This window comes from Gallinula chloropus (genome assembly GCF_964237585.1).
Source record: "Gallinula chloropus genome assembly, chromosome: 3".
NCBI classification, from domain to species: Eukaryota; Metazoa; Chordata; class Aves; order Gruiformes; family Rallidae; genus Gallinula; species Gallinula chloropus.
Window position 1 is genome coordinate 42,232,332 of NC_140087.1, and position 288,358 is coordinate 42,520,689.

At 43.9% G+C, this 288,358-nt stretch overlaps 3 protein-coding genes across 4 annotated transcripts; 2 read left to right on the forward strand and 1 right to left on the reverse strand.

The window, feature by feature from the left end:
• Nucleotides 1-1,681: 1,681 nt before the first annotated feature.
• SLC35F3 (solute carrier family 35 member F3) lies at nucleotides 1,682-176,554 on the forward strand (the record flags this gene model as incomplete). Of its 2 annotated transcripts, XM_084261681.1 has the most annotated exons (8): nucleotides 1,682-1,734; nucleotides 2,047-2,276; nucleotides 129,754-130,078; nucleotides 166,260-166,479; nucleotides 171,289-171,414; nucleotides 173,447-173,639; nucleotides 175,103-175,192; nucleotides 176,310-176,554. In XM_084261681.1, 8 exons carry the CDS (start codon nucleotides 1,682-1,684, stop codon nucleotides 176,552-176,554), a joined length of 1,482 nt encoding a protein of 493 aa, XP_084117807.1. The 2 variants fall into 2 exon arrangements, with proteins under 2 accessions (XP_084117807.1, XP_084117808.1); XM_084261682.1 differs by lacking the exons at nucleotides 1,682-1,734; nucleotides 2,047-2,276 and adding an exon at nucleotides 111,094-111,169.
• A 10,217-nt stretch (nucleotides 176,555-186,771) lies between these two features.
• COA6 (cytochrome c oxidase assembly factor 6) lies at nucleotides 186,772-188,400 on the forward strand. The gene is made up of 2 exons (XM_084262222.1): nucleotides 186,772-187,120; nucleotides 187,999-188,400. Exons 1-2 carry the CDS (start codon nucleotides 186,977-186,979, stop codon nucleotides 188,092-188,094), a joined length of 240 nt encoding a protein of 79 aa, XP_084118348.1. The 5' UTR covers nucleotides 186,772-186,976; the 3' UTR covers nucleotides 188,095-188,400.
• An 818-nt stretch (nucleotides 188,401-189,218) lies between these two features.
• TARBP1 (tRNA guanosine 2 -O-methyltransferase TARBP1) lies at nucleotides 189,219-226,940 on the reverse strand (the record flags this gene model as incomplete). Its single annotated transcript, XM_084261430.1, is given in 30 exon segments — nucleotides 189,219-189,595; nucleotides 190,890-191,026; nucleotides 192,195-192,319; nucleotides 193,251-193,442; nucleotides 193,645-193,816; nucleotides 195,162-195,243; nucleotides 195,801-195,997; nucleotides 197,638-197,724; nucleotides 200,069-200,218; nucleotides 200,783-200,893; nucleotides 202,226-202,346; nucleotides 203,438-203,509; nucleotides 203,645-203,844; nucleotides 207,026-207,214; nucleotides 207,304-207,559; nucleotides 208,251-208,444; nucleotides 210,043-210,204; nucleotides 211,748-211,840; nucleotides 214,910-215,087; nucleotides 215,382-215,478; nucleotides 216,335-216,473; nucleotides 218,234-218,323; nucleotides 219,198-219,294; nucleotides 220,369-220,504; nucleotides 222,129-222,226; nucleotides 223,449-223,501; nucleotides 224,567-224,715; nucleotides 225,593-225,662; nucleotides 225,919-226,016; nucleotides 226,100-226,940. Coding segments are annotated over 30 exon segments (4,752 nt in total). The 3' UTR covers nucleotides 189,219-189,429.
• Nucleotides 226,941-288,358: the final 61,418 nt, after the last annotated feature.

Here is a 288,358-nt window from a genome sequence, read left to right on the forward strand (position 1 = left end):
CTGAGCTTAAGAGGCCTGACTGAAATATTTAATCCCATTCATGCCTGTTATCACTGCTTGTGCTCTAAATGTCCTGAAGAGACCTAAATTAAGCCAGTAATCAGTATCTGTAGATTTAGTGAGCACTGCGTTTTCATCCTCTCATCTTAACCTAAATCATCCTTCTGCGCTGGTTTGCAGGTTTGCAAGGAGCTCTGTCACTGTGCGGGTGCAAGGTTTCCCTCTGCTTGCACTGCTACTGTTCTCCTGTATTGGATTTTGGAACTGACCTCCACAGCAATAAGTATTTTCACCATCATAGGCTCAAAATAAGGGTTGTACAGGACACGAAATAACTTTGTAGAAGTATATTTAAGATCATAATTAGTTTGCTGGAGATTTTTTTAGCTTGTCTTTCTGATAACAGCGCAGTGATCCTTTAACGTTACCTTCAGAGACAGCGAAAGGTTACATTTAACTGATACCAGCTCGCTTCCACATTCAATACCTTGGTGGTGTAGTGTTCCAGGTAAACTCTGCTTGCGCAGGGGTGAACAACCTTTTCTCCCCGGACTTCATCTTTTCTTTCCTATGAGAGACATAGACAAGAATATTCTTTAACCTCAGCTACCTCTATTTGCAGGTGATGAGTATCTATTACCGGATTTTTTGTTTTGCTTGTGAACAAGAGCTTGTATGATGCCCACCTGTGCTCACACGGGTACTTCGTGCTGTGTTCCCCGTCCGGGTAGCACGCTTAGGAACAGTAACCACAGAAGGCGTTGCCTGGCGAAAGCTGGGGTGTCGGTGGTGCTGGCTCGGCAGCGTTACAAGGAACGGGGGAGGCCCTGGCTGCCAGGTCGGACCCATGGCCACCTCAAGCCGGTCACCCCTGGGGTTGTCACACCCCCCGGCTGCTCCTGAGTGGCGGGGAGGGCACCCTTTCTGCCGGGCTACCGGTAACCGCCCCACGCAAACCCGCTCTGCCCGCCGCCGGTCCTCGCCGCAGGGGCACAGCCCACCGGCTTCCCCGCACGGCTGTTCCATCGATCCCTCATAACGGCCGCCGGACGAGGAGGCACCGCCACGAACCACGCTGCCTTTCGCCGGAGCCGCGCTGCTTCCGGGCGGCGGCCGGCCCCACCTCACGCCCCGCTGGCTTCGGCTCCCTCAGCACCTGGGCTGTGCCCCAGGCACCTGACCGGAGCCCTCCCCGGCAGCGGTGCACAACAAGCGCAGGGGCGGGCGCCGAGAACTCCCCATCCTTCCCCCGTCCTCGACCGAGTAGGGCGCGAGTGGTCCTTACCCGTGGGAGGCGAGGCCGCCTCCCTTCCCCTCACCTCACGGCGGCCCGCCAGGGGGCGAGCGGCACGGGCCGTTGGCGGGGACGCAGGGCTCCCCCTGCCGGCGGCCGGCGGCGACGAGCGGGGTGGGGGGCGCGGAGCGCGCCCTGCCCTGCCCGGCCCCCGCCGCCGGCGCTCCGCGCATCGCAGGCGGCAGCGCCTCGCAGGCGGCAGCGGCGGTCCGTCCGTCTCCGCGCCCGCCTCTCCTGACGGGGACCGCTGCCAGCCCGGGGGCTCTCTTGCCGCGGGGGCCGCCGCCGCCTTCCCGCTCCTTCCCCGCCTCTTACCCGGCCGGTGAGCGCCGCCGGCTCGCCCCGCTGTGAAGTCTGGGCGCCCCCCAGCCATCGCTGCTGCTCCCCATGGGGATCCGGGAGTTCCCCAACGGCTCCGCGCGGGGCAAAGCCGCCACCCTGTGAGTACCGCGGCGGGGCCGGGGCGGGCGGGGGTGGCGGGAGGGTCGGGAACACGCCAGCCAACCTCACCTCACCTCTACCTTGCCTTACCTCAGCCGACGGCGCCGCCCGCTCCCGGGGGTCGGTCCGGCCGGCGGAGGGGGGCGAGGAAAGTTTGCGGCGCCGCTGCCGCGGGTGCCGGAGCCGCTCACCTGCCGGCGGAGGCCCCGCTGCCTGCCGCCAACTTCGCCTGGGGCAGGGGGGGAGCCCGGCGGCCCCGGCGGTGGGGGCGGCGGTGCCCCCCTCCCTGACGTCCCTCTCCCGGCCCCCAGCGGCATGCGGCGCTCCCCCGATGTCAGCCCCCGGCGGCTGTCCGACATCAGCCCGCAGCTGCGGCAGCTGAAGTACCTGGTGGTGGACGAGGCCATCAAAGAGGACTTGAAGTGGTCCCGCTCCGTGGAGGACCTCACCAGCGCTTCCGTGGGGCTCACCTCCATCGAGGAGCGGATCCTCCGCATCACCGGCTACTACGGCTACCAGCCCTGGGCCGCTAGCTACAAACGTGAGTCCCCGCACGGCCGGGCGTGGGGCTGCGAGGCGGAGAAGGGGCGGGGGGTGGGGGACGGGGACGGGACGGAACGGAACGGAACGGAACAGAACCCGGACACACGACACAAGCACCGGGGCTTTGCGGCGGTGCAGAGTGGCTGATCGGCGCGGGCGCGGCTGTCCGGCCGCTTTCCCCGTGGGAAGACTCGCCCCCCTGGAAGCGGTCCCGCTCTCCGGGAAGAATTCCGTGCCCGTGTGGCCTCGGCCCCCCGGCAGCGGCGGCCGGCTCGCTGGAGCGCGGGGCCGTGGCGGCGGCGGAGACGTTCCGTTAAGGAAATAGGTTAAATATTTATCTCCAAGTTGCAAACACACTTAGCGGTGCTGGTCGCCTTGTTTGCGAGAGCTGAGTGGGAGCCCGAGGGCGTTCACGCACACGCAGCTTTCTCGAGTAATGCGTTGTTATCAGTGCGTCTTCCCACCGTTTTGGGGGTCTGTCGGCTTGTCCCAGCGCTCGACCTGAGCGTTATGCCTTTTCCTGTGTCAAATGGAACTGCTTTCTTCCGTGCCCCTGCACTTGATAAGGAAAGGCAGGGAATGAAGAGAGCCCGAGCTGTATTCCTCTATGTATCTCATTTACAAAGGAAGAGATACCTTGAGTTGCTGTAATATAGCAACTAGTATGCTTGCCTTTAACACATCCTATTTCCTGTCCATCTTTCAGCACTACAAGGGTGATTGCCATTTATTATTCTAAGAATAATTTACCTACTAACTGAAGTCATAAAGGTATTTCAGTTGTCTTAATGTCATTCATAACATCACGGGGGTTTTATTCTTGTAAAAGCAATTCTGCTGCAACAGAAGTCATTGCTTGGCTAGGAAGGCTGGCTCTGACAAAGCGATGTTTTTATGTTGTGCTTTCCTAAGTGTTAAGTGCAAATGTTCTGAAATGTTTACTCCTGGATTATCTCTTTGGCAGCGTGCTTAAATAATGGAAGAGAATGATACAAAAAAGTGTGATACACAATACCAGTTCAGTTTTTCTGTGATGAACAAGCCACCCTGAATGCCCAATTATAAGATTTTATTGATAAGTATTCTAAGACTTCTTCTGTAAGAGCCTTTTATGTTTCCTGATTGTGATTATGACAGAAATATCTGATATTTGCTACTTTACTCACAAGGAGGGAGCATGGGATTTCTCTAAGAGCAATTCCATTGCCTGGATTGGGACCATTCTGGAGAGTAAAGATTTTTCAGGACATTTTTCAGGATCAGATCATATCCTGATGCCAGAGTGAGTTGGATGTTGGGGCTTCTGTCTGACACAGCGACTAAATAGTCCGGCTGAAGTCGCACTGAGCTGCTATGGCTGAGTCTTCTGAAATAATAGAGGTCATGCCGGCTCCTCAATTATAACCTATTTGTTGAAATTTATAACTGTGTCTGGAAAAGTTAATTGCAAGCCTAAACCTGCTATTCTGGTTATAGTTTCTCTTGTAACTCGTTCTGAATAACAAAATTACATACTTGAGTTGTAATGGTGGGGGCTGAATATACAAAGTGTCAGAGTTTCATAAATATATGTCTAAAAATAATAGGTTATGTGAAGTTGTTGCCAATTTAAAATCCGAGTTGCTAGGAATGTAGAACGCACAGAAGAAAAGACCCATCTCTCTGGTTGGTATAATATGGCAGGGCTGAGGCAGAGCTGTGTTGGTCTGCATTAGCTGAATAACTGATGTAAATTCCACAGATCATAAAAATGGGAAGTAAACTTTGTAACAGCTACCATGAAACATCTGCAGATACTCCTTCAATCTGGGCTTATGCATTTACTTTCAGGATATAGATTTTCCTTGTGGGTTTCCAGGTAGAAGATTTAATTGGCCCAAGAACTATCAACAAACAATTTTTATTAGGCTCAGTTTGTACCCTGATACTTTTTGTCACCTTATTTTGCATGCTCATAGACATGTAGGTGCTGTTGGCACTATGACTAGTTATGGAGCGCGTTAATAATGGACTGGCTTTCTGGAAAAGAAGTCCGTGATCTAGATGCAGATTTGGTCTGTCTCTCAGTGACATTCTTTTCACTGTAATTAAATCACTTATAGGGCCAGATCTGCTTTTTTTTTTTCCCACTGAAGTGTATTCCTCTCATATTTAATTTAGGCTGCTTTTATATATATATAAATATGTATATACACGCACACACACACGCACACAGAGATATGTGTATATCTATGTATGAAATTGTTTGAGACATTCAGAAAGGTTTTGGTAGGGTTTTTTGGTTGCCTGCCTTTTTTTGGTTGGTGTTTTGGTTTTCTTGTTTGGGTTTTGTTGGTTGGTTGGTTGGGTTTTGGTTTGGTTTGTTTTTTAAACAAAAGTCCACGAAGGAAACTATGAAAAAGAATCAGAGGTAGTGTTGCCATGACCCCAAAAACTTCCTTGGAGACTAGTTTTGTTGTGGAAAACTGAGTATTTGAAAGGTACTGGGATACCTCAAGGTTGTGGATCAACTCCAGTATTTCATATACTTATAAATTAGATGGAAAGAGGGGAGGAAGAAGTGAAAAGCTGCTGAAGGCACCAACTGTTAGGCATTGGACAGAACAAGGGGACTCAGCCTTACTTTAGGGAATGCTGATGCAACCAGGTGAATTGCCAGATGTTAGCAAATGCCATTCAGTTATCACAAATAGAAGCCTCGTGTTTCCTGAAAAAGCTAAAATTCCATACAGAGTTTCACATCATGACATGAGCTGGTGAGAAGGAATAGTCTGGGACTTTACACAGCTCAGGGAAGACCTCTGCTGTTTGACTGCTCTTGCAAACCTGATTTTAGGAAGTGGGATAATGTGACATACTTCTGTGTTACGATGTCTTCAGAGAATGTAGTGGTATGGCCTGGGGATGTACCGTGTAATGTTAGTTACTGCCTCTTAAAAGAGATTACTGAAGGCTCCAAGATGAGTAAGGAGAAAAAGTACAGACAATCTACAAAGAATCTCAAGAGTTTTGGCTGTTTGCCTTAAGGAGGTTGAAACAAAAGTATGGAAAGTCCTGGCACGTGTTGCTTAGAGATAGAGGTTTTTTTCTTGTGTCATTAGAGAAAAACAGGTGGACAGTCAATGAAGCTGAAAAGCCATCAATTAAAAACTGATAGAAAAAAGAAATTATTTTTAAGAAACTGCATAATTTATTATTGAGAACAAGAATTTACTGTCTTGTAATTGGTAGCAGTGACAAGATCTGGAATAAGTTGGGAAAATATTGCAGAGAATATTAAACTTCATTATTCAGAATTCAAATTAGCCCATCTTAGGCTGGGAGGGGGCTTCTTTTTGAGACTTCCTTGCACTTCCTGTGTGGCATCTGCCCACCTTCAGAAAGAGGATAGGATCCTGATCTGATCTGGCAGTTCTCATTTTTCTGAAATTCTTACTATTGATTTTCAGGGTAACTAATTCTGTGAATAACTGCTCACCAGTCTAAATCAAATATTCACATTTGTCCCATGGGAACTATCTTGTGGCATCTGATTTGATTTCTCAAATGCAAAAGCAGAGAAGATAAACCTACATAAGATGCAGTCAGAGTGTAGAACTCTGATGCAGCTAGGTCAATAAGAGAGCTCAGTATTTGTGAAATCCTAGTTATCCACAAGAGGTATGTTAATTGACTTTCAAAATTTTTAAATTAACACATAGGGATCAAAGAATTTGCTTGGAAAAAAGCCCACAACACCACAAAGTTTGTAAATCCCAGGGACAGCCTTTTTGTTGTATGGAGATCAAACCATCGTTAGGGCTGTATTTGCCATGCTGTTCTCTTTCATGAAGGTTAAGTAAATTACCACAATTTCTGTGTCTAAAAGCCTGTGACTTCAGTTTAATAACAAAGACAGGTTTGGAGATGAACAGCCATATTTTAAGCTTCTATTTCACACCACAGTCAGCAGGAATTAGGTTTCTAAGTATTTTCAGAAGTATAGTCCCTAGGAACTTTTCCATACTTGAGAAGTTCAGGTGTCACTAAACTCTTGAACTGTCTCACTGATATGTATGAAAGACTTGTCTGTTTTAATTATTGTAGGAATTGGAAGGGTGCTTCTTTTCACCTGACATGGGCATAGCTAGCACCTGTGCCAAACGTTCATTTTTCTCTACTTTAACTAGGTCTTTTTTTTGCAGTGATTCAACATCACAGTCTGTCATTAAGTGATTAGTATTTTAAATACATTCATGTGGGCTTGGGCCACCTATCCCTATTTCACAGTCTTTACCTCTTCCTACAGATCACCTGCTTGTACTTCTTGTTTAAGATTAGGGTCTTTCTTCTAAAGCAGAGGCTTTCAAATACCCTTAGCAAATGCTCCTGAAGATAGACTCGTTATGGACAAACCAAGATTATACAGGTCCCTCCCTCCTTTTAGATGCTCAAGAGATGACCTGGCCTCCCACTTTAATTCACTTCACTTTGTGTGCTTACAGAAGTTACTCCACTTGTAGAAAGCACATTAAGGAAATAGTATGTGCTTTTAACTCCTCTCAGTTCTGTATAGTAGGATTTGACCACAGCCTGTGGTTCATGGCTTGTGAATGAACATTTCTATGAGGCTTTGACCTTGTGAATAGTGATGACTTTTTAAGTGGAATGCTGCTATTCAGGTGAAAGGGAAAGATTGTAGCTGGTAACTGAGCGTCTCTGGCTCTGTTCCTCACTGTTACTTTGAACGCTAGTTTCTATTTTTGATGTTTCTTCATAGCTATTTCAGCAATAACAAAATAAACCACATAGTCTTAATGCCCCCAGAATTTCAATGTAGTACTCATCCAGCATCTAGCACAGTAGGTCTTGACCCGGACGTGGGTTTTAAGTGCTATCACCAGTACAAGAACAAGTAGCGTACTGGAACACATCAGCTTACAAATGTCCTGAACGTTCCTCAGAAAGCACAAATATGCCCGAGTTACCTTGGTAGCCTTTCAAGACAGTATTGTAGTGTTGGTCAAATATGAGCCTTGTATCCTTACAAATATTTGAATATGAGTTACACAGCTAAAGACCAGTGTTTCCAGATGATGCACAATGTTTCTCCTTGTGATCTGCTTTTCATGTGCCATTGAATGCTGCAACTTTCACACTCGCTAATAGCAAATCCAGTGGGGATATGAATCAGGATAAAAATAGTAATGCTGGAAACTTATTCGAATACTGTTTTTCTGTATTTGCATCTGAAGTGAAAATTTAGCTTATTTTTTGAGGTGATACACGGGAATCTCCAGAAGCTCAAAGACAGAAGCTGAAGAGCACTGTTTTCTCCAGGGAAAGCCACTTTCAGGCCAGCTGGAAGCGATTCACCTAAAACAGATTACTTACTTTCCGATACATACATACTGAATGTAAGGCTCTTATGACTAATGGTGTCGTTCACACTGCTGTTCCTGAATCTTGCTTTTCAAGTGAAATCAGTGAATAACCTCTAGATAACTTGCTCCGGGAGAGAAGCTTGGGTAGCCGCCCCAGTGTCAATCTATAGGTCAATGTGCTCCCCCTGCTCCCGGAAGCTTAGAAGACACGTGAAAATATGTGCTTTATCTCCCTTTTTAAGCCAGACTTACAATGTCTGAGGCCCATTTAATTTTTTTTTCCTGAAGTTCTTCATTGTCAATGCAAACACAACTACTTTTTATGCTAGCAAGAAAAGCTAAGAAAACAAGTTCACTGCTACAGGTGAAGAAGAAAGCTGTGGTAATGAATTGCATTTCAGATTTAAAAGCACTGTTGTTCCAAATGTCAGCTGTAGTGGTCTGCTGCAAGCTAAACCTACGGGTGGTTGTGCATGAACCAGGGATATTACTGATTTATATTCACGTGGCGGCTCACACAAAGACTGCTAAAGGCATTTCCCCATACATGTAATACTCGTCGTAACTGAGAAGAACTGTCCCCAGAGCCAGCCTCTCAAAATGTTTCAGAGACCTCATCATAAGCCTGTAGTGAACATCCCAGAGTATTACAGGAGACATTTCTTGTGTGAAGGGAAACCCAATGGTCCCGGTGGGCTTTAACTCTTTAGGTAGTCTTGCAACTGAGAATGAGTGGCCAAAAGGAAGAGTACAGTGTGGCCTCATGAGATGGGGCAGAGTACAGATGATGAATACTGAGCAGTTGCAAAGATACACGTGAAAAAGGGAGATTGAAATACAGCCACCCATTCAGAAGTTTCTTTTTCAAGACAGTTCTAATGGAGAAGGCATATGAGAATTCTTTGACATTTGTCAATTTAAGGAAAGTGGGTTTTGGCCAATGCTAAGCAGAAAACTTGTTCTTGTTACAATATTAACCTTCATTAATCAAAATTTTAAATTTGAAGTTACTTGCTGGCAAACAAAATCACAAATTAAACAGTTCACTATACATTTTGAATTGTTTAGTACATGGTAAATGTTTAGTGAACATTTAGTAACTTGTTTACTAAACAATTTTAATTGTGCAGTGTTAAGTAATCACCACTTTAACTAGGCAGCTGGATAAATATTTTATATTTTGTATCTAGATTTCACAGGGAAGAAACAAAAAATTACCACCTCTTTTTTTCCTTGTTTGTTATTTACACCAATTAATTGGTTGCTTTTGACTCTTTTTTTTTTTTCCAGTGCAGCTTTAATTATATGTCATCAGCAGTATGCCATTTATGGAAGCAGTCCATGGGACAGCAATTAGGGGTGTGCTGGCTTCCAGCATTTGTTTTATAACCTTAAAAGATGCTATAATTGAATGTTGCTATTTCAGTAGAACATACCACTGAAGTCTCCATTGTGAAAACCTACTACTACAGCTAGTTGTATGTCTATCTAAAGTCTGGGCCCATATTAGCAGTTTTAAAGAGCATTTATCTGGTATTTGAGACTCCTTTCACTGGTGAACTGGATTCATTTTTTTTTTTTAATAGAAATGTAGATGTGTTCACTAATCAATGTTTTGAATCCATAATAATGGATTGCTGCTAAACCCACAAACTACTCTGTATTGATATGGAATAATGAGGGAGCAAGCTAGTTTGTTAAAAGAGAATTTGGAAACTACCAGGAATTATCAACAAATGTTTCTTTTTATTTTTTGAGCTATCTTTATAGGAAGCCATGCCTTAATCAGGAGAAATCTCTGTAATAGTTCTGGAGGGTGCTGCAGTCTGTATTTGCAACTTAAATCAATGATTTGCTTAATAAAAGCAATTAATCATGTAAGATAATGGCTTTGCAATCTGGCTACAAAGTCTGTGCTGATCTACTGTAATATCAGATACTGTTGTGTAACTAGTATTGCTGAAACACAATGCCACAAAAGGACAGACTCTTGTTCCGAGATGCTTGTCCCTCTTGAAATTACTTTGTGCATCACCAGTGGTGCTCGTTAGACTAATAGCTAATTTTACCAGATTCTGGCTCATGTCATGGCTGTCTTCAAGGTGAGTTTTTGTGTCCTATTCCCTCTTTAATGTAATGAGGTTTTTGTGTCTCATATTCGTGGTGTAAATCTGAAGCTGCTGATAGTTGCTGCCATTTACTTAAGGTCAAATAAGCCTCAGGATAAAGAGAGGGATTGAAAAGTTGCATAAAGGCAATTTCCCCCTCTTTGGCAAATCACCCTTCTCTGGAGCATCTCAGGGTGTTCTTCTGTCCCTCTTTTTGTTTTGGAAACTGAACCCATAGACTTTCTACTGTTGCTTGTGAATGATGACTATTCTGAGAACAGCCATACAATGACTTTTGTATGGAGAAAAAAATTATCTGCAAATCATGATTCCTACCTAGAGAATAGCTGACCATTGTGCAGTATATCATATAGAACCTTCTTCCCAGAGTGTTTTTGATTCTCTTATTGCCTTCACTCGGCACATGTTGTTTCATTCCTCAGCATATCCATGGAAGAAACAGATGCTGTGATTGCGTGTGAGGCCATAGAGAACTATTTTCTTTATGAACCACTCCACGAAACACATGATAGATAGGAGGGATGCAGTGGTGGTATTCCCTGATTTTGTTTTATTTAAACTTTGGCAAGCTTGTGCTGCACTTGGCTAGGTCCCTTTATAAAAAAATATCATGTAAGTGGCTTCAGACACCTCCATGCTCTCTTGAACTTGAGGGTCTTACCAAATCTGCCTTATTTTGCTTCCTGTCATTTTGTTTCCTTGTGTATATGTGGCCAATGTTAAGAATCAGGCTTTTTCTGAGAGCTGGAAAGCTATTCCAGGAGTGTAGGAATTTAAGTGGCCTGACATTTTGAAAAGTAAAGATGTTCTCAAGTAATCAGCAGGAAGTATTACCTCAGCAAGCCAGTCTTATGAGGCAATGGAATTTGGATCTTTGAGTCCTCTAAGACAAGGGAATGTAACTGGCTGTTAGCAAAACAGTTGAATACTTCCTAAGAAAGTCTTGATCTTGCATTTAAATATTCTTTTTGCTGGTCCAATAGATTGTGAAAAGGGGCCTTAACATCTAAGGAAGCAAACAGATTTTCAGTTTTGAACTGTAGTGCAAAGTCCTACCAGCCCCACTGCAATATAAATAATGACTAGTACAGCTGATCCAACAGTGACAACCCAAAGGGTTTTATCTTTTTTCCTTGACTTTGATTTTAGAAATATCAGAGGTACAATGCTTTTCCTCATGATCTCTTCTTCGACCAGCTAAGGTACCAGAGCAGCACGAAAGTTGATCTTGTCTGTTTTCCATGTATGCTAGAGCATGCCAAGCCATTTCACTCATACAGTCAGTGGCAGCTATTCTGTTTGTGAGCCTTGTGGCAGTCTGGGGGCTCTACCTCATCTGAGGTACCTTGCTTTGGCTTTGCCAAATCTGTGCAGCCGTGTGAAGAAACAGGAGGTGGGAAGTGAACCAAAGATCTGCCCTGTCAGAAGTGTTGTGCTTGTGTGAAGATGACGATGCATAAGGTAATGACATGTCCTGAAAGCCTGGAGCAGGCTCTCCTTTTTCAAACAGTAACTTGTACCCAGACAATGCAGTTTATCAGGTGTTCAGTAGGAATTAGTTGCTTTCAAATTTTTGCTATAGCTGAACTTCTCAAGTGCCAGGATTAAGATTCAATGTTTGCACCATGTAACAGGAAATACATCTTTGTGGCTTTATGGGTCTGTTGGCTCTCCTGCTTACTTTATGCAATGCTATCTGAAAACTGAGTGATATTGTAAAATATACCTAGTATTTGGGCAAACTAACATTATAATAGCCTGATGGTAATCACGCTTATTTTCTCATCTTATCTAGGTACTAGCTACTGCTTATGGTTTTGGATACCTCTTTCCATGGAACTGCAATTCTAATTCTATAATTCTGTGTTACTAATAATGTAATTAGTAACACAAGTTCCTTGTGCTTCTGCTGAATTTTTTTTTTTTGCAGTATAGCATTTAGTTTTACAGTGTCCTGCTAGTCTGGTAACTTTTCAGTTGTGGACTTCTTTTCAGAATCAATTCATTGATAATGTAAATAAAATGTTTGTCTTGTTTCTTCAGAGGCTATTTAAAGAGAAGAAATTACAAAATAATGTAAAAATAGAAAAAGGCAGGCAGGAAACAAACCCCTAAAAATCTGTAGAGCCATAGAAAATGTCTGTAGTGAAAGCTAGGAGTCTGGATCAGTTCCAATTTCAGGAGTGGGAAAAAAGGTCAGAAAAAGCTTATTTTTCTACAGATTTGGCTTCCTGAGACTTCTGCATTGTGTATTGTGACTAGGAGCCTTTGTTGTTGAGGATTTACGTTTCAACTATTTCTATATATGTTACAAGTGTATCCCTTGGGCCTAAATTTGGGAGCTTAGGTTTCATGCAAGCCAGAGATTATGTCCAGACAAGGTGAATTATGGTGCATTCAGGAGTTGTAAACTGTCTTTATAGTCATGGAAATGGCAGGTGGGTCTTGACATTAAAACAAATATAACCCCATATTTATTTAGCATCGTAGGTACACCGTGGTACTCCTCTATCCAAGCATGTGAGCTCTCTCCCTGTATTTGCAATAAAGCCCTTTTTCAAAATCTCTTTTTCAGTCTGCAAAAATATACAAGTTGGAATCAAAATGAGATTAACACGGAGGAACAGAGCTACTCTATGCATGACTTCAGAGATTTTAGGAGGCTATCTCATCCGTTGGATAGTTTCTCAAGCTTGCCAGGTTATCTTGGGAGGAATGTGTGAAGAGTGTACAAAGACATCTCAAATCACTGCATTCCCACAGTTGGCTTGTAAGACTATGAAGATCCTCTTAAGAGGGTGCAGGGTAGAATTTAACCTCATGAACTGCTCATAAAATGACTTCCCAGTCTTTAAGAAGTATTATTTAATAAACAACTTCCTTATTTGCCTTTATATATACAGATATATATATATCTCACAGACAGAGAGAAAATCCAGTATCCTTTGCTGTTTCAAACTTTACCCCTTAGTAATATGTAGTTCAATATCAGTAGGAAATTCTTTGTCTTATGCAGATACCAAAGTCAATAGATAGGGCTCTGTGAGAAATAGTTTCCTGTTTTATAATATTTCTCCAAATGGAAACAACAATTAACAGTAAATCATAGAAGAATCAATGAGTGTATTCTTTATAAAGAAACACATGGAAAAAAACAGGTCTTAAATCTTGTACTGAGTGCAATATTTTGGACCTCCTGTTCCTAGTATCTGCATAGTAGAAGCTGAATCTCACTGGAAATCTTTCTGGTAAATAATATTAGGCATTCTGTGTTTATTCCTAAAAACTCAGAAAATGAAAAGATTTTTACACGACATCTTTATAGGAATCTTTGCTATTAATATTACTTTAAAATTACACTTTTGTACCAGACGGTGTTTTCTTTCTGCATGTCAAATTCTTTTACATCCTACAATAACACTTCTTTAAAGCACAATATCTCTTGTCTTCATAATAAAAATACAGTGGAAGTGGGAATGATATCAGAGTCTCCAGAGTGTAAACCTAGACTCTCTTACAACTCCCTAGGTACGTTTTGTCTCTTGATGAAATTGTTGCACAAAGGAAACTGGAAAATATGCCTCCAGAAGAGCACTTCTGGCTCAGATCTATTATTCAGCTCTGCACTCATACTAATATTGCAAATATGAGAGAATTAGAAAAGCTGCTGGGATGAATCCCTGTCTCAAATCAAGTCCAGGGCACTTTTGTCAGTAACTTAAGTCAAACCAGGTTTTATCCACCAGGCTTAAGTCTTTGAGATGCCTTTTAAGCAGGCTTCCTACCTTTATGTGCTGAACATCTGTTCCTAAGGCAACTGCATCCAATTACACCTACCCATACATGGTCTTTATTATATGTTCCTGAGCCTACTGAGGAGCTTTATTTAAATAATAGAATAATTATTTCTTTTAATAGATGTGCAGTTTTCATTTTCTTTCATCTTGCACTTGGTATTTAACTAGTACTTAATAGCTTGTCCCAACATCAGAAAGCATCTACAGCAATTGAGTAAAGACCACTCTTTCTTTCCATTGTCTAGACAGCTGACTACCCAGATAACTACCCTATTGTAGCTATCTGTTGATGCGAAAATGTGTAGTAAACTCACTGCCAGCTAAGAGCATTCCAGTCGTACCTACCTGTCAATGTAAATGTCTAGTGAATTCCTTTGTTTTCTTTCCCTTGCTTCCACGAAGATTTGAGAGGAGGTATTTCCTATTCTCCAATTATTTGTAAGAAAATGATCCTTCTTATTTATGCTAGGTGAGGACAGCATGAAAGCAACGAATCTGCCTATCTGTTTTATCTCTTCCTATTTTGTACCACTCTAATGTTAAATGTTCAGAAAATTTGGATCTTGAAAACCTTACATTTTTGAGGAGAGGATTGTAGATCCTTAGCCCATGTTACATGCCCAACAGTAGGAGTTGCACCTGAGGAATAAGGGAGATCCAGATCAATAGAATCCCATATTAATTAATAGATTGGACATTAAATGCTCCAGCTGAAGTACAGTGCGTTAAAGAATAATTAGAAGGTTCAAAAGCATCAACACAGTGCCCAAAGGCTTCTTTCACTTGAAGTGTATATCTGTCAGCCAGGACAAGATTACACCAGTTGCACTGTAAACAGCTTTATGTAACAGCAGCTAATTTTAATAGAAGAAAATTAATTATATATATCTGAGCTCAGTTTTGAAGTTGGAGAATTTCTGTGACAACCACCTGGTCTTTCTTGCTCTTTTGTTACTGTTGATTTACTTCTAATAGGTACAATTATTCTATCATTTTATAAGGAAGATTTCATTAGACTTTTTATGAGTTAAAATTAGAGCATTTCTCAAACATATTCTACTTCAAATAATATTTCTCCAATAATTTTGCCCTTACAAGCTTTCCGGGACAAACTAATCAAGTGACATTTAAGCCTTCTAGTAGGCGTTACAAGGTAATGTCCCATGCTTGACAGTGAGGCATTTAAACAATGCATTCAATAGCATGCTTCAACTTTTAGTCAGCCCTGAAGTGGTCAGGCACTTGGACTACATGATCAATGTAGGTCCCTTCTAACCAGAATTATTCTATTCTACTCTTTATCTCTCTCATCATTTTTATTATGTTAATATTACACCGTTAAAATATTAAGGACTTTATCCAGTAACCAACATAATAGCTGAAAATACCCATGGATGTTAAGTACATGCATCTGCTTTATATTTGAAAGACTGGCTATCAGTGTTTTAAATTAAGTTAAATACCAAGGGAGCTATATTTCCTCAGAGTTACTGAGTTCCAAGGCAATGTCTCTGGGCATTTGATACACAAGATTCAAGCCTGCAAAATTGTATATGAGTAACAAGCCATGTAGCAGCTGACTAAAATGATTTGTTTGTATATATATTAACTTTTAGGATGTTAATTATTTGTATTGCCCCAAATAGCTGGTTTCTACCAACAGTTAATGTAAAATTTTGTTGAAAATGCAAATTTAATATTCTTCACAACGTTAAATCAACTTTTTGTTTGTTACATCACTAATTATAGTGATCTGGAAGATTTTATCGTTGGTATTATATGAAAGTTTCAAGTCAATTTCTGTGTGAATAAATGAAATAACATTTCTGTGCAAACAGAAATAATTTCATTCAGTGGCAAAATACTTCAGTTCCCTTAATCATTTTATTGTTTTCAACATAATCATTGATCTGTATTTTATTTTTTTTCCACAATCTGATCTTGCCATTTTTCCAGAATGTAATATAAACCAAAGTAATTCATGTGTGCTGAGGACTGTAAGTTCAACACAATGGTCTCTCTATAAGGAAAAATTATTTTGACAGGGTTTATTTGCAGCTTATTTAGTGCAAATTAAAACCTGCATAAATTAGTATTTTGATGGATGTTTGACTTATTTAAGAAAAATATATTTCTCCTGGTAATATTTGAGTGAGCAATTAAACATAGCACCATGATGAGAAATTGAGTCTTTGATACCTTGTTTGCAAGAAACACCATTTCCTTAAACATAAAACCCTCTTCAAAGCAATTGCATGTTCATTTTATTTAAATTGGTTCTCTGTTGATTTCAGTGGAGTAAAGTACTACTTAAGCACAGAGGCTTGTAGAATCCTGCTGAAAAATGTAGCCTGAAAAAGGCAATTTTCAGTTGTAGAGTTTGAGGAAACATCATTGCATTTTCAAATATCTAGCTAAAACAATCATGCAGATGTCCTGCATCCCAAATGCAACATATGATAAGAAACTGTAGTTTTTTCAGTGATCAAATTTATCTCTGAGTCAGGTTTTCTGAAAAGGGGAACGAAATTGTCTTCAAGTCTTATGTAGACTTGTAGACTGTAAGAAACTTATAGTGTCTTATAGAATACAAGTCTTCAAGTTCTACAGAATCCTCACCTAAGGGACTTTAATCTTTATGGAGCCACTATTAACCACACTTTATTTGTAAGTGATTATCTGGGATTTCAGGAATTGGAATGAGAATAGAAGGAGAGAATTTTATCTTAGCTACTGGGAGATGAGTTATGTGAAGCTGCACTCTCGCTTTCTGATCTCCAACCACTACCCTTTTTATCCACTTTGCATGGGAAGTGAAGAGCAAGGGAGGGTTCGGTAGTGAAAATGAGGCAAAAGTTTGGCAAGGAGAGAAAACTGCTGAAGGCAAGTATAGGAAGGGTACCAGTTTTTATTCTTAGATCAAGTACACAGTTTATTAGTGTTTCAGAAACCAAATTCCAGCCAGCAGCAGCCTGGAAAGCTAGAAATAGTTAAACTTCAATTACCTAGACTAATTTTGAAGTTCTGCATGGTCAGGCAGAAGACTGACATCCACAAAAGTTTTGGTGAGTCTAAGTGCAGTTGTCTTCGGTGATAGATGCTCAAATGTAAAGGTCTGTGCCTTAGATTTGTCCTGCTGCCTTGGTCTTTATTTTCTTGTTTGTGAAGCTTCTCTAAGATGTAGCATGGGATCTGTGACTACCTAAAGGTTTTTTGTCTCTGAGAGGGACTTTGCTTCCTGGTTTGCACCATATTTGATCCTGAGCTTGTTGGTTATTTTTTCACTGCAGGCCTTCAACAACTTTTCTGTTATATGTAACCCACTAACCATTTCACCTTTCTTCTCTCTGAACAGCTGATGAGGTTTTTTTTCCTCATCTATTTAGGGTTCTTATCTGTCACTGTTAGGTCTCTCTCTTTCTTCTGACAGCCAGCCACCTCACTAACTGCAGTACTAGTGATGAATAGATAAGGATCAGACCTAAAAGGCAAAGGTACCCAGAAAGAGTAACAACACCCTGGGCATCAGTAAGCTAAAAAGAAAAACTGCTCACAAAAATGTACTGCATTTTCTATAGGAAGCCCAGAGAGGCCAGGTGGCTGGTGTCAGAAAGACAATTCTCAAAGCACCTTGAGGAAATTAGGATCAGAGAGGCTGGGAAATCATGAGTTATACCTATAAATGTTAGCATTTAAAAGGATTCAGGATTGGTTTGTAAATGACAAAAGGGGTTCTAAAGAGGGGGCTCAAAACTGCACAAAGCCAGATTTGGTTTTATGCTTTACATTAGGATTTGTGCAACTTTTGGGCACCAATACAAATATTATGAGTATAAAGGAGCATCTATACTGCAGAGGAGTGTATTTCCTAATTCATTTGTGTGCAGTCAGTCATCTCTAAAAATGAAATGTTAGTAAATTACTTTGAAGCCCTCTGCCTCTTTTAAGCCAGCCTTTTCTGAAGAGCCTGGGTGAGCTGTTTGCCCTCCCCTCCGCTCCTGCAGGTGAAATGAGAAATGTCAGTTCACAAAGCAAATGCAACGTAACTCACCTGAATTCTGGTTTTGATAGTTACGATGTGCTGGAGTATTCATATGCATGTATGTTTTGGCAGTAACAGAATGACAGGGATAAAATATGGAGGTATAAGGAAAACATTCTGAATCAACTTAGTAAATAAAAAATACAGAGCAAAATAAAACATGAAGTGGAAAGATTGTTATGGAAGTGGAAGAGCATGTGGGTGAGAATGCCATATGGAACATCGGATTGCAGGCAGCCAAATTCGCATCTGATGTGAGTTCTGTGAAAACTTGTACAGAAATAAATACTTTGAGAAAGACATTGAAGAACAGCAAAGGCATCAAAGAGGTCATGAAAGTTTCAAACAGGTCTGAAGAGCTAGAACTGGGAAGAAAACTAGGCTTCTTTTGAAAAATCGAAGAAGCATTAGGGTTTATGGTCTCTTTATACATTTCTCATATTCTTATTTAAACACATTATGAGCTGAAAGCTTAATATGTGAACTGACTGTACCTCCAATGTGTTTTGCTAACAGGTGAGTGCTAGCTGGGCTATGCTGCAATTATTTCATTGTTTTGTTTTGTATGTAGGCAGAGAGGACAAAGAAAGCAACTTTGTCCAAAATAACCAAACCGAAAAACCAGACCCTCTAGTATCAGTCAGAAGTTACCTTTACCTATGGCCATATAAATGGTAAAGAAGAACGCCCAATTAAAATTTCCTTTTCTCTATATTGTGTCTTAAGTATCTATAACAAACAAAACCAGTGGCTGTATCTTGGTTATGCTTTTTGCTCGTCTCATAGGCTTTATATTGTTGAGTGTTTCCCTGACTTGGAGATTCTTTGGTCAGCAGACTCAGCTCTTCCTGGTAAGGGACATAGAAAAGACTGTTCTTCCAGGGAAAGGGGGTTTTGAGTGCAGGAAAATGAGATGCAGTTGGATGACCTTAGTACAAACCAGAAGTCCCTATGTGTTATTTTCTACTGACATTGTTAAACTAGTCCAGTTCTGAATCAGTCCAGGATCACAGGAATGGAGAGGATGGAGTAGCATATCAATGTACTCTGTGCCATCTTTGGGTGCTCTATGTACTGGAAATTTGACAGAGAAAAGTACCCTTTCCCCATCCCTTTCCAGATAAGCTGTTCTTGATAAGGTAACGCTGGAATCCAGAGTCCTCTCTCCTTCCTTTGCACAGTGGCTGAGCCTCTACGGGTGCAAAATCATACTTTTCCAAACCAAGACCGTAACCCTCATGTTCCAGTGCTCTGTACTTTTTCATTGTTTTAAATACAAACACATCGATTCAAACATGTGCAACCCAAATGTGTGTGTGTGTCCAGCTTTCATCAATGCTGTTGGGATTTAATGGTGTTACCTTGGTGAAAGCTGTCCCCGCTGAAGGGAAATGGTTAAGTTTTCTCCTAATGAGTACCCTGAGAGAACATTATGTCATGCTCTTCGCTGACATATTTGGATGGCTTCATTACATCAACTGATTGTTCTTACAGCTCATTTCCCCTCCTCCCTCTCTAATCATTTAATTCATTCACTTGTATAAAGCCCATTAGTTTTGCACTGAATTTATTGTCTATATCACAGCTACGGGTTTGTTCATCCAAAGCACTTTACAGAAGTCTTATTTTAGCCTTTTCTACAGTTGCAGCAATGAATGTTGTAGTTTGACAACCAGTTATTTCAAACTGTATAGAGCACTTCTCAAGTGGTGTTTATAGAGAAATGCAAAAATGAGTAAGGTAGTATGATAGAAAAGTCTATGCACTATGCTTTTTACCTGGGCAGAAGAAATAAGGTAAACCTGTCTAGGGAAAATATAGAGGGAAGGCATCGGAAAGAAATGTGTGTTATTTTCCTGTGACTAAACCGTAGTGTGTTTTAGCTGCTGTGCTGAGAAGTCTGTAGCACCCACAAGGTATTTAAAATGGCAGAAAAATCTCTTCCTGGAGTACTGGGTAAAATTCAGAAGCAGATTCTTTTTTTTTTAAAAAAAAAAAAAAAAATCAGGAGTTGGTACGTGCATTGAAAAATAATTTCAAAATACCAGAGAAGTTTTTGTGGTGTTCGTGATGCATAATGTTGAGCAGGTGACGGATAGATTCAGTATAGTTTGAAATAATGTGGCAATATATTCATAATGGGAAAGTTTGAATTTTAAATTGACTTCTTATTCAGTAAAATAACCCTGGGATCCAGAGATGTCACTTCAACCAGTACATTTCCCAAACCCCAGATCAGATGTGCTTATTCTGAGCTGATACTCCTCCAAATCTGGACTTTCTAACACCAAGACAGAGCCCCTTACCGCTTCAGGACTCCTTGTGGATAGAAACATAGGAATTGCCATAATTGGTATGTCGTGGTCCATCTAATTTTTTTGGCCTTCAAGAGGAAACAAGGTTAGAATCATAGAATCACAGAATATCCTGAGTTGGAAGGGACCCATAAGGATCATCAAGTCCAACTCCTGGCTCCACACAAGGCCAGACAAGTCAGAGCATGGGACTGAGCGCATCGTCCAGATGCTTCTTGAACTTAGTCAAGCTCAGTGCTGTGATCACTTCCCTGGGGATCCTGTTCCAGTGCTTGGCCACCCTCTCAGTAAATCCCCCTGTGGCAGCTTCATGCCATTCCCTTGGGTTAGGTGACTCTAAGAAGGTGTTATGAGAGAACTCTCCAGAAAAGTTGTGTTTGGGGTTTTTTTTTCTAATCCCTAAGAGTTAGCTGGTAAAAATAGGAGTTAACATATTTAAATTCTGTTTTGAGTGTTTTGGCAGCTGGTGTCTTATAGGTTTAGATATAGTCTTAAAATAATCTAACAGCTTGGCTATGTGTATTTAAACTGCAAGATAAAAAATACTGTGCAACTTAAGATAAATGATATGGAATAATTCACACTGGCCGTGCAAATAACAGTGGATGTAGATAGCTGAGGTTGTCATTGATTTACTTTGCAATTCTCGAATGAAGTTAGAACAGCATTAAATGGTGAAAGCAAGTTGATCATGAAATGTTTTCCTAAGCAGTGAGCAAAGTTTAGCTACCAAAGTAACAGTGAATAAATATCAGATCATGGTATCATCCCCCCTTAGGTCTTATACCTTAGGAAAAAACCTCATCTGAAACAGGAACACAAACGGGTCATCCTGGTAAAGTAGTTGAAAATATAAAAAGAGACTATACTGATATCTAGACATCCCATATAGTTTTGATGAAGAAGGTAATTTTTAATTCTCAAAAGAATCAATACAAGATAGATTTATTTTGGTTTTATCTATGTCTCAAATGAAATAGAAATGCATATGAGGTTGTATTATTTTGTGACACTGGGAGGCCTGTACAAAAATACATAGTCCAAACACACAAAAATTAATTATACTCATCCCTGTTAAGCAAAAAAACAAACCAGTCATGTACTTAAACTGCCAAAAAGTTCAGTTAGGTCTTTGAATGTAAAATCTAAGTGAAAAATTACTAACTCTTTCACAGTATCATCCTTTTACAAGTTTGATTTGATATCTTTAATGGACTTCAGATTTTCAATTATCTGTAAGTGTGCTTGAGCTCTGTTACCTTATAGGATTGTTCCTAACAATCCTGACACACCATGTTTTAGGGGTTTGAAAAAGTAAAATGTGGCAGCTACTTAAAAACAAAGTTCTTGTGTTTGATGATGAGGTCAAAAGTGAACTGTCTCAGTTTTACTGGTAAGGACTCAATAAATTGTTCAGGCAGATTTAACAAATTAGATTTACCACACAGTCTAGCAACTGAACAAGAAAATAAATAAGAATGAACTTCTGACAGACTATTAATCAAGACTGACATGGAATCATATGCACATGTTGATACTTGGTGGAATAAAAGTATCAGTAGAAAATGACACATAAATAGCAAGTGTGGCAGTAAAGCAACAACACTTGCTTTTATAATGCCTGTAATATTTTAGTTGTTAAATTCTGTGCTGAAGTATTTAATTCTGATAAAATTATAATTACTTTTTTAAAAAGGCAAGATCAAAAACAATTAAGAAGGAAATATAAAGAAAATATAACTATTATTGTTAACTGGAAAGACTTTATTCCCCCAAACATCAAAGAAGCTGCAAGGCCTACTTGATGATGTCCTTCTTTTGAATGACCCATGCTGTGCTAATCTCCTCCTTTGCGAGGAGTCTGTAACACCCAGTTGTGAGCAGTAAAGTGGGTTTTGGCTGGTGCCGTGACACATTCCCAGCTACACCTTCCAATCCCAGGATTTAACTCTGTGCATTGGCCAGTTCTTTTGTCTTGGGGGAAAAAATTCTTTGGGATAGTGCAAGGAAAATTAAAGTGTGATTTAGACAGGTAGATAGTTTCATTCCATTATTAATTCTATTGACATAACAATTCATTAAAAAAAAAGTAAAAGCCACTGAATATGTCATAGTAAAATGAAAAAAAGAAAAAAAAATTCAGATTCTAACAACCTACTGAAGACAGGCCATAAACTACAAGGAATATTACTGGATCAAATGGGTATTTGGAATGTGTTGTAAAGATTTCTTAAAGCAGATTAATTGAAGGAGTCTAGATAAAAGTCTTTACCTCAATAAATTTCCCACTACAGGAAGAGTTGAAGAGTTGTGTGATGAAAGGACAAGAAGGATGTAATTACTATAGCATTCATGTAGTCCTCTAGCATATCTCTTACTCAGGGTTTTATTAAGGCAACCTATAGAATTGCATTGATTTTAAATGTATTTGTGGATTCCTGAATTTTCTTTTAGAATGGAAGGATATAGCTTAAAGTCTTGTTATTGTTAGGTTTTTAAATGTATTTGCTGTGTGTTATACATAAACCCTTTTGTCCATGCTAGGTTTTTTTCACAGTCTAGAAACACCTCTTCAAAATTTCTCCTCCATGCTATATGGAAAAAAAGAAACTATAACCTGATAACAGGGACGGGTTCTGAGTATTGCTCCCAGTTTGGCCATGAGTTGGGTATATTCTGTTATTTTTGCCACTGCGCTTTCTCCCCACCCTTGTTCTGCCTGTCCTCTTCCTATACTCTCCTTTTATCACATCAGGGGAAAGTGCTCCACATAATAATGGCTTTGCAGTATGTAGTACTGATGTTTCCACTTTAGCTGGATTCTGAGCATTACCTCAATATGAATATTAGTAACTTGTGCCCATTGATTGTACTGCTGGGGTTAGTGTGGTTCGCATCTGACATGGGGAGGCTGGACACCTGCAAACCAGTCAAGTGGCGTGTGTTCTGACATGTCTGGGAAGGAGGGACTGTGTGTGGTTTAATATTTGATGGACATTAGCTAGCAGAGTCAGACAAAGCATTTGGATTCTCCCGATTTTGCTGGAAAAAAGACATCTGTAGTAGTTACGTAAATGTTTCTTTTTTCTTTAACAGAAAAAGATACTTGAGAGAACTTTCCTGTTTATAACATCTATAAATATGAGATGGGGTGTTTGGATTTGCTGTAGAAGTTTGTAAGATAATGACTAGCAGCAGAATGGTGTTCTCTCTTTATCTGTGTGCTGTGGAGTAGTTTTGGACTCTGACGTGCCAGGTTGGGGTGAGAGGTGATGCTTGCTGTGACATGAGTGATCTCAAATCAGGGCGAAGCCTGCATCTTTTACTTGTGTGCTGCTCTGCAGCTTGGATCTTTTGCACGTTTTTTTTCTCTCTTGTTTCTCTGATTCCAAGGTAGCTAAGACATTGAGAAAGATTATATTGTATTAATTACCAAGAAATATTTGACATCCTGTGTTCTTTCACAGGGTGGAAGCGTGAACTGCAGGACCATAAATTAATAGCTTCAAGCCTTGTGCAGTACAAAGTCTGAGATATGAATTGGCTAGTGACAGGATAGACACGAGCCTTTTTTATAAGCAAATTAAATCTATCTCTGCATTCTCCATGAATAGAAATTCAAGAGGAAAAGGAACTGCATTCAGTGCTGTTCTTGGCAGTGTTTTTTCATAACACCTGGTCGGTTGGCCGGTGAACAGGTATGTGCAGGAAACAGCAGCGACCCCGTGAAAGGAGTGAACAGCTTGAGTGATGGCCTCTTCCATCTCTAGTTCTTAGTGATGATAACTCTCTCCTGTGTGATTTTCCTGCCCCCCTCCCCCGGCCCAAGGTTTAATTCTCTTATGCACCGCACAGGGTAGGGAGCACATTGCGCCTGGAATGAACTCCTAGGAGGATTTCTTTTCTTGGTGTGCATGCTTCTGCAATATGATGGCATCTGCAAGGAGGACGTGTCTTGTGTGTCAGGCTTAACCATCCACTATGTGATATGGTTGAAATAGTTATTTCTCACTGCCTGTTTCAGGATTTTTTTCTTTTTAGGGTAGATATGCCTGCTGAGGGAATTTAGATGCATTGATGACATTGTGCTTCAATTCAGAAGTGTTCTGATCTGTATCAGCTGAGGGCAGTCCAAAGGAAACAGACTGACTTGTGTGGTCAGGAGAATTGTGTCACATATTCCTCCTTTTTACAACAAGGATGAGATTTGCAGAAGTCTAAACCAGACCTGAGACTTCCCATAGTTTTTTAGGGGATTTTGTATTGCACATCTTACTGGTGCCTTTGGAAGTTTAATGATCATCTCACATCTTTAAACTAAATCATTCCTCACCTCCAGTTCTAGTACAGTGGTTTCTTGCCTGACTCCTAGGATTGTTAGTGATTGACATTGTAAATGGCAATAGAGATTTTTCTGTATATAAATAAATAAATTAATATAACTTTCATTATTTAAAGTGATATGAGAAAACCCTTAAGTAAAACCTCATTATGAAAATTTATTGGACTTTAATTATGCCTAAATAAATAATTCCAAGTGTGTTTTAAAGCTATATCAGAGTAACAGCTTTGCTGCTGAAGTTTTTAGCGATGTCAGTCATGGAAAAAGGTAGAAGTCCTTGGTTGTTTAACCAGGACTGCATTTTTCTGAGTGGCTGAGCACCCTTTTGGTATTTGTAATCTTTTCTGGGGTAGTGGAAAGAATTTTCTCTAGATTGAATAAATCAAATGAGTAAGCTTAGAAGCTGAAGATCAGATTGCAAAAGCAAATTTCTTTTCTGGTCTGTGAATGAAGCCGCAGTGTGTGGGTTTGTTTGTTTAGTTGCTTGGGGTTTTTAAGAATGTACTATCTATAGACTCTTGAATGAGACAGTGACTGAATAAAGACCATTATCATAGTTCATTTTATTACAAGAAATTAATTTCTATGTGGAGGGAACTATTTAAAAATTCAAGATATGTTATGGTAAGCTTGGGTTTTTTGCCCCAAGGAATTCACTTCACTTAGGGTAGTTCAGTTATAAGTAACCATAACATTTTATGCTGGTTTTGCAATGTCTGTATCAAGTTGCTGTTTTCATCCAAAAGAGGTGTAATAAAACTGTAACATATAAAAAGTAAACCATCATTAATGTATAGCTGCAACGCTATTGCTAATTAAGAATTTTGATAGCTTTCACCACTATTTAAATAACCGGATATATTTACATGCCATAATTTCTTAAAAATGTGGCAAATCTAGTGTAAAGGCCACCTTAGGGTTTTTTGGGATTTGTTTTTTTTAAAGTAATTTAAGAAAGCCCCTGTATATTCAGAGTTATAATCCAGTTTTCACCTGAGGAAACACTAATTAGATTAAGATACTGTAACTTGAGAAAAGTGTTAGAAGCATGTAAAGAAGAGAAGTTATTTGATCTTTCTCGTAGCAAAATAATTCATTGTTTGATACTCAATTAAATTATCAGGCAACAATTTTCAAAAGATTGTTCAAGAGGTTTTTGAGTTTTTCTTTTGTGTGCCTTTGTTGTAAGCCCTTCCATATACCCACTGACCCAGGGTATATGGAAGCCAAAGAGGAACAGGACATGTTGAAAAAGGAACTGGACGTAGGAATGGTTGTGTTACCAGTGTCAGTCTAGATACAGCCTCTGACTTCTGACTTGTTGAGTCCCTAGATGTCTGCTTGCTGAAATGTATGTGAGGAGGGTAGTCATGCCGTGCTTGCTCATGTTGTTTCCTATACATTTCAACTGATCAGATGGGTTTTCCCCATTGGGATTGATGCCAGCTGTGCCTTAGCAAACAAGTCACCTTCCTCTCCCTCTTCGTGTTTTACTAGCAAAAATTAAAAAAAATAGGAGGGTTGAAGATTAATTAAAAACATGGAAAGAGGGAGGCAAGGAACAGATATTTGGACAGAGCACTCCCACTGCTCTCTGAAGCTGAGTGAGCCCTGTAGTGCTCTGCCTGTGAACATATTAAAATAGAGGAATTCAATCCTTCCTCTTTCAGCAGTTCTCCTCCTAGGTAGTTCTACAGTGTGATGAGATCTTGGGTTGGGGGAAATGTACAAATGTGTGAGGTGAAAAGTACTGTGTCTAGAAGCTGGTAGAGAGGCTGCAGCTTGGTGCATTCAAAGTATCCATGCACCAAGGGTTCTCTTTGGCTGCCAAAGGCACTTCTTTCATCTGTGAACATACTGGGGCAACTGCCCCATGGAGGGACTCTTACGTTCCTGTCCCCCATAGCTGGCCTGCTCCAGTGCTACATGGGCTGCCTCCTGCTGCCAAGACATGAGTTCATGTTTGTGTGGGCCAGAAGAAAAAGGAAATGGTGTGAGAAGAGCAAAACCACTCAGAGGTGTTTCCAAAGAGCTGTCTGGTAGGAGCTGCCTGGACGGAATTCATGTGACCCAGTGGGGAGGAGTGTGGGTGATGTCCAGGAAGACTAGAAGGGCAGAGGTAGATGTTGCTGCTATGGATAGGTGTGGGAATGGTTAAGACTTTGCCTGTCTGCAGGGGTTTTGAGACAGAGAAGCCAGCTACCAGATTTAGAGCAACAATTGTCTCCTGGAGCCAGCAGTGGGGAGTGCTGCAGGTGGATTGCCCTGTCAGCCTCTGGACTTGCCCCCTGTGACAGTCTTGATCATTAAAAACCATACTCTTCTGGTTAAGCTGGGGTCAAATAACTTAAAGTATTTCACTTCTCTATTACTGATCCTTATGCATGGTCATGACTGATCTTCCATGGGTAAAAAATACTGTATTTGGGAGTCAGCAGTGAAGTCCAAGGAGAAACAGATCTTGCATACCTTCCAAGTCTCATAACCTCTTCATCTCCAAAAGAAAACCATTCAGGATTTCTTTTATTTTTCCTTTATTTTGGGTGGGGGTTTATTTTTTGGTTTGGTTTGGTTTTGTCTTGCTTTATACATTACAGTGGTAAGGAAGACCTGGTTGTTTAGGTGGAAGGACCCCCTGAGGTCCTGCAAGAACTTTTTCACAGTGAGACGTTATCTCATCTATTGTCACAAGTTTATATTAAACACCTTTAAACAGAAATGAAAAGAAAACAAAGAATTTGAAGTAACCTGAATTAACATGCTTTCTCTTTAATGAGAAACTGCAGAAGACAGAAACCATTGTGCTTTATTCCATCATGATTTCGTGCTTTCATTATTTTTCAGTTTTCCAACAAAACGTGAGGAATCTAGAGCTATGATTAATTCAAGCCAGAATAAACACCCCTCATAACCTTTTATTTAATACCTACTTCTAAGCAGCCTTAATTCTTTGCAAGGAAGGAATAAAAAGATGTCAGTATCTTTTGGCCTGCTTTCTGGCACGTTAGTCACCTCTCTAACAGTTTCTTTTTGTCTGTACCTGAAAATGTTTCCCTTCCAGGGTAAATAGTTCAGGTAATTTTTTTAAAACATTTTTTTTAGACACCTCCTTCCCCCATCACCTCCCCAGTAATGGTAGTTCTACAGGTAAATACAGATAGAGTTCAATGCTGTTTTATACATCAAATACCATACTCCATTCTCACTTTTTGGGATTTTGCCATGCTACCCATTTTGTTTGGTGGCTAAAGCAGCAATCTCGGAGATTACCATTATTTGGACACATTACTGCAATGTTTTGTGAACAATGAAAAACATTTGGGTTCTGTTGAAAGGAGCATTACAATTCGGATAAAACTATGAAATTTCTGGTGATTGCTTAAATATATTTAACCATGTGGCTCATCTTCAGTTTTTCCATACTGTTCAAATATAACCTCTGACATTTGATTTAATAAGAAAAGGAAAATCGCAACAGAATGCTATATGTGGTTAACAGCTATTGTTTCTCATTAAATTCTTTACCTTTTGTTCCCTTGATTACTACAATAAATTGACTGTGAGTATATGTTTACTTGACATGAATTTTGTTCCCTTTTTCTTTTGTAATCTTTCTGCTCTGTTGCTATTTGTCTTTTCCTAGCAGCTTCTGTTTGTCTGCCTCTGCACGTTTCTGCCTTCAGTATAGCATGGGTGATTTCATTCTCATTCAGTATGTGGGGGACCTAGGATGTTTAGGTCTCTTCTACATTAACAGGGAAAGACCATCTCTAATCATCTCTAATTCTAAGAGACTTCTAGGTGATCTGCTGAATTAGTGAAACAAAAATGTAGTGAAACAAAAATGTGTAGACTTTCACCTGCAAGTTCCTATCTATTGCTTTCCTTCTTTTTCTCTTTGACTAACCCTAGTTCTTCCTTCTCTGTTTCCATTAATGTCTTAAAACTTAGGACTTAATGGTTTTTCTGTTTGATGGTTGGGTTTGGGTTTTTGGTTGTTTTTTTTTTTTTTCATGCTGCTGGTGTTATATTCATAGGGCAATTTTTCTTTTAGAAGCAGTTAGGTATGCTCCTAAATCTGTCCATTTTCAGAAAAGCGCATATGTACTTGTCCCCTTGATCCTAGTGGATCTTATGCATTATGGCCACTCATCTATTGCTTGTGTCTTACTGGCTTTCCTTCAGCAACTGCGTCTGACTTGAGGATGTTGATGTTAATCTTTAGTCTCAATACATCTCTGCTATTAATGCAACCAGAAGGTCTGACCTGAATGTCAAGTGCTGGATTCTAAATTACTACTTTGCCGCATAGGAGTGTTGGTACCATTATGCTTTCCAAGCAGTGCTACTCTTTGCAAGCAATTTCAGGTTTTAATATTATTGCTAGATTTATATAACAACAACATAAGCTACTACACAGAACTTCTGTAATTAAGTTTTAGAAGTGATTAAATAATCTATTTGTGTGTAAATATTTTTAGTGTAAAATGTATTTGTTTGTTTCTCATAGCCTAACATATTTTATGACCAGGTCAAAGGGATGTGGAGGTTGTAGTGCTGTGGTGCAGTCAGATTGTGTTGTTGCCAAATTGGGCTTTGCTGGAATTTGTATTGTTGGTTGGTTAGTTCGTTGGTGGATTGTCGGGTATTTTTAAATCTTATTACACAGTCACTGTTACCTTGAAGGTGATCTCCTCGTTAGGTATCAGAAAACAATTAATGCTGTAACATCCAAAATTTTAAAGGAGCACTGTCTATAAAAGTGCTGTAGTTGTTCTCTGGTTGACATGTTATCAAAAGATAGGAAATCCTGACTTAAAAGGAATGGTATCTTTTCATCAAACTGAAGTTAACACAGCATGTCTAATTAAATGGGGAGAAGAATTGTTGGAACAAATAATATATTGCTAATATAGTTGCACATTTAACGTTAATTCTACGGGACATATGCAGGGACAGTGAAGTAATATGAAAGTACTGAAAATGTTTAGAATATAGGTAGAAAACAATAGCTGAATTTGGAAAACTGCTAGGTTACTTGTGAGCATTTTACTTGATACAGCTCCAGAAAAATTATTTCCACACAGATATTTGGTTGAAAAATGTCTGAGGCCCAGCTTCACTGGGAGTAGTCTAAGAGTAGCAAAAATACTGTAGACATGAATTTACAATGGGATTTATTGATGCAGGAAAATGTGACTCGTCAAGCATCATCAGTCAGTCCATCCTGGGAAAAAGGTAATTGATGCAATGATGAAATTGGTTCTGGATACCATTTCTTTACTCTATTGTCAAACTTCAGTGAGCCCAAGGGAAAAAAAATATTTGTGTTAGGTGGCTGGAGGGGACCAGCTTGTAGGTGAAGACTAGCAGAAGTGAATATTTGCCTAAACATTATTTAGCTTAATTAAGAAATAAAAGAAGAGAGAAATACAACACTGACACTCAATTTAGTATCTACATCTCTGGAAGTAGTAAAGGGACTGTGAGTCTGCTGTTTTCCACATAGATTCTCAGAATCAGCATTGCCTGAGAGAAACACGTTTAAGAGCACATTTGATGTGCTTTTCTGCCTGTGAAGCATCACAGCTATTGGAAGGAAATGCTTCAGGAGGTCTTGCTGGAGTTGTACATCTTTGGTCTGCTGGCAGTCACCATATCATTTGTAGTGCAGCTATCGAGCCCTGAATTGTGCAGGGAAGTACCTTGAGGAGGAGTTGATGGATACTACCAATGGCGTGTTTAAAAGTAGATCCTGTGCTGTTTGCAGGCATATAAATAAGTTGTACCTTTCTGCAGGGTCTTATAAGTTATTAAAAGGCAGCATAAGGAGTAGAAGCTAGAAGAGATTTATATCCAGGTGGCATGGGCTGACACAAAGCAAATGGATCAAGGACATTGAAAGCTTGAGCAAGTCAAGGTAAGAGTGAACCTCCCAAGCTATTTGCTGCAAATAGCCAAGCTTACTTTGTTTTTCAGGCCATTTAATTTATGAATAATAACTTTTTACCCAATAATCATAACTGATGGCCTACCTATTTGTCCTGAGATTGAGTCCAGAAAATGTGCTTCTTACTGCAACCTTGCAGAGTTTCCTCTGTTACTTTAGTTCACTTCCTTACTAATAGTCAAGTCATTTTTGCAGTAAATGAGGCCTGTAAATATTGCAGCATAGTATGCAGAAGCCTCTGCTGTGCAAAGACCTAGTTTCCATGCTATGGAAGACATGTAAAAGGAACTGCGTTAGACCTAGAGATGGCATATCTGACTTTCATGTTTCATTTCAGTGACCCTTATTTCAAGGGTCAGGAAAGAAGAGTAACATAGTATATTCCCTGATTTCTGCCATGTGGGGTAGAACCTGGATAGCTATCCGTATAAAAACCAGGAGACCTCCCTTCTGCAAGTTGTATCTGAGCGTTGGGGCCCACACACCAAAAGGCTGTTTCCAATCTAGAATGGTGAGGGGGAAGAACTCGGAAAAGCACAGAGTTGTCATGTAGACCTGAAAAATGTGATCCTGTTCCAGGAGTTAAGAGCTCTTCTTTCTGTTGTTTTTCATCTCTCTGCAGCTAGGCGTATGAAAAGCTCTGAGGAGTCAGGTTTTTTCAGTCATTGCTTATATTTTAGATCTCCTTTTTTGCCATCTACAAAATGATAGAGAGAATCTCTGTGAAAGATGGGAGTAGACTGGACTGGAGATGTTGAAACACCTTCAGAAGATAGGTCTGAGACGTAAATCTCTTGTCTCTTAACTGGGCTCAGAAAAATCCTTGTCTCTTCATTATTCTTCACCTCAAACTGGCCCAATTATTTTCTTAGTACTCTAGGAACAGTGATTGTCCGTCTCCTGTGTCCTCTGGAAGGATTGATGTCTACAGCAGCCTCATCTGCATACACTGTGCTCTGCTGCACTAGCAACAACTAATACATGTATACTTATATATATATAACACACATTATATGTATATATTATATATATCCTGTTATCCTAAGCTAGTAACTCATAACAGCTAATCAGCATTTAGCTTGATGTTGTTGCTTTTATTTGAGATCTAAAGAGCTTGTGTGCCCGAATGATTATCTTAACTTTATTTTCTTCACAACTATCAACATGGATTTCTTATATAATCGTACTAGAATATCATTATTGATAATTTACTTTAGAAATTGATACTACAAAGGACAATGAGAAGAGTACTGCTGTATTTGCTAGTGCAGTTGCTCTAAGAGGGGGAAGTTTTCTATGGAAAAGGTCATAACCTCTGAGCTTGTGAGGTTCATCAGAAAGCAACACTTGGATGTGGTCAAAAAAGTTCTTCACAGAAAGGTTTGTTAAGCACTGGAACAGGCTGCCCAGGGAGGTGGCTGAGTCTCACCATCCCTGCATGTATTTAAAAGACCGGTAGATGAGGTGCTTAGGGATATGGTTTAGTATCGGACACATATGGTTGAACTCAATGATCTCAAAGGTCTCTTCCAACCTAGTGATTCTATGATCCTATGAAAACCATGTTTGGTTTTTTTAAGGTAATCTCTGCTTCTGGAAGAAGACTATTTAAAACAAAATGCTCAGGTTTTAGCTGAAATATATTTCTAATCAATGGCTTCAGTATTTAATGCAATTTCTAAGCTGACATTGTAGAAATTTATAGATATGTTTTAAAATGTCAACTTTGTTTTAAAGGAGAATCTGTTCTGGACACTTGTTAGAATGAAATACAATAGTGGGAAGTACTTAGATCAACCAACTGAGATCAGTTGTAAAAGTCTCATTTTTCAGTACAATCATTACATGTGCCTACTTTTTATCTTGCTATTTGTTGGGGAAATTAGATTTTCTGTTCTTAAAATCTATTTGGAAATACTTCAAAGAAATATTTTACTTGACTTCTACTCCATTTTTAGCAGCATAAATCTTCTTTGATAAGGCTTTGCTGTACTAATGTTTCATATAGGTTAATGAGGTCACAACCTGAGATTTTAAATATAGCTGTTTTCTCATTTTCCTTATATTAGAAGTTTTGAAACATTTGCTTTTTCTTGATTTTTTTTCACATGGATTGTCTGAATTTGACTTAAGCATGTATTGAAGTAAGCTTCATTTAATAAAAGCACTTGTATGAAGAAGACCTGACATATACTACATAACATCACAGGAAATTTTTCCAGAAGCTTTGGTGTTCTGCGTCATCTTGGAAGACTTAAAAATAAAAGAGAAAGTAATATTTCTTACAGCTTCTTGCCTTGGTCTAGTTTTATTTCCATGAACATCAAGGGTAGAAATCCCAAAGTTTGCAGTGCAATCAGTACCAAGAACTTTTAAGTTTGCAGACAGGGGTTTTCAAAAGCACTAAGTAAGCGCAAATTAATCAGCAAAGTTCCCAGCAGCCTCGAGGGAAGTGGTGATGGCTTAAAGGTTGGTTGGGGTTTTTTTTAAACAAACAAAATGAGTCTTTCATTCACCTTTTCAAACCAATCACTGTTGTAACTTTCTTCAGCATTTATTAGAAGTTTAGGGCATATCTCAGACGTATTTTGTGCAGAAGTTTTAGGTGGTGTCACTTATCGTTGCCTACCCTGTGGCAGTCTTGGCAAGAGTGGTTAGTATATTTTTGGGCTGCTCAGCACAGTCCCATTTGCTGTTCAGTCTCTTTGCTGAAACCCTCTGGCAGTTTCAGCTCTGATGCTTAAAAGCAAAGCTTTGCAAGGGAGTGAGCGAGCTGTAAGTATGCTTTTTCTTCTACTGCTGTGTGACAGGGAAGATAGCACAGTGGAAAACAAGAACTGGAAATACTGAAATCTTACAGCACTGCAGCAACATTGCCACAAAACATCTTCTAGTACTTTTAGGATGTGTTGTGCAGGAGCTGGATTATTTATTGTCCTGTAGGTGAGATTATGGACAGTGTGTAACACTGCAGTTAATCATAAGGTTGGTGAAATGTGGTGGTTGAAGTATACACCTGCATGGTTATTAATTGGGCTTGTCTGCTGGTTTTTACTGAGAGATGTTGAGATGCTAAATGGGATGGGAATTATGCATGCCCTCCACTGCAAATGAATTATCATGACTTTTACATCAGTCATGTGCCTTTTATGTTTCTTCATCTCTTGTACATGGTTCCCAGGCAGAAATAGAATAACTTAAGCATGTAAGAAGATTTTCTGTATGTATGTCTAGAATTCCATTATGTAAAGCGCCATGGTGATACAGGCCTGCTCTATGTGAGGACAAAGATGAGAAATATGTCAGTCCCCTTGCAAATGATGTTCAACCTGTGGGGTTTTTTCCCCATACTGTTGCCTCATCTACTGTAATTTCAACCTACTACCAACTCAGAGGCTTATACTACAGCATGAGGCTTAATTATACCCATCTGAAGAAAAGTGCCGATGAATCAGCTCTTCACCAGACTGAATATTAAAATGGCTCAAAATAAGATATTTGCTGCATTTACAGATGTAAAAGGTTCTGTGGTTGCCCAGCAACCTCAGAAGAAAAAGCAAACAGGGAATGCTACACTTCAGTAGCACTGGTGGGGAGCACTGGTGCTTCATCGTCACGGCAGTACTCTGAAATGGAAGAACACCTTTACATAGTCAGGTTTCTGCTCAGATAAACAGATCCACCTCCTTCTAGACTTGTTGACTTTTGCTGAAGGCAGGCGTCACTGGCTAAAAGATCAATTGGCTGTAGAAGCACTTGCACAAATTGCTAGTTTTGTAGCCAGCCTTTCTAAGGAGAACGTGTGGAAGTCGAAAGTTCACTGGACTTTGAGGACTGTTGGTGCCTCTAAGCATTTAACTGGGCTATACCCATGCTCACTCTCATCACATTGCCACCTGTCAGGGCAATGAAAAGTTCATCGAAAGCATCAAACCTGGATCTGACTAACTGAAGCTCACTTCTTATATTTCCCCCCATGGACTGCAGATGATTATTTCTTCCCCCCCTTGCAGCAGCTTTTCATGTTTTGGCAGAGTGTTAACATTTTCACCTCTGTCTCCTCTCCATGTTTTTTGCATTCCTTTGACTTCTCAGACTTCTTCCGATCATTCTCAGTGTTTTCTTCTGGATTCTGTCCAGATGGTCTGCCTTGTTGTTGACAGCCACTCCAGCTATGACCTTACCCATGCTGAATATGTGCATCTACTTTCCTAATTGCTGCAGTGCCAAGAGGAACTTGCTCTGCAGTCTGTTGAGGTTGCAGGACTGTATGTCCATGTGGCACTTGAACCAGCAGTGAAGCGCATGCTGGTTGCTGTGCCTGGGCTCACATCACATGTGTAGAGCTGCAGCTGCTGGAGGACACAGCAAATGGGTCACTCCATTTGCTTGGGGCACCCTCCCATCCATAGCCTCACCCTGGAGTAAAGCACTCTGAGCATACCAGTGCTAGATGTACCCACTATGTCTCCTGGTCTCTATCACTCTCCTACTCTTAATACATCCCAGACATCAGGATGGTCTCTAACTTCTGCTCGCCTTATGATCCACAGCAGCCCACGCTTCTGCAGAAATACTACTTATCCTATACCAGTGTTACTGGGTTTTCCCACCAGCATTCAGGACCTTGCACTTAAAGCTTGTTGAACAGTATCCTGTCTTCCCATCAAAGGGGTTGAGAAGATGGCACCAATTAAGCTGGTGTTTGGACAGCTGTCTCTGCTATCCTTAGTGGAGAAATTGTATATTGGGTACTGAATGAACCAGGAAAGAGAAGTACATCATCACCCAGGGAAATGATGCCACTGCAGAGGAGAGTGAGCTGTAGCAGGTGCCTTGTGATTCAGAGGAGTAATGCCAGATTCCTCTGCTCTGACTTTAATCCCCAAGGGCAGTTTCAGTGCTGAAATAGTGAAAAATAATAGAGATTTAATAATTATACTAAATACATTAAATTCTTAGTATGTAGGGAAATCTAATCTTGAAAATCTGTTTTTTGCCTGCTTGATGTTGTGTTCATCTTGCTGTAGCTGTGTCAGGATGGTCTGTAGGTCTGTAATGTTGAGCAGACTATTGTACTTTCTATTTGATGCTGCCAACAACCCTTCCTTCTTTGCTTTTAAAAATCTGTTAAGTTTATTTTTACTTGTTTCATGATAAAGTAAGGCAAAACCCATACCGTTACCTTTTTCCTGGGGGGAGTTCTTCTGCAGGTAAAAAGGAGAAATGTACAGGGGAGGTATAACTTGCCTAATATTCTGGCTGGTACTTAACAACCAACTTCTCCACTGGGTGTTTGTCCCTGGCCCCACCATGCAGTCCTCATAATAACTCTGTGCTTCATAATTTGCCTTTATATTTTCCCAGAGAATTCCTGCCATGTGCTTTCACAGCTTGGATAAAACTCTGATTAGAAAAGAGAATCTCGCAGGCTCATTACTTTCTGTGTTTTATAAACTGAAATGTGTAATGTCTGTATTTTAGCTTTCCTAACTGTGAAAGCCTCAGTTTGTGCAGAGCTTTCCAAAGCTTCAGATCACGTAGAGAGGTTTTTTCCTATTAACTTTTGGTTTAAAATGCTTGTCTATGCTACACAATATAGTTCCAGGGCTTCATCAGTATCCGTATCACAGAAACAGTACAGACAAAGCTGAGAAGTACATGGCGTGAGGAGTAGTTGTAGCCACTATTGCTATGCAGCATCTGCACTTGTGCATGTCAGGGAAGCTGATGATTTACAGCTCTCCAGGCCGGTGCAGGGGCTTGTGCTTCCATGTCACTTAAGTGCTTTTGGAAATTTTCATTGACATGTCTGAGTGTGAATTCAGGAGCCTCTCAAAAGCTCTTAAAAAAATCTGTCTGTATTTCAGAGGTTCACCAAAACTCTGTTAAAAGCCTGAAAAGCAAGTTTAGTTTCTTAAGGCTGTGCTCTTTTGTTGCGATGGAACTAAATCTTGGGAAAATAAAAAAGCTCCCGATGCTGCAGTAATTATACCCATGCTCAGTTTTTAAGTATAGAAGCAGTTTGTGGAAGACTTTGGGAATGACTGTGTAACATTTCAGCAATGTCTGTTTTGCCTGCAGGGTTTGGGGGGTTGGGTTTTATTGTGTGTGTGTTTGTGGGGAGGTTTTTTTGTAAATTGAAGTAACTCTGTCCAGCAATAACAACATTTAAGTAACACAGCCTTTTAAATTCCTTCATTATAGAAGTTTATCTAGAATTGGAGTAATATAATTATTCAGATAATATAAGGCTTTGAAAAAAGTGAGATAAATTATTTTTAAAAAGTGAAGTAATTTGAAGACAGTTATTGGAGCTGACCTGGTGCCGTGGCTGCTCTTTGTTTTTTCCAGCCATTTCCTTCCTCCTCCTTTGCTTTTCTTGCTGTTTATATCCCTGCTGGCCATCTTTTTCCTCATCCACCCATTCCCTGTTTGCTGTATTTTCTCATCTTGGTCGTTCTGTTGCTGGCTGATGAGGTTGTGCCAGCTCCTTTGATCTGCTTAAATAAACTCCACTGCAAAAGCAGTACTTGTCTGCTGCAGCTTTGATTTGAAAATACGGAACCTGTTCAAGGCCCCATTGTCCTTCAGCACTGAGGGCAGCAAATATTTTAAGGACATGCTGCTCAGCAGCTGTGGCGTGTTATCTCTTCTGACTGGTCAGCAGGATTTTCCCTCTAGACCTCAATCTGTAGGCTCATAAACTTTTTTACAAAGTGTCTAGCATCTGCTTTCAGGAAGGTGATTCAGGGATAAGCAAAACCTGTGTGCATTGATGAGATTATTCATAGATGGTTTTAATAGGTGATCTTGTGTGTTGAATAGCAGATGTAATTAATTGCGCTTTTCCCAACAGTGGAAGTATTCCAGCAGCAGAGATAATCAGTTCACATCCACACTATTGCAGACATACCTGGGGTGCTGCTGCTAATTTTCAGTCAGAGCAGTTTCCTTGGTAATTTTAATAACGTTGCCAGAAAGCTCACAGGGAATTCAAGGTGAAGAAGCAAACCTGCAGGCAGCAGAAGCTGCGCCATCTCCCAGTGCAGCCCATTTGCCTTGGCTCAGAGAGAAAGCAGGTGACATAGGTCAAGGTAATCTGTCACCTGTCAGAGACCAGATGTTGCCCAGGACCTGCCCCTACCCACCAGGCCATAGTGGTTCTGCAAAGGTGTGAGGAAGAGGAAGGCTGGGCAAAGCAATGCAGCTGAGGAGTGAGCTGCAAGAGCACAAGGAGCCTTGCAAGCTCCCCCCTCCCGTGTGACTCGAGGTGCAGTGTCTACTGTCTTTCTGCAGAGTGGTCTGAAGGGCCCTCCCCAGGAGGTGAGCTGTCAGGAGGGACTGTGAGATGAAGCGAAAACCTTTTCACAGCCTCCTGAAGATAGGTATTTACTTAGACTAGCTCCCTCCTGCCGCACCTTTCAGATTTAGTATTAATAATGGCAGTAATATTGAAGCTGTCCACAATGGGGGGATGAGCGCAGCCTTGATGGCTTAAAACATTCTGATTCAATGCAATTGGTTAGGCAGCGCTACTGGCGAGGTAATTCGAGTGGGGTGACCATCCGATTTGTCTCCAGTCAGTGTGTCTTGATGATTCCTGAGGGCCTGACTTTTCCTGCAGGATATACTGAGCAATGGCCGTTTGTCCAGAGGGGATTAGGGATGCTTTGCAGAGGCAACCACATTGTGAGAGCTAAAACAAGGAAGTTTTAGCACTTCTTTGGTTGGTACAGAAAAGCTGTGCTAATTTATGTATTTGAATACAAAGGTAATTGTGGACTAGCCCTGTGTGCATAAAAGCAGCAATCATAGAAAATGCAGAATGCAGCTTGAATTAGATTTAAAACCCAGCAAATCCAGCAAACCAGAAGAAAAAAAAAACTGGTGGGGATTTTATGGTCAAAAAGCCAATTAAAGCTTTACAGAGCTTATAGAAGAGATTTAAGCTTAAAGCCTCCATGAAAGCTTGCAGAACATACGCCAAAGCGGTAAATTAGCAACAGTTTGCAATAGCTAATTCTTTTATCCAAAGTGAACTCTGTCATCTTAAATTGTTACTGTTTATAATCTGAATTGACTACTCAATGGGAAAGGAAAAGCTGAGGTGAGGTAGATAATGGGGAAATACATTGGAAACTGCATGTGACCAAACAACAAAAATAAGTAATCCTGATCTTCAGGTAGTGGCATAATGCCAGGTTCAAGGATGATACTGAATAATTTTGCTTAAAACCAAATTCTCATGTTGTCATTTGCCTGCTATGCTCACAAAAAGGTTATAAATCAAAGTCTTGTTAAAGTGTGCTTGTTTAGAAACAGTTCTCAGTATCATTTGGGGGGAGGGTGGAAGAAGTGCATTTGTGAGTTGAGAATTCATAATTCCAACACTTTGAAGGATCTGTCTTTTGTTTTGTCTTCAAGGAGACATTGGGAACCTCAAAATATTTCATAGCTTTTAAAGGAAAATTTGTTGTTATATATCACAGAATCACACAGAAACACAGCCTTATTTGAGGTGGAATGGACCCCACCTATCTCCACCCCCCTGCCATGGGCAGGGACATCCTCCATCAGACCAGGTTGCCCAAAGCCCCATCCAGCCTGGCCTTGAACACGGCCAGGGAGGGGGCAGCCACAGCTTCCCTGGGCAACTGCTAGACTGTACCTCTGTAGAAAGTACAGCTGTGCTGCTCCTGAAGATACAGAACTGGAAAAGAGACACAACCAGATAGTTCAGTAGGATCAGCTTTTCAATAGATGATCCTAATTACTTTTAGTAGGTTGTGGGACAGTTGCTAATGCAACCAACCAAAGTTGTTTTCATCAGTAACGGTTATGGGAGGCATCACCTATGGGCAAAGTCACGACTTCTATTCACTGCACACAGAGTGCCTAATACAGTGTTTTGTTCCTTTTTAGACACAGCAAAAGTATGATTAATATTAACAGCAATAACAATATCTGGCTAAAAGAAGCATTTAGTATCCAATTCTATTGGGGGAAAAAGAAAAGTGTCTCAGGAACATTGTATATCTGTGAGGCCTTGTAAACTTTTCTAAAGAAAAATTCTTGGTAACACAGTTGGAACAACCTGAGGACAACTGTCCATAGGGATTCTGACAAATACTAGGTTTATTTAGCTGGGTCAGATTTATCTCCCTATCTATCTGGTGACTGCTGCTGGATTTGTTAGGATGGCTCTATGATACAGACTTTGTTTTCATCCTCTGAGTAGCTGGTATGATCTGCATCAGTTTTGGGAAAAGTTCTCCCATAGCAATTTGAGCAGAGCTCTGTCTGCAGCTACTACACGGTTATTTGCTACATCTGTCCATTGCTTCAGGACAGGAATAAACTGCAGCCACTGTTGCATATGCTCCGGGAAGCAAGTACAACAATGTCCTTGTACTTGTTGAAGAGGTGCTAGATGTTCTCACTGCCCACCCAAGTACCTGTAGAATGGAAACCTAAGCAGCTCTGCAGAACCTGCATTCTTGTACTCAGGAGAAGGTGGCTCAAGGTGTTCATAAAATGACAGATGCAGATTCACAGCCCTGTCCCATGGTGCTACTACAAGAGTGAGGTTTGGGAGGAGCTGATGCTGCAGGCTTCCAGCAGCACCCTCCCACCTTTTGCTTTATATACTTCTACTGTTTATGTGGTGCAGATAGAGCTGTTGCTGCAGATGTCACAGCAAAATGGAGTTTTGAGGAGGTGAACTAAATGGAGGATTTGTTTCAAAGGCACATGCTGGGCTGGGTGTTACAGAGTCCTGACCATCAGATTTGGTGGAAGGCTGAGCAGGTGCTGCTAGAGAAGTGTGGGTCTGACTGCAGCAGGAGAAAAAAGCCACGATTCAGCATTGCTTATGTGGCATGTCTTGCAGCCTGCTTACATCTCTGCATTGGGTACTGTGGTGTTTTTATTTTTTATCCATGATGACATGCTTTCTTTATGAATAGACATACAGAAGAACATGCATGCTTATTTACACACCTTTGTGCACAAAGCCAGTTTGCAGTTTCAAGTAATCTAATATGTTCATAACAACGTTGGTATCTTGCATATGAACCAAATGCTGACCATTCAGATACTCTCCTTTGTCAGGCAATTTTAGAACTTTCTCTGTTGCTTTGTTGTCTTTTGCACAGTCAAACTAGAAGTTTTCTAAATCCGACTAGTTTTGATACTAATTGGAGGAAATGATTTTGTGGTTAGAGATGATTTTAAATGCAACTTGTTTGTTTAAGACCACAGTTCTAATTCCGAAATCTTTCTGGTACTCTGTCTGACCCTGTCAGGAATAGAAAAGTAATGATCCATTGTGTAGAAGTCCAGAACAGTCATATTTGCAGACCTGAAGGTGCAGCTCTTCAGAAAACCTTTTAAACTGAGGTTTCTTTGTGCTTTGCGATTGTCAAAGTAGTAATTATTCCAGAAGTGTAACAGTTGAGTAATATTTGGAACAATTTTCCATTTCTGAAGTCTGAGGCTGTCACTGAAAAAGTAACTGAATTCACAAAGGCAAGTGTTGTTGTATTTAAAGAGAAAGTTGGTGCACTTCTTAACTTACCATATGCTGAATAATTACCTTTTCAGGGATATAGAACAAATAAAAACAAACAAAAAAAATAGTCCAAGAAATATACTGTGTTCTTGCAACTTGCTCATTTCACTTTGCAGACAAATTTCTTAGGGTTTCTTACCACAGAAGAAATGTCAAACAAAGATAATACAAAAAAGGAAGACTTTTTAAAGAGGTAAACCTTAAATACCTTGCTGAATTAAGAAAAGAGTAAATACTCTGTGGAGCTTTTCGGTGATAGAGCTGTGAGTTATTACAAGGAGAGACAAATGGTTAGGAGTGGAAAAACAAAATCCTCTTTGAAAAATGCAGCTAATACAATGAGGAATTTTAAATGAATGATGTGGAAGCTGTAGTTTATCAGAGGAGATTATGAACTGTTCTCATGGGCACATCTGCAAATATGTTGCATTAGTCAGAACTTGTCTGAAGCTTTTATGACCTCTTTAGGCAAGGAAAGTATTAAGAATATTTTTCCAGATTACAGGTATTTTGATGTTATGAGGAAATTATTACCACCAGGTTTTAAAAGTATGTGCAAGTGAGAATATGACTGCAGACACACTGACTTACTGTAAATAGCAGAGTTTATGCTCCAGACTTGCTTGTTTTCTCACCTGGGATTCAGTCTGGAGTAAATTACAACTGCAGAGAGTTTGGTGCTCTCATATTAACACTCACAAAACCTCTCTGCGTGTTGCAAAGGCAGTACAGGCTGCAATGCACGTATGCTCTGTCTGCAGCTGTCCTCTGGAAAGCACTGAGAGCAAAACCAGGCTTTAGATCCACTGTGTGACCACCACAGGCAGCACAGTACTGGAGCTGGGGGTTATGGTGTTCCACTGTGAAACTTCTGTTTACTCAGCACACCACCCATACTGGGTTCTAACTCTTCTCTTGTACTTGCTTTCACTTACAAGCTTCTCCAACAAAACGTTTTTAAAAGAGTAAGAGATGTCTATTGTGCATCTCATCCTCCAGTGAAACTTCCATTTGGTGTAAACATCAGGGAAGTATGACAGCCTTCTTCCTGTGAAGAGGATGATTAATTCTGGCTTCAGGGGGGAACATAGCTTAGCTATAGTCAGTGGCTAAACTCCAAGTGACTTGAGCGGAACTAGGAATTGGCCCTTCGTGTTCATCTCATCTCTAACTCGCTAAGGACAGATTAAAGCCTGGAAATCCATGTGTTTACACTTTGCATTTGTTCATCACAAAGCTTTTTTGTCAGGTCCTTAAAACCATCGGTGTTATTTTTTCAGCTCAGGAACTGGAATATTTGCACATTCATGCTTGGAAAAATCCCAAGGCTTTCAGTGTAGTCCTACACCAAAAAATTAGTTACTGGCTCAGATGGGTACAGTCATGGGTGTACGGTTTAGAAGTTAAAGCATGTTCTTGATTTTTGTTACTGCTGCTTGCTTTGCAGAGTTTACACACAGCAGAGCAGGTATGCATTACATCCGCCGTTGTCAACACATCTTTCCTTTTCCTTTTCTTTTATAAAGCCCCTCTTCCTGAACTCCAGTTGATGACTCACAAATACCTTTAAACTTCATGAAGTAATGGGAAGAAGACTGTATGCTTTCTGTCTTTTGGTGCTTTATTTCCAAATCTTCCCATCTCCTCTTTCCAGTCAGCCCACTGAACTACCAGCCGTGCTGAGTCTTATTGTCAGATTACTGAAAAATGTACGTGGTGGGTTTCCATGTGTGTTTGCTGAGTTGTTACAGGAGGAACTTGTGGGATAGTAAAAGGAATTGAATAAATGTATAAGCAGGACATTTTAGTATGAGGTACATGGGGTGAAAGTATATATGAATGTGTCCTGATCTTTATCCAATATAGAGTTATTTTTCTCTTACTAGTAGCTGGTATAGGGCTGTGTTTTGGATTTAGAATAACGTTGATAACACCCTGATGTTTTCAGTTGTTGCTAGGCAGTTGCTGTGTCTATACTAAGTCAAGGACTTTTCAGCTTCTCATTGCCTGCCAGGTAAGTTTATAAGGTGGGAGAGCCCAGCCAGGACAACTGGCTCAGACTGGGCAAGGGGATGTTGCCTACCATGTACATCAGGCTCCATATACAACTGAGGAAGTGAGCTGTGAGGCAGAGTCACTGCTTGGAAACAGGCTGGGCATCAGGGCTTTTATTTTCCTTTCATATGCGGTAAGCAGTTGCTTTTCCGCATCGCTTGTATTATTAATGTTGTTGTTACCTTCCCTTGTTATCCTATTAAACTGTCTTTACTTCAACCCACAAATTGTGGGTTTTTTTTTTTCGTTTTCCTCCCCATCTCCTTGTGGGGGAAGGAGTGAGTTGGCAGCTGTGTGGTTCTCAGTTACCAGCTGGGATTAAACCACAACAGAATGGAAACTTGTGGCTAGGAGTAAACATTAATGGGAAATGGGAGGATAAGAACAAGATGGATGCATGGCACTGCAACAGAAAATTTGTTGAATTAAAAATCCAGTGAAAGTGTTTATTTGTTACATTTTGGTTGTATAGTAGAGGAGGCTGGGAATGGAAAATTTCTTTCTAGGTATTCTTTTTTGCTCTCCCCCTATTATCTTTCATTGCTCTCAGTCTCCATGATACCAACAGAGCCTTTAGTCTTAAAAACATGTGGCTGGAGCTGAGCCCAGAAAATATATTGGAAAAGCAGCACCCCAGCCACCTAGAGATAACTTCTAGAGAGCTTTAAGAATAAGAAAAATAAAATCATTCAGTTCAGTGGAAGGTATAGAATCAGTGGAGGAATTAAGAGGAAGTTAAGACAGGAGAAGAATGCAGGAGCAATTGTTTGAATTCAGGTCAGGACCTGAACCTAGTCACACTTCAGTTATGGATGATAGTTTGAAATTCCCGAGGAAACAGCAGAAAGATGGTCTGGTTTTCAAATAAGAGTTTGACTTAAAGCTTCTGCATTTTTGTTGCTCTCTGTGAAGTGTTAACCTAAAGATGGTAGACTTGCAGATTAAGGGATGAATTTCAGATCTTGAGCAAGTTCATGGACAAGGTAGGCACATCAAAGTTTATTCAAAGAATAAGATTAGATCCGTGATTTTAAGTATTATAGTTCAATCAGGTGTCTTGGGCAGACAGTACCTTGTGTCAGTGATCTTGCTTTTGGTGGGTGCTGCTGTGATGAATGCCCTTGTTGTGATTGTGCAGCAGGTGTGGAACTCCAGGGTAACTTGAGTGTAGGACAAACATGCCTCTTGCTGTGCCTAAGAGCCTACCAGTGGCATAGGGCCTGGACATCCCAGCCGAGGCAAACAATATAGTGTAAAGGCAGCCCCAGCTCTGGAGTCAGCAGTTGCTGCACTGCAGTTTGGCTCAGCAGCAGCACACCACACAGCCACACAGTCCCCATGAAAGAGCATCACGCTGCAGTGGTTGAGCGTATATGATCACCTAGTGATGGAGGACTGAGACAGATGGTGGCAGGGAGGCAAAATCTTAGCCCTGCATGAATGACCCCAAGGGTCATAATGAGTTCTGGATTCTCTGATAGATGGGGTAAAATGTCTCAGGGATTGATTCAGATTAGACCTTTGATAGGATTCTTTTGAATGTGATGTATTAATGGAAGCAAATGATGTTTTTCCCTCTTGGATTTACTCTTTAAGGTCTCTCAACACTTATTTCTCCTCCATCTCCATGAAGTGCCATAGGCAATTCTCAGTGAGTAACGTGTCTGTAAAAGCCAAGGCCTAAGGAACACATTTCTGTCAGGAATAATAGGTTAGTAAGATTTTTAACTGGTAGTCACCACTTAGCTGAATGAGATGTCTATTCTTTCAACCTGCCTCATGTTTTAAAAGTAAATCTTCTATGCAAGGGGTAGGGATTAATAAACACAAACTATGTTAAAATTAAATGAAAGAAGGTATCTTTCACTTCAGGAATCTTTCTGTGTTTTTGACTGGTGGTTGAATGCGTTCTAAAAAACATTTTATGTTATTCCAATAAAACTGTGGTGGAAACCTCAAATTTTTGCTATTCTATTTTTGATTATAATTAGACTGACTTTTAATAGCTACTATAATGATGGCCATTAATTCACTGGTGTTTCAGAGAGGTCTCCTAATGTACTCTAGGGTGTCTTAGGTTTAAGTTTAAAAGGAACAGCAATCTCTGTGTTTGTTTTAATGTGTGTTTAGTGAACTCTTCTGCAAGGGAAAACAGCCTTCTCTATGCAAATAAAGTCAGATTCTCTGTTCAAAAAAAGTGTTTATAGATAATGGTGTTTTGATGGTTATTTTCATGTTTACTATGACAGTTCATTTTAACATTAAGGTGTTGGGATGAAAAATGCTATTCATTTGGATTACTGAAGAATTCTAGCATGGTATCATGGACGGCTTCAGCCTTTTTTACATGCTACTGTATATAATTGTTCATTTTTCTGATAAGCCTAAGTAAATGAGTTTCAAGACCTGACGGTGATAGATAGGTGTAATAAATGTGAGCACAGATGGATAAATTTGTCAAGAGCAAACTCTATGTTTCAATAGAGGTCTGGTGTTTTCTTGATAATGTTTCTCAGGTACCTATATAAAATTCCTTAAACTTGGAATCATCCTGTGTTTTTTTGAGAGCTTTCTTTTGAGAACGGGCCTGTCAGGACACTTTGGCAGTCTTTGTTCAACCATTTGCCATAACTCTGCAATTATCTCTGAGCAATAAAGAGGGAAATGTTGTAGTTTGTTCAAACCTGTCAAATATCTTCTGACCCAGTGTATGAACATTGAAGGAAATGCCAGATCAACAATTCATCTAACTCTGGTGTTTCTCAGAAAGACCATTGCCAGATATTTTGAGAACAAGTTAAGAACAAGACATAAAATAGGAGTTTCCTGGCAGGGAATGACTTCCTGGCTCTTGGAAAGCATTTGCTTATGGTCTTGGGGTTTTGCAGTGGAGTACAGCACTACCTCATGTCACAGAAATGGGAGGAAAGGAAGCAAGTTGATGGTATGAAAAGGGAGAAAGCTGCTGGGTAATACGTTGTGATAGCAGAACCTCTTTGTCAGCCTGTGGTCAGCCCCACAGACTATTGAGTGTGGTGGCTTTTCCCTGCTTGGACACCTCCTGTGCTTGAGGTGGCTCACAGGTGAGGCTCAACAACAGGGTAAACACAACTTGAGCCCATATTAACAGGTACCCCACTGTTGCCCATGCAAGATACTGCACATGTACATTTTACAGCCACAGTTGCATTTTCCTCATAGACCTGTATCTACTCATAAAGCACAATTACTTTGCTGTAACAATTGGCAGTGCCTTACCAACATGACATAGACAGGATTTTTTATATGTAATTCTTTTGTGGTAGTTTTTTCCCCATTGCTTGAAATGATTCCTTAGAAACTTCCAAATAACATTCTTCACGGTGTCACATTTCTCTTGCCATTGATTTGTTCCCATGTTTTGAGTGGACCCCAAACTTCAATCAGTTTTGTAGTTCTTTCCTTCCTAAAGCCTTGGCATAATAATCGATGCAGCCAACAATGTCCACACAGCTCTGAGTGTATGGTTTAACTTATTCTTCCTTCTCTGACTGCAAAGATTTTCAGAAATGGAAGTCCACATATTGTAGCTATAACTTAAAGGGCATCAGTTTGCTTCAGATTTTATTTTGCTGTTTCCTGGCAACAAAGTGGTCAATATTTCTTGCCTTCACATCTCTTTAGTAGTTACTTAGTCTTGAAAATACATTTCCAAGCAGGTGGTGATCATTAAATAGGTCAAATTTAAGGCAAAGAAATGCCTATGCATTCTTAGTACTTCATATTCTTAAAATATTTTTTTCTCATTCTTGAGGAACTCCTCACCTTGAGTACTTCTCATTTGCTATAGCTTCCACGTTTTTAGCCAGAGGTAAAAGCCTAACTGATGTCTTGAAAATAAATAATTGCTGCTCTCTGTATTATAGCTGTACAAGATTAGTTACATCTTGTCAGGAAATAGTCTTTCAAATTCTGGTAGATATTAAAAGTAAACGCTGCTGGATATTAAATGTATACAAAGGGATAAACCAAAGTAACCCAGAACTTAGCTTCAGGGAAAAGCATAAAAACATTCACTATTTCATTGTAAAGGATATGTCTGACTGTACAGTGCCTGACAAAAGACTTGCTTCTTTAAATGTTGCCTAGTACTTTATCTTTTTTTTTTAATGTTCAGTGGTCCTGTGTCTGCCCAGATCGGAGAGTGAAAGCATGTGCATGCAATGTGTACTGTAATTCTCTGTATGTTGTGTACAAGAGAAGCTATACTACGTCATATCACAGGTCCATGTCCTCCAGTATCCTCACTCCTTCAATGACTGTAAACAATTTCCTAAGGAGGAATAAGATCAGGACAAGCCCATACCGACATACTCTGCTGGCATTTCGGTGTCTTCCTGGGCAAGATGTTGTTCACGACACCTAATAACCTTAAAATGGTAAACCTTTCTATGAGCTTGCCCTTGAATTTTCAGAAGCTTTGCACATCCCACAATATCCTCGGTCAAGGATTTGCGCAAATATACTACATAGTGTGTGACAAACCACTTTGTGTTGCTTGCTGTGAACCTGGTTCCTACTGGCTTCATTTGGCTCCTACTAGTTCTTGCACAGGAAGAGACAGTGGACACAAATATCTGTCCAGTCTTTTCATGACACTTATCATTTGGGTCAACCCTTTCTACATTCCCCAAAGTAATTTCTATTCCTGGCTGAAGAGGTGTAGCTTAGGCATTTATTCCTTCCACAGAAGCCATTCCACAGCTTTCATATGCCTTTTGCCCTTCCCTGGACCTTTTGTAGCTCTACCATTTCCTTCCTCAGCTGAAGGGATGAAAACTGCATGCAGTATTCAAGATGAAGCAACCACAAATTTGCATAGTGGTGTAGCGATGTGTTCATCTATTCCCTTGCTAGTAATTCCAAATATTGGATTGCCTTTTTTCCCTGGTGCTGAGCATTGGGCTGTTTTCATGATTTATCATGACCTTGCGATCTCCCTTCTGGCTGATAATGATCAGCACAGAGCCTTTCATTTTATGTGTGAAACTAGGATTGTTTTTTGACATATGCATCACTTATGTACATGAATATACATGAGCTGTTGGAAGTGGAGTCCCCTGTAGATATCCTGTGGATTTGTCTAGACTATTGAAATAAATCAAGATGAGTTTGCAGTTGGCTAGTATATTTTAACTCCTTTTACCCATCACCTTAGGAATGTGAAAAATAAATACTTTTAACTAAATAGTTAGGATCTCCTGGATATTCTCCAAAATACGTGCCTCAGCTGGCTGGGGAAAAGGTACTAACCTGTATTTGCATGTAGCAGACAATCAAGCTCAGGTCATTGCTAGTGGGGAAAACAGGTTAGCTAACACAGACCTGTTCTGAGCCACCTGTCTGCGTCTTGACAGATCTGTTGTCCAAGTATCTTTTATAAGTCTCCATTACTTGCTGTGGAGTACCATGGATTAGGTATTTCATTGCAATGATTTCAGACTTGATTGAGAAAAAGAACTATCTCTTGGTTTTTACTATTTTTTTAATAGACTTTGACCTTAATTCTCGTTTATTCAGAATCTATGTTGCACCACTCAGCCAGCATAATGAAGGCTTGAAATAAGCATAAATTAATTTGAAGCTTGTTTTTCCTATCATTGCTGTTTAAAATGCTTTTGGTATAAGTGATAATCAGAGTCCTTATTTCGAACATAAAAATAAAGGATGTTATTTTATCCATGGCTGAAAAACAAAAAGCACAAAGTATAATTGTATTCTTTAGCACAATCTGAAACCATTTCTAAATAAAATTTGCATTACCATAAAAGTACTGCTATTCATTTGTCTAGTTTATACTCTTTTGTTGGATATCTCACTAAAAATTACACATACTGAACATAAAAATGTTCTTCCCCTTTGAATATATTTTAGCACAGACTGTTTCACTATCTTGTTCATTGTTTTGATGTATCTACAGATACAAGTGTCCATTACTGTGAAGTACCTGGCCACATCTGCAAGTAATTTTCAAGCTTTTGAACTCTCCCAGATCTTTTCATTATTAGCTGCATTCAGATTTGCCATACTCATTTTATTTTGGTTGTAGTGGCACATGACTTCCATTCAAACAAAAAAGATCTGTGATGGTGTTATTTGATGAAACAGATGGGTTGTCTTTTATAATGATTTTGCCTTAAAACAAAAAAAGGATGAACAAAATGTATTGACCCTTTCTGCTGAAAAGAAATGAAACAAAACTGCAGAGCATTACCTCTCTTATGCCCAAGCCTGCAGGCATTTAAGTATGCCCTCACATCTTCCTCTCTTCCTTAGGACTAATCAGCCAAGTAAAGTTACCTCTGCTTCCAGGGCACTGCTTATATTTTGTTATAGGAAATGGTCCAGCTTTAGTTGGGATGTTTGATATATTTGGAAAGAATAATAAAAAAGTAAATCTGGATAATTTCTATAATCCTTATATATAGAGTGCCTCCTTTACGAGGGCATTAGCTTTTCTAGCCTACGTTCCTTTTTCTGTGTCTCAAGGGTACATGGCTCTGTTTTCCACAAGATGTTAACATTTTACAAGTAGGAATGGAAAATCCTCACCTGGATTCCAGAACTGTCCGTAAGCCCAAGTCAGAGCAGTCTTCTGGGCGGTGCACCAGGAAGGCATCACACTCTGGCTGTGCTGAGTGCAGGAAGGACCGAGTCACTGGGAGCCAACATCAGCTCCTCCTGTGCCCTCTTCTTCCTTGCAGTCACTTAACTACCTAATTTCAGGGCTGGTGTTAATCTGTTCACCTCATTCTGTCACTCTTTCTGCTCTCTATGGGCATGGGCTGAATTCTACGCTGAAAGCATATCATCATATCAAGCATCCTTTGGTGAAGCAAACCCTAACTACATTTTAAGCTCTGAAACCTGTGGAGAAATGGAGGTTAAAGACATTATAAAGTCTCTTTGTAATGTCAGACTTACGTTGTTGTCGTTAACCAAGAGAATTTGTGCCAATTTACAATACCTCATGAATCATTCAAATAGCTGGTAATGGACAATCTGTATTCTGTAGATTGCTCACAGATTAATTTTTTTGTAGTTCTTAGGGATGAGACATGAACTCTGTTGGTACAGAATGTGTCTTATCCTTGTAGTCAATAAAGGAGCTAAAAAAGCTTCAGACAACTCATTAATTCAAATTTCCAGGAATCAAAAATAAGGTGAAGCCTTTTCATAATGCATGAAGTAAGCATCCCTTTCTCACCAACTTGACTGTCTTCTCTGTCATGCTGGTTTTCTTGAGGCAGTGCTGCTACTCTGGGGCCGAAATGGATGTGTTCATCATTTGAAACAATGTGTAATGTGGACATCCACATCGTAAGCACTGTGTCATCTGCACAGGCAGCAAAGTGGACAAATACTTGTTTGCACTGAGGTATTTTCAGCTGGGGTGAGAATACAGTCTGGTCTTTAAAGATAGCAAACTAATGGCTGGGCTATGGTATCATGTACTGATGTGAGCTGAGCTTCTCATCTCTAGCATGCTTCTATCTGGCAGAAGGAATTAAACTGAGGCTTTTGAGCACATCTTTCCCAGGGCAGAGGGCGGCATGGAACCCTGTTGAGATATCTGGGCTGTATTACAGAGATTTTGGTGATGACATCCCCAGCTCAAATTTTAGGCTTCCACCCTTATCAATTATCTCAGCTGTTCTCTGGAATGCCTTAGCAGGATCAAAAAGGCCCCAAAGGGTCCTTAAGCCACTTAGTCCCCAGTTTCTGGGTTGCATGCTGTACTCTGTCTCTGGAAACACAGCATCAAAGGTGCCCTTAAGTAACTGTTTCGTATGCGGCATGCTCAGCACCACACTTCTGGGTGTTTCAGTACAGGTGAAAACGGTGAAAATTAAGAGATGATTATAACTAAGTAGCTTTACATATCATTGGCAGCATCATTTTAAATAAAAATCTGGACACTATTTGTTTATACAGATGATTAGATAGTTTAGTCAAAACAAGATAAGCCATGTTGTGTGCAGTTACCAATCCCTTTAGTGCCTACCCCAGCCGTAAAATCCTCCCAAAAGGAAATAAAGTCCCTGGAGATGCTGCTTCAGTTTCTGTACAAAATTCTTTTAGTGTCATTTCCACACACAATACAAAAGTCCATTGGCCAAATAAGAGCAAGAACCTGTTCCACATATAACTTTATATATCATGTAACTGTACTCCTTCCTAGCTGATACCGTAAAGTTCTTACTAAGCCTGGGTTCATTGCTTCCTCCATTTACGTCCACAGAACAGTCAGTCTTATACCTCCCTGGGCAGTCATCCTCACTGAAAGACAACAGTGAAACATGATTCACTTCTGACAGTGCCATAAAGCTGAAACAATTGTTCTATACAGACAGAGGCTATCTGATTTACTTTGTGGGTTTAGATTCACAACTCGGGGATCTCTAAAATTTGCTTCTAAATGGTATACATAGATCAATTTACTTCAGATATTTTATGGAAGTGCAGCCCAGATTGTATTGTCTGCAGTCAGACCCCTGCGTAATCCTTTTAATTCTGAACGCTGTAAACACTATGAAAACAGAGGTTTCATTCACAATCATGTCACTTCAACTACAATCAAAATTATATAATCATATAGTACTGAAAGTTTCAATGTAATTTTACTATGGAAAACTATCTCCTACAGGCAGCTGGATTCTAAACACTAAAAATAATTTAAAAAAACCCAACCTAACCCAACACCTTTCATTAGAGTTGCCTTGATAATGATGATATGTAATAAAGGGGTAAATAACTCTCCTTAACTACATAAGCTAAATCACAGTGCACATATTCCTCCAGAGGATTTATTCCCTTTTTTAGACCAAGTCAGTTGTAGCATTATAATCCAGAAGATCCTACCTCTGTGCTGTTAAAAAGCTGTTACTCAGCATGCTTCTAATAGCCCGCTAGCTAGATGATGCTAACGTCAAGATCATTTTCACAGAGAATCTTCTTCACTGAAGAAGCTGCAGAGAATCATAGAAAACATCCGATAGGCTGCTTCTTAAGTGTCATCTTCTTTTAGATTGCAACAGTTACATTATCAGCTACATAATGGTTGGTGGAGGCCTTGTGTACCCTCTCAGTGTTGACCCTCTTGCTATTGCTGGAATTTTTAGTAAACTTGAAAAGTAGTACAGGGATTAAAGAAAACTGCAACAAACCCCAAGCTAGAATTTACTGGAGTCTACTTCTCAGTGACTTTTCCCTGAGTTGTCATAGGTTTTTGTTTGTGATCAGGAATATGTCTTCTGCTGCTGCAGCAGCTGCCAGTAACGATGTAATCCATTGACCTTCCTCATCTTTATTCAGTCCTTCAGTTCAGAATGAAAAAAGGCTGGAAATTCTAAATGAAAAAAATTTTTTTTTTCTTCTCCTCTTTTCTGTTGCATGGTTCAAGGTAATTTACTTGTGAGCTCTACCAGCTTTCTTCATGTCCATGCTGTTTCTGAGGATACCCTGATACTGACCTGTTCCTTACCAGAGGGAGAAGACAGAAGTTTGTTAATCCTATGCTCATCTAAATGCCAGATCTTAGTTTTATTTTATATCCTTTTATTGTTACAAACACATTAGGGAAATATTTTTGGCCTTTGTCCTGTGTTTTGGCATTTTAAATGTTGATTTAAACATACTGAGGGGGATTACAGCTGGCATTTGGTGAGCTGACTCTTCACGGAGGGATTTTTAACAAAATAAAATCTCCTTTTCTTCCCATGGAAGGAATCTGTAGCATTTATGTGTGCAGGAGAAGCGGCCAAGTGCCCTCAGCACAAGATTAAGTACCCTCTAATCTCCTACCCAGGAGTGGATTCTTGAGGTCAGGAAGTTTGCTTTGACTATGGTTTAATAAATTTCTATTTAGAGATTACAGAAAAGTGAGATCTTTGTTAATGGATCAAGTGGCACCATGAGATTTTATCCTGTGTCTCTTTTGTACCTGAGCAACATCAGGGAAAATTTCTTACCAACATTCATTTGGTCTAAGAATTTTATATTCATTCAGACAGTCAGAGCTATCCCCCCATAAGTGAAATGACAACCATGAAGTAACACTCCTTTTCTCTACCTGTTCTGCTTGATGGTGTAGCTTTAACAGTCTTTTGATGGGGAAAAAAATATTAAAATATCTTTTTTAAACATGAACGATCTTATAACCATGGAGTTTTCTTGATTTAGGTCAGATTTCAAATCCCTTGAATTTACCCTGATGGCTATCTTATCACCAATCTCCTGAAACTTAAATTAATGATAGTTCAATTCTCTGACTGTATGTATAAACTTACTTAATAAGCTGACACGTGGTTTGCCTGTGAGTGCCATTCATGTCAGGAATTTCCTTTGAGCTGCACCTGAGTACCCTGGAAATGCTAATAGCTGAGCAGTGCAAAGACAAAGTTCAAAGTGGAGGTGTGGAGAAATAATGACCCTGTCTCCCCTGCACTCTTTTACTCAATACATCTGTGACAACGTATAGTAGCTGAAGGTCTCTTTCATTAACTTCTGTGTCAAACAGCCTCCAAAAGCCTTATTTCATAACACACTGAAGTAGCAAAGAGCCATCTATTGATTTATACCATTATTCAACAGACATCCATTTCAAGGTTACATTAAAACAAATTTATTAGTGAAATTACTGTTCTGATATGTGAGCCCAGGAGGTGATACCTGCAAGCGATGAGTTGGCTTGATATCAAACAGAATAATTTTTCTAAGCTGTATGAATAGTTAAGCTGTCAGCATCCAAACAGATCTATATATGCAGTTAGCTACTTTGAGCTTGTCGGAACTGTGCATCTGCGTAAATCATGTGTCTTACAAAAAGTAGTTGTGGAGCTGGGTTTTTAATTTTTATTGGGAAATGAAACACCAACACTTGCAGAAAATGGTCCTCATTTTGGTAATTTGAATTGTTCTTAGACCATCTGAAAAGTTATTCTGAATGAAAGTGTAGTATCAGAGTGCTCGGCTGCTCAAAGCTGTAGGAAATTGTTAAAATTTCCTTTAAAACTTTTCTTAAAATCTTTTCTTTGCACAAAAACATTTTGTTGCCTGTTAATTCAAAATATTTGTAAAAAGTACTTAAAAATACTGAAATGTTTTGCTGGAATTGCTCGCTATGGTTGCTAGTAATTTGATTTGTAATTTTACTCAGGGGTCCGTGTCTTTACTGCAATTTGCATTGCAAGTCAATTTTGTATTGGTGAAAGTTAGATTTTAATCTTGCTTTATCTTAGACTTTACTTCCTGGTGTGTTTAGAAAATAACTCATTAAGAGATCTGCAGGACGTAAAGCAAGATTTTCTACTGAAGTACAAAATTTAAATTAATTTATTCTGAGTAATAGTGAAATAAAAAAAGTCATTCAAGTTAATTCTTTAGCAAATCTGTGGACTTTATAAGCCTTTCTATAAAAATTGACATGTTCTAGGTAAAATAAAAACAAAACAAAACAAGACATTTCTTGATTAATTTTGCCTACATTTGGCCCTATATTGGAGAAATTAGGTTAGCTTAAAACATATATTTCTGGGCAAAATATTCTCCTACATGTAGTAATTTCTTCAACTTATTTAAATCCAAATGAGACCTAGCAATAGACAGACAATTTAGCAGTTCCAGTTTGTCATGTTTTTTTTCAATCTGTTAGTGTTAAAACTTCAGCTAACAATGAAGGTCACTTGTAATTAAAGGTAGTGAAGAAGAAAATAAACTTTTTTTTTTTAATTCAGAATATGTTCACTTTGCGTATATGGCTTATAAGAAGGTTATCCTGTGCCTTCAATAATTTTCTGTTCTAATTTATGAGAAATTGTTTACCAAAGAACTGGGGAGGAGGGAGAAAATTAGAAAATAAATAGTGCAACTGTAGATACTACCAGAAGAAATAAGAGTTAATTCTTTTTCTTCTACAAGTATCAATAAGATTTAAAATTCACCTTTCTTTCAACACGAGTCTATATTGGAACATATTCCTCTGTTCTTCCAAACCATCGCTATTTTTCATATATTTTACCAGGTTTTAAATTATAAAATAGCCAGAGTGTTTTCATGGATTTTGTAACAAATAGACATTTGCAATATTTAGAGGGGGGGGAGGACGGGGAAGGGAAAAGGGAAGGGGGAAGGTGTGGGTGTGTGGGAGCCTGATCAACCTAGAGGCATGTTTCCACAAATGTCCCAACCTTTATATAGTTGTTAGTTATGAAAATAGGGGAGGCATCTCTCTAATGCATAGAACAGCTGCACCTTGCTTAACCTGGCTGTTTGGGGAGGTTTTCAAATGCAGTTTAGGTGAGCAGGAGCTGGCTGCATCCCAACCAGAAAGGTGCTGAGGTGAAGCCTCTACTCTCTGGGTAACAAGCAAAATGAATTAATGAAAAACTGAAGTTGTTTTGTTTGCTTTTTCCTCAGGCTGATGATTTAGCAGATTTCTTAATTTCTCTGAGGTGAAAAATATAGTTTGTTTAGCTGTCATGTGGCCCAGGAGCATCTGTCTTTTGCAGTGACCATGTAGTGGCTTGTGGTGTGTGGATCTGTGGCTTGTTCCATTTCAGGGCTGTACTTCTTTGCTTTGGGGATGATGTGTGCCTGTGTATGTGTGTATGTGGTTTTGAAGTTGGGACAGGAAGGGGAGGGCTGAGTTCATCTCGATCGACTACGCTGTAGATGGAGTGGTGACTGACACCCTTGTTTTGCCTTTACCTCACCTTGGCAGTGCCCCTAGAAACACTCCCATGGATCCTTCTAAAATGTTCGTTGTTCAGGGTTAAACTTCCAAACCCTGGGTTCTGCCTGTTTCTACCTGGTTTTGGGTTTTATCTTGCCATCTAGTGCATCAAACTGAGTCATTTGTCAGCAGAGGGAAATAATTTTTTAAAATGTGGTCTCTTTTCCAGCAATTGCAGTGCTGAAACCAGCCAGACCTGTGAAAAAGGAGTATTTCCTGGGTTTAAAATGTCTTTTTTAAAAAAATCTGTTTTGAAGTGTTTGACAAGTCCTTGTCAAAAGGGATTAGTGAGCACGGAACATATGAAGCCTTCAACATGGCATTAGGACATGAGGGTGGCCGCGCCAGTTCAGACCAGAGGTCTGTCCAGCCCAGTATCTTACCTCAAACCGTGCTCGCAGCAGACTGTGAGGGCAGAGTCGCAGGCAGCTGTAGCTCCTTGGAGTTTTCTCCCTGCCTCCTATGGTTTGTGGCTCAGGGACTTTCTGAGACATAGTGTATCCTTGTCTTCCTCTGCCTTTGATGGGCATTGTAAATATGTCACAAAGTCCTGCCTAGGCATCTGCTCTACAAGAAAGCTTGCACATGTGTTAGGACACAGCTGGGCACTGAACCGGGTGTGCCCTGCAAGGAAACATGAATATGTATGTGGGTCAGGAGACTGCAGGTCACTGGACCCAGTCAATCACTGTGAGGCATGGTCCCCATGACCAGGCACTGCTGTGCTTCTTGACTTTGGTGCAAATATTCCTGCTCATGCTGTATTTGCCAAGTTTTGAAGAAAAACTAAAACGTTGGTGAGTTTTGTTTGTTTGGGTTTGGGTTTGGGGTTTTTTTAATGTATGCACTGCTGTCAGTCTCTCCTCAGGATTTGAATCCCTGACCTTGCATATTTTATTAGATTCTGGTCACTTGAAATTCAAGTGCCTTCAGATGGCTCACCCTCTTTAGCTGATAATACAAGACCCAGCAGTGAGATAGAGCACTGTGGGACATTTGCCCCCACAATTTGCTGCAAACATAGTGAAAAGGAAAGCCCTGTGGGAATCTGAGTCATACCAGGGTGAGAGATCCAGCTGGCTGGTTGGAAATGGCTGCAGCTTATTGTCTAATTCACATTAGCTACTGTATCTGCACTGGCTGCAAAGATGACCCACCTGAGAAGACAAGTTCATAGCTGGCTTTCTCCTTCCCTAGCAGGGAGGATGGAGAGGATTTGCTTCAGTCTTTCCAATATAAACAACAGCAACAGTATTTTAATGATTCTGCTGGATGCTTGGGAGTTAGTGATCTTGCTTTCTATTTTTCAGCTGCTTGTGTCAAGTCCATTTTACACTCCCTGAATTGGTGGGAGAACACATTTTGAGCCTACTAGGAAATGTGAATAGGAAGATCGTACCCTGATTTTGTTCTCTTCCTACATTCTCTCTTAAACGTAAAGAATACTAACATCTTTCTACATTATATGTACACACAGTACTGAGAGGATATACAACAGTACCTTATGTGCTTTCTCATCTATGCAAAAGGAGTGTAAGGGGATGGTGACCATGACATGTATGTTACATTCACTTTTCAAGGTGAGTATAAAGTGCTTTCACTGGTATAAGCACAAAGGCACCAAGACTCAGAACTTGGAAATCTGAAAACTGCAGTGGCAACGATTAGCCAAGTACACACTTAGAGGTATTGAAAGAGACTTTCGTGAGTAATGCTGGAGCCAGAAATATCTTTAAAAACACAAAGTCTTTTCTAAATGTGACCATGCCACATTCACTTAACTATATGTGACACATATTTATCTTGAGGGATTCCTCGAATCCCAGCCCTTACACTGTGCATTCATTTCTTGTTAATCAGGGTCTGGCAAGTCATTGGTTGTCACCGTTTCAGAGACCATTCTTCTCACATTCTTTTGATTGAAAGGTCTGGCATGCTGTGATTTATTGCTCAACCACATCGTGCTCATGATGTCACACCTATAAAGTACATTATTGATCTTTTTTTTTCTTCCTAATATTTTTGGTGCTTATCTCTGCAGCAACTGAAGCACAGCAGCTTAATACATTGACAGAAAACCTTTAAGGCAGTGTTTCATACAGTGTAATTCTGGTAGCAATTTTAAAAGGAAAAAAAAAAGCAGCTCTGGTGGCATGAAAAAAGGACGTTAAAGACAAAGAACAGAAAGGAGAAAGAGGTAGGAAGGAAACAGGAAAGCAGTCATTGTTCACATGAGGAAACAAATCAATTGATAGGAAAGCTAGCACAAGTAGTAATTACTCACATTGCTAAAGGATTTTTCATACAGGCTTGAAGCAGGGAAGATGTGAAATGGGAATGGTGAGCGAACTTTAAAGGACATTGTCCAAAGTCAGACATTGAAAAATAATTGGTCTGGAGTGTTGTTTAGCTTGGGGTCCTTTTAAAGAAAAGGCCAGGAAAGAAACAAGTGATCGTTCTGCATTACCCTGATTTGTGTGTTTATCTATTTTTATATCTATATATAAATAATCCTAGGTGTGAGCAAGAAACAAACTCTGTGGGAGTACAAAATACCCTGCACTGGGCCACTCCTCAGCTAAAGTGGAATTGCAGGTTGCATATGAGCAGGAGGTCAGACAACAGAGACCTGGCCACAATCCCAAGAACTTGGTCTGTGACAGCTCCTTGCAAGCCTTTCATATGATTGGCGCTGGTGTTTTACATCCTGTAGTTTGCTAAACCGTTTACAATAGTTAAAAGGATCCTGGCCATTCTGACTGATAATGCCAAAAGCATTTTTCAGCTGACCATGAGGGCTATACCCTTGCAGTCCTTTGTGAAAGTTGGGCTGTATTTGCAAAAGGTACTCAAACCCATTTAGGGCCAGGGAAACACCACTGGGATTTGAAAACTTTTAAGCAAAGAGAGCACTACCTCTGTTTGAAGCCAAATCCTTTTGTAAATTGCCCTGTATTTACCTTTGGTTTTTTTTTTTTTTTTGGTGAGTCAGCTCCTTCTGGGTATCTCATCTGCTCTCTGCAAAAGCCCATGCATCTGTAAATCACAGTCTCTGACAAGGTCTCCTGCGCTCTCTGAGAGCCTGAGTCTGCTGTGGGAGCAGTAAGAACACCAGGTCTCATCGCTTGCAGGCCCCTGGTTGGAAAATGGCCTTGTACAGAACTATAGGTCTTTGTCTGGCAGCTCAATGTGCATAACTCAGAAAACAGAGAAATTAATTTGGTATTTGAGCCTCAAGAGTGCTCAAGCAATAAAAAATGATTATGTAAAACTTGGCAATATACTCATGTGATCTGCATTTGATGAATATCCTGATGTAGTTCATGCTGAAGAACTTTAGAGGGGTTTTTGCACTTCTGTACTCATACCTTATGTGTATCACATGTACCAAATTCTCCTGAAGGGACCTCAAAAGATCATCTAGTCCAACCTTTCATGGTAAAGAGAGCCTAGGTGAGATTATCTAGCATATTCTGTCCAGTTGCATCTTGAAAACCTCCAGTGACAGGGACTCCTCATCATGTCCCCGGGAAGGTTGTTCCAGACAGCTGAATGACTTTTTCCTTGTTTGGGTTATGCATTACAATCACCTAAGCAGACCCAGTATCCGCAAAAATGAGATGCCTTGTTAACTTGTGTTCAATTCTTGAGTACAGAAAGGATGTTTTGCAGCTTATAAGTCACATCAGGTTTATAACAGGGTGGTAAAAGCTGGTAAAATGCCATCACAGGAAGCCAGCACAATGGAATTCAAATGGCTACAGGTTTTCAATGCAGGAGGTATAAGCTTCAAGGCTACACTATACATGTGTTTATTTTTTAATGCAATAATTTAAATTGCAAGGAGGAAACTAATTGTACATGGTCTGGATTTTAGCAGGATTCCACTGAGAAAACACGCTGCTGTAGACTTAAAATTAGGCTGGTTAGACTTGCTAGGATCTGTCTTTTCAGATTACATGAAGATACTTCTGAGACCCAAGAAGTCCCACTAAGGCAAAAAACATTAAGAATTACATTCAGCGCTTGAGGCCAGTGAATGGGCAGTTTTTATCCTCAGAATTTATTTACTAGTCCGCACTTTTCACACGTTGCACTCAACTCCCAGGTGGAGCTGGTGCTGGAGAAAATGGCCAGGTTTGTGTAAATTCTTGATCACCACCCAAAGAGCTGAACTTTCTCAAAGATAGCAATTAGTTTCTTATCCTTAGAAAGGACAATCTGTGCTGAATCTGATAATATGAAAGGTCTATTAGAAAAAGAAATTTATATGTTCAATTCATAGTCAGAGCTTGGTCATAATTGCTGCAAATTTATCAGCCAAGTTTCAGAATGGCTTCTCTGGAGGTGAAGTCAGAGATGTTTCAGAAACTGCACTTTAGGTTACGTCAGCCAGTAAAGAAAAACCTATGTCAGGCCTTAGAAACTTCGTTGATGACACTTTGAGGTTGAGGTTCAATGAAGAGGAGAAAGCTTAAAAAGATTTATTATCTCTTAATTTAGCAGATTTCATGGGTTTCAGCAAGGTCTCCTCCTCTGTAGTCAGAGGAGTTCACTGACTTGAGTACATCTCTTATTATGCCCAAAAGGCTCAATTGTGACATTTGAGACCTAATTTTGCACTGAAACCCAGCTGCTTCATGTGTTGGGTTGGGCTTCTTTTAAGAAAATGAATTGCCTTAGGCTGCCTTCCTTAAAATATGACTTTTCCAGATGCCAGTTTTCCTTAAAGGGGAAAGAAAAAGAAGAAAAAAAAAAAAAAGCTGGTGTCTAAACAGGCTATGTTTAGCAAACGCCTCTCCCCAGAACTCCAGCAAAACCACTTACCACAGTGCCCAGTTTCAGCCCCAGGCTAGTGAGAGATTTTCTTAGCACTGGAACAGATACATGAGCCATTTATTAGCTCAGCATAGTTTTTTTTACAAGAATCCCACAAACCACACTGATAATGAATGCAAGTGAAAAGACAAATGTTTATAATTAATACCAATAGGCACAACATTCTTGACCATGGGACTGTCTTGACAGCAGCAGTCAAAACACTGACATGAGTGTCTTGACAACGGACATCTCTGTAAGGTCATATATTAAGGAAGAATGGTGATGGTGGTGAAACAGATTCCCAAGTGCTTCTAGCATTGAGTGGCTGTTTCTGCCCCCGGTCAGCTACAGACACCAGACACTCACTCATGGCCTGTACCTTTCGGATAAGCACATGGTTCTTCCCATGCTTGAGAGGTAGAAACTGCCTCATTATTTTCATTCTTATCACCCTATATGCTTTCATATTTTGTTGTGTCTGCAGAAGTCATCAGTGGCTAGTTGGTGTAGCTACTGCCTGTCTTACTGACCAACAGAAAGTTTCAGCGTGCGCAATGTAACTGTTGTCCACAACCTTCTGTTAGGTCTTGCCTTGTACCTAGATCTTCAATTGGACTGAACCCAGAAGTGCTTTCGTAATTCCCAGAGACTCAAGATAGCTGTTGACTAGATGCATTACTGACAACTAGAGATTCAGGTCGACTTTGGGATTCTGTAAATCATTTTTAGACTGACTTCAGGAGAGATTTCCAGCAATGTTGTTTGTGGTTGTTCTCATGGTGAGCAGAGGGTGCCTTCACTTTCTTAGTGTGATTCACCATTTTTCTAAGTTTCTATAAATGCTTCTAACAAAAATTGTCTCCATGCATGAGTTGTGGAAGGAATATGAGTGAACAAGCCTTGCAGCCACTATCAGCCTTGAGACATATAGGTTGTGTCCAAAGCATAGATCAACAACCTTTGACAAAAATAAATGCATAACATGAAACCTCCTGCAATTATTCTGCCCGTAAGCATTTCAGGTACTTTGGCTTCTCTTAAGAATATATTGAGTCTCCATCCTTTGAGAAAAGCTATAAATTGTTCCACTGAGAACAATATTTATGTGCTTTGAATGTTTCCTGGTCCTCAAGTCCTGTCTATAGACGAAACAGTATAGAACTGGGTTCTGTAGCAGTGACAGCTCACAAGCTGAACTGTCAGCTTCCACAAGAAAAGCAGCAACGCCATTAGAAAATGTGTAAATCTTTGCAAGTGACATCTGCATCCTGTGATGGCGATACCTACTGTGAGTAGCCTGTCATCAGGAAGAGACTCTTCATGGTTTAAAGATCAGACAAGAGCTTACTTATCTGTGGCTTACTGAAAAACCACTGTAAGTCACCCAAGCTGTTTCTGGATGTTTCTTTGGAACTGTTACATTCGTGACATAAACAGGTAAAAATGCATTTCTCTGACTAGAAAAATACATTTAACACTCCTGTACATCCAGTGGATGTAAACACCTCTGCTGGGTCCTTTTAACATCTAGTCAGAAACAATGGCAGGAAAACCTCTTCCTAACAGAGCAAAGCCTTAGGTTTTCTAATCTTTGCTGCCTGGCATTGTGTGGTAAGAAGCTATTTGTAGTGGAGTACACCCTGAACTCCCTAGTTTTGTCTGAGTTGTTGAGGGGCATAACAAATATTTTTTTGAGAATTATCACAACAAACATTGAAAAAAAACCCCTATATAAACTTGGGACTTTGGGCAAAGAGAGATGAGTGTTGACCATCGAGGCCTTCCACATCCAATTCTTTGCACTTCTATAAAATACCTGTCATCAAGGAAATACTGTGTTCTGTGCTATATAAACATCCATCCGTGGAAAGATTTTTATATAAGGCTCTGCTTATCTCTGAGCCTCCTGCGGGAGCTAAATCCACAGAAAACCATCAGGGAGTTCTAGATGGTTTCAAATTGCCTCAGATGTCATCACTGTTTGGAGGCTTCTTCTGGCAAGCCTGAATTATTGGTTCTATCAATTGCAAGTGAAAAGGGATTTTTCATCTCCTCAACCAATTTTGCTAACAAGTGTGGCTTGACAGCTCCATTCAGGATGCTGATAGCTTTTATTCCAGGATTCAGAATACAGTGCCCCAGGGAACACTCAGTGAACAACAGCAATTACAAGTTTTAACTATGCTTTCTTCACCTGTTAGTTTCAAGCAAAGGTTACCCTGTCATCTGGTGAGGTATTTGTTTTCCAGGGTCTCAGGTCACAGTGGCTGGCACACTGGTGCACTCATCAGATTTCCTGGTGTCCATGAGTCAGATGATAACCATTCAGCTTTAAACAAATTGTCTGTGTGTGCCCAGTTCAGTTTAGGCTCTGGAAGCCCCACAGCTATGTTTACAGAGTGCTCTATCTAGGCTAATTGACCCTGCCTCTCAGACAGACTATTTGGCATAGGTGCTGTATTAAAAAGCCAATACCGTGCCCAGGACCCAGTTTAGATAATTAAGAATTAGTTCTTATGACTCCACTGAACTCCAGCATGCAGAATAGAAATTCTCTTGACTCTTGTTCAGGTTTTGTGAAACAAAACTGTATATTTAGTATTGTTTATTAAGATGATTTTAGGATCTTTCTTCTCGTTGCACGACGCAGGCATACACCAGTAAGCCAGTGAGTACTTCTGAATTGGAAGTTTTCTGCATGATGAAGAATCACACGAGTTGCTAAGTAATGTGTTTTGTTCATATTTTTCTTTTCCCTCAAAAGCATTCTATGGTTTCGACTGTTGTGTTCCTTCCTGGCAGCTAATGAATTTAGGAATGGTGCTTGCATGAGAAGGAAGTTGTTCAGATATGTTAATAGCTGCTGCTTTCTGAGGCCAGCAGGTTACATGCTATGTTTAATTACCACTGCCCCTGCCCGGTTGGAGATTTTAATTGCAGACACACACTAGCAGGGTCAATGAATATGAAGCATTTGCCCACTGTGGAGTCCAGCATTCTCCTTTTAAGTACATGCTCCGAGCCACAATGCATGGGAGGTAATGCATTTGATGTGCCTGAGAAGAAATAATGTGCTCTTGCAAGGATGGCGCTTTTATCTGGAGACGAATATTCTGTACTTCCTGAGGACCCCTGAGAAACATTGCCACTGTCCAAATTAATAGTAGAGACTTCTCTACTAAGTGCAACTGCTTCACAAGTGAAGAGCAGTGCTTCCTCTCCTCGCAGTTCTATTCATGACATTTGCTCTGGGATTTTCATACTATATTAAATCTCTCAAACCTGCCTTTTGATGTCAACTAATGGTAACAATTTTTCCACCATGACCCAATTCTGAATTGCATTTCCTGCTGCCTTCACAAAAATCTGTGACACTGGGAGCTTTCCTAGAAGCCTGTTTCGAATTTTCTTCCCTTTATCTTTTGCCATTTGACACTTATTAAAATGATTGATCCTGGTCTTAAGTTTAGGAATATTACATCCAGTCTGAAAATAAAGCAGCTTTATTATATTCTGCTCTTGATAATATACGCTTGATCAACAAGAAAGCAAAGGAATAAATGTTTGGAGATGTACTCCATACCTTGAAGCACACAGAGAAGTCAGCACAAGGCAACCCAGTACTGTGCAGAGGGCTGCACAGTAGCCCTGAATGAGTCTGCTCCAGAGTCAGGAGCTCTGAAATAATTTCAGCAGAGTGCCAGGCTCAGCCTATGTGATCCTATCCAGGGATGGAGCTGATAGTCAGCCTTTTGACATAGCACTTTTTGGTCTCACCAAATATCCATCTGTGCAGAAGTCCCTGTCGTTTGTGTAGAGTTATGGGTCCACATCAGTATTCCCAAAACAGTGCTCGCCACTCTTTGATATATACCCACAGAGATCTTTCAAGTTAGTCCTTTGCCACCCACACAGCAAAGCAGTGTGTAATGGGTGGTCTGTTACCATGTGTGATGTCCTACATGAAATTCACCAAAGACTTCCCTTTGGCTTTCCTTGCAGGGTTCGCAGCAAAGTAGCACACACAATCTTCTAGTAGATAACTTGGAAGATGAGCAGGGGGTAGGTGACAAGAATACAGGGTTGCAACACTTTGAAGACTACCCTGGAATTCATAAGATCTGCCTCATATCTCTTTGATCTTTAATTTCTGTTTTAATACATAGTCTCAGAGCAGTGTTCTCAAAACAAGTTGTGTGGTTGGTATGTGGCTGTGGTGTGAAAGAATTCAGAACAAAGTGTATTATGTCCTATCAGAAGGCACATATAACATTTTTAGGTAGTCTGAGTTCTGTTCTCATTTACATTAAAATCTTTCTCTAACAATGTGAAGAAAGATTAGTAGATATTTTTACATGCAGTTCATACTCAGAGAAACATAAAAGGGTGAAGGGAGCTGACATGAATGTAATTAAGAATTTCAGTGAAAAAAGATGGTTCAAGTTCTTGTGAGCTGAAGGATTTATAGACCATTAGTACCAACTTACTACATTCTCCCATCCTAAAGATAAGTCAGGAGCTCAAGCTGTGTGCTCCAAGAGATGGCAGCGGCAGTGTTGAGGAAAACTTTTCTTCTCTTTTAAAGCCTTCTCCTTGCCTGATTCCCAGAAGGATGGAGGAGGCTGTGGTGGACCATTGTGCCAAACTGCTGGGATGAAGCTGAGAGGTGGTGGCAGGAAGGACAGGGAGGCAGCAGCAGTAAAGAGAGGAGGAGTGTCTGAAGCCAACAAGAAGAAGCTTGCAAACTGTGCTTAAGATGAAATCACGATAACATTTTTGGCACCTTTCTATTACTCAGTATGGAGTTTGTTGCTTTAACATTGAAAGGTGGGTAAAGCTGAGATTCAGCAGACCCAGGAAAAGTGGTTTGATATAGCCCATTGAGATTTATGCTGAGATGACTTTACAGCATCCCAGCAGTTTCAAGAACTCCTTAGAATTGATGCAAACATTGCCCTTGTTCATCATTCTAATTTTTCACCCTATCAGATCATTTGGAAATTAATTCAGTGTAACTCAGCATCAAGATTGTGTCTTCATGCCTAAATGGGTCAGGTGTAACCTCACGCTGACGCTGCGTGTTCCTGTTTCTGTTCCTGGACACCAACTGGGGAAAAAGAGACTCTTCCTTTCTTCTCAGGACAGCAACACTGAATGCTGTGTGATACAGGAGCAACATATTATGCCCTTCCAAATCCCAAATCTCTCTGAGAAAACTGGCCTTTGGTACTGCTCCGTGACAGCATGCTTACTCCTTGGGGTGGGACTGACAGGTGGTTTCTTTTAATAATCACCTTCACAATCAAAGTAAGAAGAGAAGAAATGGGCTAGTGTGTGTATTGTGGGGCTTGTGCACTTGGTGATGCAGGATTTGCAATTATTTTCCAGGTTACTTCTAGCTGTAAGATTGAATGAGCTGACTAGGATGAGTGATGAAAAATTTATGGGAGAGTGAGGAGGAGTGGGATTTGTTAGCATCATATTGAAGTCTGAGACTTAGTGAGAAACCTTGCTATCCTGCTGTTGCCAGTTCTTGGTATTTACTAGCTTGGATGCTGGGAATGGCACTAACGAGAAGGCCTGTGTGATGCTTGGTGGGTCTGTCTTTCATCTCTTTCTGGTTAACTGGTTCTCTGAGGAACTTAAAGCTCTCACACCTTTTGGCTTGTGGCAAAAGAAGAGATGAACATTTCCTTTACTCCTCCTCTCTGTTGGAGGGCAGAAGACTTTCTAGTCAGCTGTCTCTCCAGGCCTAGATTTTTGGGACTGTATACCTCCATTTCACTTTATATTGTGCTAGTAAATTCAGTACCCATGTCTGCTATTTTCTTGGATAATCAGTGTTTTAATCACTAAACTTTCCAGAACTGCCAGTCAGAAATCCTATGAGAGGAATGGCTTGAAAATCATTACATATAATAAGAAAATAACATTTTGTTGCTCTTTATTTTATTTATTCACTTTGTCATCTTACATCTGAATCCTAGAATGCATGTACACCAAATTTTCAACCACCAGTACTCCTAACCACCAGTACTACAAAAGTTTTTAAAGGCTTTTCAGAGTCTCAAAAGGACATGTCCACAATTATGGTGGAAGCAGAATAGCAGGTGTCTTGAGAGTCCCCATGAAATTGGGAGAATTGACAATGCCATAGATTTCCCTCAAAGTCTGAGCCTAGTGAAACTGATACAATTCTTTGCCCATTTTTTGCAACCAGAAGCACACGCTTCTTCTTTGGGACTGTGTCACAATACCCATAGATGCATTAATACTTCTGTCTCCTTTGTAAACTACCTGGCAAGGAGTTGTTTTCTTTTAATACTATCTTAAAAATCTGAGATTTCCAAAGGTACCCCTCACAGGCCCCCATATATTGTGAGAGCATCCTCATAGGATGCTCTTCTGGCTGCAATATACCCTGCAAGTCTATTTTCTAACCAGACAAGACAGTTCAACACCTTCTCATCACTGAGACAATGTTGTTTTGAGGCTATGACAACAGAGTGGGAGACAAACCTTCCAGATTACAGTGGCCTGGAGCAATTCAGACAGCCCTGTAGCTGCTCTGCCTGGGCTCAGTGCCTAGCAAATGGAAGATGGCACAGCCTGTAAACTGTGACCACGCTCAGCTGAGATGAGTCCTTCAGCAGACGTGCAGCAGTCTGCACCCAGCCTATGGATAAGTCCTGAGATTCTCCTGCCAGCACTGCCACTGGTGCTGTCTGGCCCAAGATGCTGCTGTATCCTTGGTGTCTGAGTGTCCCCACCTGCAAAAGGGAGATTTTCAGCCTCTTTGTATAAGGGCAGAAATGTGTTCATACATATATATGCAGTATATATGCATACATATATTTACACATTGAGTATCTGGTACACCAGGATTTATTTTGCTCAAGGGTTGAAAGTCATAACTCTACTTTTGTTTTTTTGTGTTTCTGAAGCAACCATAAATCCTGCCTGATTTTGATCTCTTATTTCTCGGGCCCCAAATCATCACCCATTTATCTTCACATTCACTGTGTGATGAGGAATGTTCTCAGTTTCCAAACAGTTTCCATGAATTATTTAGTACAGAGTATGTCATATTAAAAAACTAAAAGCAAATAAATAGAGCCTCTCTACTGGTGATGAATCCCTGAGAATAATCCAGAGGGGCTTGTGCTCCCTCTTCTGGCCATGGCAATGCAGCGACCGGTCAAAACATCGACGGCACAGCAAAATCTATAGCTTGACTGAATGCGGATAGACTCCACAAGTCAGGAGATTTTTCATACTTCAGGAATAAAGCTCTTTTTTTCAGCCACAGTCCGAGATTAGGGAGAGAGAAGGCAGCAGCTTTCTTGCAAAGAGTTTGCGAAAGCTGCCAAAGGAGTGGGTGTGTGTATGGATGTTTAGTTCAACCTGCTCAGGTCGGCAACAGAATTCCAGAGAACACAAGCCCAAAGTAGCTGAAAGCCCTGAACCTTCTTTCTTGCCTCCAGTTGTCTTTTCGTCTTGTTTTTTTAACTTTTTTGAACGCAGTCTGAATTTTCTTCACAGTTAGTTAAAATAATGTTTCCTTGGTGCAGGAAGGTTTCACACATTCACACTTTGAATACTTCGGAGTCCTCTTAAGAAAGTAGAGTGGAGGGTAGCAAGGACCATCATGTGACGTGTTATCTCAGCTGCTTGGGCAGGGAATGCTCCCACCTCCCTCGCAGAAGTGACAATGGCCCTGGAGAGCCACACTGGGGCTTTATAGTGAGGGTGGTTTAACACCGGCACAGGATTTCCAGAGAGGTTGTGGAGTCTCCACGATGCTGTAGATATTTAAAACACATCTGGATATGGTCCTGGACTATCAACTCTAGCCAACGTTGCTTGAGCAGGGTTTGGACTAGATGATCTCCAGAGGTCCTATTTCACCTCAGCCCTTCAGTCACTCTTTGTTGAAAGTGACCTTTCACATCCTGGAATTAGTGACATAACTCAAGACCCCCTGGCTGAAAATGGCATCCAACAGATGGTCACTGGAGCAAGGACATTTTATGGGCCCAGATGTGCTGAAACACAGCAGGCCAGCACTTGGCAGCATCCAACAATATTGTTTGTGCACTTGGTAGCAGTCAAGGTATGGCTGGTGCTGGTGCTGCTCATGATCCTGCATCATGCTGCCATCTCCTGGGACAGCAACTCCATAGCTCTTCCTGCCTCAAGCTGCCTGGAGCCTCCTGCTCGGTATTCTGTCCTTCCTCATCCTCACTAAATCACAGCATGTCACAGTAACGTCAGTGAGGACACTAGTAGGCCATGGCAGGTGTTACTGTATGTGCTTGTTTTGGAAGGTCAGTGGCAGGGTTAGTGGCTCATGAGTTGGGTAAAATAAGCGTTTTAGAACTCTCTGCCTCATGTTGCATGCACTGTTTCCCAGGATAAAGCCCACATGATGTGGGCACCCTGGAAGGGATGCTCTTAGGTCCCATCTCTGGAGCAGCCTCACAAAACACTGCACTGCCTAGTGCCGCTCATTAGGAAGAGTGTGGCACAGCAGTTAATGGAACCATTTAAGCTCCCCCAGTCCTATGTTAGCACCAAGTGGTGCTGCCTGTTTGATGTTCATACTACAAGGAATGAAATAGAGCCCTTTGTGCACCCTCAGCTTACCAAGGATGCATAGCACCTTGTAGGTACATCTTCTACCCATAAACTCCAGTTTAGGTGCACCATTGGTATCTGTGCTTGCTGTCTGTGAGAAACCATATGTGGTCAGGAATTCCTTGAGCTGTGGTTATTAAAATTCTTTAAAAATATATCTAAATGTAAAGAATGTATTTTAAAAATAAATACATCTGCTGCTTTCTAGATTTGAGAAAGTCATCTAGTTTCTTGTGATACTGATGAAATGACCATTATATGCTCAACTTCAGTGGAATTCTCTCACTTGTGCTGAAAATTTCAGGATAAATTTCAGGGTTGGGTTTGATTTTTTTTTTTTTAATAACTATTTCTTATGCTCTCTATCAGGGATGCCTTGGAATTCTGTGTGTTTTCTGTGGTAGAATAAAGGTGACCTACTTTCGTGTTGTACCGCATAGGGAGTGACTGCTTGCCTTTTCTCACCAGAGTTTTTTTTCAGTTAGAAGGGACTTGCATATAAACTCCAACACTCATATGAACAGAGAGATATGAAATCTGGATCCATACTTGTATATACATCTTTGTGACCTATTGTAATCAGATTAATGCAATTCGCTTAAGTGGGTTTTTTGCAGCTTTTCTTGAAAGCTTCAAAATCCAGGAAGTTCATCTATTCTCCAGCAAAATGTTCCATTTCCCAGTTTATCATAGCATATAATGAATGCCAGGTATTGCTGCAGCTGGAGGTGTTTCCCAGCTCTAGAACAATCTGGCCTCTGAATTGAGGTCCCTGGGACTCCATAAAATTCCAGGAAGGACACTGATGCTAAAACGTGTGAGGAGCTGCTTCTCAGATGTCTGAGGAGATGCTCAGTTGCTAGCACTGTCTCAGAGTGAATCAGTTTCCACAGCTGGAGGGCTTCATTGGCACACATAAAGGTTGAGGGGTTGTTAGGGTTAGGAATTGTATCTGAACACAAGGTGGCACTGCAGGAAATAATTTTATATAGTTTAATTCATTTTCTGAGTTGATGCTCTTTGCAGTGCTCTTCATAGGTCACAGAGAGTATTTTTGCTTTTACATCTGTATTTTCAGGAACTGGTGTGAGCATATTTACTGTAAAATCAACAGGAATCAGCCACAGCAGTGTGGCATAGCTGGACATGGGCTCTGGAGCTTTTGCTCTGAATGAAACCCAATGCAAATACTAACTCCTTCCCCACCCAAGAGTTCTCTCTTTGATGCTTATGAAAGTTTGAAAATACAGAGACTGAGGAGCATCCAGGGTGTTGACTAACTTACCGACTTGCTAAGATGGACTTGTTTTCGTGTTCTTTATCATCCATCTCTTGTTCCTCTCTCTTTTGCTTTGCTCTGCACAGAAAGTATCATTGGGCCAGTGGCATTACTTTAATTCAATTTTTACAGTGTCTCATAGGGCTTTCCAGTCTGCAGCAGGACATCAAGCAGCTGTTAAAGTAGGTGTCAGCTGAAAGTTAAAAAACCCATGTGCTTTAGCTACTGCCAGTCTGAGCAAGTCTATCTCAAGGGCAATATATATGCAAGTCTGTGATAGGCAGTTAAAAATTTATAAACTGAAGACAAACTTACCTTATTGACTACTCGGGTCTGTTGATTTCAGATCTCTCTGGTTACAAATGTAGTGGGACAATATGGTCTATTGACTTTGCAGCTGATTTTCTGAAGAGCTGCTCATTCTTTTATTGCTGTGTCATATGATGCTTATGAAAACACATCTGGTCACTGTTTTCCTTGTTGGATGGCATAAAATGTACAATGCACATGCAGGATTTGGAGTGGGGTGGGAGTGTCCGGTATTTTTTCCCAAGGTTTTAATGGATGCTGCTCTGATCTGTAGAGCATGGAACCCTATCACCATCCACAAGCACTCAGAATCCATGAATTGCCCTTTGCAATGTGCTTGTTTTCTTGCTTATTATTGCCCTTCAAGCTATGTTTGGGTTTTTTTTTCTTACAGTTCTGAGTCTAAAAGTTGTGACTATGTTTTTCTGAGCCTGGTTTCTAATTACATAAAATTATGCTTAGATGGTGGTTTCAAGCCATTTTTCACAGTGTTACTGTCTGTATCCATTCTCTTTGCAAAATCTGGAGTGCTCATGTGATAAATTGATCCAAAAGCTGGAACTTTAGCAGAAGAAAATAATAAAATAACAACTGTTAGAAGGAGATGTTCAAAATTTTATTCCCAGATCTGCCATGGCACTAAAGTGTGAAGCTGTTCAACTACAGCAGTTGATACTTTTTAGGGTCTAAAAATCAATGTTTAGGTTGAAGGATAGCTGCTTCATCCCTGTGTTTCAAGGACACCTTTTCCTCCTCTCTTTCTGTTGGGCATTCCTGTACCCTGGCACAGAAGTGCACCCACCCCTCTGCCATAGGTTTCTGTATCTTATCTGTTATTGCTTCTTGTAACCATCTTCCCATGACATTCATACACACTACAGCTATAAAGAGAACAAAAGAGAGTCAGGGAAATAATTTCAAAACTACAAAATAACTTAGTAAAATTGGACCTTCCTTAAAACACATGAAGTTTTGTCCAGAATGGCTGCAAAGTTCACATCAAGGTAACAGGGTCACTGTTCGCTCCAGATTTTTCCCTTAAAGAGTATTTCTTGTTGTGACAATAGAAGTCAAGGCTTGAAATGATGTAAATATGTGCTATAAGAAGCCCCACCATCTGGACAGTGCTTTTAGTTTGGTTTTAGGCAGTGCAAGAAGCAGGGACTTGGACTTGATGATCCTTACGGATCCCTTCCAACTTGAAATATCCCATGATTCTATATTTAACAGAAAATGTTACACATTTACAGCTGTAAAGGGACTGTTAAGCAAAGAGAGGAAGTTAATCTCTGCCTCACAAAGCTCTTAGGCTGCAAACTGCTGGAAAGCAGAAGTATATGTCAGAGGTACAGTTGTATGTTCACCCTCTCCATTCCTCTTTCCCAGAGTTCCCATGCACAAAGAATGTGCACAAAACCACATGCAGGTGGACACACATGTCTGCACAAGCATACTCAATGGTTTCAATAGTTTTCTTGTTTCTGTTTTCCATGTACAGAGCAAAGCCACGGGCCCCTGTTTCCCTAAAAACAAGTCTGCCTGATGGCAATGCCTGCTCTTTAACTGACGACATCTCCTCACAACTAAGAGAGGTGACCTTGCTGATCTCGCTCATCCACTCAGTCAGTCTTGCAGGAGGCTTAGCTCCCACAGTCTTTGCTACTTTGCTGTGCTGTTTCCCACTGGGTCCACACTTGGGAATCTCCTGGTATGCAGGGAAAGGTACTGAAGCCCAAAGTTAAGTTAGCCCTGTCCGTTAAGCCTTCCCAGGACAACCCCAAATCCTGGTGCCCTGCCTCTGGACCTCAGGAAAAAAAAATTACATGTTCTTTTGGTGCCAGAATATCATTTATTCTCTGTTGCACTGGAAAAAAAAACAACAGGTGGAGGTTCAAAATATTTGGTTTGGGGGTTATTTGTTTATGAGTTTGGTTTGGGGGGTTTTTTTCAACTGTACAAATAGTGATGCGTGTAACAATTTTTAAGCAATGTTTTTCCAAGCTGCTTCCTAAAGTCATGGTATATTCATATTTTAGGTTTGAGGTGTGAAGCCTTTAAATGGAATTTAAAATAAAAACAAATGAGATTTTTACATTACATAGTTAAACTATTGCAAAATTTACTCAAGATGTTTTATTTTGGTTATGATAAAAAAACCCAAGTCATTTCTCAGGAATAGCATTGCAGTTGTGATTTCTAATTAGCACCCTTCCTGTGATGGGTGGCACACAGGGATGCTGTTTCTCTCCTTTAACAGGAGACAGAAGGTCTTAATATTTTGTACTTCTTAATAATGAAAAGACTGTGGGGTTGGATGGGTTTTTTTCATATTGAAAAAAATGTTTTCATTGGAATGACACAGAGGATCATGACCTGCTAATGTGCTCCATCAGTTACTGAACTTATAAGTGAAGTCTCTGGGTATTTGCAATCTTACGGTAAAGAAAGGGGACTGAGCAATCAAGATACTTCTAGAAAGTCTCATAGGAGATTGTCTTCCAGAAATTTAGTACAGGGACATTTTGCAATCAATTTGACATAAGCAGACATTGACAGAACTCACAATCCTGACAATCTCACCCATATCAGTAGGAGCTCTTATTATTGTCTTCACTCATGCTCTTGACTTCCATCAGTGTTTGTGCAACTTTTGCCCCTTCCAAACCACAGAAAGGAAAAACGTGAATTTTCAGAGGGAGGAGGCTAAAGGCTCTAAAATTTTCACCCCATTGGCATCAGCTGGACACCATGCATGCACTGGGACACAGGAGATAGATGTAATCTTGTGGCTGCAGAGACCTTTTTTTCCAGCTGTCTTGCCCTGTAGATTCAAACCCCATCATTCATTTTTTCCTAGTTGTCAGATGTCCCACTAAGGATAACTCAGTTAAAACAGTCCACAAACACACTCAGACAACTTGAGAAGAGGGAAGGTGCAAAGCCAGCTCTCCCATCCACCTCCAAGTTAATCTCATTTTAGACAAACAAGGAAGGTGATTCTGGGACCTGAGCTCACATTTTCTCAGGTAAATTGCTGTCAAGACTTTGAAACTTTTATATTAATAAGATCCATGTGCATTTTTTTTGACAGCACCAATTTCAAAACATGAGACTAGCTCCAAAGCAATGCAATTTTCTTTGGAGGGGACCTCAGGGATTCACCAGTTCACAGGAAAGTAGGGGTTGGAAGGGTGCCCTGGAGATAATCTGGTCCAACCCCCTTTGCTATAGCAAGATCACCTAGAGCAGGCTGCACAGGATCACACCCAGGCAGATCTGAATGTCTCCAGACTCCACAGCCTCTCTGGGCAGCCTATCCTGGTGCTCTGTCTCCCTCACAGTGAAGAATTTTTTCCTCATGTTCAGGTGGAACTTCCCATGTTCCAGTTTGTGCTTGTTGCCTCTTGTCCTGTCACTGGGCACCATTGAGAAAATTGTCTGGCCCCATCCTCTTGATATCCAACCTTTAGATATTTATAAGCATTAATCAGATCCTTCCTGACTCTTCTCCAGGCCAAACAGACAGCTCTCTTAGCCTTTCCTTCTGCAAAGAAAGGATGGTCCTTGAGGTCCCTTCCAACCTGATATTCTATGATGATTTGCAGCCAGTATGTCACCAGTTCTCTGTATTGAAATAAAATGTTTCCAACCTTGTTGGCTGTATCTGGCATCTTAGAGTTGTATTCAGTCATCTCAACTCCTTTAGGGACTCAAAATTTCAGAAAAAGAGTAACAATTCCAGCCAAGAATGTATTACTGCCAGCACTGCTGAAAAGGAAACCACTTGCTTAGGAGTGACAGTACAGAGGAAAGACTCCACCTTGCCTCATTATCCATGAGCCTCAGTATCCAGGTTGCCTGTCAGTGCAGCTCCCTAGTGCTGCAGCACAGCGAAGCACAGCACCTGCGCTGTAAAATGGGGTCACTTCTCGAATGAACTTAGCACAGGCTTACTGGTCTTTAAGAGAGGAGCAGAGCAGAATGAGTCAGCCAGAGCTGCGTTTCTGTACCTGGGAGAGCAGAACAAGATAAATTATCTGGAGGAATCTCATGGCATAAGCGGGAACTATTTAGCAAAACAAGGCAGTATTCAGACCAAACTCCTGGGGCAATAACCATGAGCCCGTTTTTGCTGAGATGTCTACTGAATCTGTACGTCTTGAATCCACAATCAATTTGAGGAGGCTTTGAATCATAGAAAGGAATCGGAGCTGCAGTGTTTGGGTAGTCTGTAGGCCTTTACAGCGAATTTATGTCATCCATAAAAATGAGTAGTACAAAAATGGCTCACATCTGAAGAGCTATAATAATATTACAGCTGATTTGGTTTTGAACTAGTCAGACAGTTGTCTGGTTCTGAACAGTGAGGAGAATCATCTCTTCCTATTTCTTTTCTAGTCACTCACCTCTCAGGAAAACAAGGGTAGATTTCTTCCAGAAGAAGAGAATAATGCTCCCCTTCAGTGCCCTGTGTTCCGTAGGGCACTACAGACATCTTCCCTTCTAAGGGCAAGATTAGAAACTCAGCTTTCTGCTTTACTAACAGTTTGCTTGGTAGTAAGTAGACTTTGACTTTGCAGCTCTGACAGTGTTGGCATTTATCAACGCCTGTTCCACTCTTTCTCAACAGCTGGAAAACATGCAAGATACAGGTGTTGATAGATTTATGAAGCCAAATTCAGTAGCCATTGGCACATTGAGCACATCTTCAGAGCAACAACAGAAACATGGTTTTAAGCAAGGTCCTTTAAAATAGGAAAATGCTTGCTTGCTAGTAAGGTGGCAACTAAAATCTGTATGTCAGATGGGAATCTAACACACAGTGCTGCATTTGTATGCTGTTTGTCTAGGCTCAATTGAATTGCAACGAAAAAGGAGCATGTACATGGCTCTAATTATTCCACTGCAGTTGGCAGGGAATAGTTTTTAAAATGTACTTGTCCTGTTAAGTCCATTCAGGTTTTCTAAAGTACACAGAGAGCAATAGTACTGTGGCTTTACATGGAGCTGAAGATTTGTTTTGAGGAATTGGCCCATAATAGGCAACCAAGAGGGTAAAATAGTAAAGAAAAGAGAGAATGGGAAAAATATTAAGAGTGGCCAAAAACTCTGCAGCTTCAGCAGCTAGACTGCCAAGGTATGCTTTTTGGTTGGTCATTTTAAAGAGAAGGATCCTGTTGGCACTTGTTACAATGTATTTGCTTTAATCTTCAAAATATGGAGTTAAGAGGAGGCATGGCAAAGTAAAAGAATGTGAATTAGCAACTCTTCAGAACCCTTTATAGGGGTTTACAAGGTATATTCGAATTTCCCAGCCCTAGAATTCTTTCTTTGAGTTTCTTGGATTTGTTTTCTTTTCTTTCACAACCTTCCTTAGAAGCTCGGTTAAGTAGATGAAACATTGACTTTTTTAGTGCTGTACTGCTCTTGTTCTTATGTGTCATTACCCTTTCTGTATCACTTATTTTTTCACTGTTTAGATATTTTTGTTATTGATTCAGACACTCCCTTACTCACATCACATCACATTTAGAAGGTGGGTGGATCTTGGCTGGACACCAGGCACCCACCAAAGCTGCTTTATCACTCCTCTCCTCAGCAGGGTGAGGGAATGAGATAGAAAAATCTTGTGGGTCAAGATAAAGTCAGCTCAGTAAAGCAAAAGCGAAGGTCATGTGTGGAAGCAAAGGCAAACAAAAGATGTCTTCTCTGCTTCCCATGAGCAGGCAATGTCCAGCCAAATCCAGGGAAGCAGGGCTTCAGTACCCATAGCAGTTGGTCCAGAAGACAAACATTGTAAATAATGAATACCTGCTCCCTCCCTACCCCCTTCCCCCCACCCCCGCTTTGCCTCAGCTTTTATTGTTGAGGAGATGTCATATGGTACGGACATCTCTCTGGTCAATTGTGGTCAGGCTGTGTCCGTTCCCAAGACCTTGTCCAGCCTGCTCAGCAGTGGCCAGCACCCAAGTGTGTTATCAGCTCCTCTCTAGCTACTGGTACCAGGCGCAGTGCTCTGAGGGCAAAATTAGCTCCCCCCCAGCCAGACCCAGTGCAGCTTGCCTTAGGTCGAATTGTTCTCATTATTCTGTTACTTCATGCTCCAGTGGAGCAGTCTTGCACAGCCTTTAAAGAGCTCATTCTTTAGGGATCAGGATCTCCAATGGATAAGGCACCTGGATGCATTCACTAAGCAGGCTGAGATATCCTCTGTGGTAGCCTGTTTCCCCCCGAGGGTGGGCATAGGGTGGGCATCTCATGCTCTTGTGTTCTTCCCTCAGCCTGGTGTGTCTGTGTGCTTCCATGCACAAAGGCAGATTTTATACCATCACACACCTAGCAATGAGTTTGTGTTGTTGACAACTGAAGAGCTGTGGACTATTCAGGGGGTTGCTGGTGGGTCTGCAGCTGTGTCAGAGCACTACAAGATACAGAAGACCTCTGAAGCATCTCAAAAAACAAGGCAATGTCTGTGCTCTTGTTCTGCAGTCTCCACTGCAGACATGTGATGGGCTGCCAGGCATACATGAAGTCTTAGGTAGTTCATAAAGTTGATGAAACTTCCAGAGCAAGTGCTGTCCCTGAAGAGCACAACTGTGGCTGAGGAACTGATGTAGACGTAAAATGACATGTGAAAATGAATAGAATAACTCTGACCTTTAGATTGTGATTATTTACTTCCACAAAACTAATTTCTTTCTAGAAAGCCCTTCCCATGTAGTATGTTTTAAAAGCTTACCAACAATAGATTGTTTCAGTGATACAATTCATACATTATTTAAATGTTGTGTCTGCTTTTATGAGAGGTAACTAGCAAATACTTTATGTGTTTGAATATTGTACCTTGGAAAAGTCACTTTCAAAATTAGTTAGTCTAATAATATGTATTTCAGAAAGGATGGCAGGAATTAATTTACTTCCCAGAATATGCATTAATTTCTGGTGAGTAATGCTCCATACTCACAGAGTGATTAGTTGTATTTTTACATCTTTCGCAATATATCATGATTAAACTCACCACCAAGTGCCAAGCATGTTCAGATGTATTCATAGCGTAGCAGCTTTTGCTTGACAAAGCTATCTGCAGAGCACCTCCATGCACCTCTGATTGATTCTGATCAATTGTTATTAACAAGACTTTCAAATACTTCTTTCTGTTGCTTTGGAGGATGTTTCAGCACTCCATTGCTTAATTTTATTTGAAATCTTAAGGACTTTTAAACGATATAAGATACAGATACCGATGTCACCATTTAATCTTCCTTTTTAAAGATGTGTGGCCCTTCTTTCAGCGAGCCCATGAGCAGAAAATCAGTGTTAGTTTTTGGCATAACGTCTGAGAGAAAGGGAAACGCGTGGGAAGCACAACCTCTTGTGAATTGTGGGGCGTGTAGAACAAGGGTGTGAGGACCCTCTGCAGAACAAGGGCTACCTGGGGTCTGGTGGCAGTCTAGTCACCTGCTACCATTTAATAGCAGCTGGCCATCTGGAAACCTCTGGTACTGTAATTTCTTGTGGCAAACCCAGAACATTTTGTGCGACAAGCCGCCGTGCACTTGTGAGTGAAAAGATTGTTCTACTAACAGTGAAATGTTTCCTTTGATTTTGCTATTTTAGCTTTTAAGTTTAGAGTAGTTTTTTTTTCCTCTAGTCATGGTGTTATATACTTAAGTGATGGGACTGTTTCATCCAAAGCTTATATCATTTAATTGCTTTCCAATTTCAGCACAAGTTTCTTGCTTTGCAGTTGTCACTCCTTCTCTGAGCTTGAGCGTCTGCTCCATCATTCATTCGGGCATTCATACTTTTTAACCTCTTTTTACTGTTCCAGGATGAAGTTGCTTCATTACTTTGCTTGTGCTGATCCAAATATAGCTCTGAATTCCAGACTCCAACACTAGTCGTATCAAACTGGCTTTCAGGTTGACAGCAATGCACAGTAACTTTCCTTACCTACTTAATTTTTTAATATTTAATAGATTATATAGGGATGCTAAAAATAGTTCAGGATTTTAATGGCCATATTTGAAGGCAGAAAGACCACTGGGAGAGAGATTCCGCTTTAAGGCCATCCTACTTTCATAAAATGTTAATCACATGGGATAAGATCCGGTCTGCCAGCCCAGCTTGCATCTGGGTATTGCAATTCTGCATCTGACTGTCTAAGCTGGATCTGAATTTTAGATGTCTAGTGAAGAAAGCCTCCTAAAATAAGCACCTGTGTTCCCTGTCAAATGAATGGAAATACCTAAAGTGCTCCAGAGGGGGATCCCATCTGCTTGAGTTCAAGCATCTAAGTATTGATCCCTCAGCTCAGCGGTTGAATTGAAAAGGTAAATTTTACTTTAGTAATTCAGCAGGTACTCTCTCACTGGGTGCAAAAATAAAATGAGCAAACAAAGATCTGCTTATGCAGCAGTTGTCACACCACTGGCATGTGTAGAAGAGAAGGTAGGATCTGATCTGTCCATAATCCTACCTGGAAACATTGCAAAGGTCACTTGATGCTATGCCGTTATTGGCATAGACAGTTCTAAAACCCTTATTCGTGAAAACTCGCTTTACCTGGAAACCAGATAAACCAAGAGAATTTCTTCTTAGCAAACACATTTGCCTTGTTTTAAAGGGCAGGTATATTTTTAAAGTATTACTTATAACAAATGGATTATGTTTTTTTTTCCAGTTCAACAGCAATGCTTATGCATGTGACCTTCTCCTTAAAGATGTGGAGGGTTTTTGTAGTTGTCCAAAGGGAACATTGTCACCAGTCAAAACTCCATTTGCACAATAGTTTCTATTTGACAGAAAAATGCTGTAAGGCCCTTGTTGGATTAATGTTGTTAACTTCATGGATCTGAAAAAGCTTGAGTCCAAAGAACAAGCCTGAGTTTTAAAATTGATGAGAAAAGAATACCCACAATCAGAATTTGACTGTGGTGTTCCTGTTACTTCAAATATGTTTTGATATACAAATTTGCTACAGCATTTCTTAATTTAAAAAGGTTACTGTCATCATGAAGTCCACAACCAAAGGGGGAGCTGAAAGACTGCGCCGTATCCAGTGCTGCATGGGCAGAGCCCAGTGTGAAGGGCAGACAGACAAGCCCCCTTGGCCATGGCCAGCTGGCTGCTTGCCACCATAAACTGTCTGACCTACTTCAGGAGCAGCTGGGGAGAGGGTAACACTGGCTTTCTTTTAGCACTGCGGAGCTTGTTTCTGTCTTTCTCTTCATGCCTTCAGATTGAAATGAGGAAGTACTTGCTTGAGCTGCATAGAGCAGAAGCCAACATGGGCCGGAAACATGTTGCTGTCTAGTGGTCTGTCCAGAAGCCTCCCAGTTCAGAGATGAGTGAGCAGGAACATCCCATCCCAGTCCAGTTTGTTCCTTTCCCTGCTCCCCTTTTGCCCAGGCTGGCAGGAGCATCCGTGTTGGTGAGCAGTGGCAAGGCTGACAAATGCCCACAGTCTAGAGAACACCACAAGGAATTTATACTGCTGTTACCATTCCTGCGTTGTCGATGACCAGAGGATGTCATCCATATTGCAATTTCATGTCACTTTAATTAGCTTTTAATCCTTTTATAAGGTGAAATCCAGCATTTCTTTTACTTCAGTAATTCTGTATTTCTTTTGGTTTAGGTTTTCTGTGTTTGGAGCTTTTTTAATGAGCTAAGCATGATTTTGCAATAAGCATTTGAAGTCTATGGAAATGTCTGTCAGATCTATATAAAGTCAGTTAAGATGATACATATGAAGCATAAAAGTAAAACTATTGATTTGAAACATTTATTGGGAAAGAAACTGAGAAGCTACGTGGATATTTATAAATTATGAATGTTTCACCTAGCTAAATATTGCCAGGAAGCTTAATGTTTCCTTTTTTACATTTAATTTCATTTTTTTATACCTTGTGACACATCCTAGGATGTAAATAACCCAAATAATTTCTAAACAGAGTAGTCATTGGTATAGTCTGTCTGAGACAAATGTTGGTTCAAGTGCAGAAAGCAGCAACTGTTAAAGAGGATTATGAAAGTCAATATTTAGAATATTACCAGTGTGTAATAAAGCTGTTTCTGGAATACATTTAGTGGGTATATCAAGTCCATTGAAGCAACGGGCTGTTTGTCTACTAAACGCTTAACAGAGGAATATTGCTGGTAGATATTATTAGAATACCTGGCCCTATGACAGACCCTCCTGCTTGAGGAGTGGGTGTGCTTATACAAAATAAATTGTGTTGATATTTCCCTTTTTAATAAGATTAAAGCCAATTCTATTAATTTGATAGGCATGTCTATGCCTATGTACCCTTGAAAACCTTGCCTTTTGGTTATTATTACTTTAAAAGAATCTTTGGCTCCTGAATTTATCAAGGAATATTTGACAATGTATATCTCTGTAGTTTTTTGCATTATTTTCTTAAAATATTTTTTAAATCTCTTGTGTACCTGATCCATCTAACACATGGAACTAACTGCTGAAAGCTGGATTTTGGGCCAGGCATTTAAAGTTAGTGAAGCACCTGAAGATGCAGAGAGACACCTATTACAGAGTTTTGGGGTCCTAAGTCTCTTCTAGTTCCCTTAATTTCAATGGAAATTTGGCATATTACCAGCTTCTGACATGCCTAATCTACACTTACCGGTACCTTCAGGTTTCTGACTTTCAAATATCTGAGCCTCAAAGTACTTTGTGCTTAGTTAACTAACCTTTGTAATTTGTTCCTTGAACTTAGCTGTTCTAACTTATTTTTGGCAAGATCAGCATTAGGGTTGCAATCACTTGATCTTACAGCATTTCCCAGCGGGAAGGTGAAATACTAAGACTCCAATACTAAGATTTTCCTCTGCACGTCCTTCTTGGTCCCACATGCTACAGCATTGGCATCTGTTCAACAAGGATGCTGTGCCCTGAACAACAAAGTCTCGGGGGTGAAGGTGTAGCAGGAGTACACATTCATACTGCAGTGTGAGCAGCCCCTGTCCTTGGGAGGTGGTTTGAGACTGCCCGGGGGGGGGGGGGGGGGGGGGGGGCGATGGGGTCCACAGGTTAGAACCCCTGACGTGAGAGGAAAAAAAGACAGTATAAAGGGTGGAGTAAGTAAGAAAGAAAAGGGTGAAATACATTTTCCTTCTAAAGGCCATTTGTATTCTACACAGAGAAGGTGCTGGCACGCCTCAGCCCCGTGCCTCCAACGCAGAGGCAGTTTTAATAGCCATCCATCTCTCTTCTCCACTGCAGCTGCAGAGCTTCCCTGCTTATACTGTGGCACACGCATACACTGAGAAGTAAAACACATTTTTATGTTTTCTATTGTAAAACCAAATTTCATTCAGTTACTCATTTCTGGTGAATCATCCTCAAAACTGTTCCTGCTATCAGCGTGGAAGCCAAGCCTAATAATGGCTTGGGTTAGACCTCCCAGTAATGGGCTGCTTGCTTTCATTCATCTGCTGGGATTTGGTCATTTCCTATTATTAATTTAACAGCAAGTTTGGTAGACCAGAACCCAAATCACAGGTGGTGTCCCCCAACACCAAAGAAAAAAAAAAAAGAAAAAAGAAATTATCTCTTTCACACAGTTCTGTAAAATCAGGAGGGAAAAAAAGAACTTGGAGTAAGAGGCAATTTTAAATAATAGATTCCAAGGTTCAAAATAGTCATCTTGTGACAGCTAACAAGTGCTGCTGCAGCTCAGTTCCTGGGTGTGTCTGTAAAATTGGAGTGAATGAAAGATCATGATGGGGAGAGTTGTTCCTTCAGCAGTCTGTGTTAAAGGGAGGCCCCCCCTTAAAAAAACACAGGAAAGTTTGTCTATCACCTTTTAAGATGAGAAACAAAAGTAGTTGAATTAATAGGGTTCTGTCAGCTCAGAAGTTACAATACATGTTAGTACCTAACCTAAACTATTTGTGGCAATAAAATGATCTTTAAGTGACACAATTTAAGTCTTGTGGATAATACTGAAAGTTACTGATTACCTTTAAAGATCCTCAAGGATATGGTGCACCACCTCAGTCATTGATTGGACTTTTTTTTTTTTTTTTAAAGAGACCTGATACAGCATCAGACTTATTTGCAAAAGTCAAAGACAGTGCCTGTGTCACCACCGGCAGATCGCAGTTTGTAGTGCTGAGTTGGAGGCATCCGCTTATGGATTGCTGTCACAAACTTCAGAGAGAGATGTAACCAGTAGGTTCAGGTTGTGCGACTTCTCAGCACATTTGTGGAGAGGAAAGCTCTCTGTTGTGGTTTTAGCACAGGTCTGGGAGCCAGAAGGTCTGGATCTATTCATGGCCATGTGCTGTGACCTTGAACAAGTCGGGTTAACCTCTCTGGGCTTCAGCACATCTGGTATGGTAGCTGTGCTTAGATCAAAGCTTTGCAAAGTGGTGTTACTGTGGTCATTGTGCTTCTCTTCCGAGGGCATCTTCACTTTCAAGGCAATAGGAATGTTAAGAGGATGTGAGCATGGGGTTCTTTTCCATGTGGAGTTGGTGTTAGTAACCCCTCCAAGTACATATGTGCTCAGCTTTAATATTGTAGATGGCTTTCCTCCAAGGAGTAAGTGTAGGGCTGAATACAGGCAGATTATGACCCCATTCCCTCCACCTCACCCAAACGCTTAGAGTCTGTGAGGAAATACCACTTCTCCCTCCTCATGGGGCATCTTTTTGGTTTGCCATTCAGACTCCACTCAGCCAGGACACACCACCTGAAGGCTCTGGCTTGAGCCTGGTGTGTCCCTGGGTATCTCTGTGCAGTGGGGGGGATGGGGAGGTGGGAGAAGGATGTGGAGCGTTGGCTTGCAACCTGTTGCTGGTCTCAAGAGGTTACACAAGCAGTGCTGCTGGTAGGGCTGGGTGGTTTTATACTGGACATTCCTGACAGACTGGCCACCCTGAGGCATACATTGCATGCTCTCCCATGCACACATAGGTCCCCATGCCTGCCAGCCAGGCATGCCTAGACTCCTGAGGGACCCTGCTACCAAGCCCCAGGTCTCAGCAGCCCACATGGCCGTGGCCAGCTTCAGTGGGGGCTCAGCTCTTCTCCCCATGCAGGAGAATGGGGGGAATAAGCCAGGTCTGCCAGCTTAGTCTAAACCAACAGTTTTTCCTGATAGTTTCTACTTGATTTAATGAAACCTTAATGCAGCAGTTGCAGAGGCTGCGAGTGTGTGACAGCCGAGCGGTGTGTGTCCATCACATAACCCTGTGAACCCCTTGCATGCCTCCAGCAGCATGTAAGGCTGCCAACCTCCCTGCTGAGAGAGGGGTGCTGAGATGAAGCAGTGAGCAGATATTCTCTCCCTTGTTTGTGGGCACTAGAGGGCAATATAGTAATATAGTCCCCCGAATCTCAAAAGCAGTGCTTTGCAGCTCGATCATTGTAATAGGGATCGACATGTTTAGGTGCTTACCTGAATTTTTAGCAGTGCATCCATTGCTAATCACACAGATCTCTGGTGTTAGCCACGAGGGATGCTTGCACTCGACTCGATGTTAAATGCATGACTAAATAACATTACTGTGTCTGGACAAGGCAAAAAGAATGGATGGCAGATTTGTTTGTTCTTTTGATGTTGCGGCTGGTTCTGGCCCCATCACCTTCTGTGCTGTGCTTCCAGATCAGGCACTGGAGGGCAATTTGCACCGAAGTTACTGCTCCTTTCCCTTCAGGCCACAGAACTGGTGGAAGCTGGCATTCTGCTTTGTCTGTAGCCATGTACTAGGTAGCAATAGCTATGTAGAAAGCAAAAAACCCCACCATAATTGGGAAAATCGGATCACTGAAGCCACTGGAAGATGACGGTGTTCTTTGAGCAGCTCTGGGGGTGGCTTTTATGCAGGAGGTGGTGGGTGGTTATGATTTTCTGCTAGCCCTGTGACGATGGGAAAATAATAGTTGGAACATGAAAATTAAGAGCTGTTTACTGTCTGAGACAGGGAGCTGTGAAATTCTGACAATATTAATATTACAAGGGGTAGAGCAATGTTTTTATTAGGCTTTTCTGCTACAGTTTTTCTTTCCTGCGGCATGTCTGACAGATAAAACAGCAGCAGGAGGTAGAAAAATAAAAGGAATTAACCTGAATTTTTACTGCAGGGTTTTCATCACAGAACCAGAGTGGGAGGTGAAAATAATAGGAGAACACTGCCACAAGGTAGAAAATTAATAATGTAGAAAAACTGCGTAAGATCTCAAACATTTGATGTCACATGCTGTGTGATGGGATTTAGCTCTCCCTGCCGTTCATAATTTTCAAAGAACAGCTGAGGAGAGGCCTTAATGATGGAGACCATCACCAGCACTGGTTATTCCACCTGAAGCATGTTCTGCAACTGCTGTGCAAGTTGCAAATTTCAGTGCATTTAATTTGCAAATTTTTAGTCTGCAAATTGGAGTGCATTTAGTTTGTGGTTGCATGAAATACCTGGAATTTTGAGGGACAGAAAACTTTTCACCTTAGAGAGCTTTTGTCTCATTGTCTTGACACCAGCCTCAGTGTATGTGCCCCCACCTCACCGTCATGTCTTACTCATCTTAGCTGGAGTCCTCAGTAGTTACTATATTCCAGCAACTAAACCCTGCTTGCCAGCAGTCAGTGCCAGCTGCTGTCCCTGCTTTAGGAGATGTATGTCTTTGGTAGTTCACAATTCTGTGACCAATGGGTTAAATGGGCTTATTTTACTTGAGATTTAAAAACAGGCCTCAGTCTCTCCTTCTTTTACAAGCATTGACAAATTCAGCTTTTGCTTCTACTGAAGAAAGTTTTACAGACATGGCTGCTCTGGCAGAGCACAACCCTCCTAAATTTACTTCTCACCAGGAGCAGTTTGTCCCTGCACAGCTTACTCCAGTAACAGAGTAAGGTGGCAAATGGGGGGGGGGGGAGGGGGGTGTGTGTGGCTTTTATAGACTGCTATAGGGGGCCTTTTTCTGCTACAGTTGTGTATTTTATGGACAAAGTATTTTTTCACAGTTCTGACTGTACAGTCATTGCAGTAAGGGCTCCAGTGTGTAGGTCAGGTCTCACTATGCTGGGCCGGTATGGAGTGGCAGCAGCCTCACTGCTCTGCTGGGACCCAAAGAGGAGAGGAAGGTGATGTTTCCCATTCCTTCCAGAAGGCAAGGGAAGGGACAAGCTCCAGGTTTTTTTGATACCAGTCTCTACTGGAAGAAATACGGGGCATGTCCATGCATAAAAAGAAGGTGTGATTTTAACTCCTTTTTGTCAGTTTGCTCCAACTGACTGTGAGGATACAGATTTTAGCACGTAGTAGTAATCAATGTGTGTGCCAATATCCCCAGAGACCCATGTTCCCATTACCAGCTTGTGCAGAAAGACCCACTGCTGCTGTCCCTTCCCTGCCCCAGTCCCCTGGACTATCAGGGCTGACCTGTCACAGACACTGGCCTGGCCACAGGGCCTGCCCCTTGCTCTCAGGTGCCAGCAAGCCCTCAGCACCCTGCCCAGGGGGAATCATAGAAAGCATTAGGTTGGAAAGGACCTTTAAAGGACATCTAGTCCAACCCCCCTGCAGTAAACAGGGACATCTTCACTAGATCAGGTTGCTCAGAGCCTCATCAAGTATGACCTCGAATACCTCTAGGGACGGGGCCTCCAGCACCTCTCTGGGCAACCTGTTGCAGTGATCCACCACCCTCATACTGAAGAATTTTTTCCTAATATCCAACCTAAATCCACCCTTTTCTAGTTTAAAATCATTACCCTTCGTCCTATTGCTACATGCAGTGTAGCACACTGTAACACTCTCATTAAGATGGTCCTGAAGTCTCATCTTTGTTAGTAAATCATCTTGACAATCTTCTTCTTTCATGTGTGTTGATTCTGATTGGGTGACTCATCAAAACTCTGTTGTTAGCCATTTCTTGGCTAACAGGCAACAGCTTGTTATTTTATCTGGCTGTGGATGCCAGGCAGCTCCATCCTCTGATTTCCCTTACAATGCTGCAGGGAAGTTCTATGAATTTCCCCTTTTTGAGTCACTTAAATTTGGTATTTAGGAGAAAATAATGACTTGCACTATGGATGATTGCTTAAGCTTTTTGAGTTGGATCTCAACTTTTTTAAAAAAATAAAAGTAGCTCCAACAAGGTGCATGGTTTTACAACCCAGCAGTTACATTTGTGCATGGCAAGTTACAGTATGGAATCACAGAACAATGGGGGTTGGAAGGGACCTCGAAAGATCATCTAGTCCAACCCCCCTCTAAAGCAGGATCACCTAGAGCAGGCTGCACAGGACCACATCCAGGCAGGTTTTGATTGTCTCCAGAGAAGGAGACTTCACAGCCCCTCTGAGCAGCCTGGCCCAGTGCTGTCACTCTTACAGTGCATTGATGGCTTTCGCTGTCCCCTTTGTTAAAAAATTTGGTATTTAGGAGAAAATAATGACTCTCAAAAAATTGTGAGAGTTGTATTACTAAGAAAAAGATTGTTACTAAATTAATTGAGTGAAGGAAATTGATTTGTGGAAATATCTTCATTTAGAGAAAAATGTTGCTTCCCTTTCCTCACCCATTCCTTGGTTTTGCTTTTGAATTAGGACCACAGAGAAGTCTGGGTTGGATGGGACTTCTGGAGATCATCTGGTCTGACATGTTGTTGCAAGCCTGAGGTTTCAGGCCTTAGTTTAGGTTATCTAGGACTTGAACAAGCTGAGCCTTAATTGTTTGCAACAGTCTTGCGCTCTGCCTGTACCATGCTGTGATTTGTAACTCCAGAGTCTGTGCATTTTAAAGACTGGAGAGCTCACACTGTCCCTCCATAGAGCTGGTTTCCCCTTGTGCATTTCACTGTAGCCAGGCAGGGTTGCTCTCGTTTGCTTTCTCTTTTCTCACACAGCTGGCCAAATGGTGATAAGCTTCCTTCCCACCTGCTTCACCATCAAAGCCTGCTAGGTATTTACCTACCCCTCAAGTTAGAGTTTAAGTGGTTTGTTTCATCCTTGGGTTGTTAATAAGTTTCAAGCTGGAGCCCTTTCTCAGATGGCCTTGCAAATGTTATTTCCATTACACACTAAGACATTAGTGGGCTTCCAGTGGGGTGAGATTGATTGCCAGAGGGAAAAAAAAAAAAAGGATGTTATTTACAATAAAGACACTTAATGGCCGTTGGCATAGGTGGCATTGTAATGCTGTACCCATGACTGCCACTGAAAGCAGAGGTAAGCAACAAAGGTTTCTTCCCACATTTGACACTTTCACTGTTTGGCAGAGGGGGGCAGCCAGCCTACTCTCAGAAGTACTAAACCAATCACTCTTCACATTGCACAGAAGCAAGGGAATGATGCTTTCAGCTGGTGCGTGCACTTCTTGCCTATTTTTTAGCTGCTTGAGCACAGGCAGAAAAGAGCCACTGTAACAGAAATCAGTTATGGAGCTGTCCTTGTCTTGGAGAACATTTCCTGAAAACAAACTCAAGGTATTTTCCTTGAACTGACCAAATAACTTCAATCCCTCCTCTCTGTGGTGCTTTCATGAGATCATGCTCTGCGGCTTGATTTTGCATTAGGTATTACTGATTAATTCCTAGCACAAAAGATGTGTCAAGGGCTTTCTGATGGCACTGAGATGCTCTCATGAATGAAGACAAGAAATCTGAGATCTGAAACCCAAACTAAGCAACGTAATAACCAACTGATTTACAAAACAACAATGATATGGTAAATTTTGTCTGGCTATGCATGATATTCTGGAACTTCAAGTGCACAAGTCTTATTCCAGTCACTATCTCAAATTAATTTTCCTCTAAAAATTAATCTTGGGAATAAGATGTACCTACACTGGTATTGAGAAAGTGTTTGACTCAGTGGATCGTTGTTAAAGATCAAAAATTGGAAGTCCTATATCCCAAAGTAAACCGGTATAGTAGTGGGCCATATGGAAACAGTTGTAAGTTCTACAAACAACTGATGGGATACAAATGTCTTTTTTCGTCTGTTCCTCTAGTAAACACTTACAGAAAGAATCCAGCTTCAAATCATACACTTGCTTTGTGTTAGCAATAAACAGCCATTTGTTAACAATGATCTGTTTTGATAACTCTGTTCTTTGACATTTCAGGGTTCTTTTCTTTGAAATTGTTCCTCTGTGCTACCCAAACTGCAGTTAACTCTTCTCATGTCACTTAAAGAACAGCTAGGAGTTCATCAACTCAGATTCATTCACACTGCTCAATATCCAGAATGTTTAACAACCTGAGTTTTAACATCTGAAGTTAAAAATCTGAAGGCACATTCTGTGGTGCCTCTTTACAGCTCCAGTATAAGGAAATGTGTCTCTTGAGCCCCTGTAGCCTGGGAAAGATTGGAGGAGCGGAGGGTCATTTCATTGACTTGAAATTACAGAAGAGCAATGTGGTAGAAGAATGGGAGGAGAACAAAGGAGAATCATGTTTGTCATAGGCTGAGGCACAAAGAGGACACCCAGCAGACACATCACACAAATCATGACCTCCCGTGGGACAATCAAGAGGAAAGCTAAGCAGGAGCTCAGTTTCCACTGCATCTTGATCAAAAAGTAAGGATAAAAGCCAGAAAGAGCAGGCAAAAGACAGGACGCAGGGACCCACAACACATCAGTCTGGCAGTGTGACACAGGTATGTGCTATGCACAGCCACGTAGGTGCTTCCTTGTCTGTCTCTCTCTTCAGTCTGGGGGTCTGAAGGTAAAGCCTGCTGGCCAACTGTAACTGAAGGTGGCAGCTTATGGTAGAAGGTTGTTCAGGATTTTACAGCCTCCAGGATTAAGTACTTGCCTAGTAGTATTACAGGGGAAATTGGGAGATGCATTAGAGAACTTTCTGACACCTTTCCTGTATTTAGAAGGTGGCTGAAGGTGGCAGGGTGGTCCAAGTGCTCTGTGCTTTCATGCTGAGTATTACACCACTGTGGTAACTTTCAACAGTGCTTCACACTTTTACAAACACTCACCTGGTTCACAGTTTCATGAAATAGTTAAGGAATAAGGGGTTTTATATTTATTTCTGGTTGAAGGGTGAAGTCACGAACAGAACAACATTTACTTCCTCTGTTTAAATTTACTTTGCTTTGTTTGCTTTGTTTGAAACTGAAGCTCAAGGCAGAAGGCTTTGAAGCTTACCTTTGGTTAGTTATTTTAAGCAATTTGTGGGCTGTAGCAGAGTAGGAGGGTATCACTGGCAAATAAGCTTTGTATTTTTGACAGGGTGTCTTCTGACATTTCAGTAAGTTGGATCCTTATGCAGCAGAAGGACTGATATGTGTAGCAGCATTTCTCATATGTGAGCTGCTGCTTCTGGGAAAGAAACTCCTTCCTTCAGTAGTACGGCAACTTTTGCATCATCTTTGCAGCATGAGAAAAAGACCTACTGGCTCAGATCCTGCACATGGTAACATCATACAGCATGTCCAAGGGACACACCATTGATTCTGCCTGAGGATTTGTTGTCAATCTTTAAAAATCCAGGTTGGTGTAGGTCAATTGTTTAAGAATATTTTAAAATAAGAGCAAGATAAGCAATGTGCCAAGACAAATTGTTCACTTTCTCAGTGACAGTTTCCCCTTCTCCCTCCTCTCCAAAGGACAGAACCTTAAAAGGGAACCAGCTTCTATTAATCTGTACATGTATCTCCCTGCAAGGTCTGCAGAGGTCTCAACCCAAAATACATATAAAACTCCCTCATAAGTTCATAGTCAGTAAATCTACAAGAAAAAAAAAAATACGTTGTTTTCTTTCTGAAGTATAAAGTCATTTGGCATCCTACACAGGAAAGATTTTGACACAATTACCTGTAAGACAATTGGCCATTATAAAGAGGTTTTTTTAAGTGGAACTTATCTGGAAAGGATTGTTGCTGATGTGCAAGGCAGAAGAAAGTCTGAAATGGCTGTCCTTAAAGCTGTGCCAGGTCTGCAGAGCTAAGACAAAGGATTTTAGGTTGACATTTTCACCTGAAATGATTGAGGAATAGGGTAGGAATATGTATTTTAATAACAACTTTGCTGTGTCTCAGTAACACTGGATAAAGAAAGTTAGAGAGGCATTTCAGTTCTGGGATGGGCACTGTGCCATGGCCTGGAGATGGAGAACAAAACCAAAGACACTTATTTGTGTTTGCATCGAGTTCCACTGAAATTAAGTCAAGTGTACCTATTCCTAAAAGCAGAACTTGGTTTAGGAGCACATGCATTTTGGGGCCTGATTATAGAAATAAGCAGAGTATTCCAGAAGAGGATACCATGGTGTATTCAAAATATCCCAAACACAACCCTCTGCACTGTGTGATAGCTTTTATCCTGGAGAGTTCATACCCAGTTGAAATACCTTCTTCTTGAAATCTGTCTGATTTTCTTATGCCCTGAAAAGTATGAGTCAAAATATATTTTTAGCTGGTCATTAGGCAGTTTTGGGGTTTTATTCCTATCCCATATATTTGTATCACATTACTTATTTTTCCTACCTTATAAAAGCTGTCAAACTGATGAATGGTGCTGCTAAAATTACTTTTGCTTCATATTGCTTCTAAAAATACCTTATTTAAAAAAATATGAAAATGGATGACTAGTCTTTAGTTTAAGAAGTGTAAGGAGGTACTGCATGTTCAACATTAGACTTTTCAGACTGTTTCCTCGCATAATTATCTTAGTGTAAATGGGATCAGTTCTGTAGCTCACTTAAGCATGGAGTGTTTGTACCTGTAAGAGGAAGCTTCCCAGAACCATACTATAGGTGTCCATCTACTGACGCTCATAAGAAAACTTATTTGCAGCTCCTGATGATGTCCAAGAGACTAGCAAGAGGAAGGGGTGGGGAGAAGGGGGATGTGTGATTCCTGTCTGAAGTGCTCACTGAGTGTAACCCTTTCACTGGATGTTTGTTGAGTGAAATCCTTTCCCCCATGACTAAAGCATTTCATCTTCACTTCAGTACAGACACATATTTCACCCAAGAGGTTTTTCCACTGATGCTAATTACTTTTGGATCATACTCACTGCATGAAAAAATTGTCTTGGGAGACAGCAGAGAGGTAATTTCCACTGCTAACAGCTCTTCAGAACAACTAAAACTCAAATCCCACCTTACTGTGTTTGTAGTATTATCTTTTGATCTGGTTTTAATATTGTCAGCATTTAAGTGTTTCTACCCTTTGCTGCCATGTAGCCTGCTTGCAAACTAATTGACGTACCCTGCAACAGCTTGCAACAGCCAAACTCTGCTTCTGTCTGCTCTTGTAAGGAGAGATTACTTATATGTCATCCAGCCTTACAAACTTGCTCACTTTTCTAGATTTCTGGAATACATATATCTTTCCTTGCAAAGACACTTTCTTAGCCTGCGGCCCAAGGTGGTGACAACGATCTCCTCCTTACATACCTTTGCCTGTGAGGTTGTGGATAATACATGGCAGGGCTGATTTCTCCCCAACACTTGGCAAGAAGCACCTCTGGTGCCTGTAGGTCCCTTCATTGGTAGCTGACTGGAAACATGGGGGGCCTGGGGGGGCAAGTTCCACACACCCTGCTTCATTTGGATTCCTGATGACCCAGGAAACAAAAGAACCAAAGGGCATTAAGTTGTTTCAAATATTAGCCTAAAGTACAAACAACATGTTTATTCCAGTAAAGGGTGGTACTCTGGATGATGGAAAACTAAAACCAGAAAGAGAAGTAGAAAGCAGCAGCCTGCAGTGTCCACTGCTGCCCTTTCTTACCTAGCAGAACAGGCAACTTTTGCCACTCCGATTTGCTCTGGAAACTCTCCAAGAATCTTAACCAACCCTGTTCCTGGTTTTGGGTTGTATTCTCATGTCTTGGTCTGTTCTCTCAGATCTGCCACCTACCAGCAGGTAAATTTTGTGCCTATGAGCAAAAGGCTGTGGTGAGGCAGTCTTTTACTCCCTTCTCTGGCACCAACCTCTGAAATTACAAAGATGCAAATACAGCTGGACGTTTCTTTCTCCCCAGGCTTCTCAATGTTATAATCCTACTGTGTTGCTCAGCACATTCCTTCAGGTTTGAATGGCTACTGCATTTTGTGAAACAGTAACTTTGCCAGTTACCAACGGTAACTACATTTCCAGGACTGAACCACATTTATAAATCACCTGTCTGAAATATTCACTGTGTGAACTCTAGTGCACTCACACTCACTTTCTGTTTGCTTTGGGTTATTCCAAGACAGCACACACAATGTAAACCAATACAGGCGATGCTCTTACCAGCATGTTTTCCACACATCAACCTCCCCACACTTTTGGTCAGTGACTCAATCCCATTGCAGCATCGTAGCCCTTTCTGTGCTGAGTCTCTGGTAATGTGGCTCCATGCTAACAACAACCATGCTTGGCTGCCACAAATGAAAATAGGCCTAGCAATGCTGCACAAACCATGGCTTGCCACAGCTCTAGAAGGCATAACTGAGAGCACCAAATTCAAACATCTTCAGTGTGATTCTGATTACCAGATGAAATGGCTGAGTGAGGAGGAAAAGCCCTGTCAAGCTTTGTGTGACAGCCTAACACATTTCGGTGACTTTGAGTTCAATTCTAGCACTTTGACAAAGATGTTTCATAAAAGGCAGAGCAGCACTTTCTATTGCCTTTGTGGTAAGGATTAAACCAAAGAGAAGTATGTGAGATAGACCATATCTTAAGTGTAAAATAACTCACTATACAGTATGTCATTGGCAATCATGTGCCTGTGTGAAGATCTTTTACAATAGATTTCAATATGTCATATGTGCAGGATTAAATTATGTTCTGAAGACCTACACATTTTTCATATTGTTCCTGTATCTTTATTTTATCTGAAGATCAGGTGTCAGGTAGCTGTTCACAGCTGAGACAAGTCTGCATGCTTTATCCTCTTGCTCTGGTTCTTTCCTTCTCCACTGGAAACTTGCAATTTCCAGCACTCCCAAGGTTCCAATTCACTGCTGAAATAATAGTGACTTTATCAAATGCTTCCTGCTTTGGCACACTTTCTCTTCCACTGTAATCCCATGGACTTCAGTAGGAACTGAGCAGCTGGTGAGTTACCCAAAGTAGCCTAAGTCAGGAGTGATATTTCCACAGATTTCAGCAGCAGCCTTTCTGTTGGATGCAGTGGAATGTGGATCTCACCCTCAAGACCAGACTGCAGATGCCTTACTCCCCAGGGTCAATGGAATACAATGCACAGCAGGCTTGTGGGCTTGTGCAGATATGCTCAGGAAAGTCAGGACATCTCCTGGTGCAAGTAACAAACTGAGCTTCAAAAGGTGAGAACGGAGCCTTTGTGCTCCACTGTAATCCTTTGATCACATCCACAGAAGCAGTAGAGGGAGGTACACACTCACAAATTCTGTCTAAAATCGCTGTCAAATGCTGTAGGAGTCTTGAGGTCTTCACCTGGGATGGCTGCGCAAAGCCTTGTCCATATGCAGCTCCCACGTGCCCAAGCATACACATCTCCTCTCCTCACTCCCCAAATGCTTGGAAGAGGCTTTTGCCTGCGCCAGGTTCCAGTGCTTGACCTGGGGAGCTGGAGACACCTGTTCTCTCTGTCACAAAGGAGCTTTCTAAACACAGTGTAAGGTGCCCAAGCAGATTGTTTTGGACGTGTGGAAACCGTATCCACACGGTTTTCCACATATAACAGTTCATCCCCAGAAGCATGTAGTTTCCTCACCTCCTGCTGTTTGGAAGTCCAATCCATGTCTTAGTTTGCAGGCATCCAGAGTCTCACCATAGTACTGCTTTATTTGAACCTCTTGCTTATGAAAAAGTAATGTATCCATCTCACGAGCGTTAAAAGGTGTGCTGGCATGAAGTAAATGAAAACAAGTGTTTTGTAGCTAAGCAATAGGCTTCATTCTTGATCATAAACATGAAAACATACTTATAAATAAGAATATTTTAACAGGAAGACATGATATAAAACCAAAGACATATGTGAAATATTCTCATAAACTTTTTTGAGACACCTCTTAGCTGTTACAGCTGAGGGCTAATCAGCAGATCCAGGAATACTGCATTATATACTAGAATGAATTGTGGGCTCTCTGCACACAATCTCTGTGTTGGAGTTGTGTTAACAACTTAAGAGTTGTCAGGATGACAATGTGTACAAATGATATGTCAAAGCAATTCTAGGACTGCTGATTTTTTTATTAATCCATTCAGGGAAATATATTTGCAGCCTGTGTCGGCTAAAAATGTGCTTGAGACATTATAATGGATATAATGAATGTGCTTGTAGTATTGTTCAAGCCTCTCTAGGTTGGACTGTTCAGAGCCTCTCTTCATGTGAGAAGTAACTTTTTACAATAGCCATATCCTCCTGCTAATTACATTGCAGTCTCTTTCTGTCCTAGGCAGAATGATTTGTAATGTGAACATTTCCTCCTTTTTGTCGGGAAATGTGATTTACATATTATGAAAGGTGATATCTGCAAAGCATTTTGGTCTCATAAATATACTTAGAAGAAAGCAGCCACCTCTCTATCCCTTAATGTTAAAAACATTAAAATGAGACTTGGTATTCTGAGCTCCTTTTCTTTCTCTGACTTTTGTCAGAGCTATTAGCAGGACTAACCACATTCAGTCAGACCACAAAATTTAAAGTAGCAGCATAGTTCTCCATAACTATTAATCCAAGTGTAGGTGTTGTGGACAGTTTTGGCCAACTTTTCTTGGACCAACTTCAGCAGGAATAGAAGAAACACAAGGTGGGGAAAAGAGACACAGAGAATTTCCATAGAGGGTGGAAAGATAGAGTTGTAACATTTAGAGAAGCATTACGTAGGAGAGAGCAAAGTGATTGCAGGGGAAATAGAAAATGTTTTTGGGACTGTGGTTCAGATTTCTCCTGTTTGTGTTCTCTTGTAAAGCAAGAAAAAAGGGTATTAGTTTTCATTACTTGCTCAGAGAGGCAGAAGCTGTGAAACTGAGAGTAGTATTTTACACATGGGGCAAAACTCACCTGTAGGACCCCTGCAATGAAAACTATACTGAGACTACATAGAACTCTGGAGAGGGTGGGACTTTTTGGGTGGAATTACACTGTGCTCCTAACAACTCCTGAAAACACGTGCTCAAGGGTTAAACCAAATCAGTGTTGTACAGGGAGGGAGGCTAATCATCGTCAGTAAAGCACTGGTGCACATTCTTAGCTTTAAATATCTACTTAAACCCACTCAGCAAATCACTTGGTAAGCAGGATACGGAGCTCTTATTCGGCATTTTGATTGTGTGCCTGGGCACTTCTCCATAGTATGAGGCCTGGAATTGAAACATGCTGAGGGGTAATGTCAGCAGCAAGCATACTCTCCATGAAACTATAACTCATGCAATACACCAGAAAAGCCTGTAAAGTATAGACATAACATCTGAAAGCAAGCCTTGCATTGCTGGCTTCAGCTGATGAAACCTCCAGCTTCCTAATCTATGTGGTTATTATCAGGAATCAGGGAGCATTACTGACATGGAAGATATTATTTTGTGCCATGCTCACTTTCCTTCTTCCTTATGAATCTGAGGCTCAGTTCAAGTCCTTTTTCCGATCCACAGCAAATCCCTAAGGTTCCTTCACATTTAAATATACGCTGAGGAGGGAAAGTCTGAAAAGAAAAATGAAAACCACAATAAAATAGGCCCTTGCTTGAGATTAATAATAAACCATTCTGACTGTTTCATATCTTTTGCATTATCCACAGTTGTTTTGCCTCTCACGTCCAGGTGTATTTTCCCTCCTTCTTATTCAGTGTCTCTTTTACTTAGGCCTTGGATTCTCCTAATCTTCCTTAGTGCTGAGTAGCAATTTTTTTTTCTGTAAGCCTGGAGGATCTTTTCGGTTCCCTTTCATCCATCTATATTATCTGCAGCAGAAGTAGCAGTGATTCTAATTATGGAATTTCTGTAGTCATTAACATTTTTTAAATGATCTTGTTTCTTCTTTGAGATGGTCTCATTCCAGCAGCAGATAGTCCCAAATTCCTCTCTATTACTGGATAATTGTTAAGCATTTGGCATTCTGCACCTGGTGGAGTTTCAAAGAACCCCCATCCACCATTTGGTACATCCATGGGTACCACTTTTCTGTTGATTTCTTTTTAAAATGTAGTTTCTTCATGTTTGTGTGCAGTATACAAGCAGGCAGGAGAATTTGAGAATGCTAAGTGACAAGAGAAGCAATAATGATTTCTATTTGTTCTTCACTGCATTTCACCCCAAAGTTTTCTAAATATTAAAACAACCCCACCAAAACCAAAACAGAAACCTCCAACCCTCAGAGCCAATCAGGCAGTCATTGGCAGATATTTTGGGTATCAATTTCATTGTACCAAATGCATTGTGCTTACTTTGGTTTGGAAATAAAAAAGAAAGCATAATTTCTCCAGTCAAAACACATGAAAAACACCAGAGATTTAAATACTTTCATAAACCTCATGCTGAAGAGGGTAAAAAGACTAGAAGATGGACAGGAAAGGCAGAGAGCATAAAGACACTGGTTGTTGCCAGTATATAGTGACATGCACACTAATATTTACATCTTGGTGACTTTGAGGGACTTCCCCTGAAGCAGAGAAAACAATTTTCATACTACAGACTATCTGGAAGTAAGACCAGGCTGCCTAAACTCACTGTGCAGCTCTGCACAGGCAAATGTAGTCATTTTGTTGATCATGCAATAGGATGTGGTATCTCTTCAGTTAAAAACTCTTTTCAGGACATTCTGTTGCAAATGCAAAAAAGCAATTAATAGCAGGAAGAATAAAAATCACAGTGAAATAAATAAAGGTGGGTTTTTTTCACTTTGTATGCAGTGACTTAGGAAAGGGGTGATAGGTGGAAGTGGAATATCCACACCCCAAGGTAAAGGCTTTGTCAATGAATGTACACTGCTGAATACTAATTCTGGTGGCATTCAGTGACTACGGCATGTGATGAACAGATGATACTTCTGTGTAAGGGTGAATTGTTTGAGATTCTTCATTAGCAATAAAATGTGATGACAAAGTTATGTTTCATAAGATGCAGAGGATATAAGGCTGTAGTGAGATTAAAAGGTGCAGCTTGGCTCAATGCTAATGTACTCAGAATGATCAGATAGCCTGTCATTATCAAGGTGTTGGAGTGGCCGTATGATCCTCTGCAAGATGAAGAAGGCTGCTTTTTAAGCAAAAGGACTTAAACCAGCCCTACTGCTTAGGGATTTAGGCAGTAATAAGACATTAAGTGGCAGTTAAATTGTGTGAAGTGTAATGTAGGTGGTATGGATTAACTAAAGTGCAAACAGCTTATTTTCTTGTCTTTATGTATATTATACACTGCTAGAGGGCAGAGAGTAAGGTCAGAACTCTTTAAAAAATATATTGGTGTTAACTTAGATGAAGCGGTGACTATTATCATTGTTCTTGTTTTACATACACTGAAATACAGAAATTAAGGGCCCAGTTTCATCTAAATGTATCCTTCTAAAAGCTAGAGTTGTAGTCTGGGGGATTTATCTGTAGTGCTTCTGCAGTTAATGGGAAGAGACTGGCCTAAGGAATCCATATCTGGATCCTGTCCAGACAGCAGATACTTTCTTATTTTTTAAAGTAATTTTCAAATAAATCTTTACACTCCTGAAATAATGAAATGGATGCAAGCTATCTGTGAATATTGGTTTGGATGCTGTTTTGTACTGAGCTCTGTTGCATTTATCTCAGCAAAGCCAACTTGCATTCCCAATGTTTGCCCTGTTAGTATTTCATGTCCTCCCTTTCTGTAGCTTTAATTGCACGAATAAGTTCTGTACGCTTCTGCCTGTCTTCTGCCTTTGAATTGTTATATTCAGCTGATGCCCTGTTTGCTTTGTCAGACACCAAAATATCATTCAATATATGTCTCCCACAAATACGCCTTCTATGACCTTATTTTACACAGTGATTATGAGTAGCTCTTAAATGCTGGGATGACAAAAACTATTCTGAGTTCCTGGTTAACAAAACCAAGCGTCTTTCCTCCTGTTTGACTGGCAAGAACTTATCTCAAGCTTAGTCATGCAGTGGTCATAGCTCCTTGTAGATTTAAAGCTGTGTTTTGATCCTTTCATCTATTTCACACGAGCCTTCCAGGCATGATTCTGCTTCTCTGCTCGCAGCCTCCTTTGTTCACCTGAACAATCTGGAAGAGAGCACAAGATAAGATTTTTGATGGGGAAAAGAAACCCGGAAAAAGTTTGTCAATTCCCATATATGATCTTGTGCCTGGGGAGTGTATACGTTTTTTCAATTAGGGTTTCTAAAGTTCCTTTAAATACACTAGCTATGCCCAATATGGTGATTAAAGGCTTCAGTGAATAGGGCCTGGGAGGCCTTATAACCTTTCAGTCTCCTATAAATGCATTTCCTTACTGCTTTGCCCTTCTTTTTTTATGTGATTGTTATTGTTGTTGTTTTCATCCTCTCTAAAAAGTCAATCTTGGAGAAATGCCATCAGTGGGGGGAAGGCTGAGCAAACAAGCAAGTCTTCTGATAAAGTTCTGCTTTATTCCTAGAGGTTTCTGAAAGAACTGGAGAGTCTGGACTCAGCCTAAAGCTTTATTTTTTTACATCTCCATGCAATGCTCAGTTTGTTTTACATTTTGCACTGCTAATACTAATATCTAAGCCAGGTTTAAATTGACACTGAAGAGTTATTTCTTTTCAGTGAGTTACTACATGACACAGCTATAGGTTATGTGCAAGGTGTTTTATACACAGATCATCAGAAAAAAATTGCTTGGCAATTGCACTCTTTACTTCCATTAGGTGGTATGGGACCTAGATTTATGTTTCAAAGCCTTGAGGAACCGTGTGTGGCATTGCTGAAGGCTTTAGATATGCAGCTGCCTGGATTATTATGCATATCTGAATAACAAGGCCCCAGACGCATTTGCCTCCTGCCTGTAACTGCAATAAAAGGTACTTGTAATTTTAATTACTTGGAGCAAAATTCAAGTGATTTGTTAATATCAACAGAACCCTAGGACAGAATTATAGTAATGTTTTATATATACTTGGAGGAATGCTGGTGGAAATAATATGCAGGATATAAATCTGCTTTTCCGCTGCTTCACAGTTCAGTTGAAATTAACCTGAAATCCAGACCTGCTTCTACCTGGAGTGGGAGAGGGAAGAGGAGCACAAACAGCTGCCCCAGAGGGAATGTTTCATGGTCCCAGACTTCAGAAGAATGATGCTGCCATCAGTGCAGAGGCTGGAGCCTGCCTGATGAAGGTTCAGTGCAGGTGAGAGGGAGATAGATAGGCCGTCCCTTGCTCTCAGGTGCCCTACTCTACCGTCATCCAGGCATCTGCCCAGTCCCTAGCAAAGATTGGAGCACGCCTCATTCTACTGCAAGTGACACCAGGAGCTGATGTTCTCCTAGGGTTATGCTAAAACCATAGGGTACCAGCCAGGGGAGCCTTGGGTGAAGTGCCAGTCTCCTCCCCACTTCCTCCTACTTCATGTCCACATGCCATCCAGCCAACACCCTGTGGCTGTATCAGACAGGTTTGCTTTGCGTGATGGGAGGGATACAATTCATATGGATTCTCCAAAGAATTTGTCCTGCTGGCTGCTATGAAAGGATCAGGCTGGAGCCAAAGAACAAGTTGGGAGTCTCTTTACACAAGGGTGTATGTTAACCCTAAACAACACATTACAGAACAAGGATCTTCCTTGTAATAGCATCTCTGCTTTTAGCAGTTGAGATTTTACTCCAGCTGAAAGGAACAGGATCTTTGGCTTACCCAGGCTGGTTGTGCTCTCTTTCCTTCTCTACCTTGGATATTTCTGCCTAATGTTTTGCCTAACGTATCATGACCCTACTTCCATCTACTCTATCAGCTAGTATTTTTAATTTGGTGCTTTTTTAAAATTTACTTTTCTTTTTGGCTGTTTTATTATTGCTGTTTTATCAGCAGTGGTGGTTCCGGTGTTGGGTGCATTGAGTGCAATGGCAAAGTTCCCATTAGTTCAAAAGAAAATCAACTGAGTCATGGGGATGTAAAACCATGTGCATAATCTTATTACAGATATCCCTGGTACTGTTAATTAATGATCCAGATTCATTCCCCAAAAGCATTAACCAAATCCAGTCTAGAAGTTGAGGGATTAATGATAAGCAGCAGCAGGTCTTTATAAAGAGCTGTCTTGTTATTGTGTAAAATTCAGGGCTTATAGCATAGAATGACACATCTTCATTGCTTACAGCCATTGTCACGTAAGCACAAAACTTGAAGTTTCTACTCCAGCATTTAAAAAAAAATGGTCATGACTATTTTAAGAAAATCTGCGCAGATGTAGCAATTCCTGGCTAGCAAGAGACAGCAGGAACCCTTTACACCTGCTTCCCTCCTGTTCTGAAAGAGAAAAACAGACCATACACGCCAATGGAGATTCATATCCCAAGGAAGACTGCAGAAATCTCTGCATTTCACAACAGTATGTAAATTGCAAACTCCTGGATGTTGGCAGGAACCGAGCTGGCAGAGGATAAAAGTTGTTTATAATACAGACCCTGCACAAACAGCACAAATACCTCATCCCCAGGTGGGTGGGGGGAAAAGAACATACCTGTAATAAATTTGTATGCCATAGTATAGTCCCTGCTAAAAATAGAGAGGAGCACAAGGGTGACTAAGAGAAACCATCACTCCCTCTCTGGTCCTTTCCTTGACCTCCGTCACAGACCCTTATGCTGTGGTTTCCCTATATTAGCTGAAATCAAAGGCAGTCTACTAACCATCTCCTCGACATCTGGTCAGTGTGCACGGCATTTTTTAGAAATAAGCTGATCCCTCAAATTCCAATCTGAATTAAAAATCCCCAAAAGTTTTTTGCTAATTTTAGACTAAACACAGTCATCTAGGAGAACATAATGTTACAAGCCTGCTTTGTTTATTCGAAGTATTTGTATTAGAACAAACCTCCCAGTTTTCCTCAGACTCCTGACTGTTTTTTGAGGGCTGCTACAAGCATAATTTTACATTCTAATTAAAAGATCAAATTCAGTGTAAGGTTTTCAGGATTGCAAGGTATTTGAGGTATATGATACTCTTTCCTGCCTGTGCATTCATCTGACATGGCTGCACTGAAATCTTTGGAATTATTCTGGTTTTATGCAGTTAAAAATCTCCTGTTTCCATGGCCCTTCATATAAAGTGTCTCCTTTCCAAAGGGACATAGCAACCTTCCTAACCTTCAGACATGATCTGGAGCAGACAGCTTGCTTCCTATCTTTAACTCCCCTCTAATAAAAACTCCCATGGCCTTGAAGCAGCCCAAAGAACTTGAACTTTCTTCATGGCATTTTCCATGATGACTGTAAGATCATATACCTTTGCTGCGGGTATTCCCCTGACAGCATATTGCTCAGCAATGCACCTGTGAGGTTAAAATCCAGCATTCTGTAAAGATGCTGAAGCTATTAACAAACACCTAAAAGATGAAGAGAGTTACTTTCTGATCTACAAAATGCTCTATCACTGTCATTTCAAAAACTCAGGTTTAGTGTGTGACCTAAAGATTTTAATAATTACTCTTGCACGAATGTCAAACAGCAGCAAAAATACATTCACCTTCTGCACTAGTAATAAATTTGTCCTCTTTATTAAGAAAGGTTGATGAATTATAAGTAGTAAGGTTGTTCAGTATGCTCCAAGTGTTTAATAACAGTAACGCTTCTCTGTTCTCAGGGCTTTTTATCATGGGAGCTCAAAGGCCCCTTCAGGAAGCAGCCAAGTGATGTCCTGGGGTACGCATGCAAAACTTGCGGCAGAAACTTAACGGGTGCCCCGTGTTAGGGTAATGGCAGAGCCTGAAGCGGAGTGGGAGGATTTCAATGCCACCCTTAATGTAACCCAGTGGGTGCTTTTAGGTTTTATAATGTGTGCTCCCACCGCAGCACTCTCTCCCGTTTCCTTTTCCCAGTGTCCTAGTATCGTTCTGGGAATCAGGCTTATGCTGCCATCTCATATTTTAATAAACCAGCTAGGGCCCAAGTTTATTAATATCTCCCTTATTAGCAAGTGAGAGAAGCCCCATAAAAGAGAGAAGTAGCCAGTAGGCTCAAGAAGAAGCACTTAGCCTCTCCAAGTGTGGGACACTGGAGTGATTAGGATTGCAGGGTAGGGCGGATATAATTACAAAGCACTTGGCGCTAAAAGGTTCATCCTGTATAATGCTTTTTAAACAAAATCCACGCCTGCAGGAGGGACTCAGTGTGTCAGACTGGATGGCCTCTCTGAGGGCAATCAGCACAGCTACTCACCCAAAGTGAGAGGTCCCAGGAAAATTAACCTGTTGCTTACAGGGATCTGACTTGCGTCCTGAGGATTAACCCAGAAGCCTGCTCCGTAGGACCTCACTTGGAGCTCCTGTAAGGAGCAGGGCAGGCTTGGAAAATTTGGGAAGAGGCGGCACCTAGGGGATTATTTTTCATCCTCCTCTTGAATTCTTCTGGACATAGCACCAATAGCATGCACGGGCAGCAATGTGTAACCCAAGAGCAAAGGGTAGGAGAGCTAGAGAGGTGCTGAGCTGCCAGATGGCTTCAGCGAATTTACTCTGAAGCTGTGAACTGTGAAGTCTAAGATAGCTCCAAAAATCCCAGTACTCGTTCTTAAGGGGTTCTCATGGAAATAAACAATAAATTGAAAAAAGCCCAAACCCTACCAGTTAAATGGTTTTTTTCTGTTGTCTGAGTAAGTTTATAACTGGCATTCAGTTCATCTTGCAAGCTTTTTAGTATTAGCACTGGGAGAAACCTGACAAAGGAAAAGAAGACACGAAGGAGAAAGAACACAAGAAATGGTGACATAAAAAGTAAGACGACAGACAAAATACAGAGCATACAGAGGAGAACAGGAAAAAAGTAATTGTTTAAAGTGTTTAAAATCAGCCTTCCTGGTAAAAGGGCAACACAGGAATTGGTCTGAACCTGCTGGCTCTTATGCATCTTCAGATTTTAGATAGACAGCAGTTTTCTCCCTGGCAAGTATCTGTGAGGTTACTGCTGTAGGCTGGAGCCCTCTCCAGTCCAAAGGCCACAGGGAGTGCTTGCATCCTACCTAATCTTTAGTTAAATCAGCTGTCACTGCAGCTTAAATTTGACAGATGTTGCACTCTTTATCCCAGAGCATGTCCATAAAAAAGATGATTTGAAGTACAGAACATATTTGCTTGGAAGTGTCTTTGCTGTTACTTCCTGAAAGATCTTTGGATGTCCCTTTTTCTTTTCTTTTCCTGCCTGATACTACCTGGGAGGGCAGGGCAGAGTTCCGTAAATATTCAGATGTGAAGGAGGGAAAAAAGTGATTCTGTCTTCAGTCTCGTGGTCTCTACCCGTGTCTCTGAGGCCAGGAGCGTGTGCTTACTTGCTCAGTCAATTCTAAAAGAACCTTTCCTTTGAGGGCAAAAGCTTGCTTCACAGATTGAACTACTATTTTTTATTTCTTCCCCTTCTGAGCCCATCTCAACAACAGAATTTTTTTTAATCCTGTTTTTAGGTTTTAGATACCATGTGTTTCAACTTCAGATTGTTTTCACCTTTTTTTTTTTTTACAGTGCTAAAAGTATGAGCTACTGCCAGACATGGTCTCCTGGCCTTTGCATCTTTACTAGAAGAGTCAAGTCCTCCTAAGCTGGGCTGTTACAGCAGCAAAGGTTTAGCACAGCTTACACGCTGTTTCTGACAGCAGAAAACATGCACAACTACGTTTAAATGCACTTCACATCCAGTGCTTTACAAAGACAACTGGCCAGGAGTGGGCTGGTGGGGAAGAACGCAGAGGTGATGCCCAGTTACTTTTAATGCTGCATGTATCCTGGATGATAAAAGGGTTAAGAAATTGTTGTTACTGAATTGTAGATATTGGTGGCATAATGACGTATTACATAGGATTTGAGATCATTAAGGTCTCATAGTTAGGCAGCATATGTGAGGAAAAGCAATCGCCTGATAAACCCAGGAGGGTCATTAGAAAACTGCCAGTCTGTTGGGACAGGAGGCCACTACTTTCTCTCCTCCAGCCAGGACTGCACAGGGAACTGCTAGCTTTAGGAATCAACGTATGAAATGGCTAAAAAGTGACAAGAGACAGAAGGAGGGGTGATGGAGTTGTCGGGAGCAGCTAGTGAGGAGCAGCTTCTACCAGGCAAAACTGTTGAGCCCGCTGGAGTTCCTGGGGAATGACAAACTGCAGGAAGGCAAACAGGCATCTTAAGGGTTTTGCTGGTTTATTCCTTCTCAGTTTCTCCCGTGTTCCCATCACCAGAATCAATAAATGCTACATATTTAGGTAGTCTGATCGCTGTATTTGTTGTAGATCACAAGTTCTAAAGGCAAACCTTGCGGATGGCCTCACCACACAGTCACAGTCGCCACATGATGTGCTGTTCCTGAGCCATCTGGTCCAAAAGTGGGCACTTAGCCTCAACTGCAGCTGTAGACAGGCAAAGGTCCAATGCCCATCCTCTGAAGGAGATACCTGGGCATCACGTAATTGTGACAAAAGCCATGTCAGTTTTCACTGCATTCTTGGGCCACTCACCTTTAAACACCCTACTCTAAATCTACTGTCGGTCATAGGAGAATCGATGGCCTTCAGAAAATGAGTAGTGTTTCTCATATTTCTCCTGCATGTCTGTTTTTGAGGGGCTCTTTTCCCCTGTGTTGCTGAAGTCAATGAAGAACTGAGACTGAGTGACTGCCCTTGACTCCCGGCAGCATCAGACAGGTTTGAAGCAGCTTGGCATATATCTGATTCCCTTGTAAAAAGGCTTCAGATCTTCACAAAACTTCACAATCCCATACCTGCTTGTGGGCACTGAGTTAACTTTTCTTTAACATTCAAACTAACATAAAAATTGACAAATTGCTTCCCTTCCACAACGTGTTTAAGACATGAACGTTTCATGTCAAAATCCTAAGGCACGAGACTGGCAATTAAAGTTATGCAGTCCTCTATTGAAACTCTCAGGTGGGTTTTTTTTTATTCAATTTTGTGAAATCCACCAGGTTTATTTAAAATGCAGCTGTTCTTTAAGCACAAAACCAGGAGAGTTTCTCAGAAAATATTGAAAAAGTTAATATTTTATGAGATTTAGAAATAAAATTCATCAGTGCTGTCTTTTCCAGTAATCCCTACAGCAGTTGTAAACAGAAGATTAAAAAAAACACACAAGGAAGATATTCCTACCAGGATTTTCCCTCTCTGTTTAGGAACTGTTGGATATATGGTCATACATACAATCTGCAGCCTTTATGGACACCTAAGGTTTGACTTACCTGTAGTGCTGTGTGTCGGATGAAATTTGGAGTGAAGGCATTTAGGTACAGCAGTCCCTGTCCAGTGCAGCCTGGCAAACACCTCTAGCCAGGTGGGTTCCCCTTCACTGCCTTGTTCTGTGAATTCAAGACATGATACTGAAAGTAACTGAACTCTCTTGGAGTCCTTACAGCTAGGCTGATATTGCAGAGAAAGACACGCATGTAAGCAATACAAGGAGGAGTAACAGTTTTGAACTAGAATAGGGGAGATTTAGGTTGGATATACAGGAAAAAATTCTTCAGTATGAGGGTGGGAGATCACTGGATGCCCCGTGGTGGAGGCCCCATCCCGGAAGATATTCAATATCAGGCTTGATGGGGCTCTGAGCAACCTGATGTAGTGAAGATATCCCTGCTTACTGCAGGGGGGTTGGACTAGGTGACCTCTAAAGGTCCCTTCCAACCTTACACATTCTATGATTCTAAGACTGCATATAAATTTGACAGAAATGTATAATTCTTCAGAGTGGAGGGTAGCTGTGAGTGTAGCAGACGTGCAAAGAGTGGTGGATGCTCATCAGACAGTGCATCGAAATGCAGATTATTTGGGTTGGAAATGTGTGTTTGACATCTATGTTTTTTTAGTCAGGAAATAAACAAAGTTATTAGATGGTGACCAACAAAACTAACACAATATTCATGGGCAACAAGCTCCTCATGAACAGACTAATAGTATTTGTGGAAAATATTCACCAGATAACTTCAATAAAGCTACAGGAAAGGAAGACCTGTTCCTGACAGACTGTGGGCAGTGTAGGTTTCATGTGTGTATTTGACTCCTGGCAGATTAATTCATTCTGGCATGAAATGGAGCCTATTAGGAAATTGGCTACACGAGTAGAAGTCCACACTCAATTTCCTTTAGGGTTGCTAAGCACAACAATTATTGCCCTCAGTAGTAAGGCAAGCACTTAAATTAATAAATGTCCTATTAATGGGTACACTAAATACAAAAATGTCTGGACTGGAAAAACACCAACTGTGCTCGCTACCAACTGGGCACGGTTTTCACATTGGTTAAACAAACTAGCTAATAGGATTAAAGCCAGAGGTTGTAGCGCATGTAACTGTGAGCATTGGCTTTTGTCTTGGATCTGCCTTCCTACATTGATGAGAAATCTTTCGGAAAAGTGGTGCTGGGTGGTGTCAGCACATGCGCACGTAGGTTTATGAGTAAAATACCTAACCCAATGACCATAATTTCTTAATCTCAAATGAAGACAGGTAACTGACTCTAACGAATCGAGTTCCAAACCATCAAACTACAAATTCTCCAAACTGGGCAAATTCTAAGTCTCATCCTGGATTTTTAATCCGACCTTGCCTTTTTCACATGAGAAACATCGTTGTTCCAGATTGGAAATGGAAGTCTCCTTTCTCCAGTTTTCAGGCTTTGAGAATTTCCTCTCCCCATTTGTAAGCTCTCTGCAGCCCACACACCCACCAGCATCTCCTCTGTTGCCCCTCAAGTACCAGAGAGGCATTATAAAGGCAAAAACGGCCATCAGCTTGAAATTTTACCCTGCGTGCATCAGTTTTGCATCGCTTGTGCTATAAGGTGCTTACTGCAAGTCAAATTAAATGTAATCCAGCAGCAAACGTGTTAAGGCTGAGGGAGGTGGAAGGCTGCAGCGTGCTACAAGCTACAGAAAGTAACAAGGCTGCTGCCAAATGCAGCTCTCACTGTAGAGTCCCCGGAATACAGTCCTCAGGCACCCTCAGCTTCATTAAACAAACACAGCTTTTTGTTATTGTGATATGTGGCTGATATTTTTATGTGCAGCGTAAGACGGGGGCCCAGCGCGGATCTCTGGTGTGCGCCTGAAGGGCAGCGAGAGACAGCAGAGACTGACGGAGGTATAAAGCCCCGGGACCAGGGTCGATCCCAGCTGTCCCAGACTGCATCAGCCCCAATTAGCTACACTTCACACACGCGCCGGGAGAAAGACTTCCCAAAGCCCTCAAGTGGTTGGATGTCCCGTCCCCAATTTGAAACCAGGCGTAGTTAGATACTAATTGTCCTCCGTGCCTTTGAAAGCTTCTCCAGGTTGACTAACACTGGGGAGAGGAGGCTTGAGTGCTGCAGCGGCCACGCAAGGCATCGTCAGAGGAGGGAGGAGGACAGGAGGTTTGAAGGCTTAGATGCCTCTGAGCTCCCTGGCAGAGGTGTGCTGGTCCCTGTAAGCAGAACACTCAGGCACCAGCCTCATCTAGGCAGGCAGAGGCCCGGCCGGCCGCAGGGGGTAATTACTGCCATGCAGGTCTTTGGCGTTTGGAGTTCCAGGCTTAAATAAAACATCACAGGCGTTGCGGCTCGGCAAATCCTGCACTACTAAGTGTCTGCAGAGTTAAAACGATACACCCCCCCCAAAAAAACCTGCCTTGTGTTCAGTGTCACCCTCCAGGTGAGCAGCACCACCCTCCAAGTGAATATACTGTACTTGCGGTGTCTTTCCTTTAAAAAATAAGAGAGCATAAACCTTGCAGAAAGGAAAGTGTGTAAGAGCCCAGCAACAAAGGCTTTTTCATAAATATCCTTTTAATTCTCATCAATGTCCCATTGATTACAAGGCACAGCCAGTAGAGAAGTCTGTCCTGCCTTGTGCAGGACAAGTAGGACCTCTAGGAAAAGTAGGTAAAATTTGGCTGTAAAACACTGAGTTAGTAGTTTCCCGCTTACATAGCAGAGGCTCAGGTGATCCTGGGAGGTAAGCTCTGATCTGAAGCCAGTCAGGGTTACCTGGATTTGGTTCTTCTCTGGTGTTACCTGGATATCTGAAGCTGAGGGAGTTACTTCAGTTCTGTGGCTGTATTTTACTCACCAGTGAGCCTGAAGTTTCTTCACGGAGGCAGTGCAGTGAATTAACATTTTATAACATGCTTTGAAATGCTCAGATGAAAGGCACTGCGACGTTGCAAAATGTTTCGCGGACAGAACCATGTGAGGTGAGATCTGCCTCTTTTTATGTAACTTCTTACGAAGATCAGAAACTAATTGGACTTCGAGATGAAATAGTGCAGTGAAACAAGATGGAGCCACAGTCCCCAACATGCAGCAGCACAGGAAGCTGAACAGATCAGAGAATTCTACTAAGGAGGCCTGGAAATAACCATGAACCCCCCTGCTTTTTCTCTTTTTTTTTCTTTAATTTGACCAAGCCAAGCTTTTGAAAGGAGCCCCATGATTTTTCTTTTTTTTACAAGGTTCATCCCAAAGGCTGACACAGAAGAGGCATAGGGAATGCATAGAGCTTCATCAGAGTGCACATCACCAGATGAGACCTGTAGTGCAAGCTAACAGTCTGGATCTGACCCACAAAGAAGTCTTGCCTCTTGAATCCAGAGGGCCGGCCAGCCGGCACAAGTAAGGCGGTGTTTTCCCACGGTTTGCTGAACAGCCTGTCGGGGCTGCTTTTCAACAGCTAGTATTTGTATCATTAACAAATACTTTGGAATGTCTGTGGAGTATTGATGGCTGCCTATTCTTGTTTGCCAAGTACACTCAGTTCAATTTTCCCAAATCTTAAGAAATCCCGAGTACTTGCGTCTTCGTCTGCTGACGCATCTCGTTTCTGGACACGGTGAGCGTGCCAAGCATTTGCATATGCACAGAAAGAAACGGCTGAGAGCAAAGGGCACCCAGCTCCCCGTGCTCGGCAGCTTGTGGATTCCGATCCTTTGCCGATAGCGATACAACTTCTTAGCGTGTTTCATATTTATTTATTAGAAACAGTTCTCTCCAGGATCCACTTGTATTAAGTCTTGTTAATTAACACCAGTTAGGCTGTCACATATCGAAAGAAAGGTACAGCTACTATATGTTGTTGTTATGTCATGACAGGGGGGGTGTCTTAAAATTATTTGGGGGGGGGGGGGAAAGAGGAACCACAATAAAAAGTTCAACAAATCACAGAATTACAAGGTTGGAAAAGACCTTTAAGATCATCAAGTCCAAAGGTTCTGTCCTATGCTAAACCCTAATTACCTGATCTACCCTTTTTTTAAACACGTCCAGGGATGGTGACTGAACCCCCTCCCTGGGCAGCCTGTTCTAGGCCCTGACAACTCTTTCAATGAACAATTTTTTCCTAATATCTAATCTGAACCTACGTGCATGCAGCAGCCAGTTGTGAAATGCCACGTTTTCTCTTAACTTGGGCGTGGGTATGGAGGTACGTTGTTTCCTGGCTCAAAAAGGCATTTTTGAGCTGTGTTAAGGAAGCTGTAGAGTATGGTGCTGCGAGTATTGGAATGTTATTGATAAATCAATGGCGCGTCCTCATCTTGAGCGCTGCGTCTGATTTTGGTCTGCCTCTCAGAAAGGGCACAGCGGGAACAGAAAGGCAGTGGGAAGGGTGGCAGGAATCACTGAAGGCACGGCTGAAAAATTAACACACAGCAGTGACTGAACCGCAGGACAACAAAGGAGGGATCTCGTACGGGCAAATAAAAAAAAATACCATGTTTTGGAGAGTGAAATTACCCGTTTCCATAGGACAGAAAGGAGGACCCGAGGCAGACCATGAAAAGCCGGGAGCCCTTTCCGGCGGCGCAGCAGCCCAGCCAGACGCACGGGCAGCACACCTCGCCGGGGCCGGGAGCCCGGCTCGCTCCGGGAAGCCCCGGCACACCAGCGGGGAGCGGTGCCCGCAGCCGCATTACGGCCCGGGCTCCCTGCGTGCTCTGCCGGAGCGGTGCCCGGGAAGGCGCCCGCGGCCCCGGAGCAGCGCGCACGCCGCGCACCGGCGCTCCGAGGCCGGACCGCGGGGCAGGAGGCGCCCGGGGGCTCAGCAGCGTCCCTCGCCGCGGCGTCCGGGCGCCACCCCCTCTCGACCCGGGGGGGCGGCCACGGGAGCCCTGGGGGCGGGCGGGGGGGGGCTGTGCCGGTGACGTCGGGTTTGCAGCAGCCCCGAGCGGCAGCGGGCGGGCGAGCCCCAGCCCCCGCCGCCGCCCGGTGCTGCGGCAGAGGGCGGCGGGCCGGGAGCCGTACCGGGGGGAGCGCCGCCGAGGAGGGCTCCGGCGGCGCCAGGATGTAGGCGCGGGGCGGCGGGGAGCTGCCGCCGGCGACGGGCTCGCCATGAAGAAGCACTCGGCCAGGGTGGCCCCCCTCAGCGCCTGCAACAGCCCCGTCCTCACCCTCACCAAAGTGGAAGGTAAAAGATGACGCCGGGAGCGGGACGGGGGCACCGCCGCGGGGGTATCCCGAGGAGACCGGGTGTCGTGACGAGGGATGCTCCGGGGCCACCGGTACCGTGACGGGGAACGCAGCCGGGGAGACTGGGTATCGCGACAGGGATACTCCGGGGCGACCAGGTTGCCGTGTCGGCGGCGGGGGAGCTGCGGGACCCGTGGGTGGATGCCGGGGGTCCCCGCCGCCTGCCCGCCCACGAGTCGCGCAGCTCCCACGCCGCCGGGTATCACTGGCACTCACCCCGATCCTCCGCCCCGCTCTGCTCCGGCTCGTTCCTCCCCCACGCTCCAGAGGATGAGCTACTCTCCTGGAGCTCCCCTCGGGGCCTCACAGCAGCCCCCAAGCCCCTGGGCGAGTACCTGCCAGGTGGGACCCTGGCAGAAGGGAGGATGCTGGTCGGGTTTGACCCCAAATGGTGGGGAGTCCGACCCCCAACACATTGGGGGACACTCCAAACATCTGTCCTACCTCCATTTGCCAGTCCAGCTGGTTGCATGGTAGCAGAGGGGTCCTAAGACTGTCGTTAGGAGTCCAACAGGAGTAGGGGATTGGCAGACCTTCAGGAACCTTTGAAGACTTTGAGGAATCATAGCTGGGCACCTTGAAAAGGGTAGTGATGTGCTCAGGAGGATCACCCAGAGAGCTCTGAAGCTCTGGGCATTGCTGGTGGGGAGATCTGGGGTGAGGAGCTGCAATCTTGTGCAGAAAGCTCTCTGTAGACCATGTCCTAGGGAGGCAGAGCAGGTGAGATGGAGGGGGGAGACGTGGAGGCAGGGGGAACAGAAGGAGGGTGCAGGTCAGGAAGTAAAGTCCATCTGACGAGTGGATACAGAGCTTAGGTCTTGAAGGAAGGACAAAGAGGAAGCCACTGGTTTGGGGGATGTAGTAGTTGGTTGAGAGAATGGGGTTGTTGAGAAGAAAAGGGTTGGCTGAGAGAAATGGAGGGAGGAGAGGTAGAAAGGGATGAGCAAGATGAGGTAAAGAGAAAGAACAACTCAAACGAGAATGATTGAAAAGTAGGAGGTAACACATGAGTGTTAGACTCCATAGCTCACAAAGAAGGAAAAAAAATCATACTGAAAAACTGAGGACCAAAGAAAGGAAACGATAAAAAGGGTAGCATATTGCTCTGTGGAGGAGAAAGTGAGAAAATTGCAGAAATGCCCCAGAGGGAGAAAGGAATTAAAATCGGAAAATAAAAGTGGAAAATCAGGAGTACCTGGAGGTTGTTTCAGTTCACTGAATACAGCTGTTGCATTCCTCTAACAAAACAAAACCCATAACCCAAACCAAGAGCACCTGTTGTAGAGATAGGAAGAGGGATCTCAGTTTTCTGACCAGAAGAAGAGCAGGCCTGATCATCATTACACTAGAATGACAATAAATAAAAGCTCGTGGAGTTAGCCCCTTGCAGGGTAGAGTGTTCCTCTCAAGGTTCGCGTTGGAGGCTCCTCTGGGCAGGGAGCACGTCTCCCTTTCTTTTGGTGCACTGCATATGCTTTATGAATCATAAATAATAACAACCCACCAGGTTCCAGCTTTGAAATGTGGGTCATCTCATTCCTCTTCTACCAGTTCAAATACGGTTTATTACCTGCCTTATATAGAAACAGAAGCAGTGCAGTCTTTCCCTGTGCCATAATACGGAATCCTTCCAAGCATTTCCCTCTCCATGCTGCATACGAGCTCTCAGATACCTACTGCAGCCCACCAGGGATTTCGTTGACCTAGTTGGACTTTTCTTTCTTGTGGTAGGGTGACCCTGGCTGGAGGCCAGGCGCTCACCTGAGCGGCTCCATCACTGCCCTCCTCAGCTGGGCAGGGCAGGGAAAATACGACAGAAGGCTCGTGGGTAGGTGAAGATCACTCCTCCATTACTGTCTCAGGCAAAACAGACTCAATACGGGGAAATTAGTTAAATTTATTGCCAATCCCACCCCTCCCTTCTTCCTGGGCTCAACTTTGCTCCCAGTTTCTCACCTCTTTCCCTCCAGCCACCCAGAGGACAGGGAGTGGGAGTTGTGGTCAATTTGGCACACGTCTCTGCTGCTCTTTCCTCCTCAGGGGCAGGACTCCTCACTCTCTGCCCCTGCTTTCAGCCTGAGGTCTTTCCCACAGGACAGTCCTCCACCAAATCCTCAAATGTGAGTCTTTCCCACAGGCTGCATTCTTCACGAACTGGTCTATTGTGGGTGCCTTCCATGGAGTGCATGGACCAGACTGCTTCTGGACCAGACTTCTCCAGCGTGCATCCCCCACAGGATCACAAGTCCTACCAGCAAACCTGCTCTGGCATGGGCTTCTTTCTCCATGGGCTGCACGTCCTGCCAGGAGCCTGCTCCAGTGGAGGCTTTCCACAGGGTCACAGCCTCCTTTGGGTACCTCCACCTGCTCCAGTGTGGGGTCCTTCACAGGCTGCAGGTAGATATCTGCTCCACCATTGCCCTCCATGAGCTTCAGGGGGACAGCCTGCCTCACCATGGACTCCTCCACTGGCTGCAGGGGAATTTCTGCTCCATGGAGGAGCTGGAGCACCTCCTTCTCATCCTTCTTCACCAACCTCGGTGTCTGTAGAGCTCTTCCTCTCTCATGTTCTCCCTCCTCTCTTCTCTGGCTGCCATTGTACAGTTTTCCACCCTCCTTCTTAACTATATTATCCCAGAGCGCTACCATTGTGGCTGAAGGGTTTGACTTTGGCCAGTGGCAAGTCTGTCTTGGAGCTGGCAGGCACTGGCTGCGTTGGACATGGAGAGGGGGGGGTGCTGGGAGCTTCTCACAGAAGCCACCCCTGTAGTTTCCCCGCTACCAAAATCTTGCCACGCAAACTCATTACACTTCTTTACTTCAGACTCTCTTTCCTTTATCATCAGTGGCAAACTCTAAGCTGCTCTGATGGTGTCCAACAGGGCCCAGAGTTTGTGCCGAGGCAGGTAAGAGTCTCCTTTGCTGTTTGCTTCCTTTCAGTGAAACAGACCAGCTTTGTTTGAGAGCTGCTCTTTCCAAATCAATTGTGAACATTTCCTTCCAGACAAATATTGACTAATTTTGCCAGCTGATGTTTAGAGCCACACGAAAAAGCCAAGACACAGTTACAGGCAAAAATCAAGCGAAGCAGCAGGCACACCGTGGACCGTGTGCTTCCCCTGTTCCAGCTGCTGTACCTCTGGCAAAGATTTGCCATCCTGAAGTTCTCTGGTAGCCCCAGTCCCTTCCCAAGGTGTAGTTGGTGCTGCAAGACCAAGACAGCAAAAAACTTTCCTCTGCTTTGTAGCTGTGATTATTTTCTCCTCTATCAACCACCATCAGAGCACTCCAAGGATCTTTGGCAGAACCACTAGGAATATGTTTCACTCGGCTAGCTAGCCAAGAGGAGCCTTTCATTGATATGCGTTGCTGCAGAGCCTTCCAGCGTTCCCTCTACTTCCCTGTGGGTGCAGTAGCTTCTTTGCTTTAAAAAGGAGATAAGGACTCAGTGTGGTTTCAGGAGCGTGACTGCCATTTCGAATTATCCCAGAGATTGAATCATCAGTATGCACCCAGCCTGCTGTACCAGCGCTTTTCAAGACAACTGTATCTACACGCATCACGCGGGCAGGCGGTAACCGTACCATGTGTTTCCTGCGCCTGGCACCACTGCACACACTTTGTATTTTGAGAACCGTGGGCTCGGTGCCTGCTTTGTGCTTGTCCATCCCTCTGATGGCTCCCACCCGCACCGCAGCGGCCCGTTCTCACAGACCAGCCAATTGGCCGGTTTCACCCTCTTGGTACCGGAAAGCGCAGTGCACTTCGAGGACCGATTTCCCTTCCATGGGAAGGTGAATATTTCCATCCCTGCTCTGTATTTTGGGATCCTCTAGAGATAGGCAGCATCAACTTCATGAGGAGCTGCAGGACAAGCACCTTGCCGAAGAAAACCCATCCTCCACTTAATTAGCCCCTGCTCAGAGTTACTTGTTCCCAGGCTTCCAGCACTGAAGAAACAGTGTTGCAGCCTCCCCATATACATTTCCTCCATGCTGTTGTGTCGGGAAGAGTGACGAGTAATGTTCAAAGTTGCTTATTGTGCACGTGGTAGCTTTGCTTTCATTGATTACACGTAATTACTTGTAAATATCTAGGCGGGGTTGCTGTGGAACCAGACTCTGCCACGTGCTCAGCTGGAGTAACCTTGTCTGCATCACTGGAGCCAGGGAATCTGTGCAAGTCAGAAATTAATTTGGCCTTTAATACACTGCGTGCCTGTAGGGAATTCATCACAAGTGTATCAACACTGTGATCACTTTAATAGTAAATCTGCTTCACTTCTTTAGTCAGCAGAAGCTGAAGATCCCAAGCACCACAGAAACTTTCACAAGTGGCAGTCTGCTTCTTTGTGACACACAATTCTCACCATCCTCATCTTGCAGGTGTGGCAGCCGAGAAGCTGCAGAACGGAGCAACTTGTCTAAAACCAAGCAGCACCTCTTTTCACAGGACAGGCAAGAAAACACTTACAATAGAAGTAAGTCTTTTCTTGGGCCATGAAGATGATTAGAGAGCTGGAGCACCTCCCCTACAAAGAGAGGCTGGGGGAGCTGGACTTGTTCAGCCTAGAGAAGAGAAGGCTGCAGGGGGACCTCACTGTAGCTTTCCAGTACCTGAAGGGAGCTTATGAACAGGAGGGGAATCAACCTTTCAAATGGGTAGATAATGGCAGGACAAGGGGGAATGGACTATAGCTAAAGGAGGGAAGGTTTAGATTAGATACTGGGGGGAAGTTCTTTACAGAGAGAGTGGTAAGGTGCTGGAACAGGCTGCCCAGAGAGGTAGTGGATGCCCCAATCCCTGGAGGTGTTCAGGGCCAGGTTGGATGGGGTCCTGAGCAACCTTGTCTACATCATGCCTGGAGGTTGGTGGCCCTGCCTGTGGCACAGGGGTTGGAGCTCTATGGGTCCCTTCCAACCCAGACCATTCTATGGTTCTAGGAATAGATAGGAACAGATCCCCAAACTTCCCATACGTCTTGTGGCCACAGAATGGCACTGCCAGGAATGGATGTGCTAGGGGTACGAGAGGACTTCTTTTACTCAAGTCAGTGGCTTCAGTGGGAAATAAGCTGAAATGATGCATATATATATATATATGTATGTATATATATGTCTGGATAAATACTGTGTTAGCGGTGTTCTCCTGGTGGCATCATAGAGGTTTTGGCAGTCAGGCAGAGCTTGCATGTGCTTTCCCTGAGCACCATAACAAATCCTGTGAAAATTTCACTGGGCAGTTGGCATTTGTAGCAGCAAGAACACTGCCTACTGGTTATTTTTCCTGAGAACCGTGCATCACAGAAATGTGCAGTGCTCATGTGTTCTAGAAGAAAACAGAAGCTGGTGGAGAGTGGGAGAAGCTGGTGGTTCAGTGGCACAGCCAGGGCTGCAGGGTGGTGTGTGCATCCCCACCGACATGAGGAATGCACGCTGGCATCAGTGGGGAGTAATTTGCAAAGTGTTTGCTTTTTCCATTTGCATCAAACCCACCTTGTGTTGGCTTCACAGTTGAGGTGGCAGCTTTTGCTTGCTCCTGACCGGAGCTGGGTTGGAGTGAATGTTCTGGGGGCTGGCGGGGAGGTAATGGTCATAGTTTTGCGTGCGGCTACTGGAGTGAATGGGGATCTAGATGCACTGTGTGCCTGCTTCTCCATGGTACCTGCCAGCACGTGCTCTGTTAGTAGGTCAAAGCAATGGAAAAGCAGTGGACTCTTCCATGTTCACCATGGGTACTGAGTGTTACACGCACATAGGCTGTCATTACACTCTGGCTTTGCCCCAGGGCAACTTTTGCCCAATTTTCCTATACCTTGCAGTATTTTCTGTTAATGTGACAGTGTATTTGAGCAGATACCCAAGATCTTGTTCCAAAGGCGTGAGTAGTTTCTTGTTGCATAACAACTGGCTCCCTTCCAAAATGGCACCATGCTTTCTTAGGCTTTAAACAGCCTCAAAATGAGCTGCTCTTAGCTGCACTAGGCTTATTCACCTGGGATTCCCACCAGCTCATCTCTGATCGTATCCCACTGGTGGCTTTGTATACCATCTCGCCTGTGCAAACTCATGAGGTATAGGTTGGGAGGTGACTCATTACTTCTGCACTTTATATCCCCTCTCCAAATGATAAAAGAATAAAGCCAGGCCATTTTGATGCTACTGAACTAATGCCAGAGCGGGAGCTTTAATGCATCATGAAGCAGAAAGATGAGTTATTAAAGATTTATCCAAGCTTCCTTGCTTTAGTAGCTGAAAGGATCCAGTATGTCCACACTATGAACAAATGATAGTTTCACTTACAATGACAGAACTTAAAAATAACAGCAGCCACTGGATCATCTTCTCAGACCTTCTGTAGATCACAGGCCATTGCATGTCACCCATTTATCCCCAAATGAAGCAAGGTGCATTTGCTAGTCATATTGAATCAATTCAGTCATTTGCTTTCAAAAAATAAGCAGATTACTAATCCATCTATTTAATTATAGATCTCTCCCATGAGAAGTTGGGACAAGAACTGGTGAAAAATAAATATTAAGTCACCAGAATGTGTCATTCGTTGCCTCCTATTTTCATTTTGTAATTCTTTTAAAAGAATAGGTCATCACAGACTGCTGCAGTAGGAAGGGACCTGCAGCGGTCATCGAGTCCGACTGCCTGAGCGCTGCAGGGCTCACCAGAAGTTAAAGCGAGTTCTTAAGGGGATTGTCCATATGCCCCTTAAACACTGGCAGGCGTGGGGCGTTGATCGCCTCTCTAGGAATCCTGTTCCAGCGTTTGACCTCCCTCTTGGTAAAGAAATGCTTCCTGATGCCCGGTCTAAACCTCCCCTGCTGCAGCTTTAAACTGTTCCCATGTGTCCTGTCACTGGATCCCATGAAGAAGAGCTCAGCACCTCCCTCTCCATGTCCCCTCCTCAGGAAGCTGTAGAGAGCAATGAGGTTGCCCCTTATCCTCCTTTTCTCCAAACTAGACAAGCCGAATTCCTTAGCTGCTCCTCACAGGACATGTCTTCAGTTGTTGCACCAGCTTTGTCACCCCCCTCTGGACATATTCCAGAACCTTCACATTCCTCCTTCATTTGTGGGGCCCAGAGCTGCATGGTGTATTTAAGGTGAGGCTGCACCCATGAATACAGTGGGGCTCTCACCTCTTTGGACGGGTTGGTTGTACTGAGGTCTGTGCACCCCAGGCTGCAGTTTGCTGTCTTGGCCGCCGCAGGTTCTGTCCATCTCTCCTAATGGCTGACAGCTGCAGGCAGTAGGATTTGTAGCATAGAAGCAGTTCAGTGTAAGAGTCAGGGCTCAGAAAAGGGTACCAGTTCAACATGGAAGCCTATGATCGCTCATCATGTCTTCCCCAGCAGTCCCCCAGTGATAAACCCCACATGCAGCACTATTTTTGTCACAGGTCTCCCAGCACGTTATATTTCGCTTACAGACGAAGCCGCTCCCCTCCTTTGGCTGGAGCACCATGACCAACCTTTTGTCCACAGCCCAGTTAATCTTTGTTAATTGCAAACCGTGAGATGCCACTGCAGACCTGGATAGCATCCTGCGGAAGCAGGAATTTGGCCAATAAAGAGTAGACTTACTTTGTAATCTTCACTGAGTTTTGCTGACAGTCACTGCGGCTTAAGATCAAAGGCAACAGGAAACAATGTGATTTTAGCAGTGCAGAGACTGCTTGCTTTCAGGCAGAGCTGCCCACCAAATGTGGTGGTGCTATGCATTGGAGAAGCCAGATACCACCTCTGATGTTAGTTGTCCAGTTCCAGGAACTTGGATCCGCTCGACCTGGACATAACACGGGGGTACGCAGCCTGGAAACTTTGTGAGTCCTACTCAAAGCATGGATTTTACCACAGGATCTAGCATCCTTTAGTTATACAAAGGTTGTATGTTGACTCTCCTTGAAGCAATAGGTGTACGTTTTGCTCAGTATCACTATTTCTGTCCAGCACCCTCCTCAAATTAAAAAAAAATCTCAAGCCCAATAAGCCTAATAATTTGTTCATGGAGAATACAGAAGTGGGGAAGTACGATCTAGAAATACCTGTTCCACAATCACCTCAAATTCCCCAGTGCAAGTTGCAGTGAGGAGAGTATTGTATTTATGGCTGAAAGAGGCCCAAGTCTGTCTTCTGTAGCTAATTCAAACAAGAGGAGAATAACAGGCTGCAGAAGCCTTCCGTGCTGAAAAGAGGCAAGTATCAGAGAGAAAGTAGAACCTAGAATTTTTGCATGAGGTGTATTTTTGGTCAGAGTTATATGGAGTGCCTTGGCGCCAACATGGGTCTGTCCAGACCTTGCTTTGTTACTGAAGGAGACTCAGCTTTGTTACCGAAGGAGACCCAGCTTTGCTGAGCTTCCTGATGACAGGTGAGGAGGCATCTTCTTTCTTCTGGTAGATCCTTGAGCAGCAAATCATGTGTGGACTTATCAGGATACACGTACGTTGCTCCAACCACTGTGAGCACACTCGAGGCCATGTCAAATCCTCTCTAATATCTGGTTATCAGTGGACAGAGAACAGATGCTCCAAATCTCTTGTTCTGAACTTAGGACCTAAAAAAAGCATTGTGTATGAGGTTCAGCAGCAGGTTAACCCTTGAGTTTCTAGGAGAAAAATCAATTTGAGTTAGAATTCAGTATGCAAGAAAACAATGGGCTATAGCAAAGTCTCCTGGCTAAAACTGCATTTACTTGAAAGCCAAGCAGCTCTGAATTTTGGAAAACTCCACAAGGGAAAAAGAATATCATCTTGGTAAAACACAGCCAGGAGAGCCCCCACAGATAGCATGAATTCCCTCACCTCTCAATATAAATACCTGTATATACGTGCTAATATAAATGTGCTACATATATTAGTATAAGCAGTTGAATTCCCCTGGAGATACAAGTATCACTCGGGAAAGAGACATGGCACTCAAATGCCTGTCTAATTAATGCAGTAGTTGTCTGCAGAGAATCCAGTTCAGTTTTCTTCACCAGAGCAGATAATCACCTCTCAAATCTTTGTTCAGGATGAGATTAGCATGGACTCTGATTAAAATTTGCCCAGAATACGGTGTTGATCATAGCTTATTTTTGTTCCAGTGGAGGTTCTGCTTCCACAGAGATGCTGAACTCCTCAAAGCCAATGGCAAAGCTCACAGTGACCCAGACAGGTAGTTTACTGTGAGCTTCAGTCCAATTTGTATTCAAGAAAGGAATGCAGAATAATGAGGTAGAAAAGAAATAATCTTTATTTGTACCATCAAGACTGTGTATCTCATAATCAGGTTTATTCTTTACATGCTTTTATGGCTGTTACTTTCCAGTACCACAATGCTGATACTATAATAAGCACCCAGTAACTTCCATTTTCACTCTGGACTCCAGTCCTGCGTTCTAATCAGTAATAAAAAGGGCATTATTTAGGGGAACTCCCCAGCCCACAATATGGTATATATCTTATTTTAATGAGGCCCATTTGAGCACAGTGCTTTTAATAGAATTTCTAAGCAGTTGCCTCCAAAGATAAATGAAATGGATGGAAGTCCAAATTGCTGCAGTATGGAGTTGATAATTTTTCAGCTCTCTGTGTATCAGGAATAGGAATTAGAATATATATTTTTCAGGAAGCCTTGGTGGAGTATTTGGCAGAGGAGGAAAGAAATATATATGCTAAAGAGGTGAATTTAAAGTATCTTCAACAAATAGGTGATTATTTCATTCCAACTTTTTGTAAGCCTAGCTATGATATTTAGCACAGGATAAAATGGGAGTTAATATATGATAACCATGAGTGATAGACTATGCCATATCTGTGAGCAGTATTTTAGGATCTGGGAGTACCTGTTACAAGAAACTTATGCCTGCTTTTTCCAAGTTAGGCTATATGGATGACCTGGTGCTATCAATCACAGTGATGAGGGACAGATTTCCGCAGGCAAGAGGACAGGAGGATCATCTTGGTTGCCTGTGAGCCAGCAGACCTATTTCCTTCCCTGCTGAAGTTAAGGTGATATGATAGATAAATTTGAATATCCTACATTGGTAATTATAACAGTTTAGTTTGCGTGATTAGTTAATTTATATTATGAATTCCAGTAACAAAAGAGGGTCTGAATTCAGACTGCATTCATCTTGCTTTGCATCTGTGTTCATGCTCCTTTTCCCATTTCCAGGCATCTATGTCCCTTATTCTATAGTCTCAGGGAAATTCAGACCTTCTGACCCTAGCTTAATACCCTGGTTTTGTTCTTTAAAATAACTTCTACTGTGGATTTAAAAACCCTCTGCTGCATTGATTTATTCTTAATTTAGTCATGCCATTCCGTGATCAAATTAAGTGAAATTATTATCTGTTACTGTAAAAGCAAAGTATTTAAAGAAAGTGCCTCCCAAATAGCAGCTGAAAAATCCATATGTGCAATGCCATTTTCACCAAATATTCTCATTTAAAAACTGATTTAATAAAGGTTTATGGGGTTTTGTAATTTCCCCATTGCAATACATTAATTGGTGTTCATTAAAAAAATGTTGCGCTGCTCTGTCGGACCTTCAGTACCGACCACGGCTGGAAAGGTGGGGAAGCGTGCACAGGCAAACCCCAAGTCATTGCCACACCAAGTGATGCTGTCCCACTCACCAGCCCCTCACGGGAGCTCACAGCTCCCCTGCAGGGACTCAAGAACAATCTCCTCACAAGTCACACGTGCAGCCACCATATGGGTCCTGACCAAAGGTCTGTCTGCTCCTGTCTGCAGCTCAGTGGAATTGATCAGGAAGGTGTATTTTCTACCCTGAGATGCGTCCCTCGCAGCGTGGGTGTGCTGATGGTTGCAGTTTTTCCCAGATGTAGGAAATAACTTTTTTTCCCCTCCATTTTCTGCTCTGCAACTGGTAATTTTTGGCACTTATTTTGCTTTTTTGGCAAACTGAACACTGAGCTGCCCTTTTTGCACAGGGCTCAGGATCTCTGGTGGCAATGGCCAGAGCCTGTCGCTGTGTGTGTAACCTGTGGACTGTTTGCTCCTACCTGCGCCTCTTGATCAGCACACCTCTCCATCTGCCGATTTATGACCCTTCCACGTTGCCTGCCATCCCTGGCAGTTCACCCTTTCCCCTGCCCACCTGCACATCGTTAGGAAACTTTGTCACCTTGTCGCTCACCCCCCTGTTCATGTTACCTGTGACTCCGATGAAGAGTGCAGGTCCCACAGCAGACTTGAGCCGTTCCCTCAATTGCTGTATTTACTCCTCGCTGGTTTCCTGTCTTGTACTGAGCCTTTCAGCTGTTCCAGCACCTTCCCTGGCTCCTTGTCTCCTGCAAGGCCCTTTGGGGCAGGGTTTTGTAAGAAGCATCTTAAAAACCTAGAAAGGGGAACTGCATCTCCTTTACCAGTGTGCCTGTTGACCCCCATCAAAGGACACCAGTGATATGGTGGGATGAGTCATCTGGTTTACCTGGTAGGTGATGCCGAACCAAGTGCTGAGGTTTTCGCTGCACTAGGATGCCCGTTCCTCACTGTCGCTCGCTCTCTCTAGCACTTAACACTGTTTCAGAGCTGAGCTGGCAGCTAAGTGGCTGAACCCTTTCCTTCAAAAAGTGGAGGTGGAGTGTGTGCTCCTTTTCAGTAGCTCTGTGCATAGAGCAGCTTCCCACCCCCAGCGCCAGAAGAAGCAGGGATCCCGTCTGCCCTCATCTGCAGCCCCTCCAAGGCCAGGGGAACCCAGATAATCAGCAAAAGCTGGTCTGCTCAGTCGAGTATGTCCCTATTTATCGGGAAATTGTGAAGTGAGGATGCCATTTGCCTAGAAGAGAAAAAGTAAGGCTCTGGGCCTTGTTCCAAGGACCACTTCAAATATGGACTGGAAATACTTCTTGCAGATGACTTTTAAAATGAGAGATGGAAACTCTCAAATGTAGCTTTGAGGGTCTGGTTGTGAGAGAGGCACAAACTTGCTTAGGGGTCGTGGTGTTTAAGTGTGCCCAGGAACAGAGTGTTTGGTATCAAAGGAGCTCCAGTGGCATTGGAAGGAGGGTACAGCTGATGCAAGCAGCCTTGGCAAATTCAAAGCTAATTTGGAGAAAGAGGGAATGTCCCTTGCTGCAGAAGTTAGGCTGTGTGTGCTCACATTACTGTTCTGTGCAACAGAGATGTAGGCCTTTGGAAAGACTGATACGTGGAGATCACTGTCTTCCTAATTGAAATATTATCAGTTCCTTAAAACCAGCTATGAGGATGACCTGTGAAAGGAGAACTCATCAATGACAGTGGCAGAAGAAAGCTGCACTAGCTACTGGGTGATTTGCCAGGTGACAGACAAGTCCTTAAGACCTCACTCTCTAACCTGATCAACTGTGAAAAAAGTGCCTGGGTAAAATATCTGAGTAAATATCAACGTCTGAGATTTAGACAGCTACAGTGGCAATTAAAAACATAAATCACTCTGCAGATTTGGCACTTCATCATCTTTTCACAGGATGATGCCTCAGCTGTTTTTTAACAGCTTAGCTCAAAAGCACTGGATGGCTAAATAGTGCACAGTGTGGTAGGCAGGAATGGGATAAAAACAGTTTGAGAAGTTTGTGAGTCTGCTACCAAAGCAAATAGCATTGCATGTCTAGAAAACCACCATCAGAAGTCATCCTCTGTGTTCTCAGGTATGTAGGTAATTTAGTTGGCATGAATTGTCTCCCACTGATCTCTCCATGTAGTAGCTATTAGGTGAAGAGGAAGCCATACAGCATTCAAGGCTGTGAGAATATACCTTGTGTAGTGGCCAGCTTCAATTTCCCCTGCACATCACAGGTTTCTGGAGTGATAACCACACTGGGGTTCAGGTGCTGTCTCACAGGACTTGTCTCAGCTCCTTCTCCCCTCTTTATGTAAAGCGTATAGTGTTTTTACAACCTCTACAAACTTGTTCTGTGCAATACCCAAGGAGCTACAAAACATTCGAGAAGCTGGCAAAAATGGCAATAAATGCGTTGAGGGTGGCTCATTTGTAACTGTCAGAGAGACCCACGAGGATTCTTCCCTTTGTCAGATTTTTTTTTTTTCCACAAGCCTGATTTAAAGAGCTGTTGAAGAATATACTTGGGTTGAAGCACATTCATAGCTCGGAGAAGCAGTTGGAGCTGTGCATTATCATTAGGCACGTGTCTCAGCCCCTAACAGGCAGGACCTTAGTCTGTGAGGGTTGCTTCCTCATGCTGATGGGCTGGCAGGGGCACCCAGCCCTTCTGTAACACTTCCTTCACTCGTTCGCTGAACCAGGTGGCAGCAGATGAAGAGGTTCACTGGCGACAGCTAAACACTCTTACACCTGGCGTGACTCAGCTCTGAGCCTACCAGCACTGTCTGTGGTAGCAGGGCCCAGCTCTGAGCCTACCAGCACCATCTGTGGTGGCATGGCCCAGCTCTGAGCCTACCAGCCCTGTCTGCAGTGGCATGGCCCAGCTCTGAGGCTACCAGCCCTGTCTGCAGTGGCATGGCCCAGCCCTGAGCCTACCAGCACCATCTGTGGTGGCATGGCCCAGCTCTGAGCCTACCAGCACCATCTTCAGTGGCATGGCCCAGCTCTGAGGCTACCAGCCCTGTCTGCAGTGGCATGGCCCAGCCCTGAGCCTACCAGCACTGTCTGTGGTGGCATGGCCCAGCCCTGAGCCTACCAGCACTGTCTGTGGTAGCAGGGCCCAGCCCTGAGCCTACCAGCACTGTCTGCGGTGGCATGGCCCAGCCCTGAGCCTACCAGCACTGTCTGCGGTGGCTTGGCTCTCTGCTCCCGACAGCAGCGGTGGACTCATCTCTCCCAGCTTGCAGACACCTACACTAGAGACACCTACTTCTGAGCTTGTCGCCGCAGACTGTTTGGAGCTGCTGGAGAGAAACAAGCACTTGGGAAGGGTGATTCATCTGGCTTGTTTTAATCGCCTGCTTTAGGAGGAGATAAATCGTGCCATGGAAATGTCTTTTTTTTCCTGTCTACTAGCTATGCAGAAAGTGTAAATGACTGTCTCAGATACACAAGTCTGTGCAGCAGATGTCTCAAACTGAGAAGATGAAGTGGTTTTTATCAGGATCACATTTGTAACATACACAGTGAGGTACAGCGTGGTCCTACAGTAGGCCTTGAACTGGCTGGCTGTGCAGAGGAGTCGTAAGCACTAAAGCACTTTTGAAGTGGTCTGAGCAGGCTGTTTAAAGGTGTAACCTCTGCTGGGTGGATTTCCTCTAACCCAGCGCAAGCATCTGTAGCCAGTAAGAGGGGGCACATCATCTAAGGCACCTGCTGTATCTGGCTGTTTCTCTCTATGCCCTCAGCCGGAAGCGCGGGGTGAGGTGCTGAGGTTTAGATGTACCTGAAGTCAGCTGAGAGGAGCCTTACACAGAGTGGAGGAAACAGAAGGCCAGCTATTTCCTGGGGCCAGGGATCCTCATGGGTAGTGGCATTGGCAGTAGCATTGGGGGTGATTTCCTTTGGTTGCTTCTGAATGCCATGGGAGAGAGGTTGGGCTGAAAGGAAGGGTGTTGGAGTGGTTCCAGTTTGCATATTAGAAACAGGAAAATGAATGAACAAATGGGAGAATTAAAAGCCAAAATTAGTACAAGCAAGATAGGCATTTTTCCTCTATCTCAGCATCTTGCTTTGTTTTTTGGGGGATACAGTAGCATACAGAGCAGTCTGCTGCAAGGAGCAGTGGAAGAAACTTATTAAAAGTCTGGAGGAGATGTCCAGAAATCCTTTAATGTGTCCCCCCCATCCATTCTGAAAAGCCATTTTACCATCTTCAAATTAATGTGCATTTTTCACAGTGAGGGTGACAGAGCACTGGAATAGGCTGTCCAGGGAGGTGGTGGAGTCTCCTTCTCTGGAGATATTCAAGACCTGACTGGACACCTATCTGTAAAATATGAGCTAGGGAGCTGCTCTGGCAGGGGGGTTGGACCCAATGATCTCTTGAGGTCCCTTCCAACCCCTATGATTCTATGATTCTGCTGCCAGCTGGTCCTTGTGCAGCATTAGAGAGTGAGGATCTTCTCAACCATGTGTGGGTCTGATATCACCCTATCCGTGCATCTGCAACTTGGGTAACAAGAACTGTTCCCGTGGGGATGCAGGGCCTGGGCAGGGAAGGGCACAGCTCTGCTCATTATGCATGCCAGCAGGCAGGCAAGCCCCCAGCGCAGTAAATGAGAGAACAGGACCATATAGGTGTGTATCGTCTGTAAGCAGCCACCATTTCCAAAGACAATCTGGGTTTTGGGGGCAGATTACGCCCTGGGTATCCTCCAGGACAGTGCCACACCCATGGGAAAAGGCAGTGCCTGTTTGGCACCTAGCCCTCTGGCAGCAAAGGAATCCATCGGGGCACAACACAGTTTCACTGGTGGATAGTTAAAAGAAATCTCACCTTGTAAGTGTGGGTCTGCGATTTTTACCCCAAAATATGGATTAAACTCATCATGCCTTGGATAAATTTTTACTCCACCCAGCATGTAAATGCACCTCTAGAAATATAAGCTTCAAGCTGCAAGGCCACTTCAGAAGCGATGAATGCTAAAAGAGACCATACTTACTGGTGTATTAACACAATATTAAGTGTACATGGGCAAGTATTTTGCCTGTGGAGTGGAGAAAACATCAGTAAAGTTGCCCTGGCATTGGGTTAAAAGGCAGTGATATTCATGCCAGCTCTCCAAACGAACTGCTGGCTCAAGTGTAGGTGCACAGCGCAGTGGGGAGCAGGGCAGGCGGCCTCAGCCCTTGGTGGGGAAAAGATCCTCACCTGTGTCTGCACTGTTTTATGTTGATGCATCAGATGGTATAGATGTGATTTCTCCCCCTGTGGATGATTGCCAAAATGACTGGGCCAGAGGGTCAGGCATGTTACCTCGCTGTTTTAGGGATCAATTCTTATTTTAGAAAAAAAAAATAGCACAGCTTCAGTATTGGGATTCAGAGCAGCTATTCATCTTGGGATGTCATATACCCCGGTGGCTAAGGCATGTTCCCTGGTGTGAAGTATCTCCAGAGGAGAGGTTTAAATGCTGCTTTCCTTCTTCCCAGAAGAATAACTGCAGAGAAGACAGAAACAGTGCATACCCTGCTAGCTGTCTTCTAGGAGGAACATTTCTTCCTACCTGTCCAAGAAGTTGCAGAGATGCAACTGTGTGTGGAGGGTGGCTCTTCCATGCATTAACACAGTGGCACAAACCCCTCCTAAACTCTCACTTGGCACCTTGGCTGCCTGGATTTGGTTTTTTGTTTTCTGTGCCCAGCTCTCCCCGTGGTCCACAGGAAGGATGCTGTAGTTCATTAGGGTGTGTGAAGCATTGGGTGTTGCAGGGACAAGGCCCGGTAGTAAAGCTTGAGAGGAAGAACTGAGTAATCGCTGTGGGACTTGCACAGTGGACAGCAAAGAGAGCGCTGGCAGCTCCCCACTGTGTGGTGAAGTTAGAAGAAACGACCCTGCCATTGTTTGGTGAACTGAGCCCTGACTGGTCTGTGCAGCAAGCGAGGCAAGAGGTGCTAGTTGCAAACAATGCATTGCAAGAAAAATGTATTAAAATGCTTTTGAACGAGCTAAAGGTTCTCAGGCAGCCTCCTCTTTCAGTACTAGCATCTCCTAACATTTAGCTGGTAGCTTGTGACCTTTCCATTAGGCATTTCAACACAAAGCCACGTTAACTTGGGGTAATTCACTGGCCTGCTGGTGCGTCTCCTGTTACGGGGGTGGCTGCCCACGCAATCTTCTACTGAAAGCTGAAGTAAGTGGAGAGATCAGCCACGTCCCCATCTCTCTTACAGCCACTCAAAAAGACTAGATATTCATACCTTTGCTGATGCATGCTCTTTCTATCAAGGCATCAAACAGAGGCCACAGTTTTTCCCATTACAAAATACAGGCTTACTAGGCAGACTAATGGTACTCCTAGCTCAGATCATGCATTTCTTATCTGCAAATAAATTATTAAACACTTCATTTGAACAAACCTTTTCTATAATATTAAATAAAAAAATAAGAGTTTTTAAGATATTTTCCATTTCGAGTACTGACTGTCACTAGGATAAGAAAGGAATTTTCTGTGTGTGGATCTCTCCTAGTCTGCCTTGACCATATATAAATGTTTGGCAGCAATAGCCTCTCATTGTCCTGGCTGTACTTGTATTTCTCTTTTCACCTTTCAATGCCAGCAGTGACCTCTGGACACTTTTGAAGTTGTAGGTTCCTGGCTTTCAACATGAATCACTATTACATTCTCCTTCAAGTGAATGGACCAACTAAAGCAAAGCCAACCTTTCAGAGAACTCACTGATGACTGTTGCATGCAGGTGCCCGACAGCTTTAGCTGGGGTGAATCTACAAATGGTGGGTGAAAGCCCTAAGGGCTGCTCCTGAGGCTTGCCAGCACGGTCTGATCTGGGCAGGAACAGAGCCATCTAACCTCACTTTGCTCTTTCACTCACAAGCTGGGTACAGTAGCTGCTGATGGTGGTGTGGTATCAGGGCTATAACAATTCACGATGTAAGTTAAGGGGCAAGGTCTTTTAGGAGAGGTATTGCCTTTTCATTAAACCAAGCACTCTAGCGCGTGAAAGATGGGTTTTTGGAAACAGAACCCTGAAGGAGGCTTTGACAGCTGTCGTGCAGCTGATGAACCCGAGGTACAGTGGATGCCGCCCTTAAAAATTATCACCTGGTTTGTACCGTGTGTGTAACCGGGCTGATGGGTGTTCAGGTGCCTGGCTGAGCAGCCCCCTCTGCTTTGGGACCCTGGGCAGGTGTGTGTGACACGGCTTTGCAGCAGCATCCCAGGCCCAGTCATACGAGGGCAAAGTTCCAGTCGGTGTGCACATTTGGTGCAGGAGTTGAGCTTAAAAAAAGTCAGCATTGCCTAGTCAGAGGTGCTCTTCAGGGCAGGCTGTGGGTCTGTCTGCGTTTTGCCATCTGGGTACAGCCTCAGGAGAGGTGTTTTGCTGGGCAACACCGAAATACTTCAGTATTCAGTTCAGTAGTAACTGTGCTGGTTCCACTGCAGTGATCGTGCTTGACTTCAAGATTAAATACACTGTCACCTCTCTCCTCTCAAGAAACACCTTATTCCATAAGTTGCTCAGTTCCACATTTTCAAGACCATAGCAATTCCAAGTGTTGTTGTAATCCCCTTTGCTGCTTTATTAAGCACAGTGCCATGTTTTTCATTCATTTACACATCCTAACACGTTCATTGCAAGTGGTGTGTTAAGCCCTTCTGTGTACACCAGAGCAACGTGCAATTTTCATTTCCATTTTACCCAGCGGCTTCCAAATCTAGAGGTGATAATTGTTATTTGCATTGTAATTATGCCTCGGTTGAACCAGAGGCTTCACGGTGATCTAAAAATGAAGGACACTTTATGTCAAGATCTGGTGGTGGGTTTTTTGCTGGTAAAGCCCCACCTGACTTCAGAAGGGCCTAGGATTTGAAAACTAAGGCGCAGACTGGATTTCTGTAGTGAACCTCGTGTTTTCTTCTCCCCAGGGGATGAGCGCTCCCGGGAGTCTCCAGCCCCAGCCGAAGCACAGATGCAAGCCGGGGCGGAAGGCGGTGGAAGGGTGAACCGCTGCTGCTGGAAATGCTCCGTGACGCAACTCAAGAAGATTTTCTGGGGCGTGGCCGTGGTCCTGGGTGTCTGCTCCTCCTGGTCGGGTTCCACCCAGCTAGCAAAACTGACCTTTAAGAAATTTGACGCACCCTTCACTCTAACGTGGTTTGCAACAAACTGGAACTTTTTATTCTTTCCCTTGTATTATCTTGGACATGTTTTTAAGTCGGCTGAAAAGCAGTCTCCAAAGCAGAGATACAGGTATGGGAGCTTTCGCTTGTTCTCCTCTGCGTCTTGCGTGCCGCTCTACGTCTGTGCAGATGTTTTGTTCAGATCAGCAGCTGGTTAAATCAAACTTGCATTTGCTTTCCCCTTCAGGTGTGTTAAAGGGTGTTCTGAATTCACTCTGTGTCCTGGGCTAGGTGGTATGTTGTTATTCTTGGTGTGATTTCACTCCAATGGTAAGAAATCCAGGCTTATTTCTGATACACCCAAGTCTTGTAATTTACGTCTGCAGTTTCTGCAGTTGCTTCTCAAGAGTTTTCTGTTCAAACCTCTGTGAACATCATTTTTTTATTAACATCTCCTTCTTCCACCCACAGCTGAATCCTGTGGCAATCTCTGAGTAAGCAGAATAAGCTTTTCTCTTCCAAACTCAGGGCTAGCACAGCGCTTGGAGTAGCCAAGTAAAAAGTATTGCACGGTTTTGTTGGCATTATGCCCCCAACATCAAAGGCCAAGCTCCAATCCCAGTTAAACCCGAGCTGTTGTGTTTATTTCTGGGAGGAAGCGCAACCATAACCAAAGGCAGCACTTTTGTCTTCCACATACCTTGTTTCTACAGCGAGCCAAAGCCAAACCCACAGTCCCTGGAGCTCTCATGGAATACCCTGAGTGCCCGTCCTCTGTGAGGGATGCTCTAGCTGCTCAAAGGACAGCCTCTTGGTGAGCGCCTCTTCATCTCATCTCGTTTTGGCCTGAGAGGTGCCTGGGACAGATGGGATGACTCAGCCATCAAGATGTCCCATGTCAGAGAGCTTCCCAGATACAGGGGAGGATGTGAACATTTTCCCCTTCTGTTACACAGTGGGGCTCACAGCCTTTTAATGAAGTAGCTGAGAAAGTAAACACTAAGAAGTAGACATTTCTCAGCTTCCAGCTGTGCAGCAGAGAGGTAGAGAAACTCACCAAAGGAAGAAAAAAAATCCAGGAAGCCAGGGTGCTCAGGCTTTACCTCAGTTGACGAGGGTTAAGATTATAAATGCTGAAATTGTGCTGCTTAACCAATTTTCTAAATCACTGAGAGGCTGCAGATAAAGGAATTTCACAGTTCAGTGCAGGTCTCAGAGCATTGTCTAGAAGTTTTCAAGGCATTTTCATACGATGACATATTTCCTGCACTTAGTCTTCAGTTTGCATTTGTTTACTCCACAGCAAACATGGTGGCTTCGGAGAGGAGAGAAGGTTGGAGGTTAGAGAAAGCAATGGTTTAATCTGAAAAAGTTAACATATTCTAGCCCAAGCCAGCTCCCTTTTCATTTCTTTGGGTTTTAAATATTTTTCTTTCCAGATAACGTTTTAAATACTGCTGAATTCTGGGGTGAGCGGTTGTGGTTCGCCAGATCCCTGGGGTTAAAACCAGAGCATTATACTCTTTGTTGCTGCAGTTAATGACATGGTTGATAGTTTTATGTCTTCCATTTAATTAAATGATGGCTGAGTTGAAGAGTAGGTGCAAGCCCCGCAGCCCGTTTGGGATGCAGGGGGCATCGTTACGAGTAAGCTTACAGCAGGCTTAGCAAAATACGTGCATTTGTGTGTCTGGCCAGCCAACTGAACAGGGTTAATTTGCAAGTCAAGGTAGACTCAGGCATTTGGAGATGTGCCTTTGGTTCCTAGCTTTGCTGCAGGTTTGTTTTGTGACCTCTGACTTTCACAGGCTCACAGAACAGCAGGGGTTGGAAGGGTCCTCTGGATATCATCTAGTCCAGCCCCCCTGCTAAAGCAGGATCACCTCAAGCAGGTTGCACAGGAAAGCATCTAGGTGGGTTTTGAATGTCTCCAAAGAGACTCCACAGCCCCTCTGGGCAGGCTGTGCCAGAGCACTCTCACCTTCACAGTGAAGAAGTTTTTCCTCACATTCAGGTGGAACTTCCCACGCTTCAGTTTGTGCCTGTTGCTTCTTGTCCTGTCACTGGGCATCATTAAGAAGAGTCTGGCCCCATCCTCTTAACACCCACCTGTTAGATATTTATAAACATTGATGATTCCTCCTCTCAGACTTCTCCAGGCCAAACAGACTCAGCTCTCTCAACCTTTCCTCATGAGAGATGCTCCAGTGCCTTCATCATCTTTGTAGCCTCTGCTGGACTCTATCCAGTGGTCCCTTGTCTTTCTTGAACTGGGGGAGCCCGGAACTAGACCCAGAACTCCAGATGTGACCTCGCCAGGGCAGAACAGAGTAGGAGGAGAACTTCCCTTGACCTGCTGGCCATACTATTCTTAAAGCACCCCAGGATACCACTGGCTTTCTTGGCCACCAAGTCACACTGCTGGCTCAGGGAGAGCTCACTGTCCACCAGAACTCCCAGGTCCTTCTCTGCAGAGCTGCTTCCCAGCAGGTCAGCCCCTAACCTGTTCTGGTGCAGGTACTTTCCTTGTATTCTCTAGTTGTTTGGATGAGACAGTCCTGCAGAGGGAGGACTGTTCCTTACCATATGTTTGTGTAGTGTCTGCTTCACCACATCTACTATCTACACTGAGACCTTTCAGTGGTCCTGCACTAAGAATTACTGCAGAAAGAATTAATCTGTCCGCTCCATCATGGCTGTCACTGACATGTACATCTGAAAACCCAGCACTGTGTTCCAATATCCCTCTTCAATAATTCCCCCTCTTTTACATATCACATATATGTGCATATATATGAACAAGTTGCAGCTCTGTAGGAGGCATTGCCATCTTCAGGAGAGCTTGTGCTCCAGGTGTAGTTGGACATGTTAGGGAGGCATTGCATGGGCTTCTGGATAGATAAGACAATTCTGACCTGGAACAAAGAAGCAACTTGCTTAATCACTTGCTGCTTCTTTTATCCATCACCCTCATTGATATTTTATATACAATCTAAGCTCTCTGGCAGGAATGTGCAGTGAGATAAAGGAAAAGGTGGTAGTGGGAGAAATGGAAATATGACATCTAAGTCACCTTAGCAGCGAGGTAGTAACTGAAGGGATTCTCAGATCTTGCCTACACAGGTTGCTAAAATCTGCAGGCACCTAATGTTTTTGGCAGCAAAGCTCCCCAAGGACACCTGCGCAGCCACTGCCTCCTCAGCAGGGCCGGGCAGCTCAGCCTCCCCTCACCACAGCACAGCCACTTCCTCAGTGGGCAGCTTTGGGGACCTGAGCCAGCAGACATGCTTTGGGGTACCTCGCTGCACAGCTAAACAGCATGTGAAGAGCAGCATCCAGTAGGAAAAAATATGCAAGAAATAGATCATAAAACATAGAAACAAGGGATAGATATGTAGTCTCTCCTATACAGATGACGTGGTTTATTATGGTTTTAAATTACTATGGTATTATGCCTCTCTGTGTGTGAGTATATATATATATATATATATTATGATATATATATATGCAAATTTGTATGTTTTGTAGTTTCACAGAATGTACCTGTCATGGACACAAACCAGTTTTAAGCTGCACAGATTTAATTTTTTCCCCCCATTTTATAGCACGTATAATTGTGAAAAATTTGGCACCAAAATTTTATAGAAGCACATTAAATTTAAAAGCAGGTTTCTTCAGTTTCTTTATAAGGTTTTGAGTATTAGGCCATAATGGAAAGTAGTAAGGATTTCTGATGGACCCATATTGTGCAGTAAGGAACTTTCTCTTTAAGCTGAAGTAGACTCTCAGTTGTGTCTTCAGCCACTCTTTGAGGCGTACCAAAACTCAAGCACTTGTATCCAAACTGCTACAGGCCCCCTGGTGCAGCACCATCAAACGCTGGAGCTGTGCCCAAGTGTAGACTGCTCAGGGAGAACTTGTCCCACCCTGGCTACCACGGGTGCCACCCACCCTCAGCACAGGACCATGTGCGTGGGCACTGACGCAGAGAGCTCTGGCAGGCCACAGAAGAGCACGCCAGGGTCAGTGCCGCTCTCCTACTTCTTGTGCAAGTGCTTACTAGCTTAAAATAAAATTACAGTAACTAAATTGTCATTCATTCAAACCACTGCCCAGTCCAAAAATAACGCATGTAATGATTTATGTGCCTAATGGATCATTTAAGACTACCTCATTTTGGCTTCGTACTTTTTGCTTCCAAACTGCTTTATAAGCTGACACATTTAATCTGATGAGCTACCCTCTGTCATACCTACATTATTAATTTATGAGGTAACATAAATTAAAAGCACTAGAGCTTAAAGCTCCCTGGCTACATGAAAGATTGAATTAGAATCTCTGTAAGATATTGCTTAGCTGTGTGGATCTCTCAGCAGGACACAACACACCTTTTGCAAAGGGTCACTCCCTGTGTGCCAGTTGGAGGAATAACGGGGGATTGTGTTCACATTTTAGCAGGAGAATACCTCACAGAGCTTGTTTATTTTGATGGTACACTCTCATCTAATGATTTCTGGAGAAGAGTTGTTTGTTTATAAATTAATCTTGATTTCTATTTCACAAAGCAATAGGGCTAAATAAACCACCAGAAGATAAAACTAAAGCTCTTCCATAACCTTGATGAGAGCAGATGTGCTGGGTGAAGGAAAACATAACCCCATGTACCTGCACTCATCTACATCCACATCTGAACGTCTATTAACGTGTTCTTTTTCACTGAACCAGTCTTGTCTCTACACTGCCCCCAGATTAGTTGCCACTAATCTTCCAGAATTCAGAGATTTTTCTTTGAAAAGCAAGAAGTTGCAGGTAACACCACAGCGTAGTTGTTTCTTTGAAAGAGAACCAGAATACTGGGGACAACAACAGTAGAGGACTAATGTAGTAGATACTCACTCTGTTGTATCAGCGTACTAACTTCACAAGAATCACTTTTGACTTAGATGCATATGGGTTCTGAATCAAGATCTAACTCTTCAGTGACCAGTCATGTAGCTTCAAATGGTGTCCAAAACAATGTAGGCCAGTTTCTAAATGTGTTTGCATGTGTATTTCTGCTAGCAAGGAGGACTAGAGGCTCTAGCCAAGCATCCCCAGGAATTCCAGTTCCATTAGTCTGATCCTGACTCAAACAAAAGTGCAGCTCACAGCACCACAGGCACTGCCCTCCTGCGTGGGCAGAGAACCCAGACATGCAGCACTGGTAACCAACTGCCCATCCATGATGAAACGCTAAAGGGGAGGAAGGTCAGAGCCTGATTTGGGAGGGCTGCATGCTTTTTTACTATTGATTTTCACCAGTTGGTATAGATGAGTGTCTCTTACCCAGCAGCATTAAAACATTGCAGTGTGGTTGACCTTTGGCACCCTACTGATTTATGTTACTACTTAGGTAGGAGCTTCACCACCAGAGCAGAAAGCATTAACAGAGTCATAAATAAGCTATGAAGGCATCAAGACCTGATGAATGCAAGTGTTTTTAGCAAATGTCACCAATTGAAGCATGTTTTCTTTCAAAAAACTTCAGTTTATAAACTCTATGTGTCTAATTCAGGACATTAGCCTTAAAATAATACCTATTTATTTTGTGTTCCTCAAAATAAAATCACTTTGCAATTCAAGTTCCTGTTAGTTTGTTGGGAAAAAAAAAACCCAAAACAACCCAACAAGCAAAGAACAAAAAGAACCCTTGAAATTAAAATACATAGCACACAATTCTTACCTGAGTTAGATAGATACAAGCCAGGAGTAGCTCCAAATTAAATCAGTTTGATCTCTGAAGCAATCTGCCAGGACTTCCCTACGTGCTTCGTATTGAAGCGATTAATTTAAAGAAGATGCAGATACTGCACAAGAAGTTTATCATACTTGTGGCCATCTGCATCTCTCCTGCAGATGCCTGACCTGTTGTTAGTGATGTGTTATTGATGGGCCAAGCTATCACTCCTTAGTCTGCTTTCACAAGACAAGGCCAAACTGTACTATTAGCACGTAGCAGTAGTAGCGAAGCCTTCTGCTGGAACTGCATGGTGTTTGTGGTAGGGGTGGTGCTGGTGGACCTCTGTCCAATGTCCAACCTGCTGTGCCTCCAACATCTAGCTAGGGCATGGAGCATTCATTTGGGCTTAGCTCAGCAGAAGCCCAAGCCACAGAGCTCAGGGTGATGCTGACAAAGCACGTGGTAGTTGCTGTCTCGAACGTGTGTCTCCGTGGGACCTGGCCTGCAGGTGCATTACCGCGAGGGAGTTCTGGAGGTGGCTCCTTGCTGCTGCCTTGACATAACACAGCTATGCTGTGTTGTTCCCAGATTATCACATAAACTGTCGTTTCGGCTGCTTCCTTGGGGACAACTTGTTTTCTTAGGTGATTATAGATTAATGTCATGGTTTCCTGCTCTTTGTGGCTCCTGAACCAGCTGTCAAAAATATGCACTACAGGCTGCCTGTTCCTGAGAAAATAGGTAGTCCTCCAGCTCCAGAGTATCTCTAGAGTAGTCTCCTTTTCACATAATTCTTTTCTACACACCGATGACAGTACCATGGGTTAGATTAGCAAGGAAATTTGCCACAGCTGGCTCCTCAGTGCCACACTGCATATTCCAGCATTGACAGCTTGGAGCCAAATGCCTGGTTTCCTCTTGAAATACATGGGGACAGCAAGCACCTAAAGAGGAGATGCAATTATGAGGTGTGTAAGGTAAACAGCAGGAATGGCTGAGGAGAAAGAGAAAGTCTGTTTGCCAAACTTGAGCTGTTAGTGGGGGCCCTCCTCAAGCCCCATAGTTAAGTGCCTAACTAGACTTGAGGTGGCACTCTGCTGGAATGCTTAAAAAGTCTGCTCCCAGCCCCAGGTTCAAGGTGGTTGTTTTTCTGTTTCTCAGGTTGCGTGGCACAGGAGCTTGGTACCTTTGTTGGGATGATGATGTGAGTGGCTGGCAGAATGCCCCCAATTTAATGCCCGAGTCCTACCTTCTCCATACGTAGCTCTCATACTATGAAACCTGCATGTGGGTCTTGGGCACACAAGGTGGCATTAAAACACTCACCATCCTTTCGAAACCTACCTCAGCTTTTACATCTCTGGGAAACACCTTTAAGAGAATGTCTTTATACTTATGTTTGACTAGTTTGCTGATTTCTCCTGTTCACATAACTAACACTGCCTTTGAGAGCTTTTGTCTTGGAGTCTGTGAGAAAACAGTCATGGTTCCTTCTTTAGGAAACCAATACTTTCTAATTTAGCTTCCCAGTTTGTCCTTGGAGATTGCATTTGTATTTCAGACCATGACGTTTTGAAAAGAGTTTAACATTCATGCCCCATGAGAAACCTTCCCTTAATCTGAAGATCCTTCATCTGTTGAGGATCACCTCTTACAGGCTTTTGGACCTCAGGAAAAACACATGTTCTTTAATCTTGAACCTGGTTTGCCAAATCATTCCAAGAATGATTGAATTAAGTGGTGTCCTGTAATTTCATCTTGTTGTTTCATTACTTTTGTCTTGTCTGCTGTGGCTTGAACAGATGCTCTGAAATAATTATGTTACATGCCTCCTATGAGGTAACGGTGCTCAAGGCAGGGACTAGAAAGAGAAGTAATTGTTCTCGTTACCTGAGGACAGGGCATGTGGTAGGAAACAATGTGTTCACATAATGGCTTTTGCTTGGAAAAAATGTTGTGTCTTGCAGCACTGAGCGATCTCTGGCCAGTAGTTAAACTGCATTTCATTAACTGGCTCTTCCTTTGATTAGTAAAGTGAGATGCCAAGCTTCCACGCTGCTAGGGCTTTTCTCAGGAGGCCTAAAGAGTAAATCCACCCATCCTGATGCTACCCATGCTGGTCCCTCCGCACCGACTGAGAGTGTGAAACCAAAGCAAACCAGGCTGAAGGGACCTCAGGGGTCACCTTCTCCCTTCCCAGCCTCCAGGCATGGCCAGCACACGCAGACAGAAAGCTAACTGCACTTTGTGGCTGACAGAAGAGAAAAAAGGATGAGGAATAATGTGTGTTTACGGTGTGGGCAAAGCAGCAGAAACCTGAGGTGAGCCTGGATGTGTTGGTTTTCAAAATCATTGTAACATGAAAGAAGACAGAGTCCACAGCTGGGCTTTTAGCAGAAGGTGTTTTACCTTAGTCATCACGTCAAGTATCTTGACCCCCAGCGTACAAACTCATTAAACAGGGACTATCCTAGGCATCCACCCATGTTGTTTACAGCAGCAGCAAAACAACAAAAATTGGGAGAGAGCAGTAAGGAATTCTGCAATTGCTTTTTCAGCCCAGATCTGTGTCAAAATATCTTGAAGGCAGCTACCTTTAAAACTGCTTTAAAAAAGGAAAGTGCCTGTATGGTAACAGACTTCGTAGCTATAATTAACAGCTCTCAATAAAGACAGATGATATGGTGAGAAGTGTTGGGGGCTGGCAGTACTATAGAAGTGGAAAAAACCTTTTTGTCCAGCTGCCTAGTGGTTATGGACCGTGTCCAGATTTCCCAGGATTGTTTATGTTTGTATCAAAAGGCAGCCTCATATAAATGCACAAGTACCTGGCTAAAGATCCTGCTCAGCTCGGGTCTGCGGGAGCTGGCCACTCTTACTTGTTAGTCAAGGAAGAAACAGCCAAAGGTGAAGGTTGGCAACAACACAGGTATATGCACAGGGCACCAGAAATTGAAAAGCCCTGTCAAGCAGCTAGGTAATGTTGTCTGTAAACAGCCATAGGAGATTTTTGAGGGCAGCTATGGTAACGGAAGAGCTGATGGGCAGACAGGTTCAGGGGAAATGGTCTGAAGTTGCGCCAGGGGAAGGTTAGGTTGGATATTAGGAAAAATTACTTACTGAAAGGGTTGTTAGATACTGGAACAGGCTGCCCAGGGAGGTGGTTGAGTCTCTATCCCTGGAGGTGTTTACAAGAAGAGTAGATGATGTACTTGGTGACGTGTTGTGCCTGGTAGGGCTGGATAGATGGTTGGACTCAATGATCTTGAAGGACTTTTCCAACCAGAACCATTCTACAATTCTGTGATTCCATGATACATGTACCCATGTACAACCACTTCTGCATCTTCCCGTGCTAAATCACCTTTCCAAAGGGCACCTTCCCTCCAGACAGTCTGATCCAAAGTGAAGAAGACAGACAAAATCTGAAGACAAACAACAGCTCTTGCAGCAGTGTTACACCCCAGGTATCAGAAGGCATGGTGAATGTCCCATCAGTGACAGCACGTTATTAACCTCTGTATAGTAGATTGCCAACATGGAGGGCATGTACCTTGGACGGTACGAGCCTGGATCCATTTGCTACAGGAGGACTCTATTCCTCTATGTCATCTAGTATTTGCCCTCGCATCTAAAATATGCTTTGCTTCACCAGAATACTCTGGGCTTTCTTTTCGTTAATTCTCACTGTAGCTATTGTAGAGGCTGGCCGGGTCAACTGAGCACTGTATCCTGCTTTTGCTGCACTGAAAGTACAGCTTTCTTCACTACTATGGCTTATTATGCTTTCAGATGGAGTACATACACATCTCCAACTACAGAAAGATAATTTATCAGCTATGAAAGGCTCTCCTATTAAATGGCACACTAGAAAATAGCAAGAACTGCACCTCTACTTTCAGTACCTCTTAATAGTACTTAGAGTAAAAATGAACCTACAGCTCTGTAATGCTGACTGATGCTTCTACCATCTAACAAATGGTGAGGCAGCTGTTAGGCAACTCCCCATGATATCCTGAACTTCAGGTCATAGACACACAGAGTAGTTCTGGCTGCTGAGGGCCTGGGGAGGGAGGTCTCTAGTCCAACCTGCTCAGCACAGAGCCATGTGAGATCTCCTTTGTAATTTTGTTAATGCTCTAATGTTTGGTGAGCTGCAGACATAGACAAAAACATAGCTGATAGTATTTAAATGGATGTGTACTTCATTGCATCTTCTAATGTGCTGGCTGTACAACCACCAAATTACATGTACCAGAATGCGCCCACAGGAGCGGTACCCGTTCTGCTGCTTTTTGCCCTCTTTTGCCAGAGCCACCTTAAATATTTCTCACTCCTCAGGAAAGAACATGTGGATTCAAACTCTCAAGGATTTAACTATTTTTATTTTTACTAACTTTGAATTTTTTTTTTTAATTACCCCACTATAAAGTGTTTCTGCTTAGCTTACTTTTCATAATAAAATATTTTTTCACCTAGCATTTTCAGTATTTCCTTAAGGTCTCGATGTTAAATGCCAGCCAGCACTTGACCCAGGCTGGCACAGCTCCACAGAGTTCCGTGACAACATGCTGATTTTTGTTAGAGAAATATTAAAAATATCAAGCTAATAACTGTTCCAATGGATTTCATCCTTCTTTGTTTTCAGAGGGGAATTCCAGCTTTGACCAGGTAGAAACTCACCCTACTCCTCCACATTATTTTTTTAAAAAGAGTCATTTTATTCTGGAGAACTGAAGTAGACAAACTTAGTGTTGAAAATCATAGAATCACAGAATCATTAAGGTTGGAAAAGACCTCCACCATGATCTAGTCCAACCACCACCCTACCAACTATATTACTTACTGAACCACGTCCCTAAGTACCTCATCCAACCTTTCCTTAAACACCCTGAGGGACGGTGACTCCACCACCTCCCTGGGCAATCTGTTCCAATGCCCAACCACTCTGAGAAGAAATGTCTCCTAATTTCTAACCTGAACCTCCCCTGGTGCAACCTGCAGCCATTATCTCTTGTCCTATCACTAGTTATCTGCGAGAAGCTGACCCCCAGCTCACCACAGCCTCCTTTCAGGTAGTTGCAGAGACCAATAAGGTCTCCCCTGAGCCTCCTCTTCTCCAGACCAAACAGTCCCAGCTCCCTCAGCCGCTCCTCATAAGATTTGTGTTCCAGATCCTTCAGCAGCCTTGTTGCCCTTCTCTGGACACACTCCAGGGCCTCAATGCCTTCCGTATAGGGAGAGTCCCAAAACTGAACACAGTATTCGAGGTGTGGCCTCACCAGAGCTGAGTACAGGGGAATTGTCACCTCCCTGGTCCTGCTGGCTACATTATTCCTGATACAGGCCAGGATGCAGTTGGCCTTCTTGGCTACCTGAGCACACTGCTGGCTCATGTTGAGGCGAGTGTCAGCCAGCACCACCAGATCCTTTTCCTCTGTGCAGCTTTCCAGCCACCCCACCCCAAGCCTGTAGGGTTGCCTGGGGTTGTTATGACCAAAGTGCAGGACCCGGCATTTAGCCATGTTGAACTTCATCCCATCGGCCTCTGCCCGTGAATCCAACCTGTCCAGGTCTCTCTGGAGGGCCTTGCTACCCTCCAGCAGATTGATACTTCCCCCCAACTTAGTGTTGTCTGTATTCCATGAAAGAAAAAAATAGCATTCCATGAGAAGGTACAGTGCCATACCGCCAAACAATCAGCTGCCTTCCACTAATGCACTTACCTGTCCTTGGTGGTGAAATTTTTAGCAATTGATGCCAGCTCTCTGAAAGTCTTACAGCAAAGAGTTCTGTTGATTTCATAGTTTTTTCAAACACCTTGAACAACTGTGTTCTGGTATAGCTCTGGGTAAGTCAGTCCTACAATATTGTTACTTTCTGCCTTCCCAAGTTCCACATGGCTTTCTCGGTAGAGTTGGGTTTTTGGTTGTGTAAAAGGGGTAAGTGTAGGGGGATATGATACAGGTTGGGTAAATCACGTATTGGAGAAGGGGAGGAAGGAGCTAGGTGGCATCAAACAGAATGAGGTGTTTGAAACAAGGGAGACAGTTTCTGTCAGTGTGGAGCTGAGCTGTCAAGAGTCAGAAAAATAAGAAGAGCCCGAAAGAGTGGTTACTGCATGCTTGGGAATCGGAGATGGTGGGCCAAAGGTGTCCTGTTGTGGGAGAAGGTTGTGTGAGCTCTGCTGAAAGACAACACACGAATGACAGTTCTTGTAGCTCTTCTGCAAGCCAAGCTAAGTTGATAATCCCTTATGATTTCAGTGTACAGTGTGCTTAGCGTGGTATTGCTCATGCATTGAGTCCTCTGACTGGTTATAGGTTCTTAGTGTGGGATATTCCAGGGCTTGGTTGGGCTCTGCAGCCATCTAAGGTGTAGGGGTCCAAGCAAGTCACTGAGAAGTATCAAAGAGAAGATTTAATCATACTTGCAACAGTTAAGTGTTGATGTGTTAACAGATTTGTTTCCTAACAAGAATGTATGTACAAAGAGAATTTACCAAACCTCTAAAGATATTTTCTAAGGTTCTCTTCAAAAGCAAGCAGTGACTTGGCTCTATTTTTAGTCTTAATGAGGACATCCCTCTTGGAAATCAGACCAGTTATATGTATAGTTAATTGTGGACCTTACTTTTGGCTGCAAGTTGCAAAGTGTTGTCTGCTGCTTTATATTTCTTGAACTTTGTTTTGTTTTAAGGATTTAAAACAACCAAAAAAAAACCCCCAAAATGTAACAGCTGGCTTCCCGGATGTGTTTGCTGCAAGAAACCAGAGACAAGTAGTTTCGAGAAACTGGAGACAAGTGTGTTTCCTCCATAGTAATTGTGCTAAAAACAAACTGTTCTCTTTGTCAGTGTGGCTTCAGACACTTTCCACAACTGTGCTGCTGGTACCTGGAGTCTCATTACCCGAAAAGCTTTTGTCTGGCGCGGGACAGTAAATAACCATATATTTTTAGGCACGTGTAGAAACGTCTCGTTAGGGAAATTTGAGAGAGAGAGAGAAGACAAATCACGTGTTGGTGACAATATGGCATCATGATCTGAATGTGCAGTGGCAAATGATCCTTTCTGAAGGCTACAGATGGGTTTGCCTTCAGCAGAGAGCTTGGCGGTTGCCTGCCTCGGGCTGACAGCCGTGACCACGCCACTCTTCCGCGTGAAGCGTGCTGATAGCCCCTCCTAAATGTTGTGCAGCTGACAGGAAAGAGATGCGATAGTTCATTAGTTTTGTCATTCTGCTTAATTCAGACGTTTTTCAAAAGGAATGGCACTGAAAGCTTTGTAGTACTGAAGGTGCATAGTAATTGCATCAAAATTGCCCATCTGCAGCTAAAGTGAGATAATTGCCTAGGCGTATTCACGTTTGCAGCAGGGATTTTGAATAATAAATGTTTATAAACCCCTTCTGTCGTCATGTTATCCAGTCCTCACCCCATGAGCCAAACTCCCGATTCATTTACACTCTTTTCAGACAGAAAATATCTCCTGTCGGCGCGGCTCTGGGGTCAGTGGAGATGACAATCTGAGCTAGTGTAAAGCCACCTGAAAGTGGCTCCCAGCTCCCCGGCAACATTTGCGAACCAAATTGAAAAAAAGCAATCGGCAAACCCTGCTGGTTCCCTGTTAGTGATATTTTCTGTATCTTTCATAATTAATTTAAGTAAATAGGGGTGCCGGTGCTGATTTTCAGTGATGCTGAATGGCATTCCTTCATGAGGGGCAGGCTTGTCATGGGGTCAGATCCACAAAAGGGCTGAGACACCTGCCCTGTCCTGCAAATAGGCACAGCACAGGTTTCCAGCAGATGCTTCCCCTCCTCCGGAGCCTCTTCTCTCTCCTGGAGGTAAAACCCAAGTGAATCCATCCTCACAGACAGACACACCAAGGATATTGCAGGACTGGCACCAGCAGTTGAGGTACAAGCTCATCTTAGTGAGGTTTATCATGGCTGCTCTAACCTGCTCCTGCAGATAAGCTCACCCAAGGCTCTGAACACTGTCCCTCTATGCCTGGTAAACTGCAGGCAGCTGAAAGACATGCCCTGGTTTGGGTGCATGCTTACCTGCTGGATCCCTCCTCCACAGGGATGCAGTTTGCAACCGCTCCCCCGTTCTGGCACACTCCCTTTTCCTGGCAATTAAGAATGCAAACAGCGCTGACCAGGCAAGACTTGTTGATGCAACTTTGTTATCTCGTGCTTCTCTGAGAATGAATTAATTGATTTTTCTGTTCAAGTTGATAGAAATCATGCTGGTGTCCCCATCATCCTCAGAATGCCTGGCTGATTCCTAATGGCTGCCTTACCGTCTTCACACACACACATCTCATGCCTCTCCTGTGCTCTCGTGCATCAACTAGAGCTGCTCATTCTAGCCCAACATTACCACATAAACAAGCATGGATGATTTACAGTGGGATGGGAAATGTTTCCAGGTAGATGGCAGGATCACCTGCTTTCTGCCACTGCACGCTGCTGATCTTTCAGCATGAACGGCGGAGCTGCCATTCCTGCTGGGGGACCACTTCTGTGAAACAGACAGCTGCTTCCCCTGTGGTGGTCAGCTCACCCTGCAGCTCTTCAGCCTGGAAATCCCTGATGAGTGGTGAGATTCCAGCAGGCTGTGGTTCTTGGGTAGCCCCAGAATGGGCATGGTGAAGCTGACTAGCTCTTTAGCACCGAGAAAGTAGCCACCAACCCTGGGAGATAATGAAGCCAGTGTCCCCAGCCACCCACGGCTCTCAGAAGTGCTTGGCACATCCACATCAGTGAGGTTCTTCAGGTCCCTTCCTGAACTAGCAGCACTCTGCCAGAAGAGAGGCACTTTTGCTGCTAGGGCTTCAGAAGAAAGCAGGGTAGCAAAACAGGCATCGCCTTTGCCAGGTTTCTGAAAAAATAGTTCACCTCAGAGTCTGAAACCCCATTGCTGCTCTTGTCACTCTTCCTGGGAAACGATCTGAAAAGAAACACAAGCACAACACTAAAATTAGTAACGATCTGAACTTCTGTTCAGAACATTTTTCTCTCTCTCTGAAGGGCTTAAGCTTTTTGAGTAACCTCTCTCTCTCTCAGCTTCACCACGGAGCATTAAGTTTTGAGAAACGGCTGCACGCAACCACTGAAGCTTTTTATTCCAGTTGTGTAGGTGCAGTATTGACAGAGCCAAATTTAACAGTTTACCCAGTGCACAGATGCAGTAAAGCGGGCCAGGTTTGGTCGTGTGTACATCAGGGTGGGGGTGTTGGATAGGAATATATATTGCAAGGCACTGTGACTCTCAACAATTCTGTTACTGACCCTCAGAGAGGCGTCAGGAGATTTTGGGTAGCATTTTTGAGGTCCTGCTGCTGGATTGTCTAGTCTTATTGCAGGCTGTGGTGAAACGGCAGTGGCTCAGTTGGAAGGGGTAGTGAGGCAGCAATGGACACTGTTGGAAATGTCTCCTGTGCTTGTCTGTGCATGTGTGCACATATGTACCTGTGCATACATGTGTACCCATACCTGTGTGTATGTGCACCATTTGGGTACCCTAGCTGAGCAACTTTACCCCATGAGAGCAGGGCTGTCCCAGAGGGGCAGCAGGCTGCTTTACTTTTGGCACGCTCCATACAGCGTCCTGCGTATCAGGAGCTCTCCTGTAAAATACTAACTGTTGAAAAAGAAAGGGAAATGAAGCCACAGATTTTACGCTTTAAGGTAAATTTGGGATGTGTCCTTGACTGGGGTGGAAAAAAAATCCCCTTGCATAACATCTGTCGTTCCCTGTGGGTCTCAGTGAGAAAGCAGTGTCCAGGATCAGGCCCCAACCTGTTGGCTGAGGGGGCTGACACCTGCCTCACGCAGCAGGAAGGCTGCTTATTCTCAAGCATCTGTCTGCAAGTGCTGCCTGTTGCTGTCCTACAATCACTTCCTTTCCCAGACAAACAGAGCTAGAGACTTGGGAGTGGGAATTAGGCACCCCCAGTGCTCCTCTGTCTATAAGTGTGGGGGTGCCTGCAGCACAGGTTGCCCCAGCTGTCTTGTCATTGTCCCTTCCTGGGCTGCCCTCACCCTGGGCAGAGCCCCAGCTAGGGGTGTGGGGGGGAGGGTGTCAGGCTGCAGGACAGGCTCTCACCAACCTTTACATCACTTTCTATCCCACTCATCTTCACCATAAATCAAATGCCCTCCACATCCCTCTTCGTTCTCCATACACTAGGAAACTTTTAAAAATCCTTAGCTTGCTTTGGTAAATGCCCCTTCTTCCACACACAGATACTGTCCTCGCTTCCAAAACGCAAAACTCCCCCTGTGCAACGCTTTTCAGCTCTCCTGGGCTGGAACCCCACCCTGGCTGAAGCCCTCTGTGTGAGAAACCATGCTTAACCTTCCTACCTCTGCTTTGAAATTCAAATTTGATCACCTATGATTCTTTTTTAAATCAGTGGGTGGTGACAGTCTTCAGCCCACTGGAAAAGTCAGTGCGTTAGGTACCTGAATATGAGTTGATGTTTTTAGTTTGGCAGGATCCTCCTAGGATTTCAGTGCGAAGGTGAAGAAATCCAGTAATTCCTTGCAGCTTGCTCATTTGCGCTGTCTGTGGATTATTTGTCAAATTCTTTTCACATTATCTTCAGGAGAAATGTAATGAGTCTCATCAACACCAAATCATTTGTCTCTGCTGGTTTACTCTCTAGGATGATTTATGTATACATTTAATGTGATTGCGAGCCGTTTCCTAACACATGTAAGCTTCAGTTTTCAAAGACTGCTGGGGATGCTCTAAATTTTGGTAACAGCCTCACAGAAAGCACAATTACTCCATTCTGATAGTGAGCATGAGTAAACATGGCTATGGGGAGTTAGTAAAATAATTGTTTATTTCCTATTTCACAAATTATAATTTGGGAAAACTCTCTTTTAAGAATGCATTGACCATCTACCCTAAACTCGGCATATTCGTCCTTTTTGTTACACGTGCTATTGGTCCTGGAGAGAAAAGGTTAAATATATTTTTGTCGAGCGAGCCTAGCAGTAAAATAAAATTCAGATCAAAACCAAAGAGCAAGAATTAGGTTTTTTTCCCCCACTATGTGTCTTCAAGGTATTATTCCACGTTTTCCCATTGGGCAGCTGACACTGTTTGCTCTCTTCTCCCATGTAATCGTGAAGCTGCCTGCTCAGCCTCTCTCACATGCTGGGAATATTTTGGTTTATGGCTCAGCCAACCTACCAACTATTTGAGCTGCTGACATGCAGTGAGCTAATTAATGCATCTGTCACTTTACACATTCTTCAGATGCTGTGAGCAATAAGGAGACTTAGCCTTAATCTTCTTTGTCTTACCCCTTCTCCCAGGCTCGGCACTGACTTAACTCAAGCCCATACACATTTTCCTTGCTGAACTGTTCATTCATGTATTTTTGTTCTCTGTTTATTGACTTCCAATTTCCTTCCTCTCCTAGCGTGCATGTTAGTTTAAATCTCCATTATCTAAACCTGCGTCTCCTTTGCCTAACTCACACAGCCATGCAAGTATCAATATTGCTTCCTATTTGTATGAAATGAGCATCCAGCAAACCCTGATCCACACAGTGCCTTGCACTAGCTGTTTTTCCATCAGGGAGACAAACACAGTGCCTGTGCCACAGTTCTCACAGCCGGGGTTGAGGCACATACCTGCTAAAATCTGCTGGTTTTCCTCTGTCTGACTTCTGCAGCTGCCCTATGGGGCCCTGCAGAGCTGGGCTGTGGTCCCACGGTAGCTGCCGAGGGAAGGTTGGACAGAAGGATGAGGTCACGGTGGGGAGGGATGCTTTTCCCACCCCTTCGTGGCCCTCACCGTGGACCTATGTAACACAGTGTGTGATGGAGCAGCACAACCTGGCAGATGAACGGGAAGGGGAGTATTTGCAAATGTCCTTATAGACAAGGATGAATCAAAAGGCCTGATTCCTCAGCTACCTGAGATCTGCTTCCTGCCAGCGTAGCGCTGCAATCGCACCCAGTTCGTGTCAGAACATATGTAAGTTGTCCAGATCCTATTAGTGGCAGTGAAAGGGGAAGCTCCCTGTGACAAGCAGGCAAACGACAAGGCCCGCTGAGAGGCTCCCCAGAAAGCTTGGAGCACTGAGCCCAGTGTGGCTGGGCTGGCTTAACCAAAAAGACATTTATAAAAGCCAAGGCGAGAAGAAATCTTAGAGCCTTAGAAAGAGGTGAACTTGCTTTTCCAGATAACACCAAGAAGTTATCTGGTTAAATTAATCTATGTCTGAACTTCAACAAGATCTGTGCTTAAAATATGTAGGCTGTGATACATCCCCAGCAGCAATTCTGTTAAATTTTTCAACACCCCCTGCTCTGCATGTGTAAGGATTCGCAGGCACACCAAAACAGGCCGACTAACTGTGCTCTTCTCCTCTGCTTTTAACCACGCTCAGAACAGCACTGTGCCTCCTCCTCACATGCTTTCTGCTATAAACCCTACCATTCTCATTTCCCAGGCGATCCATTGTAGGTGTCTGCAACTGCACTGACCATAACTGCAACCAAAGGGTATCCGATCCAAATTATGTAGCACGTTCTGATGTCGGCCTCCGGAGCCACAGATCTGGGAGAGGGCCAGAAAAGCCATTTTACAATTACAGTCTAAGTCACGGGCTTTATAATCCTGTTATTTAAAAAAAAAGGCAAAGAGCAGATGTGCCCATGAGGCAGGCATTAATCACGGCTCGGTGAAGTCCACTCCTCTCCTAGGTGGCAAGCTGCAAGGTTTCAGCAGGAGCTCACTCCTGCTGCAAGGACATCCTGTGCTTTCTGCCCTAATGCTGTGCCTGCCCTGTCATCGCAGGGAGCGGATTTTTCACTGCTGTCTGTGCAGCTGCTCTGGAAGCAGAGTGTGATCCTGGAAGTAAGGATCACAAGGTCATTTTCCAAAATGAAGGAAGGAATAAGCATGTCACAGGAGTGGAAGGTGGAAGACAAATGAACCCGGTAATTTCGTATCTGGCAAGTGCTCGGTTCTCCTCACTGCGGCTCAGCTTTCAGAACCAGCCAAGCAGGAGGGAGGCTCGTTGCACAGCCCTTACTGTCTGGCTCAGAAAATCACAGTCCCACACTCCCCAACTACCCATTAAATCCAGGAAGATGCCATAAACTGCAGCTGTATGTCACAGAGCTATTTCGTTTTAGCCAAAAGCGAGTGCTGTAAAAATGGATGTGCTGCACGTTTTGCTGGTGTAGATTAAAAGGAGCTTGATTCCTATCCTCAAAAATAGTCAAGGAACAGAAATTACTTTTGTAATTCTAAATCAGGTTACAGTAGGCGAGGGTCTTTCCTGATATTCTTATGTTTTATTTTAGAAATCCTCTCTCATAAAAGGATGCTCATCTGTGCTACAGCCAATCACATGGTATCTGAGCATCTAAATGTAAGAAAACTCTTTAACAGGCTCTATTCCAGAGACTTTATTAAAGCCATTACCAGAGGCACATCAAAATGTAATAAACACAGAAGCAGATAATGGTCAGAACAGTTCTAGCATGAAATGCACCATCTATTCCGATTAAGGGAAATCCAGGTTATGAGCTGTCATTTTTGTTTGGCAGTTTCAAATGTCACACTCTCATTTCTGAGACATATCCAGGCACCATGTTCCTGAGCCACCTCAGGTTTGCTGTCAGCAGCCAGTCTCTGCCACTTCAACATCAAAGGTCTCTGCTCACAAGTCTACCTGGTGGTCTTGCTTGACAGTGTATCTCTGCTCTGGATAACCCTGACTCTCCCTCTGTCTGCTGTGCTAATTCCCAGAAAGTAGCTGTACTGTTTTCTCTCCAGAGATGTAGCCCTAGTGAATCCCAGCTCCATCATGGCACTCAATACGGATGGTTCCTTGTCACAAGAAAGAGGTCCCCAACTTGGCAGGGCCAGCTGGCAGACTAGGCGCATGCAGCACACACCCCAAGGCTGGCACAGTCCAGGCTGAGCTGAGCAGATGATCGGGAGCTTATCACAATAGTTCCCATCATTCTGTCATTGACAATAGAACTGTACTTGGGCTCTGCACTTACACTGAAGCGGTTCCGAGCACTTTAGTTAATGAAATGGTAATTTATTCTCATGCTCCTGAACTGCAGGGAGCTACACTTGTCTTACAGGCTGAGAGAGGGTGCACTGCTAATGCATCCAAGGGGGATGAGGCAAAAGAGGAGGCAGAGAAGACAAGAAAGCGGCAGCATGCCCCAGGGCAGGGCTTCCTTCGTGTGGGCTATGCCCCCAGTGCCTCCACAGCTGGCAGGGGGAGGGGGCTTGGCTGGACTCAGGCTGGTAATTCCTGTGTGGTCCAGGTCCATCCCTTCACAGGCAATGCATCACTGACACAGATCCGGCAGGGGGGAAAGGCTTACGCTGTGTTATTAGTTGGGTAATTTTGACACTGAAGACATGAGTACAGCGTTTGGACCGACAGATGATTTTTCCACTTCATTAACTCAGGAGTTCTGTGTTATTACTGTTGCAGATAAGAGCTCCTTTCTGCTTTCCAGCCTTTCACAAAGTAAATCTGTACCTTCAGTGATGACTGGGTTGAAATCCCAATTTTTCTGATTCACAGCCAAGATCAGGATGGCGCATTAGATGCTTAGCAAGGCACCAGCTTGCGCCTCATCAGGGCTGTTTTCAGAGTGCTTCTCTGAACAGAACTGTTTTCTCTGCACTGAGGGTCACACAAAGCAGAGCCAAAAGAAACCGTTTAGTAGGCAATAAAGATATAAAAGAAAAAGAACAAGTACATAAAAAATGTCACTAGGAAGGAGAGCAGTTTGTGCTGTAACAGCTTGATCCAAACCACACCGACATTCCCCCCACACATGCACAGTAATGACAAGACCCTACTGCTTTGTACTTCCCTACTTCTGTGGCACCAGACTTTTGATGCTCCACCATCTCTTACCGTGCCAGAGTAAAACCTTAAAAATACAAAATATTTCTTCTAAATAGTTTAACGTTTTTAAAACACAGAGGTCAGCACTCTGATGCACAGTATCCATGGAAGTCTTCACAACCAAAGCAAATTTCTTCCTGGCCGCCGAAGAACAGCTCCGTATCCCATCCAAACACATAAACAGTAATGGTTAGTGTCCCATTCAGCAGGGCGCTCGCAGCTTCCAGCAGTTCTCAGTTGCCAGTGCTGTTTTGCTCCACTATCTCAACTTCAAGTCTGTTTTTTAAATTGAGCAAAACAGAAAACTTTGTAAGTTCTGCTTCCTTCAAATTCCTGATCTTATTTCTAGTATTTTCATGGATTTCAAATAGATCTCATTGTCTTACAACCTCTAAGCAGTGTAATCACCTCAGGGCCGTAATCTGTTTACTTGTAGAATTAATCCATTTCTATCTGATCTCCCCTTGCATTTCTTTGCTGTTCTTTTTAATATCAAGCTTCCTTTCCTTCATTCTGAATGAAGAAATTGAGGGCTAACAACCCCACTAGGTATTTATGTTCTTGTTTTGGCTCAAATGAGGATGTTGGCTGAAATGTCCAGAGAAGGACATTGACAGCAGCTGGAAGAAAAGTCAGTGCCAAGTCCCCTGCTTCTGGACCCCAAGTTGACATCAGTATCAGCAGGCAAGGCTCTGCTGGAGTTCGTCATTCCTGCTGTAGCTAGGGGGCATCTGCATCTGTTGCTGCCTAACGGACTGCTTCATGGCTCTCCTCTCTCACTGGCCACATCCCAGAGAAGATGCATACAGGCATATGGCTGCTCATGGCAGATCTTTGGGGACACCTTTTTACTCTCCAAACATATCCAGTTCATAGGCAGCACTTTTCCCCATGCAAATGACATACAGCTTTCAGGGAGGGAAGAGGCTGTAATTCCTGTGGAAACAGAGGCTGCTGGCTTCAGCAGAAGAGAGGTAGCGTTTGTCATCTTCCAGCTTTCTGAAACATCAAGCTGTTTGCCCCTAGAGAGTCTGGGAAGTTGCAAGGAGCTGATGGAAGGAGCTGAAATTTTTTTGAGCTGCAAGAGCATAGACAAAGCATGTTTCTATAGAGCTGCTTTGTGGTAACTCAGCTTCCTCTCTGGAGGAAGGATCCAGCACAAGACTCATTTGTCCTCCTCACCTCTTTGGAGGATAGCAAGCTCATAGCCTGCAGAACAATGGAACATGTAACTGAGATTCAGCTTCTGAACCATGTAAGAGTGAGCGGCTCATCAATCCATAGGCATAAAAAGAGCTTGACAGAAGAAATATGAGGATGCAGACTCCTCAGCATGCAGGAAGACTGAAAGGTAAATGTAGTTTGCATCCATCCTCTGCATCTGCCTCTGGTGCTTAGAAAGAAAATGAAGTTGATGCTCTGTACTCTGTGTCTTGAGAAGAGTCTTCAGAGGAAGTTTTGCTTTTACATGTGGTCCTCATGTAATACCGCCTGTAATTTTACAGACTTCTCTGTAACTCTGAAAAGTAGGGAGGAAAAAATTCCTTAGACACAAGGCTCCTGAACCTTTTGCATGATCTCTCTATCAGAGTCAGGTTTATGGTTTCTTTTAAGATTTCCTCCTGCGGGTCTTATTTATGAAGATAACTATAAACTGTATTGTAAGGCAATGTGGGGAAAACTCCCCTACCTCCAGACACAGCTCTTTCTTGGCTATTGAGCTTGGGTCAGCAGCGCCTTGTATGCAGCCACGTTGAAGAGTTGTTAAGGGATAATATCAAGGGTCATTAATAGACTGGGGAGGCAATTCTTTTCTTTTTCCAGGAGGCATTTTGAAATTTCAAAAGAAATCTTGTTTCAAATGGATGAAAAGGTGAAGTCCAAGAGCATCTACCAATAGGAAATAAAAATAAAACCACTTTTAAACTAAAATACATTCTTGTTTATTCTTTTGCAGATTTAGTGCACATGCATGCTGAATTAAAAGGCATATTTCACTTAAAATGTTCAAATGGAGCCTCTTTCAGTGTTGTTTGTAAGTTATTTAAACCTGCACCCTTCTTCCGAAGCTTCTGGTTTAGTGAATGAACATTTTGCTTCACAGCAAATTGAATGACAATAAAAACTTACAACTTTAGACCCACATTTATGGAACATGTCCTCAAAGATCCAAACCACACAAACTCACCCAGTTCTTCACTGGAGATGTATCTACCTAACTTCATGAGCACAGTCTCTTGGAGTTTCAGCTGCTGCAGCTCCATTTTCTTTCTCTCCAGTCCTTCTTTAAAAAGACTGTGTCAGTATTTTTTACTTTGCCTGTTTACTCTTTGAACAAGAAAGTGCTCATATGGGAAGCCAAAAATTACGTATTCCTCTTGGACAAGAGATAATTGATTTCCAAGCCGTTCTCAATTATTGTCTGCCACTTGAAAGTCCCAGATGCTCCAGTAATGCAGAGGGAAGCCATTCAATTAGTGTTACATGTCATTCTGGTTTTACCATTTGTACTACGGTCTCACACTAAATTAAGGCAGCCAGCAGCGGCAACCTATTGCAGAACACACTTTCTGGAGGACCAGCCTATTGGGAGAAAGGTCAAAACAAGTAAAACTGTTTGGAAATTTGAATCTCAGAAGTGCTGTACCTCGTATTTTATAACACCACTCTTTTGGCACCAAACTCATCAGCTGTACTCCTTCACTCTGTGTTGTAAGACTGCCGAGTTTCTCCGTCTCTCTTCTGCTTTTTGGGGATCGCCATGCTCTGAAGCATGCTGTTGACCCTGGCCCTGGGATGAGGGTAGGTGCTATCGGTAGGTGCTATCGGGGTGGCTTGAGATCTTCTCACTCTGCTTCTGTGGGAAATTAGGGCTCACTGCCCTCCCTGCTGCGCTGCTGCCTGCTGGGTTGGGATGCCTTTGCTGAAGGACAGAGATTAAGGGAGTACGGGGCAGGGAGTGCTCTGGTTTTGTGTTAAAGGGACATCGGCAATGCAATTAAAAAGCCAAACAAACTTCAGACAGAAAAGATTCACCTGTTCTTGATACAGGGTACTCTAAAAATGACCACAAGTACAAGTATTTAGAAAAGATTATTTCCTTTCTATATCCCGGTTTACTTAATGCATCTAGAGGCAATTTGTGCGTCCTAAATGTCAGCTGCTCTGTTATGTCAGCAAGCTCTCAGCTTTCTTTTTTTGTATAACTTTCTTTCTTTTCATTGACTAGCTGCCAAGTTGATGGTGTCTCTTTTGGTATCTCCTGACTCACGTGCCTTCCTGTTCCCAGCTGTCCCAGTATCCTGTCAAGGTGCTGAACAAGAAGTACTAAGGCTGTGAGCTTGATTTATTTCCTTCCTTGTCTCTATTAGAGCGTGATGCTGCTATGGAAGGAGAATTTACTGAGTTGATGATTTAAGCACGCATCCTAAGGCTGGCATTGCCAGAAAGAAGGGCCATGGACTAGTACTGTATCTCCATGCAGTCTTTCTGACAATCCACAGGCATAAAGGTCTGAAATAAATATGTGTGTGAATGTATGAATTTATGCATGCATGTGTATCTTCATATATATACACACACTTATGTATGTAAGTTCTAACTTATATGTATGGGTTTCAATAACAGCTTGTGTAGCCAGTGTTACCACTGAGACATTTCTCTCCTCCTTGCATTGCCCCTTGCCAGGCTCCTTCCCTCTCCCAAGGCACTGCAGCACTGTTTCCCCTCCTGTCAGCACTGTGCTACTAAACCAGCAGATCTAAACCCCCTCCGTTTCCAGGAGCCAAGACATCTGCAATTAGAAAAGCATTTTATTCTTGCCTGCTTTTTTGCCCGCCTCTACCAACTGCTACAAAAATCCAATCCGAGGAGGCCAGCTGGCCAGCTTCTCCTCAGAGTTTCATTTTGACTGTTCCAAAGAGTAGTAAGTGGTTCAGGTCAGAGCTGAAGAGTACAGGCTGGAGATAAATCACATTAGGCCAAGCTTAAGATATCTGCAAGCGACCGCTGCACAGTTTCAGATGGGGGGCCTTTCACACCCAGGACATCCACTGACGTCAATGGAAATTTTGGGTGATGACGGAGAGCAGTGACGATGTTGACTCCGGCAGTGCAAGTCTTGAGAGCCTAATGTTTAGGTTTCCTCTGCCTCAGTTTGTATATGCTGTCCCTCACCACACGCCGAATGCTGCACGAATGCTCGCCTGCATTCACCTCAGCGCAGCCCTGGGAAATAACAGCCAGCCTGTACCCTCACGCCCTGCTGCCCAGCCCAGGGGACACAGGTGGGCTGGGTGACTTGGCCATGCTCACACAGGGAATTTGTGGCAGAGCATCACCATGGACTTCAAATTCTGGCTCCCAGCACCCTTCCCAGCGCTTTCCCTGGGAGACATTTCATCTTTTCGGTAACCGGAGTGGTGTGACATTGCTTGAGGTGCGTCCCATGCTGCTGGGTCTTGCAGGGAATTGTCTAATCCACTTAGGTAACATTAAAAGCAATGGGGCTTTGAGTTTGAGGGTTGTTTTTAAAAAAAAATAAAATCAATTAACTCACCCTTTAAGGCCAACTTTAGCAAACAGGTTAATATGACAACCTGGGCGGTCCAGTCAGTGACTTCAGGGCTTGTGCATCTCCCATCCTCCCCCGGATGCAGCCCCACAGTTGGGTGCTGTGCTGAGTGAGGTAAAGGGCCCTGAAGCAGCTGCTCTGACAGTTGGGGTGCCCTTCCCAAAAGCTAGGATGCAGCCCCCTGGCAGTTCCAGGGTGCTGGTGGAGATGGGGAGGCTGGGGTGGTGGCATTCCCAGCACAGAGCAGGGCTGCATGCCGCTACTGCCTGCCCAGTGGAAACCAGCACCATCAGATGTGAGAGGTTTTCCCTTCAGGCCAGCATGGCGGCAGCAGCATGGAGTGGCTGTGGAGCTGAGCCCTGCTGGGTTTTTTAATTTCAGCTGCACATGATAAAAGCGGGGAGCAGGAGCCTTCAGAGGAGTGGCCCGCCTGGAGACACAGTGGCCCCAGGCCACTTCTGCCTGACTGATGCAGCGGGAGCTCCTCAGGAAGGTCTGGATTCATTAGCACTCGGTTGCTCTGAGCAGTCGGCGTTCTGTTTTTGAAGGCAGCAGTCATTAGGTGTGTGGTATAAGCAGGAACGATCCTGCTGGAGTCAGGCTTTAAGGGCACCTGTTCACCAGCCAGTCTGCTGGGCTGAAAATACTTGCAAGCAGTGACACGCCGACCATGTCATTGTGCTCCTGGGCATCCCCCACCCTCATCATTCCTTGGTGAACTCAGGGGGAAAACGAGACGATGCAGTGCACTCTTTGGTCAGCAGTGGTCATCTTCAAAATGGATGGTCAGCCACAGTCAATTAGATTTAAAGAATTAGTGTGATGTTTGCTTTGGGCAGGAGGGCAGTTTTAAGGACAAAGTTGCAGATCCCTGTTAAGAATTCACCATTTCATTTTTGCGCTTTTTGAACTCTTGAGTAAATACTGGCAACATGGTGCTGCTCGTTTTGTCAGTGTCCTGCATAACTCCTGCATCCCTCCAGCACTGGGCAGAGCCACCAGTGTGTTCCCTCATGGAGAAGAGATAGAGACGTCCCCGTTTCTTCTCTGGTGGTGAACACCGCTGCAGAGTAATCACCCATCCACTCTGCAGTGGCCTGATCCTGTCCCAGTGCTCTGCCACCCAGAGCTTTCTTCTGGCATTAGCTTCAGTACAGCTCGCTAACAGCTCTTCATGCCATGCTTTGGCCTGCCAACACATGGCATTACAATGTGCTGTCAGAGTTGAGGGACCTTGCTCTTCACTCCATTTGGGCATCAGAGAACATGAGGAGTTGGAAGGGACCTCAAAAGATGATCTAGTCCAACCCCCCTGCCAGAGCAGGATGACCTAGACTAAATAACACAGGAACACATCCAGGTGGGTTTTGAATGTCTCCAGAGGAGACTCCATAGCCTCTCTGGGCAGGCTGTTCCAGTTCAGGTCCCAATGTAACCTTTGTCCTTCGTCCTCCAGCCCTGCTCAGAACACAGCAGGAAGGGTCCCTCAGCTCCTGCCACAGACACACCAGTAGTCCCTAGGCACATGTGTAGCTTTCACCCCCCTCTCTGCCCCTTCCAGCTTCAGCTGCTGCTGCTGTGCAGGACTTATGTACCTCCTGACCACAGGTCCCGTGGGCTCTGACTGAGATGTAAAGCCATTCCTGCACCTATGGCAGATGGAGTCAAGGCCTGCATCTCCTCCCAGGCTCAGTAACCAGCTGTCCTGTGAAGTGGTCTTTGAGCATAACTAGAAAGCTCATCTCTGTGTCCAAGTATGATGTCTGCCTGGTCTGTGGGTGTTTCGAGCTTACATAGAGCAACAGTGTTACATCTGATTTACATAACGCCAGTTATCTAGAAGAGTCTAAACCAGTTCAGGCTCTGGGTACCTCTAGGCTGTAAAAGCTGGAAACGCTGGGTATAATGCATCATGTGACAACTTCAGCTGTCTGGTTGCTGAGTGCATGTTGTCACTTTAAAAGCTGCTTCTTGCCAGCAGCCCTTGCTGAAGTTTTCAAAAACAGCACGTTCCCTCTGGCCAGATGGCAGACCCACCGGTACTGGCCTGCCCCACACAGCAAGCTAAAGGAGGACTTCATAGGGACCATCTTCTCACTGTGGTAACGCATCCTGCAGTGAGCTCTGGTCGCTCTGATGCTCATGGACAGATGTGACTCTGGGAAGGTTGTTACAATGTCTGCTCATGCTGCTACAGCCAGTGCTCTTCCTCTGAAATATCAGCAGTATGTTAGTGCTGCTGCTTGACTTCACCTTCTCCTTGATGCTTTCCCTCATGCCACATCAGGGGTGGCTGACGGTCCTGCTCCCACAGCAACAACCAACCTCAATGCAAAACTCTGCAGTATCTTCAGGTGCAAAAATTAAATGGAATATTGGCCCTAAAGCGATCCACTTCCCACAGCCTTTGCTGCAGTCATGTATGTAAAAGCTGTAGAGGCCATCCTAGGGCTGCTGCTCCTCACTGGCAATAGACAGAGGTGAACTGAACAAGCTTAGTGCCCCGGGCATAGCAAATTGTGGGATGGAGGACCATCCCACAGGAGAAATGGCAGGCTTTTCCCTGTGCTTCTGCACCCCGAGACTCCCACCCCGCTGTTTTGCTAAGGCAGCTTACAGTATGTGAATTTTCCCTCTGGTTTGGTCTCATTCTTTTAAACCAGTTAATGTTAGTTTACACAGCGCCTCATTAAGGCCCCTGCGGTGCGCTAAGGCCTGTCTTGGAAATGTGTATTCAGGTGGCTTGTAAGATTTGTATTATTTGTTTCTTTTGGAGCCGTTCTGGTGTATTATGTAAATCCATAGCTAAGCATTTCCTGGGACCATTTATTGTGCAAATGCCTAGTTTGGCACGTGTACAGTGCTGAGCCAATTGCTTCTGTCTCTCCAGTTCAGAGCAGAAAGATCAGCCTGGAGATTTGTTGTTTCATTTAGGAGAAGATGGTTTTCTCACTCTGTTGCCTAGCAGAAGGCATTTTCTGCAGATGAGGTGGAAAGTCCTGGAACAGACAAAAGTTTAAAGGCAGAACATTAGCCCCAAGTTGTGTATAGAAACAAGCCGTGGTCAACATCCGCTGCAGACATTTAAATGTGTCAGCTGAACGCTGCTTTGGCTTCTGTAGTAGTTTCTTGCATTTACTAATGTGCCTACAGAAAAATATGCACAGGATAATGGGCATTAACCAGCCATTGGGCTATTTTAGATAATGTCAGTTCCTGAGGAACTGATTAATGTCTTAAACAGTTATTTTTCAGTTCATGTTATCAAGTAGGTTTGGTGACCTTGGAAACCAAGGAGAAGCTTGTGCCCTCCCAGGACTGGAAAGCAGCTTATCTTACCTGCACAGGAGGAGAGTTGGAGGAAGGGCCATATGGGTTTTCTTGTAGGAGCCTGGGACCAGCAGGGCAATAAAAGCCACCACAGAAATCCCAGGCACCTCCCTGCAAAGTGCTGAGCCTAGCGGATTTATCCACAGAGTTTTATGATCTGGGACACGCCACAGGAGCCTCTGTGCAACTGTTCTGCTGGCATGTGAACCTGCAGTGACTCAGGGAAAGGGCGCTCGAGGGCTGTCTTCATAAGTAACAGGAGTTGGCTAAAAAATTAACAGGCAGGAAAAGTGGATCCCCAGCTCTCTGGAGGTGCAGCCTACAGGCAGCCTTCTTCCTGCTTCTTTGAAGCACCCAGGGACTTTGTTTCTCTGTGCCCCAGCTTGCACATCTGTAAAATGGGTCTCGTGAGATCAACCATCACTTGCACTGCGTTGAAATCTGTCCACCCGAGCAGCTGGTTTGGTCACGACTGCCCTTCAGGTCAGCCCTCCTGGCTCGAGGAGGAGGAAAGTGGAGCTGGAGGCATGATCCTGTTTCCTGGGAAATACGTTATGTATGTTCCTAGAGAACGTTTTTGAGGAGTATTTTGGCTTAACTCACGTTCTAACAGTACAACAGTCATCTACCTACCTCCACTCGCGAGCGCAATGTGTGAGGGAGGCTGCGGCCCTGACAGAATGAAGTAAGAAAAAGTGTCCTAGGATTCTTTGTTTTCACTGGGAGAAATTAAACTTGGGTTTAGCTTCCTTCCCTCCATTTAACAGCCAGGGCACCTTGTCGGTGTTCTTTTGCTTTCACTTACCACACCTGGCTTGTGAGTGCCCCCAGAAGACACGGCACGACAGCTCAGTCCGTGTCTCCTTTCTCGTCGGCTGAACACCAAACACGCGCCTGTTAGCAGCGCGTCCGCAGATGGTTTATCCATGCAGGCCTCATCGGCCCAGGGATTAGCAAAACATCTTTTGCCTGCCAATCTCTAATCAAGAGGCCAGATTCATTGGCGCGATGGTGGCTTTGCTGTGCCCCAGGGAGGCGATGCTCACTCTGCTGAAAATCAGGAGCAATTTAGCCAAATTCAATTTGCAGGTACAGACCTTGCAAGGTCAAAGTAAGCAGCGCAGTCTGCAAAGTGAAAAATGTCACCCACCAGGAGCAACAGCGGAGTGAAACCTGTTTCAGAGGAGAAGGCTTGGTATGGACACTGTGGCAGTGAGGAAATCCTAACTAAAGTCAACAGCCTGGAAAGGAGAAATAGCCAGCAGTGCAAAGTTTTCTCACAGGATGGATGCATATACCTCTACTTTGCTGCATTTTTCCCAAAGATATAATGGCAGCTTCAGCGACTTACTGCCCTTTCTAGCATTGGTTTGTTCTGTAGGTGTCATGATACCAAACCCCCAGGCTGGGGGAACACACTGTGTGTTCTTTTTCCAGTTCTTGTCTACCTTTCCTCTTCATAGGTGGGTTTGTTTCTTTTTACAGAATGTGAGCAAAAAGCATTCCTTCCAGTCTTGGAAGAATGTTATACACTCATTTGCATGAGGTTCAAAGCAGTGGAGAAACATCCTGACTACTTAGCAATGGTTAAAGATGAAAAAGGCAGTGGAAGGTGAATAGAGTTAAACATACAATGATGAGCTCAATGGGGAAAAGAAGGAGCTTCACTGTCATATTTTATTTGCAAGTTTAATTTGACTGCAACACCTGCGTTCAATATGCTTAACTCTTACTTAGTATGCAATTTTGGGACTAAGTACTTCTGATTTACTTCACTGGGGATGCTTGCTTCCAGGGACAGAGGTATTTTGCTAGTCATCTTGTGCTGAAGACATGCCTAATGGGGCAGAGCTAATTTGCCATTTGCCAGGTTAATGAAGATACAGACTAAAAAGATTATGAGGAAAACCAAGAACTAGTACATGAAAGATTTAGAAACCTGCAAACAATTCAGAGTAAAAATACAAACAGTTAGATGCCTTGGGCTTTTCTGTGGTATCTTTCATCCCAGCGCAGTTCCCATAGAGCTGTAGCAGCTACGTGCCGTTCCCAAGTGGCATTACACATTTCCATCAGCCATGCTACGTTGTCAGGGAACTCTCTGACAAGTGGTGGGGGCCAGAATCCAGAATGCCTGTTTGAGACGGGGAGGCCACTGGTACACCCAGCCTGGCCAGTGCTGGTGAGGATTTGCTAACCCCTTCTAAGGGGCTGTTATTGTCGGGTCGGAGGGGAGAGATGATGCCACAGCGGCAGCAAGGTGGGTTAAGCTGCTTTATTTTATACCTACAAGCAGGTTTCTGTCTGTCCCACCACTGCTTTTCTGTGCAGAGGATGACCTGGAAGCCAGGCAGACACTTTTGGTCCCAGATGGGGTTTATGGGCTTTCTGCCATTCCCCCCCTAGTTTGCATCCCAAGCAACACCCCACAGCGAGTATGCCGGCTGTGTAACATATCTCTGGAAACATATCCCAGAGGCCATGTGTATCCAGGCTGCAGTTCTCTTAGGTTGCAAATAGACCTCCTTCCTCCCAGCAGTGTAATGCTGCCACTTATTTCAGTGGTGAGCCTTCAGAGCATCTGAGAACATGGATAAGACACTTCTGAGTGAGAGCAAGCTTTTTGCTGCTGCTCCTGCAGCAGTTAAGCCAGTACATTTCCCTTCCAGTATCCTCCCTTTGACGTTTCCAGCCTTACACAAGCCTTTGCTGTGGCCGTGGCTAATGCCTTCCGTTTATGTTTTAAACCAGCTGCTGTGATTACAGTGGAGCTCTAGCTCAATACAGCAGAATCAAGGAAAACAATGCAGGAATCTAGTTTAACTTAAAAATACAGCATCACGCTCTGCGGCGCCAGAGCTTCGTGCTGTCTGCTGCCGTCTTATCTGGAGGCAGCCTGGCAGTTGTAGGACTTTCCTCCCACATGCAGGATTACACAGCATTGAAGGGAGATCATCTCAGCCAAGTAGCTTTGCAGCACATATGCAGGGGGGCTTCCAGGCCAGGAGCCCCTCGGTGTGATCCAGAGATGCACGGGGCTAGGGCGCACTTGAGCTTTGCATCAGCATTTCCCTATTGCCTCTCTGGCTGTAGTTTGCACCCAAAGTCCCACTGCTCTGTGGGCAAGGCAGGGTGAGCCCAGCAGACAGAACAGTGTCAGCAAGACAGCAGCAAGGCAGCTTTCAGGTTGAGGTGGTAGGTGAGACCGGCCAGCACATGATTTCTGGTAATGCAGGCAGGAGTTGGTTTGGTCAGTCTTTGATGACAATTTATCTTCTTACACAGTGGGTGGGATTTCTCATTCCAGTCATGCACTGGAGATGCCCGTGTCTGTGCTTCTCACCCTGGGGTCCCTTTTAGAGCTAAAGAAGAGGAGCAGCAGTAGCATCTCCCTGAGCTGTGGTGCCTCCTGAGGTGGTCAGCAAAGGCAGCTCTCTCTGCGAGCAGGGAGAGGGAGCTGGCAGAGGACCATGACCATCGTGGGTGGGTTGTGTGCACACCACAGCAGTCCTGCTTAGCTCTGCTTGCTGGGAAACTTGCTCTGAGGGCAAGCGCCAGGAGCCGAGGGGAGTACCTGTTCACAGGATCCGTGCTTGCTTTCTTTGCAAAAGCACACCTCTGGCACCTCTGCCCACGTTAGCAAACAGCGTGGGTTTAGTCTCAGAAATGAACCCAAGAAAGAGAAGAGTCTGCAGCTCCCAGGCATATGGAAATAAGAAAGCTTGGCTGCTAGCCCAGACAAGCAAATCTGGAGGGGGCTGGTGGTCTCCCACCAGAGATCTCCCACTTAGAGACATGTGCTTCATCAACAGCTCTTCTATCACCACTGCACGCTTGTCCCAGGAGGAGATACCCAGCACCATCTCCCCACTGACCTGGAGGCAGCCACCTTGTGCTGGTGAGAGCAGAGGACTCCCTCCATGTCCTGCCCCAGGCAGGTAGACCTGCAAGAGTCTGTCCTGTAGAACCTCAAGGGATCAGCCCCAGCTCCCCATCTGTCCCATGGCTTCAGGAAACTTGAGGTCAGGCCTTACAGGAAGGTCTGAAGGGCACTAAATGCTCTCAGACTGCCCTCCGGGTAGGCTGTCTTTTTTCTTTCTTCAAAAGTAACATTTTCGTTAGCAGATGAGATCGTTAAAATATTCACAGGCAGGCTGGCACAGTCAGACACGCCTGAAACGCTGCAGGACACGAGCTCTGCTCTTACCAAAGAGTATCCATAAAACATCAGGGTACTCGTTGAGTACAACGTGCCCTTGTGGGCACAGCTGACATTAGTGGACAGCAGGAGCAACTGTGCCCAAAATGTTCTGTCAAAATATTTGAAGTCGAAGGTTGGTTTTTCTGGAGTCATTTCATCTCCCAACTGTTTTGGGATCACGGTGCAGGTTGTATCACAGTCCTGTCTTGCTTCCCGTAACTATTTATCTCTTGTTACTCACTGACAACTCTCTTCGTCAGATGCTCCCAGGTATGGCTTCACAAGCTGTGTTATATGGCACCAAGGAAAAATCAGTTTCCTGGATAAGCAGGAGCAAACCCAGGGAGACAATTAATTGTGAGGGGGATACTGTACAGTATATAGTCATCCTGGCACACAAGAGATACCACATTTCCCCTAATGTTCTTCTGACTTCACCGAAGATGCCAGGTCCAAGAAAGCCATCTAACCCATCTGCTACCCCCACAAACAGCCCACGGTTCAGTAGTGCACCTGCTTTGGACAATGACATTCGATGTGCACATGGGTGCACGTCTGGTAACATCCCCCGCAGCCCCAGGTGTCCTTGGCTCCCTCACAACCCCATGCTGGGTGTGGAAACCTCTGCCATAAGGAGGTCTCCTTTGGAAGCTGGAGCCAGCCTACAAGAAGCCATTCAGATTTGATGAAACCATTCAGAACAGCTGAAAGGAAGCTTGATTGTATAGACCAGTGAGAGAGACTCCCAAAGGGGGAGATGCAGCTCATGGACCTGATCCGTGCCAGGACAAGGCTGTCCTTCGGGGCATCGCAGCACTACACTGGGGGCTTCAGGGATGGGGGTGAGTGCCAGGCTGTGCTGTCATATGGATCCAGCAGTATCTGCCAAACAAAGCACATGTTTCTACTGCATGTGAAATATGAAATAGTGACACCCGATTCTCTATGTGGGCAACAGATTTGTTGACAGGAGGAACTTTTTTTTCCCTAGAATGAATCGCAACACAAATTCCATTTTAGTCCTTCGGTTTGGCGACAGCATTCCTGTCCCTCTCATGTTACTTAATGGCCTTTAATTTAAAGCGTGCCTACATTTTTTGTCTTCAGAGCATTAGACTGCCTGCCTGTGACACCCTGGCAGGCAAACCCTCCCTGGTGTCTTGGGAAGGGGGTTTAAACGTCTATGGAAGTTCAGGACTGGATTTTTCGATGTGTCTCTCTGCAGCCCCATGCAGTCCCTGCATCCCCTGTGGCAAGTGGCTGGAGGAGACAGAGCTTTGCAGGGGTGAAGACCAGATTTGAAGTGTGTATCGCATTTGTGAAAGGGGAAAGTGGATCCAGGCCATGCACTGAGCACAGGCAGAGTCTGTTGGTGTTGTCCATATCCCTGCATGGTGCCGGCAGGTAGATGTCAGGACATGGTTTGTGGTCCAGAGGGTGCAGACTCTTTTACTGATATGGAGATGCAGTTAGGAGGTTTGGCAGGGAGTAGGCTGCTGCCAGCAGATAATTTTATACAGGACAAGGGACACTGATGTGTAACACTGAGTCACACATGGAAGAACCAGCAGCTCAGATAAAAATGTCCGTGTACAGCAGCCAAAGCTCAGGTTCATCCCATCTAGATATGGGCCAAGTTCTACACAAAAGATGAGCAAGTTCTGTGCAGCCATAACCCCATGCAAGAGACTGGCAGGCGAGAAAACCCAACTAACACAAAAAATGCTTTTGCTCTACCCTGCAGCCTTCTATCTGCTGGAGCAGAGGGGGAATAGACAGGCATAGACCTAGTGATGGGGGAAATCTACTGTAGAGGATCAGAGCGTGGATTGGTTTGTTTAGGCAATCACCTGATAGAGCCCCAACTTCTGGGAAAGTGGATCAAAATCATACTTTGACCAGATTGCAAATAATAAGCCTGACATTCTCAGTCTCAGGAAACAAACAGCTTGACATTCCAGGCAGGAGTGAAAGCCTGTTGGGCATTCATTGGCAGAGGAAAATTTAATTTTGCTCAAATTTTGTCAAAGCTCCTCATTAAAGTACTTCAGGGCCTCAGGGGTTTGGAGGTTTGATAGCAAGCCAAACCAGCACAGGCCACAGCCCTACCGCTGACTGCTGCCTGCACCCTTCGGCCCGCTGATCCCTCTGCCAGGCTGCTCCCTGCGCCGTGCAGGCCTCTGTGCTGCTTTTTTGGCTACTGAATTTCTGTGTAGGCAGCTCAGCTGCCGGGTTCCAGGTCTGCTCCCCAGCAGAAGAGTGTTTCGGGAGGGCTTCCCCCTGCGGCACCTCCACAGAGGTGAGCCCTGCAACTTGCTGCCTCCCCAGAGCCATGCCAGCAGGGCCCGGCTGCACCCATCACCGCCTCTCCTCTTTTCCCACCACTGCCTATGGTTCCTGGGGCACTCAGGCTATGACTCACCCCTCACCTCCTCTTCTGAGCTTTTCCTAGTCTTTTTCCCTTTCCTTCAGTCAGGCTTAAGCAGGTGTTCTCAAGCACCCTGTACCTGCGCTGGCTACCTCCTGCTTGGGGATCCACAGCATCCCCAGCCCTCACTGTGCCTTCGAGCTCCTGACTCCCCTGTCCTGTGCTGCCGCACCAACTGACCCGGCACATCCCGGGATGCCACCATGCTGTGCCCTGTTGCACACCCTCACCCCAGTGGGCAACTGCTAGACAGAATCACAGACTCACAGGACGTTAGGAGTTGCAAGGGACCTCGAAAGATCATCTAGTCCAACCCCCCTGCCAGAGCAGGATCATCTAGACTAAATCACACAGAAATGTATCCTGATGGGTTTTGAATGTCTCCAGAGAAGGAGACTCCACAACCTCTCTGGGCAGACTGTTCCAGTGCTCCATCACCCTCACAGTGAAAAAGTCCCTCCTTAGCACCTTGTCCCTGCTGCTCCTAAGGAGCTTCAGCCAGCTCCCATTCCTAGGATGGAAAACCTCCAAACCAGGCTCTCATGAGACTTCCCCCTGAGGAAGAAAGAGCAACAGAGACGACATGTGGTGAACTGACCACAACTCCCATTCCCTATCCCTTTCCTGTTCTTACCTCTGCCATCAGAGTGGTTCTACAGAATGTTTATCAATACGGTGATAGGTGCTTTATATATGTATATAAAAATATAAATATATATATAAGCTGGAGGGGAGGAAGGAGAGAAACTGGGAGCAAAGTTGAGCCCAGAAAGAATGGAGTGGTGGGAAGAGGTGTTTTAAGATTTACTTCTGATTTCTCATTACCCTACTCTAGTTTGATTGGCAATTTGAGTCCGTTTTGCCTATGACAGTAATGGATGAGTCATGAGCCTTCCATTGTGTTTTCCCTGTCCTGCCCAGCTGAGGAGGGAAATGATGGAGCCACTCAGGTGGGCACCTGGCCTCCAGACAAGGTCACCCCCACCACATGCCTAAACCTTTTCTTTCTTCTCTTCTTTAAGGTGTGTGCCTCTCTTTCCCAAAAGGAAAATGAACAACAAAGAAAAGAAACCTGTATATTTGCTGACAACTATGACTGGATTTTGTAATAACACTGCCTTTCTCTTCTTGTTTTAGGGAGTGCTGCCGATTTTTTGGAGACAATGGCTTGACTTTGAAGGTATTTTTTACCAAGGCAGCACCCTTTGGTGTTCTTTGGACACTCACAAACTACCTTTACTTACATGCAATAAAGAAAATAAACACTACGGATGTCTCCGTGTTGTTCTGCTGCAACAAAGCTTTCGTGTTCTTGCTTTCATGGATCGTTCTGAGGGACAGGTTCATGGGAGTGAGGGTAAGTGACTCCTTATCTCTGTCTCCCTTCTTCCCCTTGCCCTCCCGCCTTTCCTTTCCCCATTTCCTCCTTCCAGCTGAGTGGGGCAGCACTCCATACAGATGGCCGAGTGGGCACAGAAATCCTTGCAGAGTGGGGACGCATCCTTCCCTGCAGCCTGCCCAGGTGCCTGCGAGCTCCCGGAGCACCCGTGACCCCCAGCACGTTTTCCTTCAGAGAAGAGGTAACCTGCCCCAGGGTGTGGCATGAGGAGTAGCTGCTATCTCCATGTTGCTGTGGACATGCATCAGTCTTTGCCTGTCCCTCCTGAGTGACAGTCCCCAGGCTGGGCACCAAACCTAGTTGTTTCTAACTGCGCGTTCTTGCAAGCCCTGGCTGCACATGATGTGTTTCTGGTCCCAGCCTGTGTATTTAATGGGATCCTCGCCTTTCTTACACACAACAGCAGGCTGGCAGGGCAACACAGTTATTCTTCACACACATCTAAGCCTGCAGCAGCTGCAGAGAGGAGAGCTGGGCTACCCTTGCCCACCCACAGCCGAAGCATGTGCATACGTCACTGGTGGAGGATCGGGACTTGTGCCTGGCTGGCAGTTCCAGACACAGGGCCAGGCAGCATGGCAAGCAGCGGGGCAGTGGGCTCACTCCCCTGGGTCTGCTCTACTGATGACAGCTCAAATGTTTCCTTACTCCCTTAGTCCTACACCCCATGAGAGCGTCTGCTCCATGGGGAGCCCTCAGCACATGGCATTCTCTGGTCCTCTGGACGGGTGGATAACCCACTGCCCTGGGGCCAAGGTGGTCCTGCCATGGCCAAACTACAAGGTAAAGGCATCAGTGGGCCACTCCTGCCTCCCTGCACCGGCAGGTGCTTACCAATATTAACAGCAAGACTGGGCACCATACTTATTTTCTGCCCACCCTTTGAGGAGCTCCTTGCTCACCCACCTGGGCAGAGCTTTCCATGCTCAGAAGAGGTTGCTAGCCCTCACTGCACGGAGCAACTGAGAGTTAACTTTTTGGGAAGTGCTTCTCTCTGGCAGGGGAGCTTGGCTAGCCTTGCTGTGGTGGCAGCCAAGACACTGCTCTGGGAATCATTGCAAAATGTACCTGCCAAAAGCCCAACCTGGCCAGCTGGTGTCTGCATTTGCCCACCCGCCTGCCCAGGTAGCTGTACCCTGAAAACAAATTAATGGAGCTTTCTGAGTGTAGAAACAAGGGTAGCCCGAAATGATCCTGGAAGCATGGAAGTGTCACTGTTATCCTAGCTGGACGTGCTGGACATTTTGAAAAAAGTAAAAAAAAACCCAACCAAAACCAGGATATCTGGGAGGTTGGACCTGATGTTCTCTCGAGGTCCCTTCCACCCCCAACGATTCTGTGATTCTGTGATACTTTTTGCTGTCTTCAGCTGTCCTGTGGCATTGTCAACTGCAGTGTTGGTGGGATGCCAGGAGAGGAGGCGTGCAGAGGGCTGACCGCTGCTCTCCTGCACACGCAGCGTGTTCCTTGATCTATGCGTGCTGTCTCTCAGCACTGCTCATGGCTGAGGTCTGGGGAGAAAGAATCAGACCTGTGTGTAGGGACATGTATGCAGGCAGGCATATGCCAGAGCGGAGATGGTTCTTGTGCTCTCCAGGGTGCACGACCATGCATGAAGAGTCAGGGTAGTCAGGGGCTCTCCAGCAGCTTCCCAGCCAGGCCAGGTCTTGTGCCATGGCAGGCGACTGGCACTGAGGGACTAATCCTGATTTGCATCCCCTGCTGACAGGCCAGCAAAGGGCCTGGGCACAGGGGGAAGGGACTGACAGGAGAAGAAATGTGTTCTATTCCCTTTTTCCTCCCTTTTTTGTACAGCCCATGTGAAAAGCAGCAGGCAGTAAGGGTATGCTGCCTGGTGTGCTGGGGGTAGCCTTGGAATGAACCCAAAACAAAGCCCTCTTCCTGGGACTAGCGACTAGGAAGAGGGACAGCTGCCAGAGTTTGTTCAGGAGCGACTCAGAGACTGCAAGGTGGCACACAGCAGAGCCCCAAAGCTCGTAGTCCACACTGTGTCAGAGCTGCTGACCCCATTAGAACCAGCCTTGGAGAGGGTATTTGGCAGATGAGCCTTCCCACACTCCCTCTCCATCCTCATCCTCATGCCAGCACAGCAGGGTGCATAGTGCCACAGCGAAGATCTGCCCGCATAGGGCTATCCCTGCTCACACCCACTGAAGGACAGTCCAGGGGAGAAAGGCAGCCGCTCCATGGGCTTTAAGCATGTGCAAGATCCTACTTGGCCTTCAGGAGTGCAACTACTGGCTATATGAGCACCTAAATCGTAATTTGGCTGGAAACGAAACGTACACGCTACAAAAACCTATCCTCGCTGCTAAGGTGCTTCTGAGTGCCTACATCTCCCACAATGACATCACGCTTCTCCCGCTTTGTCCTCCCTGTGCCCAGAGCACACCACATCCAGCTGCAGCACAAGCACAAGCTTTCAGAGAAGACGCATGTGGAACGGAGCTGTGAGTGCCCGTGGCGTTGCCTCTGCAAGCCCGGCAGTGCCGAGGCCTTGGCAGGCCGGCAGCCCTGGCCTGGTGCGGTGTGAGCAGCCTGTTGCTGCTGCTAAGGACATGTGTGGCAGGCAGGCAGAAAGGTGTCCCGAGGCACACCTGGCATGTCGGCAGGTGAAGCCAGGGCTCCTCTGACACTCGTGACATGCTTGACAGAAGAGGCAGGCAAAGACTTCTGCCCCAGCAAAGCTGTTTGCAGATGGCATTTAGTTGCTTTGATCTTGGACTTCGGAGTTTCCTTCCCGGCTACAGCAAATAAACCAACTCCGAATTCAAGAGAACCGCCGCTTGCGAGTACCTCTTGTGTATGCAGTGCATAGACAGGCACGCCTGCCAGCAGGACTGGGAAATAAATATACCAATCCAATCCCAAATCGTAGTCTTCCTTTCCAACGAGGCAGACACCCAGCGCCCTGGGAGGTGCTCCGAAGTCAGCCAGCCCTTCACCTTAAAAGCACAAATGGATGCTTTTTATTCTGCAGTTCATAGATGCACCCTCCAAGTTTCCACTGCAGTGGAGTTGCAGGCAGCAGCGGAGGCTCGGGCCCATGGAGGTACCTGACACGTGGCTGCAGTCTCCCCATGGCTGTCCAGTGAAGGCAGGACAGGCCCCCTGCGTCTCAGCCAGGAGACAGCCAGGTCTGCAGCAGATGCTATGGGAAACGCTGCGTCTACCACCACTCCTTTCTCTGTCACCTGGTCTATGGCACAGGGGATGTTGAAGGACTGGAGTTGCCCTTGTTTTAGATAAGCCCTAGCCATGCAGCCTGCAGCTCTACAAAGGGCTGTACTGAGTCAGAGCAAAGGAGCTTCTACCCCAGGAGCATGGCTCCAGCAGCTGCCAGTAGTGGACATCTAGAAAAAAAGGTCTAAACAGGAAAAGCCTATAATGATATCTTCTCATGAGACTTTGCAGCCTCCAGCCATTTGAGGCTAAAGGACTTCCTGAGATGGAAGCAATGTTCCTACAGTTAATAGTCCTCAGTGGATTTTTTTCTTCCACGAGTCTATCCTTGTAAAAATTTCACATCCACAGCGTGCAACAGCAGAGATTTCCTTGGCTGAATTATATGTTGGGTGAAGACAAATCTCTTTTTTAATCATTTTACACCTGCCCCATGCTAATCTCATTCAATGACCATCTTTGTTGTGCCTCTGAACCCATGGAGTGTCTGGATTTTTATTTGATAGGCACCAGCAAACTGAGATGAGAGAAGTGCTGTGCTTGCTGAGCTCCTTCCATCTTGCCTGTCTGAAATAGCCCTATGTTGCTATAGAGCCATGCATTGGGTTTTTTTCGCCTCTTGCCTTAAAAAGAAGCCTGTGCAGGGCTACACACCATCCCAGTTACACCACCAAGCTTTGCTTTAGAAATGATGCACCACAGCCATGCATGTAGAGATCTGATGCCAAGAAGGCTGCAAGCCAAGATACTGTATCTGCACCTCTCTAAATCTGCAGGGTGCACACTCAGCCTTTGCAGCTTGCACTGGGCTCACCAGGTCAAAACAAACTCATTGATCCCAGCCATCTAGGAAGCATTACTGATGCAGCTGACTGTCCGGCCAAAGGGGATGTGGTCCAGGCAGGGCATCCGTCACCCCACTGCAGAGCCAAGAAGCATGGAGTGTGCAGAAAGCGCTTTTCACCCCAGAATTACCACCACAGGAGGCTTGCAGCATCTGGCAGACAGTTGCAGAGAAGGCAGGGAGGGGGTCTCTTGCTGACCCTGCTGAATCAGGGGCAGCCTGCCCCTTTCCTTCATGAATGCTACCTCCCTTGGGACAGCTCCCCCACAGGCATTGCTGCAGGCCTGGCTGGTGACTGAGGCCCCCTCTGCTCTCTCAAATGACACATCTGAACTGGAAAGTAGCTGCATGGGGTCCATTTCAAAACCCTTTTTCCCTTCAAAACCTCCTCAGGACTCAGAGCTTTTCCTGTGAGCACCAGGGAGTTATTCCTTGTGCATTGCTGTCAGGCACAGGCTGCGGGCACTGGCTGGTGGGGAGGCTCCATGGCAGAGATGGAATCCCCCCTTGGGCTCGGTCCGAGACACGGGGCACTGCGGTCTGGCCTGCCACACATCTTTTGAGGCACCCGCTCCTTCACAGCCCTGTCTGCAGCTTCTCTGCAGCCAGGGATGCCACAGGGGAGGCACATCAGCTCTGTGGGTACTTGCTACTCGTTTATCTTCATAGAGCAGATGATGCAGAAGTAACACTTGCTTTCTTTCTTTGTCTCCAACCAGATCGTGGCTGCTATATTTGCTATTGCAGGGATAGTTATGATGACGTACGCTGATGGGTTTCACAGCCACTCCGTTATTGGGATTGCCCTGGTGGTGGGCTCTGCCTCAATGTCTGCTCTCTACAAGGTAAGCACATCCGAGTCTTCACACCCAGGAGGACACCAGTCACCCCCATCACGCACTCTAACTGCTCCTGTGTCCCTGGCAAACCTTCATGCAGCTCAGTGCCACGGGCCCTTCTGTGAGGGGCTCTGCCATAAACACACTAACTCTGCAGCACTGCATTCAGGTAGTCACTTGCTTTGATGCCTGCCCTTGTGTAGGATAAAAACTTCTTCCTGGGAAGAAAGTCTTCTCCAGTGCCCATAGGGGGACTTAAAGATGTCCCACAGTCTTGAAAAATGAGGCTGCTTTTCCAGAGGTGCTAGATTTAATCATTCCCTGCATCGATTTAGCTTCTTTTTCAAGTCACTGTGTTACGTCCCCTCACCAGTCCTCCTTCAGTGGCATACATAGCCTATGTTGGGCTTAAGGTATCACAAAAATAACCATGTGCTTAAAATCCAAAGCATGTGCCTCTGGCTCAAGGTCTCACCCTGCCCAGCTGAGTAAGCTGCACTAAGCACAAGGTGACATGCAGCCTTCACTGTCGCGCACAGAGCCATTTCATTTGGCCAGAGACAACTCTGTGCATCTGCCTCTGTGCTGTTCCCGGCGCTCAGTCTCAACCCACACAGAGGAATAAGCACTTTCAGGGTGTAATTCACCCACCCTGCTCCATCATGTAGACATCTCAGTCTGGTCTGATGAATTGCAGTGTAGCAGTCCTCCAGCACATATTGTTCATGCCAGCTCTGCGGCCTTAACACGCACGATCCAGGGAGACGCGCCAAACGAGAAGCCTCTGCCCGTGTCCCTCAGGGCTGTGCTGCAACACTCATGGCTTGCTTTTTCACATCAGCTCATGGCTTACATGAGGGAGGTCATGAGGTTTCACGCAGCTCTTTTCTCTGAAAGAGCATTGCCTGGAAAGACCAGAGAGGTGCCCTTCCAGACCTGAGGGAATGCTATGGCTCCAGAGTAATCTGCAGACAGGCAGGGTTATTCAAGGCTAGAGCACAGGTCCATCCCCCCTCCCACTGTGCTGCTGCTCCTTGCAGGGATGGGTGTCTCAGGGCTACTCTGCCAGAGCCCATGAACCATGGAGGTGATGGTGGCACGGCCAGGAGGGTGTTACTCAGCAGCACACCTCGCACACGAACGAGGACAGATGGAGCTGTGCAGTTTCTTGTGCAAGGAAAGCCACTCTCCCACTGCTACTGCTGCCTTTCTGCTCTTGCTTTCTGCAGCCTGGCTCAGTTTCCATGAATTGTGTGTGCCGAAGGGGCAGGCAGATCTGCAGGCTGACAAGCTGTGCCCCGTGCAGCAGAGCCATCTCAACCTGTCCTCCTCCCCTAGACACACTTGAGTGTGCCTGTGCCAGCTCCTCTCCCTGCCAGGGGGAACACACTGTCCTCCGGTAGCAGATGAGGAGTACGTGGCTTTCAGGACACTTTGCTTCACTATTCAGAGCGGCAGCGCAGCTACACTGCCAGCGATGCCTTCGAGGTGGTGGGAGTGGGCAGCAGCCTGACCACAGCAGCCCTGCAGACTTGTTTGCAGAGCTCCAGTTAGGCACAGGGAAAAAGATGTCAGACACTGGCAACAGGGCCTGGCATCCCAGCACAAAGCAGTAAGCCAGAATCCCTCCCTTGCTCTCTCTTCTCTTTATTCCCTCTCCCACTAGCAAGCCAAAGCTTTTCAGTCCCTCCCCACAGTCTCATTAGTCAGGCCTGCTTCTGGACTCTAGGGTGTGGGGGGATGTGTGGGGGCCATGGGGCTGCTGCTGCACTATCTGCCTTCTGGGGACGAGTTCCCAGGAGAAGGGAGGGTGTGCTGGGAGGCAGGGACAGCCATGCACTCCGCAGCTTCACATGCAGCCATCGCGAGTGTCCAGCAAGCATCACTGCGTAGGTGTGGGCTGACACTGCTCGGCAGCCAGCCTCTCCCCTCAAGCACTGGCCGTGGGCCAGCACACCGGGAGCCACTGGAGCCAGGACACCAGCCCTCCAGAGGAGCGGTGCACGGGAGTTTAAACTCATGTGTTTTCCTCTTGTAGGTTTTATTCAAACTTCTTTTGGGCAGTGCTAAATTTGGAGAAGCTGCCTTATTCCTCTCCGTGTTAGCTGTCTTCAACGTCCTCTTCGTTACCTGTATTCCTGTCATCCTTTATTTTACCAAAGTGGAGTACTGGAGCTCTTTTGACGTCGTTCCTTGGGGAAACCTCTGTGGCTTTTCGATTCTCTTATTGAGTGAGTACATGAGGGGCTCTTGCACTGCTCGAAGTGGACGAGGGTGCCAGAAACCGTCTGCTGGTGGATGCTGTAGAGCTCTGACTACTGAAGCCGCTTTCCTTCCTTCTCAACCTGATTATTAGCTTGAGAAATCATGCAGAGGGCCCCTTCCCAGGAGGCAATGTACACCCTGCTCTTGCCCAAATAGTGTGGTGCTGTGGGACTAAATTGTAAAGCTCATCCTAACTCCTGCTTGTGAATTCTGCTTCGCAGAGACAAGTGATGCTTGCCCAGGCTGTGACAGGCAGAACACTACCTTGTGCTCACCACCATTTCCTGAGCAAGCAGGTTAAGCCGTGACTGTCAAGGTCAGCCTCTGGTGCCTCTGCTGGCTTCAGTAATAGCAAATTGGTATTCCTAAAAGGCAGGGAATTTGGTGGGTGGCACTCCCCTCCTCTGCTGCCACTGCTGTGCCAGCAAGGGAACCAGATCCAAGCTAGTTTTATGGCCATCAGAAACTTGATGCTGTTCCTTGTTAAACTAGATGTGACAACTGTGCTGCCACAGTTGGTCCCTAAACCCGATGAAGGCATCACATCTCCTAAAAATATTCATTTCTACTGGAAATAGCCCTTCTCCATCCTTGTCCTGAGTCCCCGCTCCTTTAAACCTGAACAATCACAACGCTACTCTAGAAGTACCTCCAGTCTACCTATCAGTGGCCTCCGTGGAATTTTCCTGTAAGCAAGCAGTGCAGAACTAGGCAAGTGATGGCTGGGCCACACAAGGGGTAGGTACTACCAGGGAACAGGCAGCGCCCCAGCTCCTGACACGCTCAGAACCGGCACAGCTCTCCTGACTTTGCTAAAGTTAATCACCCTAAAGAAGGGTGAATTTGGTCCAAAGCCATTACTAATCTGTCATAGGACACTCCATGGACAGTGCGTGGCATTGCAATGGAGCGATATTATGACTCACTTGTAATGCTATTATCATAATACTGTAATTTCTTTGTATGAAATTATATTTAGCAAGTCCCAGTCATGAAGAGGGTTAGATCTGCAGCATCTTCCACCTGCAGCTGGAGGCAGCTTTTCTACAGGAAAAGCACCCAGACAGAAGCAACTCTTCAGCTGAAACCTCCCTGGTGAAGCATTCTTAGTCCTTTGGCAGGGCAAAGTGGCTTGGTATGGAGTGGGGATGGCTGTGTGTTACACAGGCTGTGCCCAAACTTCACTCTGATCCTGCCACTGGACTCCAGTGTGATGTAGATATAATATCCAGGGAACAGCAATGCCTCAGGTGGACAGACACATGGCAGCAGACCTCTCTCCACAGGCATCTTCTGGGAATAACAACACAAGTTAATATGCTTTCTGTATGTTTACAGGGGGAGTAATAAATAAAGCACGTATGTTTCGAGAGACATTCTCTCTGCCCAGTTTCATTGGAGTAAGAGGTGTTTTTCTTTCCTTTTTCAGCATTCAATATTCTACTAAATTTTGGGATTGCTATTACGTACCCCACCTTGATTTCTCTTGGAATTGTACTGAGTGTCCCGGTGAACGCAGGTAAGACTTTCTGCCTTCTGCATCTCAATGAATACATTAAGTCCTTGGCCTTTCAAATACGCAACAGGGATAAAAGCAAACAGCTTTATTAAACATGCTTTGCATCTTCTCTCAAAGACTTAACACCGATGAAAAATGTATACTTTGTGTTAAGTATGTATCGTATAATATTACACCAATATTCATAACCTCTAGAACTGCTTTTTAAGTTACTGTCCGAAGCAGCCAGCATGTTGAAAAGCAAACTAGATTTGAATTCAGCCGTCTCCAGGCTGGTACAAAACCTCACGGATGAAGTAGAAATCAATTCCTAGTGATTTCTTCAAGGCAGGCTTAATGCTAAATTGAAACAAATAAAATTGCTTGCAGTTCAGAGCAAATGCATATTCATAATTCTGCTTGCCGGGACAAATAATAATGCAGGTGTTTATCAAGAGCGCTGGACAATCCCACTCGGGGCACGGCTGCCAGTTTTCTGAAATCCAGGAAAAGCCAAGGCACTGCAGAGCCCCAGAGGGCTGGGCAGAGCAGTGCCGGGGCAGACCTGGCCCAAACCAGAGCCGCTTCTCCCAAACCAGAGCTGCCTCTCCCAAACCATGTCCCTAAAACCAAGCATGCCGGATGGGTGGCAGCTCCCATCCTTGTATGCTGCCCACATGCACACAGAGCCAGGCACTGTGGGCCGCCCCGGCAGGCTTTGATGTGACCCCAGCAGCTGGGCGTGTGCTGGGGTTTCTGGTCAGCAGAGCTGGCAGGCTGAGAAGAAAGCCTGCACGAAAAGAGCTGCTGCGCTGGGAAAGGGAAAGGCCCCTTTCTCTGCGTACCCCAGCGTGAGTTCCTGCGCTGGCGGTGAGCAAAGGGCAGTAACGCTGCTGCAGACAACCGCTGCAGCTCCAGGCATCACCCCTGTTTGCATCCTGAGTCCATAAGCCAGGTCTGCTGGCAGCTGTACCCTGCTGTGTGCTGAACTGGCAGTCTCCCCACCACCATCTCCTCCACAGCCAAGTTCTCCTACCCCCAGCCAGCCTTCGGAGCCGGGGAGGCGAGGGGGAGGGAAGGGGGTAGTGCCCGAATGCTTTTATCCCACGTAGTAACACCCGTTCAATGTCCCACACAGTTGTCGATCACTACACGAGTGAAATTGTCTTCAACAGCGTCCGAGTAATCGCCATCATCATTATCGGCCTGGGCTTCCTCCTGTTGCTCTTGCCAGAGGAGTGGGACGTCTGGGTGATAAAGCTCCTCACACGTCTCAAAGTCCGGAAGAAGGAAGAAGTCCCCGAAGGGAATGGAGACATTGCTTCAGGACTGCCTAACAAAAGCCGGAGAACTCGCCCCTCCATGTCATCCTTTGCTCATTAAATGCTCTTTTTACCAAAACTTTGTGGTTACCCTGATACATGATGACGCAAAGGTCTTTTCTTGGGAAGAAGCACACCTGTCCAACACGGTGTACATACCTGTACAGTTTTGATATGATCACCATCTAAGGCATCGAGTCTTGGCATGTCCAGTTTGCTTGTACTTTTTTCACATCAGACCTTTCACTTAAGTAGTACACTGAAAAGAAAACCTGCAAACCAAGAACCTCTCTTCTCTTTTTAAATGAATGTAACATATAGTCAAAGTATATTTGCATAGGTTATTTTAAAGAATGATTTTCATGACAAGCAGGGCAGACATTTTGAGCATTAGGTACCGAATGATGCATTGCACACTGTGATTTAAAAGAAACAAATGCTATGCTACATCACACGTTTATTTTTGACCAGAGCTGTACTCTGAAAGTTTTCAAGGAACCAAAAGGGAGTCTTTTCGGGGACAGGAGGATGGGGTGGGGGGAAAGAGTGGAAGGAAGGAGGTTTGGAAATCACTCTCTGTAGATGAGCGCACGTTGCGCTGCAACCAGGAGGAAATTCAAGCGCTAAAAATGCTTGCACTAAAGCACTAGAGAGAAAGCAGTTTAGAGCCCAAATCTCCTTATTCTGCACATGACTGTAGTCCACGTTTAAAATCATGCAAGAGAAATCCAGTGCCTTCTACAGAACTCTTGTCTTTATCCACGCAGAACCAGGTTCCGCCGCGAGGCACGTGCAACGGCGCGGCTCAGGCTTGCGGTCCCAGGGGACCCCCAAATTCCCACCGACATCAGCACGTGCCCCCCCCTATATGCGCCGTGGCTTCTGTGGGGAATGCGGGGCCCAGGGGACCGCATGTTTGGGCACAGGAGACCTGGTTCTCTTCTCACTTGCACAGGTTTTACCCCTGTGTGGAGCTGCGCTTGATTAACACCAGTGTGAGGAAGGGGAAGTCTCGGTCATGTGTGGGACAACCCAACCGAAAACAATCACGGGGCTGGCAAGAGCGTGGTTGCTGATGTACAGTCTGAGAGCACAGACTAAGGGGGTGAATCGCCAGTTGCTTTTACTCCATAATTGTGAGTGTTAAGAGTTAAAAATGTAAGATATTTACATCAAATGTAACACTTTTTATGAACCTTGTAAGCACCAGGATGTTTACTTACGCGATTTTGGTTCGCCATTAAATTTCTATCTGTGATAGATCACATGCTATGTAAAAAATTTAAAAAAAAAAGGGGGGGGAAGGTTATAGTTTACTATTTTTGAAGTTTACATTGTTGCATACAAAATTAAAGTGTTCTTTTGAACTGCTGCCATAGCCTAAGGGTCCCTTCTGCCACCGAGGCCCTCTTTGTCTCAGGCAGGGGTGGCATCCACTTCAAAACATTTTAGCAAATCAACTTCAGATTCCATTACCTGTTTGGCAAAGCTAAATAATAAAAGATTTTAAACTCAGCCTCGATCAGTGCTGTCTGTTTCCCTCTCTTGACTGCACCTTCATTCCAGTTTTACTGCGGGGAGCGTGTGGCCAAGGCGATAGGAAGGGAGAGATGAGAGCAATGAAGCAACCAAGGCAGCAACCGAGGCACCTGCCTTTCAGTCTCTCCTCTGCAGGAGGAGCTTTACAATTCCTGGACAGTTCCATCTGGAAGGCTGTCACTGGGCATCAGTCAGGACACACATGCCCAGCAGAAGCAGACCAAAGGTAAAGCTGACCTTCCTTTGAAGCCACTGGTGAGCCACTGTAAATGCATGTGCTAACAGGCATTTAGGGGCTGTGGGCAGGCCATGGGTCTGTTCATAATTAGGTCCTAGCTAAGGCTGCATGTTGCTCCCTACATCTCTCTCCACAACCAAAAGACACTGAAGACTTGCTACCAGATATTACACACACACACAAATCTGAGCCAGTGTGAAGCTGTTCTCAACCACTGTCCAACCAGTGTCACACACCTGACCTGATACACCTGTTTCTTTGGGAAGCAGGGGAGGTTATGGCACAGGGCAGGAGCACTGGTACAGCTCTAGTAACTGTTTTGAATGGTGAGCACAGACGTGGTCTCAAATCTCCCAGCTCAGAGTTTACTCTATCCTTGATCGTATCGTTTTGTCACCCTCGAAGCTGCCCACACCTTTCCCCAAGGACCCTGTCTGAGGCAAGGCCAGAGAAGAATGTCCAAACGGTCCTTCCATTTTCCATAGTCCCACTAATCTTCTGTCCTCTCTGTGCTCCATTTTACCGTGTGTTTGACGCGCTCTGGTAGGTATCCAAAAGGCTCTGAATGCCACCTCAAGACCTGCAGCTAACAGGTGTTTATTACAAAACCAACATCAGATTTGTTATCATTCAGTACGGATTGCAGGGGAATTTACACACCAGAGTGGACAGCAGCATCAGTGAGATGATGTTGATTCACCAGATGCAAGCGGCATTCCCTCTGTTGGTTCACCCTTCCTGACAACAGGCTAAGCACAAGCGAGGGCTGGGATTTCAAACAGCACTTTATTAGAAATTCAGCCTACCCCGAGCTGCCTCAGACCTCCTCCTGAGGCAGAACTGCAGGTCCCTGCAGCATCAGACCTTGCTGCCTGGTGTCTTCCAGACTGGTCTCCTGCGCCATCGCTGCGGGGCTCCTGCCTCTGCAAGAGCACAGCCCGCCAGCGGTGTGCTCCCTTGTCCAGGGGCTGACCTGGATCGGCAGCTTTCTGCCCCAACTTTGCCCTCACAAAGTATCTTGGCTCCTCCAGCAAAGGGGGAAACCAGCAATGATCCTGAGGGCTTGTTAAAACATCAAGTGGTAAAAAGCTTCAGGAAAGTAAAGGGCATCACCAGACCCCAGTGCAGCTGCCAGCTTTCACTGCTGCACAACACCGCGGTGAGGAATCCGAGGACGGAACGGCTGTTCTCCCCCTGCCTTGCACCTCTGTCTCCTCAGCCTGCTGTCTGTCCTTCTCTCCTGCTGCTACCTTTATCAACACTTCCAGTGCAGCGGCTGCAGGAGCCTTTCCTCAGCTGGCCCCATTTTAAAATGTTCCCCTGTTCTGTCCAGGATGGCTGTGTCTGCACCAGCAGTCTGCAGAGAACAGCTATGACAGACAGAAAGCCAACCACAACACCCAACAGATGAACGGAAGACACTGAAACCAACACGTAGCTTTACTGTCTTGGGGGCTGGGGGCAGGCTAGCAGGACGTGCAGATGACCAACTTCTGGAGCTGAACTAACGTCTCTGGTAAGCTAAAGGAAGCGCCACTCAACCCCAGATCCCCACAGTGCTCCATAACACAGGTAGAGCAGCACTGAGTTGGTAAGGGTTAATACAGACAGCATCCTCAACTGATAGGAAAGGTAACATCACCAGGTAGACACCATTTCTGGTCAAACCCCTTTCTGCTACTGTACCCACAGGCCTGCAGACCCACAGGAAAGTGGAGGTTTCCCTGTGCAGTGGATACACAAGCCTGAACAGACTTGTGTAGCTCTGGACCATATTCCAAATAAACTGACAAGTCTGCACAAGAGAAACACAAGCGAAACACCCCTCCACTGAAAATCATGTCAGAGCTCTCCAGCACTTCAGAAGCTCTAGGAACAGTAGCCAGTCACTCACCTGGGCTATATGGACTCAGAACACAGGCTGGGATGAGGGGGCTACAGAGACTCAGGAAGCAGGCTGGGACTGGGGGTTTCTTCAATGGGGAAATAACAGAAGCGACGCAGCTGCTCCAAAGAGCTACTAATGGGATCAGGACAGAAATGCCTTTGGGAAACACCTTCCTGGGGAAGATGTTTACATCTCAATGATACAACTCAAGTTTCAAGAAACAATGTGAAGTCATAAACTATGGGGAGTTTGGCTTCATGTCCCTGATTTGTACTGCAGAAAGGACAGAGTCCTTCAAGGTCTCCAATCCTAAGCTTCTCCTTCTTGGCAAAGGCCAGGGCTGAGAAGCTTCCTTCACAGTCCAATCCTTGTGCAAGCTGCCTTTGCAGAAACTGCCAGCAGTAATGGATTTTGATGGATGTGTTTAATTAGCTCACCGTTATTAAGAGAAGCAAATAGATTTTCTTCTTTAGCTGGCATGTTCTAGGGCATTTCCATAATAACCTGCAGCTTATCTAAAAGTCCTGAACATTAAAAAGGGAAAGAAGGAAAAAAGGAACCGTAAGATCTTGCGAAAGCCAGAAGGAAATCAAATTAACAGATGCCCACGTGCAGCCTAGAAATACTTTTAAGAGGAAATCACATTATTAAGGGCAAGACCAGTAACTCATACTAAGTTTTTGAAAATAATAAGCCTCATATTTCTCTCTTCTACCTAAAACTCTTGTTAGAGTGATCTTTATATATGCACAAGATTATTTGAAAGATGGTGGCCATCAGTATTTCTCCATACACACCACAGATACACCAAGATGCACCCAACTTCTCAGTAATGGTGAGTGAAAATGACAAGGAGAGTTACAATTCAGGAGGAGGCTTAAACAAGGGAGGCTCTGGAGCTCACATAGAACAGGTATTTAAGAACCTGTTATATGCAACTTCCCTGCAATGATCTAGAGACATTTCTTTAATCCTGCTGCTGAACTGAATCTTTTCAGAAGTCAAAAGTGTTTTCCAGCTCTTCATCTCCAGGTTTGCCTCCAGTTCTAGGATGGATCTGCCTAAGACAGCCATCGGTGCAGTGATTGGGAATGACAACAATCATCCTGCGGAGCACCTTTTGCCCAAAGGAAGAGAACTAACGTGGATACTCTGTGCTGTAACAGTTACACACCAGAAAGTGAGAATCTTGCTGATGAGTGGCAGTAGTTAATTTTGAGCCCCTCACCACTTTTTTCACCATGTCTATTACCTCATGTCTATTAATGCTGAATGGCACCAGCTGCCAGGCCGCAGGGCAGGGAGAGCTCCTCGCTCAGCTTTAGTCTTCACTCTCCCAAATCAGTACAAAAATATGATCACTAGATGTTGGGGCTTTCTGACCAATCATGAGTACACACAAGACAACTGGCCTCAGCACAGCTCCTTTGGAAAACCTCCCTACTTTTGAACTGCAGTGATTTATTCCTGCTCTCCATTCCCTGCCTGCTACTAGCCCACAAGAAAACCTTCTCTTTTGATCCACAGTAGCTCCATTCCTTTGCTAAGAAGCCTCATTAGAAACTCTCCACAAATGTAATTGTGGTGCTTCTATATTCTCTCAAGAGAGAGGCAAGTCATCCATCCTTCAGACTCCTTTTAACATGGAAGGACAAGGTTACTGAAACTGAGACTTCTCCTTTGCCTTGGCTAACTTCTGCAAATTATTTACACCAAACTCCAGGTTCTGCACATGCCCACGACTGACCCAGATGCTTAAAAAATTCTTTGAAGATTCTGAAAAGAATCCTAAAAGCTGGCTTCCAGTGAGGTCCAAGCAGCAGGATTTGTCTCATTACAAAATGAGAACCTCCTGGCCACAAGCATACATTGTGGACCAGTGAACATAGCTTTGCTGTTTCCCAGAAATAGATCAATCTCACCACCCTTCTGGCTTCTGAAGCTGCCAAATTTTTAATGACTGCAGCCTAGTAAGCAAAGCAAGTTGCATAATACTCTGCTTGTGATTTTTGGCCAATTACACATTTTAAATGCCTTCCTGACTTGTAAACAAACCCATCTCTCTCAGTGTGTTACCCTGGATCTGGTAAAGGCATGTCGTTTGCTAGGCTGGCTGCTAAGAAAATTGATATTGATCTTGGGAACAAACATCCACCGTGTTTGAGAACCATGTTGCCTTTGTGCATGTGTAAGCAATCCCATCTGGTACAGTACCCCTATGCTTCACAGGGCATGTTTAGAGAAAACACAAGGTAAACGGTGCAGCTGAGGGATTTTAAGTACAATACCTGGGTGCAAGCATGCAGCTGAATGTTTTGTAAAGAATTTTAGGATGTGGTTCAGTCTCAGGGAGAACTAGGAACCATTTCTTTGCTTTAAGTACATAACATGCTGCAGAAATTTGAAGGCATCCAAATTACACTGCAAAGATGAGCTTTCTTATTCCATTTACACAGCCTTGAAAACAGGACTGTGCTCATACAACAGGCAGGTTCTCAGTTTCCCATTTAGCTTCTTGCAAAAGGCTGAGCATCAACACTGCTGCAAAGCAAACTCACCTCAGCCTTGGTGGGCCTGGAGAACTGCTAATCAAGACCCAACAGAAGAATGAGAATTAGCCAGTCATGTCACCTTACCATCACCTGCTTTTCCCAAAATACTCCTTTTCCTGTTTTCTCCCTTCCTAACAACTGAACAAAAATGGGATATTGGCATTAAAAATAAGTGCCTACAATTAATGTAAATTACTTCTGATGGAGCCCAGGATACCATTGGCCTTGTGAGCTGCAAGAGCACACTGCTGGCTCACGTTAATTTTCTGAAGAAGTTTAACCAGGTTACTGTTAAAAGGAAATCGATAAAACTCAACATGAACTCTTTAGGAAATGCTAAAGATGAGTGCTTTTTTGTGTAAGGCCACAGGAAGCACAGCACACAGTCCTTAAGCTTTCAGAATCTGTTACGCCTCTTTCGGATCCTCATTTGCAAATGTTTGGTGTTGAATACAAACTTACATGAAGAGAAAGAAGTTTTCTTTACAAACATGGGTCGTTTAGCATTAGCAGCTACTGAATTATGAACTTAATTATTAACTATGGAATTTATTGGGTGTCTGCCAGTTGTTAAACAAGTCTCTTACAAAGCTCAGAAAACTATTGCTCAAAAAAAAAAAATCAGTGGTCTTCTCTGAAGCTTGATTCCTCAAGAAGGATATTTAGTTTTAAAAAGATTTCTGAAAAGCTATTTCAAAACCAAAAAGTACCTGTCTTGTTAAAGAAGCACCTACTTGAAAGGGAGCTTAAGTCTCACTGAACCCTAACAAACAATAATGTAAGGAAGACTTTAAAGAATAAAGATGTGTAAATGCTGCTCCTCCACCAGAACAAAGAGCATTTTACCACTCGCCTTTGCAGACTGGGCTTTCAGAGCTGACACTGCTGCCAACAGTAGCCCACTAGGATCTTCAGCCAGTAACAACATGAAGGTAGCACCTGAAATTTGGTCACACAGGATCTCAGGAGATCTACTCCAGAGAGAGTCTTGATGTTCAACCATCTAAGTAATCTCTGTTAAAACATTTCAAAGAGGAGCAGAAAGAAGTGATTAGTTTGCAGTTCATGGGGGTTTCTTTGCTTAATTTATCCCTTTTTTAATGCTGAAAGCAGGCACAATTAATCATGGTGAGTGTTTCCTTTTTTTCTGTTGTTTAATTATTTTCTTTCACCAGGCATAGAAAGGAACTCTGTAAGACCAAAGCAATCAGAGTTGCATCCTTAATGACATCTAAGAAGCAAGAAAGAGAAAAACCTTCACATATAGTTCTCTCAAACTACCTATTTTTAAACTTATTTATTAAAAACCTGCTTGGTTCTCTACAATGGAAAAAAATGTCAGTCTACCTTGGGCAAGGTTTTGTTATTATTTCCAGCAAAGTTAATAGTCAGGCAAAGGGCTATATTGCTTAAATAACTCTTTTTTTTTTTTACACTCAGTTCCCTGAAAATCTATTACAGATGAGGATCATGTATCAGAATCCTTCAATGCAAGAAAAACAAACTAATTGAGCTCTTGGGATAAGCACAGAGCTGTACCCATCAAGGCGTGCTTGCATTATTCGTCCCAGGGATACCTGTAACATGCTGATTGCTTCCAAAGCGAAAGAAAGAATCATTATGGTTTCCAGTCCAGGATCTGCTGGGCAAATTTCAATTAGATATGGGGTAAGCAATGCTGTAGGGGAGGAGAGACCCGTTAGATGTTAACTGGAAGGCAAAGCACGCACAATGCTGTATCCCAATTAGCAAGAACAGGCTGAGAGTGGAACCACTGCATAAACTCCACACGATTCACTTTAATGCACTGCTGGCTGGAGTTTCAGTGGGAGATGAGCACCTATTTCTTTAACACCTATCTCTCTAATTGTTAAACGAAATGGTAATTCAACAGCTTCATATGTGGCAACCAGTGCACCTGACAAATCTGGAATTTTTTCAGCCTCACATCTTTCTAGAACATTCGCTATTATAAATATCCCATTTATTACTTACTGGGCACACTTCCCAAAAGAGTAAAGATAGATACGTATAATTGGCTAACTAACAACAGAAAAATCCACCTCCTTATGGTAGCAGTTTAACCAGATGGAAATATTGCCATTAAAAATGTATTAGATAATTTTTTTTTTTCTAATCATGCACTTTCTAAAACCAGATCACTAAATTTCCACAATATCCATTACACAGAGTTATTTACAATTGTCTCCAGCGAATATTTCTTGGACTACAGGTCATTAAAGAATAAACTATTTATCACAAATATCCCAGATGTGCTATTTGGGCTTTGTGATTAATTATATATGATCACATTATCCCCTCTGTTTCGTGAATGCAGTAACTAAACAACATTACACGCACCATAAATTTTGCAATCTAAACCACAACTGACATTTCCTATTATCGCATGTTTCGGTCTCAAGACTCAACATTCAATTTTCTTTTCAATATTCATGCTTGTAAGGGTTTGTTTCGCAAATGCTCCAGTTCAAAAGGGTCGTAAGCAAGCTGGAATACAAATTTATTTCTGTAATTCTTTTCAGTGGAAAAACATAATTGAAATTCCACTCTTTGTAGTGACTTCCACTCACCTCAAAACCCCCGTTCTATTAGAAATTAAATCACTGCATTTCCTTCTCTTACCTGCCATATTCTAGGAAACAGAAGGTGGAGAAGCAAATAGGCAGGGATAAGAACATGGACTGCATTATACACCGTACAGCATAAAGCAGCAGTCACACTCACTTTGCTCCAAAAAAGTGTCCCTTCCAAAGGGCTGGTTAAGTATTTCGACAAAACAAACACCCCCAGATCAGGCTGGCTTACAGGGGGCTCTGCTGTATGAGTGCAAACCCTCGGTCTCCTCCTAAAATACCTTTCCTCTTATGGAGATAAGAGAGCCACCTGCAAGGAGACCCAGGAAAACGTGCCCACCACCACCACCGGCCAGAATCATTACCACACCCCCCAGAAGAAAACCCACTCAAGCCAGGTGGGCAGCTGCACAAGCAGCACCAGCCATCCACTAGCTCCTTGCCAAACAGCCAGCCTGGGAGCTGCCAGGAGGGCTCAGCACCCTGCAGAGCCAGGCCCTTCCCAGCTGCCGAAACACCCATCGCCCTACCCAAAACCTGAGCGTGTTACCACAGAAACACGCGCCAGTAGTTCCAAAGCTGCTTGACTGCCCCGTGTGTCGGTGGCTGGTGTGGAAGGCTACCAGGGACTGAGCACCATGCTAGCAACAAAGCCACAGCAGAGCAGCCTGCTCCTGCCCGGCTGCGTTCCCCCAGCACTGCAGCCTTCGTGCCTGCTGGGGCGGCTGGGCTGGGCTCGCTGGGCACCCACCCGCCCCTCACACTTCAGCCGTTATTTTTACCACGCGTACGCATTTCTTCCCCTGGGATACACCATTTCTCCTCCTCCTCCTCCCTCGCTTTTATTACCGGCTTGGCCTAGCGCCAGGGCCGGCCAAGAGAATGACAGAATCCGAGGGGTTGGAAGGGACCTCCAGAGATCACGGGGTCCAACCCCCCCCCCCCGCCAAAGCAGCTCCCTAGGTCAGGTCGCACAGATGGGCGTCCAGACGGATCTTGAGCATCTCTAGAGATGGAGACTCCACAACCCCCCAGAGCAGCCAGAGGAAACACCTCCAGGACCGTTTCCCGCACGGCTGCGGACAAGCCGGCGACACCGACTCTCTCCCCGGGACTTTAAACGCGCCTTTGGCGCTCCCTCCTCCGGCGGAGAGGGGGAAAAGCCCTCCGGGAGCCTGGGACCGCGGCAGAGGGGAGAGCAGCCCGGGACCGCGGCGGGATTGGGAGCCTGGGAGCGCAGCAAAGGGGGGAGCAGCCCGGGACCGCAGCAGAGCGGGGAGCCCGGGCGGCCACCCAGCCGGCACCAGCCGCTCCGTCCCGGTGCTGCCCCCGGCCCGGCGCGCGGGGGCGGGACAGCGGGCACGCCTGCCAACCTCAGCCCGGGCCGCGGGGACTGCGCCTGCGCACCAGGAAAAGGCGTCGCGCGGCGGCCCTCCAGTGCGGTACCGCTTCCGGGACCGTGACCTTCGCGGCGCGAGGCCGGGCCGGGCGGGTGAGCGGGGTGCAGGGCCCGGGGCGCTCCTTTGGGCGGCTGCCGGCCGGGCTCGGAGCAGCCCGTCCCCCGGCGCCTGGGGGACGGCGGGCAGGGCAGCGTCGGCCCCCGCTGCGGAAGCGGCGAGGCGCGGTGCGGTGGAGGCTCGCAGCCTGCGGCCGCGTGCGCAGTGAGGCGAAGATGTCGGCGCCGACGATGGAGGAGAGGAAGGCGTGCTGGGCGGCCCGCGACGAGTTCTGGCAGTGCTTGGACGGGCACGGGGACGACGCCGCCGCCTGCGAGAAGCTGCGGCAGTGCTTCGTGTCCCGCTGCCCGCAGCAGTGGGTGAGCGGCCGCCGCTCCGCGTCCCTCGCCCTCCAGCGTCACGGGGCTTCTGGGGGGCTCAGCCGGCACTCCGGGGCGGGCGGGAGGAGGGGGGGGCGGCCCCGGAGGTTCGGGCAGGCGGGCCCCGGACCGGCTCGTTCAGCTTCGAGCCCGGGAAGCTGCTGGGAAGCTGTTGGGAGGCGCGCAGCGGCTGCTGAAGGGGAAAGGTTATCGGGGAAGGGAGGCGAGGCGCGGGGCTGGCAGGCGCAGGGCGTCTCCAGGCCGGCACCTGGCACCTCCCTGGGCACAGCAAACCATCTGCTTGTGTTTCACTCAGCCCTGCTCTTTAGTTTCCTAAGACCAAGCTACAATTCTTTATAAATAGGCATTGCTATTTAATCTTTTTAATAACAGTAGTATCTGCAGGGCTGGACAGTGCCTGTTGGAGCTGGGGGACTAGAAGGCACCTAAAAATCATTCCCAGTTGTGCTACCTTATATGCTATCTCTAGTGACGGTTGTTTCATTTGCCAGCGCTTTGCACCACACGCAGCAGTTGCTCCAGGGGATGGATTCAGAGGTCACAGCACCTGTGTTGCCGTAGAAAAGCTGCTGGACGTGTCTTTTTATCACAGTCTTTGTGTTCGTGGAAGCGAAAAATAGCAAAGGGAGAGACTGCCTTTATTAGGTGTCCATGGAAGTAATGGGGGGTTAGGACAGGTTCACTTTCAGAATGGAAAAAACAACCCAACACACAAACACAACCCACTCCACACTTCAGCCTTATGCAGCAAAGCAAGAAATTCCTAACTAGTGTATTGTTTATTCCTTAGTCTTTGTGATGCCCAAAGCCCCTTCCTGTGATCACTCCTTCTGATGAACTTATTTTTTTTTTAACAGGTAAAATACTTTGACAAAAGAAGAGACTTTCTAAAATACAAAAGAAAGCTTGAAACTGAAGGTTTTCATCCTCTAGAAGCTGATGGGAAGTCCTAGACACTCTTTCAATGGAAGAACGAGGCACGAGGAAGGGAAAGAAGCTGCTTGATCTCTAGAGCTGGTAATGTGTGGCTCCCTGAACTGCAGGCTGCTCGTCTTGGTGCAAGGTCTCATGTGCCTGCTGAGCAAAGTTGGTCAAGGACAGCCTTTCCAGAACCCTAAGTCAAAGAAATACAGTGCAGGGCTGTTTGCAAATCTGTTTTGAATATATAATTGCTCAAATTTATTCCTGTGAAACAATAATTTAATAATGTAATGTACATATTCTAAAGAGAACAATAAAATTGTTTTTCAGTAACTGAATCAGCTTTTCCTTATTAAAAAAAAATTCCACTTTCCCCTGCTTGTCAGAGGAGGCAGGGGTATGATGCAAGTTGGAGGTGTTGCTCAGAGTGTATTTTAAAGTATAATCAAAGACCATTTAAGCTGAACCAAGGGACAGTATGCATCCTGTGCATATTGTTCACTGAGATGTTTTGAGTATGCTCATTTTTTTATAAGCAGTAAGAATTTTTACATTAGATGTCCTAGTTTTCAAGCAGTATTTTCACCAGAAGTGGGATAGTTAATTAGAAACAAGAGGCCATAATCTGCTTGTTTTGATTACCTTACTGATACAGTTCTATTTAAAGATACACTATTTACAACAGGATTAGTAAACTTGACCTTTAAAGGCATTTAAGCAAGGGAGAGTGTTCAATGTAAGTTAATTTACCTTGCAACGAATACATGATGTAGTGGAAATGCTGGGGGTATTAAATACTTTGGCAACAGTTAAGTCTTGATTGTGGCTGTAGGAAGGCATTTCAGTTTCCAGTGTGGCTGCCATAATCATAGAATGGCATGGGTTGGAAGGGAGCCCAAGGATCACAGAATTCCAACCCCCCTGCCGCAGGCGGGGCCATCAACCTCCAGGCGTGATGTAGACAAGGCTGCCCAGGGCCCCATCCAACCTGGCCTTGAACACCAGCACCTCTCTGGGCAGCCAGTTCCAGCACCTGACCACTCCGATAATCAAAGTAACCACAGTAAAAATCCAGTGTTTCAAGGTTGGGATTGGTCACAGCACTATGCTGATGTTCTAGCAGTAGAAAAATAAATCTCACACACCACATGCAATATAAATAGTATTTATTTCCAATGCAACTTTTATTGTAAGGAGGTGAAGTATTAATAAGGCAATTTAAAACCAGTTTGAATTACAAGAGAGCAAAACATGCAACTTAAGAATCCTCATTCACCCTGAGTTTGTATCTTGCCTGTTCAGAATGTCACGTTGTAGCACCATAGGAAGTCACCCTGCTGCACTGTAAGGCACGAAACTCCTGGCAGTTACATCTGTTGTTTCTGTTTGATGACTTGCTGCCTGGTGTACTCCCAGATCAGCAGAGCTCCACTTACATGAACATTGAGGGATCGAATAATACCCTGCTGAGGAATTTCCACACAGACATCCAGGTGGTGAATCAGGTTTGCTGGGATTCCTTCGTGTTCATTTCTAGTAAAGAAGAAACAGTAACTTGTAGCTGGGAAGGGAGAGGTGTTCTAGAAAGTGTAAGTCAGGAGACAGCATCTAAATGCCATCTGACAAATGCTGTGTCTGCCCCCAATGTAACTGATGAGGACAAGAAACTATTCTTTTAAAAAAACAATACATTACAGATACAGAGAAGACAGGAGAGACCTGACTAAACCTTGCTGTAGGAAAACTGGTAGAGCACTTCATCTTTAATTCACGGATCCAGCAATAGCTGAACACCCAACCTAAGGCCTCCCTCCCTGCCTATATATTACAGCTCTCCACATAGAGCAAAATAAACAGCTATAGATGAAATGGCCATCGTGTGCAGCTGCTGGCCTGGCAGGGAAGCTCATCTGACCAGTGGACATTCAGTGTGGTCTTGGTACGATGAGGGAATGTCAGGACTGGTTATAGCCTTGAACTGGAAACATTTCACTGCTTCACAATAAGCACACCAGGAAGATCCCAAAGGTTATCAGTAATTAAAGTAACTGTTTTGTTTGAAGAAAGCAAAATTATTATGTCAACTACATTCCAAAGATAAACTACATATGAGAAGGTTGGAAAAAAACAAGATATTTCTGCCCACTTTGTCCTAAAAGGATAGACAGGCCTTTCCTCCTCCCTCAAGCAGCCCTAAGATTCCAGCAGCTCTCTGACTTTACGACACTTTCTTCTCAGTTCCTTGAAGTGGCCTCCTCTTTGCCACACCTGAGGCTTGCCTGCTTATAGGAACTGATGACAGCTTTCCTCTGAAGTCATCCCAGCCCCTGCTTGTGCTGCAGAAACTTGCTACTTCGTCCTGTGCCTCACCCTTCATTTTTTAAGGCATCTCCCAGGTACGTGTGCTCCCACTCGGCTGCAGCCCTCCTTGCCCAGTTAAGCGGAGCAAACAGCCAGCCCCCTTCTTGCTGAGCTCACCACGGCCTACACAGTAATATGGGGCATGTATTACTGACCCAAACAGATGATCCTTCTGTCACACCTGGAACACTGAAACCCATGCTGCTGCTACAACCACCCATTCAAAGAGAAAAGATTTATACTATGTGGTATATTAAGTATTTATTAAGTATGAGGAGAAGGATTGTTCAGGAATAGGTATCAATACCTGCCACGCTTTAGCACACCAAGTCAACCTCTGCTGTTTCCATAACCACTTTCCATTCATCATCCTCACTTGGTTTTCCTATGACCAAACTCTAACAAGCAGAAGGGACAGACTGCAGGAGGTATATTTACAAACAAACCAAAAAAAGCGCGTTCTTACCCCAGCAATAATAGTGACTTCTCTGGGAAACAGTACTCTGTAAGATCAAAACTTTTAGCTGTCTGCTCCACACCAATAATAGTGTAGCCTTCTGTTTTCTTCTGCTGTAAATAATCAACAAGCTGAGACGGTTTCACCTGTCCGTCAAAAGTAGAGAGAAATACATAAATATTTATATGCCACTTATAAACTTCTGAATGTACTGTAAAAAAAAAAAAAATCAACTTGCTTGGACAGTTTTTCAGACCAATGACTTACCCCCAAAGACTGTCCATACACAGTGTACCAATTTACAAGCTCTTCAGCAACAGCACAAAAGGTTAAGTAATACCACAAAAACCTCCTCCAGGACTGCAATGAACAGAGGCTTTTCTATGCTTCTGGCACCTGCAAGCCTTACATCTGACTGCAATGGAATCATTCTTGCACAAGGACACAGTGCACTGTTGTTTAACCTGGAATCCTTTCCCAAAGCAATACAACAGCCAGTATGGAAGCTGTGTTGCCTTACATGTGCCTGCATTACCACTTGGGATAGCTTACACTGAAGTGTTTCTTGGTTGCCTTCATCCTAACTCCCTGAAGTGCCGATTTGTACTAAATGCCTGTTTCTTTTATGCAACAGGAACTCATCACCAGTATGCTTCTGTACAAAGGCTAAGGCATGACACCATGTGTCCCCAGCATTCTGTGTCAGGTGAAACACTACAGCTATCTTATTTTGAAGAAAATCTGAAAATAAATATGGGGGGATGGAGATGAGAAACGGGCATCAAATTTTTCAGATGACTTAAAGCTGATCTTGGAAAGCAGATTATTATAAAATATCACATTTTCTATCAAATGCTGAACATAAAGGTTAAAATCTTCATTTTTCTAAGCTAGGTAATAGGTCCTAAAATCTTGTCACCAGGTAGCTTCAGGCAAACTCATACTTTATCCCCATGAAGATACCAAAAGCAACGGGCCAAGCAAGAGACATGAAGTGTTGGTCAAGTTTTATAAACGAACATTAAAGTCCAATGCACCACTATAAAACAGAGCAAGATACAATAATGGCAGTCACATAATCAGATTATCACAGCACTAAGACATAAAAAGTAATTTTAAAAATCCATTTTTATGAGGTTGACCTAAAATTTATTCCAAAACACTATGGATAATGTCTCAGAGTCAACAATGGGAGCTTCTGTTCAATACAAAGTTCATTTTTCCAAGAGAAAAAAGCAAGACACTGAGCTACACATGTGATGAACTGAAGATGTACAATATAGACTTTACAGCTATTAAAATGTTTCCATTCACCTCGACAAGGGGGAGCCATTGCTCTGCAGAAACACTAAGATGCTGAAACTGCTTATCCTGTATGTAATGAAGGCTGCCGACAACCAGCGCAGATGCCCCAAATATTTCACTTGTACGACATAAACCTACAAACAGAAGAGTGAAAATGATTTTTTTTGTGTAGAGAATAAACACCAAGCTGAAATATTTCAGGCAAGTGAAAAAGGACAAAGAACCCAAAGGAGAAATGGTTACTTTGATTCTCTACTTTCTATCCGTTTCAGGTGCATCTTACATCTGTTCCGAGCTACGTAATGTTTCATATCATTTGCTGGGAAAAAAAAGTCACAAACCACAAAAAGTTTTGTAACTTAATGGAAAGATCAAAATTAGAAAAGCACTATGGCTGACCGTGCTTCTACAATACTAATTACACAAAGCAATGAGTCAGTGTAAAAGCCTCTGGAGGGATGGACGGACGGACACGCACACATGCAGCCTGAAGCTCTGAAGCCAGTATCTGTTAAATGGAAGGGCTCAGGGAATGACACGCTAGAGCGTGACAATGCAGACAGCACCAGCTTGTGGGCTTATTTTTCACTAACAGTCTCACCACAGTTATTTAGGCAGCTGACAACAGCAGGCACAACGCAGTAACGTATCTGCAGGATTTATTGCATTTCAGCTTGTGTAACATTGTGAAAGAGCACTTCAGGAACGGGCACTATCCTGCCCAACAGTCCTGAGAAACTAGTAGGTTTGTAAGATTTGGTTTAAGTGTTAAAGAAAAAAAATGCTGTAACAAAGAATATAAAACCAGTTAGAAACTGAGTATGACTTACAGCAAAGTTCTATTTAATTAATGCATGCTATGTGTGGGTTTTTTTCCTTAAAATGTAACTTTAGATGATGTCTTCTTCCGAAGCAGTTATTATTTTCTTTTGGTTACCAGCTGGGGGGGCTTTTTTGCATGATAAAGATCTATTTCTCTGAGCAGTACTTAAATAATTAATTCCTATTATTCAAGTGGGCTCTAACATCTAAAATAGAAGTTAGAAAACGTGAAATCAACCTTACCTCCTAAATTGGTAGGTTTATCAATAAGTGAAGCCACCACAATCAGTCTGCTGTTTGATTTACCAAGTTTAGCAGCACGATCCTGAAATACCATTTCCAGGTCTAAACTGGGACTACTGTTTTTCCAGGGTATAATCTTTTTCTGAACATCGGTCCACTCTGTCTGGCTGTCTGCTTCAGCTGAATTTGAACCTGTAAGAACAAGCAGTGGTCATATGGATACACAAGATTATCTAAATGGGAATACTGCAGATGCCATTTGTCATCTACTATTATCTTATGGCATACACTTTGTTCATAGAGACACAGGGTCTACCTCAGCTGAAAAACTCTGAGATGTTAGCAGCCACTATGTGTAAATAACAGTATTGAGCAGAGATTAGTTATGTTTTACCCATGTCTTGCTGGGACCAGTCGCTTGGTTTCAGGTCACGAAGTTCCGTTCGAGAACGATGCTGCTGGAACGCGGGCGGCAGAGGGATGTCAGCGAACCTCTCGAATTTCGAGAGCGAAACCCATTCGTCCTCAGCGACCTCCGAAAGCCGGGGAAGAGTGTAAAATATTGTCTGCAATGCAACACAATGTTACCAGCAGAGCGCCACTAAAGCAATACAGATAATAAATTAATCTCTAAATTAATTGCACATGTCTTATCTAGCATTCTGTGACTTAATTCTTTCCTTGGCACTTGACAAAACTTACTAATACATCTCTCAACATTTATCACTTAGCCTACAGTGCTACCCCAGACTTTCATAAATCTAGTCTCTTCTTCTTCTGAGACCTTTCCTAAGGCTCTGCGTCAATCACTGCTCTGAAAATCTAGCATACCAAAGAATTAACGCTATGCTTCTCAGCACAGAGATCTCGTGGAAGTGTTCTATGCCTACCACTAAGTAGGTTTCAGACATTCTCACAAACTTCTAGCAAAGCATGTGGATTGATTTCATGTCAAAAGGAATATAGTCAAAAGCATTAGTCTAGTGGTAAAATCCAGCTCAGCACTACTGATACAACCCATCATAATTTATCAAGGAGGAACAAACACACACCCCAGGGGAAGGGCTGAATAAGATGAAGAGTTTAAACCCCAGACATTTTGTTTATCCTGAGGCACCCTCAAGATGAAGATGAAGATGCACCTTCAATACATTTAAATACTTTACAAGTTGTTTTTATTTCTTGTTCCAGAATTTCGCTTCCTAATTTTGCTGAAGTCACATATAGCATATTTAAGCATTTACAAAAATATTTCACAGAACATCAGTTAAAAGGAAAAAACATAAATTCCTTCTCTGAAAGATGGCACTGTTAGTGACAGAACACAAGCACCCCTTTCACATCCATGTTTATTTTTCAGCTTAGTTCCTCTTTCTCTTTGTTTTTTTATCTGCACCCTTACTTTTGCCTTCCTTCCCTCAGGGCTTACTCAGCAGTCCGTTACTTAAGCTACGGCAAAAGGATAGCTCCAGAAGCTGTGTGTTGCATATGTTACACGTCTGTATCCTGCTCCCATCGAACAATAATTTAGTCAAGTGACCTCAGGTTACTCCTAAGAACAGGAGATGTCTCACAAACAGTAACGAAGCACATGCAACTACACCCATGCTCTTCAGTTATTACACGTAACTTTTCCAGTCACGAATATAAAACTTGATTAACTCCCACACAGATGGGCACATTCATCACACACACACCCCTGCAAAACTGACCTGCATTTTTAATACAATATTAATTAGAGAATTAAGCTGCAGTTTTAGTCTAAAATCCATCATAATTTAGGTGAAGTAATTTTCCAGCATTTTAAGTAGGTAATATTTGATCATTACTGATCCTGCAGTAGAAAACAAAGATAAAAATGCAGTTGTAAAGCTACATGAAGACAGTGATCAGCAATGGTCTTGGACTTGCCTCTAGACTATAATCCTCAAGTGGGTGAAATGTTGCAAAGAAGAAGTGATCCTGGATTCGCTGCCAGTTCCTTCTTGCATTCCTGTAATTAGAGAAAGTAATGCAAGGTGCACAAAAAATGACCCCCAACTTGTCAGCAGCAGTCCCAGGTTTATATTATGTACACTGTCAGAAATCCTAAGTAATTCCGAAAAGCAGGGCTAAAAAAATGATACAAGCACAAAGATAGTACAAAAATTTAACTGAGTTGTTTTATTTCCAAATCAGTAAGCAAAAACTTCCCCCTCCCCCCCCAATATTAACATTAGAAACATTTTGGATTTTTATATATGAGAATTTTCTGGTATCCAGATGTTTGGGGTATTTTTTTACTCCACCCCTAAGTTGTTCAAACATGCCACTTTTTTTCCATCTCTTGCTTTCAGACTGCAATGCTACACTGAATTGTCACGTCGTTTTCTTTGTTTACAATTAGATTTCAATTTCTAAGTTTTGGGCTCTTTTTTGAACAGAGTGAAAAAACCCCACACAAACATAAAAGCCCACAGAAGTTACCAAGTGCTATTTTATAAATTTACACTTGCTGCAAACAGCTCAGAAAAAGAATGTTAAGCTGTGAACTGGAAGAACATTACTAACCCTGTGCCATGCATGTTTTCCACTTGTTGAAGGCTGGATTCAATAACTGGTGTCAGAGCTTCAAATTCTTCCACATGCAACGTTCTGCACATACCCCAAATTTTTTTAAGGGCAACTAATGCATAAAGTCGAACGCTGAAGTTATGGTTGAAACACCATTGTAGAACGACTATGAGAGCTTTCTTCAAAGCTGGTTTCTAAAAAGAACAAAACCAGAACCAAAGATAAAGAAGTTTCTTTCACTCTGTTAAGTCTTAGCACACCATTCAGAATCAGAAAAATAAAGAGTGGCCCAAGAAACACTGGCTTCCTCAAAGAACAGAAAGTCCAAAGCTTTAACAGTACATCTGTGTGGAAATATATGCCTCAGAACATGGTATGGTCCTGATTTCCTCCCTTCCTTCCCTTGAGGGCACAGACCTGCAGCCCCACTAGTGTTTTGAAAATGTATTAATTTGCTTTAAAATTATTCTGCATACACAGAAACCTCTGTTTACTTCTGATTTTGTAGCACTTAAAGAGAGCTGATCTTGCAAATGTATGCAAACACTGAAAAGTAACACAAATGCCTGGATTGATACAGATGTGAAACAGCTGATCTCATGGAACATCTGATTGTACTTTACCCTCTATTTTAAAGTTCAATAAAAAATCCTGAGAATTCCAAATATATGCACTAGCTATTGCCAAAGACGTCCATGTTTGAGTGTTGCTGTTCTACAGAAAGATCACCTTCTTCCAGGCTATCTCTGGCCAGTTCTACAAAGATTGAACAACAGCAGCAAGAAAACCTCACCCAAGTGCATCCACTTGTTTAGCTCAAACCTAAGTAGCTGTTCTTCAAAAACCTCACAGGTATTTGCTGAGACCAACGGGATGAAGTTTAACATGGCCAAGTGGAGTGCTGCACATGGGACATAACATGCAGCACTACAGGCTTAGGGAAGACTGGCTGGAGAGCTGTCAGGCAGTGAAGTACCTGGGGGTGCTGGTTGACTGCAGACTGAATATGAGCCAGCAGTGTGCCCAGGCAGCCAAGAAGGCCAATGGCATCTTGGCTTGTATCAAAAACAGTGTGGCCAGTAGGTCTGGGGAGGTGATTGTGCTCCTGTACTCAGCATTGGTGAGGCTGCACTTTGAGTGCTGTGTGCAGTTCTGGGTTCCCCACCATAAAAAGGACATTGAGGTCCTGGAGTGAGTCCAGAAAAGGGCAACCAGGGTCGTGAAGGGGCTGGAGGGCAAATCCTATGAGAAGTGGCTGAGGGAGCTGGGGATGTTTAGTCTGGAGAAGAGGAGGCTGAGGGGAGACCTTATCACCACCTACAACTACCTGACAGGATGTTGTAGAGTGGTGGGAGATGGTCTCTTCAGCCAGGTGACAGAACAAGGGGAAATGGCAAGAAGCTACACCTGGGCAGGTTCAGATTAGATATTAGAAAAAAAAATACACTGAAAGAGCTGTCAGGGCCTGGAACAGGCTGCCAAGAGAGGGGGTTGAGTCATCTTCCCTGGATCTGTTTAAAAAAACGGGTAGATGAGGTACTTAGGGATATGGTTTAGCATAGGATGGGAAGAGTTGGACTCGATCTTAAAGATCTTTTCCAACCTTGTGATTCTGTGATTTGGGCCCCATGTATCCAGGGGGTATCTAATTTTCTTCAGTTCAACGCGTTACAGAGACAACAGGAAGAGTTAGTGTCTTCTGTTTCAAAGGGTAGCTTAGTAGGAAATAGGTATTGAAAAGGTTTTGACGATAAGATTGTAAAAAAGGTTTTTATTTCAGAAATCCATATACAGTGCAACCAAATAAAGAATGAACACTTTTAGTCCAACTTACCTTCTCTGAGGTATTCTGAAGAATGATGTCAAAGTGTGATAAAACTGATAAAAATGTGCAGATGCTTGTTTTAAGCTTTTCTTCATCCTAAAGCAAAGGGGAATGTAACAAGACATATGCCTATGTAAAGTTTTCAAAACATGTTGTGCAGATGTAACAATATCAACACTATTAAAATGTGTTTCCACATCAAAATTGAAGATACAAGGTTCATATTATTAAGATTTCCTCTTTCCTGACACATTACTTGCTTTTTACTAACACATCAATACTAATACAAAGTGTATAGCATCACAAAACAGTTAAATTCAATGCAAATTAACTGGTAACCAAAAGAAATAATAACCCCCTCCCAGCCCAAAAGAAATCCCCCAACCCTGAACACAATAAATACCTTGGGGATTCTTTTCAGTGCTCATGCTCTTCAACATCAACACAAACAAGGGTATCAGGTGCAAGAACAAACAGCACCATAGAAAGCATTAGGTTGGAAGGGGCCTTTAAAGGTCTAGTCCAACCCTCCTGCAATAAGCAGGGACATCTTCACTAGATCAGGTTGCTCAGAGCCCCATCAAGCCTGACCTTGAGTATCTCCAGGGATGGGGCCTCCACCACATCTCTGGGCAACCTGTTCCAGTGATCCACCACCCTCATACTAAAGAATTTTTTCCTATATATCCAACCTAAATCTCCCCTATTCTAGTTTAAAGCCGTTACCCCTTGTCCTAGTGCTACATGCCCTTGTGAACAGTTATTCCACAGCTTTCTTATGGGCACCTTTCAGAGATTGGAAGGCCGCTCCTCCCAGAGCCTTCCCTTCTCCAGACTGAACAAGCCCAACTCTCTCAGCCTGTTTTCATAGGAGGGGTGCTACAGCCCTTTGGTAATTTTTGTGGCCCTCTTCTGGACACACTCCAACAGGTGCACATCCTTCTTGTGAATAGCCTAGCCCCAGCCCCACACAAATTCTGTACTGGGAGAAATGACTGCCCACCCTTCTATTCAACACTCCTGTTTACAGATGCAGTTCCTACTCATCCATTTTGCCACAGCATTGTACTGGGTGCTCAAGTTCAGCTTGTTTTTCAATATGATCCTGAAAATTGAGTCACTATTCTCCAGGATAGTCCCTGAAAATACGATTTGTATTCCTTTCTCATAAACCTACATATTTTCTGCTTATTCTCTCTCTGCTTGAATAAGCCCACTGCGATTCAGTACACTTTTTATCAGCAGGAGGTTGCTTTGATCCAATAGATTATCATATACTAAGAGGACAGCAATTCCAACTGCCTGAGCTCTTGGAAGGAACTCTGAAATTGAAAAAGGTTACATCCTTTACACCACTTTTCATCATTTCAGACAGGCATGAAAAGTCATCTTTATGCACTTACAAGAAGTCTAAATTGTAAACTGCAAAAGAAATCTTTCCCTTGCAAAGAGAAAGAAAATAAAAAAAACAACTCCAAAATACCCCCAAGCCACAGCAAAGCTGAAAGCAAGGTTGTCTCAGAACAGTGTTAAAAACCTGGGTGGTTTTGGCCAAAAAAAACCCACATGGCTGTAAGTTTTTTGTATTTAATTTTAATTCTTGTCTTGTCCTACTGTTTGGTTTGTTTCTTTTTTTAAAACCCTACAGTAGCAACTAGGCTATTTGACAAGCAAACAGACATCTACTTCTATTTATTATGAGCAGTGACCTTCATTCAGCAGAGGTACTAGTGAAGGTAATGCCTTCCGATACACTGGAGGAGATGCAAATACATCTTCTACTCAGCCCACATATACAATGCTAACAAATTTAAGGACATAACTACACACACTTACTGTTTCTAGAGGTCAGCTCTTAGTCAGAGCAGAATCCAAGACATAGAAATTAAATGCTAGCAAATCAGTTCTCAGTCAACCCTTTTATGACTTCTGGGTACCATAATTCAAACCCTCGCCTCCAATTTTGGAACCACATTACAGGAGTCAGTATTAAAAGCTGAAAATTGAGTATGTGTTTTGCCAGTCGTGTTCCCAACAACAAACAAGATGCAGAAGACAAAAGCTGGATGTGGAAACCACAAATGACTTTGTGGTACCTTCCTGAACTCAGAATCCAGGGCATCCATGTGTTCCTGATGGCTCTTAGATTGGCAAAGGGAAAGAGTACTCTGATTCACAATGCCAGGTCTATTCTGCCCAGAGTAGTACATTATGAAAGGAAATCTCTCAACTGGAAGAATTCACACATCTTCAGCCATTTCTATATCACAGTTTTCTAAATGCCTCACCCTGTAGTTCAGACTCACTTCCAAGTTAATTTGGTCTGCTCAACAACCCACTGCTTCTGAAGGGAAATGGGAATAAATTAAGGTGTGGGAAGACAAACTGTACCCTCTTTGTTCAAATTACTCTTGAAGTGAATGCCAAAGTTCTTACTTACATAGCAAAAGCAATCCCAGAATTTATTAAGGAGCTGGGGGTATCTATGTAGACTCAAGATAACAATCCATTCTATGAAGTATTTCACGGATGCCTGATTGTTAGCAAATCCTGCCTGGAAAACTTTGTCGAGGGTTCCACACAAAAAATTCTGAGAAAAAAATAATCAGATAAGCATTTATCTTTGTTAGAGTTACTTCCACAAAGGAAAAAACAGTATCTATATGAAAGAACATTTTCAGCTTTATAATATTAGAAATATTTTTAATACTCAAATGAAATATTTTAGAACCATCTAATTTCTGCATTATACTTTAAGTATTTTGTTCTGAAGCAGTAAACTAAAAAGTCTCCATTTTATGAGCGTTCAGAGGGTAGCAACTGGATAAAAAGCTTTTCACTGGATAAAAAGCTTTGAATCAGATAGTTAGTATGGAGTTTTAGTGAGCTTTAAGCCAGCTTTAACAGACCAAATCTCAACTCCTACAATTCACAAATTGAAGGAACAGTTTTCAATGACCTCTAGAAATGCATCATAAATCCCTGACTTCACACTGTAGGAATGAAACAACACAAACCTTCTACATCAGCCACAGAGATTACATGCCTTTTCTATCCTGCTGTAATTTAACATGTGCAATTTGCATAACACCAAATTATTCTTGAAAACAGCTATTTAATTATTTATTTAAGGGTTCACAGTGAAGAGCAATACCTGGTCAAGCTTTGGAAGAAGGACTAGGAGTGTCTGCCATACCCGGTTTTTAATCCTATGCTGCAAAGAGTTTGCGTAGTAGCGTGTTCTAGATCTTGATACCAGCTCATCCTAAAAGCAAATCGAAAGGTTTATTACCTATTCTTTCTGAAAAATACTTCAGCATACTGAGAAAGCAGCGTCTACTGCACAGCTAGTATCAGCACTGACGTTAGTAAAAATTACTCATTTCATTTATTTAGAATTAAACTTTGAAGCTTGTCTGTGAGAAGCATGGAAAGGTGAAAAAAGCCAAAACAATTCCACTTAGTATTTTTGCTTACAAGCACAAAAATGTTAGGTATTAAGACTCTTTAACAGCAGAAAGCTGAACAATTTACAACATCTACTCTACAAGAACAATTAAACCAGTACTACATAATATGGAGCATGAAGACTCAAGCTGCCATTTAGTTATACACGAACTGAAGATCCTAAGTGAAGAGTGTATGAATGAAAACACCTCAGCTTCAAGGTCTACATTTTAAAAATTGGTATAAGTCATGCTATCAATTAGATCAGCTGGTAACTACAGCTCTAGCTTTGAGACAGAAATTGGGATTCTGCAGTAAGATGTTTTACATGAAAGAAAATAGATGAGGTAAATGGAGCTTTAAAAAGATTGCAAGTGTTCTCATATGGCTTACATTAGTTGCCTATGCGCTGTTTTGGCATTAAAAATGCATGACACCAAAACCATTTACTTAACTTTTTTAAAAGAAAATTATTTGGCCATCCAAGTCCCATACTAATGCTAAAATGCAAATACAAGTCATGGATTTTAGTTTAAAGTTTCATATTTAAGCAAATCACTTTAAAAGTTCAATTTTCCCACAAATATTACCCATTTTTCTCCTGTACTTAACTGAGGGGAATGAAGACCACCCATCTCTTGTTCTTCACAGAAAAGCATAATTCTGTAGCACCAGAATGGACAGAAGAGTTTCTAATAGCAGCTTTAGCTATTTGCCACTGACTTTACAGTGCTGCCAATGCATAAGCAGCTAAGATAATAAATGAAAATCAGACCCTAACCTTCTCCATTAATTCTACTTATAAAGGCCTTCTAAGGAGGTAATGGCCCCACAGCCTTCTCAATTCAAAAGGCAGCCTGCAATTGTTCAAATGAAATGTGGTGCTTCAGAATGCAGCCTAAAAGAAAGATTCTTAACAGGACAGTGGCTACAACTTGGTTCATGTTCCCTGAAGTCAGAAACCGCACTAGGAGGAAAATAAACCTGAAAGGCAATTTTGGTTTGGCTGAATTAACTTCTGTCCTGTAACAAAGTGGTGCCAATCTAGACAGACTATACAAACAACTGTAAATACATCCTGTCAACTGTAAATACTTTGCATTTTAATAACTGCACATTACATTTATCTAGCAAGAGCAATGGAGTTTACTTTATCGAGTAGCTTGATGAAAACGTCTTCCATAAACGCCTTATGCAAGGTATTCGATCCATCCAAGCAGCACAGGAATTTAATAGCACAAACTCGCACGTAGTGATCATCACGATTTGTACTGTAAATCATCAATGAAAAACACAAAAATCAAACTCTGTTCAGACATAAAGACAATTCCTAAGTTACAAGAAAGCCACCAAACGTCCTGTTAAACATGCAGCCATCAAGTTGTCTATAGTCAGGTAATACGCGGATACCCCACAATCAGAATTCTAAAGTCTGCTCATCATTGCTGAGCTGAGTTCCAGGTAACCTGCTCCTGCTTCTCTCTACAGGTCTTGAATAGCACCTAGGTGTTTAAAATGTTTTCCCAGCAGAAAGAGCTGTATGGTAAGATGGTTTTGAAGTTCTGTGTCTGTAACTGTACTCTTAATCCAACTAATTTATGGTTGCAGTTTTGGTCAAATATTCTAGTCCAAAATACAGTTGATTCCTATTAGTTACTCAGGGACATCTGGAATAATTAACACCAAGAGTAAAAATAATGATATTTTGGGCAGCAAAACATCACACAGCTGCAGACTGTCACAAACAGACATTTGGAAACCAAAAAGCTTTTGGAAGAAAATGTAGTAGTGAACTTTGGCATTAGATCTTTTAAAAGCTGAGGTTTTTAGCAACTACTAGGACTTCTCAAAACATGATGTTTGAACTCTTTTTTTCTGAGTTTCTTCCACTGAGGAATGATAGGAGTGACACAGCAACAAAAATATCCATCTGTACTCCAGTATCCAACATCCCCATTTCAACATCTGAAGGCAGAGCCTCTTGCCAGCATGCAAGCTAAAAAGACCTACAACAAATGCTAAAAAAGCCAAGCTCCTAATCTGGCCACATTAAAGCTGGAGTATCTTAACTGTCTTGCCTACAATGATAAGGTACGTGTGAGTTCTGCATGCTTTTAAAAAGCATTCCTTTTAGGAGGTGAAACAATCCCATTGAGGTTAACAAGTGGGATATATTTTCCTGAAAATACTCGGTGGTTTTCTACATTTTGTATTTGAATACAATTCTTCTGGGTCCCTTCCAACTCAAGACACACTGAACAAGCTGACTTTAAAACCAGCATCTTTCCAATTTTAGCATCAATCATAATGAAGACACAATTCACACAAAATTTCTAAGACATATTTTCGAAGTCATTATTACCTTTCTGTAACTACATTTGCTGCACATTCTTCTCCAAGACTTTCTATGAAGGCATGCACATCCTGAATAAGTCTTCACAGAAGAAGACAAAAGCAACAAAGTTAGCAGAATAGCATACAAGAACTGTTTTCTATAGTTACCTCAAAGTTCAAAATAAAACAAGGTGCATAAAATGATAAAATATAAATCATGAAGATCTTTTTATACCTTTGATCTCTCCTAAATACAGCTCCAAAGACACAAGCCTCAGTGATAAGTTCACAATAGTTTCCAGCATTTAAGAAAGCATTTGTCAAGGCACTTTTCTCATCAACAGAGGGAAATATCCAAGACCGACAGCAATGACTAAGGACTACATTGAAGACCCCGGTCTTTGTAGTGGACATATCTATGAGTTTGAAAATTATCTGAAAAGGAGGAGAAATAAAAGGATCAAAAAACTAGAAGAAGTTGTAGGATTGTTAGAATACTGCTTGCAGTGAAATCTATGTTCACTTGCATCCTGTTCCTGCCCAGGTTAATGTAGTCTTGAATGTATTTCCAATTCCCTGACCATATGGGTAGGCGAATGGGCAACAGCGGGCCCAGCGCAGGCTTCTGTCACCAACAGACAGACCTGATCCTTGCTGAGACAGATCTAACACCAGATGCTTGTACAAACAAATACACCTGGGCTTACTTCATGAGTACACACCTGGTGTTTTTAAGCAATCCTTACCAATTCAAACCGTCCCCCCCACCCAAAAAAAAACCCAAACAGAAACGCTCATTAAACAAAATTTCTTCCATATCACTAATTCTCTTCTTTCATGAGGATTACATTCATTAAGTTAAAATTCATAGTTGAGTTAAAGTGGGAAAAAGGTCTTTGTATCATTAACTCTTTTGTTTTTGAGGAGGGCATATATAAGACACAGCTATCTAGAATTTCTCCAAAAAAAAAGAAAAAAAAAACCGAACAAAACAAAACCAAGAAAAATTGTGCCAAAATTTTCCTCTCCTGCTCCCTCCATTAGGCTTAATTGCAAGAGTAACTTGAGTTACAAAGTTAATTTTTTTTCTAACCAACTGCAAGCATCTGGGAAAAGACAGGGAGTTTCAGAAGGTGGGGTTTTTTATAAATTCCTTTTTAGGCAACATCAGTTAAGAGTTGCCCATGAGAATGGTTTTCCAGAAGGCATGACAGCTCTTACAAGACAAAGCTTCTTCTCTGCCCCACTCCAAAATGATACTTTTGATGATGTGACAAGTCTTTGACAGTAACTTCATTTTTACAGAGAAAGTTATTCTGAATTGCTAAGGATTAAAGCACCAAGAAACTCATGAAAAGCTTGAATTGTAATACTGGAATGAACTCTGAAGAAATACTTTCTGAAAGAAAACAAAAACCACCCACAAAAACCCAACCTAGAAACATTTGTTCTTTTTACAAAGAACCCAAACTTTTCTTTTAATGCAAAACCAGGCATTGTGATTTTCCTAATATTTCCAAAATTGAACTATTGTGTTTCACCTGTAGGGAAGCAGCGTGACATTTACTTTGTATTACTCAATCCTGAGGGTTTTTTTAATTGTTTCATTAATGTAGTAAGAGTCCAACACACACAAAAGAAATTTAAGTAATTCAAGTTCTAGTACAATTAACATCTGAGCAGTCAAAAAGGAAGAGTGCAGCAGAAGAAATGAAGCCTAAGCACACAGTGCTCTGGGGCATCTCTGCAGAAGCCCTTCTGGATTTTACCACAGCAATATTGCCTTGTTTGGCTCAGAAATACCCTTTTGTTCAACCCCTTTTAACTATTATTACAAGACAGAGAGCACTGCGGTAGACAAAATCAAAATAATGCTTCTCTGACAAATCAGTTCCGTTCTGTTCTTTCTCTTTAGCTAAAACTAAATAGCCATTGCCCAAGGGGTGAGTGGCAACAGAGACAGATGAGGACTGGGGTAAGAATATACATAAGGAGGCACTTGCTTGGGAGCTTTATCTTCATTTTCTTATGAAGGGGCAGAAGGTGGCTCGACCAGATGCCCTTTGTTGAGTATAGGAGACCTTCATTAGCTCCTTGGTGCCTGCTGCCATGGTATGTCCCACTGCAGACAATGGGATAGCTGTCACACAGACTCAAGACTCTCAACATTGGCAAAATACACCTCACGTAATGCTTGAAACACTCAGGCTGATGTTAAAATTCTATGAATTTAAGCAAATGTTTAGATCACAGGAAAATTAAAAAGACTAAACCACTGCCCATCAGTTACTACAACACTGAGCAAACAATTATCCATGACAGATATTCATTAAAAGACAAAGCTAAATGATTCCTAGACCTGAAGAGATATTTTTACCATCTTTGCAAATGTATCTAATTTTGGCTGGGGTCTCCATGAAGACTACCAGTGCTAAGTGCTAACTACTGTTGAAAACAGAGGACAGTAACATTTCTTTGAAGCAAATTTTCAAGACCACAAAGAAAACAAATGAGACTGTATTTTAAGATTCTTAAGGCCAATACGGACATATCATAGCAATTATAAATAGCTAGCAAGTTGCTGTTTTTCCCTATCTTATTACATGTTGTTTTGGAGCCTCTGGGCTGAAAATAAAGCTGAGACATTTGCTATTATTTACAGCTACAAGTGTGACACCAGGGTGGAGCTACTTATGGTGACTTCAAAGCAGAAGTGCAACCCCTCAACAGCATGATGTGCATGAAGTGCAAAGCAGGGCATGAGAGAGCATAAGTATAAGCATATATAAATACATATATACTGGCAACTACTATATAATCTATTCCTGCCCTGGTAAAAGTCTTGCAGTATCATGGGCTGTTCTGCACAAACAATTAAAAAATGATCAGAAGAAAAAAAACAACAGAAGAAACTCCAAAAAAGATTATTTAGGAAACAAGCAGACAACTACTTTCCAGTATATAAAGCCAAGATGAACCAACATCTAGTACAGAAACAGTTCCAGTGACTTGAAAAAAAGACCATGGAGTAACATTTGGAGTATAGGAAGCTGTATATATCTTAATTAAAAAAAAAAAACAAAAATTTACTTTATCTTCTTAACTATGGAGGCAGCTCTGCCATGCAACATTAAATTGATCTCTATGATCTTTATGTCTTCTACTCCTGCACCCTGAGAGACAAAAAAAGCCTTTAAAGTAGAACCTAAAGTTGGCTTATCCAATGAGAATCTATTAAAGTTTTGAACAATTCTAACTTTTCATTTAAGAAAGTATTTTCATAAAGACTAAACTACTGGAAAAAGGTGTAGTTTTTTTCCAGAATATTAATAGCTTGTGATAGCTCAGGTGGCAAATCCCAAACAAAATACTGAAGTGGAAGTGCATAATGTAAAAATAAAAACCAAAAAACTTTCTGCTAAAAGTGGAAGAAACAATGTACCTGTTTACCCTCAATCTAATTCTCAGATCTTGTCTTGAGACTCTCAAACCAGTACTGTTTTGGAAATGAAACATTCATGACAATAGCTCAAGGAAAAATAAAAAGTAAAAATACTTTTCAGGTTCAGATGAAGTTCATGCTCCCTTCACAAAAAAAAACAATTTTTAAACTGACCTCTTTTACTTTGGCATATGCTTGCTTCTTTGCACTTGCAGCAACAGCTAGAACGTCAGTATCAAAGACAAACTCAACAAAAGCTCTTAGATTGGACCAAAATATTAGCTGTGTGTTGCTCAAAGAGGATATAATTTTCCAAGCCAAATCAAATGCTTCTATGCAGAGAGACTCTGCTGAGTCCAGAAGCTGAAAACAAAAAGAAGAAAGAGGTGTCACACCTATGACAAAACACACCCCTAAAACTATTAACATTGTGCAGCTGCTTTATCTTCTACCTTGGGAACAAGGACTTTCATGCAGTCAAACACAGGTAAAACTTGGTCTGAAGGAAGAATAGTCAGGGCTTCTAATGCAGACTCTAGAATTTTTCTTGATCTTTCAACTGTAGATAATGCCATTCCTGAAGTTTCTTCATACTCTTGAGCCGGTGATGGAAGTGAATTTAAAATGAAACGAAGGCAAACCCACTGGTCATGCACATAGCGTGCAACAATCTTCCCCCATCCTTGAGATGGTGTTTCTTCACATGAGCTGTAAAGTGAATATTATTCTTAAATACATATTGTATTCAATTATGCTGCACATTCCTATTCGACCAGGAACAATTTAACTGTACAGACTCATTATATTTCAGGGCACTAAGATTTACACAAGCTCAAGGGGAGACTGGACAAGTTCATGGAAGAGAAATCTATAAAGAGTTTTTTAAACACAGAAAAATCAGTTCTGGTCTCAGCCAACCTCATTAGTCAGAAACATCTGGGAGAGTATTCAATGGAAACATCACCATATGCTGCCCATCTTCTTTTGTTAACCACTTATTTGGTTTTTGGTCCTCAGGCTTGCTCTGGGCTTCCCCTTCCCAACATTAAGTAATTTCCATTTCAACTGTCTTGTGTACATGCTATGGCTTTGTGCAGTGTATGCATATTTAACCTGGAATAAGGATAAGTAATGTCCAAAGCTAGCTCTGGCTTCCAGACACTAGAGGACTGAGAAAAAGAACATGTGGTCTGATCAACTACAGCTGCTTTAATAAACTATAACTTAAACGCTAAGACAGAAGTGCAACTGAATGAATAGTTTGTGACCAGCATTCTTCACTTTTATCTTGGCAGAAAGTTATCAAAAGAAAGAACAGGAAAAGCCAGCATCTTAAGTCACTGCTCCAGGCTAATCAAACTTATTCTGAAGAATTACTGGAACGATAGCACAGACATACCTACTTTTTTCTTCAGTGTAAGATGGTTTCTTTAATAGTTCATTGAACTTAGAGGAGGAAATAAATCCCTTCAGAGCATCCACAGAAGGCAGAGATCCAAGGTGCGCTTCAGGTTTCCGATCCATTATCTCACAAACTGCTGTAAGTGAAGCCATGCTAGCTACTTTCTTTATCTGTTCTTTAAGCTTCGGCTCCTATTAACACCGAATCATACATGAACAAGCATGCACAAATTTCTTCTTATATGATACAAATAACCTACTAATATATATGATAATCCTCTTATTTATACCACCCCAGACATCATAAGGCAGCAGACTCTGCATCCTTCTATTTTCTTAGTGTATGCATAGCATAACTTTGCCTGGCTGGGTCAGTGCCATCCATCACTAGTTGCAAGCACCAGAAAGAGAGTAAGTCTTGCAAACTGCAGTCACCTATTCATTAAGTGCAGGTGTCTAGCTTGGCTGTGATGGAATGCCAGGTAGCAGTTAAATATATATATATTGCTGGAGAGCAATTGGAAAAATGGTATGGGCCCATGTAGTCAGAAACCCAACAGAAGATAGTTGAAATTTGGAATATCACATGCTAACTGCTCCAAGAGGATACAAGGTCACATCACCTGCATGACAGATGCATCTATCCAAAGAGGCATCAAGAAAAAAGATCTCAATTAAAAAAAAAAAAGAAGTAATATTAAAAAATGAATAAGCAAACAATTTCCTAATGCTATTAAAAGCTCGATGTTTAAACTTAAATAACTTCAAGTTACTTTCAGCTGTCAAGAGCACAGAAAAGATTTTTCTCATTTGTAATGACTCAGGGTTTTCTTTTTCCTTCTTAAATTGAAGATACACTATATATAACTCAAGGAATCATCAGGACAATTATGCATTTAAAAGAAGGGAGTAGAGGCCCCCAGTGAACACTAAGTTTAAACCATAAAATATTTACTTTGAAATGACTGGAATAAGCTTGTCATTCACACAACCAAAGAAAAACAAGTGTCTTGCTCTTTGTTTGCTTAGAAAATGAAACCTAGCAAATCATTCAATCTTTTCAATGTGTTAATAACTGTTCTTGATTAATAAGTCAACCTGAAAAATACAAATCATTATACCACCCAATAAATCTTAATTTAAATATCTCCTCCTTTAATAGAAGTTAATGTTTCTTTACCTTTTTAAAATATACCTATTTCAGATATACTAGCCTAATACATACAACTAGGGGATAATGAACGTATCTATACAAAAAAGCCAAAGCAATGTTCTGTTCTGGAATTTCTTTTTCTCTCAATGTTCCAGCTTGGCAATCCAAGAGATTGTTAATACAAAAGGTATTTTCATTTAACAGTAGCTTCCTCTGTAAGACTGGTTTCTGTTTGAGGAAAAAGGTTGTGAGCACACTGAATCCATTATTACAACTTAAGTTTTACTTTGGCTATACAGACTTCAAAAAAAAGTGTAATGTAAGAAAACAAAAGCACTAAAAATCTTAGCTACAAATATTTTATGTCAACATTACACTGCCTGCTAAAGACACAGATGTGCTAGAGAACATATATACCCACATACATATTTACACAAACTTAATTTTATTTTTATATATTTATATTGATATTTATAATACCAATATTTGTACATTAAGTAAGTTTTATCATATGTGTATAAAATCATTTGTATATAAACTAAATCTTATATAAGCATTACTAACAAAATGTATTTTTATTAGCATTTACTGGCTTGTTTTACATTAATATTTGCTGTTGTAAATGATGCTAAATTACCTCTTTGTGATTTCTGTCCTGAAGATTACGAATAGATGCATTTGTCAGGGATAAAATGAAATTCTTGATAGCTGGTACTTTCTTCCAGCTGACTTGCAAGCACAAATTCACTATCTCTGGAATTAAAGCTAAATATAGATCACAACGATCCACATCACCAACCTAAAAATGGGGAAACAAAGATAAACTTGAGCATTAAGAGGAGGAAATTTAAAATGAAAATAAAGAAAACTAATAGCAACAACGATAGCACAAGGAAAACGAGTAGTCATTGCAGCTGAATAACCCTCAGAAGCTGTTGTCCCCATTCAACTCTAACTTTTGCTCTGACACAAGATCAATTTCCCATCACGCTCACATTTTGGGGGCTGCTTAACACTGGCTTTATTTTCTTTCTTTGTATTTCCCTTTTAATTTGTACTTTCCATACTGCATTTGAGAAAGTAACCCAGAGGCCCACGCTCCTCTTCAAGTGTCCACCCCGGCAGAACGACACGCTTCCCTTTCTCCTCCAACTTACAGACTTTTCTCACTCAAACACAAGCAGCAAAGTTTACTTCTGTTCATTGCAATTTCTGCTCATTTGTCCATAATAACTTTCTCCATGAAGTCTACATTGCTTTTCTTCTCAAAACTAAATAATCTCTTCACTAAATAATTCTAATAACGACGCTTCACATTTTGTCCATCTCCTTGTTACAGTCCTCTTCCTTTCCAATCTCTCTGGTGTTCCCCATTCTTCCAACAGTCTATCCAAATACAGTCTACTAAATTAACAATATTTAAACTGATATCTTCTCTTTATATTTCTATTTTTGTTTTCTGTCTTATGATATAGAAGTCAGTCAATTAAAGGTCACAATTGGGAGAATTGGGAAGATCTTAAATATCTTCATTTTCTCTTATTCCATTGATACCCTTCTCTTGAAACTCTTAAATCAATTTTTACCTCACTTGGAAAGTTCCTATTTCACATTTCACTGAGCTGTAGTGTTTTGAGAATTAGCCACCTTTTTAACTCCCACCAACCCTTCTTTCTCAAATCTGTTTTCTTCCAAACCCAGCAACATTCTCCTCATCACCAATACATCCTAACTGGTCTTCCTCCATCTGGAAACGGCTGTAAACATTTTGCTTCACGTGTCTTGTGTCTATTCACGCATAACTTGAATGTTCTTTAGAGAAGGAAACACCTACCTCTTCCTCTCTCTAGAAACCTGTGCAGTTCTTAGATACATTCAAGAGGGTATTTTTAAAGAACAAACTACTCTTCCATCAAGTTAATTTGCCTCAAAAGACACAGGCTTCTTTGGGGTACAAACTTAAACACTGGCCACAACAAAGAACAAACAGTGCATTAGACAGTCATTAAAGATGTTGACCAGGATAAGTCTGAAAACTACAAATATCTTACGTCTCCAAATGTACCAGCAAATACAGCACAGTACAATACTCACGATTTCTTACTCTGATTTTTTTATATTTGAGAATAAACAAGGAATGTGAACTGCAGGCACTAAACACGACTTATGAAGACACCATTTTTGTGTATTCCTACCCTTCTGAAAAAAAGTTAACAGAAGTGTTTGCATGAAAACTGGCTTACTGGGTGTTTAAAGATTTTGTAAGAATATCTGGAACACTGGTAAAACAAATTAACAAGAAGCAAAACCATACCCAAGTATATTTTATAGCAATTACTTACAGTGCTTAACTCATCTGTAGTAAGCCGACGGAGAACAAATTCAAGAATACTCTCCACAGGTGTCGTTAGAGATTTCCAGATAAAACCCAATACCCTATCTGTGTAAAGAGTGGGACAAAAAACAAATACTGACATACAGAATCACCATTTCCTTAATAACTGTATTGTATATTATGCAGATTCAATTAAATTAAAGAATAAAAGTTATACAGTAATAAATATTCAAAAAGCCTAAACCAGCTCTGTACTCTTTAGCAGCCTAAGTCATAGGGCTGAAAGAATGAAACTAGTTTATAGTCTTTGTTGAGATTTATCATGAATTAGTGGAATCAAAACCCTCACAACACCAGGAGACCAGAGCATAACCACCAAAACAATTTTCATGCACACAATCTTGCCTCATCTGGATGCCTATCTGTGCAATATGAGCTAGAGAGCTGCTTTGGCAGGGGGGTTGGACCCGATGATCTCTCGAGGTCCCTTCCAACCCCTGTGATTCTGTGATTATTGCCAACCCTCTGCACAGCTTATTATTGAACTTATTCTTTAAGAACAAAATTTTCTATATCCAGAAATCAGCTGTATGTGAGAAAAATGCAGGTATCCACTTCTAATATGTACTGAAGTGAAAACTTAATTTTTTGGTTGGGGTTTCCCTTGCTGTTTAAAAATAATTCACATTTGGATATAAAGTGATCTTCCAATGTTTCAGTCAAGCAGCTTCAGCTTTTGTTTTGCAAACAAAAATGCAAGATTGTAACACCAAATGCAATACTTTAGGAGGAGGTTAGGCTGCAAAGCACACCACAGGTGGGTAGCATGGGACAAACAAAACTGACACTTTATTACATAAGGGAGATATGTCACATGTTTCAGTATTTAGGAGAGTTACCGGGAGGTTATATCTGTTTTTTCTGCAATTGAGTAACACTTTATATAGTAAAATTATTATGAAATGGAAGACCTTCAAAAGGTAGAAATAAAAAAGGGACATTACTTCCCAAAGTTCAAAATCTATAGTGTACTTCGCTTCAATGTTCTCTATTAAAATGGCTCATTGGACTGTATTTGTAACACTTTCTTTAGAATAAGCAGCTTAACTAGGTCAGATTGTTATCACATTTCAATCACTAAAAGATCTGCAATTAAAATTCAGACATTCCTCAGGCAAACATGTTGGACATAAAATCCAATTCTCTACCAGTGGCTCTGTAACACCAGAATAAATAATTAGGAAAAACTTACTGTTTAAAATAGTGGAGTCTGACAACGGAACAGGCAGCAAGACCTGTAGAAAAATGCTGCTGATGTCAGCATGCATTTCAGACTCGTCTATCCCCATTAAAGTATTCTTAAACAAAACACTCGCCAATTTTTATTATTTTTGTTTTACAAGCTTAAGTTCCTTTTATTTCTTCTCTCCCATTTTATCATTTTCCATTTGACAGGCCTTTTCACCTCCTGCTTTAACAGCACAGACCCAAAACTACTGAATTTTACATCATTTCTCTTCCCACGCTCAATTCGCAGCTGCAAAGACAAGACTTATTACTTGGCTCTTCTGTGCAGGAAGACAAAGTATGAAAACATTGTAAGAAATAATACAAGAAAAGAGAAGCAACCCTTGTTTAGCAACGCAGAAATACATAATGTTACAAGCCCAATGCTGAAAGCCTCTTGAAAGACACTGAGTGAGCTGTACTGGAATACCTATGGGGGTGTTCAAAAAGATGGGAGAGGCTGCAGCTGTTGCTCAGCCTTGCCATGCCTTAAGAACTCTGATAGCAGAACTTAACATGTTAAGTCAGGCATCAAAATTCCCAAAGCAGGAGCCATTACATCTACGTTAGCAAGCTCATAAGGAAATAAGGCAGACAAGGGAATTGTTCACAGAGTTAAATTCTTAATACTAAAATCCTAATGTGTTGTGTATGGTTCTGCTTCAGGCTTGTTCCAGCCTCGTGCTACAGACTGAACATACACTGACAGCTGGGGAACATCTTCCACTTCAGTTTCATCTGAAGGAATCCAGTTCAGGAGTCGCAGCCCATCCCACAATATGAACTGCAACAGCCTGCATAGTTAGTGCTCAGTATTTCAAAGAGCAAAAAGTCAAAAGGGGATGAATGTGTAAAGTACTTTTTTAAAACGACGGTTAAGCTTTACTTAAGGGCTGCATTTAGACATCTTTATGAAACCTGGGTGCAAAAGATTATTTTAGGTTTTTATTACGTGGTCCCTGCTCCATAACTACTCTTGTATTTCATATTATAAAAGCACTGAAAGAGTTCCAAATTAATCTGGGGAAGCAGACACCAAAAGCCAAAATCCCTCTTGTTCCAGTTCAGCATCCTAATTCATGACATTGATATTGCAATTTATCATGTGCTCTCAGGGAAAAGAAAAAGTCTTCTAGTTACAAACTGACCCAGTTCTAATAGGAGTAGTGAGGACTCCATAGCTCTGTTCAGACTCTCCTGAAAGGTGCGCAAGTTAGAGCGCTCAATTAGTGGGGGTCAAAGCCCCCAGAGAGTCAGATCAGCAGGCTTGTGCTGAAGCAGGTCCCTCGTCCTCCGTTATTCAAACCAAGGTCAAACTCAAGCTAATCAGTTAAACATGCCTAAAAATCAGAGGTGCCCCACCTTTTGCAGTCTGAAAAGTGTTTGTTGTGACAAAATTACCTACCAGTCAACTCAGAAAAGAGCATGTCTAGCAGAACCACCTTACGCACTCAGGGAAGGCTCTGGCTCAACCTGTGGCAGCTGAAAAGGTTAGGCAGAGTTTCTGTGCTAACTGCTTTCTGAAGTAACCAAATGGTTTATGGAATCCATATGTTGGCAGGGAACAGGCCTATAACTATTTGTAACATGGTCATACTCTGCAAATGTGAAGTAAATGTAGTTTCTAATCCTTATGCATAACCCTTGCTTTCTCAGAAGCCTTACACATTCTCAATTCCCAGCCCTTGGGACACTTTCAGAAGAGCTCCTGTATGATGGTACCCACAGCTCAATCCCGTAACGGATATGCCAGGTTGTCAACTTTTACATTTGCCACTTCTAGGCTAGGACTGATTTGACAATATAGCCTGAAAACAGTAAGTACCTTAATTTTAGTTAGACTGTAATTAATATAAGACACAGTATACTGAAGATATCACTAACCATCTTGTGTATTGGAACATTTTAACGAACGGGTCTGCAATAACTTCAAGAGAAGCTGTAGGCTTTTATCTGTTTTCACTGTTGGTATGTAAGCATTACTGCCAAGTTTCATCAAGACATCCAGAAGAGGGTTCAAGAAAGCCTCTAGTTCAATCCATTCTATGTTGCTTTTTCCACTACACAAAAACAAAAATTAAAAAGAAAGTCTTCTTCTGAGTATCTGCCTTAAGTGCTGCAGTCACTTACGGAAATAAATAGGATACATGTTTCCAAGTCACTTAAGTATCTTTAGAAACGTTACCCAGCACGTTTGCAGCGACACTTGGAGAAGGTCTAAGGAATGATTAGGCTGACCCAAAGTCTACAGAGAAGAAAGGACAGCTTCCTGACTTCATCAGGCTTCTACCAGATCCTTCAGGAGCGAGGGCGTTAAAAAGAGAGAAATGTGAAATAAGGTATTTCATACTTACCTGTATTTATTGGTCATCTGCTCCACATCTGCAGCCAACAGAATCATTGTTGCAACAAGCTTAGCTTCAAACCAGTCAGGCATAAAGCATTTTTCTCCTGATTAAAGATATTTTAAGGTTTCCACAGTATTTAAAAAAAACCCTTTGCATTAATTTTTTCATTTTCAAACTTTTTTAAAAAATAACTTATTAAAATAAACTAGCAGTAAAACAACAAATGCTAACAAAAAATATCACTACTATTTTTTTGCATTCTTTCATCTAGGTATAAGCTGAACACAAATATTTCTCAAAAATTGTGTTTCCTTCACACCTCAAAGAAACTAATCTCATTGGCATCTATGCTTAAATCAGTTTTAGGCAATGTGTAATATTGGGTAGTGGCATATAGTACATGGGAGCTCCCAACAGACTTTTCTATTACTTTTGAAATTTATTAGCATCTTCAAATTAACTGAGAATAAAATTCCACTACACTTCATCAGAAGTATCAGCTGTGATTTCAACCAGCTCCAAGTTATATGAGGAACTAAAACTATTATGCCAAAAGAAAGCCTAAAAGAATCCCGCTAATAGAAGTCTCTCTTTTCATCCATCTCATGCAGGACTGTATCATCTGCTTATAAAACTGTTTCTTAAATAGCAGCACACAAACTGGCTTTAACTGGTCGTTTTGAAAAGCTCTGCTGAGAAAGGCTACAAAGGCTCTATCTATTCACATTCCCTTGTTTTCTTCCCTCTGCCCCCATACTCAAGCATTTTCACACACCATCAAATAAGGAACAAAAGAAATCTAATGGACAAGCATCAGTGCTGTGTCAAAATTTAATATTAAGGCTTAACTTTCAATTAATACACACAAAGAGCTTTTCTAAAATCTAAACTATTTCTGTAATTGTTTTTTTCTGAAGTTACCTTCAAACTCTTTTTCAATTAATAAACATTTAACTTACTTTCAGTTGCTGGTGTCTTAAGGTACTCCCTCACAAGACTGCGCACATACTGACATAAGGATGATGTCTCCTGGTGTTCAAAATCAGTGGCTATGGACTTCCTGAAGCACCTGTCATTCGCTTGTAACCACCTGCAAAGCTAAATTAAATACAGTATGTCACTGTTTAACCATACCTGTCAGCCCTGTACTGTCATTCACAAAGCAACAGTGTACTACAGCGCTGTTAACTACAAGCTGTAACATCAACAAATCCACACTGAGGGGAATTAACTGCATCTACCTGGAAGCTTAGCAGACTACTCCCCTGTAATATAAAAAAAGCCTCTTTCAGAGAGTTAACTCGGAATACCCAATTATTGGTACCAATACTTCGAAAAAAACCCCAAAAAACCAGCTCTTAAAAATAAGCAAGGCTAGTAAGAATTCCCTTATCTCAAAGAGCTTCCCACAGCCAAGTGTTATCTAGGGAGAGCTGCACCTCTTTTTAAACTTCAGTGCCAAAAATCAACAGAATAGGAGGCAAAGTACAGTATACGTAGTAAGAGGACACTATGCACTATCACTTCTTATGTTGCTGTACAGCTAACCAAAGCAATGGCTCTGCATTCAGTTGGCTCCAATATATCCCACATATAAAATGGTTTCTTCTTTGAGGTTCTTTCATAGCATTTTGCATCTTGCAAAGGCATAAAACATACATCCTCTGGAAATATAAAATTTACAATCTCACTCTGCATGGCAGGTGCATTTTTCCCTTTGATATTACCCTGTTATTCCTACCAGTGATGGGTTCAAAACCAAGATGCAAATCAGAGGCCGGTCTTACACAACTTTTTTGGGCACATGTACTGGCCTGTTCAGAAGGGTCTCAGCATCCACATTATCTTGGACAGTAATTTCAGAACTAGACGGGGAAACCTGCACCATCCTAGCAGACTACTCCTCTAGAGACAGAGCAAACTTACAAAACAGTATTCTTCTCCATTAAATATAGTTTTACAACAGAGTTGAAATGAGAAGGAAGTAGCCACAAGGAGAATATATGTTATACAGATACAACTGTCTGTAGACTCCAATGAGTAAAAGCAACTTCAGCTGAGGATGTTAGATCCACCTGGTATCCACAAGTGGATAGAGAAGCCCAAGTCACGGCCCAGTGGATTCCACAATGTACCCTGCTTCACACTCTTTCTACAAAGTTACCAACCGTTTCCATGAGTGAGCATGGATCCCTGATGGGAGAGATTAGAGATACCAGTATGGCTTACCAACAGTGATTTAGTTCCCATCCCCTTGACAAAGAATGCAGAAGACTCAGATTGTGATGAACAGACCTAAGTCTCTCAAAGGACCAGTATTCAGGGATTAAAGTCCGAGTAAGATCCGATTCTGATTTGCATTTCAATATTGTTACACCCAGCAGCTGCAATATGAGGTGAACTCTAAGAAACACAATGATCTGGGGTGCAGAAGCTCGGAAGTTCAAAAAAAACCCCAAAACAAATAACTGTGCCTCAAAAAAGACCTCTGTCTTCCACAGAATTGAGAACTGCTATACGTAGAGAGAAAAAGTCCTATTTTTTTCCCCTGCCTTTTTCACCTCAACTTCAACCACTGGGAATTCTTCCATTTTGAATCTGCTGAATAATTTGTTCAAAGTTAAGATCAAACTCTCTATAGATTGAATACAAAAAAACAAACAGCATTCAAGTGCAACAAATTCATCCAGGACTCTGTATGCTTCCAACTCAGGATATTCTATGATCCAGAAATTCCAGAATGTACCAATGCAAAAGTAGTTAACTATATAGGTATTAAATTAGCAATAATAAATTGTGCCTTTGTTTAGATATTAAAAAAAATGTTGAACGAACATACAATGAGCTTCAGTTCTCACCTCCATCCATAACATGGTATCTCTCCTGAGGGACTCCTCTGGTCGAAGGGATAGAAGAAAGCTTGAAACTTCTGGGAGGGACACTTTCTCCTGAAGAATTAATAAAGATACGAGAGTTGACAACATAATATACAACAGATAACAGCTATGTAACAACTCAAAAAGTTTGCTCTCATCTGGCAAAAGTTTCAGGAAAAAAAAAGATGATTTTTTTCCTGTGCACAAGAGACTCACTTTTACATCTCTGGGACCAACTTATATCTACTAAGGAACATAATTTAATTTTCCCAAGTATTAAAATCTATCTGGAAGTTAACAAATGACTAAAAGAATAGTGCTATTCACTGATGAGACCTTTTAAAATAACATACATAAATGAATAAGAGTCACTGATAAGTACAATTGCTCTACTTCCAAAAGGGAACTCTGCTCGGTCAAGTTTATAGCTGTAACACACACCACAGGAGACCATTCACTCACCTAGAAAGCAGGCACATTAAAGTCAACCAGAACACGAATACTTTGACTACTGAATGATTAAGGTCTTGCTATTTCAACATTAACAGTGGGGTTTGCATACCAGTATTATTAATACTTCTGTTCTCTTGCGTATTTCTGAAAAGTCCGTTTAGTTTCTCTATGTTAAAAGCAGAGTTTATACAGTGGATATCAAAATAGGATACTAGTCCATAACTATTGCGTGAAAACCCTACAAGAAAACATCAACTAATAAAAGGCAATGAAAAAATGCATCAAACAAACAACTCCAAACTTTACAGAAGCATACCCATACTTACATAGTAGAATTTTTTTAAGTAGTTACTAAAAAAAAGCCTAATCCAGAAAAATCAGTTGTTACACGTCATATTTAGCAGGGGTTTTTTTAATGCTGTTTACCCTGTAAAAGTATTAAGGTATTACACCAGGAAGAAATACAAAAAACTAAATCCAAGATTAAACTCACCACGTCTGTCAAATGCATAGCTGCTTGAAGAAGATAGCACTGAGCAGCTCCACGCAGCAAAATCTGATGTGTAATCATAGTACACTGGAGGACATCTCTGGGAAAAGGAAAAATATGCACTGTATAAACCACACGCTGAGGTTCAAACATTTTCATGTGTTTCCTGATGATTAATCATTTTCACTATATTAGACTGCATTTAATAGATGTATTCTACTAAGTGTGACACAACCGCTGCCTGATCAGACAGCGCACAACCTGGCCCTGAGCCTCCTGCTGTATGTACCTTCAAAAACTGACACTGAGACTTGTACGAGTGTACACCAGACAAGATAAAAAGCCAGGGTGGGGCAGGAAGCAAAACAAAACCAAAACTAAATAATCCCCACAACCACATCAGTTCGCACATAATTTAATACTTGTATTTCTACCTGTACCAAATACAGAAACATGTTTGTCATCAAATTCCCACTCTAGCACAAAACCAAAGAAATCCTCAATGATCTTACCAGCAGAGGTGTGTCTGAGTTTCTTTTTCCCCCCTCCCCTCCCTCTTTTTTTTTTTTTGGTAAACTACTGTTATCAAGTGTTTGTTCAAACACTGGTGAGATTTTTATTTCAAAGCTCAAATTTGATTAAACTGGAACAATTACTTTTCGTGGCTCTAGGAAGTGAAAGCAGACACTTAGGAAACAGAGTGTGATTAAAGGCAATACACATGCTAAGAACTATTACCTAGCCTTTTATTCACAAACCTTTCAGCTTTCAGTGTTATGGACTGTCCCCTGATACAGCCTCAAGTGCCATTAAACTAGGTTTTAATGCAATTAGAAGAAAAAAAAAGTAGTTTGATATAGGTATCAGTTAGGAAGTATGGAAGAACAGTGAAAAGTGATGTCAAAAAAAAAAGCAATGACAGAGGACTGACAAACCACTCATTTTTTAAGTCACATGCATGTAAATACCATGGGTTTTAAATTGCTTTACTCCGTGAATTAGAAATAAGGGAGACAGAACCTTCCATTCTCATGCACAGCCATCACATCCTCCCAGAAGTAACAAGCATGAGTTAAATAATGAATTAATCATGAATTAAAACATACATTAAATCCTGTCTCTGCAGATGTACAGCACATTTCTTTACAAGAACACAATGCAGTGTACATTTTACCTTAAAGCATGAAGTCCTTCTGCACTCAGTACTTTACATGCAGGGATATATGCCAGAGCCATGGAAAGAAACAAAATGGGAACAGCACACCAATGCCTACTCGTCATCTTCTGAATAAATTTTAACAGGAAACTACCTAAAAATAGAAGTAAACCAAACAATCCAGTATGATTTCTTGCTCTCAAATGTATTTAAATGACAGCACAGGAAGGACGTAGACCTGTTGGAGCGTGTCCAGAGGAGGGCTGCAAAGATGGTCAGGGGGCTGGAGCACCTCTCCTATGAACACAGGCTGAGAGTTGGGCTTGATCAGCCTGGAGAGGAGAAGGCACCAGGGAGACCTAATTACAGCCTATCAATACCTAAAGGGGTCCTATAAGAAAGTGGGAGAGCGGCTGTTCGTCAGGGAGTGTAGTGACAGGACAAGGGGCAATGGCTTCAAGCTGAAAGAGGGTCAGTTTAGATGAGAGGTTAGGAAGAAATTCTTTACTAGGAGACTAGTGAGGCACTGGAACAGGTTTCCCAGAGAAGCTGTGGCTGCCCCCTCTGTGGCAGTGTTCAAGGCCAGGTTGGATGGGGCTCTGGGCAACCTGGCCTGGTGTTGGATGCCCCTGTCCATGACAGGGGCATTGGAACTAGATGGTCTTTGAGGTCCCTTCTAACCCAAAGCATTCTATGATTCAGACCCCAGCAGGAGAGTCTTATGTTCATTTCTGAAAATTACATGAAACAACAGAACAATTTCCTAATTATTTAAATGAGAAAAGTACATTCCAAAGGAGTCTGTCAGTAAGGCAATATGATAAGCATCTAACCAGAAATAAAACAAGTTCTGGCTTTGGTGATCTACAGTAATCACTGTATTCAGTAATGCAATTCTAAGTCTGTTTAGAGTATTAGAGGAAGCATTTTTAAGCTGCTACTCAGTCCATGTGGTAGCAGACCAGAGATCGCAGAGATTCGATCAGTTTAATGGATGCTGTCATGGCCAAAGCCACAAGACACCACAGCTACAATTTGCAGAAGCAGGTGACCCAGTCTCATGGTTGCTCATCACACCCCCTCCATTTTGTGATAATGTATCTGTGCCTTGGGACAAGGCAGAGAAGTAAGGCACCGATGGCATCACAAACCTGTGAGGTTTCCTACCAGGGTATTTACCTGTAGAATCAGAATGCTGAACACAGGTGGTTCTACCCTTATTTAATCCAGTTAGGCCAGACAGTAAACTCTAGCCGGTCAAAGGTTGCTCCTTCTTTTCAGCCTACACTAATAGCAAAATTCAGAGCAAATCTCAGAAATTTTCTTCCATCCAACCACACAGTAAAAGTATCCATACTCAGCTTCAGACTGGGACTGACTCTTTCAATGCCCAACTGCACAGGTTGCAACTCGTTCTAAGGATTTTGCTCAGGCCAGTATTATCTACACTGACAAATGAAGAAAAAAGTATCTGCAAGTGCTGCTCCCCTTCAGAACTTCAGAAGTTTTTTGCCTTTAAGAAAAAAGAAAAGTCAGTCATCTTCAGTTTGCCCCTAAATTTTCAATCTCAATACCACAGCATCCCTCAGAGCCTCTGAAGACTTTCCTCTTCTCTGGAAACTCCAATGCCACAAGGAGAACAACTCTTTTTTTTTTTCTCTCAAGCAATGTAGAAAAACAGGGCTCAGTGTTCACATGAGATACACAAAATAGGTCCATAATTTTTATCTGTTTTCTTTATTTAAAAATAAGTTATAAGAGGTGAAATTGAAACATACCTTTCTCTTCCTCTGGAAGAAGCATGAGGTAAGTACCCAAAAACTTCTGTAGCCTCATTCCCAAAGGAGGACAAGCTCCCATCAACTGGCCTGGTGCCCTGTTGGGTTTTAAAATGTCAAAATACGTAACTGGCACCTTAAGAACTACAAGTAGGGATTGCCCCTAAATGAAACCAGAGTGCAGTTTAATGGCTAATTAGCTACAGGGACTGCTCCAACAGGCCGCAGAGATGTAGTCCATCAGCTTACATCCTCTGGTATTCCAGCAGTACCCAGTAAACACCCAGAGGATGGGGTCAGTCACAACAGCATGACTCCTCTCTGGCCACGTTTAAGGTCATAGTGGTAGCACCCTCCAGCTTCAACTACTCAAACCTGAGAGCTTCTTACATTGAGCCCACAGTAAGAAATGGCACTGTCAGGTCAGCCCCCTGCCCGCACCCACAAAACAACACCAGTTTCCAGGAGCAGGGTGGCCCATGGGGCCAAATCAGCAGTATGGCAAAAGGACACAACCAGTCTGATCCGGAGAATAGTGAAGCCAAATTATCCACACAAGTGTGTGCTGGGGAGCGGGATTATAGAGTCAACGTAAGCAAAACTACTGACCAGCACAGAAAGTTTTAAGTCAAGATGCAAGAAACACTCCACAAGACCAACAGAGACAACCTGTGTTCTATCAGCAGTCCCAGCATCCTGACTGCCAAGGATTAGCACCACAGGATTTTACAGCTTTCTCTTATACAGCCTGACACTAACTATAACTGTGTATATATGTGTGTGTATATAAGCAAAGAATATACAGAGTTTTAGATGTGTGTATACACATATATGTACGTACATGGGGTTTTTTTACATATTTACACCAAGGGAGGCCAATGGCATCTGTCAACCTCAGACACTCTCCTGTGAAAAATAAGCCATTTTCCAAAAGACAATCAGGCACTGTTGAAAACACACTTAATTAGAACAACCCCTTCTTTCTGCATGGCAAGAAAAGAGCTAAGTATTTTCTTATCTTCTCAGGTTATTATCTAATTTAATTTTCAAATTAGTATTTCAAGTCCAGTTGTAGAACAAGACCTCAAGGCACAGCTATGCTGTTATTACTAACATAAAATTGAACCTACTTCACCTCACAGCCAGCCACCTTTCCTGAAAAACTCTTTATCTGCCACGGAGTTTAGCAACACCATTTGTCTGGTAACATGCTTTCCTTTATCTAAGGCCTTACCCACATAATCAAAGCAGTATTATTAGAATACATTTCAAATAATCAACATATTTATTTAAAAAATAAAATAATGATCAGTGACTTACCTGCTATAGAGAGAACTTTCTGAGAGGGCATCCATCAACGGTCCAATAACAAACTGAGAAAATGAAACAAGACCAATGGCTAAATACACACGTGCAGGGCACTGTGACATAGAGGTGAACTAGGATTATTTCACTAGACTTTATAAAATGACAGTGGGAAATTAGACAACAATCTTGCTAGAAGTAACTGGCAGGAACAAAATGAGGTGGAAACTAAAGCGAAGGGGAAGCAGGAAAATAAAAAAGCAAAGAGATTTTTTCACTAGGTACATTTCACAGAGCACTATAAAAGGTGCAGGCACATAAGAAACCCTATCAGGAAGCAAATGAAGAAAATATATTTAAACAGAAAGTACAAGAAAGACTAGGGGCCAACACAACTGGAAAGATTTAAGGTGTGTTCTAAGGTTGACTGGATTTCAAGATAGTCATCAAGAGGCTGACAATTTGTCTAAAACAGAATTGCTGACCTCTGAGGGCAATACTCCTTCTACAAAGGAGAGAAGGAAGAAATAATAGTATAATATAGATAATTCCTTACTAAGGTGAGGGATGACTGGGCAGTTAACCTACAAACAATACCAATTTAAAAAAAAGAAAACCAACTTTAAATGTACAGTGTTTAGAAATCTTAAACTTTAATGGAACTGTTACACTGATTACGCTACAGAAGTATTCACCTCCTCACAGGGTGATCTATCCTTGAGTAGGAGACACTATGCACAGACTGTTGACCGTGTTTATCCAAGACCCCATTCAACTAATATTAATTAATAATTTTGATAAAGATCAGTGGGCTCTTGAAATCTGAAGCACCAAGGACCCATCCAAGAATTTCACTTCTGGTTATAAATTTCAGTAATTTGGAAGCCAACTTTAATCAGAAAGCACTAGTTTGAAATACAGGGACGACACTCAAAGATGCATTCCCTCTAGCCAGGCCACTTTTTGAGTAATGACACTTTAATGTCACTTACAAATATTGCTGCCACTTGGCACACCTAAGTGCCATGGTATTTTTACGGAACACATGTAATCCCAAAACTACTCAAGCAGTTAGTCTTATAACACATTACAAACATGATGTTTGTTGCAGCAAGTAACAGGAACACCCTTACCTCCAAAAACCCAAGTGAATTCGGAAGGTGCTTTGTTTCATAGAGCTCCAGAAAATGAAGAATGCCTTCTTTCATCAGTGTTTTGTTCTCACTCTCAAACATTCGTTTATAGATGCACATGTGCCATGACGGGTGAAACAACCAGCAACCTGTCACAAAAGCAAATTCTTCTGAACTGACACAGAAGTGGCAGTGACACACCGAGATACTATCGCACAACACAATGACATTCTGGACCACACTGTAATCCATGCACAGGACATTTCACAAAGATGGTTACAGCCATTAGATTTTTAAAAGTATCCAGCTAAATCTCCAACACAAAAAAACCCCATCCCAACTTCTTAGCATGGCTTTCAGAACTTACCATCTAAATTTTAGTAGTTATGAATTAAAATAAAAATGAAAAAAATACATCCTTTTCCCCACAACTACGAACGCTGTATTCACCTGCAACATTTTCACACTAACAATCTTACCACTTCACAAATCTCTGAGCTTCAACTTCTAACATCCTGCACTACCTAACTAGATGCGTTCTGGTTTGCCCTACAAAAGACGACTGTATGTCCTTCACCATGCTGTGTCAGCACTCATTTCCTTTCTTCTCCCTCCTGCTCCCAATGAGGGAGCTTGTGCAGGTAACACATAAAACCCACCTCAAGAATCCCTGGCTTTTATTTTCATGTTAGCCTAAGTAAAGCATTCATCACACCGTGATGAATGACCATCTCGTTGGGTTTGCCAACAGAAAGAGAACAGTTCTGTAATAACGTAGCAAGTGATACACACGTGTGCTACGACTTCTTCCTGTCCCACCTCAGAGCACAGAGGCAGTGGCATGTGCACATCTGCCAAGGAACTTACGCATAATGCAGACCCACACAAATGCAACAGCCCCCCAGAAACCAGCTAATCTTGGAAACAAAACATAACAGAAACCTGCTACTACACCAGCAAAGAAAAAGCATGAGACTTAACCACCTGATATTTAGGGGATGTTGCCACAAAAAAGCTACTCCTTACCTTTCTCCCCTGATATAGCATGCTCGTACAGACTGTTCAGTTTTGGTAACACTGGCTTTATGACATGGATCTGAAAGGCAAATCAGACGCAATATAAGCACTCGGTTTATACCTTGAACCTAAGAACCGTCGTCTAGTCACGGGCGAGAATTCACTACAAATGGCATTAGTATAGTAATTACAATGCGAAACGGAACAGTGCTGCCGATGCTCCCCTAGACACCCCCAACCCCCGCTGCTGGGCACGCTCCACCCACGGGAGCGCCCGCAGCGCATGTGCCTATCACGCCGACCCTCGAGGAGCGCGGGATTCGCCGCGCTCCTACCTGGTTTCCTTCCAAAGTCTCCATGAGCAGAATGTACGTTTCCCAGAACTCCAGAAGCTCCTCACTCTTCTCGGCACACCACCAGAACAGGCTGGGTTCTACCAAGAAAAGCACAGGCTGTCTACTCCAGCCCGGGGAGAGCCGTTTCCCACCACCCCCCACCCCCGCCGCCCCGCCGTACCGTCTCCGCCGTCCGTGGGGCAGCGCAGCTCGGCGCGCTGGCCGCCGCTGAGGTCCAGGGCTCGCTTCAGCAGGTAGCGGGCCCGCTTGCGGCACAGCCCGTCCCGCTCGGTCAGCCCCTCCTGCACCACCCGCCAGAACCGCGGGCACAGCCGCGCGTCCGGCCCCGACCCCACGGGGCCCCGCGGCAGCAAAGCGTCGGACAGGGCGCTCAGGGCCAGCAGCGCCCGCCCGGCCCGCGGCGGACCGCCGGCGCCCAGCAGCCCCTCCCAGACCCGCCGCAGGGCCGCCGCGTTGCCGCCCAGCGCCGGCAGCAGCCGACCGGCCACCAGCGCGGCCGCCGCCTCGCCCTCGCCCTCCTCCCGCACCAGCGCCAGCGCCGCCGCCACGCACCGCGCCACCAGCGCCGGCTCCTCCAGCAGCGGCGCCGCCGCCACTAGCGCCTCCACCGCCGCCTCCGCGCCCGCCCCGCCGCCCGCCGCCAGCTCCGCCAGCGCGTCGCGGGCCAGTCGAGCCGCCAGCGCCGGCCCGCACAGCTGCACGCAGTGCCGCAGCGCCCCCCGCGCCGCCCGCGCCAGCCGCAGCCGCTCCCCGCACGCCCCGCCGGCCGCCGCCCCCTCCCCGCCGCGCAGCAGCGGCCGGCACCGCTCCAGCGCCACCTCCCAGGCGGCCCGCTGCAGCGCCTCGGCCTCGCCCGGCGGCAGGCCGCCCGCGGCCAGGCGCTGGAGCAGGAGGCGCAGCGCCTCCGCGCGCTCAGCGGAGAGCGGCGCGCAGACGGCCCGCAGCAGCGCGCAGAGGTCCCCGCAGCGGGCCAGCAGCGTGTCGGCCAGCACCACCTCCATGCTGCGGGGGGGGTGCGGGAGCGGAGGAGCGCCGCGCCTGCGCAGGAAGCGGGCAGGCGGGGCTCGGGCAGCGCCGCTCTGCGCGGCTCTGAGGGGAGTTGGCGGGGGGCGAGGTGGCGCCTCAGGCAGAAGGTTGGCGCCCCTGGGGGCGTGAGATGAGCTGCGGGGTGGGCAGTCGCCGTGCGTCGGTCGTAGGAGCCACGCGAGCTCTGCGGCTGTAGGGCGAGGGCTGGGGAGAAAGTGCCTGAACAGTTTTGGCCTCTGGCAATGGGGGGCCGTGTGCCCCACAGCCCTACAGCCCCGCAGCCCTGTGTGTGTATCCCTGCGGACCTTTGCCCCTTGGCTGCTAAGCTAAGCCTGGCCCTCTATATCTGCTCTCACGAGCCGACCCTGGGGAGGGCTAATGGAGATGTCCAGATTGTCAGCACCATGTTTGAGGGGATAACGTTTCTCCACTGCTTGCCTTAGAAACTAACTCTCTGCCCTTTACGCACATAGCAGCGCAAGGTCAGGCAGCAGCAGCACACAAAGTGCTTGAGTTTTGCTGTTGGTCATGCTTGTCACTACCATTTGTGCCAGTTGAAACCAGCCTGCGTTGTCATTGGAGCATCAAGGAGGTCTACCTGAGTGCCCTGTGTCTGCCTTAAAACGAGACCAGAGGCATCCTTGGGGACGGGCTCCAGGCTGTGAGCTTGTTACGAGAGTCCAGGCTGCTGGCACTGGGGCCAGAGAACAGCTCCCAAGCAGTTTAATGTACCAGCACAGCCAAAGCACAGGGAAAGGCTACCTGATTTCCTCCACGTGTAAATTAAGTCTACAAGGTTACAATTCCCTTGAAAAACCTTTAGAGATTGGCATATCAGAAGCAGTGGCAGACGCTGACATGGTCACGGGAAAGGGCAAACCAGGAACCTTCTGGTCCTGCAAAAGCAATGGGCAGCAAATTCCCTGCACAGCAGCACGGGGACAGCGTGGTTTCTGACGGGTATGGGAGTTACCTGGGCTAAGCTGTAGTTGCTTAAGCACTTAATGGAAGACTTACTGAAAGTTTTCAGCATGAGATACCACTTGATCACTCTCTCCAAATCCCACCAGTACAGTCTCTCCTTTTCCTGGTGATCCGTTTTCCCAAAACTTCATTACAAATTCGTTATCTTTGAGAGTCTGATGATTGCAAAATGGCTGAAGCTTCTGACTAGAAGTGGACCTGTGACTGTATGTCTTACATATTCTAGAAAAAGAGGGCGGGAAGAAAGTGGTTTAAACCCTCTAGCTAACACGGTGTACGTATGCCTTAGCACTCTGCATGTGTTCAGTTACATGTGAAATGCAGAATCCAGAATAGGCTCAAGGAAACAGTTCCAAGCGATACCGTTGCTGTAAATGTAACATAAAAGCTAGCTCTGTGTTTCACATGCAGAAAAGCACGAATGGAAAGGAATGAGTGTAACGTATGTTGGGAAATAGGGTGCCAGCAGTTGAAATCTCGTTCATGCCATCATGTGTTTAGTTTGATTTTTTTATTTGCTCCGAGGTCTTTAGTAATTCTTTCATTTCTTTCTTACAGCACACTGCCTGGTGAATTGCAGGTGTTTCTTGTGTCAGGCCTGAAGAGGCACCAGGCAGAGAATCCCTCCTTCCTTCCAATCTTACTCTTCCCTTCCAGGCACCTGTAAGATGTAACTAAATGAAGCATTACAGGTCTGCACAGCAAGCAGTGATCAAAATGGAATAAAGTACTAGGTGCTGTGCTGTTTCTCCATTAGTATTTCAATTCTGCCTTGCCTTTATTTTTATCACAGTGGGGTACCAAATCTGCAGTCTTACCACATCGAGTTAAACATCAGCATTTAAATTTCAACTGTTTCACTGCAGATCGCCTTGCCACACAAAAGGAAGTAGGTGAGAAATTAAGCCCATGGGAGGTTAGGATGAGGAGCTTTGGAGTGTGATGCAGAAAAAGAAACGACCAAAACCCCAGAAAGGTGGATATGGAATTAAGAGGAAGAAAAGGAGCAAGAAGCAGCGTGTTGTAATTGTCAAATGGCAAGAGCCACAGCATTCACACCCTTGCGCCATGCTCGTTAAGTGTCCTCAGGGTAGGGCCCTGCTTTCTAGCTCTATGCTTCCAACACAGACCCCTGCCTCACCAAAGACCACATCCCATTCTCTTTTCTCCCAACCCTTTGCCCTTTCTTCCCAAGTCAGCCCAGCTCACGGGCCAGCTGGAGCCACCTCTAGGATCCCAAAGCCCTTTCAGCCTGGGCTTCTAGCACCAACCTCAGCACTCAGGACATCCCACACCTGCTGATCTCTCATATACTCTGCGCACTTATTTAGAAAATGTTCTGCATTTCCTGACCCGTCCAGGTCCCCTCCAGCCTCAGCATGTGGCCTAGGTCAAAGGCTGAAATAGCTTGAGGGGGTTTTTGAGAGAGGACAGCCTGGAGCTGCTTCCTTCTGCCGTATGAGATCCTCTCCCTCAATCAGATTAATCTGGTTTAGAAGCCCAGGACTAAGAGGAATTACCTGAAACCTCACTCCACCAATATAGCACACAGCCCTGAAATACATGGCCAGTCTGGACATCTCCTCTTCAACAAACCACTGCTGTCTTCAGGCCATGAAATACCTCTCAACTCCCCGTAACAGACACGGGGTTTACTGCATGCTCCTCCTCTAAGGGACAGTCTCTCCGTACCATTTAATACTCAGCCCATGGGAGACAGGACAGAGATGAGAAACATATTATTGTTGATTCACGCCCAAACCTTTTCACAGCACCTTTGCTGATGATTTGGGTTTCCCCTGTGATCACGCAGTTGGGCAATTCTGTACTAGGAACAATCTGCTGATGATCATCCAGCAGCTGGTTGTATTGGAAAAGGATCATGGACAAAACTACAGTGTAAATTACAGACAACTAGTTACGAGTCTTGGAAATCCCCCCTTTATTTTCGAAGTATATGTGATGCTGTTGCCACCACATTACGTTATGAGAACCCAGGCCTGCAAAAGCATCTTTTAAAAGTTTCATGCCAATGGTGATACTGGTTTACACAAAAGACCTTTCTTGTCAACATGACCCAGCAACACATGCTCGTGGCCCAGAAAGCCAACTGTGTTCTGGACTGCATCAAAACCAGCATGACCAGCAGGTCAAGGGGGGTGATTCTATTCCTCCTCTCTGATGAGACCCCACCTGAAGTACTGTGTCCAGCTTTGGGATCCCCAGTATAAGACAGGCACGGAGCTATTGGAATGAGTCCAGGGGAGAGCCACGAAGATGGCCAGAGGGTTAGGACACCTCTCCTGTGAAGACAGTCTGAGAGAATTGGACCTGTCCAGCCTGGAGATGAGAAGGCTCTGGGAAGACCTTACAGCAGCCTTCTAGTACCCAAAGGTGCCTACAAGAAATCTGGGGAGGGGCTATTTACAAGGGCACAGAGGGGCAATGGCTTTAAGCTGAAATGGGGGAGATTTAGATTAGACATGAGGGAGAAATTCTTCCCTGAGAGGGTGGTGAAGCCCTGGCACAGGTTGCCCAGAGAAGCTGTAGCTGCCCCCTCCCTAGCAGTGTTCAAGGCCAGGTTGGATAGGGGCAACCTGGTCTAGTTGAGAGTGTCCCTGCCCGTGGCAGGGGGGTTGGAACTAGATGGCCTTTGAGGTCCCTTCCAACCCAACCCATTCCATATTTCTCATGAAAATTCACAGCTCCTTAGTACCACCTGCACATTAACAGGTAATTCTGCAAAGGTTCCTGAGGCTTAGCTCACCCTGCAGTGTGATTTTCTCTCCTTGCTGGAGCCCATGGGAGGGTGTCTGCATAGCACAAGATCTCTAGGGGGACCAGGTACATAACACGGACTTTTCTCTCCTCTTGCATTCAGGAGAAGTAGATGGAAGGTTTCTGAAGAATAAGTCACACAGAAAATTAGGTATATTTATGTTCCCTTCTAGATTTCCCTGGTGCTGTTGTGCAAAATGTCCGTGGCACATGTAACTTTTACGTGATTCTCACTCAAAAGCAGCCCTTGTGGTGGGGAGCGTACAAGGGATAAGGGTACCGGATACTGTGGTAAAGGTTCCTACCCAAGTACAGGCATATCTGTGTCTGCTAGGTTTAGGTGAAGTGGAAGTGGAAGGACTAGGAAAGGGTGGTTACTGAGAAACATCTGCCCTCTGCCAGGAGAAGGAAAAAGAGAGTTACAAGAGGTGAGAAAGGGAAAGTCACCTCATTTTTGCTGGTTTGCCCTAAAGTCCCTGAATCCCCTTTCTAAGAGCAGTAGAGGCAGAAAAGGAGGAAATACTTGATACATAGCCAGAAAAGTTGGTCACATTTCTGACAGGTGGCTCTGCTATTACCTCCTCATCCTCATACTTGTTTCCCTTGCTACCACTGCTACCACTGCTTCTAAACCTTTCTTCTGGCTCTTTGATGTCACAATACAAGCATATCTTAATCTTTACCATTTTAAACTGGGACTCAGCTCCTCCCTCCAGCTATCACCTTCTCTCCATCCTCCCTTCCATTTCTGAACTTAATATCAGCTTCCAGTGACCCTGGAACTTCTCTCCAGTTCCATTTCAACACTTGCATCCCAATCGAACAGCGTCTACTGTTGTTATTGTATGTCAGCTATTGCTGCCCACAAGCAACCTGTCGAGTAGATAGCTCCTTTTTTCTATCACTGAACTCCATTGTGAAATACAGACGATCCCTGTGTCTTGCAAAGTCTAGGCACAAGTTCCCCAAAACAAGCTCTTTTCTATCTACCCACATACTTAGAATTATTGTCTGGGCTGTCATCGTATCACAGCCACATCCCCTTCCCTGGCTTAACAAAAGTGATCTTACCCTAATTAGCTCTTGCTGTTGGGAAGATCTGTTTCTTAGCCTGCTGTTTTGACCTTGCCACCTCTCCCTTTATGTGCCTCTGCTGGCTCCCTCTTCTGTGCTACATCAAACACACGCTGCTTCTTTTCCCTTTCCCTTTCCAGGCCCATTAGTCTATCCTTGTCCATCCTCTTATCTGATACCAAGACATTGACTTCCACGCTGACCTACCCATGCTGCCAGTCTTAATTGTCCATACATTAGACTTTCAAGTACCTTTGTGCTCCATGCTTCTAACTCCCATTTCATTTTCCTCCTTCATACCCCAAACCTCCCTTTGGTGTCACACTGGCACAAATTTGAGGCAGCACATGGTCCATGACCTTCTGTGGTCCATGGCCTTCTGTGCAGACTGATAAGCTCATCCCCCATCTGTGCGTATCTTGTCATCTGCCTTTTTCCCCCGGTGACCATCAGCTCAGTACTATTGGTAGTGAATGGAGATAACATTAATTGTGATAAACAAACAAAACCAAACAAAATCAGAAACTGGAAATGTGCCAAGCCACAGGCTAGGAAAGAAACAGTAGCCTAGGTTTTGCAGCTGAGCTCTTAGGAGGAGGGGAATGAAATCACAAAGGTAAGTGGTATGAGAGTTGAAGTTTCTGTAACCTACAGCCACACTTCCCCACACACATTCAGACCTGTTGAGACATTCAAACGCAGGAAGAGTGAGTTCAGGTCCAGCTCTAGCTCAAAAAATTTCAACCTGACCGATCTCCGGAGGACTCATGGAAACCTGAGTGAAGGCTTCATAATCTCTGCAGAACAGAAGGTGGTGCTGTTGTCACTGACATGTGCCTGCCGATTTTTTTTTCTGGTGAAAAGCAAGCAGTAGTGAAGAAAAAGAGAGGAGAGGAAAGGAAAACTATAGGAAGAAAAGTAACTGCCATTTCCCAGACTTTTTTACTGGAGAAATTTAGACATAAAAACCAAAAACCAACCAAAAAAAAACCCAACAAACAAAACAAAATGCAAACAAACAAACAAAAAGATAAATGCACAAAACCTCAAAAGGACTATGTAAAAGAGAGCCCAGATCTGGAATTTTCAAGTGGTGTTAGGGCAGAGGGAGGTGTAAAAGCAATTAGGAGAAACAGAGAGGTGGCAAAGGCTCTATGCTGGATGCACTCTTCCCCGTTTCCTTCAAGATAATCTGAATGAGGCTGGGGAAGGTGCCAAATACTGTTGGTTCCCCACTGACTCCATAAGGAGCAATTATTGATCATCAACAACTCAGAAGATCAAGCGTGTCACAGGCCAAGCACTTGAAAACAGAAACATCAAAAAACAGTGAGGATTTTGAAGAACATAGTTGAGCGGGTGAGGAAGAAGAGTGGAATTGGGCAGGCAGTGAGAAGCCATGGCTGCAGGAGGGGTCCCCTCACACCCAGTTGTGGACTGCACACTTTTAGCATCCTCAGGGCTGTGTGACATGGTTTCCTTTATCTGTGCAGGAAAAAAGAGCACAGGAAAGAAGCAGTAAGGTATCTGTTAGTACTGGGCTGTGAGATTACCCACGTCTAGGTAGGAGATTCCAGCCTGAAATTCTTCTTTGAATGAGCAGGGCAGCTACATTCACCGGGAATACTCTGATATTCTTGGGCTTTTTAGAGTGTTTGCTTTAAAAATAAAGCTCAAGTTCTGCTGTTGTAACACTGAACATCTTTCATTCAGAAGCAGCGTTTAGAGGCAGCCGATGAAAAGCAGTTGTGTCCCATTAAACATTCCTAACGATGGGAAGTTGCAAATCTATACTATGTGGTTTGTCACTGTGACCTATGGGGGGGAAGTTAAGCTGGTAAATCTCTAGTTAGACTGAGTGCAGTGGAATGGCCGGGAAAAGATGAATTAGGAAAAAGAATTAGATATAATCCTTTGCCATCTGTCTTTATTTTGCTAACCTACTTGACAGGACACTATTGAAAGCCGCAGTCATTTTTTTTATCTGCTTCTGAAGAGCATTTGCTGTACAGACTGGAATTAAAATGCTTCCCAGTAAGAGTCAGCTTTCCCATTTGTTGACCCCCATTTGCTTTCCTTCTTTAAAAAAATCAGGACTTTCCGTTCAGGCATGGGCTGCACCATTCCCTTCTGACCTCTCCCCCCATCATGAGGACTCGGAGCTGGTGGTATAGTTTGAAAAGGTTTTATCATTGGCTCTACAGGGGAGCCAACGGGCTACTAAAATGTATGTTATCCACATGTTGCCAGCTTTCAGCCTGAAAAGCATATATAGATCTGGAAGATGTGTGGCAATTGAGAGAATATCCATATGGTGTCACAGTTTCTCCATGACAGCTTTTGTCTATAGGTCTTCATCTAGTAAATCATGGAAACACACCCTTAACTTTAAGCACATGCCTGAGTATTTTGCTGCCCCTGGATTTTAGCATACAGGGGATTCTGGTGATAACAAACCTGTTAAGAGGATCTACTGTAGCAGGGAAAATACTCTGTAGCCTCTGTGTGAAAGTTTACCAGCTGCAACCCTGGGAGCCTTAGGTCTTTTTAAAGCCCCAGTGTTGTTACTGAGAGTAATACTACAGGAAAATGGATTTAAAAAAAAAAAACAACAACCAAATATGACCAAACCGCAGGGATCAATCTGGTTCTCACTTACTTCCGTGGGAACAGAGCAAAATGCCACTTTATTTAGGGAAGGGAGGGAAGAAAGAAGGAAGAGAGAGAAGGAGGCAAGGAGGAAGCTTTATTTCCAACTCCCAGGTATTTTTCTTTGCAAATGAGAATGTTTGAGACTCAGTGTCTTTTCAGAATGTGGGGCACACTTCGGCATCAGATAATACATCATAGGTGAGTAGTTTTCCAGGGATGAGCTAAAATTAATCTGCTGTCCCTCCTGGGAACACTGGGACAGCCTGCTTGGTACAGAGAAGTTGTGTTTGGTTTTCAGATCAGTAGAGGAATTGGTCAGGCACTGTTTGAGAGCAAGGTTATTTCCTCAGTGGGAAGTCGGGACGTGAAAGGCCCAAACCACGGCTACTTTCCATCTCTCACGGTCTTTTACATCACTGTAAAGCAAGGGAAAACAGTTTTAAAATATTCATCTTTTGTAGTACTTTAGGTTATGCTGGTTTAATTAACCTCACAAGGAAAAAAGTGGGAGTCAGTTGTGTCAAGATGTAATTGCCTTGTGCATTTGACTTCACAGAACTTCTTCCAAGTTTATTCTGAATTTCCCATACTAAAAATACACAGAACAACTCATCAGTTTAGCTGAGAACAGCAGCTTTCAAAGCATTAGGCAAGAAGAAGCTCTAATGTTTTGAAAACAGCTCCTAATGCTGCTGTCTTTAATGGGGATGGCTAATCTTCCCTGTTTTCTCATATTCCCAGTGATTCTCTCTGAGTGGAAGCCTGCCAGCTGTTCTGCAAAACGCCTGACTCATTCAGACATCATTTAGGGCCTTCTTAATTGATGGCAGGGTATCTTCAAAGTCAGAGGAGGGCTCTTGTTAGATGCTGTAAAAGGTCTTCCAAGAGCTTACAGTCTCTTCAGGTTTTGTAGCGTACTTTGAAGATAGAAGGATCAAAGGACAAACCCCCAGATCAGGTTATTTTTAGAAATACCTCACCTTTATGATTTCATTAAAAAGACAGTGGGTACTTTTAAAAAAAATATTTTCCAAGTATTAGTTAATCATTTTACCTCAGCCTTGTGGGTCCACCTTGTGCTATTTATACAGGAATAGTAAAAAGGAGGCATTTATCGTATTGTCACAACATTTCTTTTTCTGCTTCACCCCTTAAATCTCAATCTTGCAAAAACCTATAATAGTAGTGGTTTACACCTTTATGGGCTCTTTCATTAAAGTCCATTCAAAGCATTTTACAGACAATACCGTATGAACCCTCAAAGCACACTGCTGAGGTCTTTATTACCACATTCTTACATGCAGAGAAAACGTACTACAATAATCACACAACTTGAAGACCGTAATAACTTGCCCTCAGGTTTGGGCAATCAAAGCATTTTAGTGGAACCTAGCATTCAGAGGCTGAATCATTTCCTAAAGTCACTCTCTTCTAGAAGCTGTCCAAAAATGGAGGCATCCAAAATAACTCTTTGAGTTATCCAAAATGAATCTTTGAGAATCTTGACATTAAGATGTTTTCTTTGACCTCTGGCTCCTGTGACTCTATCTAACTAGTCTGGGGTTTTTTATTCAGTGTTGCATAATTCTTGAAACTTCCCACTTAGAGGCATAACACTATATCATAAAAAAATTGCTTTCTTAAAAAAAAAAAAACCCACCCAAAAAAACCCCTGATGTTTTCCAGAAGCATCTGACCTTAGTCTAGACCTCTTCTGGTTTCCATTGTAAACTACTTTATTTATGAATGCTGAGCAAAGCCGTTTCTTTGGAGATCTTGCAATCTTTTTCATGGGAAACCAGCTTTGTAATTCATGCTCGTATTGAAGTTACATTTGTAAGTCCACTCTAGAGATCTCTGGCCATCTGTGCTTTGTTAAAAATGGTGTTTATAGATCTTATTGCAGATTTTTTTTTTTCCTCACAAAAACATTTGGAAAACAAAAGCCAGAAAGAAAACTCCAAATTTTTGGTTAGCTCTGCAAGGAAGTTCTCAGGCAAAATATCAGAAAAGCCTGTTCTAGATTAAGCGTCACTGCTGGGCCGAAACACATGTTCCTTATTTACCTTTCTGTTGAGATCCACTCACGTACAAAAAAGGTCCTAAACATTCATGTTGATACATACTTTTTGACACTAAATGCATAAATGCTCACTAGTTCCATATTCTGGACTGTAAGGCACCCTAAAATGTGCTGCTATGAAATAAAATCAGTCTAAAATTAGCATTGAGGTGTGAACATGTTTGACTTTTTGTGTGGAAGGGGAATTCAGCATTTCTCATCTCTTGATAGTTCTATGTAAATACAACCAGCTTATATTATATAAATACTTTCCCCACAGCACTGGGGCAGATTCATCCTGGGCATTAAGAAAATAAGCATATGTGCAGCTTGTAATTTGTGGATCAGTGTTAATAAAATGTTGCAAGAGATACTTGGTTAGTCATGGCTTATGATATGAAGTCCAAGCCAAAGTCCTGTTCATGCCAATATGGAGTAATATGGTATTAAGAAAGAGTGAGTTAGACAGGAAAGAACCTACTTTTGTCAGTAAAATTTTCTTTCACTTGGAAAGCAAAATAACCAAAAATTACATTTATTTTTTTCACATTCACAAAACCAAAATAAGCCTTTCCTTTATCTTCAAAAATGCCCTCATATCTGGCAATAAATTTGGTAAAATAAGACATTTCACTAAGGATTAGCAATACATCTCCATTCAGGACTTCGTAAGTGACAAAATATACCTGAGAAATGAGGGAAAGGAAGAAAATTAAAATAATGATGCTCTTAAAAATAGAATCTCAGACTTTTAACTCCGGCAATAACAAAGGAAACCCAGCAGATGGTGGAAGGAGACCGCAATGTTGAAGGAGTACGCTTGTCATTTTGCTCCAGTTGTGGATATTAGCCCTTAAAGGAAGTTACTGTCTTATTATTCATAATGTACTGTAAGTGTTTAAAATAAAAATAGGATGTGAATTGTTTCAACTATGCTTTTTGCGTCCAAAAATTTAGGTGAGATAGCATAAGGCTGATCTTTATTAGCATGGCAAATGTATCCTTTTTCACTGTGGAGCCAAAGCTTTCTTTGTTTTGACATCAGTGCGGGTGAAGAAATACTGAACTGATAAAAATGCTGGTGGCTGCTTTTGTTTTGTGTCTAATTCTTGTTGGCGAGGGAGTATATTTTAATCATCTGGGGGGGGGGGCGGTGGGGAGGAGAGTGTTTTTGCTTTGCAAGCATTTTGACTTATTGTTCAGCTGGTAGCTGAAGATCATCATATCTGCATTACTCAAAGATATAACAAGAAGAAAAAGACATTACACTTTTCAGACCGTATTTGCTTTCTGAGTGACAAGACCCTGCAGAGCTCCCTATCTGCAGCCGCTTCCTGTCATGAGTGCTAGTGAAGCTGTGGAATCCAGCAATATGTCTGCTGTAATACTAAGAAATGCACATTTGGGGGCTGACATCTTGTTTTATCTGGTTCATTCTTCAAATATTCTCTCTCTCTCACTTATATGTCTGGCTTATGCTGTAGCAAGGTAGACATTAAGCACCTGAGAGATGGTCCAGATCAAAGGCACCCCATTTTTTTCTCTGTAAGGGATCAACTATTGTATTAAAAACCAGTATCAGCATTCCTGCAATTTTAGTGGCACTTTCAGTAATTGGAATGGGCTTCAGAAATACCAAGGTAGGTATGCTGGCAATGGGGAACCCCTCTTTGCAGTGCTCTGCAGAAGAACTGGGTGAGAAGAAGTAGGTCTGAAGTGTCGGTATGACACACCTCTGCTGTCCCTCAAGCACCCCAATCACTCCTTGACCTTAGCAGAAGGCTGGTAAAAACGGTCTCCAAATAGTATTCAAACACCTTGACTGATTTTATTACCTCGGGTTGAAAATACAACTGGTGGGAGCTTAGGCCCTTTCTAGTGGACTTCCTATTATTTTCTACTGGGGGCATGTATCTCCTGCTGAGTGACTCAAAGTGGGCTTTTCTTGGCTGGTACTTATTGCAGACTTGGACTTGGTGGCCATAGCCAGTGGAAGCCCACTGCTGAAGCTTGAAAAGCTTACTATTGTCACATCATCTTCAGAGATGAACAGCAGCTGCTTATTCCTGCCCTCAGTGCTGTTGCCCAAAAGGATGTATCCCCAAGGCACACTTCTGAGGTCCCCCAGGGCCATAAGGTACAAAGCTTCTCCTACCCTTTGCAGCAGATGGGGAAGCTGCCATCCCTGAGGTATGGGGACCATGCCACTCCCTGCCTCCTCTCTGCCTCCCACCCGGACTGCCGGCTGCCTTGCTACCTGCTGCTCAGCATGTCGGTGCTGCAGGTTTATCCCTTTCTCTGTGCTTCTCGTGAAACACTTGTTAAGGTGAGGTTATCCTATGCCTGAGTATCCAAGTCCCAGTTGGGAACTTCAGTTTTGTAGCTTTGGTCACATTTGAGACCACAGGATTGAACTTGAATTGCACAACCTGCATGAGCCTGTAAGCGTACATGCTTGACATGTCTCATTTAATAGATATTGTACAGCTTTTGGTTTGGGTTTTTTTTCTTTGTTTCTGTTCACTTCTTTTGGGACCATGGCTATCTGCCTCTGTACCTGAAGGGGCTGTCCTTTCGTGCCAGAGTACTACCCTGTACTGTGTTGTCTTGCACGTGCACCTAAAAGCAGGCTTGATGTTGGAGTATGTGTATCATTCACTCGTGATCACACATGCCTGCCTTCTGCTTGAGCTCTTCAGCAACGTGTTTTCTGGAATATTGCATTTATTCCCACAGTCACCGCTCTTTTTCTTCTGCTTTGATCTGTTCCCTGTCAATCAGTGCTGCAGAGTGCATAATTCACTGCTATCGCTGTGTCTTCTGTGCACAGCAGGCTAACGTATTTGAGGTTTCATGGAAATACATGTTTACAAAAGCTATATTACATGAGCAAGAACTTATCTGCTCAAGAAAACAGTTTGCATCCCAGAACATGATATGTCCAGAGGAAATAGTCTGATAGGAATACCTTCTCCTGCTGGTAGTTGTGGGAGGTCTTTATTTCATCACTCACTGGAGGCTTTGGCTTTCACATGTTTCTTCTGTTTCTGATTCCTTTCATCGCTGCTAGTCACATTAATGATGCCACTGCTCAAGGCATCAGAAATGGAAGCAGACTGAGCCGGCCTTTCTTTGAGATTGTTTCTCCATTCAGCAACAGAGATGTTATACATTTTCTCCGTGCTCTTCGGCATTGATAAAATTTCAGACTTTTTAAGTGCTAATGTGGCTTTGCCATTTGGTGGCGATGCTGTGGTGATGACTGCAGTGAGTGAATCAGAGGATGGATTGCAAGCAAACAGATCTGTGCTCCCACTGCCTGGGGTATTTTGCCTGTTGAAGTACTTCATTACTTTAAACTCACCCACCAACCAGCAGTCTGAGTAGCAGCCCTCAATAGCCAGATTCGGGGAGAGGAGGGGGGTTCCTGTTCTCCCCATGGACACTGGGGAGAAGAGTATGTTTCTCTTGTCTTAAAAGCAGATCCATTACCCGGTGTGCCACAAAGCCACTCCTCACCCACACAGGAGGCAGGTTGCTTTTTATTCAGGCCTGGGTGCTCAGGGGACTTCCACAAATGGAGCACACCTAAAGCCGGCTCCTCTTGGTGTATTTATACAGAAGAGTTACAAACGAATGCACTCCCAGTTACAGCGATTGCTTTAAACAGCCCCACCTCCTACGTAAATGAGTACACATGCCAAATAGTTGTGGTGTAACAGGGGCAGGTGGTCCATGGGTTGGTGGTCATGATCTCCCCCTTGCTGGAAAAACCTTTCCCCTCATTTCCTACTTCTCTGGCAACCTTCAGCGATTCTGCGAGGTTAGTTGGTCAGAACAACGATCCATCACTTGTGCTTCTCCCCTCCTGACAGTCACACCCATTGTTTAGATAAGCATTAACCAGCACAGGGGTAGGGCTGTACAGTGGACACCTCCAGCAGCAACAGCCTTGGTTTAAATGAGGTGCTGCGTTTAATTGTTCAGTTATCCACAAGATTCTCTGTGATAGGTAACAGCTCCCTCCTTTGAGACTTATACAGCTCAAAGCATTTCTAATTCTCAGACTGATCCATTATATTTTCTTGGCCTATGAAGGGGCATACATTGAATGAGACAACAAGTAATAATAATCAAAATTACAAACAATAGGACAAATACAAATAATTGCTTTAACCAGTTTACATTGGGAAGCCATGAAGTCAACCAAGAGAGGCACAATCCTTCTTGTTCTGCAAATTTAGAGGCTAGTTCTTTTAACTGCTGGACTTTCTTCTCTATTAGTAGCAAACTGTCAGAAAGATTGAAGCAACGCATCCCTTTAAATTTTTCACACCCATCCATGATTGAGGGTCAGTAATAAATAGCCTACAGCTGCCCAGTTTTCCAGTGCTGCTTCTCTGACTTGAGCCATTTCAGTCCCAAGGGCTGTTACAGCTTGCGATACCTAGTTTATATTTTTTACCAGGACACAGGCAATTTTCTTTAATGTGTTGTAATTCATAGTTACCCTGATTCCCAGTGTTATTATTGCAGCGGCTACCATTTTGCTATCGCTGCGCAAGATAACTTGGGAGTCACAATCTTCAGGCAGTTGATGGATAGCTCTTTTTGATCTTTTGCCATACTCCAGATCCTCCTTATTTAATAATGAAGGAGCTAATCTTCCTGTGGAACAAGGGCCTCCAGTTATATTAGCCAGTACGTAAGTATAAACCAGCCGTCTGCAAAGTAAGAGCCATCCTAGAGGTAATTTGACCATGGGCCCATGCGTAACTCAGATTCTGAGCTTCATTGCAGGTAAGAGGAAGCTGGAGATGTGTTATGTTTTCACATTTTGAGGTACAGTTTACAAAATTAACAGAACATTTAGCTAGAAAGATTCCTCATACTTTAACTTCCATTTTTTTAATAACTCGAAGGAGGTTCCGACTCCTGCTAAGCAGGAACTGTACATCACTCCCACTGGATTGCCTGCATCTACACAGCAGGAGGACTGTTGGTTACTTCTCTGGCTGAAAGTTCCCAAAGGGTTCTGGTTTTGTCCCATTTTATTACTAGAGTTTGAGAATTAACAGATCCTATCCAAGACATCAAAGTGCTCATAAGAATTACTTCTTTCATTGCCTGCTTACTTACAAATTCGATACACCATCAATACAAAAATAAAATTCCCAACAAAACTGTAAGACTATATAAACAACATTTTTTAGATACAACAGAATTAAATAAATGATTTGGCATTATTCTAAATACAATCCATTAAATGCCACTTAGCCTCAGTTTCAAAGGTCCCTTCTGTGAGGATGTCCACAGATGAGAAGGTGTCTTCTTGATTCTGCTATAGCGGATCCACTACTCAGGGACCTTGAGCTTCACTGCAGTATTTGTAGTTAGCAGCACCTGATAGGGTCTTTTGCACTTTTCCATGAGCAGTTCATCACTCCACATCCTTAGGGATGCTGAGTCTCTGGGCCTGACATTATGTACTGGTGAAACCAAAGGCTCGAGTGCTTTAACCCTGGTATATCTATGGAGCGACTTCATGACTTTGCCCAAAGATATCAAATAACAACTCGAAATTTGTAGGTGCATCTGACCGCCTTTTCCTGTCAGATTGGCACTGCAAAGTCTCCCACACAATATTTCAAATGGACTGGTTCTCCCTGTTGCTCTAGGTGTTATTCTGATTCTTAGTAGTGGCAGTGGTAAAACCCTGGTCCATTTAATCTGTGTTTCCTGATGTAATTTCCTAATTTACTGTTTGATTGTTTGATTCATTCTTTCTACCTTTTCACTAAACTGTGGTTTCCAGGGACTATGCAAATCCTGTTTAATTTGTGAAAATTTAGGAACATCCTGAACAATCTCTGTCATAAAATGGGGTCCTCTACTGGATGAGAATCCCTCGGGAACTCAAAATCTAGATATTATTACCTTTAGAAGCACCTCTGTTATTTCCCTGGCTTTGTTAGTGCGACACAGGAAAGCTCCTGGGCAGCCTGAAGAAGTATCAACAATTACCAAGAAATATTTATACCCTTTGCATTTTGGTAATTCTGAAAAAATCACTCTGCTGGTGATTCTAGGCATGTGCTTCTTTTTACTTCTCATGATAAGGGTCTTGTTTGAATTTTTGGATTATTTTTCAAACAAATCTCACATCCTTGTGTGACGCCTTTGGTGACCTTCAACATATTAATGCCTATAGCATATGTTCTCACCATTCCAAACTAAGGCTTCAGCTCCCATAGAGTAGTACCATGAGTTTGTTTCATGAGTTCCCTCGCTACTTGAGGAGCAACTATGCATTGTCCACCTTGAGTTTTCCACTACACTTTACGAGCCTTTATGCACTTTGGAAGCTCAGCCAGTTTTATCCTTTTCTCCTGTATATTCGGGAATGTTGAAGTTAAAAGTTCTTTCAGGAGGAACTAAGGCTGCTGTGTTTGTGACTAGAGCAACTTTTCCCGCAGTTCCGTCAGCCTTCTGATTTCCTTTTATTATGTCAGCCTGTCCGGGTTGATGTGCTTTACAGCGCATTACTGCCGCTTCTTTTGGTTTGTTGACTGCTTTGAGCAACCTCCTATTTTCCCTGCTGTATTTTATGGGCTTTCCTTGTGAGGATAGTAATCCCCTCTCCTTCCAGATTGTGCCATGTGCATGTATTATTCCAATGGCATATTTCCAATCGGTATAAATACTGTTCCGCTTCCCCTCTGGTACCTCCACAGCTCGGAGCAGCGCAATCGGTTCGTCCCTCTGCGCAGGAGCGTTCACTGGCAGTGCTTCTGCCTCTACCACCTCTCTCAGAGTTATGGCAGCATATCCAGCTTTTTGCTCCTCCTTGATGACAAAACTGTTCCTGTCGGTGAACAGTTCCCAATCACAGGAATCTACATGACTGGAATATACCTGTTTGATAGTTTGTAAGAAAACTTGTGCTAAATCTTGTCCTTTATGTAGGGGTAACAGAGATGCTGGATTTGAGGCACTAGATACCTTCGTTATGATGTCTTCTTGTTCAAAGAGTAATCCTTGGTATTGTACCATTCTGCTCGGAGACAGCCAGCGATGTCCTTTCTGTTGCAATACTACTGCAACAGCATGTAGGACATAAACAGTGATTTTTCATGCCAAAGTAAATTTTTGTGCTCTTCGTATCAACAGCACAGCAGTGACCACTGCCCTCAGGCATCCTGGCCACCCAGAGCTCATTTTGGCTAGTTGTTTTGAAAAGTAAGCTGCCAGTCTTTTCTGGTTTCCTATAATCTATACTGGTATTCCCAATGCCCAATGTTCCTGTCCATGCACATATAGTTCAAAAAGTTTTGTCAGATTAAGAAGGCCTAAAGCTGGGGCACTCATGAAAGCACTTTTTATTGCATCAAATCCTTTTCAACAGTCTGGAATCAGTCCATTCTGATAGCTCTCCCTTTAATAGCTTTGTACAGCTGTTTGGCCATTAGTCTGAAATTAGGCATCCACAGGTGACACCATCCTGGCATTCCAAGAAATGCTCTGAATTCTGTTTTTATTTATGGAGGGGGACAATTCAGCATTTGCCTCTTTCCTTTCAATTCCTAATTTCCTTTCCCCGTGGGATATCTCAAATCCCAGGTAAGTTACAGCTGTCTGAATGACTTGTGCCTTCTTCCATATCCTGCTTGCCCCAAAAAGTCTAATAGGCTTATGGTTGTCCTTTTGCATTCTTCAGCTGCGTCTGGCCCCAGCCGTATTTAGTCTACATACTGTGAGAAGGTAATATTAGCTTCCTTACCGTGCCACTGTTCCAGTTCCCTTGCAAGTACATTAGCAAAAATCATGGGGCTGTTCTTGAATCCTTGGGGAAGCACTATCTGGCATAACTGCATTTTCTGTCCCATTGTGGGACATTTCCATTGAAAGGCAGACAACTTCTGGCTTTGTTCTTCTAGGGGAATACAGAAAAAAACATCCTTGAAGTCTAACACTAAAATAAACATTGGAGTCAACTGTGGTAGTTAACAAAGTATAGGGATTAGGCACCATCAGGTGGGAATCCACTACCATTTGCTTGATACCTCTCAAATCTTGTATCAGTCTGTATTCTTGTGAATGTGGCTTTTTAATAGGTAAAACTGGGGTAATATCTTCCAACTAACATTCTTGTATTGGTCCATGTTTGACTAAATTGTTTATAACAAGTTCTAGTCCTGTGAAGGCTTCCAGCTTCATAGGATGCTGTTTTCATCTTACCAGTTTAGCTGCTGGCTTCAATTCTGTTCTTATCGGTTCAGCTGATGCAGCTCTTCCAGGCTTTTCGGTTGCCGATACAAAAGGGGTTATAGAATCCTCAATTCCAGAGAGAAAGTTGTCTCTCCCTTCTTTTCCTCTGTCTGAACTTGCCTTTAGCAATCCCTGCAATACACATACTTGCACTTTCAAAGCATTATTTTGTGGAATACGAAGCTTAATTTTGTTTTTTTCAAACATTATTTGTGCCCCTAACTCGTTTAATAAATCCCTTCCCATTGAAGGTATCGGGCATTCTGGCATATGCAAAAATTAATGTACAAATGTTTTGTTACCAATTTTGCATTTAATTGGTTGAAAGAAAGGTCTAGCCTCTTGTTTTCCCATGGCTTCAATCACAGCCATAGACTATTTACTCATAGGTCCCTTACAGCTATTTAATACAGCATAGGTTGCCCCCATGTTGACTAGAAATTTAACTATATCACTCTCCAGCTTAACATCAACCAGCGGTTCAGCTGCGAGTTCCACTTCCTCAGCCTCCAGTCCCCATCAAGCTGAATCCTCATTGATGAATCTGATTAGTTCCTTTGGCACAGGGGTTGTAGCGGGCGTTGAAAGTCCAACTGCATCATCTTTTTGGATACGCATTTTTCCAGTGTCCCTCTTTACAGTGGGCACATTGATTTCTTTCTAGTGAAAGTCTAGTTCTTAAATCTCTTCCTATTCCCCAACCTCTTCCTCGTACTTGTTCCCCCCGAAAGCCTTCTCCCCAGGAGGAGTTCTGAGCCTTCACAAAGGCAGCTGCCAATATTGCTGCCTTTTGCTTCCTTTCTTTCAATTGCTTGTTCTCCTCCTTTCCCACCTCTTCCCTATTATCATATGCCTTGTGTGCAATTTTAATTAGCTGAGATATCGTCATTCCAGACATTCCATCTACTTTTTGCAATTTCCTTCTTATATCGGGTGCCAACTGTCCTACAAAGAAAGTGGTTAAAGTAATTTTATTAGCCTTTCCCTCAGGGTCAGAATCTGTCTGCTTTCTGGCCACCACCTCACACAGCTGTTTATAAAAGGCAGATGGATCTTCTGTTTTACCTTGTACTACTGGATACAACTTAGTGAGATTCTTTGGTCTAAATATTCTAATTTTTTTATCCCATACAAAATTAGCTTTTGGTATTGCTTGATCATTAATCTCCTTGTACCTGAAATTGGGCTCCTATCTAGCTCCTGAGTTGGCATAAACCAACCAGGGCCATGCCAAGCATTTCACCTTTCATTTTCTTCCTCTGCTTTTTTCTGTAACCATTCTTTTTACTTCTGGCATGAATAAATTATTCAACAACTCTTGAATGTCCTGCCAATCTGGATTGTGATTTCCAACAATCATCCCAAAACGTCAATACATCTTATCAGGATTATCCTGATAAGACCCTGCAGATTCTTTCCAGTTCATCAAGTCTGGTGTTGTAAATGGTACTTTTACACAGATGGGTAAGCCATCCAGACCTACTGCTTGGAGAAAGGGGGTCTGAATTACAGGATGTTGTTGCACTCGAGTTCTCCCTGCTATTGAGTTAAAAGCCTCACTATCTTTCTCACTGATTCCCCCATTGCTGTTAACACTTTTTTTATCCAGAGTTACAAACATCTGAATATCTTCCTCCTCCTCTTCGAACTTCAAGCATCTTTTTCTTATACTACAAGAAGAAAAACATCTCTGTGTCTTTCTCTCTTCATCATCATTATATTTAAGTCAGAAACCAATACATTACATCACTTTCATATTTCATGATCTTTTCTTAAAGAGAAAAATAAATCCACATAGGGTATCTCATCCCATTTATCCAGCCTTCTACATAACATCAATTGCAAAATTGCATTATAACTCAAGGATCCTTTTCCCCGCCATTTCTCATCATTCAGTGTTTCAAAATACATCCTAATGGGGAGCAGGAAGTTAACGCTGACTGCTGGACACCCATATCCACAAGGAATGTTCTAAGCTACAATCTCATATACTTCAGTGATCACTGTCAAACATATACATATATTGCCCTTATACATGCATATAGCCACAATTTTTCTGTACTCTAGCCATCACTGTCCAAGAATATATGAATATTATGCATGCTAGAACCTTTACACAATTACTAGAACCTTTACAATTGCGTCTCACAGCTTCTGCCACACGATCTCCACCTCCATCCCCGAACACCGGCAGCCGTTACACTGATCCCTCAGAGTTCTTTTCATACATCTTGCTGACAGCACTGATGCTCTCCCACCTCACGTCCGATCCCAATGGTGCCCTCAACCATTTGCATCTGCTCTTTTTCTGGATGTGGTGAGGTAGTTTCTTTCCTTATCCATCAGTGCTTGTCAAGACCCCGTGTACCATGAATAAGTTTTTTCTCATCAAGGTATTTCCTCTCTTGTTGCCATCCAGTAGAACGCTGTTTTAGTGCTTGTTGAAGTTACTTCAGTCTTCAGAAAGGTGTAGGTTGTCTGGCTGACTACATATGCAACTTGTGGTAGCCCCTGACACTAGTTAAAGATGCCTTGCTTTTCCGTTCCCTCTACTGCTCCAATTATTTCTTTCCTTTTAAGCTGTAGTCACTCCTGGAGGCACAAGTTGTAAAGATGGAAATAGATGAAGGCAATTGCATGCCTGGAAGACATCCTCCCCTTCAAACAGTTCTTGATATGCCTCCTAACAGTTTCATTGCGGGTATGCATGAATATTGCCAGCTCAGCACATTTTTATTATTTTCTTTAATAATTTGTTCTGCTTGAATTGCCTGCATGAATTGTTTCCTCCAAACTCAGAGCCCCTGTGTGGTGATGAATTCCCTGGGTTCAGCTGAGACAAGAGGATTTGGTGTTGCCAGCAACACTGCCATTTACTCTGCCTGATGGCACGGGGTCGTTGCATTGCTTTAATTCAGCTTTGCATGGTTATAATTCCTTTCCCTCCTTGGCATAGCTCTAAGGAAGCCTTTGCAACCTAACACATTTAGTAACGCCCCACTGTCTCCCTAGCATTCATTCTCCCAAGCACTGCCTCTGTCTCTTGGCACATAGCTCAGAGTTTTATTTTTGCCCTTTTGCACCGTATTAACGTCATCGCTGTGCAAACTTCCCTACCCTGCACATGCCTTTCTCACAGTGCTAAAGGTCTCCCCTTGTGTTCTCTGCTTCATATGTATGCATTTGCTTTTGATGTTCCTTTGTGCTTCCCAGTTCTGCCCTCTGAGCTGACTGTGCCTACCCCACCTATGCTCTGCTTTCGGCTGGGTGCTTCTGCAGCAGCTTTAGGCACTCCTGCAGTTTACCAGCAGTGAGAACAGCTTTCCTTCCAGCAGTCTCGTTGCACCTTTTTTTCCCCCCACTTATGAATCTACCAGTAATTACTCCAGGTTTTCAGGTTGCATACTCGCATGAGTCAGCCATTTTCTGCAGGGTTTGGCAGCGTACCAAGCTATTGTTCCTCCAGCTTCTTGATTACACAACTGTGGGGCAGATACCTTCTCTATGTGTCATTTTACTGAGGAGTGGAAATGCTTCTAAGACATTTCTAGGATTTTGCATGGGGTTCTTACAGTCTGCAATTGGTAGACATCCAGATGCTGCGGGAACATGTGGGAGCCATCGCCCGGTACAGCTAGCAACGTGAATGGACTTAGTTTGGCTTCCTGTTTACCCAGCCCCATGACAATGGCTTGCATTCCCCATGTGACTCAAAGGAATGGCTGGGAGACCTACTGCCAACACTTCCTCTTTCATTTTCTGCAGCTTTTGGGGAGGAACCTGGTATGAACCCATGAGGTCTTCTCTGTACTTTTGTGTTTTGGGGAAGTGCAGGGTTGTCTCTTTTCTTCCAATCGTCATAGCTGCCTATGACACGTGCCTGACTACTCTCTTTTGCCCCTGTATCCAGTGTCCTTACCGACACCAAATATAAACCTGACACAGAGGACCAGGGATCTGATGCTGGTTGCTGGTCCCTATCTTCTCCCTTGTCCCTCCTCCTCTGGGAGTCCTACAGCGGGAAGGAGCTCCACTGCTTTCAAGCAGAGCTACCTCTGCTGCTGGAGCTCATGCAGTCCATCCCAAGAGGAAACTGTGGTGCTTGGGCAGGCTCTAAACAGTCAGCCAGGGAAGGACTGCTGTAATGGACACTGTGGATTCTGTACAGGACTCAAAGCAAGAGACAGCTGTGCGGCCTGAAAGATGATCAGAAGATAAAATGGCAAAGGCTGAATTTCTTAAGACATTCTAATGCCAGTTAGAAGTCTGAAAGCTTCCTAGCTTGCCCTGCCCCAGAAATTCAGATCAAATCTTGCACTGAGTTATTCCCACAAAAGGAACTGGAAATTCAATAGGTTGGGCTGTCAACTAGAATAAGTCCACTAACTTCAGGGGAACAGCTCCACTCTGTCATCAGAGAACCTGGCCCCATGACTGTGAGCTGCAGATTTTCCACACGGCTGTTTCCTTGGGACTTGCATCATGTCCCTGCACAACAAGGAGAGTCCAAGGTCCCCAGGATAGGAGGATTTTTAAGGAAGCAACTCCAGAGACCCAAAAAAAGCTCAAGTTCATGTTGTGCCTCTATAATACCACTTGGTTTAGCAGACTCATGGAGTGACATCTTCCCACATCCTCAGATGCCTCATGACTGGTGCCAGGTCTCAGTGCTGAGTCCTTCAACCAGAAATGGGCGAAGTCAAGGACCCACATAGCAGCAATGCTACGGCTTTGCTTCTGGCCAGGCCCACCCCATCTACGATGCAATACTCACAGCATCAGGGTACAGATAAAGAATGCCTTTGAAGCTTCTGTCTCCCTTGCTGCTGTCTTCTGCAGTTCATTAATGTAGAAAGCAATATCCTGTATCTCTGTCTCACAGTGAGAACCCGAACCATAAAATAACACATTGGATTTCCAGGATGAGCAATGCCAGTGGAAATGAGTTTTAGAAATCCTGCCTGAAATTCCCAAAGCCCGACATTTGCCCCTAGGCAGAGAGCTCACAGACAGTTCTGTGCATCAATTAATAGGTGTTAAGTCACCCATTCAGCCTCAGGATAGCTGCTCCATCCCTGAGATTCAGCTAAAAATCGCAGTTGGGAAGAAGAATTTCAGTGCTGCTATGAAGAAGAATGATCATTGCCCAACACACCTCTCTTTGCAGAGGCATGAACTGAATGATTTGCTAGTTCTTTCCCATTACTGACTACTGTGATCTTATACACTGTATATCACAGTAACAAAATAAGAGCTTTGGCGCGATCTCTTCCTGTCCCCTGCTGTCACCCTGAATCTTTTATGTGAGGACTGAAAATCTAAACTGTTTGGTTTAAATCTGGGGGGGGGGGGGGGAGGGAACAGGACGAATGCCTCTTAAAAACAAGCCACTAATTATTAATGTGAATGCTTTTCACATCCATCAGCTACTAACTATCTCAATGGAATGATTCAGTTGAACATTGCACTGTGAGAAGATCCATTTGTCATACTTCTTTAATTTTTTATCCATTTGTAAAGCATCCCAAAACCTAGCCAGCAATAAAACAGCAAAGAAATTGCCCAAGGCATCCTCTTAAAGGAGCAGCATGGGCTGGGTTCTGTTCTGCCACAGATCAGTCTAAATTGGTAGTTATTCCATGATGTCAGTGAAACTGAACTGCTGAAGTGCAGAGGCGAATCTGGCCCCATGATCTAACTCCGTGATGAAATTGCTAGTGTAAATAATGACTGTTGCTGCTCAGTCTGGCCCCCTCCCCTCCCCAAAGTGCTTTAATGAATAATGAATTTTATGAATAAGCTTTAATGAATGACTGAATACATTTTCATGGCCAAACTAATATGATCATAAGTTAGAACACTTTCCTTCACACTTTCCTCCTATAGCCCCACTGCCTTCCTTTGCTTCCTTGCACCACAGAGTTGCCCCTTTAAACTACCCATCAATCACATGTACAATTACCACATCCAGGCAGGGATTATCACACTGCAAAAGTGGCCAGTTTATAATTCCAGAAAAGACATCTTATATTTGTTTTAAATGCCTAACTTATGTTCTAAAATGCAAGTGCTGAAACAGAACAAACCCTTGAGAATTTATTCCTTCCTCCCACATCCCCCCACCCTCCACCTCGAGATTAAAATCCATTACTTTCAATCAAGTCGTCCCAAGGAAGGCTGTAAAATGAATGACATAATTAACCACTTAATATAGAGCGTATGGAATTTTAATCCCAGCTGAAAATCAGAGGCTTTTCCAAAGCTGTGTTATCTGGCAAAAATAAAATAAAAAATAGTGGTATCTGAAGAGAGCCAACACTCTTCAGTTTAGTGATGCTTTTTTTTTTTTTGTTTGGGTTCCCTAGCACCCTACGGATTACTGAATAAACCTTCTTGACTTCCATCAGGAGGGGTCAAATGGACCCCTTTACAGGTAGAAGAAGTCAGGAAGACAGTGAGGCTACAGACCCAGGTTTGCCAGGTTACAACACAATCACAAAGCGTCTGCTTTCCTCACTGGGTGCTGTGGGAACTGGGACAATTTTCTGCAACATCTTCCAAGTTGCTCAAGCACAACATTCAAAAATGGAGGCACCTCGAACCAACTCCTGAAAATACTTAGCCATGCACCCAAAGTCATATGAATAACATCTAACTCATCAGCAATTCTAACCAAATGCCTTCTGACCAAAGCAATGGGATTTTACAGGTACAGCTTAAAAATTAATCAAAATAAACAAACAAAACACCCCTTACAGGAGAGCTAGAAGGCAACTGGGCAGTTTGCTATCTGATGAACTTGATTGTCTCTGTAACCAGTCCATCCTGTTCAATCCTGCTGGCCACCTGTTTCTGTCTTGCTTGTATTGACATATTCTGCAGGCTTTTAACCATGTTACCGAGTCAGGTAACACTAAAAGATGACCCATTAGCCAGTTAGATTAAACAAGAGACATTAAACAGCAGACGATACCCAAAGGGTAAGGAATGGGAACAAGTCAACATTACTCAAGGGGTTAGAAAGATGTTCCAAAGCGTAATCTCAGTGTTCATTTTGTTGAGTAAATATACAGTCAACCCCCATTTGCACAAGCCTTGATCACATGAAGTAATCATTTCTGGGGAAAAAAGCCACATTCCACCAGCGTGGATTTTGTGTAATGAAATACTCTTCCCCCCTGCTCCATGTGCTCCTCCTCCCCAGACTTCAGGAGTGATTCCATTTACCTGCATTCCTTTCACTGCCCATTGATTGCTCTTGGATCCATATGCCCATACCACAGGGAATGCATCAGGAAGCATTATGATTCTGAGATGAAAAAAGGCCCAGGCAAATGCTGGAGACGGAGGGAAAGGTTAAAAAAGCATGTGTTTAAAGTGTTGAAATCCCCTGGCATTGATCTACACCCCAGATTCCCTCAATCATACTTTTCTTTCTTTCTTTTCCTTTTTTGTTTGTTTGCTCTTTTTGTGCAAACAAAACCTACCACATTAAAAATATGCTTACCAGTATAATCTACAATCTTTCTGGGTTGGTTTTATTTTGTTGTTTGGTTTTATTTTTTTCCCAAGGCTTGAACTGAACTTTGCAAACCCGATTTACTCTTCACACTTTGGGCTGCATGTGGGAGGGGTTTTCTAACTTTTTGTTCTGAGGACGGAGGGAGTGAGGAGGGACTTCATGATCCTGAGTAACGGAAACCTTTGAGGGTTCCTTCATATCACATCACGTCAACCCCACGCAGTTCATGCAATTCCAGTCACTGAAACATTACTCTCATCCTAATGGGGCACATCTTGTCCATGGGGAAAAAATTAAAGGCAGTAGAAGGTCTTTGTGGAGACCTGCAGCATCTTAACAGCCATGGGTCCATTTTCCTTAAGAACTGTCCAAGTTGAATAGAAGGAACTTGTATCACTCAAGATGGAAGAGATGTGTAGAAATTTTGGCTTTTTCTGCCACGTCCCATAGGCAGTACAAATCAATAGAGTCACTGGTTATCCCTGGGAGAGGTCCAGGCCTTGCAACACCACTGGAAGCCCCTTCCCAGGGACACGGGTGCAGGAACCTAGGCCAGCCGTTAAGGGAGTCACATGCCGATCTTTCACTGTGATTGCTACACCAGTCCGCTTGGGAAAGGGAAGGGAACAGTCCAGTTTTTCCAGTATTCCAGCTCTCAGCCTCTTGGGGACTCGGTGCTGAGGCAAGAGTCACTGCTCTGATCCTTTCCTTGTGTAACCATGCTGCTGGCCTTGTGCCCCGGCACCCTGTTAACCTCTGGAGCCGCACAGCCTCTCACCCTGCAGCTCTGCAGTACGCCCCTCAGCCGTTGAGCATCAGACTGCAAAGTGAAATGCAAACATTTTATTTTTAAGTGATTATAAATGTCCCATCACAACATCCCTGGTCTTGTATAATAATAAAATGCACCAGCAAAGGCCTGCAGACAGTTATGTCATCTCACTGCAGGTTTAAATGGTACAAGACCTCCAAAATCATCCTTTCCAGCCAGTGCAGAGCCTGGCATCACACTCTGAAAGTGTATTTGGAAGCAGATGAGGGACTCGCCTCTGATGCCCAACAGTCCTAGAAGTCTAATATTACAAAGACTTATAAAAATGCACCTCAGAGTGTCTTGCTTCCATGCACCACTTTTTTTCCTATAATTATTTGATGTTTTTAACTGCAGGAAACACACCCCCATCCTACCACCACCACCACACCCCCACACACACCCCTTGCCCTTGTAATACAAGCAACTGTGTCACAGAGATCATGGTCCCTTTAAAGTTCATGTGGTTACAACACTGCTGTCCCACTTCTATCACAAACTGTCACTACACATCTGGTCTGGTCGTGTCTGCTTTCTGCATGCCCTTTCCTGCTTATGGATCACCTTGAGAGGATATCGCCCTCCATCCATCGGCTGGTGAGCAGCCATGGTGGCACCTGTCCAACTGAGGAAACTGATGAGCCATCACATTTCCCCATCCAACATGAGCAGAGCCCTGGCTTCATTGCCCTCTTGAAATGCTGTGTCCAGATGGAAATTCCTACTAGGAGAAAACTTTCCAAAGTGCACATATCCATCAGACACTGTTGACCAAAACCAAGAAAAGGAATCTGTTCATGTCTCTAAAGCCTGCCTTTGCACTAACGTGATGACTTTGGGCCTCGTTATTCCTGTTGCACTCCCTGCAATTGCTTACCACTGTCAGCAGGATTTATGTGGGCTGCCAAGCACTGACTACCTCAGCACAGTCGGAGTTAAAGAAGTCCATGAGGATGAACGGACAGAAATGAGCATGGAGGACAGCATCACCAATGTTCAGCCCAAAACTGTTGCAGGGGAAAGCTCTTCTACAACATACAGTACAGCATCACAGAAATGTAAACTCCTTTTCCCAGCTACAAAGAGAGTATGCTTGTCTGTTTCAGCCTGACTGGTAAAACTGTCAGGCCTCTCTGGCCCACTCTGTGACATGCAAGAGACACTCACCGTGGCAACATCAAGCTTCAGCACACTGTTTTCTCACAGTATTCAATCTCAAACTACTGACTGTGCTTGCCACCTTTGCACCACGCTTCCTGAGTGGGTTAGACCCACAGACCTTTTCTGCTCTTCTCCACGTTACAGACCCACAGCAATCTCCTAATCTCCCTGATCAAGAAGAAGGCAAGAAATTCAAAAAGCCTTGTGGCTCATCTTCCACAATACACATGCTTCACATAAGGGCAGGTGCAGAGAAAAGCGGTAGAAAAGGCGGGGGAGGTACTCTTTGCCTAGCTGGGAGGACATTATTTCTGCGTATTTTCCAGGGTTGCCATTTCAAACACGATGCTTTGAGTGGGATTTGTCTCACCCTGCTTTAGATATCTACATCTGAGCCAGTCACCTTTCATATTCAATGAAGAGGAATAGGCATGTCTGGGGTGTGAATCATCTGATTTACTTTATACGTCTCCTTTAGACTAAGATGAATCACACCCTGCAAGTGCTTATTTTTCTCCATTGACTATAAAGGGGATCAAGATGAATACTCAGATGCAGACACCTACATTCGGTAAGATGACTCTTACCCTGCACCGTCTGGGAAACAGCTTCAGGTAACATCCTCCGCACAGGCAATCGCCTCTCTCTGTCACTCACCCGTGCCATAGCCTGAAACCAGGGCAGTTGTTCACTCCTGGTCCCAACTCAAAATCTATTACATGCCCAAAGCCAGCACAGTGATCTGAACACCAGTCTTTGATAGAAAAATCTACAGGAATTAAGGAGGGGGAGGTGGGGGGCAGAGATTGGGAAATGTATTACTATAACAAAGGAAGAGAAGGGTAGAATCGGAGTAACCTGCATGGAAAGAATTATCATTCTTGGCACAGAAGACAGAATCCCATTAAAAACACTTGGTTCCTGGCAGGGAGCGGGATGGGGGCGCTGGGAGGTATCCTTATTTCCATTGGCAACTGTAACACCAGGGGCCACAAAAATAGAGAAGAGTTATCAACTATTAGCAGCTTTTGAACTTTTCACAAAACCCAAGAAAAAGGGAAAAGGCAGTGTCCATTTGGAGAGTTCCTGCATCATCCCCATGGGACTCTTTGAAGGCAGGTATTGCTGGGGCTGATTCCCAGTGTGTTCCCAACACTTGAGACCTGATATGCTCAGAGCACAGGGAACAGGCAGTGGCAGATCTCCTGTTGGCACAGCACTCTGCTACAGCTTTCCACCTACACAAGGATGGCCATGTCAACCGGCAACCAACGTCCTGTCTCCCTACAGCAGATACCCATTTCAGTCCATCACCATCAGCAGCCTGTGAATCCTGCTGATGTCTGGCCCTGGTTCAGTTCTCTCCTCCCTGCATTAGTGTGGTATTCTTATTTACCTGGTTTTGTTTGTATCAGCCATGTGCTGCTCAAATTCATGACGGGCAAGCTGGTGGAAAGGTTTTATTGAGGGGGGTTGGACCCGATGATCTCTTGAGGTCCCTTCCAGCCCCTGTGATTCTGTGATTCTGTGACTAGCTCATCTCATGAACACAACACCCAGCACATGCTGTGGTTTTTCAGTGAAACCAATTAGTAACATCACCTTTCTTGGGATACATTCAATACCCACAATGCTGTTTCCTTGACCTGTCAGGGCATTTTCATAGACATCCTTTGTGGATGTCCTTAAGGTTCAGAAATCTCCCTGCCTCCTGTTCCCATCCATGCCCTCAAGAGCACTCACTTGCTGTCAGAGGTGTCCAAAAATACAGCGTGCACTCCTCACATGAGGCACGTACTCGCCAGAAATAACTAGCGTTTCCATTCGGCACGGCTACCTACCCTTTGGTCTTCCAGGCATTCACTATACCCGCATTCTGCAGCTATGCAAGGGAACATTCATTTGCTCCTTTTGCTGGCCCAAGTCTCCAACAAGAGATTTCCTAAGTCAGGGCACAGGAGGACAAGCTGGTTTTCTGTGATTGACAGACAGAGTCATAGCACTGTTGATATCCATTAGCACAGGCCTATGAAATGTCCAGGACAAATATGAGGTTTGGTTAAAAAACAAACAAAAAAGATTTTTATAACATTGATGAAGTACTAAAAGATTGTTTTATTTTTGCAAAGACAATTCAAAACATCTGGGATCTCAAGTAAGTCTCTGTATGCACTGTTTTAACCCAAGTTCCCTGATATTCATGGAATTTCCCCTGAACTTCACTCTGAGCAGAGCTGACTGGCTGAGGTGAACCAGGCTTCTTTCTCACATTAGGAGAAGCAGCTGGACACAGAACTTTAGCTCTGCATGGACAAACACAGTTAGCTGACGAGACACTTTTACAGGGAACATTTGGCTGAGCAGCCAACCTCTAAAACAGACCTGAGTTTCTAAACCTTCTGGCATCACGAGAGGACGTATGACAACCTTCCTCACTGGCCCGGCATAGCCCTCCGGTGCTACCATGGCACCTGTCACCCTCTCCCTGCAATTTCTGAGTTGACTCACCTGTCGGTGACTCATTTTAAACATTCTCTGAAAACAAAAGGCGATAGGCTCAGCGCTCGGTCTCTAGGTAGGCTGGTTACTGCCAGTGCCGTCGCCTTCCCTCCCATGAGAGAAGGCAGGTGAAGCTGAGGCAATGGCTTCCTTCAGGTTGCAAGCCAAAGAGCCCTATTAACCATCAGAAACCCACATCTTCCTAATTCAGTATTTCCTTGGGCTGCCTCTGACTTTCTCTGCTTACAACAGCAGGAAGTTATATCGTATGACACTTGCCCAGAATATTGAGTGTTTGGCGTAAAAAGCGCAAAGTCATGGGGAAGTGATGACTAACACTCAGTCACTGCAGAGCCTGGTTCCCAGGGATGTACCTGCAGACAGCCCAGCAAATTGGTATGGATGTACATTAGCTTGCCAGACTTGCATCCAGGGCTAATTTGATAGAGCATTGCTGCAGCACAGACAGAGGCAGGGATGTTGCCTAGCCCTCCAGTGACCAGTTGCAGTGAGCTGTTTCAAGCCATCCTGAATCAAAACTACTCCAGTCAAGCTGACATGGTTAGGTGAGGTGAAAGAACATGATGGGACAAATCTGTGCCAACCTCTGATGATCACTTGCTTCAGACAGTCAGATTTAAAAGCTGGTCAGCACAGCTGCTGAACCCTTTCATCTTGGCACCATGAAAGAGGACATAAAAAGTGCAGCTTCTGCCTGGCTTTGTAGATTGCTGTCAGTGTTGTGAGGGTACTCCTACATCCACCGAGGTCAGTGGTGAGGTTCCCACTGCCTTCTCTGTGCTCATGGGTAGGTAGTGTTGAACTGCACACAGAGACAGGGAGGAAGCACCCTTGGAAAGCTGATAGGATGTGCAGAGCTCAAGGGCAAGTTGGTACCCACCTCCTACAGCTGCAGCTACTCGGTGGCTGCAAGCGGTACTCTTGTGTGACAGAAGTTTCAGGGATTCAGATATCACCAGGATTTTCAAAGCCTAGCTCCCAGCAGTTCAAAAGACCTCAACTTGCAGCTTTCTGGGACTAGGAGGCAGTTCATTCACAGCACCATCAAAATTCAAACCTATTCAAGAGCTGACCTTCATTTGACTATCCATTTGAATAGTGACACAAGCAGTGGGGATAAAGCAATTATGTTCTCAAGGTTCTGTTTCTGAAGGTTTTGCCGTGTACTTAACTTCACCTCAGAAAACGCCCTTTGCGGCAGACAGGAGTCTCGTGTTATATATAGAAGTGCTTGATAGCAATAGACAGCGAGGAGCCGCAGGGCCAACAACAAAGAGTTGGGGCTCATCTCACTTGGTGAGAGATCTGGGGTCTGGAGCAGGTGAATGGAGAGAAGGAGGCAATCCTGGGAGGGATGAGTTACAGAGGAGGAACCTTTTCGCTTCTCCTTGCCCTTCCCACACCACTGCCTCTGTTGTGGGGGCTTCTTGTTCCTCAGGAAGACTTACAGCACAGAGGCAATCTCCCTCAAGAAGGTGACCACAAACTCATGCTGGCCTCTGCAGCAGCCAAAAGGCAACAGCAGCTACTGCTGGGGTCAGTCCTGTCTCCAGCGTCTGTGTTCACAGTATCGAGCCCAGATGCTTGGCTGGGCCTGCCTTCCCTCTTGCCAGGCTGCTAACCTACAGCCAAACGCCCCTCAGTCTGGACGTTGTCACTCTCCACCTGCCTCCGGCATATGACCCTGTCCCAGTTTGGGATTATCCCCATGAGTCACGTTTTTTCCACCTCCCTCTTCCAGCCTCCCCAGCAGAACAGCAGCACAAGGACAAGGGTGGAACAAACACACATTACCTGGCTTTGGCCCCGATCAGCAGCCGGCTCTGGAGAAGCCGGGGTGCTGACCAAGCAGCTAGGCAATGTTTATCTCCGTGTGGTGTTATGGGGCTCAGAGGAAAGACAGTTCTCCCTGCACCCCAAGATGGCAGAGGGCAATGTTATGCCTCCCTAGGGCTGCCTGCCTTTGGCCACAGCCTGAATGTGGGTGCCCTGTATTCTCCTACTGAACTGAGTGCCCCACATTCTCCTACTGAACAGAGTCTCTGGTCGCCTCTCTATTGAGGGTAAAGCTGGCCATGCCAGTTGGAGAGCAGCCAGGTGACAACCATAAAGACAAACAGGCACCAGGTTTAGGCAGGAGCATCGGTCCCCCCCTAAACGTACGTACACGGGTGTAAGCAAAAGCTCAACCTGAAGGGCTGGCTAGTTTTCCCACTGCTAAGGCAGGCTGCCAAATCCGGGTGCTCTGCTCCAGAAGCCCTCTCCTGCTCTGTGGTGCTGGCCCATCTGCAAGGCAGGGTCCTCCTACCTCTTCTGGGACCCCCGGCGAGCCCCTTTGTCCCCCCATTGCTGCCTGCCTGCCCATTTCAGGCATACGGATGCCTTCTGCAGCCGAAGGAAACAGCTCTCCCTGGGGTGCTATGCAGGACGCGAATTCCACCGCCGGGGTCAAATTCCTCAAGCAAGGAATCTGGAAGTCCTTCAGCACTGGATAAAGACTGCAGAGTAACCCCGCTTGCAGCCCCCTCGTCAGAACTGAGCTTTGACCAGCAGAGCTGCTTTCTGATCCAGTCTGTGGATTGCGTGAAATGCGCACGACAGTGACAAATTATCGTGTACGCTTAGTAATGCTCCTTGAACCAAAATTAAGTTACTCACAAAGTGATTTCTTAGAACGACTTCTTTGCTTGCTCTTCCCAAACTATTAAATTACAAGCCTGTGATTAATTACTACAGCAACTGCACGGCAAACTTAAAACTGTCGCCTAAGAACAAAAGGTCTTTCAGATAGGGGATGTTTACTTTCAGCTGAAAGGGCACATGCTCAAATTTGGTCAAGTGTACCTTACTCGCGTTTTAATTCTTCGAGTTGAAAATAGCAGCTGGCTGCGTGGAGAAGAAGAGAGGTGAAAATGTCATTGGATAAAACCTCCGACTATTCCTCACAAGCGGCACTAACAAATGGTTTCCGGAAGCTAGAGGTCACTGCGCACACAGTCCTACGGCTTTCAGGCATTAACCTAAAGTTATTGCATGTAACTGGAATTCCTAAAGCAAGGTCAGATAGTTTATCCCGAATGTTAGCAAATTCCAACAGCTAATCTAACACAGGCGCTATCATTCCCTCCAGTGGGATGCTTCGGAGGCAAAGGAGGAGTGGCTTTGAACAGGGCTGCCGCTTCCTCACCGTGTACAAACAGCAGTCAGCGCTGCAGATGGAATTTTTGCTTCGCCCAGATCTGACTGCAAGTGCCATGACCCTCCCTCAAAAGGTATTAAGCCTGATCTACATAGGTATATCATTTTTTAATGTGCAGGGCAGCGGGAGGCACTAGCTGCTCTGTCACCTAAGTGTTTTTGGAAGAGGAAAAAGAGCTATTCAGCATTAAAGATTCAGGAATGTCTGTTGACATATTAAGGAAACAACCTCGGGGGACAGCTGACACAGCTCCAAGAAGCATTACCAAGGGAACAGTGACGCAAATGTCTTCCATTTTTACAGGCTGGCAGCTCGCCAGGTTCCCTCGCCTGATGGCTGATGTAATGCTAATCCCTATCTGGGTTAGCGCTCAGATATCAACCACAGCAGCTCGCTCCGCTGCAATCAATATAGCACACTTTTTATAGAAGACCATATTAAAAAAAAAAAACAAAAACCCTCCTGCTCTAGTCTACCAGGAATACGTACAGTAGAGTAAGAGAGCAGGGGAAATCTAACGGCTCGCCCGGAGCTCACGCAGCGTGCGCTTCTGCGAGCGTGCGCCCATGCGTGTGTGAGCAGGTTTGTACACACAAACCCATCGACACCTCCAGTAATGGCAAGTCCAGGCGGGAGCCACACGTTGAGAAAGGGCTGGCTGTTCATCACGTACAAGAGGAGCCTTCCAGTTCCTTTATTAAGCAACGTACTAGCAGAAGGAGAACAGCAAAGCAGGACTGGAAAACGAAATGGGGTATCAGTTATAGCGCAGAATAAAGTGGGGTTTATGTAATAATTACAGTATCAGTTATAGCGCAGAATAAAATGGGGTTTATGTAATAATTACGACGTTTTGTACTTCTGTGAGTACCAGAGGGCTGTCTGCCTTGTACTGTGTAGCACCCACAGCAGTGCTACAGGGTAGGCAGCACTGAGGCAGAGCGAAGGACCCACGGCAAGGAATCCTGAACTAATTATCTGAGCAGTAAATTGGCTTCCTCATAAGAGAAGAACTTTGAAATCCCAAGTAACCTCCAGTGAATATAGCTCTGGCTTTACACCTTCTACCGTGGAAAGCCTGTTCCAGAGCTTAACCCCACCCTAAGACCCCTCAGGAGCGCTGGTTTGCTCAGCATCCTGGATCATCACCCTATCACCTGTAAGCAATTACTCCCCACCAGTTTATTTCACAGGATGCCACTGTCATAACTGTAGAAAGTTTCTAAGTCTGTTCTTGCTCCAGATAAAACTTTGAGATAAACACTGTGAGTAACAAAGTAGATGAATTCCAGCCTGTATCCAACACCTACTGTGATCAGGACATATGCAGGCCAATGCATTGTTCTCTGCTACTCCTCCTCTATCAGATAAAATTAAGGGGAATTTTAGGAAAACAGTACTTTAAAATAGAAGCTGATATTCCAGTAATATTAGTCTTTGGGTTAAGTCATGGCAGATGTGAGAAGAATATTAACCACATCACCACGGGGTTTCCAGAGGGTGTCAGCCTTGCAAAGCAGCCCAAGACTGGGGCTGGTATTTTGGGAAAATCCAGTTACATGGCCTGTGGAGATTAAAAAGTCAACACTCTCAGTCACATCTTTTCCCAGGTCACACTCAAGGCAATCTTTCCACAGCAAGATTGGATCAAGTCTCTGCCCCTACCTTTCACGGGCACCAAACATGAGGCAAATCAGCGTCCATCCACATCAGCCGGTACCTCTTGAGGAGGCAGCCACATGGCATAAAGCTCCCCTGAGATGCTCACAAGCACCCAGCTGCAACCTCACACATCTGTCAGGCGTTTCCTTGCATCTCTGCCTCCCTCACACTGGGAGCTGCCATGGCACGATGCTGTTTCTGGCCGGCCCTCCCTCCTCTGCTCTTCATTGCCTGCCAGCTGGGTCCTGGCCAGAGCAGCAGTAGCTGCAGGCAGGGCTGCCTGTGGGAGCGATGGCGGGGAGGAGGGGGCTGTGGTCTGTGGGGAGGGTTTGCTGGGTCCCTCCAGCAGGCAGAAGAACTCAAGAAATGCAAGAGGGAAAGCAAGAGTGGGGCAGGGGGTACCAAAAAGGGCAAGGCAGGTGTGGGGAGACAAAAGAAGGGAGAGGACAGCATTTGGCCTCGTAACTTCTTCCTTGATACCTACACTGTTGGTCCTCAGGAGCCACGGCCCCTTCCACACACTCACCCCTGAGGCAGATGCTGCTGCCCAGCCCAGCACCAGCTCCCCTGCCTTCAGTTTCCAAGAGGAATGCACGTTGTGTGAATGGGTGGTCTCGGTGCAGACCCCTCATAAAACAGACCATTTGAGAGCATTGATGTAACTCTGCTACACCCTCTCTGGTTTGTGAAGAGGTAGTATGTTTGATGACCAAAGAGCCCCCCTTCTCCAACAAAGCACTTAGCTGGCTTTGCTCACGTGAGAATAATGAGGGAGGGAGTGTATTTCCCTTTCAAAACAAGTAAGGAAGAGGCAAACAGCTTAAGTAGAGATACATTTTATCACACCACATATATGTCAGTGCTCCAGACTTGCCCTCCCTGTGCAGCACATGCACACGTAATGGGGAGGGAACTGAAGCCCAGTGCTCCTCAGCGGCAGTCACAGATGACCTCACGGAATTACAATGCAATCTCAAATGTGAAAGGAAAATCCAGGTCCTTCCTATGTGATCCGTAGGAGGTTCGCACAATTTTTAACACGTGTTTATATTTCCTTAATGTTTAATGAAATGCTTAGGGAAAAAAACATGTTCTAAAAACGTTGATGCAATTACAGTTCTTTTTGCTTGAATTCTGAATGGAAAACAGTCTCCATTATTTTTCCCATATGCTTGCACTACATTATATTGAAAACATATTCTACTCAGTCGGACGTGTTGCGTGCTTTATAAACACTCTGCATGGCTGGAAACATTCATGCTTAGCAAAAACCCTGCCACCCTCAAATGCAGTGTGGAGACCCTCCTTTGCAGCAAACAGTCCGCACTCTCATCATGGGAGGGGATCACCAGGGATCATGTATGAAGGGCCTGGCGCAAGGGGTGTACTCTGCAGCTGTGCGCAGCTCAGCTAGGCAACTAAGGTCCCAGCACTGCTGAATGGAGGGCACTCCTCTCCAGAGGACACAAAACATGAGTGAGAAGAGCCTGGACAAGTTAATACTCTGGTCCAGGTGGAGTCTGTATTCTTGTATTTTAAAATTCGAGCTGCATTATCAGTTAGCATCAGTGCCCTGCAAGGTTCATTGCCTTCCCAGCCTCTCTCACGGTGTGGTCCAGTAACCTCTGACAATCCACTTAACGTGACTCAGAAGTTACAGTCTTTCTTATTCTGATCACCCCACCTCATTGCCGTACTTCTAGAATTAGTGAGGGAACTCCAAAAAGATCCTCATAGCATGTTGTTTTAAAGTGTTCGTGCAAGGCTGATGTTCGTAATCTCTAGTGATCAATTAGTAAAACTAGGTGATTTTTCAGGGAAAAAATCCTTAGACAAAAGTCACAGGAGTAAGAAAATGTCAGCTTTTCATTCTCAGGGCAAACACAGTCCTGTGTTTTCGGTGCAAGAATGATCCTCACCCAGGCTACTTCATGCAGCAGCTGGGGATTTCCACTTTTTTCCAATGTATAAACAAAATAAATCAGGGGTGTGGATCAGTCTCTGGTTCCAAACCCTCTGATACTTTTCCAAAGCAAAGGCCCCATCAGGTGCAAAACAGACTCCACTTCCCAACTGGAATAATATCTGCACTACGTGCAGAACCAGAGCCTGTGGGTAGATGGATGAATCCATGCCAGCTCTGTATTAATGGAAGGGTCAGAAAGAAAACACCCTTGATCACGACCATTTTATGGACCTTCCCTTTATGATGCATCATCCGACACCGCATAAATATATACATTGGCAGCTTGTGAAAGATACAAGCCAGTTCTTATGCTTTAATGCCTGATGGCATCTTGATGTGACGACAGCATGGTTCAACAACATGCAGGAAATGCTGATGATGGAAATAGGCATTTAGTGAAGAAAAACAAGCACTTCTTTGCCTGAGGAACACTGAAATGGGACCATGCTTTCATGACTTCATGAGAATATGTTTCCTTTAATTTATGATAGCAATTGTGTGGTGATTGATGTTAGTTTTCCTCATGAATTTCATGTTATGCTCTCTTATTCAATACATGGTTCCCAGTTCCAGACACACACTGGTGGGGGAAAAGGCTGAGATCTGTGAACCCTGGCAGCAGCCCTGTGAAAAGCAGGACCTGTGCTCCAGCTTGGGGGATGTGATCACAGTCTGTGCAGGCTGCCTGCTCCTTCAGCTCATGTCTTTCAGAGTAGGGCTGCATCTATCTGTTCTGCTGGACAGACAACCAGGCTCCTCCAAATGTGCACTGTGAGGACCACAGAACATAAAAGTCATGTTCCCAGAGCTACTGACTCATCTGCCATAGCCCAGAGAACTGGCATCTGGGTTTCCTTTCACACTCTTGCACAAGCATGTATTATCTAGAGAAAGACTTGCCTGTTCTCTTACACGATGCTTCCCACAAAAGTAGAAGAACACCAACCTTGGTCTTAGCAGCAGCACCTGCCTCTGAAGGTGTGTTTCATACTGTGAAAACACCCATCAAAGCAAGCATTTGGCCTCATGCCATGAAATGAAGACACAGTTTGCTGGGGAGCTGAGCTGAGACCTGGCCTGGTGAACACTGCCCAACAGTGTGTTGGAGGAAGCCAGAAAGAACACCTCTTTATCCTGCCATGAGACATCCGTGCTCCGTCCGGCTGCATGTGAGTGCAATGCTGAGCCTCTGACCATCAGAGGAGCTGTGCTCGGATCGGGGTAGCTGGAATCACTCCATGTCCTGGGTCATTCCGATATTCAATTATGGCTCTGTACTTAAGTGACACAACAGATAAGGGAATTGAAAGCACAGAAACTCCTAACCTCTGATCCTGTCTCTACAACAGGATCCCTCGGTGGCTTTAGGCAAGGTATTTAACATCTCCGCCCAGGTTTTCCCATCTGCCGAAGGGGGCTAATAATACTCAGCCACCTACTCCACAGGGGAGCCCTGAGGATTCGTTACTTAATGTAAAGTGGCTAGAAGATGAAAACCTGAGTGTAAGTGCCAAGCGTTATTACAGTTACCCAGGTTTAGCTTCAATTTTTGAGACTTGCTGTACTCTTTGAAATGAGGGAAAGTATTCCTTTTAGTCCACCAAGATTAGCCTTCTGCAGTGCATTTCCTGCAGAAGTGGGAAGGAGCCTTGGGAGTATGAGAGAAAAGGAGAAAAATGTGTCCCCTTGGATCAAAATCTACCTTTCACATCCTCTCAGGAAATTGTTTTGAAAGTACCCGACACTTGGTGCAATATGCTGCAGTCGCAAGGCAAAAATTCTACTCTTTCAAGAATGTTTTATGAGCCCCAGGAATAAATCATCCCTAGCAGGGATGGTTAAGCATAATGTTGAGAGTCTGAGATTTTCCCCAGAGGTAGAGAAATCATTCCAAGCTTTTCTTCAATTTGGTCATGAAACTTTAACAAGAAAATACCGAGGGCCGATCTGGCACATCGCTGGGATGTGTACATTAAGAAAAACCAAGGGGGGTGTTTTGATTGACCAAATTACTCCTTTCGATCTCAGCTGAGTAAAATGTTTAATTTTAAGCGACGGTTCCGGTATGGCAATTGGCTTTCATGGCAACACAGTCAGCATTACGCTTGGTCAGCATCTTTAAAGAGACTGGCATAACTGTGTTTGGCAGTATGACAGTGATGGAGAGCAGGGGAACTGGCCACCCCAACGTGAGCTGTGCCGAGCCTACAATCTGCAATAAACGAGTGCAGCAAACAAAAGGGCTAATTCAGCATTTGCAAATGCTAAGAGTATTGGAAACAAAGGGAATAATTTTGTCACCCCAGAAGAAGGGGTGTGTGTGTATGAAATGGTCTTTTCTGATTGTTCTGAAAACGTCCCCTGCTACGTACTGCTGCCACTCCTAAGAATTCAGAGCATGCAGCTAATGCACAAGGCTTTGCTTCCAACTTCATTAATACGAGATTTTGGCACTGTGGGAGCACCTCCTTGTGCATACTGGATCTGGATCTGGCCTAAGCACACAATTATGTTTCTGTTGAATTAGTCAGAGTGCACAATGTGGTATTTATGCCAGTTTTATGCTGACTGGAGGACAGACATTACCTGATTCACTACGGTGTCTGCCAGAATTTGTCAAACATATCTGAACCAACATAGTAAGTTTGTGCATGTTCAGTGCTTGGCAGTGAGCGGCCGTGATGTCTTGGTCCAGCACAGGGCACTTTTTATGCCAGATTTTCCATCCCGTGGTTTCAGATGTACAGTGCAGTTACATGCCTTGCTTATATTAACTAAGCTTCCCTGCCCCTGTACTGTAAAGGGTTGTTTAATTCCCATATGCATGACAAGGATTATATAATTCCAGAGTTAAAAACTCTCCTTTGATGTTTACTCCAGGGCTTCAGGTTTCTTAGTGATGCAGTAACTGCCAGGTCCATCTGCCTCCTGAATGTAAAATGTTTATGTCTCCCTCCAGTAAGTAAATAAAAGGCACCAAGTTAATATGAACAAAGCAATGGAGAGAAAAGGAGTGTCAGACCAGAAGAGAAATCTACTATCCACTCCTGTTTTTCTGGCTTCCCGTTGAGTGGGATGTAGAGCCAAGCCGCCCTGCGCTCAGAGTTGCTCCACTTTCAACAAATATTGGTCAAATCCTGCAGGATCAGAGCCAGCTTTGGGATTTCGAGATGTGCTGGCAAGAGGATTCTGCTGGGATCCTCCCTTCTTCATCATCCCTCCCAAGCAGAACAGAGTCATTTGCAGCAAAGTGGGTGGGGAGGGTTCAGAAATCTTGGAGCCCCAGCAGCTTGCCCAGGCAACACAGAGGCCAGCCACATGCACACTGGGGTGTCAGCATCTCAGCTATTTTCTAGAAACAACCTCCCTCCAAAGGGAGCAGTCCTTCAGACAAAGCCTTGTGACACATCTGGGTGATTTTTAGGCTGTTTTATCTTCCTTTTCTTCTAATTACTTAGTCCTGAAACTCAGAATAATCAGCAGTAAGTGGTCAAAAAAGCCACAGAAAAAAAAAGGCCTCTTGGGACATCGCAGCACAATACCCAACTAGCAAAAAGAAACTTCATTAACTTAAGAACAGCAAGAGTCTCTTTGTTTCACCTGCTTCCTCCCAGGTCTCTATCTTACTTTTTCTCCTTCCACCTCTATTTTTTTGGGTTTTTTTTTTTGTTGTTGTTGTTTTTTGTTTTGTTTTGTTCTGTCTTCTCCGCATCATTCTCTTCTGTCTTGGTTTGCATCCCCTCTTCTAAAACCACTTTTCTTCTCTTGTTCATTATGTCACTCCTTTTCTTTTACCTTCCTCTCTACTTTTGGTTTTTTTCCCTGGTCATTCCCATTCATTCCTGGACACCATCCTCAGTTTCTTTGCTCCGGCTGATCAGTTCTCCCGTGCTTTTCTCTCCACCCCAGTTCTCCCTGTCCAGTATTGGTTTTTTCTCATCTTTAATCTTTGCCTCCATGAAGAAATTAAGTTCCTTCGCCCCGAGTCTTACACCATCTCATCCTTATGCTGTGGGTTATTCTCATTCCCTCACATCTCACTGCCCTGCAAGCCTTCTGTATGCTTACCCATAAGCTACCCAGCAAAGTGTCTTTTACAAGCTACAGATGCCACTACAGCCACAGGAGCCATGGGAGCAATGTTTACAGAGACAAGACCCGGCTGAAAAGAAGCTCCACTTGCGCACAAGTTAACTCATGGGGAGGTTATTAGTTGGGCTTATCAAAGGGTGGGTCAGCAGACAGGAAAATCCCAAGCTTATCTGTTTCTCTGCTGGGCAACTATGCTTGTTCTGTCACTGTTACTAATCCTCTCCCGCTTTCCCAAAGAGCTTTGTGTCGGTGCTGCAGAGATGAAGGGCTGCTGGTTGCCCCTTCCCTTGCCCTTCTTGGAGCTGGGGACGGTTGCTGCGGTCGAAGGCATGCAGCAACTGAGCCAGATCCCCTCTTCCATTTATGCTGGTATGCAACTCGGAGAGACGAGTCAGCTCTTTGGATGAGATGCTCTTTCCTGTGGCTGGAAGTTGCATCAGAAGTTCACCACAGAGGACAGCTGAGCCACCAGGCAGCAGCCAGCCAGCGCCTGGCAGGCTGCTTTCACACTCCTTTCACAGGCTTTACCCAGGTAGTTCCCGACCACGCTGTGAGCTGATCCACAGGCAGGACAGACACACACAACCCCATGCTGGAGCTGGTCGCCAGCCATATGGAAACTGTGCACAATGTGCTTTTAAGTTGCCATGATGAATCCCCCCCCGGCTCACGGCCAGCCCCTGCACCGAATGCTCGCTTTAGAGAGAAAAGTCCAGGAACTACCCGGACTAACTGCTTCCCAAGGGTACCATCAGCATGTCAACAAAGTTGCAGTATAAATGCATGTGTCCCATTGTTAGGGGTGGGAGAGCCAAAACTGATGGGGGTTTGTCAGGAACACCCACGAAGATCCCTAGACACAAAGAAACTGAGTTTAAAGCTCCAAAGGCCAGTGCCTTGCAACAGCAGGAGCCGAGCACGGTCAAGCAGCAGATGAACCTTTGCTTTTCTGCTTCATATCCTTCCCAGCCCTTTCCTTAAGAAACATGGAGGTTGAATAATTTTGGACGCGGAGCCCAAGTTCACACAAATGTGTTTGAAACCGGCAAACAATACCCCCATTAAAAAGAAGCTCAGAGACTGGAACACCTCACCTCCAAGAGCTTCACCCAAGCCCCACAGGAAGTCTACGGTGGAGCCAGAAATAGAGCCCAGACCTCCTGACTCCAAGCCCTGGGCCCTAACAAAAACACCAGCTTTCCTCTGCCGTCCCTCTCTTCATACACTACATTGACCAGACTGGAAAAGGCATTCAAAATAAATAAAACCCACTTCTTGTGCCAAGTTTTAAAAAACATTTTCTTGTCATGGCTGGTTGTTTTTCTCCTGCTAGACATTAGGCAGTCTCCACCGAGTGAGACAGCTCTCCTTTCTTCTCCAGGAAACACAGTTGTCTCCCACATGTTGCACTCAGTGTAGCTCAAACAAATGTTTTAGGAAATTCCCCCTAATTCGGTGAAATTGTTAGCTTGGCAGTGGCGCACTGGAAACAGGACTGAAAGATTGCCTCGGGTTTGGGGGTTTTTTCCTTTTAATTTTTCCCTTTTAAAGCGTACAGGGGAGCTCAGGCTTCAGACGGGCTGCTGAGGAAGACAGAAACTCATGTTACACATAAAGGATTTGGCAGGCCCCGACACAGAAATTTCCAGAAGTGTTTGCGTGGCAACAGCTCTGTGCCAATCCACATTTTTCAGCTATTCTGGCCGGATGCCCAGCCGACAAGAAAGTCTTGTATCTCCACGCAGTTCACTGGCTTCCCTGAGGAGTTTCCATACTGCATGGCAACATTGGATAATCTCATTTGCGCGCCAGAAAAACTCCTGCTACTTACACTGTTACTAAATACCAGATGTGCTTAATAAAGAGTAAGTGGAGCCAAACCTAGGGTAATCACATAACCTATCATTAACATTTTCTAAAAACAAAAAAAAAAAATGCCATTGGAACAGCAGATTACTGTTTTGCTTTGTTTGCTTTACGCCCTGTTACGGGAACCCCTGGGGTGCTGGGAAGGGAGCACGGCAGGAGCAGACAGCTCTGGCACGGCCGATGACATTGTTTACAATCACACCCCTGCACATCTGAAACATGTGTGAGAAAGTAAAGGCTAAGCAGATTTCCCCTGTGCCGGGGAGGGAGGGGAGGATTGCAGCAGGAAGTCTACGCCACCGAGAAAGTGCTGGAGTCGTGTTTCCTCATCCCAGGGAGGTGGACAGGCAGGGGAGGGGGAGGCAGCAGAGGCGGCGTGAATTTGGTCCTTCACGACATGCACATCCCCAAGTCCCCCAGCACATGGGAATGTGGGAGCAGGCCTTGTTCCTTGAAATTTAATGACGGCCCAAAATCCTCCAAGCCCATTTAAAACATATTTTTGTGTGAGTCAGGGGGCCAGTCACCGCACAAAATGTGTGTGCACATCTATTATGGATTTAAATGGATGTTGCACATGTGCATATCTGATGCCGACCAGACCCTTGAGGGAAATAACAAAGCCACGGTGATGGTGATGGAATTCTGCCACGACAGGCTGTTAGGAGAAGGAGGGAAACAAACACACTGTGACGTTGGCAGACCCTGCGCACCCCTCGCAGCACCGGCCTGGTGCAGCTCAGCCCAGAGCCCAGAGAGCTGTGAGCTGTTCAGGCTGCAAGGGGGGGGGCGTCCCTCCCCAGGACTTAACGTGGGTGAAAAAGCTGGTTTCTCCCACAGCTGTTTCTGTGGTTGACAGGCAGGAATGGAGTTCAACTAAGAAAAAAAAAAAGGCTTTGTCTTTGTTTTAGCGTCCACCATTACCCCGATGGAAAAGAAGCCCAGCACAACTCGAGCTGAAAGAGTCCTCCCAAAGATGGCCATCCCTCACAGCTCTGCTCACTGCAGCTTGGTGGAAACCGAGGCAAGGGCATGGGAGCAGGGACAAGCCCAGACCTTGCTTGTTGTGTACGCACAGGCGGGGAGCAGTGAGTCAGCCTCATCAGCAATGCCATTGCTCCAGTCCCTCAAGCAAAACCCTGATCCGTGTCAGTGGGAGTCGCAGCTATGCAGAGCTGGGATATCTGATGCCAGGAGTGCCAAGGGCACGGGGTGAGGAGGTCACAGCGAGTGTCAGCCTGCCACAGCCCAGGAGCAGGAAAGCAGCCGCCCCCAGTGCTCACATGGCTCGCAATGTGACTGATCCCCAGCCTTCTCCAAAGGCTGGCTGCTGCCTGCAAGAAGGGAAAGACCAGGGAAACACAGCACTCTTGCTGCTCGAAGCTGCGTGCTCGTGACCTCCCCTCTCACCCACTGGGTAAGATCAGGTCCAGACTCTGTTTCGCCTCACAGATTCAGCTGTGTTGGTCTTAAAGGCGACAGCCAGTAGCACTGCGGCCTGTATTGCCCCCAGGCCGGACAGACGGTGCAATGCTGCACTCCGGGCACAGGAGCCAGCTGCACAGCAGGAGCCACGGAGCAGCTGGTCCTGCTTGAGCCAGGTTTTTGCCTGATAGAAGTATCGCCGGGCTGGCCCCAAGCCACAGGCTGTAGGCAGCAGATGACTCGGCACCGAAACAGCCACGTGCCCACCACCTATTCTGCCTGCCCTGCAGTGCTGGGGAGCTGGGCTTGCTGCTGCCTCTACTCAGAGGTTGGGCTGAGGAGGACATGGCCAGCCTGTTGGGGGATGAAGCTTTAAGTCACTTGTGTCCTGCCCCATATTTCCCTACTTCAGCTGCATCCTTCTCCTTGTCCCGTGGCTGGAGTGGCCCTGGCTGGTCAGCCTTCAGCTGGCATGACTCAGTTTTGCTCGTGGTGATGAGAAACCCCAAGGAAGCTATAAACATCCTCCAGTGTGCCACCATAATGTCCTGGGCACTCCTGGAGGGCTGAAGGAGCAATGTGTGACCTGGCAGCTGGAGAAAGAGATGAGAAGCTTCCTCCACCCACAGCACAAGCACAGTGACCAGCTTTCCCCAACCAAAACCCTGGGACAGAAGCTCCCTCCATCCTTCCCTCCCTCTCTCTCTCTCCCCACCTCTCTCTCTCCATATGCCCACTCCCTCCCTGTCAGCCAGAAGATTAGGTATCATTGGAGCCACTGGTTCAGGAAAGCCTCACCCCACTGGCTGTGGGTGGTGTGTCAGAGAGCCAGGAGAAAATTAGGTAGCAGCTGCCCAACACTACATCACTGTTTCCACTTCAGGCTTTAAGGATCTTCTAAAACAGTCAGGAAGCAATAGAGAGGAACACCTAATGAGCTGCATAAAGGCACTCTTTCCTTTCCCTCACTGCTGCTGGGGACTCCAGGCCCCCTGCCCACCCCACCCTGCCAGACCCTGCCTGCCTCTTGGCTTCCTCCAGGAACTGGACTGTATGATACTTATGGGTCCCTTGCAACTCATCATATTCTATGATTCTATGCTCAGGCAAGACCTGTTGACTGCAAGGATCCAGGCACCTAGACACACCCTGGCAGAGCTGCCCCTTCCTCACAGCACAGGCCATTCAATTCAGTTTGTAGGTGAACCAACAAAAAGCTGTTTTCCTACAGCTGCTTCCAGGAATCCAGTAACCATTGCTCTTTGGAGTTTGGTTTGTTTATTGTGTTTTGAAGGGGAACCCATCAGATGGTTCTGAAAATGGACACCTAACCCCATCCCCAGTTGGCAGCAGGAAGGAGAGGAATCTGCCAAGTAGTCACAAGGCACTCCACAAACAGCTTGCCTTACCACTTTGCCAGGGAACAAAGGCCATTGCCATTAGGAGCCCTCAGTCCACAAAGCAAAGGTGCTACCCCGTGGATCCATTTCCCATAGGCCAGACTTGCAAAAGACCATGGCCTGCTGTTCAAGATTTTGGTGAAGAGCTTATTTTTTTGATTTAGAGCCTTTTTTTTCCTGAAAGGCAAATCTTCTTAACCTATACTGGTGTTAGGTTGGCTGTCACTATTATCACAGAATCATGCAGAATTACAAGGTTGGAAACGACCTTTAAGACCATCAAGTCCAACCATTCCCTTCCTGTGCTAAACTGTATCCTGTCCTATGCTAAACCCTATCTCTTCTTTGCTATGCTTCACGTCCAGTCATGTCACTCTAGAGACACAAGGTTCCACAAGCCCAACGGGGCTGGCCCAGCCCATTGGGCAGAAAGGCAAATTTAATACAGAGCTTGCTGCTCTTGAGCTTCGTGGTGGACCTGGATGCACGTGGGGTGTCTGTGTTGTGCTGTGGCTGTGTGCAGGGGCCAGGCGGGACTGGATCTGCGCTTAGCAAGGCATTGCACAGGTCTGAACCACAGGTCACCCTTGACCTGAAGAGCTGTGTCTAGAGAGGCACATCTATTAAAGGGATTAAACAAGAAAGCAGACGGGACATAAAGTGAGTTTGCAAACACCACCATAGTGCTATGAGCAACGTGAAAAGAGATGGGGTTTGAGGTCTTAATGAGGAGCGAGCTAAGGAAGAGGCACGAGGAAGGCGGAGAGACAGGGGAAGGGGAAAGGGAAGACAACCCTGACAGGTTCCACTAAGCTTTCTTCTGTTCCCCAGCATCCAAAAGACAGGGGAATGGGCACAAAATGCTTCCTTACATGTGCAGTAAAGGCGCAGGGGGCAGCTCTGCTTCATCACTTCAATTCTTACACTGGTGAGCCTAAGCTGACTGTCTTTTCCCATGTCACAGGATAGCCGTATCTGTTCAGACAACTTCTGCTAGCTTACATCAATCAGAGCCAAAGTCAGACAAGTGGGCAACACAATGTCAGGGAACAACTACAACCTAATACGCACAGGAAAGATCTGCTAGAGCTCTCCCAACACATTGACGGGCTTTATCTTATCTGTTGCCAGGACGGATGAAGAGCAAGAGGGACAGTGAAGGTCAATCAGGCACTTAGGATTGCTCAGAACAAGGGAATAACTGATTACACTGAAGGACATCACATTGGCAATTAAGATTGAGTTACGAAAGTATGGGGAAAGCTGTTTCTCTTCCCCAGCCCAGCACAGGAAGGCTCCCCACTGGCCACACCAATAACTGTGTGGAAGTCTCATTCCCCTTCTCAAGTCCCCACCATGTCCTCAGTGAGGGAAGATGAGCAGTAAGCTTCTAAGTATTTACAAGAAAAAGGCTTAGCACAAAGTGCTTCTGGGCACAGCTCTGCTGCCAGTAAAAAGCATGATGAAAAGCACACTTTCTTTGATGAAGTCTCATTTGAGTGGTTTATGGGTAAAGGTGAATCTAGCATATATCATATTTGTCTGATGGCAAACAGAGCCCACTTGTGAAATCCATCTGACTAGATGTTCTAAGAAAATCTTCATGAAACATCTGTGAGCTTTCAATCACTCCATTGTTGTCGGGGTTTCAGCTGGAAATTGTTCTGGATGCGAGGGAATGGTGGGTCACTAATGACTTATTTCTTATTAAACACTTGGAGTTTAGGGACTTTGAGGATATTTAGATATTTTTCTCATTTGCAGGTCCACATGAAGCAAAATACTAGATGAAAATAAATAACCAGAGTAATTTGCCTTTTGCTGGAGTAGTAAAGACACAGGCTATTGCTGTGTTATATGTGAGAATATATGAAAAAAATGCAAAAATAGATGACAATATGTAAGAATTGCTTCTGATGCTCTAGAAGACAATAGCTCTGTCATTGATCCATGTTAAAAGGCCTTAAGATGCATCTGCTGTGGGCCAAAGAGGAAGGTATGTGCTGTGGTTATGGCCTGGAGAGAGACTCAAGATACCTGGCTTAACCTCCCAGCTCTGTCGTTGATGTCCTATCATTTTATCACAGTGAGGGTGACAGAGCACTGGAATAGGCTGCCCAGGGAGGTGGTGGAGTCTCCTTCTCTGGAGATATTCAAGACCCATCTGGACACCTATCTGTGCAATATGATCTAGGGAGCTGCTCTGGCAGGAGGGTTGGACCCGATGATCTCTCGAGGTCCCTTCCAACCCCTACAACTCTGTGGTTCTGTGATCTACCTCTCTTGCTTTAGTGCAGCAATTTGGAAACTCACAACCTGACTGACTGATTGTGTTTTTAGAGTTAGATACTCTGCTGGATGTCCTTGAAATCCTTTGGTCAAAAATGGCAAGTGTAAGATACTCCTCCTGGCAGCTTCAGCCCAGGGAGAGTACCCTCATGCTCCTGGGAACTGCTGGGAAGACGGAACCACCAGACATCCCTCCATCACTTCTGTTCACAGTGCTTTGCAGGTTATCTTCTAGGTTTCACTGGAGGGGGAAAAAAGAAAGTAACCACAGCTTTCCTGATTTAGTCCTCCCTTGGTGGAACTTTCCGCTGTTTGGGGCCACCTTCCACTCTTCCTGCTAGCCCAGCCCACTGTCATTTCAGCCTTCTCTCACTTCATTTCCTCAGCTGTTAAATGATGCTGAAAGTCAGGGTTGGGACTTTAGACACATTGAAACTGTGGGACTGCTACACTGAAATGAGAATCTCCGTGGAAACATCTCCAGAAATGATGAAAATTGTGAAATAAAACTGGCTCAGGTGTTTGAGAGCTGCGTCTGCGCATCACATAGCTGTGATGTTGGCCTTCAGCTGGCAGTAGGGAATTCACCAGTGCAAGCTTGGATAGATCAAGTCCAGACCCTCCCATGACAACTCCCACCACTCCAGATGCAGGTTAAAGCACTGCACCTCTTGCCTAGATGCCAGGCTCTGTCCTATCTTTTCCCTCGCATGCACAACCTTCAAGATGACTGGGACCAAGGTGGGAGAACCCACAGCCCTTGCTGTAACCCCCTTGCCCTATGCCTCAGCCACACGTGCCACCCCCGTCTCATGCCATCTGAGGGCTGATGGTAGTGGGGATTTTTGGGATGAAACATTAAAAAGCCACTTCACAGGCTCACCTGGGATTTGCCATGGCTGGGTCTGCTCCCCCTGCCACCCGCCCTGCCTGCAGCTAGGACTGTGTTGTCTGCAATCCTCCAGCACAGCTGCTAGTGCCAGGAGTGACAACGGGCACAAGTCCTGGACTGGCCAGGTCCCTTCAGTGTTCTGATGGGAAGGCTGAGGAGCCTCATCCTTCTGTGGGGCTCCCCCTCCCTTCCCCGCCTCTGTGCCACAGTCTTGGCTGCTGCAAAAAATGGTGCCAAGGAAAGCTCCGTGGAGCTTGCAGGAGCACTAACAGCGAGGGGCAATTCTGCAAGGTTTGGCCCAGGCATAAGCAGTCATCCTTAGTAGCCACATGGTTACACTGAAGCTTCAATGGAGAGCAGGGCATCTGCCACTGAGCAAACTGGTGGAGGCACAGTGTGACACCACCCCAGCCCTCAGTGTTTAATGTGCAAAGGATCATGACCTCGGGGGAAAGGAAGAAGTGATTTTCTGGTACTACTGAGAGGAAGGGAGGCAGACAGCTATTGGGATCTCCCAGTATGACATAGAAAATGCATTACATGATCAGGAATGAATCCAGGTTTCCTAATTCCCAGTTCCATGGCAGCCATCATACTGGTTCCTGCCCAGTATAAGCCATCAGGATTCATTCAGCATTTTGAAATGGCAGCCAACTATTTATGGCTGCTGTCTATATTACTCCAAAGAGCAGCATCTTTCTTTATTTTACAAACTCACTCCAAGTTTCCTTGAGTGCCCCGCTGACACAGGGTGAATTTCTGAGAGTAATCTTCCCTTCTTTTTCCCAGAACAGCGAACATCTGGGACTACTGAGATATCATCTTGTGGTATCGGCTGACTTTTTTCTTTAACGAGTTTCTGTGTAACAACTTCATGATGTTTTTCCTGGGAGGACAACTGTCTCATCTAAAACTTTGTCTCCCATATTCCTTTATAGAAGGATGTTTTATGCTAAGGCTCTTGAAAGAATTTCCTTTCGTGCTCCATCCCCACCTTTCTCTGTTTAATTCCTCCCAAATGTCTCTCTGATGCTTAACCTGTAGGTCGCCCCATTCACCAAAAACAAAGCAAAACGCTGGTTTGAATAAGCTCAGGATACATGGATGTCATTTCTGAACGTTAGCAGGCCACATGATACTACCAACTTTATTTGATCCCATTTGCCAGAGCAGCCCGGATTTCTCAGGAGCAGGTTTTTTGTTTTGTTTTGTTTTGTTTTTAATCCTAGTTCATTATTGTTCAAAGCCATCAAGCAAATGGCCATGGAGCGGAAGCTTGAATGGGCTTGTTTAATAAACAGGCGAAGTCATTCATCTGCAGCGTAGCAGCTCTGCAGCAGCAAGGCTGCGTCTTCCCCCCTCCCGCCCCTTACTGGGTCCACATCAGCCACGTTAAACCCTGGCTGGGAAATGTGAGGGAGGGGAGGGTAAACCCTCAGCTTGGCACTAACTGCTTCTGCCCGCTGTAAGAAACCCTTGCTGAAACAAACGGTCCGCTCGTTTCCATGGGTCAATGGCCTATTTTTAATTCATTTCTCACCCCTCACTTGGCACCGCTGAGGGCGCTGGCCCCGCGGCAGGCTCTGTGTTCTTTATCTGAGCCAGTGATGGCCCAAGCAGCAACCCACTCGGGCCCCAAGCTCTATGGCCTTGGGATCTGTCGATGATACATCTGCAGCGGGTCTTATCGTCGCTGCCATGGAGAGCAGAGATAGGCTGTGAAACTGTGGCACCTGCCGGGTTTGGAAAACCAGCCCTAAGCTGTCAGGGTGGTGCTGCACCGAGCTGCTTTGCACCCCTGGCCCACCCCCCACCTGAGTTAAGGATAAGACCCTCAGCTGGCATGAAGTGGTGTATAGAAATTCGTTAGAGCCCTGTCAGGCAGCGCCAGCTGAAGATCTGGCACCTGAATACATTTCTTTATACACAAAACTTGCTATTTTTTGCATGACCTTTGGTTTCGCAGCGATGCCAGAAAAACGCCCCGGCTGCGTTTCCCTTCGGAAAGCACAAATGTGAGGTTTTGTCGCTGGATGTTTGCTCCAAAGACATGTTCAAGACAGATAACTGCTAGTATCTGTCATGGTGCCATTTCTGCGCCGAGCAACGCACGTGGGAGCCCTCCCTGTCCCCCCTTCTCCCTGCCTGACTAAATCCCGACTGAAACTCATTACGTACCAGGAATACCAGCGTCTCCACAAAGCCTGTGCTGCTGAGGAGGAGGCTTTCCTTTTTTTTTTTTTTTCTAGGTCTTTGGCAGAGCCCCAGGACTTCAGAGGGGGGTGTGGAGGGGGGCTTGGGAGGGCAGCGACTTCCCGAGCATACCCACGGCCTCATTTTGATCTGCGGTACTGCCTGCTCATTTCCACTTCACAGATGCTGCTGAGCTCTGCCACCGAGAGACAAATCCCAGAAGGGGAAGGGAGTGTGGTGGGGAGGAAAGAGATGAAAGCAGAAAAAAAAAGCCGCATTTATTAAGCTGTTTTTCTTTCAGTGAAAAGAAGCATTTATCAGTGATTTCATATATCATGTGAGATGTGGCTCCCTGCCAATTTCTAAGGATGCAAACAAGCCACTGACATCATACGCTAAATATAGAGCAGCTCCTGCTTTAGGTGAATAAATAATGCAGATGCAAAGGCCCAGGTCTTTAGTTACACATTCATTACCATCCGTCTGTCAGGTTCTCATCATCCGGAGAACAACGTCCGACTCCCGCAAGGAGTGACAGGTGAAGAATGCAGAACAACTGCAGACAATAGGTGATTAAGCAGAATTTCCTTGTTCTCTGCTTTTTTTTTCTTACAGCTACATTTCATTTCGGCAGTAATCCACAGTGCAGCTTTTCCAGCGCAGCTCAGGCGCCTCCCGCCCTCCCTTTCCCTTCGAGCCAAGCTGGAGCGACAAGCCTGGGTGGGGAGAGCCTGAACAATGAACATAGCCAAAATGTGGAAACTTCCCTAGGCGCTTAGTGGGGGGAAAAAAAAGAAAGAAGAAAAAAAATAGGCACAAAAAAAAGGGCTCTGATCAGACTGTGCAAGCAGTAAAGCAGCAGTATTCCACTATGAAACAGAAGTTTTCCATGCCCTGTCAGAGAGAGGTTTTAATTAGGGTCTCCCAATGCTAATTGCCCTTGATTCCTGTAGCAGTTTCATTTTAACAACTGCACAAGCGAACCTGTAGCTGGCTCCACAGCATACTATTTTAGCTCTCAGAAAGCACCCCAGGAAGGATTAGGCTTGATAATAAAACCCAATCGATACTTTCCCCCCTCTTCTCATTCAGATCAAAGGCACTGAGCAGGAGGAAGGGTCCAAACCCATCCTTACTGGGGGATAACGGAGATGGGAGATCAGGAAACAAGAAGACAATGCACCATCAAAGCTGCTGCAAGGTGTTGGATCAATGACAACATCTGCATGAGGGTCTGGGCTACAATGGAAGCTGTTACCATGGGAACGGGTGAAAAAGCATCAGGCAGGAGGGAGCAGGCAGTGATGAAAGGTGGGAAAGCGGGAGAGAGTATTTTTAGATCGCTTAGGAGGAACACTATGCAATGACATCATCCTATCTCATTATTTGCACCCATGCTGTATAACCCATTGTGGCGTCTGCCCCAGGCTGTTAAATGGGAAAATGTTATTATGGATGTGAATTATAAATGCTGCGGTGAAACTTGAGCTCAGGAGTTATTAGACATCACTATTCTGTAATAAAGGAGAGCATTTAATACACTGTGCTGTACAGATTCACTGTACGGTGCAAGAAGCATTGTGTCTAGGATTTTAATATTCACAGAAAGTAATTATGAGTCATCCTTTTATTGTTATTAAGAAGCAGAGTGCAAATAATTTTACACATTTGATATCCCACACATCAACAAGCCTTTTGCACCGGAGAAACATGGCCTAATTTTCCAGAGTGCTGCGTGCCAGCACACTCTGAGTGAACGTGGTAGTAGTTGTAGGTGCTCAGTGATGCCAAAAATCCAGCCATCCGTGTCACACGCGAAAGAAGCCTCATTAATCTCGAAAACACAAAGTGTATGTTCACTGCCTGGGTTCAGCTCCTTCCATGGGGCCAGGCCCCATTTAGAGAGAAGGATCCCCTAGATATATCCATGGCATCTGCTGAACATAACCCTGGTTGGTGTGGGTGAGGGGGAAATTCTGACTCTTGGGCACTGGTCCTGGCTGACAGATGGAAAAGCCTCCAGCCTGGAGAAGTGAAACCAGTCGGGGCACATCTGCCTTATACAGGGACAAGGGTGCCTGGAGGTACCACACTGGGGAGGCTGGAATCACTCTTCCCGTCACACTGACAGCGCTGAAGTCGGAAGGGTAAACCCAGAGGAACGTGTTTCTTGTGACTGCAAAACTCTGAGCCTGCTCTCTGCTCCGGAACAGCCAACGGTATATGCCGTGCTCAGCCAGACTGTGCCCAGGGCCAGCCGAGCCTGTCACTGGAGATGTGCAGGGACTGAAATCCCCGACCCGTGCTGATACCCACTGACACTGCCAAAATACTGCCGGGTGAGTGACAGGGCTTGCCCTAGCTTTTGCCCTGTGCGAAGTGAAGCGCGTGGGTTCTCAGCCATTTGTTTTCGCACTCAGGACTAACCCCTGCGTCAGCGGGCGAGAACAGGAGGCGGGTAACTGGAGCAGTGCCGGGACCCGGTGCCAGGGCAGCGGACATGGGGCAGGCAGCAGAGCACTGCCGGCTGTGAGGAGTGAGCTAGGCTGATGTCATGCTTTAATGCTCCTCCTGGGTGAGCTTAATACATCCTCCCTTGCCCACCCCACTTTCCTGCTCCTCACCACTGTGCCACCCATTCTAAGGGCACGAGCAGGCACAGCTGGGGCAGCACCCGGAGTCAGGGGATGTGCAGCCACAGATGCATCTACTGCCTCCCCTGCCCTGCCATAAAAGGCCCTGATGTGCAGCTCGGCCAACTGGGGAAACAGAGCAAGAAATAGCACAGAGGCATTGGCAGGTGAGCAGAAACATAAGCGAGGCAGGGAGTTACCACCTGGCTGTAGGCAGAGGCTGCTTAAGGCAAGGACAGCATAGCTGCATCTTGTATGTGCTTGGTTTTGGGCTCTTCACTACAACAAAGACATTGAGGTGCTGGAGCGTGTCCAAAGATGGGCGATGCAGCTAGTGAAGGGTCTCGAGCATGAGTCTTACGAGGAGCAGCTGAGGGAACCGGTGTTGTTTAGCATGAAGAAAATGAGGCTGAGGGAGACCTTACTGCTCTCTACAACTACCAGAAAGGAGGGTGTAGCCAAGTGGGTGTTGGCATCTTCTCCCATGTAACAAGTGATAGGAACAAGAGGAAATGGCCTCAAGTTGTGCCAGGGGCGGTTTAGATTGGATGTTAGGAAAAATTTCTTCACTGTAAGGGTTTTCAAGCAGTAGAACAGGCTGCCCAGGGAAGTGGTGGAGTTACCATCCCTAGAGGCATTTAAGACATGCCTAGATGTGGTACTTGGGGACATGGTTTAGTGGTGGACTTGGCAGTGCTTACGTTAACAGTTGGACTTGATGTTAAAGGTCTTTTCCAACATAAATGGTTCCATGATTCTGTAAAAACATGATTTCTTTTTTCACTGTGCAATCGTAATGTGCCACTCCTCTCTGTTCAAGCTCTCCTTCCTCACAGAAGATCTGACTTCTCAAATACATAATAAATAGTGAAACACGCTGATGTGTGTGTGCTACTTCTGCTCCATCTTCGGGGGGAGAAGGTGAACATTACTCAACACAGTGTAGCTCAGGCTGCCAAGGGTCCCATAGGGCACGTCTACACAGCAGGACTAGAAAAGGTGAGTGAATCTAGCTGAGTGTGAAATAATGCCACCTGAAGACATTTTCTTTCCTAGTCTAATACAAACTTCTAGCTCCAACGTCCCTGAGTCTGCTGTAATTAAGTCTCCTGGCTTAACTAGAACATGCCTGAAACAGCAGCCTTTTTTATGGTATCATGGGCTAACTTGACCTGTTCTGCCCATCGGTTTCATTCAGCTTAACCTCACCCCCTTTCCTATTGAAGTTAATGCCCAGCACAGTGCTGAATAACTTTTGCTTTCTACCTGGCAGTTCTTTTTGTGGCAATTCTCAATTTATATCATTTTTGAGGAAGGATGTTAGGGTTCTACTTCTTACAATATTAGTGTTGGATATAGATGAAACAATATTTCATACAGCTTATCGTTTAATTTGTATTATATGTTAGCTTTGGCAGTACAAGCATTGTAGTCATCCCAGCAGAGAAACTCTGATCTGAATGAGTGTAACACTCACCCCGGCTTGAAACAGGGTTACAGAAAATAATTTCAAATATTCAAAAACTGGCCCATGTTTTTGGAGATGCAAGTGCTGGTGGTGCCCTAAATATCCCACTTTGTAAGAGGCATGATCTCTCTGCAAAATTCAAGGACCATTTTAGGACAACATACAGCTTGGGACGAGGAGTCACTCTGGACACGTGTGGAATTCACCAGACACATTTTGGGCACTGCCCCAACCTGAAGCACAGCGGTCGTGGACATGTATGGCTAGAGGGACCTCCAGAGATCATCCAGCTCCTCCTCCCCTTCCCTTCTCTCTCTTCCTGTCTGATATCCCAGACTGATATTTGTTTAACCTTTTTAAAATATCTTTGGTGACAGGGACAGCCCTCTGCCAGGGCTCACCTCTCCTGCTGGTTACATCATGTTGTTCCCTTAGCTCTAACTTAGGTCACTCACTGAGAAACAGTTCACTTTCTTCTCTGCCTACCTGAAGACTAGTTAGTCCCTACATATTTGACACGTTGCCACATCTGCCCTCATCCTCCACTCTTCCAGCCTGGACAAACCAGTTTTTTCAACCTTTCCCTTCAAGTCACATCTTCCAGGCTAACACCATGCCCTGTTCTCCTCAACCTCAATGCTTGTCTGAATTGTCCCCAGAGCAGCAGGATACCATCCTCCACCCAGCTTAGCCCTGAGGAGGGAGGAACGGTGATTTCCTCAGTCTGACATCTGACGTGACCACCAGCACTTCCTGCTCAGCCCCTTCCCCACCCCGAACCACTGGCCACTCCTGAACCACTCATCTGGACATACCCTGCTCTGCTGCTGCCAGTCTGGCCCTTCCCTACCACATTGTTACCCACTTGAATCCTCTCCCTAAGTGTGTGCTGTGCGCTCCCCTATATTGAATTTCATTCTATTGATCTCAGACCATCCCTCCCATTTGTCAAGACTGCTTTGATTGCAAGCTCTCCAAAGTGCTTGCAAAGTGTGCTTCCCCACCTGGAGGTACCCGCAGGTCTTAAAGTCTGCTTTCTATCCCATTATCCTTCTCATTAATGATACAACTAATAGCAGCATGATCCAGCACCATCTGCCTGCTTGCAGGTCTCCCTTCCCTCTCTCCAACCTCTCCCAGTACCAGCTCCCTTGCCCATGAGAGAGAGGAGAGACATGGACTTGCCACCGACAATGGCAGCCCCCTGAAGGCAGGAGGTTAAACTTGTTTTCCCATGTTCAGTTGGTCTCTGCCACCACTGTCTGGCATCAGAGCCTCATGTCTGACATGGGCACACCCCCATCCAAAATTAAAACTCCTCCTCTGTGTGTATGTGTATACTTGGGGGTGTTGAACCTCAAGCCTGTAGCCAGAAGGCAAGCTGGACCTGGTTTGGCTTGGCAGGACCAGTGAGGCTTGGACTACCAGAAACATTGACTGAGCAAGTTTTTTCAGCTTCAGCTCAGGCTTCCCAGGGACCCAGATGAACAATTAAAGGAAATATCAGTTCAGTCGCAGGTTGCTGCACACTCATAGCCCTGCTTTCAATGAATAAAATTAATCATTCTCACTGATTCTCTAATCAACCCAATCCTCAGAGGTGTAAATTACGCTGGCAGATGTATAATCAGGGAAGTTTTCCAAATTAACCTAAAAAAACCCCAAGAACTCCCTGAGTTGTTCAGCATTGGTTGAGCTGAGCAAAGGTTGTCCAAAACAAGTGCAACACAGAACGGGGCAGCAGCAACCATGCCTTGCAAAAGCTGATGGCAAAACAACCACTCTGGAAGAGAGGGTTTCAGTTCCATGTGATAACAGCCCCCCTGGACCAGCCTTTCCCTGACACCCCTGTCTGGATGCCTGGGACGTGCCTCCAAACACTCTGCATGGAAAGCCCATTGGGATCCCACACCTCAGCAGGTGTAGGAGCATGTCTGGAAAGGTCCCAGTACCTTCAGCTGGCAGACCTGCAGGAAGAAAAGAAACCTCAGTACATGGTTAGAACTAAAACACAGCAGGTTAGGGGTATGGCCGTCAACAGGTGTCACCCTCTGCAAAACGGACCCCCACCAGCAACCTCAGCCTGGCCGTTGGATGAAGGGGGACATCGACTCAACAGCTTCAACACGATTTTGTCTTCTCGCTGCTTCTGTGGTGGGAAACACCCGTGCTCCTTAGAGAAGCAAAGGTGGCTGCCACCTGATAGGGCCCTGAAGTTGGCCCATTGAAGTGGTTATTCGTCCACTGACCTGGATCTGCAAGGGACATTGGGCCACTTCATTTATTCTTCTTAGAGACATGGACTGAAATAATGCTAGGGGTGCACACTGAGTAACCAAAAAGAGATGCCAGATTTGGAGAGCAATGCAGCATTGCAGCCTTTAGAGGAAAACAGTAAAGCAAACAGGCAAAACTTGAGCTAAAAGTGTACTGCCTGCACAACCTGGGGGCACAAAAAGAGTTCAGATGGGGCCCAGCCTGCTGCTTTATGTGCCCACTGTTTTATTATGTAAAATAAAAATAAAATGGATTCCAGCAAATAATGGTAAATATTTGATGATGTAATTATGCCTTATTAATGCAATGTTCTTTCTTTTGCAAATTAAATTTTCACAGGAATTCATCACCCATTTCATTTTTATTATTTAGGCCGTGAGCATGTCACAGTTGTTTGTTATGTACTTTCATAACCGTTTGATTAATATTAAATGTTTAAAATAAAACCTCCATTTATATTTTAGTTATAATGGCCCTACGAAAATATTATGAATACGAGTCCGTATTTATGGCCCACATTAGCTCTTAGTACTACTTTTGATATTTTTACTGCCGTGCAGGACATGCACAGTTCATTACATATGACAAATAGTTTAATTTTCGGGAGCTTTGTAATGATCCGTAAACCAGGGAGTTTTCCTTGCTGTGCCACACGAGCCCTCTCCATCCTCCTGTTCCCACCTCTTTTATCCTGAAGAAGGCAGATCTGAGGGAGGGACAAACTATTCAAGCTGTGTGCCAGGACGACCAGACCTCTGAAAAACCATGAAATCAGGAGTTACAAGCTTTGAAAATCCTGACAACGCAGCTCCTGTCCACCCAAATGAAGAGAGCTGGACAACAACTGGGCAGGTACTGGGAAGAGCATTAACTACCAAGAATTATCTCATGGGTCTGTAAGGCACATTTCATGCCTGCTGGATGTGATAATAAACTGAACCCTGTATTCTTGACAATCACCCCACAGAGAAAAGGTCCTTGTGGCCACTACAGCATCTGGCTTCAGCCGGCACACTTCTGCTGTGGCACCAGGAGCAGCACTACATTTTCTGCTCCAGTATTTCAGACAATTTCAAGTGCTTCAGGTTTGGTCTTTGGAACTTTATTTGCTTTCTTTGGGGGGGAGGGGTTGGTTTTTGTTTCATTTGGTTTGTTTTTTTTCCCCTGGTATTGCAGAGAAGTATTATCGTTTCTATTTAAAAAAATCCAAGAAAATCCAACCCTCCCAAGCACTCCCCCTGCTCTCTGCCACTGTGAAACAAGCAATTCCATGCAGTGTTTTAGGATGGACCAAACCCACCACCATCATTACAAAGTGTGTGTAACATGTCAGTTCTAAGCAGGTACCTTCCATTCCTTTTCCTACACCAGCTCGGTGCTCTGTCAGCTCTGACTACATCCATACAGACTTTAAATGTCACTGTATCTCCTACCAGCTGCAAACTGCATGCACACAGCATCTTCTTCCCAACTCCAGTTATGCTGGATTTCACTGGCATGCTTGCACTTTGCTTGCAGGAAGAAAACGGTATCCCAGGATTTGCTAAACATCTTAATAACAGAAGGAGACAGAGGGCTGCAGATGACAGCACCCATACCCACCACCTTTTCCACTGCTGGAAAATGGTGGCTCCTGGCTCTCTCAGGACAATGGGGCCCAGCTAGGCCCAGCTTCCCCATAGTGACTTGGAAGGACCACGCCTTCTTCCATCTTCGATGGTGTTTATGAGACATGGTGGACTTCTGCCACACATTCTGTGCTCATTTAAAGTGGTACAAGGTGAATACATGACTTTCCTTGACTCTCTTTATGGCTTCCTACATTCCTTGCCTTGCCACGCCTGACTAGCTGAGGCAAACTGCGCCAATGACCGGTCCATAAAGCAGCAGTATGGTCCTGACCTGTGTGAAGCCAATTAATGGTGTCAGACTGCAGCAAGTTAAACACAGTCCTTGTAAATATTCTCTGTTCCAAGCCTGCTCCTCTGTTTCTGAAACATTGCCAGACAGCCATCCCACCTCTGTGGCGAGTAATGTCCCCTGGCATTCCGAGTTTGCTTGGCAGAGCAAGCAGACACAGCCAGCAACAAAAGGCTTGTATTCTCCTCCGTGGCTGCTGGAGAGACATTTCAAACAAGCAGAGAAAATGTTCCTGAAGGTATAGAGATTTAAGTACCAGAGGTAAAAGCAGCTGCCTCCCCCTGCACCATCAGTGCTTCCTCTCAAAAGCTCATCCTGATTCTCATTTCAGATCCCCAGGCCCCAGAGCTGTATCAGACGGGGCTTTCCACTGAACTGAAACCTCTCATTTCAGGTGATGTTTAACAAAATATTTTCTTCCTGAGGGCGGTTCAGGAATTTTTAGGCTGTGAGAGGACAGGCAGAGTGTGCACAGGCCTGCATGTGCTGTTTGCACCCCTGCTCACTCTCACACACATGCACTCGCATGCTGCCTCCACCTCTGAAGACCACGGAAGGAGCACAGCCTGTGTGTGACCATGACCTTTTCATTTGTAGCCCGCTATGGGCTGCTGAGTCTGAAGAAGCAAAGCCAGACCTCAGTTCACAGAGGCAGGGGAGCCAGGAACCCCTTCTTACGTGCTGTTGAAACGCCTGCTGAGGGCGAGGGCCCTCTCTGCTGTCAGAATAGGCTGCGCTTCATTTCCTTCCAGTACCGCCATCTCAGAAAGCAGGAGAGGAGCAACACCCGGACCCTCTGCCGGGGGGCTGGCAGGTGCACCCAAGCTGCCAGGGCAGGGCAGGGGCACCTGCAGTGGGGTCTGCGCTCTCTGGCACCCCGCACTGCCCTCTGCTCACTGGGCTGCCGCTTTCCATTAAGGGCAAAGCACGCCGTGCTTCTCATTCACCTTTGTAAAATAGGAAAGGGTGTCAAAGTGGGAGGCTTGATTAATTTGGTTTGAAGGGAACAGCTGCCATGCGAAACAGATGGCTGTTTGGCCTCTGGGTCCCACCTTGCACCTCTCTGCTAACTTGAAGGGGAGATGGTCTTCCTCTATTTGGAAACTCTGCTTCCCTTCAGCTGTTGGGCTTTTTGGGGTCTTTGAAAAGAACTAGAGATCCGCTACAGAAACTGGTGGCATGAGTCTGGGAAAGCAGTTGAACAATAGTGTTAAAAATTAAGTAGAAAATATAATAGCTTTTTACAGACTAGGAGAAAAGATGCAGCTGCATTATTGGCAAGCACTAGGCTGTGCACAGGAGCCCCTGCACAATGGAGAGGAGCAAGGGGGTGAAGCCCATCGCTGTCTATCATTCCCAAAGCGCAGCACCCAGCCGTGCCAGGGCCATCGAGCAGTCTCCTGCGAGTTCTGTTTGTTTCTGGAAACTGAAATACTTCAGCTTCCAAATCATGACAGGAGAAGGTACTTTACTTAGGGTTGAAATTGGAGCCAAAATCTATTTCTGGCAATGACTTGAAGGTCACGCACCAACAAAGAGTTCCTACCCCATCGGTATGTGCTATTAGACAGATGCTGCTGTTGCTCTTTCTCTGACAGTGACAGATTTTAGGCTTAGCATGCCACCCTTTCATGGGTGTGTTTGTTTTCTCCTCCAGTCTGCATTGCTCTGCTAATCCTTGCCCCCAACTCAAATTTCTCCCATTTGTGCCCTCCACAGAAGGCTGCAGTGAGGCACAGCAAGTGTAGGTCTTTACAGTAACAGCAAACTCCTTCCTTCCTGCAGACTTGACCAGCAATTAGATGGCAACAGGACCTTGCAAGCATGTCCTGCATATCCCCTGGTCTTGGTATGCCCTGAGGTGAGTGGCACAGTTCACACACAGCCCTTGCACCTGTCACGGGAGGCTGGGGACAGCCCAGGGCACTCAAAAGTGGATGATGGTCAGTAATGCCTGGAGCTGCATCTGCAGAGATAGGTCCCACCACTGACAGGTCCCATCACCATCCTTTCCCAGCTGGTAGGATGCAGCACCACGCACTAACCCCTGAGGTGGCTGGGGGGGGGGGGACACCCCTGGTTCACAACACTAAGGGTCTGTCTCTTATGTACACAGCAGAGGTCCTTTACAGAACATCCTGGCCTTTGCATTCTGTGGAGGGGTTCAGGGTCCCACAACACAGAGGTGGTCTATTACCAAATCTGTCCACTTCCCACCTTGCTCTTCTCTGGAATAAGATACTCACCATGTAGAAAAGAGGGGAAAGAAGCTCCCG

What these genes read in the sequence shown, in the direction of transcription:
- COA6 (XM_084262222.1), top strand. Translation starts at nt 186,977, where the DNA reads ATGTCGGCGCCGACGATGGAGGAGAGGAAGGCGTGCTGGGCGGCCCGC. An exon ending in CCCGCTGCCCGCAGCAGTGG is followed by an intron (nt 187,121 to 187,998) that starts GTGAGCGGCCGC and finishes TTTTTTTAACAG; the next exon opens with GTAAAATACTTTGACAAAAG.